Raw genomic sequence first — 249254 nt, 5'->3', positions numbered from 1 at the left:
AAGTGGTCGACGCGCACGGGGTTGCGTTTTTGGAAGAAGGTAGGACGATGATGGTTTCTGGTGAAAACGGCAACGGAACGGCCTACATGACGAGGAGGTGAGGTGAAGGGTGAATGTAACGGCGGCGTGAGTGACATTTGTAAAGGCAGCGGTAAGATGATATAGGTTAACAGTGGAGATGGTTCGGGGGGTGAACGCTGTCAGTTTACCTGTTGCCTCTCGGTCGACAGCTCTCAAGAAAACATGTCAATCTGTCTGACCAATGAGATAAATCGAGAAATGTTGCACTCGTAAATACTGTATAATCCTATATATTCACTACTTATTCCATCCTGTAGCAGCTTGGTAGGTGGCAGCTTTTTCTCTGTGCCTGTCGACTCTATTTTTTAAAAAATGCACTCGCCAAAGGCAGCAATCTGTCTCCTCATTGTACTTATACAGTTACAATTAGAGCTGAAACAATTACTCGGTCAACTATTTTGATAAACACCAGATTTATTGACATTTTAATGTGCTGAATCCAAAAATCACATTGGTTTTGCTCAATCAGGTCAACTTTCTGAACGTTTTTTGTTCACATGTACGGGTATTTTCACGTCATATGATGCAAAATTCTACTTATCTTTCTTGCAATAAACAAATTCTGAAGATTTTGCATGAATACTAATATGATTTTTTCCTAACAAGAATCTCGTCACAAGTTTCATTAAGCGTGCTTACCATGCTTATTTTGGTATTAAACTTGGTGACCAGGATAAAGCTTGGGCTAAATGGAATCAATTTAGTCAGAAGCTCGGATTTGTCCAAATCAAATTAGCATAAAATCCTGACCTGATTGAGAAAAATGGATGAACCCAGTGTCATTTAACCCAGTGTGATTAATCGGTTTGATGCTTTTTCTCGATTAAAACGAGATTCATGCTCATTTTAGCTTCTTAAATGTGAATATTGTCTCCGCTTCTTTGCTCCATATGGCAAAGAAATCTTTAAAAGTGAAAAATCATTTCGGTTTGTGGACAAAAAACAAGACGTTTGAGAACCGGCTATTTCCAGGTTTGACAAAACACTGACCAACGTTTTCTGAATTTTTATGGACCAAACCATTACTCCGATTAATCAAGAAAATAACAGACCGATTCTTCGATTGTGAAAATAATGGTTAGTTGCAGCTCTAGTTAAAATACAAAGCTTGATATTCTGCATGGTTTTCGACTGTGGGAGGAAACTGGACCGAAGAACGCGGAGAAACGTACGATCCTCTCCGAGACAGATTTATTGTGGAGTTTTTGGCAGGAAATGCTTTAGGTCAGGGATAATGTGAAGATGTTTGGGGGCCAATGGTCACTTCAGACCATTAAAATGTAACTTTCATTGTCACAATAATGATTTTTTAAATGTCAATGTGACCACATCTAGGCCACGCAGGAGTGGAAAAAATGAAAGCCCCAGACTCGAAAAGGACCGATTTTTGTCCAATTTTGTCCAAAGTTGAGAGTGAGAACAGTGAAAGACGAGGGTGAGGGACAAGCACACGGCAACCAACGCACTTGACTGAACTTACTGTATATAGCAGAGTCTTGTTTGTTCAAATGGCTGCGGTGGAACGAGTCAAAGCAGAGAAGAGGGCTGTATCGCCCTCAATATTGAGATTTTTCCGAGACCACCGTTGGGAGCAAGGGCTACCCAGAATGCATTGCGTGTTTTCACAGAACAAAGATGGCGGCGAAAGCAGCGAAACGAGTACGCTACAAATGAAGTATTTTCTTTGTTAATAGAGATATAAAAATGATGAAAACCATTGTATTATCTTAGTTTAGGCCCATATTATGGATTACTGACGTCATTGTTGCGTAACATTTATTTTTATTTCACAATCTTTTGTCAATAGCCAAAAAAAGCGATCGTTTGCTATGGTTTACTTTTCAATAAGCCGTGGTGTGTGGTAACTGTAACTGTGGTTGTGGTATTTGTATGAGTATCATCTTATAACTAACTGACAACCTAATAACTTGACTGACAAACGGATCGTAATAAATAATCCTGACGTAAATGTGTTCTTCTTCTTCTTCTTCTTTTTTGGAGTTGACAGACTGGACGCAGCTTTCGCGCTATTCTGCCCCCTACAGTCTGAAGACGTATCTGCATTTAAGGTGTGTCCCATTTCTAAGTGAGAAAATAACCCTCAACGCTTGTTTTTGAGGTCCAGTTAAGATTAAGGGTTGAGCTTGAGGGTTAAGAAAGGAATTGGAATTGGCCCTTGGTGTGTTGTGGAAGAATACCCTGCGTTTGTGTTTAATCATATTTGACTGCTGATTCCATATTAGTAGTTTTTATTCTGGTAGTGATAATTTAAAATATGAGCTATTACTCCTATTTATTCAGATAGGAGTCTGGTCTACTTCATACTAGTATTTCTGCAGTGTACTGGAAAGACTTCAGAAGGAGGTTGACTGTATTCAAATCCTCCAATTTCATTCGTACCTGTCAAGAATAATTGTAGTCAGACTCGTGAAGTCAAGCAGATTCTGAACAAATTGAGCACAGTATTCTTTTTTTTTTTATTCCGTCTTCTTCCAGGAAGAATGTCGGTGTCAGATTTTCCTTTTGTTCACTAATCCTTGAATAGATCCTGTGCTTTGACAGGCTCCCAAAACCCAAGTGAATATGTTTGCATCTATTAAAGCGGAACTAGACGGGAAGTTCCAATTAACGCTGTTTTTTTAGTGTGTATCTGCGTCATTATCTTGTTTAAGAAGCCCTGAAGGTTCTAAACAAACAGTTCAGCCACTGCTGAGAACGCTGTGTTTTATTGTAATCTTGGGCTCAGTGAGATCTCTGAAAAAACCCGGTCCGGTTACGTAAACACCGGTTCTCCGGAACAACAGATCGTCCTGCTCCGGGCACTTGTCCGGGCACATCCGGTTGCGTACATGAAGAAGAAGAAGCTATTTTTAAACATTGTTAAAACAATGTTTTGATAATGAGTAGCAGTGCATCCACTGCTCCAGAGGGGGGAGCTGCGCTTCTGTGAGCAGGTGTGCTGAATATGTCACTTCCGGGTACTGGCCAATCACAAGACAGTCTGTCTTCTGGGTGCGAGAGTTGAGTCTCAAATCTCGCAGCAGAAAAACAGAGTCAGAAAAGAGGATTTCTATCGGCTCGTTTACAGCAACTAGGAGGTTTTTGACCATAAAAACAAGTTAATGTATGTAAGTAGACCTCCATAACGAACATATATGTGCAACAGGACCACTCTATGTGACCTTTGAAACAACAGAACAAAAAACACTCAACGGAAGTCCTCGTTACAGAACAATAAATTACTTCGTTCACCCCATTTGTGGATTTTTTGAAATCCGAGCAGCACCGACGGAGAGCTAAGTGGACCTTGTTGTGACTGGACCCATTTCAGAGGTGTGGTTCAATCCTGTCCTCGCCGCGCTTGTCTTCGGGTGATGGAGAGCATGTGTCTCTGGCCACGCGCTTGCTGTACAAACCCCTCCAGATCACCAGCTGCAGGCACGACCTTCCCTTTCTCGCTGCTTAACCTAATCAATTACGGTTCAGAACAGAAGCCAAGAGCGAGGGGGGAAGAGAGGAAGCCCGTGACCTTGTCAGAGAGCCCTGAGGAGACTGTGAATAATTCCCTTTGAGGCCCCATAAAGAAGGTTTCCATGGCAGGAGGAGAGTAAAGGTGGCTCGCTGAGGAGAGGAGAAAGAATCGTCCACGATAGCATGCGAGGCACCGAGGTAATGGGTAGAAGCACAAATCTCAATCCGGTACTGGACGTCGATTACCCGAAGGCTTTCTCCAAAGCCGTCATCAACCTGCATCGAGAAGGTCAAAAGGAGAAAAGAGAAGGGAAAACAGTCGGCAATCGTTTCATAATAAATAATCTTTACACGTGACATTACATTATATTTTTGTTTCATTACACGATACATTATGATGTACCGTTAATGTGATTTAGCAACGCAGGTGTAAATCTGCCCGAATCTGACGGCAATTCCTCTCCCTCGTGTAATTCAAGGAGTAAAAAATCACTTTTTTTTGGGAATCGAGAGTTTATCATATTAATAATAATAATAATAGTAATAATAGTGTCAGCATCAAAGGTCGACTCGCCACCAGCTATGAGATTGCGAAATAATGTAATTACTATGCTCAACTGAGAAATCCACAGCTGCATTTTTAAGATGAAAAAAAACCAAAACGTGTTTTTTAATTGTTGTGTCGAGGAAAAATCCTCAAGTGTAACAGCATCACCTCTAGCTCGCGCTGAGGTTAACCACAACCACCAGAAATCTCCGTAAATGAAACTCACGCATTTGCATTTTTATTGCACTTATCTGGATTCTCGGCGACCACTTTAACACACACACGAAGCCAGTGCCTTTTCCATGTAGCCCAGCGGCTCATCGATATGTAGACGAGAGCGGACGAGACTTCTGCTCCAACGACATTTGACGGCACGTTTGCACAGTAAACAATTAATGTGACGACTAGCATTATTGTGCTGTGATTAAAACTTATATATAAATAAAAAAATATATTTTTATAGTGCTGGGCACGTTAACGCATTAAAGGTGAAGTAAGTAGTTTATAGTGCCATCTAGAGGAGAGGCTGAAACTTACAACAAAGTACTGCTCCTCTGCTCACCCCCTCCCTTCCCCGAGCGCTACGGTATCCTCAGCCGGTCAAATGTCGTCCTCGTCGTCTTTCTCCGTGTCAGCAGATAAGGTTTGTGAGGTCGAGGGAGAGGGCGAGCTACCGCGGCCGTAGCAGACGAAGCGGAGAGAGAGGAGGCGGGACTTCAGCTACAAGTAAAGCGACGCTTGATTTGTTCTCTCGCGTTTGTCCTTACAGGCTCCCGTAGAAACACGGCGTCTCGCTGCTAACAGTGGCTATGCAACCGCGGCCCGCGACCATGTTATTTTACGTGACTTTTTGAAACACTACGAAAATGAAACAAAAACTATTATACAGCGACTAGACAATGCAGGAGCACATAATATGTATAAAAAAGTGGATTTTGGGTTATATAAACCCATAAATACTACGCAGTGTCCCATTAAAAAAGACACACAGCACTCAAGTAAAATACAAAATCCTGATTTTAAATTGTACTTAAAAAATACAAAATACACATAAAAAGTATTCAATACAGTAACTTGAGTAAATGTATTTCGTTACTTTCCACCTCTGCGCAGTATACAGGCACGCTGGTTATTTGTAGTGCTGCTCTTGTCGTTTAATAAACAGACCGTTCCAGTTCCATTGTAGGCGCGAGCTAACGTCGCTAAAAGCTAACAGAGCTAACTGGTAAACGGTGCCTGGACTCCGGTGTCGCGGCGTGTAAACATGACGTCACTTTGCCGTCTTTTTCCGCTCAGTCGTCATGGAAACGCGTCATGCATTTGCGTGACATGCGCTAACCTAAAAAAAATATATTTATTTTAACATTATCTGTTACTGTGTGTGTATAAATGACAGTGCAGTACTACAACCATATAAGTGTCGTCAGACAAAGACTGTCAAGTAAATATGAAGATCAATTGAAACAGGATATGTGGAAAAAGCCAAAACTTGTGTTCAATGATGTTCAATTTAAGAATGATTATGTTACAGAACCTTATATTTCCCTCAGTCTATAGAGAAGGCAGAGGTCCCCGTGTGCCCAATCGAGAACGAGTACCTTTACCTCTGGCAGCGGAAGTGGCTCGATTTAAAGGAAACACCTGAACATTTACGTTTGTGTGATTCTGCGACCTCCAGGTTGTGGAAGATGAATTTCATTTAGTTTTTTTTATTGTCCTTTATATTGCGACTTAAGGAACTCTCTTTTTGAATCAATTCAGTGAAAAAATCCTGATATTTTTTGGAAATATGAAGGAGACCTATATATATATATCAACCTATAACCTAATACAACTGTTATATATCTGCTCCTGATCACTCTCTTTTGTCTCTACCTCCCCCTCAATCTTTCCCCTTTCTCTCCTCTGTCGCTCATTTTTCCCTTTCACCCCAACCTGTCCAGGCAGATGGCCTTGAGGGAGTTCTTTCTCTTTCCACTGATGCTTTGTGTTTGCTCATTGTGTGGATTGTTGTGGGTTTTCTTTTCTCTCTATAATATTGTAAAGGTTTCCCTTCTTGTACAGTCCTTTGTGATTTGGCACTTTACAAATACAATCGATTTGAATGAATCATTCAGAATTACATTACAGCAGTTTTTGTCATACTGTGAACACGATTTACACCGAATAAATAGACAGTAGAAATCTCTGGAAACAGCCTGTCTCATCCCATAGTTGCTCAGCCTGTTTCCTGTCTTAAAACTCTGAGAGAATGGACTTTCGTAGCAGAGCGGGTGGTCACCTCTACGCTCCATTACTCACAAATATTCAGAAACTTACTTGTAGTAATTAGAGGTTTTGAATGTCTGTACTGAGGAATCCCTGCCTGGCTCCTATGTAATGCATGTGCAAAATAAATATAGTTAAATGATAAACACCTGTTTAGAAAGAGAAAGAAAATCTCCTATGTCTCCGGCAGCAAGAAAATGTTTTAATGCAGTGAAGTGTTGATGAGGATGCAGCCTAAAGCCCAGCACCTGAGGCTCTTAAGTCGACTGTCTCACCACAGAGGCCTAAAGTCACCCTGGACCTCTGCTGTGCTGCAGAGACATGACTTTGACCAAGATCAGTAATTAAAGCACAACACGGTGAGTGCAGTACTGGTGCAATGTGGGAGTATTTGGTCCTCTCTATTTTGTCAGGGCAAAAAAAAAAAAAAAAGGATGTTTCATTTCAAGCTATTTGAAAACACCAGAGAGTAATTACACAAGTCGCTTTAAGACAAGATGGTCCAGTACGGAAGTGTGATGCAGAAACCAGAAATCTCTAATCCAGAGACAGTGAACCCTTTTTATGTATAAAGTCGTGTTGATACTACTTCATTATTTTTCCTCGAGTAATAATATCTGCTGACACAGCAGCTCTGAACTCGTCTATGTCTAGTTTTCAAACATTCAAAATCACACTTAAAGGCGCCATATGTAAGAATGTGGCCAAAAACGGTCACTACACTCAAATTCAAAATACCGCGGTCTTTTAGGTTTCGTTTTCTGTCGTAACTGGCAACCCGTGGTTGCTCGGCAGCTGAGACTCTACTGACTGCAATGATTGGTAGACGGCGGTAGGTGGCGCCACATGACGCCAAAACATGATTTCAAAACAAAAACATGATTTGCAGTCTGCAAAATATATTTTTTTAATGCAAATATTTTGTCTGTACTGTTGTTGTTGGTGAGTTCAGTTTGTTATATGAACATTATTCCTGAGTCTCTGTGACATATTAGGATAATTTTATGGCTTTAGATTTATTACATAATGCACCTTTAACTTTTGCAGGAAATCTAGTTCTGATTCAGCAACACATAAGAAACACATGGTTCCTACGCACACTCTTGGAAATAAAAGTGCTAAGTAGAACCATATAAGGTTCATCGGCTTGTCCTCATATGAGAACCCTTTTGGAGGGTTCCATCAAGAACCTTTTTAAAACACTTTATTCAGGAAAGGGGTTTTAAAGGGTTCTCTGGCTCAAAATGGTTCTTACTGGAACCATTAGTGTTTAAAAAAAACCTTGAAAAACCCTTTCTTCAGGGGGGAGCTGTGCTTCTGAGAGCTGGTGTGCTGAATTTGTCACTTCCGGGTATTGGCCAATCACAAGACAGTTGGATAGGCTATACGCTGGCTGGCCAATCACAGCACAGTCTGTCTTCTGGGGGTGAGATTTATGTCTGAAATATCGCGGCTGGGGAACAGCGTCAGAAAAGAGGATTTCTATCGCCTTGTTTACAGCAACTAGGAGGTTTTTGACCATAAAAACAAGTTAATGTATGTTAGTAGACCTCCATAACTCACATATATGTGCACTCTATGTGAGCTTTAAACTATCTAGCCACTGTCAGTGATGTCATACTCTTTTGGCTGACACTTAAGTAGCGAACCTCACGCAACGTATTTTCGAGAGGTCGGAAATCAGCATCTGGAAATGCTCGAGCTGAGCTGAAGATGTTTCGCCTCGCGTTGAAGATGCTTCTTCAGTCGTGACCGACTGGTAGCAAAACTTCAAGTGTTTAGCATCTACATGCTGCTTACCTGTCGAGTCAATCAGTCAGGCAGCAGAAAGGAATTCTAATTCTTATTTTGAAGTGGCAGCTTACGATGTAAACAACGGCTTCAATCGCATAAAAGCTGAGGTGCGGACCAGCAAAGAAAGAAAATGGCAAAGAGGGTGGAGGGAGTTGTGAGAGTGCAGAGGCGATTCTAGAGTCTGTAGGGGCCCTAAGCAAAAATTCCCAGGGGGCCCTTCCTTCCAACCAGTGGTCATTGCCATTATGTTATAAATAATCTGACACCAACGAACAATGTATGAGTTCAAAATATATATTAATATATATATATATATATATATATATATACATATATATATATATATATGTATATATATATATTTTTTCATTTTTGAATGAAATAACATGGAAAAACCTTGCAATTATGCAAGTATGTGAGAATTTAAATGTAAAGAACAATAAAATACTGTAAATAGCCTTTAAAAAACTATATAATCTTAGTAAAAAAATACATTACACTGTAAATAACCCACATTATAAAACATTATAAATGTATAGAACAATAAAATACTGTAAATAACTGAAAAAAAGATATGCATTACACTGTAAATAATCCTCTTAATTTTCCAACTTGCAGAACGATAACTTCACACAGGTTAAAGTGAGGTGGGGCCCCTTTAGGGGGGGTTTCCTACTGAGATGTCATTGCAAATCGCCCATTGTTTTTTAATGGGGATGAGAATGCGCCTGGTCACTGCACATTTCAGTAAAAACAGCCCCCTGGCTCCGAGTGTCGGGGGCCCCCTATCGGCTCGGGGCCCCAAGCAGTTGCCTGCCTTGCCTCTTCACAAGCTGCGCCTCTGTGAAAGAGAGTGTACATGTTTTCTAATAATGTGAAGGCAACTGAGTCTTGCTCGGAGTCTTTTGTCGTTGTAGTCTCACTATTGCCCCGTGCCCCTAATTTCCACCCTTACACCGTCACGAAGGTGTAAGTAAAACCTTTTACTCTGTGAAAATGTTTTTTTTCTCAATGACTTCTACGATACCCATTTCACACCCGACCACCTCCGCACACGCGGTTACAAGCACATGTCTGAGATTCAGCATTCAGAGCGCAAAGACACCATTCCTGTAGGAAAACATTGGGTAGTTTGTGTTAAAAGTGGTTTTATTTGTGCGGCGCCATCAAGCAGCAACCTTTGAAGTCATTCCGTGTAGCCTTCATCTCCATGGTTAAAGATAATAATCTGTAACAAGGCGGGGATATATATATATATATACGCTCCACAAGTATTCTGCATTCTCCTTATATTGCACTTTGGAATGATATGAGTTTATGTTTTGCACTGCTGTTATTCATCTGAAATTGTTTTTGCCAAAAGCTTGGGTGGTGATGCAACTTAGAGCTATTTCAACAGCTTGTCTCTGCGTGACTTCTGTCGCGTTTAGAGCACCTTATTACCTTTTTTTCCGCTGTGGTACTGTAGCCCGCGGAGTGCACGATGTTGAGTTTGCTTTTCCTCTAACACACAATTTTCGGGACGGTTTTTTTCGAACAGTTTAGTGTGCTAATTTGAATCCTCAGAGTCTCTTTTGAATAGACAATGTACTGTGAGAAATGTACACAATCTGTGGATCAAGAAAGGGAAGCCAACGCTGAAGCAACTGGAACCTGCAATGTCTTCAATGGCCAACAGGGGGGTTTATATGCAAGTCCATGAAAATGATTACATTTTTATGTCGGTCAACATTTTCCTGGACACAATATCAATCACAACTTTCAGGTTGCATTGTGGCAATTTTATAAGTTTGTGCGAAATAAAGAAAAAGCAGGGTGTGTAACTGGTGTGTTTGTAGATATAATCAGTCCTAGCATACTCCCGTAAGAGAACTCCCCTTACCTCTTTCCCTGCCTAACCATTTCATCCAAAACGCCATCACTTCTGGTTTAAAAAACAAACAAACCCGAAAAATCAAGGTGCTGCTGGCCAACCTGCAAAAAAACGCGAGGCTGTGATGTGACTTTGATCGCTAGTTCAGTGAGCCCCTTGGCAAACTGTGATTTGATCTCGATTCAAATCTAAACTTAAGAGATAAAGTGTGCGTATTCCTCGACCAACCTGACCTGCAGAGCTGCAAAAAAAACACGGCCAGATTCTTTCATTAGTCGAAGGTTTTTGGGGGAAAATCTGATTTGACTGACTTGAAGGACGTCTGGTGTTGCTTAAAGCTCACATAGAGTGGTCCTGTTGCACATATATGTTAGTTATGGAGGTCTACTTACATACATTAACTTGTTTTTATGGTCAAAAAACTCCTAGTTGCTGTAAACGAGCCTATAGAAATCTGTCTTTTCTGAAGCTGTGCTGAGCCGCGATATTTCAGACATAAATCTCACCCCCAGAAGACAGAGTGTGTTGTGATTGGCCAGCCAGTGTAGAGCCTTCCCAACTGTCTTGTGATTGGCCAATACCCGGAAGTGACACATCCGCTCGCAGAAGCACAGCTCCCCCCTCTGGAACGGTGGATGCACTGCTACTCAATATCAACACATGGTTTTAACAATGTTTAAAAATAGCTTCTTCACGACTCCCTGCCGCAGTCCCTTTGACAACCTTTGACCCGGAGTCAGACCCAGAGTCGGAAGACACTGTCGCTCGTGAAACACCTCCACAACGGACGTTATTCTTCTTCTGCGGTTCAATGTACGCAACGAGATGTGCCCGGACTAGTGCCCGGAGCAGGACGATCTGCTGTTCAGGAGAACCGCTGTTTACGTAAACGGACCGGGTTTTTTCAGAGATCTCGCTGAGTCCGAGATTACAATAAAACACAGCGTTCTCAGCAGTGGCTGAACTGTTTGTTTTGAACCTTCAGGGCTTCTTAAACAAGGTAATGACGCAAATACACACTAAAAAAACAGCGTTACTTGGAACTTTCGGTCTAGTTCCAAGTAATATCTAGGTCCGCTTTTAAAATAAAGAAACACAAAGGGAAAAAAAACCTTCCAGGAAACTCTTTGGACTGAACTGAACCAGCGGGATTGAATTATGCCGAACAAAAAGGAACAGAAATATTTGAAAAAATATTGACTCTGTGGAGTCCTGTAAATAATCAGAGTTAATTATAAAATCTGCTCCACTCGTCTAAATGTCTTTGGAAAGTCTTTGAGAATATATCAACTTTGGGAGATTTGCATAATAAGCAGTTTTAAAGAGCAAACCACATATGAATAGCACTGTTATGGAGGAGACAATGCAGATATGGGGTAATGAATGAATGAATGAATGAATGAATGAATGCACCGTCTGCCCCATTCCGCAGTTAGTTCACCTGCAGTTTGTCCGGCCTCCACATTGAGCCCCGGCGTCGGTCGATGGTTGCTTGTTTGTTTCTAAAGCATCAATCACGGTGACCTCCTAATGACTTATTCATTTACTCCTGCAAAACACACATCTCGATGATGAGACTGGAAGGAGCATGTTTCAAGACGCACATTTCGCCGAGTCAGCAGTCAGCATTCCGCGGAATTAAAGCCGCTATTAATCAATTTTAGCCCGAGCTGGAACCGATCCCAGACACATGATTCTGGAGCAAAAAGACTGACGAATGTGCTCCGGGTGTGTGTGTGTGTGTGGGTGTGTGCGATTATGTGTGTATCGGCGTGGTGTCAGTGTGTGAAAAGGAGGAGGTGGAGAAAAAGGCGAAATTCAAATTACTAATGATGTCTTGTGGAGCAGGGAACAAAACCACGATAACGGCGGCTAGATCAATACGCACTGTGGAACTATCACAGATAGAAAGTTGGCCTTAGGTTTTCTCTTGAATTATTCCCTGATGGTCACACTCCTTCGCGTTCTACAGATCCTCATCTCGATGATACCGAAAAGGCGCGTTACATCCCCCTATGTTTAGCCAAATGCGAAGTGACTGGCACCGCAGGGAGCGTCGTGCCTCACAGTTTATGTCCTCTTTTTTTTTTTCCAGAGGTATTACTGTGATCAAGGATGAATTCAAAGTGTAGCTGTAGGATACTGCAGGAGCCGAGGCTTCCTGCAGGGGAGAGGATGACAACACGTGTCCAGCTGTCAGGCACAGCTGCCGGGCTCTGAAGTGGGCGCAACCTGCGGTGGGAAGTTGGAACACAATTTTTCCTGTGATGGTCGGCCCCCATCGATACGGCTACTGTTGTATGACTGGGCTGCAACCCTTTAAATAGCAGTGTGTGTTTGTGTTTGTGTTGTGGCTTATTGATTGTACATAATATACAGATAATAGCTGAAGATTTGGGGCCAATTCCAATTCCTATCTAAACCCCTCAAGCTCAACCCTTAATCTTAACTGGCCCTCAAAGCCAAGTGTTGAGGGTTATTTCGTCACTTTGAAATGGGACACCCCTTAAATGCAGATACGTCTTCAGACTGTAGGGGGCAGAATAACTCCAAAAAAGAAGAAGAAGAAGAAGAACACATTTACGTCAGGATTATTTATTACGATCCGTTTGTCAGTCAAGTTATTAGGTTGTCAGTTAGTTATAAGATGATACTCATACAAATACCACAACCACGGACATATTCAGCTGACAGTTACCACACACCACGGCTTATTGAAAAGTAAACGATAGCTAACGATCGCTTGTCCGCACCGGCCGACTATTGACAAAAGATCGTAAAATAAAAAAAATAAATGTTACGCAACAATGACGTCAGTAATCCATAATATGGGCCTAAACTAAGATAATACAATGGTTTTCATCATTTTTATATCTCTATTAACAAAGAAAATACTTCATTTGTAGCGTACTCGTTTCGCTGCTTTCGACGCCATCTTTGTTATGTGAAAACACGCAATGCATTGTGGGTAGCCCTTGCTCCCAAGGGTTGTCTCGGAAAATCTCAATATTGAGGGCGATACAGGCCTTAAACTTGCCCCTCAACTTAATTTTTCTGAGAATCGGGGACAGCACTTGCACTAGAGGGAGCGCACATTTTTGAGATTGAGGGTTAAGCAAGGAATTGGAATGCACCCTTGGTGTAAAAGAGAGGAAATAAAAGGGAACACCTTTTTGGATAGCATTTCAAACTAGTACTTTTTGTACTCTCTTCCTCCGGGGAGGAATTAGTCTGTTATTTTTTTTCTGTATCAGCCCTCAGCTCTCAAAAATGTTATTCTCACCCACCTGAAAGTATATACATGTAACACGTATTCTTTGTCGTGCGCTTGGCTTATCAAGCGAGGTTTGGAAACGGGAGTCGCAGGTGGAGTGAGCGGGTGCCGCTCTCATTAAAGCGGCTCTCAGCTGTGCTGCGACACCTGGATAATCCAGCCAGGAATCAATCATTAAGTAGTTATTGAGGTAATAGGTGAGCAAATATGTTTTCCTGGTGGCTGTCCTTATTATTCTCCCCCTCCCCCCCACCCCCCACCCCCAGGAGACAGTAGAGCCAGATGGAATTGAGGTGTTGTCACTACTGAGTGAACAGGTAATGAATTACTCTCGGACAAATGGGCTGCCTCATGGGAGATGAGGAATCCTTCTGTAAAGAGTAGAGACAGAGGGCGGATGGTAGCATCCAAAACCCCCCCCCCCCCCCAACACTCCTTTCTCTCAGTCTAATCCCTATCTGTGCAGCGTATGTTCCCCTTTTCAAAATTGACAAAAAATCCAGGAGGTGTGAATGACTGAGGTAAGAGAGTCAAAGACACCGAGGATTTGCGACAATGCTTTGTTTTATGAATTGCTTTGAATTACGTGATACGTGCGAGTGAATCTTTCCAATTCTCTCAGTCCAAATTGCGCCTTTGGTTGATGAGCGTCTTCCTTTCCAGTTCTTGAAACCGGCCCGATTTGTTATGACGTTACAGAGCGATGGCGTTTCCCTCTGGTGACCGGTCCTCGTTGAGGGATACGATTACGCCGTGGTAATTATGACTGCTATTTCCAATCAAGGCCTATCGGAGTCGGGAGTGTGTTCTTTCAGCGGCGCAGACGGCACCAGAGCGACCGTCTGAGCGCCTCGACGATTCTGATGGGGCCGATTTTGAAGACACGAAAAACATTCTGCTGGCACAAGCACTGACAAATGCGTTTTCTGCGCTCCTGCGGGGAGAACGGCCAAACAATCTCGCTCTTCCTTCTCTGCAGGCGGATCGGCTGGTGGCTTGCTCGATGACTAAGGCAACACTTCACCGGAGGATTGGAGAGGCTAAAGCACGAAGACTGACCTTATGTCCGACTATAACAAGCAAATGTGGGTGACTTTTTTTTGTTGTTGGCTGAAATGAATTTGATACTGCCATCCATCCATCACCTCCTTCTTCTTCTTTATCCTCCACACGGGGGTCGTGGCCGACACAGGCTGAATACACCCTTGGACAGGTCGGCAGCCCATCACAGGGCCACATAGAGACAAACAACCATCCACTCTCACACTGACAGTCTATTTAGACAGCCTAATCCCCAAATCTGTATGTTTTTGGACGGAAAAAATACCCATGCGCACACACAGCCCTTCATCGTCAAATATCGTAGACGAGACGGAGGTTATTAGGTGAATCTTTTATGAAACATTTTTGTCTTTGTGTCCCCGGCAGCTTTGGCTGAGAGTGACCCTGTATGTCTGCACTGACTCAGTGTACCTCGATTCAAAATAACCCAAGCTAACACTTTGAATTATTTGATTTATACACGATTGGTACAGGGTGACGTGGTTGGTGAAGTGGTTTTTTTGCGCCCTTGCCTTGCAAGACGACCCGGGTTCGATGTTCTCCCACAGTCCAAAAACATGCAATATGCAGTGAGTTCCTACACATTTTCCATTTTACACTTTTCCAGACTCAAAGTTCCAGACTTCCCTGAGGATTTTTCAGTCAATAGTAAACATCTGAATACCAAATGTTAGATGCTTATTATATAGATAAATGGTTTTTAAAATCCTTTTTTTTTTTGGAAGCCGGCCCTTGGAAAAAATGGCATCGACACATGACGTTGTCGCAGCTGACAATATCTGCAGGTAGGCTATGTTGTGTTAGTAGTTAGTTGATTTGTCTGGAAACAACACCTTTTTCCATACTTATCCAGACCTGGAAATGACTCAAATTAAATTCCATACTTTTCCATGAGTGAGTAGGAACCCTGAATATGGGGATTAAGGTCAATTTGGACACTCTAAATCACATATGTCAAAACTCAAGGCACGGGGGGGCCAGATGTGGCCCGCCATGTCATTTTATGTGGCCCCGAGAGTGATTAACTGGTCTTAAAAATCTGTGTTAAAACAGGTCTATGCTGCTTTAAGGCGTGCGTTGACCATAAACTACATTTCCCACGATGCATGGCGATCGCCATCACGGACCAGGTTGTCTATAATGCACCATATTTGTAACATGAATAAGTATAAATACATGAAGTTATTTAGAAATATGTAGTAGTTACCTTATTTTTTTTACATTATATTTGGTTACGTTTAGTTACATTTATTCTGTATGACAGTTACATATGGCCCTTTGAGGGTAACCATGATGCTCACGTGGCCCTCGGAGAAAATTAGTTTGACACCCCTGCTCTAAATTGACCATAGGTGTGAGAGTGAATGGTTGTCTGTCTCTATATGTGTCCCTTGCGATGGACCAGCGAAATGTCCAGGGTGTGACGGCGCCTATCGCCCTATGTCAGCTGAGATTGGCTCAGCGATTGGCGCAAACCCTCCTGTAAAGCATTATGGATGATTGGTACAAAACTGGCTTTGTACCAATGGCTAAACTGGCTTAACCATTTGCAAGATTAAGGTTTTGGTCGAGGTCCTCCAATGACATTTCTGGTGTGATTTTTTTTCCCCTCTTCCCTTCTTTAGACTTTCAGTTTTTTAACCCCCGCCAGTGTTACTTTATGCAGCCGCTTGCATGCATAAGCACTCCGCCCAGCAGCTGTTGGTGCAACCAATAATGAAAAGAATCAGTCTAGCAACTAAATTAAAATTTACCACCTCTATCTAGTCAGCATCTGCTGAGCAGTGAATATAAATTGCATAAATTTGCTAAGCATGTTAATGTAAAGTCACCATCTGCAGTCGTATATATCGGCACGGCGTGTAAACCAGTCACAACTTCGCAAAAATTCTCAATTCCGGCTCAGTTTAGAAGAAATAGTATGACCTCAATGTGTACGCTACAGAAATAAGAATAATACATTTAACCTTAGGTTTTTATTAGATTGTACCACGTATACAGGCTGTCCCGTTTGAATCAGAAGTTGGTTCAGCAGTCTGAGAAATAGTGAAGCGGAAAAAGCAGCATAGCACAACACGGCGCGTAATGAAGACAAATTAAGACGTTTGTTTTCGCGGATAGCGCTGCGTTGGCTCGAAAGCCCGAGGATCGCTCCCCTCCTTTTCTCCTTTCCTTGGAAAAATTAGGATTCAGTCAGCTGCAACATCACACAGCACCTCGCAAAAAAACTGCAGATGTCAGACACTTGTGTTGTTTAAGTGTGAAAATTCTCGTTTCCCCGCACTGACGCGGAGAGACGGACTAAAAGATTGCGCGAGGAACAAGTCGCTAGGCGACTGGGCCGATTTGCTGCACAGAAGCCGGGGGGCCGTATGGCTCCGGCCATCACATCGAGTTTGGATATACTTGCATCTTGATTGCAAAGGAGAACATTTTAAAGCTTTAACTTTAAACGTACTCTCTCTTAAGAAGAACATCTACCATTTTATATCGCCCGTTAGACAGCCCTTCCTGACAGCAAAGTGGAGTCGTGTCACTTAGCGAAAAACCATTTAGTTGTTTATCCACCGCCGCCTCCGTCAGTGAATTCAAATTTGGTGAATTTGGCATTTTTGAAACTCTTCGCTCACACAACGCAAACTCACTGATGGAGGCAACAGACGGCGGACGGACGAGTCCCATATTTCTAATTTAGTCAACTCGGGGCAGGGATGTGAGTGATTTACAAAGCAGCATACATTTAAATGTCCTGTCTTGGAGGCTGTCAAACATTAGTAAGATTGTGCACACAAAGGCTAACATAAATCATCAGATACACCTTTTTGTTGCCCTGAGTCTTGTTACTTCCTACATCCCCATTTTGGCAATCCAAAACTTTTTAAATAACAGACGTGGATGTGGACAAGGAGGTGATTTCTTACTCATATTTTTCATCAACTTCTATTTCTTATTTTTTTTGGCAGCATAGAAAGTTTGGGTTTGAAAGTTCCGAGAGTCCTGTATCCTGTCATACGACTCGTGTCCCCCCCCCCCCTCTTCGCCATTCGTTTGTCAGGCTCTAATTTTTAATCCTTGCCACAATGCACCAACCTCTCTAATTACATGTGACTGCTGTCTTCTTACCTCCGACAACGTGTTGTCTGTTTCAGCGTCGGATGTGACAGCTTTATTCAGCATCAGCGGCGTGCTAATAACGCTCAACGTCTACCATCTTCCCGGCTGTAATTATGTTTAAAATGAAAATGATGTGTTAGCAGTCGGTTCCGAGTTGCAAGTGTCTGTTATTTTTCCGCCATGTCATGGGGCAAAAACACGTGTCATATCAGCTTGGCAGCTTCCAAAGTTTCCAATTTGTACGCCTGCAATAACTGTGGCACAAAATGTTTGGATTAAATGGTGCACCTATCTGCAAATGAGCTCAGTCAGATTTAGTTTCCCGTGATAAATGCAAAACTTGAGTGTTATCATTTCCTACTCTCAGGTCGTTTTCACACCTAATAGTCTACGCGAGACTCGGTACGATTGGGGGTGTCAACATTCGGCCGGTCCTTAGTGAAACGAATCAAACCTTTTGAATAACATATTCCCCTCCTCGCCTGAGGTGGCGCTGCATCAAAAATGACTGAAGGGGAAGACGAGACGAACAATGAACAAGAAAGCTGTGGAGTTTGGTGCTGCATCAAATCCTACACTCTTAGAAATAAAAGTGCTAAGTAGAACCATATAAGGTTTTTGGGCTTGTGCTCATAGGAGAACCCTTTTTGGAGGAACCCTAAGTGATGCCAAGAACCCTTTTAAAAACCTTTATTCAGGAAAGGGGTTTTAAAGGGTTCTCTGGATAAAAAATGGTTCTTACTGGAACCATTAGTGTTACCAAGAACCCTTTTAAAACCCTTTATTCGGGAAAGGGTTTTCAGAAGCAAATGGTTTACAGGTAGAACCTCAGCCCTTGTAGAAGGACCCTTTTGGAACCCTTATTTCTAAGAGTGTAGGACTACAACGCATGGCATTGTGGGTAAACACAACCAAATCATATGCGCGTGTAGAACGGGTCGCATCAAACAAAATAAAAAACAAACGAAAACAAAGACTTATACACTCTTAGAAATAAAGTGTTCCAAAAGTGTTCTTCTACAAGGGCTGAGGTTCTCCCTGGAACCATTTATTTTTCAAGGGTTCTTGGTAACATTAATGGTTCCAGTAAGAACCATTTTGATCTAGAGGACCCTTTAAAACCCCTTTCCTGAATAAAGGGTTTTAAAAGGGCTCTTGGTGGAATCCTCCAAAAGGGTTTCAGGTGGAACCTTTATGAAAAGGTTCTACCTGGAGCCATAAAGGGTTCTCCTATGAGGACAAGCCGAAGAACCTTATGTGGTTCTACTTAGCACTTTTATTTCTAAGATTGTACTTCCTGCATTTGGTTCCCTTGAAGCGAACAGAGACCTACGTTTTTAGACGGACCAGAGTTTCAGACCGGACATTCTGAGGTGTGAATGTACCCTTAGTGACTTTATGCAGTCGGGCAGGATCGGAAGATTTAAATCTGTCCTTTTGTCACCTACATGATATCAGAATTCCAGCTCTGAAGCCATGTTGGCGTTTTGCAAGCTGAAGTTCAGGCTCCTATTGGACCCTGCGTCACCTGTCAACCACACTGGTCCCACTCATATGGGCCTTTCTTTATTGTCTGTTTTCCTTGAAGCAGGAACATAATTTGCAATACTGTCGCCATCTTCCATTGACTAATACCCATAACTAGTGATTCAGACCAGTAACTGGGCAGTAAACTGTTTACAGACGTTGTAACGTGGGGAGTAGAAGTCACTCCCTGGAGGTCTACGTCCATTTTAAACATACAGTCTATGGTTCCGAGCCCCCTCGCACCAGATAAGCATGGACAGACAAATGTGCTTCACCTGGAGATACGACTGGAGGTAATATCTCCATCTCTGTAATGCGCACTGACATTTTTATTGCCTTTATTGTCAAAGGCTCTGAAAAAAATGTTGCCTACCGCAGCTTTAAATACCCAAAGTCAGCGTGTTTTCACAGGTATGATGGCAGTTTGACGTCATGAAGGAAGACACCGTCATCTCGTTACTGTTACCTTGTTAACAAATGAATACAATTAGCCGTGCTTAGATGTGTGTCTTCATTGGGCATATTCCAGGATTATCACTTTCTTTATTTTATTAGCATTTCAGGCTGATGGACCGTAGCTCAAGAAATGCAGCTTATGATCGAAAGTGAGGCTCTTTACTCGATGTTTGCTGCATTAGAGTAAACTGTATATTCTCTGTTGACTGTCCGGTGCGTTTGACAGTAGACCAAGGGCCAATTCCAATTCCTATCTTAACCCTCAAGCTCAACCTTTATTCTTAACTGGCCCTCAAAACCAAGTGTTGAGGGTTATTTTGTCACTTAGAAATGGGACACCCCTTAAATGCAGATACGTCTTCAGACTGTAGGGGGCAGAATAACGCGAAAGCTGCGTCCAGTCTATTTATTACGATCCGTTTGTCAGTCAAGTTATTAGGTTGTCAGTTAGTTATAAGATGATATTCATACAAATACCACAACCACGGACATATTCAGCTGACAGTTACCACACACCACGGCTTATTGAAAAGTAAACCATAGCAAACGATCGCTTGTCCCAAACCGGCCGACTATTGACAAAAGATCGTAAAATAAAAATAAATGTTACGCAACAATGACGTCAGTAATCCATAATATGGGCCTAAACTAAGATAATACAATGGTTTTCACCATTTTTATGTCTCTATTAACAAAGAAAATACTTAATTTGTAGCGTTTCGCTGCTTTTGACGCCATCTTTGTTATGTGAACACACGCAATGCATTCTGGGTAGCCCTTGCTCCCAAGGGTGGTCTTGAAAAATCTCAATATTGAGGGCGATACAGCCCTTAAACTTGCCCCTCAACTTGATTTTTCGGAGAATCGGGACAGCACTTGCACTAGAGGGAGCGCGCATTTTTGAGATTGAGGGTTAAGCAAGGAATTGGAATTCACCCCGAATCTCCATACCCTTTAGACCCGAACCGTCATTTAGTGCAATGCCAAGTACGGCCTGAGCTTAAGGTAACAGACCTTGAGAAATATTAATATCCTCTGAAGCACATTTTACGGTGTGTACTCTAATAAAGCCCTCCAGACAATATCACTGCCAAGAAGCAAAGTTGTAAAAGGGATCTTTAAAATACAGCTTTTCAAAAGATGCCATCTCAGAGCTGATAAGAGCTACAGGCACGGCAATGGATCAATTGTGCAATAGGAAGAGCACTCAGGCGTGGCTACTGTTTAATTAATGATGGGGATGGAGATAGGCTGTTAGCTCCATATTGTCAGTCAAACACTCACAGCAGAGGGTGGCAATATGAGCTATGCAACCGATATGCGAAACACAAGGAACTAATCTATACTCCCAAGTCTAGTACCATTAGTGGTCTGTTAGGAGGCCAGTGGTGGTCTGTTAGGAGGACAGTGGTGCTGCTGTGTAAGGTGTATCAAGGCACAAGGTATCTAAGTATAATATAACCATGTGCTTTATCCACGCATCGTACTGTAATTCAAAAATGTATGTCGACCAGAAATGAAAAACATAGGAGAAGAAAAAAAGGTATTTCCCCCTGAAGCACTGAACAAAAGCTTCCCCATCAAAGGACCAGTCATATTTTGAAGTTCAGAGAGGTAGCATTGAGATCTATTGATTAGTGTAGGCAGTGCAGATCTACGGCAAGTTGTAGCTATGCAGACTATCTATCTATCTATCCTGCCATAAAGCTCCCCGGGCAAAGAAAAAACGACGACGACGACGTGATGCATGAACAAATGTCACACTGTCACGAAAAAAGAGGTTCAATAAATGTTTCTGCAATGTAAATCTTCAACAAAGACCATCTCAGTCACTGCTATTATCCTCCTAAACTGTCCAAATCTCAAAAGGCGCTGCAAACAAACAAAGGATGATGGGGAAAAAATGCATAACTAATGTTAATCGTTTATTTTGAAAGAGTTGCTGGTCACCATTTCAATATTTGGCGACAATAAGTGCCTCAATATGTTGATCTTTCCACAAAAAAAAGCTGAGGGGTATAAGTACACCAATCTAACGCATTATTCTGGATTAATTTTACATCGGGGAGGTGGAGTAATGTGATTTTTACCCCAGGACATCTGTTATATTAATAGACAATTCGCACGGGATAAGAAATCTCAGTAAAACTACCACAATTGGGAGGGGTAAATTGGGGTAAATCGAGCATCTGTGCCAGGAGCCCTTTTGCTAGCCACGGAGCCGCTGCCCCCTGTGGTCATTCGCGTACTGCGCTGCTTCTTGATAATAACAAGTGGAGACGCACACATCGACATAGCGCCTCGATCCGTGCTTGAAAATGCGCGGGATACTACTTGTAAACATGAGATGATGGAATATTTACGCACATATTCAGTGCTGGTCTATTAGCATTAGCATTAGCATTACCTGGGGTCATTTTGTCTGACCTTTTTACCTCAGGTAAAAGTCACTGTAATCTTGACTGACATCGTCTGGTAATGAAGTAAGGACAGGGAAAAGGGCTTAAAACGGCAACTAAAATCTCTTTTACCAGCTGTAAATTAGCGTGAGCTTAATTGCTAGCAACCAGCTAATTAGCTAAATTTAGCTCAAAATGTGGTTGACTAAATTACTTTCAAATGTTTCTACGGCCCTTTGCACTGTAGCCATTTTGACGACAAGTCCGAGTAGAAAATGTGCAGGTGTATGTAATGAAATAGCACAGTTCTACTTAGCATGCTGTTTCAGTTTCACAATAACCTGACTTACAAGAGCCAAAATGGCCGCTGTGCTAAGAGTCAGTTCTGTTCTACAATAGAGGTCAGTAGCTAACTACAATTCAAGTTATTTTAGCCAGCGTTATCCCACTGGTCATTAATGTCTGTGTTGTTTTTCATTGGTAATGCGTTAAAGACGCTAATGAAACTTTTTATGCAGCAATAGAGGCCCATCAAGTGTAGTCATTTTCATTAAAACTACCATATCTTTTGCTGTAACTGTATTTTTGTTTCCACTTTCAGAATGGATAAACTGGGGAAGAATTAGTGCCACATGTAAAAATAATATTAAACAGCATGAATTCTGAAAATAAAGTCAGACTTCTGACTTTATTTTCTTAGAAATCTGACTTTCTAACTTTTAGTGTGACTTTTTCCCCTTCAGAATGCTGACTTTAATCTTAGAAATCTGACTTTTTTTTCCTCATAATTCTAATTCTTTCTGATAATTTCGGATTTTCTGACGTTAATCTCAGAAATCTGACTTTAATATCAGAATGCTGATTTTCTGACCCTTTTCTCAGAACTCTGGCATTAATCTCAAATTTCTGACTTTTTTTGTAATCTCAGAATTTTGATTTTTTTCTCAGAATTCTGACCCTAATCTCAGGATGCCGACTGACTTACTTTAATCACAGAATGCTGAATTTCTGACTTTTTTCTCAGAATTCTGACATTTTTTCTAATCTCAGAATTTGGATTTTCTCCTCAGAATTCAGACTCTAATCTCAGAATGCCAACTTTCTGACTTTAGTCTCAGAATGCTGACTTTCTGACTTTTTCCTCAGAATTTCTGATTTCCTCAGAATAAGGACTTTAATCTCAGAATGCAGAATTTCTGACTTTAATCTCAGAATAAATACTTCAATCTCAGAATGCCGATTTTCTGATTTTAATCTCAGCAGTCTGACTTTTTTCTCAGAATTCTGAAATTTTTTTCTAATCTCAGAATTTTGATTTTCTTCTCAGAATTCTGACTCTAATCTCAGAATGCAGACTGACTGAATTTAATCTCAGAATACTGACTTTCTGACTTTGTCCAAAGAATTTCTGATTTCCTGACTTTAATCTCAGAATAAGGACTTTAATCTCAGGATGCCGACTGATTTACTTTAATCTCAGAATAAGGACTTTAATCTCAGAATGCCAAATTTCTGACTTTAATCTCAGAAGTCTGACTTTTTTCTTAGAATTCTGACATTATTTTTTTCTAATCTCAGAATTTTGATTTTCTTTTCAGAATTCTGACCCTTATCTCAGAATGCCGACTTTCTGACTTTAATCTCAGAAGTCTGACTTTTTTTCTCAGAATTCTGACATCAATCTCAAATTTCTGACTTTTTTTTTTTTTTTTTCTTCAAATCTCGGAATTTTGATTTTCTTGTCAGAGTTGTCACTCTTATCTCAGAATGCCGACTTTCTGACTTTAATCGCAGAAGTCTGACATTTTTTTCCCCCCTCAAAATTCTCACTTCAGTTTCAGAGTTCATGTTGTTTTTTATGGAGGGGGTGGGGGGGGTTCTATTTTTTATTTTTATTTATTGTTTTACTGTCTTTCAAAGCTGTATTTTTTTATAGTCATCATTTATGTGGCCCAGATAGTCTTCCGTCATTACCAGGCAGGAGCAGACTAACCGAGGGCCACCTTCTCTCTGTCTCTCCCCTCACCATCTTCATCACCACCTTCATCATCATCAGCAGCAGCCTCAGCATCAGCAGCAGAGAGGGAGAGAGAGAGAGAGAGAGAGAGAGAGAGAGAGACTACTCCACATCACGGAGCCTCAGAGCTCCGGCTGCAGCAGCGGTGGACGGAGGCTCAGTGACTGACAGAGAGGAGACACAGGCGGAGGCGCAACCTCCGTTCTTTCGCGACACTCGCAAACACTCCTGAAGTGAAAGAGCTGGACCCGGAGAGAATTTTATTTACATTTATTATTATTATTTGTTTTTTCCTAATGTACTTTGAGGATGTACTGCGTCCGCTGGCGAACCAGGTAGAGCGGCTTGAAGAGACTTGACTGGGATTTTTCATCGCTGCTGCCGCCGCTGCCGCCCCAGTCGATCGCTTCGGCGGGCAGAGACGGAGCCACCGTACGGCGGCGGACACTCAGCCACTCAGCCCCGCGACACTGAGGAGGAGGAGGAGGAGGTGGAGGAGAAAGAGCCACTTTCTTTATCGTATTCCTGTGAGTAAAACTCGTCCACTTCTTTATTATCAGTCTTTGAAAGTGTTGTGTTTTTATTTATTTATTTATTTGTTTGTTTGTTTATGTAGCTGCAGCTGTTTAAGCTACGCGTTTGCTGTATAGTAAACAACATAGAGGATTGTTGTGGTGTGAGCTGGAAAGGGGCAGAGGAGACGTTGGTGTCAGATTTGGATTAATTCATTAAATCAAACGATATTAATAGCCCTGGCATGTGCAGATTGTCTATACTGCAGCTATTGTGTGTTTCATTTAATTAAAAAAAAAATATATATATATATATATATTTACAAGCTATTGTGAAAATCCATATTTTATTTGTATAAATAAAGTTGCACCCTTTCAGTTTCTGAAAAGCCACTTCAACCAGGATTGTCCAAAGAGGCAGAAGATGCAGGTTCAAGGCTGCACATTTATTATCATATCGAATAATAATAATAATAATAAATAGATGCTGTGTACTTTTGCTTTTCATAACTTCTCTCATGTATTTTCCCTGCGATGGAGATGTTGAGCTGGGAAAACCTGCTCCCAAAGTCTCATGTTATACTAATAATTTCAATACTTTTGAGCACAAATTGACCTACAATGTCCTACAAGGAACCCTCACGTGCTCCTCCAACAGCCCCCAACAGAATGGAGAGGCACTTCAAGATGTTTATACACTGAAGAGGGTTTGATGTCTGTCTGCCTTTGATAGGAGCTTAGTGGGATCCATGAGAATATGTTGGGATAGATAAAAAAAAAAAAAGGGCAGAGTCAGGTCTGTTTTTTTTAGTTTATTCTTTTAGGTCAGCGGTGCACGAGGCTTCAAACACAATCTGCAACACAGGTGGACTCGCAGGAATCATTTAATCTGAGACGAATGCAAACTTGTGCACATTCTTGTGGCTTTGGCTTTGGCGGTCGCGTGTTTATATATGATGTGATCATTTCTGGACACAGTCGAGGCACACGTGCGCTCTCTTGTTTGATCTTATCGATCTGGGCTTATTCTGGGGCTGCAGGGAGGCTTTTTTTTGCTCATTCGTTCATTGTATTTCTCTTTTTTTATTTAAGTCTCTATTCACTGATGGCGATTAGAGACGCGGTGGCAGACAGAATGAAGTCGCCTTCAAACGCTTTGGCTCCTGACAAGTGCAACTTTTGCACGTTTTTTAATGTCTGTTGAAGCAACAGCATCGTACTATTTTAAGGCAGGCTTCTAATTTAAAGTGTGTCACGACAATCATTCAAGACTCAGTTGAACACATTTTAGCCAAAAAAAAAAAAAAAACTTTGGACCACTTTCTATTTTTTCTATTAGTACCTCTCTTTTTTTGTGTGTGTTGCATGCAGCAGGTCACGGATGATTTCCAGCGAAACTGTCCACTCAGTATTTTTTTTTTTCTTCCCCCCACAAGTACCAATTTCCTTCATCTTTCTTTTAAAGACTTCTGAGCACATCCAACTCTCCAGCTGCTTTGTCACACACTGTACATCCCGTGCTCCACTTGTGCTGTATATTGTCTGCACGACGTGGCCGCAATCAATATTCAATTCTGCCGTGATGGAAAGAACTTAGCGCTGAATCAGCAAAGACATTTAGCTTGTTTTTCCTTTGCTTACACAAACTCCTCTTTTCGTATACTTTGAAAGTAAAGGTTCAGTTTTCGTCTCATGGGTGCTCTCCATATGTTGCTTTTGAGGACGCTTTCACACCTATAGTGCGATTGCTTTGGTCTGCACCAGTCAGAAAAGTGTTACAATGTAGCAAACAGACGTGGGGGGCGGTTTAGAGCTTATAGATCAGGCCCAAAAAATCGAGCCCGACCCGACCCGAGCCCGTGCACATTGTGTCCCATTTAAACCCAACATTTTATTAAATACGCCACGGTCTAATTTACAACGATAACAGAGCCGCTGAGATACGCATATGTTGCCAATGACGATGCGCTTCCTGGTTTTTAAATGGTGCGTTCACGGCCGGTAGGTTTTTAGACCTTCACACAATACGACGTGCTATAACATACCGCGCGAACACGATAAGGAAGGAAAAAAACCCACAAATGCTTGATCGGGCCCGACCCGAGGATAGTGGCATAGCATAATATATGCATTGTTCTAAATGAACCAAAATAGACCGCGAAGACCATCTGCGCCAGAACCGGACTAACCCATTTCCACTGGGCGCGTCACCGCCACGGAACGTAAGCACCACGGTCACCGGAGCTGATCGCTGGCTCGTTGAATAAGGCTGCGCTGCCATAGCATGCCCGGTTGGGGATCGACACTGGGCAGAGGACGGCGCAAAACCACCACCGTGCGGACATCCGCGCCGCTAATGCGCCCGGTGAAAACTCGGGGTAATCCCGTATCTCATCTCCCATAGTGCATTAAACTATACCGTTTCGTCCCATTTGGTTTGGTTGCTTTCACACCAGAGGAACCGTAACAAAGTAGGGCAGATAAAGCGGTCCGACATCACCCCTTCAGGCAGGTCTCGGACCGGTTAATTTGGTACGCACCAAAGTACCGAGAGTACACTCACACCAACACAAACGAACCGAACCGAGGGACCAAAGCACCCTAAAAGGTTGAAATGTACAGTGACTGCATCAGCAGATTTTAAGCATTTTAAACTCATAATCAGGTTAGGGACACTACAGAAACTGAAGGCCTATCAGGTACGATTAGGAGTTCTTTGTGAACTTTTTGATGAAAGTGTTGCACACATACACTTTTTTTTTTTTTTTTGACATCTCTAGCATTCTCTGCCACTTCTCCCCTAAATGGGTGTCGAGCAGCATCGAGACCAATCTGACAGCGCGGCGGCAATTTTTTACACTGCTCCGGTGTCGAGAGTGCTGGCTGAGCCTGTCTAGTGTAGTGCATACTATTACTGTGTTTTAACATCAAAGCCACAGTAACTTTTCCCACTTTTATAATCTCATTCTATTCCTCTTCTGTGCTGCAAAATCGGTGTCAAAATCACAGTAAACTAAATGACAGCGGCCAAACTTAAGAGCGGGCTTGTGATTTCAGACAGGGGGCTATAATTTGGCATGTAAATTTATATTTAATGAGATTCAAGGTGCTTAAACAATTGCATCAGACCACTCCACCGCCGCTCTGTCGCTTAATTTCCTGCGATCGCGTCAGAGCGGTTCATCTCGACGTGGAATCTATAGTCGGGAGTCAGACGCAGTCCTAATCAAAAGCAGCCTCACTTGCATATCAGGGGAATAGACGGGAGGGAACGAACAGCTGTGCCTCCTTTTGCCCGTTCCCCATATCCTTATCACATGTAAATCAATTATTTGCATGCATTAAATATTCGTGAATCCACTCGGGGGGACAGGTGTGAGACGAAATGCAAACGAGTAGATGGAATATGTCTCGGAGTTACAGCTGTCCCGTCCTCTTAAATAAAGTGATTATTGACATGGGCTAAGAGATGTGGTTTCAGGGTGCAGCTAATTGAAAATGACAAGTCTGGTGAAGGCTAGCCCTTGAGACACTTTTGTTTCTTTTTTGGGGGGGGAGGAGGAGGAGGATGCATAACAGCAGAGACAAGAGGCAAGACAAGTGGTGCTCGAGGGAGACCTATTTCCACTGACAAATCTGGGACTAAGGCTAGCTTGAGCACGACAACGATCTGAACACAAACGGCAAAAGTGGTCGTTGCGGTTCCCACTTTTTATTTCGCGCCTAGACGAGCGTCTTTGGGCGGAAATCTGCATGCACACGGTGACGCAAAAGCGTGTGAAATTTGATGTAGTGTGCATGCCAGGTAGCTAGGTGGCACTGTGAAGCACGTCCTTCTACTTCTCTCTAGTAGCGCTGAGTAGCCCACAGTCGAAAACCAAAACATTAACTCGGTGTAATTGCTGAAATGACTCTTGGATATGTATCAGAGCAGCTGATAAGGCAACTTAAATGTCCGACTGATGGATTATAATCCGACATGTTTGTTGTCGATTGGCCGTACTGCACACGGATCTGACGTCAACGCTTACGGGAGGATAGCCAGCGTGAGCAGCGCAGAGCAACACTTTTGCGTTTTCAACACTTTAGACGGGAACGCGACGGCGGAGCGTTTTTAAGATTTCCACTAAGGAGGGTGGGTTCATTTTTAGGCGTTTTTAAGCCCCCAAAAACGCTGTCGCCGTCTAAACTAAAGGCACATCTGATAAAATATTTTATCGGTTTCACCCGGGAGCGTTGTCGTGTAAAGCCAGCCTAAGGCTAGCTTTACACGACAACGATCTGAACACAAACGGCAAAAGTGGTCGTTGCGGTTCCCACTTTTTATTCCGCGCTTAGACGAGCGTCTTTGGGGCGGAAATCTGCATGCACACGGTGACGCAAAAGCGTGTGAAATTTGATGTAGTGTGCATGCCAGATAGCTAGGTGGCACTGTGAAGCACGTCCTTCTACTTCTCTCTAGTAGCGCTGAGTCGCCCACAGTCGAAAACCAAAACATTAACTCGGCGTAATTGCTGAAATGACTCCTGGATAGGTATCAGTGCAGCTAAGGCTACTTGAATGTCCGACTGATGGATTATAATCCGACATGTTTGTTGTCGTTTGGCCGTACTGCACACGGATCTGACGTCAACGCGTACGGGAGGATAGCCAGCATGAGCACTTTTGCGTTTTTTTAAGATTTCCACTAAGGAGGGTGGGTTCATTTTTTGGCGTTTTTAAGCCCCCAAAAACGCTGTCGCCGTCTAAACAAAAGGCACATCTGATAAAATATTTTGTTGGTTTCACCCGGGAGCGTTGTCGTGTAAAGCTAGCCTTAGGCTGGCAATGATCTGAACACAAACGGCAAAAGTGGTCGTTGCGGTTCCCACTTTTTATTTTGCGTTTAGACGAGCGTCTTTGGGCTTAAATCTGCATGCACACGGTGACACTTGAAGTGTGTGAAATTTGATGTAGTATGCATGCCAGGTAGCTAGGTGGCACTGTGAAGCACTGTCGGCAGCTCAGATCGCACTTTTGCGTTTTCAACGCATTAGACGGGAACGCGGCGTCCCTGAACACTTTCAACGCTCAAAATGAAGCAGGGGGGTTATTTTGTTCACAACAACGTTGCCGGAAAGATTTGAGATGACATGCATTCCTTAGATTAAAGCGATTCCGCGGTGACACAGTGGCAAAAAGTCTTTCGTCTTGGCTGCACTCATGCCCCGGCACATTGTTTGTAAAGGGAAGACCCACTGGTCTCGTTCCCCCCCAGGACCCATCTGACAACATCATTTATATAATTGCGCGGAAGCATCTGTGTAAATAAAAGAGTGACTTCCAGCGCCCTCCTCCACTTGTCAGGGTTATGAATGATTCAGATTTGATGTCCAGTGAGTCAGACGGACCTCAAGTCATATCGTGTGCCCTCCATTAATTGCGGCCCTGTTACGAAAGAGTACATCCCGGTATCCTGGAAAGCGTGCACATGCATAATGGCGACCAATCAAGCGTGTAACTGGGCTCTCTTTGACTTCTTGTTGGCGAATCTTCGTTTCCATCGCCGCGGCGGCGCTGGTGGTTTGCAGCGAAAGACTGAAATAACTCGTTTTGGTAAGCTAATGCAATCCCACAGCCCCAGGTTGGTTAATTATGCAGCCCCCGCTCCTCTGTTTGTCTTTGCGCTGTCCTCATTGTGTTAACTTTGAGCAAGTCATCGGCGGATGTACCTGCAGGCTTCCTCTGTGCCACCGCTGAGATGGAAGGCTGTGAAAATGTTAAAGGTTATTCAGCGCATGTATGGACCAAGGCTATTTTAAACTAGGAGTGGGAATCTTTTACTATCTCGCCATTCGATTTCCGATTGTTTGGGGCTACGATTTCATTCAAAATCGATTTTCGTTTCAAAACTGATTTCTGCTTCGATCTATAGGTGTGCAATGGATGATCTACTCCAGTCTGCTTTGCGAGACAGAATGACAAATGACATTAAAGTGTCTTTTTCACATTTATTAAGTTTTAAACATTTACCCATGCTTGGATGGAATTGTGCAATCTCACATATTGCACAAGGAACAAAAATAATAGTGCCTCTTTATAAGAGCTGGGCATTTTAATGGTGGTTAATGGCGTTAACGCAGCGTCAACGCTAACGAGCGGCGCATTTCCATGACTACTGATCGGAAAAAGACGCGTGTGACGTTATGTTTACATGACTCATTATTAGGGATGTGAATCTTTGCGTGTCTCACAATTCGATTCCGATTCTTAGGGTCATGATTCGATTCATAATCGATTCTCGATTAAAAATTGATGCAATGCATAGTGTGTTAAGGCCAATTATGGCATCAAAACAATACAGTATGTATAAGATAATGTCATTTTTAAATAAACTGATTCCAATATATAATCACACAGAAGCAAACTTGTGACAAAAGTTAACATTTATTCATTCAAAACAAATAAAAACTTACTTACTGTACAAAAAAATAACTTGCATAAATAAAAGCTTAGGCTAGCTGCCTTTTTCTCCCAGAAGTTACAGAAATAGGCTGTACACAAATAACACAAACTGGTGTTTTGTGTGTTTTTTCAAAATAGAACCTTAAATAGATGATTAAAAAAATTAAAAAGTAGGGGGACAAAATTTGGATTTTAGAAGTTTATGAATCGATTTTTTTTCCCCCACCCCTACTCCAGATTGTTAAAATGAGTCTCTAAAGTAACGCTAAACTTTAAAAACAGAAGCACACATACGCAGTACACAGATACGCTGGTTATTTGTAGCGCTGCTCTTTTCCTTTAATAAACACTAACCGCTCCAGTTCCAGTTCTGTAGGCGCGCTAATAGCGCAAAAGGCGCTAACGGAGCTAACTGGTAAACAGTGCCTGGACTCTGGTGCCGGGGCACGTAAACATGAAGCTGTTGACCGACATTAACGTGCCCAGTACTACTCTTTAATAAAAATAAATCGACTCTGGGACATTTTACAGCGATTCTGAATCGTAGTAAATGAGAATCGCTATTTTTGAACAGTAGCGCTGGAAATGAGGAAGCGCACACACTCATTCTGCCGATTCCATCTCAATGAAATTCCCCATTGTCTCCGGGGCGTCTAAGATGACAAACATCATCAAAATCTTGTTTTATTCCAGTAAAATTTTGACTGTTGTTGCCGCAACAGAAAAAGCCCAACCGTGTAATATACCGAATTAAAGCACAGCACACTTGACACGGAAGAGAGAAAGAAAAAAAAAATCCACTTTGGTGACATTACTGATGTGTTGAAATAGGTGTTCTCTCGGAATGCTTTTTAAACCTGCTACAGAGAAAGAAGCAGTGATGGTGGGAAATATAGCCTGCGGTTGGAGTGTTTTTCACGAGGTAGCAGCCAGTGATTTTATGTGACAGGATAGGGCCTTATCTACCAGGGCCATGATGAGGCACAACACTCTTTGATTTTTTTTATCTTCCCTGCGTCTAACAGTCTCATGCTTCAGACAGATTAGCGAGATGAAGGTGTTGAAACCGTGCCGTTGCGATATAAGGGGAGAAAAAAAAAGAAAAACAGGGTCTTGGGCTGTATCTGTAGCACGCTGATAGCATTAAATGAATGCATTTCTAAATCTATTTGTGTACTTTTGACCTTCGGGGTTCAAGGATGTAAAACGGAAAATGACACGATATTGTTTTTTTTAAGTTTGGAAACGGCTGACAATAAATGAGACGCAAAAAGTGGCCGTTCACAGGGTTTGTCGTTAAAATCTGGCTTTGTTTTTGAGCAAAAAGCATGAAAGCAAATCTCACGTGTTTTCAGTGTCTTTTGTGCACTGCATTTGTTCCTCTCTTCTCCCATGGGCATTACATTTGTTGCTTTACGCTACAGCTTTGCTATTCACACTGATTCACGCGCCGGAACAGCCGTCCATGTAGACTAGCGGAGGCGAGAATCTGAACCTACAGCCTACCCTTCCTGTTGAAAGACGACTCGCTCTACCACTAAAAGGGGGTTGTCTGTTATTTTATTGTGTGTCCTTGAGTGTTCGAAAGGCACTTATAAAATTCATTTTAATTCAGGGTATCCATGGGGTCTTAAAAAGTCTTAAATCCAATCATTTGAATTTAAGGCCTTAAAATGTCTTAAATTCTCCTAAAATCTCATAAAAAGGTCATAAATACAATTTTGAAAGGTCTTAAAAATCTATTAACCTTACTTTTATTTAATAACATGCATAAACTTCAGTCTCGCTTTGAAATGTTTCTATTTTTGAGGATGTGATAACATAACTACAACACGGAACTAAAGTAGGTCACCTGTGCTGCCCGGTGAGAATTTATCGAGCACCACTAGCTAGAGTGCTGTGCGCGCGCCGCGGTGTGTTACAGCTTAGCATAGCAGCGGAGAAATCTTAATGAAAGCCCACAGCTAAGCTCCAATTTTCCTTCATGTCTTTTGTACTTTTTTGCCAGTATGGATTTGAAATGGGTCTTAAATTGTATTCATTATGGTCTTAAAAAGTCTTAAATTTGACTTGCAGAGACCCTGTTATTATTATTATAAATAACGGAAACCTCCTAAGGCCCACTTTACATTACACTTTTCGCGACAGCGGGAACCCCGCGTAAAGAGAATTCCCGATGTCGTAGTCCCACTGTCTTCAAATTCTCTCCCGACAACTGCTAAGTGGTCGCCCGACAACTCAGCGGGAGTCCCCGACAACTCCAAAGTGCGTTTAAAGAGAACGCGTCGGGCTCGCGACAGCGGGAGGTCAGGGTTTAGGCGATTAGCATATAAGCGTGCGCTAATTACCATATACCGCGGGACTTCTGTTCCAATGGCGGAGGTGAAGGAGGGCGCCGGACGCTGTACGTGGAGCACCTCCGAAACCAAGTGTCTGATCAGTATCTGGTCGGAGGACGAGAGCGGGAAGATGTCACGACAGCGGGAAATTCCGCTGTAAAGCGTAATATAAAGTGGGCCTAAGACATGAAGAAGCTAACTCTGGGCAAACATCATCAGTGTTGAGTGAAATTAAATCCACCTCTGGAGATCACGCAAATTTCATCTTTTTTTACCTAATTATTATGTAAAACTACCTTTTCATTTTTGGATCTTAAAACTAATGAAAATGTCTTCAGGCCCCGTTAGGTCACAATCTTCTTTGCTCGCTCGTAAATTAAAAAAAAAAAAAAAACGGCTTCTCATGTGTCCTGTATCCAAATAAATCGTCGCACATAAGTCTTCAAATAATTAATTAATTTATCTTCTTTTTATTTATCTATTTCTCACAGTACATTGGATTTTATGACAAAGTGATACACAAGGGATAGTCTGGAAGCACCCTGAATAAAAGCCGTCTCATGTTAGATGTTAGAAAGATTGTGAAATAAGTCCGACTTGACATTTACACAATCTCAAAACAATCACAAATTCACAGAGAAACTTTGATGTTATTCCATATAGCCATGTTTTCATCATGGTACAGTATGGTACGGTTTGGAACGCCTGGGTCAGGCTTGGTGGAACCCTCCAAAAGGTTCCACCAAGCAACCTTTTAAAACCCTTTGTTCAGAAAAGGGGTTTTAAAGGGTTCTCTGTAGGTCTGGCAAACTCGATTCTTTTTAAGGATTCGGGTTATTCTGAGTCACTCACTCAAATGATTCGGTTTATTCGAGTCACTTGAGTCGCTTGAGTCACTTGAGTCAGTATTGCTAAATCGCCAAGAAAAGTCCTAGTATATTATAATAATTCATCCTTTGTTGTTGTTTTGAAAAGTCTGTCTAGCATTAGCCTATTATTTTTATTATTATTATTATTATTATTATTAGCCTTTTATTATTATTATTATTATTATTAGCCTAGTATTAGCTTATTATTATTATTATTATTAGGCTATTTATCAACTCGACTGACTGAATTTTTATATGCTACATCTATACACCAAACCTAGGCCTATAAAATAACCTATAAACATGCTATTTCAGAAGTGAAAGTATGGCTTTTGTTGTGGATTTGCTGACTCGTGGAGAAATAGCTTACCTCTCGTCCGCTAGCTAGGAAACAGATCAACTCACGTAACCGACTGATTGGCGAGAGTCGCGGCTGTTTATGGTTCTGCGGGAGGTTCCTGTCTCGGACTTAGTTGACTCGTGGAGTTGTGGTTGCTTTTCGAAATTGTAAGTTTACAACTTTCGACAGCTAAGATGGCTAGGACTAGTAGCTAATGTTGCAAGATGTTTGCGTGTGTGGCGCTGTTTAAATTAAATTGTAGTATGACTCAACTGATCCGGGTTAATGACGCTAGTGACTCGCTAGTTAATTTAAAGACACGGGTTAAAGAGTCTGTTGAATCGTGACTCAACCAGCTCTAGTTCTCTGGCTCGAAATGGTTCTTACTGGAACCTTTCATGTTAAACAGAACCCTTGAAGAACCCCTTTCGGTAACGCTTTCTTTTACAGTCCCCTAATTACCAGGTATTTACCTGGTAAATTCATGGTAACACCAAAGTGTTACTAGGTAATTACCAATGGTAATAAGAAAGTAAATACAGTGAAACTGTTGCCAAAATACTGGGCATTTACCTGGTAACTATATAGTTAATTATAGCGTGTTATTACTGCTGTTAATAAGAAGGTATGTACAGCTAAACTATGGCAAAACTATGGTAAATGTAAGTGTATTATTGGGTTATAAACTGGTAATAAGCAGGTACCTACAGTCCCCTAATTACTAGCTATTTACCCAAGGGGTAATCTAACAAACCTAACCCTAAAAATGTGTGTAATTACATGGAAACAAGCTTGGCTTTCTTTTACAGTACAGTTTTACTTTACTTACCGAGTACATTACCGTGCATTACCCAGTATTTTGGCAACGGTTTCACTGTATTTACTTATCTTATTACCCTTGGTAATTACCTAGCAACACTTTAGTGTTACCATGAATTTACCAGCTAAATACCAGGTAATTAGGGGACTGTAAAAGAAAGCGTTACCCACCTTTCTTCTGGGGAAGGGTTTTTCAGAAGCAAATGGTTCCAAGTGGAACCTCAACTCTTGTAGAAAGACCGTTTTGGAACCCTTATTTCTAAGAGTGTACGCCTGAAAAAAAGTGCAGGATTTAGAGTTTAAGCACCAAAGTGAGAAGTTGTGATGTGGGGACAAGTCTGGGTCAAACTGGGCAGGGGAATCTCTTTACAGCAAACTCAAAGTGATGCTTAGCATCCCTCGGATCTTTTCTTTTTTTGGGGGCTTTTTAGTGTCCAACTTAGTCACGTTTGAAGTCACACAGCGTGTGTGGCTTTGCGGCCCAGTGGACACATTTCAGACGAAGGCAGCAGCGTTGTACACAAAACGAGACGGAGGCGGAGGAGAGTGTTTTAAGGGTCACCTTTCTTTCTTACAGCACTGAGTCATGCGTCCTGCAGGCCTCGCGAGGACTCGCCGCGTTCCGCTCTCGTGCCTCTTTTCCTCCCCCCGGGAGATGAAGCTTGTGCGGAGGGTAACTGTCAAAATACGACTAACAGGGCGCCGCTGCTGTGCAGAGCTGCGCTCGCCGCCCCGTACACCTCGCCGTTTCGTTTCTCATGTGACAAACGCTGAATGTAAACACATCGCGCTCGACGTTCGACGACGCGGCGCCCCCCCCGTCTGCCAACCGGCTTTCCGCGGCGCGAGTCTTAATCATGATAAAGCAACGCACAAAGTCAATGACCAACTTTAATGTAAACTGGTAATAACAATGCGAGAGAGAGCTGCACCGACGCGTGCTTTCACAAAATGGGGAAGCTGTTCATCCAGATACCGAGATGATGACGTGAAGCTTCGTTAGGCGTCGGACCAAAGCGCTGTTGCAATTTTTTTTAAGGAAATAAAGGAAAAAAGGAATTTGCTCTGTGAAGTTATTATTCAAAGCCACTATTGTGGAGTGAATGCTGATGCCGTGTTTTACATACTCGCATCTGACAGCTTGCTGTGGGTGGCATTATAGATGCGGTGATAAAGAGCAGAGAAGACGAATATTCCGATATTACAAATTAGATCGAGACATTGGCAGGTGCAGTGTTGGTCGGGTGTTTTTTCTCTGATTAATGCACAATTCTCCTTCAACCGTCCCGCTTCCTACTGGTCAGCGACTGGAGACTCGTAATTAATCGGCTTTTTTTTCTAACATCTGCTGCACACAAAGAGTACGATAGCGTGGAACAGAAGCAGGAATCCAGCTAGTTAGTTAATTAGTTGTCTTTCAAAAGGAATACATGGGAGTTCATTCTCTCTATGTGTGAGCCGTGTTCTATTTATTAGAGTTGTGTGAAAACTCGTTTTCCTTTGTTCCGAAGTTTCTTGTTTCCTGCTGTTGAGGATAAGCAGTTGTTTAAATATGATTAACTTTGCCCATTTAACAACAAATCAAAGAATTAACATTTGTCTGTTCAAATAATAAAACAACTTATCTGATATCCCAGCTTAAGACATCGTCATATCAAGGATTTGAGAAACACTGATTGGGTATTTTTCACCATTTTCTGGACAAAATGAATTTAAAGCTCACATAGAGTGGTCCTGTTGCACATATATGTTAGTTATGGAGGTCTACTTACATACATTAACTTGTTTTTATGGTCAAAAACCTCCTAGTTACTGTAAACGAGCCGATAGAAATCCTCTTTTCTGACGCTGTTGCCCGGCTGCGATATTTCAGACTCAACTCTCACACCCAGAAGACAGACTGTCTTGTGATTGGCCAGTACACGGAAGTGACAAATTCAGCACACCCGCTCTCAGAAGCGCAGCTCCCCCCTCTGGAACGGTGGATGCACTGCTACTCATTATCAAAACATTGTTTTAACAAATAGCTTCTTCACGACTCCCCGCTGCCGTCTCTTTTATGACTTTGACCCGGAGTCAGACCCAGTTAGAAGATACTGTCGCTCATGAAACACCTCCACAACGGACGTTATTCTTCTTCTGCAGTTCAATGTATGCAACCGGATGTGCCCGGACTAGTGCCCGGACTAGTGCCCGGAGCAGGACGATCTGCTGTTCCGGAGAACCGGTGTTTACGTAACCGGACCGGGTTTTTTCAGAGATCTCTCTGAGCCCGAGATTACAATAAAACACAGCGTTCTCAGCAGTGGCTGAACTGTTTGTTTTGAACCTTCAGGGCTTCTTAAACAAGGTAATGACGCAGATACACACTAAAAAAAACAGCATTAATTGGAACTTCCGGTCTAGGTCCGCTTTAATAACAGGCAAAATGTCAGATTAGCAACATGAGGTGCAAAAATGAAGCTGAAATAGAGAATAATTAACATCTACAGTCGTGTTTTTTGTCACTTTATTAACTACTTATCTGCACATCAATCGTACACCTGCAGACAAACAGACCCTCAAATGTAATTGACCAAACCAGGAGCTGACAACATGCAGAATCTGTATATATATAGAGAGATAGAGTCCTTATCACCATATTGCGCCGATGACAAGAGATCACGATAAGACGACAGAAGCATAGCAGGAAATAATATAATCTGCGTTCACGTGGCTGAGTGGCTCTGAGAGCTGTTATCACATGGCTGAAGATGTAAATGCATTAACCCCCGTATGACGTCTGCAGGCTTATCACTTGGCCTTAATCAAACCCCTGGATTGCAAAGCGCTTTAGCTCGTGGCACTTCTTCGGTCTATGAATGTGTGTGAGAGTAAGTGATTGAAATATGGAGACTTTTAAAAATCTAAGTTGAACACGGGGAACAATCCGAAAGCTGGTTACTGCTGCAGATTTTTATTTAGTTTGAAAACTATATCGCAGGTTGGGTCGCATTTTTGTTACAGACCCAACCGAGCCTGAGAGAAAATAGTTTAACCTGATTTGAACCCTAACCCGATCCTTATTTGGCTTATAACATAACGTTCTAACATTTCCAATTACTTCTGTGTGTCTATTTTCTACGCTCTTGAAGGTACAATGACCGTGGGAACCTGGAACCTTCACGGACAAATGGCTTTTGTGTTGCATTCAGACATTTGTTCTGTAAAAATAACCTGCCGTATAGCTCTGAACAGGATGTAGCCACCATCGTCAGAAGATCGGTCAGGTTTATTTATTATAGGGGTCATATTATAACTTATTTCTCCAAGTTATCCTAGTTCCCTGGTGTTCTAATGAACATGTCACATGTGACATGCTTTGGTCAAAATACCTTAAGGATGAAGCGACACAGCAGTTCAATCACCCTGAACAAAACAGCCCTGTTCAGAACGCTCTGTTTAGTAGTATCTCTTAAGGTCCACCTTAAAGGTCCACCTTAAAAAAAAAAGTAAAATGAAACTTAAGGGACAGGAAATGACATCAGCAGTTAGCATTTGGAAAAGTGATCATTTGCAGGCTCTAGAAGGCACATTGCCGTCATATATAACATGTATCCACTGGACAGATAAATCCTCTGAGGCTGGAAGTTAGTGTAGAACTCTGTGCTGCACTGTGGAGCCAGGAATATAACTTTTTGCGGACTTCGCAGACTTCCGGTTTTCGTATAACGCTGCCCTCGCCTGCACTTTCGCGTGTTTTACGGACAAAGCGGAGCTCCGCGAGACGACAATTCCAGGAAGTTAGCGCATTGTGACGTAGCAATGAGTGCGGAAGTCAACATCGCGTTTTTTCACACTTTGCCGACTGATAGGACCTCCAGAGTCCCAAATATAAGGATTTAAATGATTAAAAAAGTTGATTTTGCATAATAATATTATGGACATTCGACACACTCTCTCTCCCTCTCCCTGTCTCTCTCTCTCTCCGTATAATTAGCCATGTGTATTCTCCGTGATCGTCAGCTGATTGGCTGAAAAAACAACAAAAGCTCTGGAATGTGAGATCGTCACACCCAAACTAGGAGCGATTCACAGCGATAAAACAACCTTAATTCAAACACAAAGTTTATGGTTTTAAGACCCACAATACTGTGATTTGAAGCATGTAGTGGCTTCTTCAAAACTTCAACTTGTGTAATTTTGAAAAAAACGAAAAAAAAAAAGTTTTCCTGTTTTTCTCGTTTTGCGCTAGGCCGACTTGTTGCCTTTTTGTCCGTGGCGGGTCACATATGTCCCCTTTAAGGCATAATGTAAAGGAGCAAATACCTTCTGAACCCACATATTTCAAATGTATATTTTCCTGTGCAGTTTTTAAACATACAGGACCAGGAATTTGCTCACAAGTCAGACATTTTTTTCTTTATCCTTGTTACTTTTAAGTCACTGCACAACATCATCATGTACGTTCAATATTTAATTAATTTAGCAAAAAAAATATTTTCTGTACAAATTCTTCATTGTAATTTATAATACTGTGGCATGTTTGGGCAAAACATACTTTTAAATCCCAGAGTTCATAATTAAAATGCCATATTTTTTTTTTAATTTATTCTGGCATCAAATTCGTGAAATCAAATCACACAGTGAAGAGAAATTAGTCGTACTCCGCAGTACATATAAGAGGTGTTTCACTGAGGCTGTTTGTCTTGTTCTACATTTCACCTGTGATCCTTTTAAAACTGACCGACTGAAGGGTTGTTTCCATAGTAACTCGTTCACCTTGATTTCAGCTGGGCACCTTTTATTGCTGTTGCGACACGGTACACTAATACATCTATTGCGACCTTTACTTCACCACAATTGTTGTTTTCCTCTTCACAGTACACTCTAATTGTGTGTGTGTGTGTGTGTCAGCGTCTTACCAGGAATGTTTGCATTCAGTTATCAAACGTAATCCAAAAACATGAATTTTAATCAGGATTATAAGCGCCTGTATCTGCTCGTTCGCGGTTGTTGTACAATCAAAGCGTGACTCTGCGCGCAATTACATCTGCGCTTTTTTTTCCTTGCTGCACTTTGCCCTCAATTTGTCAACAGCCGGGTGCGCCTTCGCTTTGTGTCATTGCTATTTCATTGGAGAAAATAAGTGGGAGTGCAGCAACGACAACAGGGTCGCACTATTCCGCTAAGTTATGAACAACCTGTGATTTACAGCAGATGGAGTTTGAAGAAGCAGGCTTCATATGTTTTAATTTCATCTGTTTACTGTTGCAAAACAACCTACAAGGTACAAGGACAAAAAAAAAAAAAGTGTCATTATTGGTAGTATGGTAATATGGTTGCAGTTTGCGTCCCAAAAAATACCAATCTCCTGTGACATTGCAGATTGAGATTCCACTGAGAGCTGTTGTAAGAATCGTCTGGAATTCAGTTTAAAGAGGACGTATTATGCAAAATCCACTTTTTAAACATTTAAACCCTTATATTTGGGACTCTCGAGGTCCTATCAGTCGGCAACATGTGAAAAAAGTTGACTCACATGTTTTTGTGGTCCTCCTCAGTCTAAGTAGAGGAGATAAATGACGCAATTTTGACTTCCGTGCTCATTGGGATGTTCCAATGCGCTAAATTCCTGCAATTGTTGTCTCGCGGAGCTCCGCTTTGTCCGTAAAAGACGCGAGAGTGAAGGCGCGGGCAACGGTATCCGAAAACCCGGAAGTCTGCGAAAAGATCTATTCTTGGCTCCACAGTGCAGCACAGAGTTCTACACACACTTCCAGCCTCAGAGGATTTATCTGTGCAGCGGAAACATGTTATATATGATGGCAATGTGCCTGCCAGAGCCTGCAAATGATCACTTTTTTTAGCATAAAGAAAAAGTCTGACTTTCTGGTCCTGTAATATGTCATTAACTGCACAGGAATATATATATTTCAAATCATATTTACATTCAGAAGGTCTACGCTCGCATTATGCCTTAAAGGGGACATATTATGCAAAATCAACTTTTTAAATCATCTAAATCCTTATATTTGGGACTCTGGAGTTTCCTATCAGTCGGCAAAGTGTGAAAAGACGCGATGTTGACTTCCGTACTCATTGCTAAGTCACAATAGCGCTAAATTCCTGGAATTGTCTCGTGGAGCTCCATAAAACAAGCGAGAGTGCTGGCGACGGCAGCGTTATACGAATAACCGAAAGTCTTCAAAATTTGGGACTCTGGAGGTCCTATCAGTCGGCAAAGTGTGAAAAGATGCGATGTTGACTTCCGCACTCATTGCTACGTCACAATGCGCTAAATTCCTGGAATTGTTGTCTCGCGGAGCTCCGCTTTGTCCATAAAACACGCGAAAAGTGCAGGCGAGGACATCGTTATACGAAAACCGGAAGTCTGCGAAGTCCGCAAAAAGTTCTATTCTTGGCTCCACAGTGCAGCACAGAGTTCTACACAAACTTCCAGCCTCAGAGGATTTATCTGTCCAGTGGATACATGTTATATATGACGGCGATGCGCCTGCTAGAGCCTGCAAATGATCACTTTTCCAAACGCTAACTGCTGTTAGCTCCCAGAAGCCTCTGTGGCTGATGTAATTTCCTGTCCCTTAAGTTTCTTTTACTTTATTTTTTAAGGTGGACCTTTAAGGTGGACCTAAAGAGATACTACTAAATAAAGCGTTGTGAACAGGGCTGTTTTGTTCAGGGTGATTGAACTGCTGTGGTGCTTCATCCTTATGATAATTTGACCAAAGCATGTCACAGACATGTTCATTAGGACACCAGGGAACTATAGGTTGACTTGTTGAAATAGGGTATAATATGACCCCTTTAATTCATTTTTCAGTAAGTGTTGTTAACTGTGTTACGTTGCAGGCGTAAAGTGGGTGTTGTTAAATGTGCTGACCTGAGAGCCGCCGCTGTGGTGGAGATCCAACACAATGAGCCCTGAGACGGTCGGCTCGTGTGCCAGATCACATCCTCATTAAATCTCAGTTTTTCAGCTGAACTCATTTAGAGCGTAATTGAGGGGACACGCAGAAAACCCTTGTTCTGCTGATTTCCACGAACATGGACAAATTGAAGCTTCAGGTGCTTAACGTGTGTGTGCGTGTGCGTGTGCGTGTGTTTCCAGGCACGACCGTAAAGCGTTTGAAATGTTCTCGTTTTAAATATGATGATCTAGAATGTGTCGCACATTCATTCCGTTTGTGGAGATTCAATCGCGTAACGTGTGAAAGGAAGGTTTGATCGCCATATATTTCAAGGTTGATGGTTGCAAAGCAATGTTCTGGCTTTGTTTTAAGGTCAGAACGCGCTGCTTAATTCATACATAAATGTATTAATTATTCTGCAACGGGGAGAAAAAAAATGTTTAAAACCCTTTTAAAATAAGCAGTTTTTTCAGGGATTTTTGTCCTTTGGCAAAAGAGTATTGTTGACAACTAGAATGTCCTCTGAGTGCCCAAGAGCCCCCTACAAAGACTCAAATATGGATCATTTTCAAGATCTGCACCAACTTGCAATAGACATATATTTTAGATTTGTTTCCCCTTGGAAATTAATAAAAATTTCAAATGTCTTGCATTGTGAAAAAGAAACGTGTGTCCAAAAATGACTGGGTTCTTTTTTTGGCCGATAGTCCCCAGTATCAAGACGTCAGGACTATATTTTCAGCATAATCCTGCGATCTGATAATCTACTGTATTTATACAGCACAAATACTGATAAATCACAGTAATATACTTTATTTTGTTAAGAAATGACTGCGTTATATGATATAATGTGACTTAATCACAGTAATGTAGTTTATTTTTCAAGAAAAAATACTGCTAAACCAACTATGAAAGGAAAATACTGCTTACTACTGAGTAATATACTGTGTTTATACAGGGACATGTTGCTTATTCACAGTAATACAGTGTATTGAGAAAAATATTACTTTATCACAATAATATACTATAATTATTTTGGAAAATACTAATAAATCACAGTAATATACTTTATTTTGTTAAGAAATGACTGCGTTATATGATAAAATCTGACTTAATCACAGTAATTTTGTGTATTTTTCAAGGAAAACATTGCTGAATCACACAAATATGATGTATTTTTCAAGAAAAATACTGCTCAACCAACTATGAAGGCAGGGTAAAAACACAGTATAGGAAAATACTGCTTAATCACAGTAATATACTGTGTTTATGAAGGAATATGTGGCTTATTCATTGTAACACAGTGTATTCTTGAGAAAAATATTGCTGTATCACAATAATATACTTAAGTTATTATGGAAAATATTGATAAGTCACAGTAATATACTTTATTTTGTTAAGAAATGACTGCGTTATATGATAAAATCTGACTTAATCACAGTAATTTTGTGTATTTTTCAAGGAAAACATTGCTAAATCATACTAATATACTGTATATATCAAGAAAAATACTGCTATGAAGGCATGGTATTACCACAGTATAGGAAAACACTGCTTAATCACAGTAATAAACTGTGTTTATACAGGAACATGTTGCTTATGCACAGTAATACAGTGTATTCTTGAGAAAAATATTGCTTTATCACAGTAATGTACTATAATTATTTTGGAAAATACTGATAAATCACTTTATTTTGTTAAGAAATGACTGCTTAATATGATAACATCTGACTTAATCACAGTAATTTTGTGTATTTTTAAAGGAAAACATTGCTAAGTCATACTAATATACTGTAAAAAATACTATGAAGGCAGGGTATTAACACAGTATAGGAAATACTGCTTACTCACAGTAATATACTGTGTTTATGAAGGAACATGTGACTTATTCATTGTAACACAGTGTATTCTTAATATACTATAATTATTATGGAAAATACGGATTAATCACAGTAATATACTTTATTTTGTTAAGAAATGACTGCGTTATATGATATAATGTGACTTAATCACTGATTTTTTAAGGAAAACTTTGCTGAATCACACGGATATACTGTATTTTTCAAATAATCACAATAATATACTATAATTATTATGGAAAATACTGTATCGTGCATCTACAGAAGAAGGAGGAGGCAGTAATGCAACATTATACCAATTGCATCAACATACATCTACCAAATGGCTTAAAATGTTATGGGCAGATAAAACCAGAAGACTGACAGTAAATCCAAATCATTGTGTGACCTGTCTGCTCCTCGTCTGATAGGTGACCAGGAAAAAAAAATAAAAGTACTTTATAGGAGCTTCAGTCAGCGAAAGATAAGTGTCCCACGTTACAAGTACACACCGTAGTTGAGTCGGTCATTATTGAATGTGTCCCTCAGCCATCTTTCATTATCTCCCGAGGGTCGACGACTCGGACTCGCAGCACAACAGAACGCGCGTCAACTTAAAAAAACGCGCTCCTGCAACAACCGAACTTGTAGTTCAATACGACGTTATTCGGTCCGAAAGCAGGTTTTTATTCTCTCTGAGCCTTCTGCTGCGTAAGCTGTTTCTACTCCAGACAAGTGCACTGCCCTTTAACATAGCTGTGCCTCAGAAACAGCTGAGCTGGACACTTTAAGATTCAGGTTCTTCTTTTTAAGCTCCTTTTATAAGAAGGAGCAGCTGTCTCATTAACTTGTTCTCAACTATACGGATGGTGATGGTGGGGGTTTTATATATATACGCGACGTTAACAAGAGTTTGTGTCCGTGTATCATTTGTTTTACAGCACAATCCTCGCCCCCAAATAAAGATGAGATGAAGCACCTGCAGCGCTGAGGTCAACACATACTGTAGCTTCAGTCTGGGGGAGAGTCTGGCTTTTTTTGTGCTATAAGCAGGTGCAGGCGGTGTTGTACTTTTTTTTTTGTTAACGGCACAGTAGCATAGTCGCAGTGGGTCAGCCGTTTTAATTCCAGCAGCCTTCACCTACGAGTATCTACCGCACATCTGATTTCCAGCAAGCGCTCTTATCGGCTTCTGCCTTGTGTGTCGCTCGCTCGGACCTTATATTGTGTCGATCGTGGGGCTATTTTCTCCAGAGGACTAAAAAAGGGTTTAAAAAAGGGTTGTATGCAGCGTATTTAAACCAAAATAAGATAAGATAGTCCTTTAAAATGTATGTGTATAGTCCCTGAAAAATGGTACCATGCAAAAACTAAAATAAAAATACTCTTAATTTAACCCTTTAACACCTAAGCCTCAAAATGTCCTGCATTATTATTATTATTGTTATTATCTGAACTTTTTTTTTTGCTTATTTTAACCATAAAAAGACCAGAAAATGTCCTGTGAGTACGAAAAACTTTCAATATCTGGCGGTTATTTATGATTTACTGCATGTTAAAATGGTGCATTATGTAATAAATCTAAAGCAACTGTCTGTAAAATCCTCCTAATATGTCACAGAGACTCAGGAATAATGTTCATATAACAAACTGAACTCACCAACAACAACAGTACAGACAAAATATTCGAAAAAATATATTTTGCAGACCGCAAATCATGTTTTGGCATGTGGCGCCACCTACCGCCGTCTACCAATCATTGCAGCCAGTAGAGTCTCAGCTGCCCGGGCAACCCACGGGTTGCCAGTTACGTCTGAATTTGAGTGTAGTAACCGTTTTTGGCCACATTCTTACATACGCCGGCTTTAAAATGGTGTATTAGCAATTTAAAATGAAGAAAACAACAAAAGGTTTTATTGAGAAAAACACTGTAGTTATACATCAACACCAGATTGTGTGTGTTAAATTAGGAATTTGAACAATATATCACATTATTTAAAAGTGTCTTTGTCTCAATGTCCAATAAACAGGCCACTAAATAGTTTTTTTTTCCAGCTTTCTCCTCTCTGGTGACAAAGACGCTGATTCTCCGGCTTCCTGCAACATCACGATTGTAATTACCGTAATAACCTTACGTTGGCTTTGACGTGCAACTTCTCAGCCTTCAGAAACCGCTGGAATGTTTTTTCCGATAGCACAAACCACTGCGTAATTGCGGTAATGCAAATTGTGCTTGTGCTTGCGTTCATGTTTTGTTTTTTTTTGTTTTTTTTGTGCTTATTTTAACCATAAAAGGACCAGAAAATGTCCTGTGAGTAAGTGCTTTTGTCCATATTTCCAGAATAGCTGTCAATATATGTTAAAATGGTGTATTAGCAATTTAAAATGAAGAAAAACAAACTGCTTACGCAAATGCACAAGATTGTGCGTGTTAAATTTTAAATTTATTTAAAAGAGTCTTTGTCTCAATGTCCAAAAACAGACCACAAAAAAAAGCCGTTTTTTTTCCAACTCTCCTTGTTCCTGTAACGGCACAAGTGAAATTACCGTAATGACCTTACGTTGTCTCTGACGTGCAACTTCTCAGCTCTCAGAAACCGCTGGGATTTTTTCCGATAGCCCAAACCGTTGCGTAATTGCGGTAATACAAAGTCTCATCTGTGATATTCTTGGTGTTAAAGGTTTATATTTAAGTTCTATGAGGGCCTCAGGGCCTCTGTTTATTTGGCTGCATGTGATGAATTTGTGGTGTTATTTGGACGCCGTTGTCCTTGTGTGGATTCTGTTTAAAAACACTGTGGAATGGGAATCACTTTTAGTTACACATCACTTGCATTTGGGTTTTAGTTATATTTATGTCGTCAATCAAAACCATATATACGTTGCGTTTGTGTTTACACGCTTGATTGTAAGGCAAAGTCGAAGAAGAATTTTTCATCACTTTGTCTAACAAGCGAAAATGGAATCTGTTATTTGCTACAACTGGAGTTAAAACGCAAAGATTAAACGGAGCGGGAAAAAACGAACTCTCCTGTTTATCCTCCTGAAAACTAGCGAGTGTCGCATGTTTAAAGATCCCCATGAGAAATATAACCCCACTCAGAGAAAGTGGGAGGCAGCTCGTAAAAAAAAAAGTAGAGGAGAGTGCAGTGGTGCATCCTCCACTGGAGAACATCTTTGACTTAAGTCGGGCGTGTGACCACGCACATGTTAGTGGCTGTGGATTTTCTGGGAAATAGAAAGCGTTGACAACAACTGTTTTTGAACAATTTGATTGATGCATAAGACGATATGATTTAAAAAAAAAAAAAAAAAAAAGTCATACAATTCATATACAAATGGTGAATTAAAATGACTCTTAATTTGTGAAGTTAAAAAGTAAAAACGTGTCCCAGTAAATAAATACAACAGCTGCTCATTTGACCCGCTCTAATCATGTGTGTACAAACTTATTTTTATTTGAGGAAAAATACGAAGCGATCCACAAAATGTCGGGTTAATAACATCCCATCGCTTCAGGTACTTAGCACTTGCTTACCGTTAAGCCTGGCTAATCCCGCAACCAGTTCAATATCTGACACTGCCTTTTTTTTTTCTTCTTCTTCTTCTTTCTGTTGGCTGCATTTATTCATCTGCTTCACAATCACCGGCTTTTTTTTCTTCACCTTCCATGACGCCTCGGCTGAATGCTTGGCAACAGAGAGACTGATTTAGAACTTAAATGAATGAGCATGAGCAGGAGGATCAGTGACACTTACGCGTACGTGTCGACACAACTTTTACTACCTTTTTCTCGAGAAATTCCACTCCCTTAAAGGGATAGTTCGGAATTTTTGGACATAAGACCTATTTTTTCCAACTCAGCCGGTGTGAGCCTGAGACGTTTTCAAGAAATTTCATTCAGTTCTTCTAGTTGCCAGAGTTCGCTGGTGCTATGGCTAGCGCAAGTCAATGGTACACGTTAGCATGGCATTAAAAACACTCATACCGACTCCACAGTGCACCCGAGGCAAATCGATTGTAACGGGCAGACTATCGATGTACATATCTGTGTTGATAGAATGATATTTGAAACAAAACTATTGCGCATTGCATGAATTTTTGAGGGACTACTTTCTCAACACTATACTTCTGGCAGCGGAATCAGTCCGCCACTGCCGGAAGTATGACGCGCTGCTGCTGCTGCTGCTGAGCCATAGATCCTTCAAATTACAAGGTTGGTTTTATTTCAAACATTCTATCAACACAGATATGTACATCGATAGTCTGCCGTTACAATTGATTTGCCTCGGGTGCACTGTGGAGTCTAATGCCATGCTAGCTCGTACCATTCACTTGCGCTAGCCATAGCACCAGCGAACTCGGCAACTAGAAGAACTGAATGAAATTTCTTGAAAACGTCTCCAGACGTCTCCATCACACCGGCTGAGTCCAAAATTCGGAACTATCCCTTTAAAATATTGGATGGCCGTTTGTGTCTAACCCTAACCCTAGCCTAACCATAACACACGGCCAACATGTATTATTATTATTATTATTATTATGAGCTGTTCCACTCCAGTCCATCAGGTGGCGGTAGTAAAACGGACTATACAACAAAGATGTTGCATCGGGTAACACCGCAGAGCTAACGTTAGAGCTAATAGCAAAGTAATGGTGGAGCTAACAGAGACCCTATGACGGATTGAAATCATCAAGTAGGGAAATTTGTCAACACGTTTTTAGGATGGAGCAATCTGTCGATTATTTTTTGGAAGAATAGAGTATTATTTTGTCCGTAAAATGTAGGAAAATGTTGAAAAATCAGTGTTTACCAAACATATAAATTATATTCCGAGATTAGAAAACGTTGGTATTCAGAGATTGGAAAATGTTCACTTTCACATTCCGAGTTCATAAAAATATTCACACCGAGAATGAAAATATTCATGTCTCCTCAGTTTTAATATTTTTTATTTTTTGTCAAATGTATCAAAGAAACCAGAATATATTCATATTTAAGAAGCTGAAAAATCCGAAAGCTTGTATTAATTGTAAAAAAAAAAAAAAAAACTCTCTCAAGCCAATTAGTTGACGATTAATTTAGTCATTAATTAACAGTCGATGAATCAAATAATCGTTTTTTGAGTGGAACACAACCCTCTGCAGACATGGAAAGTATAATAAGTTGTTCTGTGTCATTCTTGCAAATATCAGGTATGGCTTATAGTTATACTTACTTGGACTCTGATTAAACATTAAAATGTGGAAATATTGATTTAATTAATGTTATTTAAAACTCCTTCACAGTCTTCACAACAAACAGAGACATTGATGTAAATGGAACTGGACTTGGTTGGAGGTGGTTTCCAACCATGGTGGTGGTAATTCTGCTTATCAAGTCAAGCAAATGAATTTTAATTGTGAATGTTGGCCGGAGGACAGAATGAAATTGATGGCTGATGTGTGTGTGTGGTGTGTGTGTGTGTGTGTGTGTGTGTGCGCTCTGAAAACTGCCGTGTGTACTGACAGTTTTGTAGCCAAGCCGTGACAATGTTTGTTTTCGATGTTTTCTCAACCGTCTGCGATTTAGTCTTCACAAAATAGACGTGTTTTTGCTCATCAGGTGTTTTTTTCTTTTGTGAATATCACCCAAAAAACACCTTATGGTATTATTACATCTCTACAATAACAAAAATATGCCTTTCTCACTCATTTTCTATTGCTTTATCCTCCTCATGTGTCCAATTTACCTAATTCCCAAATCTGCTTGTTCAGACCCGGGGCATGAACCCAGGTCTTCTTGGTGAAAAGGCAAGATTGCTAACCACTACGCCAACCGTGTGGCCCACAAGCCTTTTCTATTTAGTAGAAATATAGCGTCTATCTTGAAATAAGTGTTTAAAGTGAAATACTAGTGCTGGACACGTCAACGGGGTCAATGTTTACGAATGGCGCGTTTCCATGACGGAAAAAGACGCGCGTGACGTCATGTTTACGCGATTTCGGATTGTTAAAAATGAGTCTCTAAAGTAACTCTAACACATACACAGTACACCGTCACGCTAGTTATTTGTAGCGCTGCTCTTTTCGTTTAATAAACAGACCGCTATAGTTCGACTGTCGGTGCGCTAAAGGAGCTAACGTAGCTAACGGAGCTAAACGGCGCCTGGACTCCGGTGACACGGCACGTAAACATGCCGCCACACGTGTCTTTTTTCCGGGTCAGTCGTCATGGAAACGCGTCATGCATTAATGTTGACATCGTTAGCGCCTTTAGCGTGCCCAGCCACAACAGAATTGATTGGGCTGGATTTTCCATCTCTGAGTTAATTTTCCATTTTTGGTTTAGAAATTCTTTTAGCTCTGCTATGTTTATTTAATTCACAACTTTTTCCCTCATTTAATCATCTCTACCAAGCTAATATTTACTTGGGAGATATAAGTTATGGTTAAAATGAGTGTTTTGAAATTCAAAACTGTTTTTTTTTTTTTAATGAGCCCCATTGCTGTTACAGTGGTCTTGACCTCACATACGCTGTTAACGGCAGACTTTCACTTTGAAGGCGTTGTGTACATCCATGCTTACTTGTTTACATATGCGATTTAGGTGTGAGAAGTGTGTTCTTGTTATGCATTTTTTTTTTCACGAATCATTTTAAATTAATTTGCTTGTATATATATAAGCAAACATTATTTTTCCTTTTGTCTAAATTTTGAAAGCAGCATTTTGACCCATGCTTAACGCACTATAGCAATGTGTTATTTCTCTAACCAGTAGTTGTCATGAGGCCAGAGGTGGAGACGGCCCTGAAGAGCTTGTTTACACAGGCCTACATAATATAGAGACAAACTAACGTTCACATTCACTCGCATCTCTTCAGTTCAGAGTTACTATTTAATCTGACCTGTGGGAGGAAACCGGAGCACCCTCCATTATGCAAACTCCATACAGTAAGGCCACGGGCAAAGCTGGGCTTGACCTTCTTGCTGTGGTTTGAATATTGATGGAACTCACCCGATAGCAGCTCATCGCTCCTCTCCTGTGAATAGTTTTTTTTAATTGAAACTCATCCTCATGGCAGCGGTGGGAATTTTTGTGACACCTTTTCACTTGGAGGCTAAAAAAAGATTCGGGCCCCAGTGCCGTTCCTTTAAGAGGAACGGTTGATGGCTTAATTACCATGCAGTGATGACGATGTTCGTACGTACAGAAGGAGAAGGATAATTACTCCATACGCCACATAAGGGAGCAGTATTCTCTACCTCAACTAACATATTGTGACCCTCTTAAAATAATCGCCCAACTAATTTTTTCAAGTTTTTCAGGAAACACAAATAACTTCACACACTTGACATAGGCCCATTATCCTAAAGGGGTAAAATTACATGATCTGATCAACTGAGGACATAAGCGATTTTACCATAGGTGGCCAGCATCATGAGGAGATGATTTAGGCAAAAATAAAAATGACATAGCCGATTATTTTAACAGTGTGATGATATCTTAGAATATTGGTAGCTCAGTTTAAAGTTGAGGAGTTAGACCCAACTATGGGTTCTATTGATGGGGTCGTACCTATGTTCCTCGTGAAACACCTCCACAACGGACGTTATTCTTCTTCTGCGGTTCAATGTACGCAACCGGATGTGCCCGGACTAGTGCCCGGAGCAGGACGATCTGCTGTTCCGGAGAACCGTTGTTAACCGGACCGGGTTTTGTCAGAGATCTCTCTGAGCCCGAGATTACAATAAAACACAGCGTTCTCAGCAGTGGCTGAACTGTTTGTTTAGAACCTTCAGGGCTTCATAAACAAGGTAATGACGCAGATACACACTAAAAAACAGCGGTTATTGGAACTTCCGGTCTAGGTCAGCTTTAAGTACAAAAAAAATGATGTTTTTCATTGTGGTGTAGGTCAATGTATTATGCCGTCAAGATTTAGAGAATTTCCAAACTCTCAGAAATCTCTTTTACCTTCTCAAGAGTTGTATTAAAGTTAAAAACAACAACAAAAAAGAGAATCCATCTCAATCTATTATTCCAACTCTTCTCAGCTCGCCCTGAATTCCCCTCACCTAACTTGATGCATCGGTGCCACTTAAGCCGTGGCACCTTGCTTATTGGGCTTTGAAGTGTCACCATCTCAGAGCTCAACGCTCACATCATCTTGACAGGCATCGGGCGCCGTACGTGTAAATTTACCACTGTGGAAGGCGATATAACTCCATTCAGGTGTGCTCGGTCTCGTTGTGAGGACCATAATTGCCTGTGCTGCTCTTCCCTTTGGTAATTGTCTTTTGATTGAGGTCATCAGGACAATTAAAACCATTGAGGGGTGAATGAAAGACTTGATACGGTGATGCTGGCTGGTCGAAAGGGATGAACAAATCGAAAGGGATGATTATGAGCAGAGAGTCCCACTGACGACAGTCAGGACACGGCTTTATCACAGTGTATTAATTAAATATGTCTATTTTTATTCCCATTTCTTTTTAACAGTCACTGGCGGTTGTCACTGGCGATCTTAACGGAGCTTGTTCCCTAGTAAGATGCTGGTGTGTGTGTGCGCGTCATTATTTAACCTTAACCTCAGGTGGAATGGCACGCTGACAGTGTAATTATGTAAGTATGTGCCAAAGGCAGAAAGTAAATCTTAACATTTGTGATCTCCAATAATTACCCATAAATCATTTTGAGTGAAGTAGTTGAACTTAGTGTTTTACAGCCGAGATTAATGTGATAAAATAATGCAAAGCAGCTAACGCAAGTTTGTTTACTTCTCTGTGTGCTGACCTGACGTGAAAGCCAAAAATGATCTGCATGGGTAACAAGAGTACATAACCGACCGCCATTGTGCAGCCAACACGAGTATATAACCATCCGCCATCTTGCAGCAAATGCCGGGTAACAAGAGTATATAACCGCCCGCCAATGTGCAGCCAACGCCGGGTAACGAGTATATAACCATCCGCCATTGTGCAGCGAAAACTGGGTAACAAAAGTATATAACCATCCGCCAACGTGCAGCCAAAATGAATATATAACCGCCCTCCAACGTGCAGCCAACGCCGGGTAACAAGAGTATATAACCGCCCGCCATCGTGCAGCGAACCCCGGGTATCAAGAGTATATAACCGACCACCATCGTGCAGCCAACGGCGGGTAGCAAAAGTATATACCCACCCGCTATTGTGCAGCGAACGCCGGGTAACAAGAGTGTATAACCGACCACCATCGTGCAGCCAACGGCGGGTAGCAAAAGTATATACCCACCCACTATTGTGCAGCGAACGCCGGGTAACAAGAGTATATAACCGTCCGCCATCGTGCAGCGAACCCCGGGTATCAAGAGTATATAACCGACCACCATCGTGCAGCCAACGGCGGGTAGCAAAAGTATATACCCACCAGCCACCGTGCAGCAAATGCCGGGTAACAAGAGTGTATAATCGCCCACCATCGTGCAGGGAACACCGGGTAACAAGAGTATATAACCACCCGCCATCGTGCAGCGAATGCCGGGTAACAAGAGTATATAACCGCCTGCCATCTTGCAGCCAACGCCGGGTAACAAGAGTGTATAACCACCAGCCACCGTGCAGCAAATGCCGGGTAACAAGAGTATATAACCGCCCGCTATTGTGCAGCAAACACCGGGTAACAAGAGTATATAACCACCCGTCATCGTGCAGCAAATGCTGGGTAACAAGAGTGTATAACCACCCACCAACGTGCAGGGAATGTCGGGCAACAAGAGTATATAACCGCCCGCCATCGTGCAGCGAACCTCGGTTAACAAGAGTATATCTGCCCGCTATTGTGCAGCGGACGCCAGGTATCAAGAGTATATAACGGCCCACCATCGTGCAGTGATTGGCCGGGTAACAATAGTATATAACCGCCCCCGCCATCGTGCAGCGAACCTCGGGTAACAAGAGTATATAACCGCCCGCCATCATGCAGGGAATGTCGGGCAACAAGAGTATATAACCGCCCGCCATTGTGCAGCGAACCTCGGGAAACAAGAGTATATCCGCACGCTATTGTGCAGCGAACGCCGGGTAACGAGTATATAACCGCCTGCCATCTTGCAGCAAATGCCGGGTAACAAGACTATATAACCGCCCGCCATCGTGCAGGGAACGTCGGGCAACAAGAGTATATAACCGCCCGCCATCGTGCATCGAACCTCGGGTAACATGGGTATATAACCACTTGTCTTTGTGCAGCAAATGCTGGGTAACAAGAGTTTATAACCACCCGCCATTGTGCAACGAATGCCGAGTAACAAGAGTATAAAACCGCCCACCATTGTGCAGCGAACCCAGGGTAGCAAACGTTGATGAGCCGCTGCTGGAGGTGTAGCGTGAATATCCGTTGAATATCCATCATGAAAATATCCATTCATCTTCTATTCTTTATCCTTTCACATGAGTGTTGCTGTGGGCTAATTTCTGCTAATTTCACTGAAACACTTTACTTTTACTTCCAGTTAAAAGTAAAAAAAAAACTGTGACAATCCTTGTTTGATAGCATGCACCTACCCCTTCCATTGCAGTTAATGTGGTTGTGTTTAGGCTAATGTGGTTGTGTGGGTTTCGTATACAACATTTTGTATTCCGATGCTTCCGGGCTTAGCTGAAGATGTAACTGTGGTCGTGATTACAGGAGTGATCAATTTACTCCACCACCTTTTTGCAGAAAACACATCTGAGAGAACCAAGAATGTGTACAGTTACGTTAGCTGTGTCTTGTTATTGTGTTCCTGTTGTGATTTGGCGAGGTAATCCTCCATTTTATACAATTTTAGTCTTGTCTAATAATCAGATAATGGTTGGAAATCTCTGTGTAAGATAGATTATGCAGTTACTTGTGGGGAAAAAAAAAAAAACACCCCAACAAAACATGATGGTACACGGAACACAACTAGATATGATTGATCTTATTTCGCTGCGGAGCTTCTTGGATAAATCAGTGTAATTTTGTCAAGTGCTGCTTCTTAAGAAAAGGACACATCATTCAGCCAATTTCCGTCAAATTGGGTCAGTGGTTGCGGGGATGTCGCCTCTGACTGAGGAGAATAGAGATGGATGAATAATGAAGAGGAAACTGTTTCTGAGCATTCACACATAACTGGCCTCAACAGTAGCGTTTTGACTGATTGTCATGTGTTTTTACACAAGACATTCTGTGTGTGTGTGTGTGTGTGTGTGTGTACCTGTACGAAGTGTGAGCAGAACAAAGCTGTCTCTCCTGTCACTGTGTTAGCGTTTTAAAGATCTATATTAATTACTGTCAGTGGGATTTGAGTAATATCAGGGTGGGGCGAGTTGATGCAAGTTTTGTTGATATTGCAAGACGTGTCCAAAAAATTACATCAGATCACAAGTGATCTCCATTCTTAGATAGATAGATAGATAGATAGATAGATAGATAGATAGATAGATAGATAGATAGATAGATAGATAGATAGATAGATAGATAGATAGATAACTACTTAGCGATAGATAGATAGATAGATAGATAGATAGATAGATAGATAGATAGATAGATAGATAGATAGATAGATAGATAGATAGATAGATAGATAGATAACTACTTAGCGATAGATAGATAGATAGATAGATAGATAGATAGATAGATAGATAGATAGATAGATAGATAGATAGATAGATAGATAGATAGATAGATAGATAGATAACTACTTAGCGATAGATAGATAGATAGATAGATAGATAGATAGATAGATAGATAGATAGATAGATAGATAGATAGATAGATAGATAGATAACTACTTAGCGATAGATAGATAGATAGATAGATAGATAGATAGATAGATAGATAGATAGATAGATAGATAGATAGATAGATAGATAGATAGATAGATAGATAGATAACTACTTAGCGATAGATAGATAGATAGATAGATAGATAGATAGATAGATAGATAGATAGATAGATAGATAGATAGATAGATAGATAGATAGATAACTACTTAGCGATAGATAGATAGATAGATAGATAGATAGATAGATAGATAGATAGATAGATAGATAGATAACTACTTAGCGATAGATAGATAGATAGATAGATAGATAGATAGATAGATAGATAGATAGATAGATAGATAGATAGATAGATAGATAGATAGATAGATAGATAACTATTTAGCGATAGATAGATAGATAGATAGATAGATAGATAGATAGATAGATAGATAGATAGATAGATAGATAGATAGATAGATAGACTATTTAAATATTAGAAATAGCAGAAATGACAATAAATACTGTATATGGGTAGCTAAACAAAAAGTATGACAAGAAAATAAGACAAGAAATGACGAGATGATAAGAAATACGACTTTTTTTTGACTGTCTGCAAGTTATTTTCGTTAATTTTGTATTTTTGTACCACCATTACATTGCCTACATATGTAGAGACAAACGTTTCTTAACGTGGATAGGTTTAGGCACTTATTTTGGTCTGAAAATATGTTTTTTTTTTCCAGCTCTGGTAGTCCGTTGCTCATCCGACTCGATAACAATCCACAGTAAATCTAACATTTGTTGTCAAACTGGTCTCTGGTCACTTGACGGATGTCCCTATACATTTCAAAACAACACCATCTACTTCTCCTCTTTCAAATAACTATTAAAACTTAACTGAGAATGCAGCTTATTTAAAAAAAAAAAAAAAAAACATTTAAAATTTTTTATTGCAAGGCTACAAAAAAGAAACCATAACATCTTGGGTGTAGACGGCAGTAACTGTCAATTTCCAGGGTTACGGGACATGATTTGACAACAAAATGAACAGACATCATTTTCAGCTGAAGAGACGACTGAGCATTAAAAGTCGCAGTGAGCAGATACTGTACATGAGCGCACCCATTGATAACAGCTCACTGAGCCTTGAGACACTTATTACGCGACATCATTCCGAGACAAAAACACTTAACAAAGGGTTTACTCCAATTAGATTGTCATTACCCATTTGGATGACCGTCAGTGACCCTATTTTAATAGACAAAATCCCCTGGAGTTGGATTGAATATTCGAAAAGGGGGGAGGGGGGGTTACAATCTGTTTTCACATTCAGTGGAAAAATTGTTGTGAAATTGAGAAACGCAGATCTAGACTCTCTTGGCTGTGAAAGTGGATCCTTATTGTTCCATATACGTCGCTTGTATCCAGGCAACTCTCATCAGATACGATGACATGCTAATCAGAATCATGTCATGTCGCACTCGTTCGACTTGAAGAACCCCCGCCGTACTGTATCGCTCTCTCCATCAGTGTTGAACTGAATGGTAATTAAAACTCAATCGGGCTGTAAATGAAGGTTGAAAAGCATTTAAATTCTCTCGTGAAAAGTGTAAAGGAGTCAATTGAAAAAAAAACCCCATAGAGTATGGCATTCAGATTTTTACCGGGATCTATAACGCCACAGTGACCCGTCATGTTCTAAAACTAAGGATGAGACTTGAATTAAGATGTAATCAGTTGACCTTTTCCCGAGCCGATCCAGTGAGACTGAATTAATGAATGGCAGAGCGGGGGCTCGGAGGATTTTTATATTGAATATTGCATCCACGTGGAACCTGGCACGAAGTGTGAGGGGCCTATTGTTCCTGTTGAGATTGTTAATTTTCTCTGACATGCGCTCAGTTTTGAGGGGGTTAACTTGCATAAAAAACTCTTGAAATTCGGCAGAAAACGCGATAGTGGCATCGGGCACGAATCCGTTCGTAGCCCCAGGGCTCTATAGCGCCCTCAGAAGTCGGGTCATGGTCAGACAAATGTTGTCAGATCAGGACGAACTTTGGTGAGTTTGTTGTACTCTTAAGTTTCCTGGGGATCTTTTTAGGAATTTTTGATGTGAGAGAAAGTGGCCAGAATTGCGTTAAATGCTAAATTTTGGATTTATCGTGTCTATGTCGCACATATTTGTTCTGATTTTAACCAAACTTGGTACACTTGCTGCTCTTATGATTCCGGACAAATTTCCAATGTACTTCCATAAGCTCCGTCCACCCAGAAGTCGGCCATTTTGGAAATACAAAAACGTCTAGTCTACGCATTTGAACGAACTCGTCCTAGCACGTTTAAGCTAGCCGCTTCAAACTTGGTACATATGTTCTAGATAAGATAATGATTGGAAGTTATCAAAGGATTTGCTCAAAGTCTAAAGGTGTGGCCTCAGCCCTCCGACAAATTTGGAAGGAAAAGTACTTTGAAATTCCACTTTTTGAAAGCTTTAACGTAAACAGAACTATCTGTGAGTCCTACGAGCCTAGTGACACCGAAATTGTCCCCAAGTCCCTATAAAAGTCTGACTTTTCAATGAAATGGACCCTATCTGAGCAGCAAAATGAACACCTTTCACATTTTGCCCCCAAAACAATGATCTATGAAGAAAATTTAAATGATTGCTAGTTTATAAACCAAAAAAACGAAAGAAAAATAACATCTTTAGTCATCCATTTTTTATCGATCGTCCGTCCCCGGTTGATGATTGATGAAAGTATAACTCTCAAAGATATCTTTTTTGCTAATATTAGTCTCATCCTGTGGTTTATTTTCCCGAGACAAGCTATTGATCTTTTTTGTTTTGTATTACATGCAAATGAGGGCCATTTGGGAGAAAACAAGAGAAATGTTCAAATTACACTTACTGACAACTTGCTTTGACATTTTCACTTTGCCAGAGTGAGTTCTCCAAATATCCTAATTAAAAAAATAGAACTCTTCTAATAAATGTATTATGCATAAAAAACAGTGTATTTTAGACAACACTGTGAAAATCACTTATTCCATTTAGAGCTAAATACTTCCTCATACATATTTTATTTTTGTTTATATCCACACGCGTTGAAGATAGGAGTGAAACATTGTAAATAAAAAGCAAGTTTGGCTGAGAACGCATATATATTGCTATGAATCTAAACTAACTACTGTTCAACTCTAAAATAATATGCATTTGAACTGTTTTATTAAAAAAAAACAATAACATGTAAATGTGATGCCGAACGAGTCTTTTCCACCACACTGGTTCGCTCGTCTGGATTGAAGAAGGACTCCCACGAACGAGTCTTTTTTTTTTACGATTCCATCGCTCTCTCAGAACGTGTGGGTGTGCTTTAATAGCAGATGGCGGTGACACTTGAAGGCTGAAAGTGTAATGAAAAAAAACAATAAAGAAGTCGACCGGAGAGAGAGATCGTGGAATATTAAATCGATAAACTGGACCGTAGTCGGAATACTGAGTTGGTGAAAATACCCTTTATGATGGCACAGGTCTTCATCACCGAGGCTAACCGTCCTGACCTCTTGTTTATTGGTGTATTTGCACTGATGCATCTGTAGATAGCCCCTTGCCTATGGAATTAGATTTGTGTCGAAGTTTACAAAGAAAAATATCGATGTAATGATTTAAAAATGTTGAATTTTATTGTTTGAAAATACACTTGTACGCTCCCTGATCTTTGCGCTCTGTCACTTGTTCTTTGTGCCGTGGTTTTTTGTTTGTGGCCGGGCCTTAAAGAAGCTGCCTGCTGATTGGCTACTGAGTTTTGGAGTGACAGCTCAATAGACTGATGGCTAAGCCTTAAAGTGATAGTTCGGAATTTTGGACATAAAACTTTTTTTCCAACTCAGCCGGTGTGATGGAGACGTCTGGAGACGTTTTTTAAGAAATTTCATTCAGTTCTTCTAGTTGCCGAGTTCGCTGGTGCTATGGCTAGCGCAAGTCAATGGTACCTGCTAGCATGGCATTATAAACACTCATACCGTACCATAGTGCACCTGAGGTAAAGCAATTGTAACGGCAGACTATCGATGTACATATCTGTGTTGATAGAATGTTTGAAATAAAACCAACCTTGCAATTTGAAGGATTTATGTCTCAGCAGCAGCAGCAGCGTGTCATACTTCCGGCAGCGGCGGACTGATTCCGCTGCCGGAAGTATAGTGCTGAGAAAGTAGTCCCTCAAAAATTAATGCAATGCGAAGTTAGTTTTGTTTCAAATATCATTCTATCAACACAGATATGTACATCGATAGTCTGCCGTTACAATTGATTTGCCTCGGGTGCACTGTGGAGTCGGTATGAGTGTTTCTAATGCCATGCTAACGTGTACCATTGACTTGCGCTAGCCATAGCACCAGCGAACTCGGCAACTAGAAGAACTGAAGGAAATTTCTTGAAAACGTCTCCAGATTGTTACAACATTACAAAAAGACGATGGTTTTTGCCGTAGGACGTGAAAAAAAAGAAGAGGGGGATCGCTTTGTGAAGGGCAAAAGACGAGCCCATAGAAAGTGTGCTGACCCAGGGGGAAAAGCCCTCCCGGTGATTCTGGTGGATTATGGGATGTTTGTCCAAAATACGCGAAACGCCGAGAGACGGACAGTCATTTTGAGACCAATGTAAGCGAAATGCGGAAAGTTGTTGTTTACTACTGTTGCTAGGCAACGGACGTTTACCGGCAGTACAAGATGCATATTTTGGTTGTGCGCCCTCTGCCGTTGCAGCGAATACTGCAACGAAACAACACGCTGAGCGTAAATGCCTCCGTACATACGCCACGGCGTCACGCGCGAGTACAAAGAAGGCTTTAGGAAGCTGCCTGCTAATTGGCGACTCCAAACTTCCTAAGGCCTTCCCGCAAACAAAAAAAGCCATGGCGCAAAGAACAAGTGACGTAGCCCAGATCTCGGTGCACTCAAAATGACCTGAAAATTCAAGGTATTAGTGTTTTTTTTTTTTGCTTTAAATGTCTTTGAGAAGTCATGTTGATACTTTTTCCTCATCGACTCCACTTCGAACTTCATTGACAGATGAGAAAGAAAATTAGAAGTCACGAATGCCCCAGTGTGGGCCCTCGGAAAAGACTTGGACTAAAATAAGACGAGCACGGAGAGGCTGCATTGGCTGCCGCGTGTCACCTCTGTCTTTAACACCTTTTAATATCTTCATAGATGTTGTGTGTACGTCGCCCTCAGGCTGCATGCCATTTCTAAGCGGACAGCTCATCACGATGAGTGGCAAGTGAAGGACTGAGAGCTTTACCCGATTTAGGAGACGGATGCAGGATGATCAAATGCCTTTTCCACTGTTTTAGGTCCATTGGCACAAATTGAGGAAAAAAAAAAGCATCGCCTCAGGATAAGCTTATCAGTGTTTGCTGAGGAATGGTACCACTAACCCTAACCATAACCTGCTGCTGCTGCTTATCTACATTGTTCACCCATATCTTCCCTGCAAGCCTGAAAGTAATGAAAGTCAGTCAAAAGCTCGCCTCTAAAGCATTATCCCCTCCTGCACATGGCCCCCGTCTTAGTTTGTGTGTTTTGAGTTTGTGTGTTTTTTTTATTCTCTCCATGGCTTTAACATGATTTGGTAAATGGCTAATCTGAAAAAAAAAATAAAAATAGACTTCCTATTAACAAAGGGCTTGTTTTGGTCAAAGGAGAGAAACTGGTGAGCGTAATCCCTGCATTATCACGTTTTTCACTTCATCCCTTAACACTTGGCTTAAAACCTGCCATGTGTGTAATGACACTCTGAAGAGCTTAGCTGCGCGTACGGCTCGCGCATAAAAAAATATACATAAGCAATGTGTCCTCTCTAGTCTTTCAAAATAAAAGTTTTCTCAATTGCATTTTCTTTATTATACTCGTACCCTCAATTTCAGGCAAACGGTGAATTCCAATTCCTTGCTTAACCCTCAATCTTAACCCTCAACCTCAAAAATGCGCGCTCCCTCTAGTGCAAGTGCTGTCCCGATTCTCAGAAAAATTAAGTTGAGGGGCGAGTTTAAGGGTTGTATCGCCCTCAATATTGAGATTTTCCGAGACCACCCTTGGGAGCAAGGGCTACCCAGAATGCATTGCGTGTTTTCACATAAGAAAGATGGCTTCGAAAGCAGCGAAACGAGTGCGCTACAAGTTAAGTATTTTCTTTGTCAATAGAGATATAAAAATGATGAAAAACATTGTATTATCTTAGTTTAGGCCCATATAATGGATTACTGACGTCATTGTTGCGCAACATTTATTTTTATTTTACGATCTTTTGTCAATAGCCGGCCGGTCGTTTTACACGCGATCATTTGCTATGGTTTACTTTTCAATAAGCCGTGGTGTGTGGTAACTGTCAGCTGAATATGTCCGTGGTTGTGGTATTTGTATGAGTATCATCTTATAACTAACTAATAAATAATCGTGATGTAAATGTGATCTTCTTCTTCTTTGGAGTTGACAGACTGGACGCAGCTTTCGCGTTATTCTGCCCCCTACAGTCTGAAGACGTATCTGCATTCTCACATTCTAAGTGACAAAATAACCCTCAAGACTTGGTTTTGAGGGTTAGTTAAGATTAAGGGTTGAGATTGAGGGTCAAGATAGGAATTGGAATTGGCCCAAAACATAGGACATGAATAGATATAGCTAAGTAGCGATGTATTAATTCTGCTGCTGCTAAAACTCAAGTTCAAGCTTCCTGTTGGAACATTTTTTTTTTTAAAGCTACTAAAATCTTAGAAGTTCTCCTGCGTCTGTTGACACCAAAGACATTTAATAGCCTATAAAGTGAAAATCCAGCCCTGAACATTCTTTGTATCTGCATCAGTGCTTTTAAAAAAACTTTTTTTATACCAAGTACTACCTGAGAAAATATTGAGCTCTCAAAAGCAACACCATTATCGGCAAACATTAGAATACAGTTGTGTAAATAAGCCAGAGAAAAAGTCGGCAGGTTTATAAGAGTTTGCCTCTCTTCATCATCCTCCTCCTCTTCCTCGCGTACACTTCAGACACTGGTTTCGCAAAATTACATTAAGATGGAGTGAGATATAATGCGACTCTGATTATTATGATTTAATTTGTGGTGATTTTTTTTTTGTGTATTTGTTTAATATTCTCCGCGCTCTCGTCAAAATTCGCCAGCTCCGCTTCAATCATAAAACTCAATAGGTAGCCTTTTACCTTCATCTTCGTCTTATTAGTTGATTTGAATTAGATTTATTTCTCACTGTGTCCTCTTCAGTAAAGTAATCATTATATTATCCGTTTGTGTGAATTGACTTTGTTGTGGTTAAATCTTTACATACCAAATTACGGGGACAAAAGGCGATATTTTCAGGGTGAGATGTTTATGCATGAACGGCGGAGCGGCATCTGGTGAATTTCCTTAATAATGCACACAATGTTGGAACTGACAAATTGGTACATGTAGTACGGCGGCGCCTGTGAAAAGGACACGATGTTAAGTCTCACGCTGCAGTGTGAGGCTGCACATTATGCAGACAATAGTCAGCGAGCATATTATTATCATCCTCGTGTCCCCGTGTCCCACAGCTCACTTACTCCACTGTCAGGTTTAGTTTGTCTCGTCGAGAGTTTTCCGTGGCCCGATGTAGACCGATGTGGTACCACTGGGTATGGAGGGTTGAATTTCCGAACTGCTTGTGAAACAGTCATAAGGGATTTTGGGGGAAGGTCTACCCTGACTGGGGTGAATCTGCGGAAGGTCGCCACCGTAATTTGCGGATTCTCGGCCCAAAACCAAATCAGAGCAGACCAAAGAAGCCCTTGTCTTCAATGAAACGCAGACGCAAACTGACATAAATGGGGAATCGTGACATTTGGACCGAGCCGTGTGTTTTCAAAGGTCGCACTTGTTTCGACGTTATAAGCGTGTAAAGTAGTCTTAATTTAAAGCTTTCGGACTCGGAATAATTCATTAATCTGGGCGTTCATTGGTTAGTTCTCATAATAATTGGATTTTTGCCTGCTCCGTTTACAGTTTGTGAAATGTTTGTTTTAATAATTCAATGAAAACTTGTTAAATCTTTGATTGTGTGCAGTTTTTTGTTTTTTTTCTATGTGACTGTTTCTTGTTACGTGTCTATTTAAGAATACTGTTTGTTTTGGGCATTAAATATGCATGGCCAGTATTTTTAAATATTAACAGCCACATGGGCCGTCAAATTTTTTTTTTTTAGCATACACTCTGGTCAGGAGACTACGGAGCCCCCGAAGTGACATGAGAAAAAAAAAAATGACTAAATTTTTTTTTTTTTGAAATCTCGAGTTTCCAAATTTTTTTGAAAAAGACAAAAAAATATTTTTTTTTCTATTTTTTTTATATATATATATATCTTTTGGAGAAACTTGAGATTTCAATTCATTTTATTTTTTTCTCATGTCACTTCGGGGGCTCTGTAGGAAACAAACTTGGTGGCCATGTATAGGTTGGCCACACAGTGTGACATTAAAATAACAATTGTTCAATACTTTTACAGAAGTATTTATGTATTCAAATTTAGCAAAACGAGAGAAAAGAAAATCTGTTTTAACAGAACAATAAATCTCCGACAGAGCCAGACTGTGCGGCCATCTGCCTAGACAGGTTGTGGTGAAAGGACAAATGGGGGACAGAAAGTGTGGGGGGAGAAAGAGACCGGGAGCAGATATACAACAACATAGTTTCTCTAAAACCCGACCACAATCACTTTTGTGCTAATTTCATTCAACGCTTTCATTTGTTCCACCCTGACAGTGGAGGGAGGGAGTTCCACTAATGCACCGCGGCTCGATGTCTCGGGCAAATACAGAATTGGACCGTCTCAAATTAAAAATGTGAGCAAACCATTCACAAGAGATTAGAGTGAACTCAGCCGACCTCCCGTAGCTGCAAACCTTGAATGAACTCGATTGCAGCCGGCGTCGCCGTTACAGGTGACATACGAGTGTTTTTTAGTTTTTTTTTGCCGGTGTCGTGTGTGAATAGATCGCCCTCAGTGTTCAATCCGTCAAAATGACAGACAGCCTTCACCATTTTTCTATCATGGTGAGTTCTCAGTTAACGTGACCCCAGCTACAACACAGAAAGAAAAATGTCTAAAAATATAGAAGAAAACTATCCATTCAGAAGTATAAAAATGTCTGTATTTTTTTTTTTAAAATCACTATATTTACATCACCTCCCTTTCTGGTTGTTTTTTCTTGTTTGATGCCGGTGTATCTCAGAGAGGCTTTTCTATAAAAGCACTACTAGCAGGTTATGTCAGTCCGAATATCGCTCCTAGGTTCTGCTTTTCTAGTTTAGTCGAGACCACATGGGGATTTTATGAGGCACATAACCTTTTTTTATATCTATATATATATAAAATAGGGCTGTAACGATATGCGTATCGAAATCCCGATACTCAGAGCCACGAACCTGTGTCGTGGCTGAGAAAACAGAATCGCGAAAACGATTAATTGTAATTAATTAATTACAGTCATCATTAACGCGTTATGTTTCTTAATCGCGTTTAATCTCTTCTTCACTGATGTCCCCGCTACCAGGGGCAGCGTCAGACGCAGCGACAAAAGCGTCATAACTCCATGTCTAACTTTAACAAACACAGACATGCTGCATACCCACAGAAAGGTCAGAAACTCAGGTAAAAGCTCATATAAACCATTCTTATGTTCACCAAACACAGTTAAAACACCGATGGATCAAACCCGCAGGAGCGGAAAATACCCGTTACAGCGCACACGTTGAAAAGCGGGTTCGTATCACTCTACGAACAAGATTCACGGATCCAGCCCCAAAATAAGACCAAAACAACAACTGACTTTCAAGAAATACAAGCAGAAATGTTGTCTTACCTTTGCTGTTTATCAAAACAAGTCTATTCCACTGGAACAAAACTGCTTCTCATGAAGAACTACACTTCCCAGCATGCTTTGGGGACAAATCCCAGTCTGATCGATCATTTACTTTGTATTTTTCAACAGTATTATTTTGTTACAGAAAAGAGAGAAATCTTTGGTTATTTTTATTATGTTCAAATCTGTTCACAGTGTTAAATGTTACATTAAGTTGCTATATAATTAAATGCTGTTTAGATAAAACGTTTTTTAAATTAAAAAAAAATCGTGGAATGTATCGAATCGTGAGTTTGTGTATCGTTACAGCCCTAATATAAAAGGATTTTTAAAGTTGAATGTTGTTAAAAAATTCTATGTTAAGAGTGGTAGAACCTCACCGATTGTTACCTGTTAGAGGACTGTGGGGCTTTTTTATGGAAGGAGAGTTTTTAAAATAGTGGGTTAGAGCTCAAAATGTGCCAGTGTCTAATTTTTTAAAACCCTTTCCTGCCCCATTTTTTGTCTTTATCTTCACATGATACGATCTCCTGAAGGCGTTGACTGTGTCAAACCCTAAGCTTGGGATCCCACGTCTTCCCGCGACATGACAAACCCCGAGTAGAAGGTATCGCGCTCATTACAGCCGGTGCACTCTGCACGTTACCTCATTTATAATCATTCGGCTGTGCTGTGATCGCTTGGACAGAAACGAAGGCAGAATCTAGGTTCCGCCGTTCTGCCAAGTTATGTAGCTCACAGCTGGAGAAGTTACGGGGACAAGCCACAGAGGAGAGTTCCTCTTTCACAGACGCGCAGGCATCAAAGTAAGGATCTCATGGGTGTCTGACGCGCCCTGACAGGACACAATCCTTAAAGTAATTAAAGCCTGGAGAAAAAGTCTCAGCACAGTTAAAACTCCTTCATATTTCTGTTTAATTTGGACTAATCTCGTTCTGAACTTCACGATTTGTTAGATTGGATAGTGCATATTTTTGCCCTAATTGAGCCCATTGTTTCGTGGCCCTTACAGTTCGCTGTCTAAACCCACTTCACTGTAAATGCTTTATGTCTCGTATGAAAACCATTCCACCAATTTCCTCTGCCACACACACACACACACACACACACGCAGTGTTCGGTTGGCTGGAAAGTGAAAGCTTGTCCACAAATGACATGTCTGGCTGAGTTCTGTGAGACACGAGAGCAGCCGAGTGGTGTGAACTTTACGCTGTCGGAGTACACGCTCACTTTATTTCCGAGTTTGACAGTCGAGAGGCGAGAAATATTCACATCCTTAGACCTCGTCGCTGTGGAGCACACTGAATAATACGCTGAATGTGATCATTTGTGTGGGGTGTATAGAGCTGCAACTAACGATTATTTCTGTAAATTGATGAAAAGTGTTTGTCAAACCTGGAAATGATGATGTTCTCGAACGTCTTGTTTTGCCGACAAACCAAAATATTTCAGTTTTAATGGTTTTTTTTTGTTGTGCAGAGCAAAGAAACAAAGAAAATATTCACATTTAAGAAGCTAAAATAGTCCCATAGATTGGTCTTATGGCACATATATGTGAGTTATGGAGGTCTACTTACATACATTAACTTGTTTTTATGGTCAAAAACCTCCTAGTTGCTGTAAACCAGCTGATCCAAATCTCTCCTCACTGAAGCTCTCATCAGCTGTGCTGTTTCAGACTAAAAATCTCACCCTCAGAAGACAGAACTGCGTTGTGATTGGCCAGCCAACGAGAGCTTTCCCAACTGACTTGTGATTGGCCAATACCTTGAAGTGACGTAATTAGCAGAAGCGCAGCTCCCCCCTCTGGAACGGTGAATGAACTGCTACTCATTATCAGAACATTGTTTTAACAATGTTTAAAAAATAGCTTGGTCACGACTCCCCGCCGCAGTCGGACCCAGAGTCAGAAGACACTGTCGTAAAGTGAAACACCTCCACAACGGACGTTCTTCTTCTGCGGTACAATGTACGCAACCGGATGTGCCCGGACTAGTGCCCGGACTAGTGCCCGGAGCCCGAGAATACAATAAAACCCAGCGTTCTCAGCAGTGGCTGAACTGTTTGTTTGGAAACTTCAGGGCTTCATAAACGAGGTAATGACGCAGATACACACTAAAAAAAACAGCGTTAATTGAAACTTCTGGTCTATGGGAGCTTTAACTCATTTTTGTGTCTTCAACACCGATACAACAACAGGTATAATATTCAGCACTCGTTGTTCTTCCCCTTCTTTCTAAACCCAAAGTGAGCCGTTCCATTTCTCACAATGCACCGTGTCAACATTTGAACTCGGCGTGCCGCTCTCTGTAGGACAAAACATCAAATTACTCGGCGTGCCCGCAAGACTGACTGGCAGAGCGGTGTAACTGATTGAACTGTTAATGAGGTGTGCGCGAGGATATATTTGGCTCTCGCTGGGAAACAACAATCTGCTGGAAGAATATTGTGTATGGAAATGTGCTGATGTTAAAAATGTGGTGGGATTTTTTTTATTATTTAAAAGTTTGCCTCATGGAAATGTTTTTATTTTTCCACTCGAATTGTTGAATATTTAGTTTGAAAGTTTGGGGTCACTTAGAAATGTCCTTATTTTTGACGGAAAAGCACTTTTCTCAATGACTATAACATGGAATTAATCAGAAATACACTCTATACATTGTTAATGTGGTAAACGACTATTCTAGCTGCAAACGTCTGATTTTTAATAGAATACGTACATAAGTGTATAGAGGTTTCCAGTGTTCTAATGGTACATTGTGTTTGCTAATCGCGTTAGAAGGCTATTGGATGATTAGAAAACCCTTGTGCAACGATGTTAGCACAGCTGAAAACAGTTTTGCTGGTTCTTTATTTTGATAGAAAATCATTCTTTCTAATCTTGTCAATGTCTTGACTATATTTTCTATTCATTTTGCAGCAACTCTTTTGAGGAATAAAAGTGTGACTTTTACAGCAAACCCCCCCCCCCCCCCAAACGTTTGAACGGTAGGGTACGTTGGTGCGAGCATCATCTTTCGTTTCGGGTTCTGTGCAAACACGGCGCCGGGCCAGAGACGATAAAGCAAGAAGCTGCTAATGGGAGAAATCGGCCTCCGTCTCCCCCCGTTACCAACTGGAGGTTAATGTGGACGTTGTCCGGTTCCAACATGGACAGCATGGCAGGGTTTGATATACGACTCACGCTGCCAAGAAAATGAAGGGAAACGGTAAAAGAACGAAGGGTTCCTTTTCCTGGGGTGACCTTTCTAGACAAACAACCATTTTTTTTATTTTATTTTATTAAATGATTGACAGTCATGAAATACTCATATTACGTGTCTTTCACACTTTTATTTTATGTAATTTTTCCATAAAATCCAATTTCCAATATGAGAAAAAAGGGGCTTCTTTTTCCCAGGCAACAATAACAGCTCAGATTACAAGGAAGGAAATAGATTATTGTGTTTACCTCGGTGTCTTCCCTCTTATTGCCTTTTTTTTTTTGTTAATTCATTGTCTATATAACGGATAGCCTAATTGCTTAGCCACTAATTGTTAAACCCACTATCGTACTAGGGTTTTTTTTTTTACATTCTGGGAGAACGGGGGAGCAAATGAGGTGAGGCGCCGAGACAAGGAGGCATAAATGATTAATGTAAGAAGGATCCCCCGGTTAGATCTGGACATGCTTCCCTCAACCCCTCGGAGCTGTCTGTGCTGCTGCATTAATGATCTGAATGACACGGGCAACTTAAATGAACATGAGAGAGAGAGCGAGAGAGAGAGAGAGAGGCTGATATTGAGATAAGAGAGGCGGGGGGAAAGAGAGAGAGAGCGAATATCAAATAAAGAAGAAATGCTGCGACGAATCGCATTAGAGGAAAAAGACACTAAGGTCATCACGCCTTAGTCTTCCTTTGCGGCAAGAACACACGCCGCCAACAACGCCGCCTATTAGCATTGTTTTCGAATGACTCGGACTTCTTATAACAACACAAGAGAGCTCTAACTTAAGTTGACTTTTCGGTTGCTCCTCACGCACCACCGTCATGTATAGATATCTCGTACTCTCCATGCAGACCAGACAGACCTCATAGTTTTATAGCTTATGCATGCGAGTGGCACATCTTCAGTCTACCTGTCACTCCAACTCTCTGGCACCGAAAGCCCAATTTATACTCCTGCGTAAAGTCCTCTACGTAGGTTACGGAGACTCCTCTGCGTCGTCTCCGGCTGCACAAAATATTTTTTAAGTGTCCGTCACTCCGTCAAGGGACAACGGAGACGGCAAAAGCTGCGATTGGTCCTCAGGACAGGACAGGCCGAGTGTCCACAGAGGCGGAGCTGATCACCGCCGACAACGTCGCTGCCAAACTAAAAATACGTCATATCTTAAAGGGACACTGTGTAGTATTTATGGGTTTATATAACCCAAAATCCACTCTTTTATACATATTATGTGCTCCTGCATTGTCTAGTCGCTGTATAATAGTTTTTTGTTTCATTTTCATAGTGTTTCAAAAAGTCATGTAAAATAACATGGTTGCGGGCCGTGGTTGCATAGCCACTGTTAGCAGCGAGACGCCATGTTTCTACCGGAGCCTGTAAGGACAAACGCGAGAGAACAAATCAAGCGTCTCTTTACTTGTAGTGGAAGTCCCGCCTCCTCTCTCTCCGCTTCGTCTGCTACGGCCGCGGTAGCTCGCCCTCTCCCTCGCCTCACGAACCTCATCTGCTGACACGGAGAAAGACGACGAGGACGACATTTGACCGGCTGAGTGACACCGTAGCGCACAGGGAAGGGAGGGGGTGAGCAGAGGAGCAGTTCTTTGTTGTAAATTTCAGCCTCTCCTCTAGATGGCACTATAAACTACTTACTTCACCTTTAATACACAAACCACATGTTGAGACCCATAATGGCTAATTTCTCGCCTCAAATGATCTTTAAAAACTGCGTTCCGGGACACAGAAAAGTGCGAAACGGCCACTGTTTCAATGTTATTCCGCTAAAAGCCCAACAACCTTGCGTTGCGACCCCTGCTGATAGGGCGGGAAATTGCAGTGCGTGTCCGTCACCACGACGGGGAAGTATGAAGGCTCGAGGTGGGGTCTCCGTGGTTACGTAGTCGGTTAATGCATTACGCAGTCGGAGAAGATGTGGCCTTAAGAACAAACTTTGTTCACCTCTGCTTCTGCAGTAGAATGAATGCTTGATAAAGTGATCAGTAGCTTTCTGTGCGACTCAGTAAAAGACAACACATCAGACTTCAGCGTTGCACATCACGCTCCTTCTACACGTGTCCTAGCTTGTGCATTGAAGCAGGAAGGCATTTGGTTAGCATGGGGTAACCTTTGGTGTGTTCATGTCCTCACATAACAACTGCTTTCTTTTCCTTCTTTTTATTTTTGCCATTTTATATTTTTGGGGAGAATGTGACCTGAATTCTGAAGGAGGTTAAATTTGCAAATAGCGTACTTACTCAAAAAAAAAAAAGCGGCAAACACAGACATCGGATTTGTGTTGTATCTGAATTAAATAGTTGCTGTGTATGCACATCTCAAACAAACAGCAACGAGCAAGCAAGACCTGGAGAACGCAAAAAACACAAACTAGTGTTGAGCAAGGCACTTCTCTAGTTCGGTGTAACTGAATCATTAGAATCAGTTAATTACTAGGATTTGTTCACCAAATCGTTCAGTCCTCCCTGCGTCACCGGAGCGCAGACTCTGCCTGACACTCTGTTGTGATTCGGCTCACGATCGCCGGCTTTTGGCAGCGCTGTTTCTAAATACACCAGACGCCTCTGTTAAATATTGACATTTTAGAAATGTCCTTGCTAAATGATGGAGATGTACGCATGTTTTCAGGGTTTCCAAGTCTTTTTAACCGATCTACAGTTCGGCATTGTTCCCTTTGATTCTTGTATCAGACGTCGCACTCATGAATCTTCCAGTGAGTACACTCTCTGACCAATCAGTGGACGGAAGTTTCCCCTGAGTTTAGAAATATCTTTGTTCTTTTCTTTGTTACGTGCCCACCAGTGACACTTGGTCCTGTTAGCTTAACTGTTGGCAAAGATGTCAGACACTTGGTCTTTTTAGCATAACTGTTAGCAAAGATGGCGGACACTTGGTCCTGTTAGCTTACCGGTAAGCAAAGATGGCGGACACTTGGTCCTGTTAGCATAACTGTTAGCAAAGATGGCGGACACTTGGTCATGTTAGCTAACCGGTAAGCAAAGATGGCAGACACTTGGTCCTGTTAGCGTAACTGTTAGCAAAGATGGCGGACACTTGGTCCTGTTAGCTTTACTGTTAGCAAAGATGGCAGACACTTGGTCCTGTTAGCTTAACTGCTATCAAAGATGCCGGACACTTGGTCCTGTTAGCGTAAATGTTAGCAAAGACGGCAGACACTTGGTCCTGTTAGCGTAACTGTTACCAAAGATGGAGGACACTTGGTCCTGTTAGTGTAACTGTTAGCAAAGATGGCAGACCATTGGTCCTGTTAGCTTACCGGTAAGCAAAGATGGCGGACATTGGTCCTTTTAGCATAACTGTTAGCAAAGATGGCGGACACTTGGTCCTGTTAGTGTAACTGTTAGCAAAGATGGCGGACACTTGGTCCTGTTAGCGTAACTGTTAGCAAAGATGACGGACACTTGGTCCTGTTAATGTAACTGTAAGCAAAGATGGCGGACACTTGGTCCTGTTAGCTTACCGGTAAGAAAAGATGGCAGACACTTGGTCCTGTTAGTGTAACTGTTACCAAAGATGGCGGACACTTGGTCCTGTTAGTGTAACTGTTAGCAAAGATGGCAGACACTAGGTCCTGTTAGCTAACCGGTAAGCAAAGATGGTGGACACTTGGTCCTGTAAGCTTAACTGCTAGCAAAGATGGTGGACACTTGGTCCGGTTGGTGTTTACATTATGGGAATGAGGTCTCACCCACTAAGGTTGGGTTTAAAAAGTGCAGAATTAGCGTTGCATTTTAAATCCTCGTACCAAGTGACCAAGTATGTGATTCTTGTCACTACCACCCGGTTTTTTAATCACCATCCATTTTGTATGTAGTTCTCCTTAGCAGCCCTAGAAAGCACCATTATTGAGGATTTTGTACGGATACTACTTTTCTTTAAGTTTCTAGATATAAACTGTTGTTCCCCAGGCAAATATTCGCCAGTTATTTAACAACTCGCATCCTGCCTCACGGCAGTCTATCTTATCTGTATGGTAAGGAAGAGGGAGAGGGAGTGTGCTCATAGTTGTCCTAATAACAAATAATAAAGCTCAGTGATGTGAAGCGGCATCTCCTTTGCATCACGCTCCCACTTGTTTGTTGTTTTTGGGTCACCTTGATGTGCTTCAAACTTCATATATAGATGTCTGAGCTTGTCTGGGGAATATCAAGGATTAAACAAAAGGTGCATGATATATATATTTGTGTTTAGAAAAGTCAGTTATTCGCTGGAGAAATGGCAAGAAAGACGTGGCCCTGTTCAAAAACCTGTTTTTGGAGCAGTGCTTGTGTTACATAGGTGTGTGTGTGTGTGTGTGTGGAAAGTCTTTAAATATGTATTTGGGTAATAGTGGAATAATATTCACCGTAAAAACAAGAAAAGACAAACACATGCTCTAGTTTTTTGTACATAAAGTATAGGAGTACTTCAGATGATGGCTGGTAATGACTGTCGACCCATTTTGGAGCTGAATAATTGCTGTCACTGCGACGGATTTCTCAAAATGTTTCTTTCTCTGCACAAGACCTTTAGTGGTTTTCTTGTTTAAGTGCGATCTGAGAGCTGTGGTGGACTGTAATTAGAGTGTGTGTGTGGGATTCAGCAAGAGCTGTTTGGTTTTACCGAGTGTGTGTGTGTGTGATAACCATGAGCTGCTGCTGCTGCTGTTGTTCTAACTCTCTCTCTCTGTTTTCCAGACGCAGCTTTAATGAAGAAGCAAACCTGCTAACATTCGTGCAGAAGGGACCCTCTTCAACAAGTATGGGGTCACCATGGAAACCATTTCTCCTTCTGTCTGTCATCAGTGGCCTTTCAGGTGAGACATTCTTAAAGGTGTTGTTCAGGGATATAGTGCACTCTTAGAAATAAAAGTGCTAAGTAGAACCATATAAGGTTCTTCTGCTTGTCCTAATAGGAGAACCCTTTTTGACCCTTTTGGAGGGTTCCACCAAGAACCCCTTTAAAACCCCTTTCCTCAATAAAGGGTTGTCTGGATCAAAATGTATCTTACTGGAACCATTCGTGTTACCAAGAACCCTCTACCTGGCACCCTTTGCTTCTGAAAAACCCTTTCCCGAAGCAAAGGGTGCCAGGTAGAACCTCAGCCCTTGTTGAAGGACCCTTTTGGAACCCTTATTTCTAAGAGTATACACTTTTTTACCATTCACACAGCACTTTTTCAATCACACGTCTTTCATGCCCATTCACCATTTCCAGCACAATTGTCAGGAGCAAACACGGAGCTGGGAATTGGACCCTCAACCTTCCAATTGAAAGACAACTCGCTCTACCACTCTGCAGTCGCTCTATTAGCGAATACAACTAGTACAATGGTCTACCGATGTTTGGCTTAGAACTGGTCTTGTAACTGGAGGGTTGCCAGTTTGAATCCTGACAGGTCAAAGGCTGGGGTACCTCTAAACAAGGCACACTCTTAGAAATAAAAGTGCCAAGTCGAACCATATAAGGTTTTTCGGCTTGTCCTCATGGGAGAACCCTTTTTGGCTCCAGGTAGAACCTTTTCATAAAGGTTCCACCTGGAACCCTTTTAAAACCCTTTATTCAGGAAAGGGGTTTTAAAGGGTTCTCTGGATCAAAACGGTTCTTACTGGAACCATTAGTGTTACCAAGAACCCTTGAAAAAGCCTTTCTTCCAGGTAGAACCTCAGCCCTTGTAGAAGGACCCATTTGGAACCCTTATTTCTAAGCGTGTACACTTAACCATATAAGGTTCTTTGGCTTGTCCTCATAGGAGAACCCTTTTTGGCTCCAGGTAGAACCTTTTTATAAAGGTTTCACCTGGAACCCTTATTTCTAAGAGTGCAGTTGCACACGATGATCTTGTCAGGCACCACGGTTGTTGTAATTGTGACACAGCTTGGAGAATTGTTGTTTACGGAAGTTTAAAACGCCGTTGCACGTCGTGTCTCTTTTCACACTCGTGGAAGGAATCCACATTTTTGTCCTAAAAAATATTGAATTGTCACGGCTCGTTGAGCGTTCTTGTTCTGGTGTCGAATCTCCTTGAGAGGCTTTTGCAGAAAAAAGGTCTGCGGGGGACTGTAAACAGCAGGGACACTGAGGAAGGTAAAACAAGGCCACATTTCTGCTCCAGTCTGAGAGCCTTATTTGAATGACATTAGTCGAATCGCAGGCTTCGCTGGCTCGTCAAACATTACCCGCGTTCCAACTTAATTAAACAAAGAAAAACAAAAGCTTCGCTCGGTGGAAATGCTTTATCCAAAGTGCCTTTTAAGTATCTTTGTAGCTTTAGTGGCCCCAGTAGGAATCAAAACCTCAACATGTCGGGGGCTTTTCCTGGCAGCACATCTTTACTAGTCCGATTAGCAATGAGTGCACAAATTTAAGTTCCAGATCAAGTGTCTCCCTCGGTGAAGCCACAGCATGTGTTTGCCAGTCTATTGGATTTTGCCCTTTAATGGTTTGTTAAACCCAGCGGAGGAGGGTTCACTTACTTAAGCTGCTGAGTGTCAAACACACAGCACTTCGCCTCACCTGAGGCCGTGACGTGGGAAAAACAACACTTTCCGATGTTTTTGATTTGATGTTGATGTTCCTGCAAAAATGCTAAAGCGTTGTATCTACTGTATGTAATGAATTTACATTCAAATTCGACGTAGGAATCTGCACAGTTTGCTGCAGCCTTGAGCTCAAATGATTGAACATGACATATTTTTTTTTTTTGCTGCATTCTGCTTTGTTGCTTTGAATAAGATGGAGTCAATGCAAGTGATGCGTTTTTTTCCTCTAGTTCGAGCCATTTATTCAGTAGGTTTGCTGGTGCAATGGTGAAGATTTTTGGTTTATTGCAGGGTTGTCAAACTCAGGGGGTCACATAGAGAGCAGTCTGATCTCAAGTTGGCCCGGACGAGTAAAATAATAGCATAATGACCTCTGTACGATTTACAACGTACAGATATCACAGTGGATCTACAAAGGTACAAAACGTTCAGTCACAGGTGTCTGGAACTAAAAGTTCTAGCATTTCACATATGATTACAACATCATCTAGAGATTATTTTAGTACACATTTATGTAGTATTCCTGAAACTGAAGTGTGAGCTAATAAAAAGGGGACACATTACTTAATTAAAGGTGCCATTCGTAAGAATGTGGCCAACAACGGTTACTATAATCAAATTCAAAATACCGAGCTCTTTTAGGTTTGGTTTTCAGACATAACTGGCAACCCGTGGTATTTATCGTCATTATCGCCGACCTCGTAGGCTTCAAACATAATTATGTTTTAACCATAAATCCCGAACGATTTGTTCAGCGCTTTCGAAGTCATCAGCGATGACGTCATCGAAGATGAGAAACTCCTCAAAATCGCTGCCTTCAGAAATCTCTCCGCTGTCAAAAGTCCTCCATGTTTGCGCGAAGTAATTTCAACAACAATGTCGCGAGGAACCCTTATAACCCCCTCGAAAATTGACGTATCCGCTTTACCGGCGTTTACGGTAGAAACGCTGCAATGCTTTCCCGGCATCAAGGGGTTAAAACGCAAGTTCTGATTGCTTTAGCTTCTTAAATGTGAATATTTCCTTTGTTTCTTTGCTCCACGTAACACAGAAATGGTTAAAAGTGCATCATTTTGTGGCCAAAAAGAGATATAATCGTTAGTTGCAGGTCTAGGTCTCAGCATTCTTACAACAGTAGTAGGCTGGATTGGACCTCCCCCATGGGCTGTTTCTGGTCCGCAGGGCCGTACTTTTGACCCCCCTGGTTTATTGTATGGAAATATAGAAATGTACTTGACGGACAGTCTTCATACAGTGCTTTAGTTCTGGCTAATTGCTGTACATTAACTCAGTGTAAGGGACTCACGGTATCTCTCAGCGTGGTGTTATTCAATTAGAAACTACCTTTCCGTCGTGTTCTCTGTGTTCACAACAAACACTGTGCTCATGCCTTCTGTCTCTCACCCCGGCGTTTGCTTACGCTGATTTATATTTGTGCAAAACATTTGTTCTTAACGTGATGAGAGCGAGCTATCTCGACTGAGCGCGGGTCATATACGAGATAAACAACGCCGCGCCGTAAAGTGTACACTTAGACGTGGAAGCCAACTGGGATTTCTCCTGGTCCCGTGGTGGACCCGTCTCCATTGAGAGAACAGGTTTTCATGCAGCAGACTCACAGTTAGTGCACATTCATCAACATCAACAGAGTAATGTAGAAGTAGCACGCAGCAGTGAGTAAGTGTAATTAACTCCCCTCCCCCCCGCCCCCCTCCACAACCCCCCTACCTTTCTGTCAGAAGCTTTTTTTTTTTTTCCTGTGCTTTAATCCCTGGATTCAGCAGAGGGAAAAAGACAAGCGTGCCGGATGTTGGTACACTTCAGCAAACCCGCACTCCTGCCAATTCAAATTCAGGAGCTTTTTTCCGGGGGAGTTCGTCAGGCAGATCAAGGCAAAGTGACGGAGTGAAATTAAATTACTCAAGAAAAGACTAAAGACACCTTCATTATCTGGTTGTCACTTGAGGTGTTAACTTCCCCTCTCAGGGTTTGTCGGAGAAAACAATGAAAGACTCAGCCTTTAAAGACTTTAAAAGAGAGGGCGGAAAAACTGTTCTGTAACAATAATTATGACAATATGATTTTTCCTACTGTACATATCAGGACAACTACATTTATATTTCTGCATTGTACAAACACATATGTGCCTGGTCCCAGGTACTTTTTTGTAATACCTGCTCTGAAGAGTTTGGTCAGAGTGCTGTGACAGGAAGAGACGTCCAACACAAGAATCAATCCAATGCCATCCATCCAGCCATCCATTATCTACCGCTTTATCCTCCACCAGAGGGTCACGGGGTGGTGCTGTGCCTATCTCAGCTGACATTGGGCGATAGGCGGGGTACACCCTGGACAGTTCGCCAGTCCATCACAGGGCCACATATAGAGACAAACAACCATTCACTCACACTCTCACACCTACGGTCAATTTAGAGTGACCAATTCACCTAATCCCCATATCGCATGTTTTTGGACTGTGGGAGGAAGCCGGAGAACCCGGAAAAAAACCCACGCCAATCCAATGCCGAAAACCAAAAACAATGCTGAACTGTAGCTCGCTTAAAAAGACTTAAAGGAGACATATAATGCAAAATCAACTATTTACATAATACTTACATTTGAGACTCTGGAGGCCCTATGAGGAGGCAAAGTGTGTGTGACTCACTCATGTTTTTGTGGTCCTCCTCAGTCCACGTACAGGTTATAAAACACGCGATGTTGACTTCCGCGCTGATTGCTACGTCACAATGTGCAAATTCCTGGAATTGTCGTCTCACGAAGCTCCGCTTTGTCTCAAAAAAACACGAGTGCGGACGAGGGCAATAGTGTCCTGAAGAGCGGAAGTTGGCAAAGTTGTTCTATTCTTGGTTGCACAGTGCAGCACAGAGTTCTACACAAACTTCCTCAGAGGATTTACATTTTATATATGACGGCAAAGTCAAACCAAATTATGGTTTTTCCCAATGCTAACTGATGTTAGCTGCCGTAGCTGACGTAGTTTCCTGTGTCTCATTTGCATTTAAAGAGACAGGCACTCAAAAGCTAGCGTTCTGAACAGGGCTGTTTTGTTCAGGGTGATTGAACTGCTGTGGTGCTTCATCCTTAAGGTATTTTTTGATCAATGCATGTCACAGACATGTTCATTAGTACACCAGAGAACTAGGTTCACTTGGGGAAATAGGGTATAATATGTCTACTTTAATAAACCCCCAAAAATGTGTTAATCTCCAATAATTACCAGTGAAATAAGGAGTCTGGTGTATTTAGAGACAGCACTGCCGATCGCGACTGGCAGACGTCTGTGCTCCGGTCATGGAGGAAGTACTGAACAAATAGTTTTCATTAACTGATTCTAATGATTCAGTTACACTGAAAACAACTGCTTTACAAGTGCCAAGGCGAGGTGAGCCAGGACCATAGTGGAAAAGGGCCAATATAGACATTGTCTTTTGTTTTCTGCATTCATTACTTTCTCGATTGATCCTGATAATTGTTGATAGCGAGTGGTATTATTTCTTCGTGCATGGTTAGTCCAAGTACTTGGACTTAATGGTTTAATACTGTCACCATGTAATACAGTAAAAAACAATAAAAACAAAACTGGCCACTGCAGAAATAAAATCACTGAAAGAATTTCAGACCAACACATGAATGCAGAGTAGAATGAATGAAATGAAATAGCCTTCAAAATATTAATGAAAGTTTCTCTATCTTTTATGTTTGTGTCTGTTCGCAGCACAATCCATGGTTGGTGCAATGGTTCAATGTTCATCTATATGTTTATGTTATTGTCTAAAAATGGGAACATGATGTCACTCAGTTCATTGGAATGTATTTAAAGTACTGGAAACTTCATTGTTTACCAAATTATAAAAAATCATCCGTTATTAATTTTATTCCATCCTCCTCACGGACTAAATATAATTAGTAGAGATTAGTAAATCTCCAATCCTTACAAACAGGCTGAAAGAACACTTAGTCTGAGCTGTTGTAGATGAGCTGGAGGTTTTCTGTTTAGTAAGACTTCAACTAGTTTATCAAGTTTTTAAGCAGGAGGCTTACCGGCTTGTGCAGTTAATTTGTTTCAGTCCATTCCATCTATTGATTTTTGATCTCAGGATTTGGTTCTTTGGTACTCTGGGCCGCATATAGTTGGCAGAATTTACTCTACACGGCCATTATATGTATCGCAGAGCAACAGACTCCTGTTTGTCTTTGTACTTTGCAAATAATTGCCTCTCTCAAAAAAATATGGAGGCTGCTCCTCGCAGGCTTTGTAAGGCTTTACTGCAAAATAGATTTTTTTTTTACCTTTACATTGCATTTGCTCATTTGGAGGGAAACATGCGACCATATTTACTTCAGTCCCCGCTGAAATTACCATTTCAGCCATCAAAGGTTAACAACATGTAGACTTTCAGGGACACATCCAATTAAAATGTTCCCAAGTTTCTGCGGAGAGGTTTTGTGAAATCAGCCACAAGTTTAGTTCCACTGAATGCCTGCCATTACAGTAAAGAAGAAGAGTCTCTTTTTGGTGCACGGTGTGTTCACGTTTTTCACATTAAGCCAGATATAATAATATGCAAATTTAACGCTGCAAGTCGTTAACCTTTCAGCAATGAGGGTGTCATGAAACAATTTCCAATAGATGAACATTAAATTATAGTCACACAGTCTTGACATTTGCATACTATGTACCGTGGCCCAGTTTGTAGGATTGCGGTTTAGTACTGTAGATGCATACATTATGCATACATGTCTAGAATATATAATTAAACACATGGCTAGTGTAACTTTGTTTTCTCTGTCCACATCCGTGTATTTTTTTATTTATTTGAAACCCGGCAAATTGCTTGTTTTTGAAATGGATATATCAGTTTGCATTCCTGAACATCTGAAACATTTTGGCCACCAAAACATATCGGCCGAAAATGGCCAAAAAAGGCATTTCCGGTTTTTCGGCCGAAAGACTTTTAACACTGAAACAAAACGACCGAAACAGGACGCATGCAAAAACCGCGGCCAGCGCGCACCTATCTATACCCCCTTAGAGTCTGTCCAAGATCAGTTTGGAACACCAATAAAATGGTTCCAACAAGACATAAGTACACGGTGGAACAGCACCTATTAAATGCTGCTAAGCTTCTTTGCGCAAAAAAAAAAGAAAAACTTGACCTCCCCGCGACATTCACTCAGATCCCCTGCACATAATCATTACCTGGATGTGGGGATAAAGCAGCAGATAAAGCCGAGAAATGATCCAGGCTGCGTTGGATACGGAGAGCCCTCTCGGAGACGATGTTTTCAACGTTAAATGAAGACAGACAAGGAAAAACAGTGTAAGAACTAAATTGTGGCTGTTACAGTGCAAATCGTTGGCGGTACTTCTTAATGAAGACGGATGCTTCAGGTCATGTCGACCTCGCTTCTGCTGCGCTACGGAAATGCTACGGGAAGAAGAAGCCGCAACGTGTACAACAAACGGATGGATTCTTTCACGGCCGAAAGAGAGTGGCAGGACATGAGAATAATTGGACACCTTGAGGCTAACAGGCGTACGGTGGTTAATACTGAGATGACAACGTGACGCCCGCTTTGAAAAGAAAGCATCCCGGATGCTCTTATTATTATTATTAACCTCCTATATTCTTATAGGGTGACATATCAGAGATCAACACAATAAATACAGGACGTATAATGTCCGGTATATATTGTTTTATCTAGTTTGTCCATTTATACAGTTGGCCTGTGTTTCTTCGTCTATAAAGTCCTCTATAGTTTGTTGAATGAGAGTGCAAGGAGATAAAAGACAGTGTCGACAAATGAAATTTTAAGGGCATCACATAAAAACCTTGAGAAGAAGATACACACTATATATCAGTATTGTCCTCAGGCATGTTGTTTTCTTATAACAAGCAATGACAGGTCTTTCCTTTTGTTTGCTTGCTCTGTTCTTTTAGCCTTGGGAGAAATTTGTGAGCTCATTCCTGCTTGGCAATTGCAGAGAGATGACTCTCTGTGGACTTTTTTTTATCAGATCTCCACAAGGAACTTGTATTTCCTGCCGTCATCCATCCACACATTAGCAGCAGAGCGCTGCTGCCTTATCGATAAGTGAAATCAAATTAGTCAGATTACTGCGACTGCGTTTTTGTCTGTAGATCTGGAATCATCCGGTGTTGATTGCTTCCGGCCAAAGAGATTCTGTTTTTTGATGTTGGTTTGTTTGGGTGTCGATGTGTTTCGCCAAAAAAAACTTCCAAACATGGAAGAATACGGGAAAAATCTGGAGTCAATGTGCACTGAATCTTTAATTGGTCCATATTCTACCCCTTTATCCTACACATGAGGGTTGCTGTGCCAATCTGAACTTACATATGGTCAATTTAGAGTGACCAATTCACTTTATCCCCATATTGCATATTGTTGGACTGTGGGAGGAAGCCGGGGAACCCATAAATGGGGAGAACATGCAAAACTCCATGCAGAAAGGCCCTTGCTCCAACCGGGGCTCTAACCCAAAAGGCAAGAGCGAAAACTACTACATCAACTGTGTGGCCCTATGACATAACGATCTCACAGGGGCTACATCCTATGAGATGTGCTGAATCCAAAAATCCCATGCTCAATCAGGTCAACTTTCTGAACAATGCTACATGTTTGTTTTTGTTCACATGTACGGGTATTTTCATGTCATATGATGCAAAATTATTTTATATTTCAAACAATTTCTGAAGTTTTTGCATGTGCCAACTTTTGACAAATTTTTTTTGTGAATGAAATGGCTTCGGCTAGAATAAGAATAATCTTGCAAAAATAAGCCTGACGAATTCTGCTACATCATCTTACAGGAATCTAGTCACAAGTTTCATAAAGCATGCTTACCATGCTTATTTTGGTATTGGTGACCAGGATAAAGCTTGGGCTAAATGTAATCAATTTAGTCAGACGATCAGATTTTTCAAAATCAAACTAGCATAAAAACCTGACCTGATGAAAAATGGATGAGATTTTTGGATTCAGCAGTGCAAAAAACATGGTCCTAATTCAGTTGAAAAGACATAGACAATTCACATATTTATTTTTGCAACCCAGTGTAATAGTCATGATGAAAACAATCTGGCAAAATGTGTTAATCTACAAACTGCTAAAAACTTAATGCCGATAATGATTTGGATTTTATTGTTGGCAGAAATTCCAACATTGTGATACAAAAAAAAACAAAGTGTCGATGTATTAAAAGCGCCCGCATGGATTATGGGGGAGTTGTTCAATTTGCACCAAAAAAATGATTTGACTAATGCTGGGCCACAATGAAAGTCTATCAAACACCGTGGTTGTCCACTTAAGTTAAAACAGTACTGTGAGCTTGAGCATGATTTTAGCACTGAGCGATATCAGCGTCATGTCACATTTTAGTGAGTGCCGTACTTGAAACTGATTTTTTTTTTCTCTGTATATATAATCAGCAACTATTCTATGAGGCAGGGTTTGTGTCTTTTGTGATATTTTTGGTATGATGGCATGTGTGTGTAATGGATTATTGACCTTGTGTTATTGCTGAATATTCTGAGAATGCTCGCTTTTGAAGACAATAGATCTGCCGTTGTGTTGTGTTTGTGTCTGCACCTGTCTCTCACTCTGCTGTCCACTGATAATATTTCACTCCATAGATATTTAAATCACGCAGAAGCAGAGAGAGAGAAAGAGAGCGCAGGACAATTAGATTTCTCTCATGTTAGTGGGCTGGACAGGCATGATGTCTGAGGCTATTTTTTCTTCTTCTCTGCCTCCCTTCAGTGTGCCACTGATTGAAATATAATGTTGCTTGGAGTGTTAAGTGTGGAATAGTAATGCAGCCGTGCCTTCGGCACAGTCTGAGGTGCCTCAATATTAAAAGTGGTTGCAGGGGGAATATGGATGCTGTATAAAGTGACGCATGAAGTCATTTCCACCAAGGGCAAAAGAGTCATGCATGAGAAATGTTATGGCGTGGGGAGAAATTGGGAATTTGCATCATGCATCACACACGCCTGGACCATGCAGTGGCTATATCGCGATATATACAATCATCAAAATAGAGAAATGAAAGGTAGACACTGACATTTATCATTTTCATACACTGTATTTTACAATGTTTATTCATATTAAACGTAGTGCTGGGCACGTTAACGGCGTCAACTTTAGCGCATGACGCGTTTCCATGACGACTTACCAGAAAAAGTCGCGCGAGACGTCATGTTTTACGCGACTCGCGATTGTTTAGTCTCGAAAGTAACGCTAAACTTTAAAAACAGAGGCACACATACGTAGTACACAGGTACGCTGGTTATTTGTAGCGCTGCTCTTTTCGTTTAATGAGACAGACCACTCCAGTTCCACTGTAGGATCGCTAACGGTGCTAAAGGAGCTAACGCAGTTAACAGGCGCTAAATTTTAAAAACAGAGGCACACGTAGTACACAGGTACGCTGGTCATTTGTAGCGCTGCTCTTTTCGTCTAATAAACAAACCTCTCCAGTTCGACTGTAATTGCGCTAACGACGCTAAAGGAGCTAACGGAACTAACTGGTAAACACGACGTCACAGGCGTCTTTTTCCGGTCAGTCGTCATGGCAGCGCGGCATACGCTAACATGCGTTAACGTTGACGCCGTTAACGTACCCAGCACTAATTAACCGGTTGTTCTCACAGCTGCCAAAGGTCGACAACCTTTTTATTAAAATACGGAGCTTTTTAAAAGTCATTTTCAAGCTGCAAAGGTCAACTGTATGTCCCAGTGTCCAAGTATATATACCACTAAACCAAATGCCACACACCTGCCTGCCACCACCAGCATAAAGCAATCATCTCCTAGTCACAGTCCTGACTTCTTTGTCGTTCCACTGTGCTTAAAATCAAGAACTTTAAAATCTATATATGTGCCCACCACCAACAGGGAGAGCTGGAGGTTTTCCAACTGGCAAGGGAACCTCAGTTGTGACAGCCTTTTTTTTTATACTCACAAATTAAGCCAGTAAGTAACACTGAAAAAAAAAAGTGATTGCGTGAAAAGTTGGACACGGCGTTCAAGTCTTGGCAGTGAAGCTTATTTAGTGGCTACAGAGTGATCAACACAATGATCGGTACCTGGGGGATGTTGAATTTGGCAATTCGCGGAGTACGCGAGCACATACAATGAGCCTGGTGCTGTGAAGTTTGTGAAATAAAGCTTTTGCTTTTGTGTTCTCTTTTGCCTCGAGCCAAAAAGAAAAGGTTGTGATTTTTACTGGAGGATTATATTTCTAAATAGAATACCTGTGAGATGCGTCAGCCCGGGGCCAAATTGCAAATGTATCATCGTCTGCATTGTTGAAAAACTAACAATTATTTTCGTAACAGATTAATCTGTCGCTTATTTTCTCGATTAATCGTTTGGTCCATAAAAGGTCAGAAAATGTTAGAAAAACGTTGATCGGTGTTTGTCAAACCTGGAAATGACGACGTTCTCCAACGTCTTGTTTTGTCCACAAACCAAAATTACTCTGTTTTACTGATTTCTTTGTTATGTGGAGCAAAGAAACAAAGAAAATATTCACATTTGAGAGGCTAAAACAGATCAGAAATCGTGTTTTTAATAATAAAAAAAGCTTCAAACCGATTAATCGATAGGGGTTAGGGTCTCAGAGCTAGAACTGTCCATCACCCTATACCTGCCCAACACAGAATACCAGGTCCTTTTATGTCTTTTGTATTGTATATTGTGTGATTAAGATGTCACTCCCTGATACCTACAGCTCCCTGATACCTACAGTAGACAAAGAGGTGTGAAAACATGGCCGGGAAAGCCAGACTCCTTTGTCTATTGGAGGAATGCGAAAGGGGAGTTGCTCAGGTATCAATGTGGGGGGCTCACTTTGCTCTGGGTCTTTCTCCAGATTGACCTTTTCCTTGCAAAGAAAATGAAAACTTGTCGGCCGGCAGTAGTTCTCTATTTCATTCCTCACCAGCAGCAGAGAATTTCCACAACAGCACCCATGCTATCTTCCTGAATTTCCGTCCTACACTAAACTTTAACGGCCCCAAACTTGGCTCACACCCTCGTCCCTCCACAAAATTGGCAAAAGCGAAAAGCCGTGTGTGTGAAAGTCTTTTTTTCTCTCTCTCTTATCCTGCTTATCAAACGATCCAACAGATGGATAGGGGTGCAAACACAAACTCCTTAACGGATGTGAAAAATAACTAAATATACACGACTAACAACAGAGCGTGCTGGAGAGAGCGTTTTTCCCTTCACCTTCCAATAAAAGCCAGGATTGCGTTAATGCCATACATCTTACTGCTTAACAATAATGTTATCATTGCTCTGGCAAGGTTGAAGCAAACCCGTTCAATCCTCATAATACAGCAGGGGTGGGGATCATGAAAATAAGGCTCGGTTTTTAGTAAGTAGTCCGCCGTGATAGGAGCTGAGGTGAGGCTGCATATGATGTATGGATTGTTCTATCTGTAATGATATTCCGCTGAATAAATGGTCTCAAGCCTAATCAGCTTCAGTCAATATGATCTCCCTGTGAAGGTCTTCATTAATCTTGCGGGTCTACAGCTAATCATGTCCGTCTACTTTGAACCCTCGCCCGGCGTCTCACCTACTTTACTGTATGGTATTTTAATTCATTATTCCACAGCACACAGTCTAGGAGGCTTTGGAGAAAAGCCCCAGGAGTCACAATTTGCCACCCGTGCCGTACCGAAACCGGTGACCACATGGATGTAGATCTAATAAGTAGGAGACTTTCTCAGTATCTCCCCATTGTTCATTCAAAGCTTCTTCTTAAGCCTCACCTTCACCTCTTTTGTTGGTTAGTTTCTCACTTTTGGAGATACTGTATTATAACTTACTCTCCTGAAGGTTGATATCTCAGCAACGTCCACAGGGGAATTTATTCAGATTTGGCACAAACGTTCAGTCAGTGATGAACTGATTCGATTTTAGGTGGTCAAAACGTCAAGGGTACTGTGTCCACACATCCATCCCCGTTCTTGTAAACGCGATATATGAGGAACACACAGCTGGAGGTAATTTCGTTATATCCGCATGGACACCTCAAGGGTGAACGGACTGGACTTGAGTGGACTTGGGTCAAAGGTCAAGGGAGTTAAGATGGGAGAGATTTTGGCCGTCGCTCAAGAATTCATATGGTTATTATATTAAAGATGCTTAATACCATTCTCTGAATCCTGTCCAGGTTTTTATGTATACCATAAGGTGACTTCCTATAAACACACCGTCTAACAGACGTACCAGGATAAGGACAAGATAACAGTTGGAGTTCTTTGTTCGAGTAGAAAATGGCCGCTGTCTCCTTTGTCGACGTTATCGCGAAGACCCCGAAACGATCGCGGACTCTAAAGATCTGTAAAAATGCTGTAGGTGCAGCCCTTTTATTTCCCGACTCAACAATGAGTGCTTGTGATTTTCCGCCCCCCTTTGAAAGATAGAGATCAGACGGATCTGTAAGGGTCATTGCATTTATCAGATGAAGGTGACAGCTGAGCAAGAGCAAGTGGCCGTCAGCTTCACCAGTCAAACAAAGCAAAGGGGACTTTTTTTTGTGTGTGTCAGGATTGAAGTGTTATTTTGCTTCTTTTCTTTACAAAAACGGTGCAATTAATCCCTGTAATCTGTTAATAATCCTATCAGGACTCATATTACACAATTGTATTATTAAAATTTAACTCCACAAAGAGGGGAATTAGGGTGAATTCCAATTCCTTGCTTAACCCTCAATCTCAAAAATGCGCGCTCCCTCTAGTGCAAGTGCTGTCCCGATTCTTAATTAATTAAGTTGAGGGGCGAGTTTAAGGGCTGTATCGCCCTCAATATTGAGATTTTCCGAGACCACCCTTGGGAGAAAGGGCTACCCAGAAAGCTTTGCTATTTTCACATAACAAAGATGGCGCCCAAGGCAGCGATACGCGTACGCTACAAATTAAGTATTTTCTTTGTTAATAGAGATATAAAAATGATGAAAACCATTGTATTATCTTAGTTTAGGCCCATATTATGGATTACTGACGTCATTGTTGCGTAACATTTATTTTAATTTTTTTACGATCTTTTGTCAATAGCCGGCCGGTGCGGACAAGCGATCGTTTGCTATGGTTTACTTTTCAATAAGCCGTGGTGTGTGGTAACTGTCAGCTGAATATGTCCGTGGTTGTGGTATTTGTATGAGTATCATCTTATAACTAACTGACAACCTAATAACTTGACTGACAAACGGATCGTAATAAATAGTCGTGACGTATGTGTTCTTCTTCTTTTTTGGAGTTGACAGACTGGACGCAGCTTCCGCGTTATTCTGCCCCCTACAGTCTGAAGACGTATCTGCATTTAAGGGGTGTCCCATTTCTAAGTGACAAAATAACCCTCAACACTTGGTTTTGAGGGCCAGTTAAGATTAAGGGTTGAGCTTGAGGGTTAAGATTGAGGGTCAAGATAGGGGGGTCATACCTATGTTCCCCGTTTTCCCCAAAAAAGGTTCTATGTTCCCCACTTTGTGGAAGCCTGGGTGTGGAGCTCCAGGGTAAAGGGTTAGGGTTAGGGGTAGGTTCCTATGTTCCCCGGGTCCTTTTGGGTGAAAGCGAGGAACATAGGACCCTTTGGGTGAACAGCGGGGAACACATTTTTTAGAGAAAGGGTCCTATGTTCCCCGGTCACATAGGACCCGGGGAACATAGGACCCCGGGGGAACATAGATACGATCCCAAGATAGGAATTGGAATTGGCCCTTAGAGTCTCCTCTTTGCTTCTTCAAACTTCTGTCCACGAATTTAAATTATGTAATCGTGTGTTTCCAGCAACAAAATCCTTACGCATGCGTAATTTATGAATAAATATCCAAGTGAAAAATGCCAGAGAATATATTTAAATATTCCCCCGTCCCCACTCCCTTAAAGGGAGTCGAGCTCGCAGTCAGGATTTGTTACTGGCTCACCCGTTTATTACTGTAGGGACATCTGGCTCCAGTACATTAAGTACAATTCAGTGGAACACGCTCCACAGCCGTCGGCAGTACAGTGCGCCGTGAAAAGCAGCGTTGAGATTTTCCAATATTATGAGGTACAATCGAGTGCACTGCGGAAATAGTGCACTTCAAACCGATCGTCGAGTGAAATCACGGCACCTCTGCGACTCGGACGTGAATCTGAAACGAACCGCGAGTCCGTGTTTGTGTTAAGAAGCGTCGTAGCATCACTCAAGAACTTTGATTACTGTATTAAAGTCTCATGCTCGCCACAACTATGTGAATATCAACACTGCACTTCGATATCTCTCTGGTCTTTGACTGTCTGTGAATCATAATTGAGACTTTGCAGAGACACTATAAGAAGATGGTATTGGTATGGTAATGTGCCAATAGCAACCTTTTCATCAAAATAACATCTCTTTTGATATCCAGTCTTACTCCTAAATCATTTTATATTGTAATAAAAGTTTATTATGGAATTCAATGATCAAAAAAGACCAAAACTATGTTGCCTACCCCAGCTTTAAAGGTGCATTATGTAATAAATCTAAAGCAACTGGCCATAAAATCCTCCTAATATGTCACAGAGACTCAGGAATAATGTTCGTATAACAAACTGAACTCACCAACAACAACAGTACAGACAAAATATTTGCATTAAAAAAAATCTTTTGCAGACTGCAAATCATGTTTATGTTTTGAAATCGTGTTTTGGCATGTGGCGCCACCTACTGCCGTCTACCGATCATTGCAGTCAGTAGAGTCTCAGCTGCCGAGCAACCACGGGTTGCCAGTTACGTCAGAAAAAACGAAAACTAAAAGACCTCGGTATTTTGAATTTGAGTGTAGTAACCGTTTTTGGCCACATTCTTACATATGGCACCTTTAAACCTGGAAATGTATTTAGTGTTTAGTTTGCATTAAAAGTGTTTAGTTTAGTGTCAGGTTGTTTATAATGAGATCATTTTAATCATTCGGTCCATAAAAATGTCATTCAATGTTAAAAGAAATAAAATAGAAGTAATGATCGTTTTGTCCACAGACCAAAATGATTCATCACTTGTTAATACGGACCAAAAAAAAAACACCAGAAATTTTTTTTTTTAAGAAGCTATTAATTAAATAATAGACAAATTAATTAATAGACGATCAAAATAGTCGACAGACAATTGTGTAATTGATTAATAGTTGACGGAGGGATTAATTGCTTCAGCCCTACATGTGTCATAATACAATAATAAATAAGAATAATTAATTAAACCGGGGTAGACATGATATGGCATGTTTACTTCCATATTTTAGGAAGAGAAATTAGTCTTTTGTTTTGACAGTATGTTGTGCATGTGTTTAGGTAAAGTCTGCGCAGGTGTCAGGTTTCAACATGATCATCTTTTCATATATATATATATTTATATATATATAACAAGCTGTTTCCTTGTCATCACACTGGTTTTCTCTGCCACGCTGCAAATTTGGACAGCTCAGTTGTCAGTCAGACGGATTCTGCTAGTGACAACTGGCTTCCAGTCCGAGAGATACTGTTCCTAGCACTTAGGTATGAGGAACATCTGGCTGGTGTATGTCAAATGCAGTATATTCCAGTTAGCATCATCTCCTTTCCTCAATCTCATGATTCATATGTACATGGCAGACTTAAAAAAGGTTTGTTTTTAAATGTGAAGGAGGATTAAAAAACGGCGAGTCCTTACAGTCCTTGATTGCAGAACACGGACCTTTGACCACACAGAGTTTAAGCTTTTTTCATGATTAAAACAAGATTTCTGGTCGTTTTAGCTTCTTAAATGTGAATATTTTCTTTGCTTTTTTTTGCTCCACATAGCAAAGAAATCATTAAAACTGAATCATTTTGGTTTATGGACAAAACAAGACATTCGCAAACTTCGTCATTTCCCGGGTTTGACACACACTGATCAATGTTTTTTTTTCAATGTCTATTTCCTGACATTTTATGGACCAAACTATTAATTTATTAATTGAGAAAATGATTGACAGATTAATCAATTACGAAAATAATCATTAGTTGCAGCTCTCGTTTTGTTTTCTCCTCTCTTTATTTTAAGATCCATCACTGAGGGTGAACTCTCTAAAGACAGAACATGTTCCGTGATATCTGGTGTCATTTCACACTGACCTTAGTTACCTTTCATTGACAGGAGATGGTAAAACTGACAAACAATCAGAGAGAGTTGGGAATATGACGCCATCGAATCCTAAAGTCAACGATAGGTTTTTCCCACTCTGGGAGGCATCTATCTATAAAGCGAGTTGCGTCTGTGTGTCTGTCTGTGACAGGCATATCTCGCTGACCATCAGTCAGATCGCCCTAAAACTTTGGATATTGGTTAAGCATGGCCTGATCGGGTGCATCCTTGATTTTCAAATACTTTGGAGGAATTTTAATTTTCGCGGATTTATCACGGTGCAGCAGGCAGGCAGCGGCTCATCAGCAGCAGCTGCGCTGTCTGGGGCGGGGAGGTGGGAGTGAAGAGGCTGTCCTCACAGCGGCTGAGACGTGTTCACACGGTTCACTGCAGAACATGGTGTTACACTGAAACGACGAGGTGTCCATTCACCAATACGCTAGCACATATTTATTTTGCATTAGCATGCGACTACTTTGCGGCTAACTTGGCGAACCTGTTTCCACAGGTAAGCTAGCGAGGCTACGAGTAGCGTTAGCGTAGGGCTAACATAATACAAACACTGTGCAACCTCATTAGGCACAACGGAAATGTTTTCATTTTCGATTAGCATTAGCGTAGCTTGATGTTGTGACTGTCAGCCACGCCAGTGGCTACGCTAGCTAATGCTAATCGAAAATGAAAACATTTGCATTGTGCCTAATGAGGTTGTTAGCCTTTACGTTGCTTATCATGCATTACCATAACTGAAAAATCGTCTTCAGCTCCCACTTTATGAATATATACTTCCTACGGACACTGCACTAGTTTTCAAAAAAATACCGTGTGGACGGAACGTCAAAAACCTGTTTCCGTTTGGACGACCCCTTAATCATTGATTTAATTATTTGGCATTTTTTCCACCAGACATTTTGGTCTTTGACGAAAAAATTGTGTCGGCCAAATTTACATGACAACGGCCAAAAGACAGCATTTAGCGGCTAACGTAAACCCCGGCGACCACATTGCAATCGTGTTGTTGATATATTTTTGGCAGTTTTGTTTCATCCTTCGTCATGTCATGTGTGACGTTGCACAAACATGTTTCATGTCTCACACCACACACTACGCCGGGGCGACATCCTCGCTTCTGGCCACTGTTACAAAATCACGCCTTGTCCGGCAGTCGAACACAACCTCATCGCACAAAGACGACGAGTGCTGACATTATCGAGCACCACTTCACACACGGTCAGCGTCAACAGCTGCGGTAAACGTTTAGAATCTCTGTCTCTCTCTCTCTCTCTCTCTCCACTGTGCTTTCGTTTCCACTGTGTCCTTGTGCTGCTCGGCCACCACTCTGTACTTGTTCAAGGGAGAAAGGAAACAAGAATTTCATACTTTCCCCGTTGATGAAAGTCTAGACAGTAATCAATATAATGCCATCGCACAAAAAATGTGACGGCAACATTGACCCCCCAAAAAAAAATGTCCTGACAAATCAATGAAACATTACTAAACAAGCAGAAGATGCAGTTATTCCTCGGAAATAAAGTATTTTAACAAAAGAAACACAACTCAAAATCACTGTTGAAAAACAAATTACTAAACTAAACTCTCGCATTGATGTTGTATGAATAAGGTGGTGTTCTACGGGCTGTGAGCTCGCTCAGCCAACTGTGGTCTATCAGCACCGTGAATGCGCTTTATGTCTCAATTGAAGCTAATTCTCATAGTGAGATAAATGACTTAACTGACTAACAACCACACACTAATTGCTTTGCTTATCAATTTATAGACTCACAATACCTTAGATTTTAAATGGAGTTCCCACATTGCACCCCCCCCCCCCAAAAAAAAAGAATATGTGACACAGTAATTGCCCACTTTTCATTTGTAGATAGCAGTGCTTTTGCAGCTGACAAATCCCCAAAGGCACATAATTATTCCCCCAGTTTTGTTCTGTTCTTTCACAGCACTTTATCGTGTAGTGCAACAAACACTCCCTTTCCCCAGTTAAGAATTGTGATTAGCCCCTCGCTGGGCTTCTGTTTCTTTAAAAACATTGTACCCAGACAGCAAAGGTTCCATATTATCAGTAATCCCAGCTGTTTGCTAACGCGCCGTTTCTGCAGCAGTTCAGTCGTTTCGAGGGATGGTTTTTTCGAGGTGAACGATCACAGCGTTGAATTCATACCGATAACAGTATCACTCTGATATGTCCTTCACCTCATTTCAACCTGATATGTTAATAAGACATTTGAGCTGGTGCAGTCGTGAGTGTACAGCGTATTATTTGCAGCCCACATTATTTAAAGCTCACATAGAGTGGTCCTGTTGCACATATATGTTAGTTATGGAGGTCGACTTACATACATTAACTTGCTTTTATGGTCAAAACCTCCTAGTTGCTGTAAACGAGCCGATAGAAATCCTCTTTTCTGACGCTGTTCCCCAGCCGCGATATTTCAGACATAAATCTCACCCCCAGAAGACAGAGTGTGTTGTGATTGGCCAGCCAGCGTAGAGGCTTCCCAACTGTCTTGTGATTGGCCAATACCCGGAAGTGACATATTCAGCACACCAGCTCTCAGAAGCGCAGCTCCCCCCACTGGAACGGTGGATGCACTGCTCCTCATTATCAAAACATTGATTTAACAATGTTTAAAAATAGCTTTTTCTCACGACTCCCCACCGCAGTCCCTTTTACGACTTTGACCCGGAGTCAGACCCAGAGTCAGAAGACACTGTCGCTCGTGAAACACCTCCACAACGGACGTTATTCTTCTTCTGCGGTTCAATGCAACCGGATGTGCCCAGACTAGTGCCCAGAGCAGGAGGATCTGCTGTTCCGGAGAACCGTTGTTTAGGCAACCAGACCGGGTTCTTTCAGAGATCTCCGTGAGCCCGAGATTACAATAAAACACTGTTTAGAACCTTCAGGGCTTCTTAAACAAGGTAATGATGCAGATACACACTAAAAAACAGCGTTAATTGGAACTCCCGCCTATCGCCCAATGTCAACTGAGATAGGAACAGCGTCCCTCTGGTGGAGGATAAAGTGGTAGATAATGGATGGATGGATTTTGTGTCATGTTTAAGGTCCATGGATCGTATCTGATTGCACTTTCTGACAGTACTTTGGCCACTATCGACTAATACCAAATTGTTGTCTTACTATTTTGACAATTGGGCCACACCGTTGGTGCAGTGGTTTGCACTCTTGCCTTTGCCTCAAGAAGACCCAGTCTGCATGGAGTTTGCATGTTCTCTTTGTGTGTGTGTGTGTGGGGGGGGGGGGGAGGTGGTTTCTTCAGGTTTCCCGGGTTCTCCGACTTCCTCCCACAGTCCCACAGTGTTCAAAATGAATGAAAATGAATAGAAAACATAGTCAAGACATTGACAAGATTAGAAATAATGATTTTTATCCGAAATAATGATTTTGCCCTTTCGTCAAAGAACAAGCAAAACTGTTTTCAGCTGTGCTAAGATCATTTCACAAGGATTTTCAAGGGTTTTCTAATCATCCAATACCCTTCTAACGCCATCAGCAAACACAATGTACCATTAGAACACTGGAAATGGGCCTCTATACACCTATGTACTTCAAAAATAAGGACATTTCTAAGTGACCCCAAACTTTTGAACGGCAGTGTAACTGAGGCCACTCGACAAATCACTGACACAAGGTTGGGAAGAGGTTTTTAAACAACAGGGTTTAGCTGCTTCAGAAATACCTTGCGTGCTTGTGGATAAAGCCGTAAGTGTGCAAATGCTGATCAAACAATGAATGCATAGAAAGTGACCTTTTTGTCTTTGCTGTGTGTGTGTGTTTTTTTTTTTCTTTTCTTCTGTCTTCTTGGCACAAGTGGCACATTGACCTCGCGCCGAAAAACAGTATTTTAATGTCCATGGATCACGAGGTGCACAAAATTAGCGCGCGTCAGACAAACGATAGTTTCCGTCGCTGACACGTCTCTGTTCTGTGTGTGTGTGTGTGTGTGTGTGTGTGTGTGTGTGTGTGTGTGTGTGTGTGTGTGTGTGTGTGTGTGTGTGTGTGTGTGTGTGTGTGTGTGTGTGTGTGTGTGTGTGTGTGTGTGTGTGTGTGTGTGCGTGTGCATGTGTGTGTGTGATCGGCCCCAAAGGTGACGGCAATAACTAGTGACAGCCTCGAGTGCAGATTATGGATATTATTGTGAACCACATGGGCTTTACTTTGAAGGAAGCCATTTCTGTCTGCTCCTGTCACACGGACTGCTTTATTGAATTCTGAGATTTGAATAGTGATTTCTAGTGTATGTGGCGTGTCTGCGGTGCATTGTAAGAAGTGTAGGTTTTCACTTAACCCATTATGGCCTGAAACGCCTGGAAAAAAATGCCTGGAAAACCTATGGGTGATTTCAGAAAGGACCTCTAAAACCCTCAAATTCAGCAATTGTGTCAATGCCTACTAAATGATTGATTTCTCGGCCTCTGTAGCAGATAGGAAGAAAATTCAAGTATTTGAGAGCGTACACCTGTGGTAAATCGACTTTCACCCCTGCTGTGCTGTTGAAAACGATGCGTCGATTACGGTGGTAATTCTCTGTCTGCCGTCACTTTCAAAACCTTCAAACTCATCGTAGTTATCGTCGACTTCGTCGTATTCAAACATAATTATGTCATTTCCATAAATCCCAGTCGATTGGTTCAGCGCGCCTATTCGCTGAAATTTCCAAACAAGGCAAAAATTGACCCTAGAATTACGGTAGAATTACGCAACTCCACCCACCGGTTTTAAAGGGGACATAATATGCAAAATCAACTTCATTATCATTTAAATCCTTATATTTGGGACTCTGGAGGTCCTATCAGTCGGCAAAGTGTGAGAGAAGATGACTCACTCATGTTTTTGTGGTCCTCCTCAGTCTAAGTACAAGTTGACTTCCGCACTCATTGGGACGTCACAATGCGCTAAATTCCGGGAATTGTTGTCACCGAAAACCGGAAGTCCACGAAGTCCTTGAAAAGTTCTATTCTTGGCTCCACAGTGCAGCACAGAGTCCTACACAAACTTCCAGCCTCAGAGGATTGATGTTATATGTGATGGCAATGTGCCTGCTAAAGCATGCAAATGATAACTTTTCCAAATGCTAACTGTTGCTAGCGCCCAGTAGCCTCTGTGGCTGATGTCATTTCCTGTCCCTTAAGTTTAATTTTTTAAGGTGGACCTAAAGAGATACTACTAAACAGAGCGTTCTGAACAGAGCTGTTTTGGTCAGGGTGATTGAACTGCTGTGGTGCTTCATCCTTATGGTATTTTGACGAAAACATGTCACAGACATGTTCATTAGGACGCCAGGGAACTAGGTTAACTTGGAGAAATAGGGTACAATACGACCCCTTTAATGGTAGAAATGAGGCAATCCTTTCCCGGGCCTAAATGGGTTAAGCCGTCATTAAGTTTCCTCGAATAGCAGAGAGGCTACGTTGAAGGAGAAAGACTCTGTGCAAAGTTCTGGAAATATGAGTTTTCACACCTCCACATTCCAAACGCCGTTGCCAAAATGTTTTCCGACATCTATTGCATCACAGATGTCATGGCCACATTTTATCAGCAGTCTATTTCCTGCACCATGTAGCAAGTACATTCCACTTTTTCCCACCTTTTTCACCCAGAGCTGACGACACCTCCTTATCCTGCTTTCTCCTCTCTTTTTTTTTTTTTTTTAGCCGTTCAGCAAGATGTCTGCTTTATGAGACACCAATTTGTTGCAAATTATTCCTCCATGCTATAACATGAGAAACTGACTTGTCATCAGTTTTTTTGGAGAGGAGGGATAATACATAGAAACGTGTGCTCCTCCACAATAGATCGTAGTGTTCATCAAACAATAAGCTTTTTTTTGTGCTTTCTCGCTATGAAATATTCATCTAAATCGTTGTCATTTTCTCGTAGTTAGGCTCAATTCTACTCAAAGTCACGGCTACACATGACGTAACTCTTCACCTTTTCTTTTCCAGATTTTGCAAGAGCTGTCGCGGCGCGGCCTATATCGTACGCCGCGGTATTACGACAGAGACCAGACAGCTCTTCTTCTTCTTCGTCCGTGCTCAGCTCGCGCAGCAGATCCAGACAACAGCACAGTGGTGGAGGGCTGGTGACGACCGACTGGCCTGTTTTCTCCAGTCACCGACTGTCAGCCCTGAGTCTGCTCAGCTCTCAGGAGGACTACCGTAGTGAAGGTGAGACTAATGGAGCAGTTTCTTTTTTTTTTAACTCTTTTATGAACAATATAAAGCTGTGCTTTTGAGCTATTATAATTTACACAGCAGGGTTTTTCATGAGTGGAAAATCAGGCCAAGGTTCGTGCGACCTGTCTGTTCTGTGGTTGGATTTTGTCTCGTATTCAGGTTTCTCTCTCCGTCCCATTCTTGTGAGTGTTTTCAGGGGAATCGAATTTCTTTTTAGACCAATTTAGACAAAAATTGAATGGGTTTTAATAATTTGGTACCTAAGAACTCTCAAATGGCACAGATGTTGCCAATGCCTAGACATCGCTTTACTAAAACCTCTGTCATTTTACTCTGCTTCACTTCAGCAGCATCAGACTTTGCACAGCTCATGTCCACATGTTGTTACATGACCTCCATGAGTTTTTAAGCTCCTACTGCATATTTTAAAGGTGATATTTCCTTTAAAATGCAATATTTTTTAGGCGAGTGAAAAAAATCCTTCATGTATGCTGCGTCCCATGTGCATTTACTCTGACACAGTGGCACTCTGGTGGAATCTCACAAGTCTTATCTTTATTTTGATATCAAGATAATCCACACAAAAAAGCTGTGCTTCTGAGCTATTACAATTTACACAGCAGGGTTTTTCATGAGTGGAAAATCAGGCCAAGGTTCGTACCTGTTCGGTAAATTCTTTTAAGCATATGTTCTGGCGACAGCTGTGGTTGGATTTTGTCTCGTATTGAGGTTTTTCTCCGTCCCATTCTCGTGATTTTTTTCAGGGGAATCGAATTTCAAAGACCTTTTTCTTTTTAGACCAATTTAGATCAAAATTAAGTGGGTTTTAATAATTTGGTACCTAAGAAATCTCAAATGGCACAGACGGTGCCAAACTGTGCCAACGCCTAGACATCTCTTTACTAAAACCTCTGTCATTTTACTCTGCTTCACTTCAGCAGCATCAGACTTTGCACAGCTCATGTCCACATGTTGTTACATGACCTCCATGAGTTTTTAAGCTCCTACTGCATATTTTAAAGGTGATGTTTCCTTTAAAATGCAATATTTTTTAGGCGAGTGAAAAAAATCCTTAATTTATGCTGCGTCCCATGTTGTTAGCAGAGAAAAGCAGTTCTGGGAGGGACATAATTAACGGAGTTTCAAACCACAAAACATGCTTGCATATGAGTTCAAATAGACTTTTCAATGTTTGTGATAACACGTTTGCACAATAAAACAACTTGAGTCAACAGTTTGGCACTATTTTCTCGGCCCCTATCACTATCCCGCAAAGTCCCAAGTCGCGGTGTTTCAGCTGTTTTAGTCTTAGAGAGAGTGAGGGGGAATTTAACTGATGGTAACTGATGGAGATGAACCGTGTAGCGAAAACCCATGAACCAGAGAACACAATTGTCAATCGTTAAAACACAAATACACAATATATATCGCCCACATCCAGTAGTATATGTCAATTTCAGCCAAGTAACCCTTTTAAATGCTACACACTGGACTTCAATTCTCTGTGGAGGATATCCTTCACTGACACTGCACTTAAAAGTCAAGTAGCCACACAAAAGTAGCACATTCATCGTCTAGTTTTCCCCTTGCATTGATTTCGTCCACGACTTTAGCCAAAGGATAATGAAGGCTTGTGTGGACTTAGACGTATTTACACAGTTCTGCTGTTCATTAGTAGTGAAAACGGGGCGAGACAGCTGAATAAATATCAATAGCAAGTCAGTAGTGGGTTGACTTCAGTTTATTTTCTGGTTCCCTCTTCTTTGTCATGACGTTGTGAGTGACTGAGACTTGAATGGTCAGGTATACACTACACTCTTAGAAATAAGGGTTCCAAAAGGGTTCTTCTACAAGGGCTGAGGCTCTATCTGGAACCATTTGCTTCTGAAAAATACTTTCCCAAAGAAAGGGTTTTTCAAGGGCTCTTGGTAACACTAATGGTTCCAGTAAGAACCATTTTGATCCAGAGAACACTGTTCTTGGTGGAACCCTCCAAAAGGGTTCTCCTATGAGGACATGGCGAAGTACCTTATATGGGTCTACTTAGCACTTTTATTTCTAAGAGTGTACTATTCAAGAGTGTCGGGTCACCTATATAATTTTTCAAGTCCAAGTTTTCCATTATGTCACACTTTTATGCATCAAAAGAGTTGCAAAATGAATAGAAAATATAGCCAAGACATTCAAACTTTCAAACCTTCAAACTTTGTTTTCGTCAAAGAACCAGCAACACTGTTTTCAGCTGTGCTAACATCATTGCACAAGGGTTTTCAAAGGTTTTCTATTCATCCAATAGCCTTCTAACGAGACACTGGAAATGGGCCTCTATACACCTACACTCTTAGAAATAAAAGTGCTAAGTAGAACCATATAAGGTTCTTCGAACCCTTTTGGAGGGTTCCACCAAGAACCCTTTTAAAATCCTTTATTCAGGAAAGGGTTCTCTGGATCAAAATTGTTCTAACTGGAACCATTAGTGTTACCAAGAACCCTTTCTTCGGGAAAAGGGTTTTTCAAAAGCAAATGGTTCCAGGTAGAACCTCAGCCTTTGCAGAAGGACCCTTTTGGAACCCTTATTTCTAAGAGTGTATGTACATATTCCATTAAAAAACAGATGTTTGCAGCTAAAATAGTCGAGTGTATTTCTGATTCATTTAATGTTGAAAAAAAGTGCTTTTCCTTCAAAAAATAATGACATTTCTAAGTGAGCCCAAACTTTTGAACGGTAGTGTAGCAAAGAGGATGTGCCTCACGAGTTGAGGTGACATTATTCTCACCTGATGAAATGGACCAAAGTAAGAGGGTGGACACTCCAGAGTTTGAATAAGCCCCCTCCAAACATTATTGGTGTGAATGCACCCCTGCTGTCTCTGCCTCCAGTCTCACTTCATACATGTCTGCCTCTTTTGGACCAGAAATTAGTCTCACCTATCCATCATCACCGTGCATGGTCTACTGCGACCGGGGTCGTGGCCTTTGTGAAATTGAAGTGGGATCGTGGCAATATCCCACTCTCTCTGTTCCTGTCAGCACAGGAGCCGTAGATGTAATGGATATCTTTGTCAAAAGGCAAGATTTAATACCTCAAAACACGGGCAAACACACCGTTATAAATCTACATGGGTCACTCGCTGTCCTGACGTACAGTGTGAATAATTCTCGTGGATGTAACGGCAAATTGATTCCCTCTTATGAGATTAATGTTCATTGCGTCTGGAGCACTTAATTAATGGAGACGTGAAGTATTGCCGCTGAATTGGCTGAGAGTGTTTGGTGTAGCACACTGTACTGTAAGAAATAATTCATTGTGGTTTTACATGCAGACAGGAAGCTTGTTTTTTTGTATTTTTTCTCTCACAGTGTCTGTCATTCTGTCTCCTCTTAACTTATGGTATTATTTCAGATGTTATCACTGTGTAACCGTAAAATGACTAACTGTACGTCTCTACAACCAAGAGAGGTCTCTCCGTTGTCACCGATGACACGAGCATTATCCCACTGCGCTGGATTGATGTGCAGCGAATGAAATGGATGCCAAAAAGTAATGTACCTTCGGTGGCTTAAAGGGGATATTGGTTTTTGGCTCTGTGAGTGACAGATGGCCACGCTACTTGACATTGAGTGATTTAGACGACTTCCAAGCTTCTCTCTGTCTGTGTGTGTGTGTGTGTGTGTGTGTGTGTGTGTGTGTGTGTGTGTGTGTGTGTGTGTGTGTGTGTGTGTGTGTGTGTGTGTGTGTGTGTGTGTGTGTGTGTGTGTGTGTGTTGGTATTCGGCACACACTGACGTGGACCATATGTCCCAAAGCACCTTACCCCTTTTTTTTTTTTTTCTTTGTCCAACTCTGACAAACATGAATTGTGTCTCCTCGAAATAATTGAAAGTAGGACCGCTCGTGGGACCCTCGCCCCACACAACTCGTCGTATCCGATGACTGTGAGGAATTTTGTGTAGCTCTGTTTACATTAAAGCCTTCAAAAAGTGGAATTTTAAAGTGGTTTTCCTGACATTTTAGCGTCAACTTTGTCGGAGCACTGAGGCCACACCTTTTGACGTAGAGAAAATCCTTTGATAACTTTTAATCATTAACTTGTCTAGAACATATGTACCAAGTTTGACACAACTAGCTTAAACATACTGGACTGAGTTTGTTCAAATGCGTAGTCTAGCCAGTGTTGTTTTTCGAGTGCAGATTATGGATATTAAGTTAAGGAAAGTAAATTAGAAATTTGTTTGGAATCATGAGAGCAACATGTGTAACAAGATTGGTTGGAATCGGAAAACAAGTATGTGCGACTAAGACACAATAGACTAAAATCTAAAATTTTGCCAATTCCCCAAAAATTCCTCAAGAAACTTTGGATTAAGCCTGACAACTGTTGTCCCAATCCAACAGATTTTGCCTGACCATGACCCGACTTCTGTGTGCGCTATAGAGCCCTATGCCAATATTGTTTTTTTCGCCGACCCTACCTCCATACTAAATTTCAATATTTTATATGCATGTTAAACCCTTCAAAAATGAGCGCAATGTCAGAAAAAGGCCACTTTTCTAGACATTAACTTGTCTAGAGCATATGCACCAAGTTTGGCGTGGCTAGCTAAAACGTGCTAGGATGAGTTTGTTAAAATGCGTAGACTAGGCATTTTAGTTTTTTTTCAAAATGGCTGACTTCAGAGTTAATGGAGAGTTAATGGAAGTGCATTAGAAATTTTTTGGAATCATGAAAGCAACAAGTGTACCAAGTTTGGTCAAAATCCGAAACACATATGTGCGACTTAGACACGATAAATCCAAGATTTAGCATTTAGCGCAATTTTGGCCACGTCAAAAATTACCAAAAAAATACCCAAGAAACTTTGGAGTAAGCGTGACTCACTCAACAAATTTCGTCCCAATGCGAAGAACTTCATGACCCATGACCCAACTTCTGGGGGGCGCTATAGAGCCCTGGGGCTACGAAGGGGTTTGTGCCCTATGCCACTATCGCATTTTTCATCCGTGCCAAATTTCAAGAGTTTTTTATGCTGGTTAGATGTGTCAGGACATTCAGGAAGTTTCTTTTGACCTCATTTGTCTGTTTATTAAAAACTCTAAAAGTCACTCAAAGTCATGATTCACAGTCTCTGCTGGATAATACGCACCATGTTCAGTCTCCAGTGTTGACTGTAATTGCGGCACACTCAGGAAGGACAGTCGAACAAACAAAAAACGTGTTTTTTTTGGCTCCTTGCTAAAGCTCACTGGATTCGAAATAAAAGAATATCGATGAAGTGAGGCTGTGTTTGTCCGTATCAGATGGACGTGATGGGAATTCCAGCCCTCTTCAGGGATCATCCCTCAATTTTAGGAGACGAGAATGAATTTGGAGAATTAACGCACACTACACTGGGAGTATTTGTGTAAAGTCATCGGATGTAATGATATCTTTCTTTCTTTCTTTTTTTTTTTCTCTCCACTTAATGACTGCCTGTAGTCTGCGACTATAGCAGACACTTGGCGTCTTCCCCGGGGAATGGCAACTGATGTTATCCAATTTCACTTCTTCCAGCACCAGAAATGTTACGCTTTCAAATGAAATAGAAATCATTTCATCGTACATCGTTGGCCCCATCGTCCACAAGCCAAACGGTGGCACGGGGGGGCAGGGCACGGGTATCTCCTGAATAACCAGCCTGGATGCATGAATGGACGTGCGTTCGAACACAAGGACGCGACAAGTGCCGGAATCGTTTTTGCTTCATAGGTTTGCCACCTAACATTGATTCATTACGGCTCCATTATTCCAAAAAGCTTTGTATTTCCCCGCGGAGCAGTCAGGGTGATAACACCCTATACCGTGATGATTCCTTTCTATCACTAGGTCTTTATATAGAAGCGACAAGTATTCAAGGTTAGTGACTTGGCGTTGTTTCGTTATTTATATACAAGGAGAAAAAGCCAGTGAAGCCTAAACGCTATAAAAACAGGTTGTGTCGAGTAGACGGCTCACTTTCTGGTTCAGGAAGTTAAAAAAAATCCTTATAAGAAAAGGGCTTTAAGCCATAGAACCAGGATAATCGTAACCATAAAACATAGATTGTTTGAGTGCGGAAATAGTGCACAGAGTTATTAACCGGGGAAGGAACTAAGCAAGGTTTGCAACCTAAAATTTGATTCATTTTCTTCCGCTGTGATTAAAGTATTATTCCAAAAAGCTTTGTATTTCCCCGCGGAGCAGTCAGGGTGATAACACCCTATACCATGATGATTCCTTTCTATCACTAGGTCTTTATATAGAAGCGACAAGTATTCAAGGTTAGTGACTTGGCGTTGTTTCGTTATTTATATACAAGGAAAAAAAGCCAGTGAAGCCTAAACGCTATAAAAACAGGTTGTGTCGAGGAGACGGCTCACTTTCTGGTTCAGGAAGTAAAAAAATCCTTATAAAAAAAAGGGCTTTAAGCCATAGAACCAGGATAATCGTAACCATAAAACATAGATTGAGTGTGGAAATAGTGCACAGAATTATTAACCGGGGAAGGAACTAAGCAAATGATTACTTTCGGTGAAACTTCCAGCACTCCTTCTTCATTCGAACCTTGTTATGAACACAGTGTGGCTTAAAAATGTACGTTTATTAGTGTGTTAGGAAGAAAATCCGCTGCTGCTAAATGTTCCCGGTTATGGTATGTAATGTTCTGGTGCTGCTGCCTGAGATTCATAGGCGAGTACAGTCGTGTTTTCTGCTGCTAATAAAACTAGATTTTCCCCTGGAAAAAAAATAATTGATATCGTAGGAGCACATGTTTTACAGCCGTGGATGATTAGAGGGTTATTATGGCTGATAATAAAAATCTCTTATTCATAAAATGACAGGGAATTGTTGCTTGGCCGAGTACCGCACTACGTCTGTGTGAAGCCGTACTAAGCGTCTGTGTGTTGTGTAACAGGGAAGGAGCGCTTGTTTACTATATGGCGTCCTCGCGAAAATTCATCATCTCATAGAAAGAAAGCAGTGCATTCAGATTTCACTCGTAAGAGCCTTGAATTCTGAGATGCCAAAAAAAAAATAAAAACCTTCTGCGATAAGTGCATCCACTTCTGTGTTAACAAAAGGCCGGATCAAAGAGTGCGCTGTGAAGAAGAAGACACTCGCAGGCAGAGACTGTCAGGCAGACAACATTAGTGCTGGAAAACACGTCGATACGCCGCTGTGTCGAGAGGTTTTCACGTATTTTTAAACTGCCAATTTGAAATCGCAGGCGGAAGCAGCTTTGATCAAGAACGTCTCGCAGTAAACACAACTCCAGTGTTTTTAATTCAACTTTAAATTGACGTTTTTAATGCAAGTATAACAAGTAACGCTAACACTTTAGATTGGTACGGTGGCCCTGAGGTGCAAAACACAAACGCATAATCGCAAAACACAAACGCAAAACAAAAACACAAACGCAAAACAAAAAACACAAACGCAAAACACAAAACACAAACGCATAATCACAAAACACAAACGCAAAACAAAAAACACAAACGCAAAACAAAAAACACAAACGCCAATCTAAAAACGCAAAACACAAGCGTAAATCAAACACAAATCACAAAACGCATAATCACAAAACGCATAATCACAAAACGCATAATCACAAAACGCATAATCACAAAACGCATAATCACAAAAAAAAAACGCAAAACAAAAAACACAAACGCAAATCAAAAAACACAAACACAAATCAAAAAACAAAAACGCAAATCATAAAACACAAATCACAAAACACAAGTCATAAATCACAAATCTAAAAACACAAACGCAAATCTAAAAACACAAACGTGTTGTCCCTTGTTGGGAAAACAATGTTGGGTTCCTAAATTGTCCCTCAGGTATCTAAACCTTGAGAACCCCTGCTTTAAAGGGTTAATGTGAAAAAGAGACAGCATATTATGTGTAAACCTAAGTCAGCGTCCAGTTTATTGTCAGTAATAGTGGCTCAATATGTAGTTCTGACAATAAATAACAATGAACGGTAATATGCTAAACTCTCAGAGAGCCCTTTTCTTAACATTTAACATTTCGGTTAAATATACACATACGATGTATACCACGCTCATAATTCATCCATTCAGTTTCTATTTTAGAAGATGAATCCTGTCCAAACAGGTTCATTTAATAACTGTAAATTGTATAACTTGAGGACGTCTCGAGGGTTTCTCATGATGTCTTGATTAAAATCACGGTTTCTAATTGCATTACACTGTGTCGCTGAAAAAGCTTCCCCCCTCCCCCCTTTCTCGTCTTCCCTGTGAGTTGTTTTAACCATGTGTCTCATAATAGAAACATTAAAGGTGAACGACGCTGTTGTAATTGTCACTATCTCTTTTTTTCCCCTCTTATAGAAAGTGAGGAGTTTGGGCCCGTGTTTGTTCAAGAGCCAGACGACGCCATTTTCCCGCTGGATTCTAACGACAAGAAAGTGATGATGCACTGTGAAGCGCGGGGAAATCCGCCGCCTAAGTACAGGTGTGACACATGTTCTTTCCTCTTCCTACATTTTACATTTAATTACTTTACCATCTCATTAACCAGAAGATGATTTTTTTTTTTTTTTTTTTTTTCTCACAGTTGGTACATCAATGGGACAGAAGTGGACTCGGAGGCAGATTACCGCTACACCTTAATCGATGGAAACTTGATCATCAGCAACGCAAGCGAGACCGCGGACTACGGGAAGTACCAGTGTCGAGCCGAGAACATCGTCGGGACCGTGTTGAGTCGAGATGCTCATGTGCAGTTTGCATGTGAGTAATTCTTTCACTTGATTTCACTGTCTTTTTTTGTACAATTTAGAGATTTTAGATTTACATTTACATTTTAACTCCTTATATGGACATCCTGGGGATGTGTTTATAGGTCACATTTGCCTTGAAACAAAGTATGGGGGGTTGTTTTCCGTGTTCTTATGTGTTGTGTGAGTCAAAGTTATGATTTTTAGTTGTGGTATAAAGTAGTAATAATTGTGCAGAAGTCGTATATAAGACGTATATGTTTTCCCCGGAAGTTGCAACAAGTTAGCAACATAACGCGAAAAGTCTCAGACGGATTTGGATGAAATTTTCAGGAAATGACCCCCAAATGGGACCAGGAACAAGTGATTACATTTTGGGGTGTGATCCGTAGGCGCTATCACTATTTGTATCGCTATTTTGTGGGGGGGGGGCTGAGCTGCCTTGGCGGAGGTCTGCGCTCTCCGAGTGCTTTTTGTTCATACAAAGGAGCAAAGTGAACTTTTTTTTGACTATGACCTATTTCCAAATTTCACAAATTCAATCCGATTTTAAGCATTTTGAGCACTTTTCCATCAGATTGGCTGTGTTGTGCTTGAAAAAAAATGATATAAGAAACTATGTATTGCACATACTTATAGTATATATCCTATATTGTATTGTATATACTCTGCGTTTTAACATCGTAATGGAACAAAGCAGCCAAAATGCTCCTGTGTTTTAAGGGTTAATCGATCAGATTATAACTTGTCAACGCCTTAAAGAAAGTTTGGAAGATAATATTCATCTTTTTTGTCGAGTTCAGTCACAACACTTGAATGATGATGTTGCCATCAATGATTCAGGAAAAGTGTACGAAGAGCAGGCTTCAAAATAAAAGCACAACCGTCACATTCTGCCCCCTATCATCAGCCATCTTTACAAGGAAATAAATCTTCAATCCTGGGATGGAGGAGGAGGAGGATCTGAGGGGGCGATGTGGAGAAGGTCTCAGAGATAGGGAGGGAGCGAGGTTGTGGGTGGCCTTGAAATTTTTGAATTTGAATTCTGAGATTGACGGTTGTAGGATTGGGTGGGGCGGGGGGGGGGGGTGATGTGGTGGAACGACGGGGGTTCTGGTGATGATGATGATGCAGCTGACGTTTATGGAGGGATCAGAGAGGAGAGAGCTACAGTCGTCCACGCTGGAGGTGACGAGTGCTGTGGACAAGGATTGAAGTTGTATGTTGGGCGTAAGGGAAGGGGCGGAGTCAGAAATATTCAGAGCGACTCAGAAACCCCAGAAACGGAGGCGCTGTCAACTTTAAATAATGTGGATTTTGGTGCCAATAGGCAGGATTTCTGGTCTTTTAACTTTACTAATGGAAACAGTATTTTGTCCGATGGCACCTTTAAACCTACTTCCTGCTTTCCAGGAAGTGCAAACATGAGTTGCAGTGGAGGAAATGACAAGGCTTTGGGCCCCGGGTCATGTTCAAACACAAAAAAACAGAATTGGTGTCAGGTTCAGGTGTCTTGGACAGAAATGTGTGGCTCAAGACTGAATCCTGAATCCCTCTCCTAACTTGGTTCGTGTCCTCAAATACTGCATTTTAATGGTGAATTAATGTGAAAGGACATTGATCCCAGTAAAATGCATTGCTGCATTGTTTTCCACTGACTACATGAAACTTATCGCCATGTCTCCATGGAGCCTCCTGTCCTCAGTCACTGAGCTGCTGCTGTAATGTGTGTGTGTGTGTCCTCGTGCGTTGTTGTGATTTAAGTATGTACACTTGTTACGGGAGTGGAATAAAGCGCTGCGAGGTTTTTTGTCCTCAAATGTGATCATCACTCTGCTTCCTTTTCCCTTTGTCTTTGAAGGTATTGCTGAAAATGAGCTCCGTGGCAATGATTTGATGATTTATTAAAGCATAAACACAAAAAAGTGTTCAGGCGAAGCGTTAAAGTGGGGGGAACTAATTAGCAAATAGTTTTTTTTAGTTGAGTTTGGGATTATGGCATTTAATGTCCCTGAAAAGCCCTCTGTAATCTCACTTTGCCCATTGGCAGCAGCAACAGTCTCTATGTAAAGACACATAAAAAGCTTTAAAAGCAGGAGTGGAGGAGTTTTTTTTTTCTAATGTATTTTAAATGACAGAATAAAACATGTCTGGAACTATGTGTTATTCACAGGACTTATTTCAGTGCAAAATATGCCGTTTGTGCAGGTTTTGGCACAAGCTGCAGCTACTGCTCAATAAAACCGTCACTATTTCTTTTTCTTTCTCGACTAAGTTTCATTCGTGCGACCAAAAAAGGTGAAGGAGAATCATAGTTTAGGCCACGTTAAATTAACATTTCAAAGCAGGCTGTAAAGCACAGATGACAGACATGAACATATTCACTGGTCCCGGTCGTTCGCTCATAATCCTCCTCCTCCTCAATTCACTCAACTGCCAAAATCTGTTTTTTTTTGTGGGTTTTTTTCTCATATAAAAAATTCAACATGCCTGAAAATGAGCAGTCTCACATACAGTATAGGCTTTTATTTTCGACTTCATTATTTATCGTGTATGCGAGGGAAAATCATTTCTGTGACTACTTTAATCCCTTTTTTCTGTTCTGTTTTCGGTCTTAAAACAAAGTAAACGCACGTATGTGTGACATGAATGTTTACTATATTTGAATGATTTAAAACCAGTACGGCAACACAATGGATTATCTCACACAACAGAGTGTTTTATTCCTTTTTTTTTGTGCTGTGTTTAGCTCGAGGTATTGTCTCTAATAAAATAAAAACAGCCTATATTCATGCACAAAATTGCATTATTCTTTTTTTTTTTTTTTTTTTTGGGTGCCGCACGAGCATTTAATCTCAGCTTGGCTCACGTCCGCGGCCCTAAAATGTCACTGTCTAATTAAACGATTGCGTGAGTGTTTTTTGCTGAGTCAGCGGCAAATCCCCACAGCTCACCAACTGTTGCCGTGGCGAGATTTGAGCAGCGTCCAATGGATGTTTGTGCGGTGGAAGCACTCGAGTGTTATTTGTGGATGCACTTCAGATACCAGTTATAGAGATTAAAATATAACGCGTTTAGGGGATAAGAGAATAGAATAATAATAATAATAATAATCAGAAATTCCATTATCATAGGAACAAAGAAGCACTGTTTTAAAAAAAAATGTATCACAGATGTGCTTAATTGTTGCTTCCATAGAACAAATTATGTTCTTTAAAGGTCACATAGAGTGGTCCTGTTGCACATATATGTGAGTTATGGAGGTCGACTTACATACATTAACTTGTTTTTATGGTCAAAAACCTCCTAGTTGCTGTAAACGAGCCGATAGAAATCCCTCTTTTCTGACGCTATTGCCCAGCCGCGATATTTCAGACTCAACTCCCGCCCCCAGAAGACAGAGTCTTGTGATTGGCCATTGCGCTCAGAAGCGCAGCTCCCCCCTCTGGAACGGTGGATGCACTGCTCCTCATTATCAAAACATTGTTTTAACAGTCTTTAAAAGTAGCTTCTTCACGACTCCCCGCCGCAGTCCCTTTTATGATTTTTTACGTAACCGGACCGGGGTTTTTTTTCAGAGATCTCGCTGAGCCCGAGATTACAATAAAACACAGCGTTCTCAGCAGTGGCTGAACTGTTTGTTTAGAACCTTCAGGGCTTCTTAAACAAGGTAAGGACGCAGATACACACTAAAAAAAAGAGCGTTAATTTGAACTATCGCTCTAGGTCCGCTTTAAAAGAATATGAATTATTTTTCCGTATTTAAAACATAGACCTAACAAAAAGAAATCATGAACGTTTTCTTTTTAACTTAACGCCATCTGAATTTCCGTCTCTTCCACAGCCGAAAAAGAAACACTCTTCTTCTTCTTCTTTTCCTACAGTGGTAATCACATATTCAGAGGTATATACTATGTAGTAAAATATTCAGAAAGTTCTTCCCTGGCACTTTTGCAGAAGTTCCCGCATATTATGTGAAGCGCTTTTGCAGTTTACTTTCATCTTGTGTCGGTTTCGAGACTGGAAACAGTGCCGTGCTCAGTCAGTGTTTTCACCAAAGCAAACAATTAAATTCAAGTCAAGTCCATTTTGTTTTATTTGTATAGCGCCAACTCATAACGTACATTACCTCAAGGAGCAAACACGACTGTAGGCATCTTTTAATAGAAGAAGAAATCTCTGACGGAGCCAAATGTGCAGCCATCTGCCTAGACAGGTTGGGGTGAAAGGAAATATGGGGGACAGAAGAAAGAGACCCGGAACAAAATAATTGTAAGTATCTAACGTTTATAATCTGACAAACGTTAGATAATTACAGTTATTTTGCCTGTGACCACTTCCTGTCCGTTGAGCTGTCGTTCCAGATCTCAGTAGCCAATCAGCAGGCAGCTTCCTAAGGCCCCGCCCATGGTCAGAATTGCAAACAAATCAGGGAGCGCAAAGAACAAATGTATTTTCAAGCAATCCAATCCAATATTATAATAATGTGTTTTAATATATGTAATATATTAGTTGCTTCTTGAAAAGTGTTGTTTTCTTCGTGAAAATTTTAAATATTGACAATTTGGAGTCACCTTCTACACTGTAGAATCTTGCAGATGAACTTCTGGTCCTCTCGTCTCAGTCTTTCATTGTTTGTCCCCGTTCTCCTTTGCAACGTTACATCGTTAGTCACTGCAATCCGGTATAATCCAGTACTGAGTCTACGGTGTCAACGCTGCCTTTGTACAGAGTGCACCTGTAGGAGTTGTTCTCATTAACTTTAATGGCTTACTTTAATACCAACTGCTTTATGGAAGCTGAAACGCAACCAACTCCCCAGTCCCTGAAAAAAAAATGCCTTTTTTTTGTTTGTTTGTTTTTCTATGGGATTTACATTCATTAACGTGTTTCTGTTGTTTTTGTTTTTATGTGATTTTCTTTGTTCTGTTTTGATGTTTTTGCATATTCTTCAGAGGGCTGGCACTGCTTTAAACAAATTACCAGTACAGTCGTGTACATGAGAGAAAACTGTTGTTCTACAGTTCACGTACTACTACTACTACTGTACGTACCTAGACCGGAAGTTCCAATTAACGCTGTTTTTTTAGTGTGTATCTGCGTCATTACCTTGTTTACGAAGCCCTGAAGGTTCTAAACAAACAGTTCAGCCACTGCTGAGAACGCTGTGTTTTATTGTAATCTCGGGCTCAGCGAGATCTCTGAAAAAACCAGGTCCGGTTACATAAACAACGGTTCTCCTGAACAACAGATCGTCCTCCTGCTCCGGGCACTAGTCCGGGCACATCCGGTTGCGTACATTGAACCGCAGAAGAAGAATAACATCCGTTGTGGAGGTGTTTCACGAGCGACAGTGTCTTCTGACTCCCAGTCAAAGTCATAAAAGGGACTGCGGCGGGGAGTCGTGAAGAAGCTATTTTTAAACACTGTTAAAACAATGTTTTGATAATGAGTAGCAGTGCATCCACCGTTCCAGAGGGGGGAGCTGCGCTTCTGAGAGCGGGTGTGCTGAATAGTATTGGCCAATCACAAACAAGTTAATGTATGTAAGTAGACCTCCATAACTCACATATATGTGCAACAGGACCACTCTATGTGAGCTTTAAATGTGATATTTATCAGTGCTGTCTATAGGGATTGGGCCGATCCAATCCAGTATAGGTATCAGGTTCCGATACACACGTAATTCACGGATCTGTGGAGATGTCCGATCTGATACTGTGCCTTAATGTTTCGATTCCCTGACTGCTCTGTTCGCTGGCTGCAAAAAGTGGAATGGATTTCCTGATCGGAGGCGTGTCTCAGTGAGACTCGGAGTAATAATGCACGCCTCGGTTCGGGAAATCCACTCCACAGTTTACAGCCAGGTAGCAGGCGAGCATTATTGACCAGGAGTTCACCAGGAAAATCAGCTCTGCTGCAGCCGACATAATCCCAGCCGATGATAATTATATTAAAGCTAACGGAGCATCCATATCGGAATAGTGGCGGTATCGGCAGATATCTGAATTCAGGTATCGGATCGGATTGGAAGTGAAAAAAGCGGATCGGTGCATCCCTAGCTGTGGACACTCGTAGAAATAAGGGTTCCAAAAGGGTTCTACCTGGAACCATTTGCTTCTGAAAAACCCTCTCCCGAAGAAAGGGTTTTTCAAGGGTTCTTGGTAACACTAATGGGTCCAGTAAGAACCATTTTGATCCAGAGAACCCTTTAAAACCCCTTTGCTGAATAAAGGGTTTTTAAAGGGTCCTTGGTGGAACCCTCCAAAAGGCCAAAAAGGGTTCTCCTATGAGGACAAGGGGAAGAACCGTATATGTTTTCTACTTAGCACTTTTATTTCTAAGAGTGTACCGTATAGGGATGATATACAACGTGATGGCTTGGAATGGTCTAAGGCGATCATAAACAAGGTGCCTTTTTTCCCAGGGGTTGTTTCCTAAATATCCTTAAGTTGATAGATGCTGCTGCCTCCTGCACTTTTACAGAAAAAAAAAAAACAACCTTCATCAGAAAATCATTCCCGCTAATGACCGCACTTCTTCTTTCTTAAACGTGATCCATGGCCGTTCGGAATATGAAGTGACACCTCGGTGTGACTTGTTTCTCGACGGCGGCGGCGGCGGCGGCGGCGGCAGCAGCAGCAGCGTGTGATAAGTTTCACACTCGGCTCTTTTTGCAAAACGCTTCGAAACGTGACCCTTCACGGAGACAAAAGAGAGGTGCCCTGCAGCACAGCATTTGGATGCAGAAGCCTCTCTCTCTCCCTCTCCGCTCTGCTCTCTCTTTCACTTTCAGCCTAACAAATGGTGGTTATTCATCACTCAGCGTGGCGCTCAACTTTTTCTTCTTGTCTCCCTCGCGTCGGCACATACAGCTGTATCGGCATCGATATGCATGAAAACATGCGGCGCGGGCACATCCATCCACTGCTTCAACTAGTTCACAGACACACGGGGGGATTTTTTTTTTTACTAAAGTAAGGTTTAAAGAAAGAAAAAGTGCATCGATGTCAAAGATACAACAGAGAACCTTTGTGTCCCTTGTTGTTCCTGTTTTGTCAGTGTCGTATAACACAACGCAGATGAGGACACAGGTACTTTTCCTCAGAGTCATAATAACTATGCTGACGCGGTTCCTTTGTGTCACTTTTTCTGGGAAATCCTCACAGTAAAAGTAAGGCTTACACTGGATTAAAAATAAATGTGGATTATGTTTTTGTTACATTGTGCAATCAGTTTTAACATCATAATGATAAGTTATCTATTTTGGCTTTTTAAAATGTATTTTATGATGAAGTCACATAAAGGCCCCGTCCCGTTTCTCCCCCTTAAAATTTGCCCTCAACCGTAAATTCCCCCTCGTTGAGGGGAAGTGGTTTCCCTAGGGAATTGGGACACCACATTATGCAAATTAGCGCCGTGAACGTAACAAACGTGCTAACCTACGTCGCATGTTGACAATTCTACCGGTGGATCGAGCTAGCTCGCTAGCTAGTTAGCTAGCTGCTTTCATAAATTGTCAGTTATTTTCTGACATTAGTGTTCAAAACTCAACGGTCCTTTGGATGTTTATCAAACCAACGTATTTCAACACATTTTGACATTGTAACATGCTTATATTGTGAAAAATATACTTACAAAGAAATTGTTCCTCGGCAGATGTGGCCGCCATCTTGAATTCCCAAAGCGTCAGGGGTAATTTCTTCCACTTCTACTCCTTTTTAAGTCCACATCAGAGCTCACTACATTTTGAGGGTTGATTATAAGGGCAAAATCGCACTCCCCCTTGTTCCCCCCCCTACACGAGGACACGCAAAATTTAGTGTTAGGGCAAAGGTCGTATTCACACCTAATAGTCTCCACTTTCACACTTCGGTGAAACAAACCAAACTTTCTGAATAACGCGTTCCCCTCCTCGCCTGAGGCAGCGCTGCGTCAATAATTACTGAATGCGAAGACGAGACCACAGCAAATGAAAAACTTGCTCGAAAAAACACGGAGCTGCATTAAATGGTTTTATGCGAACATACGACACAAATATACGCTGCGACAATGACTCACACATTTCTCTCGGCTATCGTTCTACACCCACAATGCCCTGCGCTGTAGTCCACTTCCTGCACCTATGTTTTTTTTAGGCAAACCAGAGTTTGCTTCTTTGGTGTGGATCGGAGTTCGGTTGCCTCCACAAACGAACCGGACTTTCCAAGCAAACGGACTAGGATTCAAAATTCGAAGGAGCTGCCGTGACATAAGATTGGGAATCTGTTTTACGAGCGATAACTTGTGTGTTTTTTTTATTCACAGACTGCAGCGTCTGTCTTGAATGAGCAAGAATGGTGAATATTAAAGATTATGTTCTTCTGCTGCTGGTGATAAAGTTCTGTGTTCTAGAACAATAGCAGAAGTCCTGGAGTTATTTTGTGCAGAGGGTTTTTTTTATATTTTTTGTATATGCATGATATTTTGTCTTGGTAAAAATATAACATGGTGATATTTGCTGTGTGTGTGTGTGTGTGTTCTTGTATTCGCGGCATACTGAGGAGCAGTGAGGGTTTTTAACCAACAAAGTCATTTTTACGGAGTGAGGACATTTTGGCCGGTCCTCACTTTGTTTTCATTGAAATCACTCCCTCAGGTTGCTATAACATGCTATACTCAATTTGTCCAAAAAAAAAAAAAAATCAAATTTTGGACGACATAGTATAGTATGACGTTTTTGTCAAATTTTGGATCAAATATTTTGGGTAAAAAATTTTTTTTACATTTTGGACGACAGTATAGTGTGACGTTTTTGTCCAATTTTGGAGCAAAAAAAAAAATGGGTTAGAAAAAGTTTTCCAGCCCTTTTTGCTCTGGGGCTCCACCTGCAGACATTTTATGGTACTGCAACCAGTAGTTCTATATAGATGTCATTCATGAAGTAGATATTTGTATTTGTGTTGATTTATAAAGTGGAAATGCTGGTCCTCAGTATGCAGCAAGTACAAGCAGCGAGTCGGGGGAGATGTCGAGCGGTCCAGCCACAGAGCAGAAGGAAAGGTTCAGTCGAGGCTGTCTTTATTCTCTCCACTGGTCGAAAAGATGTTTTCGCTAGGATCTCTCTCTCTCTCTCTCTCTTTGTTTTGAAATTCTAAGCAGCCGAACTCACGCTTGCGTTGTTTTCCAGGTGTGACTTTGAAGGCAGCGCTGCAGAAAAGGGAGGCCCTCTGATCTTCCTCCCTAAAGATTCCTTCTCGGTGTGCAGACGAGAGTCTGGCTGGAGGCTCGGGTAGTTTGCACCGGCGGTAGTTTGCACTGGCGGTAATGAAATTAGTCAGTCGCTCAGACTGGCGCGCAAAATGTGAAACGATCAGCGTACGAATTTGATCGAATCGACCGCCGATCTCGAAAAAAACGCAGCTCCTTTGCGTTGATGAGCGGCTCTAACTCTGAGTCTTGCAGCAGATTTCATCACCACATTTTTTTTGGGGGGGGGGGGGGGTGTAAAAACACACGATGCTGTATGCAGTTTTTTTTTTTGTTGCTTTAATGATCATGCGGTTTACATTGTTAAAAAGTCATCAGCGTGGAAATAAATGATCCGTCGTGCGAGAGTTTGCGTTCGAGACTCCAGATCTCCCGCTTTCATAACACGCGTTCGACGCCTCTAACGTTTATGTCTCGTATTTGAGTGACTGAAACACTTGGCCCTAGTTTATGGGATCATTGCCGCGGTGCTTCTGCATTGCTCTTTTCACTTTACAACCTGACAGCGCTACAGATATATATCTGGTGCTGTGATTTTTTTTTTATTATTTCAGTTATGGTGTCTTCTTCCTCTTCTTTTTTTTTTTTTTACGGCCCTGTTTATTTATTCCAAACAAGCAGCGTTGCTTCTGCCCAAAGCATGAAAATAAACAAGTTTACCATAGTGGCTCTCTTAAACTATATGTACTGCACTGCATGGGTGAATAATTACCATACTATAGCAGTTAAGTATCTCCGGAATAGCCAAATAGAAGACCTTAAAGACGCTAAATTACACAGTGTTTATTCAAATTGGACTAGCTAAACTTAAGGACTATGTACACACAAGTAGAAGTTTATATTTTGTCAGCATAAAGGCCTCGGTAAAGTCTTTTCATCAATTTGTCAGATTCCTCTTAATTCCGATGAATCGCGTGACTTTGGGGCCGCAACTAACAATTATTTTATGGATTAGCGATTAATCTGTCGATTATTTATCGATTCATCAATTATTAATCGGATAAAAAGAAGAAAAAAAGCATGATTTGATTCCACAACGTCACCTTTGTGGCAAATTTGTGGACAGACAAACGCACAATTTCAGGCCAATTTAAAGCTCACATAGAGTGGTCCTGTTGCACATATATTATATGTGAGTTATGGAGGTTTATTTACATACATTAACTTGATTTTATGGTCAAAAACCTCCTAGTTGCTGTAAACGAGCCAATAGAAATCCTCTTTTCAGACGCTGTTGCCCAGCCGCGATATTTCAGACTCAACTCTCACCCCCAGAAGACAGAGTCTTGTGATTGGCCAATACCCGGAAGTGACAAATTCAGCACACCCGCTCTCAGAAGCGCAGCTCCCCCCTCTGGAATGGTGGATGCACTGCTCCTCATTATCAAAACATTGTTTTAACAATATTTAAAAATAGCTTCTTCACGACTCCCCGCCGCAGTCCCTTTGACGACCTTTGACCCAGAGTCAGAAGACACTGTCGCTCGTGAAACACCTCCACAACGGACGTTATTCTTCTTCTGCGGTTCAATGTACGCAACCGGATGTGCCCGGACTAATGCCCGGAGCAGGAGAACCGCTGTTTACGTAACCGGACCGGGTTTTATCAGAGATTACAATAAAACACAGCGTTCTCAGCAGTGGCTGAACTGTTTGTTTAGAACCTTCAGGGCTTCTTAAACAAGGTAAGAACGCAGATACACACCAAAAAAACAGCTTTAATTGGAACTTCCTGTCTAGTTCCGCTTTAAAAACAAACTTAACTGATACAAAAGCCCTCCAGTTTTGTTGATGGATAAGTGATACATTAACTTCCTTCCTCTTCAGGTGATGCAGTGATGTTGTGGTTGAGGTTATCTTCTTCTTCTTCTTTAATGGTGGTCAGCATCCAGCTTAAAGGCGCCTACTGCCACTGGGTAGCAACTGCATGTGTAAAAACATAGACCCAAATAATTGATTATTAAATAATTGATTTTAATCGATTTGTTGTTGCAGCCCTGCATGAGTTCAAACATTCGTTTGCGTTGCCCACGTGTGACACCAAAAATGCTGACACACTCTGCTCCTCGGATGCGTCTGTACTGTGCTCGTCCTTCATTTTTCACAGAAAAAACAACAAAACAACATCATTATTTTCCTATGGGCCAAGACGGCCATTCAAAATGCATGTAGGACCACAAATACCATTGCTTCAGACGGTCTGATTTTGCTTCTAGGCTGTTTATAGGCTGTCTGTGTGCTTGTTAAAGCTGCGATATATGACATCGATTGGCAATAAGTCAAGATCTGCGTTGGATGGAGCAAAAAAAAATAGGTAGAAGGAAGCTCCAGTGACAAAAAGAGACAAGGTGGTGACAGCTGACGGCGAATCAATATTGTGACTCTCTGAGAGCTAGTCATACATACTTAATGGACCAGGATAATGGCATCAAGTCGCTGCGGGACAGCAGCACAAGACGCCAAAAAAAAAGGGTATCTATGCTCATCTGCATAGTTTAGTTTTCCTGAGCTTAACTATTCAATGTGAAGTGGTCGGCACATATTACACAGTCGAGGTAAAAAGAAAAACTTGGACAATGTGTCCACACGTCCTCCCACTGGACGAAATGAAGCCACTTCTTACTGGTGCTGCCATCTGCCATCAGCACTGGTGACAAGATTCAGATCCAGGAGTCTGCACACTCGAGATTATGTATCAAGGTCCTGCAGATTCTCTCGCTGCACCCGTCATAAGTCACTCTCAGCTGTCAATCACTCGCTGGCTTTTCTACTTTTTTTTTTTTTCTCGCATCAAATAACAAATTAAATCATATCTTATCAGAAATAGCAACATGATTTTTAAAAAAACAAATGCTGATTATTATTATGATCTAATTGCCCTGATGCACTTTGAGCTGACTTTCGTCTCAAAAACGTAAAAACGTAAAAAAAAGTATCTCGGAATGACTGGAAATTTACCATCATAATAGTCGGCATCGCCCTGAACAATGATCTGTTGAAAATATTTTCAAACCTCTTAAGGAATAATTTTAATGATTTTTTGAAATTCATGAAATTATCCATTTGCCCTGATGCACTTTGAGCTGACGTTCTTCTCAAAAACGAAAGGTATCTCGGAATGACTTGAAATTTACCATCATAATAGTCGGCATCGCCCTGAACAAGGATCCGTCAAAAATATTTGCAAACCTCTTAAGGAATAATTTTCATGAATTTTTGAATTTCAGGAAATGATCCATTTGCCCTTATGCAGTTTGAGCCGACTTTAGTCTCAAAAACAAGAAGTATCTCGGAATGACTGGAAATTTACCATCATAATAGTCGGCATCACCCTGAACAAGGATCCGTTGAAAATGTTTGCAAACCTGTTAAATTTTCTTTCACCATGACTTCAGAAAACCCTTTTTTCTTTTTCGTCTTTTAATTTATTCATTCATGTGAGTCAGAAAAAAAAAAGACATGTAACCGCACCGTGGCCCTGCAAATTGAAGGGAAATTGAGCGTGCTACATGATAAGATGAAGGTCACGACCCGCGCTCATTATTCTCCGCGCGAGAATATTGAAAGACATTCAGGTTTTCACGATTCACTCGGAGGCATAATTATCCGGCGCTTCCGAGATGAACAGCAAACGCTGATGTCTTTCATCGCGTTTGAATGGAAAGCGGCAGAGACACGGAGACTCGCCCTGGGTCAGCGGCATGTCTCTGTCGCTTGATTTACATTTTGGGCATTGTTTCGAAACAGAAATTAAACAGGTGGCGTTTTGGTTTCCGTACGGCAGCAGCAGCAGCTCTGAGACTTGAGATTAAAACCTGCTTTGTTCTACTTTTACTGACAAACAACCAGGTATCAACGGGGACATTTAGGGTCTAGCTCGGCTATGAAGACCTGGGGCCTCCCAGACCGATGCTCAGAGCAGACCCAGAGGACTGACCATCCTCTGGGTCTGCTCTGAGCATCGGTGGTCCTCTGAGCTCCTGACAGGGGGATGTGGATGAAGCTGTAGCCGCTCCAACACGCCCACCCATCAGCCGTGTGCCGGCCTTTGGGGGCACCACTCCTCACCAGTGCAGGGCAGATGAAAATTAACCCGCTGAGACCTTACCGGCCTGCGTAAGCAGTTTTTCCGATCACATGACTTTCGTTTACAACAAAGCTGACCGTAAGGTGTGAATGCAACCTTTACATGAATTCAACATAATGCCGTAGAGGAGATTTAATTGATTCTGAATGACTCGGAAATTGATTGTTTCCTGTCAAGAAAATGTGCAGAAACTGTCGAGGAATCGTCACTCGTGGGAAAAACGAGGTAAACAGCTCGGTGCGTGCCTGTGCCGTGGTAGATAATTGTGTAGTACGTGATATATTTTCAATGAATCAATGCAACACAAATGGAAAAAAACGTCTTTATTGATTCTTAAATGTGGGTATTTCATGTTTTTTCTGTGCCATTTATGAGTCGGAGTGTTGGTTAAAGTCTTAATATTCATGTCTGTGCTGTTGTTGGGCAAATGTGCGGCGTATCAGATATGCAGCAGACGTCGTCAGTTCACTATTTTTGCAGAGTTATGGCAGCCATTGTTTTTTTTTTTTCCATCTCAAGGATTGCTTGTTGAACTCTGGATGTTATGCCGTTGCTGTTTTGTTCCCACTTTCTTTTTCTGGCTTTTTTTATTATCCTCTATTCCTCTGTTTATATAATATGCACTCAATGTATATGCACATATGATTTGTATGTCCAGGATATACTGTATGTATATGAATGAAGAAGGAGAAGGGGAGGGGGGAAAAGTCAGTTGCCAGTACAGCTACAAGGATGAGAGAATGTTAACATCGCCAATTGTGCGTGACACAACTTCAAAATCCCTGTGTGTTGATGCATTAGTGATTTATGCTCACATCCCTGAGTCCTGTGAAAAAAGTTGAAGGCTGCGGGGGGGAGACTGAACCATTCTGCATAACTCTGATATCGACTGTGTTGCTCAGAGAGGTATTGTTTTGTGTGTGTGTGTGTGTGTGTGTGATGTTTTTAGATCTCGGCGCTTTCAGTGGGAAGACCCGCGGCGGGGTTTCGGTGCGTGAAGGCCAAGGTGTGGTCCTCATGTGTACGCCTCCTCCTCATTCACCAGGTGAGAAATTATGCATGAGCTAAAATCACTGCTGGAAGAATAATAATAATAATAATATTAAAGAAAAATATGTTTTTTTTTTGGCGGGGTGGGGGGGGCGGGGTTTCCACTGCTGTGACTGCTGATCAATAACATCATCACTACTCAACTGCAACAGCTGCGTTGTTGTTGTTTTCCCAAGGTGAAGTTTTCAAAAAAAAAAAAAAGTATCTCGGAATGACTTAAAATTTTCTATAACAATACTCGGCATCGCCCTGAACAAGGATCATTCAAAAATATTAGCAAACCTCTTAAGGAATATTTTTAATGAATTTTTGAAATGGAGGAAATTATCAATATTAAAGAAAAAGATTGGTTTTGGGGGGTTTTTTTTTCCCGCTGCTGTGGCTGCTGATCAATAACATAATCACTACTCATTTTCATAACTGCAACAGCTGCATTGTTGTTGTTGTTGTTGTTTTCCCAAGGTGAAGTCTTCAAAAAAACAAAAAGTATCTCGGAATGACTTGAAATTTTCCATCATAGTAGTCGGCATCGCCCTGAACAAGGATACATTGAAAATATTCGCAAACTTCTTAAGGAATAGTTTTAATGAATTTTTGAAATTCAGGAAATGATGCACTTTGACACTGAGGTGATTTTCTTCAAAAAAAACTAAAAGTATCTTGGAATGACTTGAAATTTTCTATAACAATACTCGGCATCGCCCTGAACAACGATTATTCAAAAATATTAGCAAACCTCTTAAGGAATATTTTTAATGAATTTTTGAAATGGAGGAAATTATCAATATTAAAGAAAAAGATTGGTTTTGGGTTTGTATTTTTCCCGCTGCTGTGGCTGCTGATCAATAACATAATCACTACTCATTTTCATAACTGCAACAGCTGCATTGTTGTTGTTGTTGTTGTTTTCCCCAGGTGAAGTCTTCAAAAAAACAAAAAGTATCTCGGAATGACTTGAAATTTTCCATCATAGTAGTCGTCATCGCCCTGAACAAGGATACATTGAAAATATTCGCAAACTTCTTAAGGAATAGTTTTAATGAATTTTTGAAATTCAGGAAATGATGCACTTTGACACTGAGGTGATTTTCTTCAAAAAAAACTAAAAGTATCTTGGAATGACTTGAAATTTTCTATAACAATACTCGGCATCGCCCTGAACAACGATCATTCAAAAATATTAGCAAACCTCTTAAGGAATATTTTTAATGAATTTTTGAAAATGGAGGAAATTATCAATATTAAAGAAAAAGATTGGTTTTGGGTTTGTATTTTTCCCGCTGCTGTGGCTGCTGATCAATAACATAATCACTACTCATTTTCATAACTGCAACAGCTGCATTGTTGTTGTTGTTGTTTTCCCCAGGTGAAGTCTTCAAAAAAACAAAAAGTATCTCGGAATGACTTGAAATTTTCCATCATAGTAGTCGTCATCGCCCTGAACAAGGATACATTGAAAATATTCGCAAACTTCTTAAGGAATAGTTTTAATGAATTTTTGAAATATAGAAATGATGCACTTTGACACAAAGGTGATTTTCTTCAAAAAAACAAAAAGTATCTTGGAATGACTTGACATTTTGTATAACAATACTCGGCATCACTCTGAACAAGGATCATTTGAAAATATTAGCAAAACTCTTAAGGAATATTTTTAATGAATTTTTGAAATGGAGGAAATTATCAATATTAAAGAAAAAGATTGGTTTTGGTTGGGTTTTTTTTTCCCGCTGCTGTGGCTGCTGATCAATAACATAATCACTACTCATTTTCATAACTGCAACAGCTGCGTTGTTGTTGTTGTTGTTGTTTTCCCAAGGTGAAGTCTTCAAAAAAACAAAAAGTATCTCGGAATGACTTGAAATTTCCCATCATAGTAGTCGTCATCGCCCTGAACAAGGATACATTGAAAATATTCGCAAACTTCTTAAGGAATAGTTTTAATGAATTTTTGAAATATAGAAATGATGACACTGAGGTGATTTTCTTCAAAAAAACAAAAAGTATCTCGGAATGACTTGACATTTTGTATAACAATACTCGGCATCACTCTGAACAAGGATCATTTGAAAATATTAGCAAAACTCTTAAGGAATATTTTTAATGAATTTTTGAAACTGAGTAAATTATCAATATTAAAGAAAAAGATGGGTTTTGAGGGGGTTTTTTTCCCCGCTGCTGTGGCTGCTGATCAATAACATAATCACTACTCATTTTCATAACTGCAACAGCTGCGTTGTTGTTGTTGTCCCAAGGTGAACTATTTTATTCCATTCTCAGCTATTATGAAATTATAAAATGGTTAAGCAACAGCAAACGCAGATTCGTGGAAATTAAATTTGCCGCCTCATTAGAAATAGAAAGAAAATGCATCCCCACTTATTTTGTACAGGCAGAGCGTGGACACCACCACGCTGTTGTCCTCTAATGTACGATATGACGTGACTCATCCAGGCTTTTCTGTTTGCATCAGCTCTGTTGTGCGTCCACAGCACCCCTGGTAATGTTTGCTAAGTGCTCTTTAGCACCCGTGCCTGTTATTTTGCACGGTAACAACCGGAAAGTAAAAAAAATAAATAAAAAAAAAGGATTTAATAATCCTTGATGATTGACATTGTCATACATTTCGCGATAACAATCACATCAGGTGTTGTTGTTGTTGTTGTTGTTGTTGTTGTTTTCACACCGTTGCACTTACATTTAAATTTGTCCCAAGCTTAACAAAAGACTTTCTGCTGAATAATAAGTCGTAATAAAATGTGTGATTGACATCGAATTAGAATCAAATTATGCGAGGTGATGTCGTAGAGTGCGATCAGCCTAATTGAAGCGATAATTTCCTGTCATTTGTAAAATTGGGCCAGATTTCTTTTTTGTGTTTTTTTTGGAGCCTCATGTTTCCCATTCGTTATATTACATCGAGAAAAGTTTATCAATGCAATATATTACACAAAATGATCAAAATGGCAATTTCAGAATGCTAATTTGTTGAAGATCCCCATCAAATAGCATTTTAATACATTTTACATGATAGATACATTTTCTGATTTTTTTTTTTTACTTCTTAAATATGACTATTTTCTGGTTTATTTGCTCCATTTGACAAAAAAGCTGAAAAGACGTGAGAACATCATGATTTCCAGGTTTGGTAAACACTGATCGTCATTTTTCAACATTTTCCTACATTTAATGGACAAACGAACACTCGATTTATCGAGAAAGTAATCGACAGATTACTCCTAAGCAGTCGCCACAGCAAAAAAAACAATCTTGCGAGGACCCATCATAGTTGAATTACATGTGATGGAAGAAAGGATGTTTTTCCCATCTGTGGATGTAGAGAAGGTACATGCTTCAAGGAAGAAATTATTAGATTATGGTGATAATCTGGATACAAGTCCAGATTCTGGATTTGTTAGCTAATGTTTTCGCCCCCACACTAGAGGTTAATTTGCCAGATTTCGGTCCCTGTTCCGGCCCTACCAACAGAACCAATTATTAACCTGTAATGTGAGGGGGTTAAACAGATGCAATTTAACGTCATCTGACTCATCCCGATCAATACACCGTCTGATTTGACGCTACATTAAAGGGACACAGTGTAGTATTTATGGGTTTATATAACCCAAAATCCACTTTTTTATACATATTATGTGCTCCTGCATTGTCTAGTCGCTGTATAATAGTTTTTCATTTTCGTAGTGTTTCAAAAAAGCATGTAAAATAACATGGTCGCGGGCCGCGGTTGCATAGCCACTGTTAGCAGCGAGACGCCATGTTTCTACCGGAGCCTGTAAGGACAAACCAGAGAGAACAAATCAAGCGTCTCTTTACTTGTCCCGCCTCCACTCTCTCCGCTTCGCCTGCTACGGCCGCGGTAGCTCCGCCCTCTCCCTCGCCTCACGAAACCTCATCTGCTGACACGGAGAAAGACGACGAGGACGACATTTGACCGGCTGAGGACACCGTAGCGCTCAGGGAAGGGAGGGGGTGAGCAGAGGAGCAGTACTTTGTTGTAAAGTTCAGCATCAAAAAAAAAATTATTATTATTATTATTATATGATTTGGCGACCCCCAGAAATCATCTCGCTACCCCAATTGGAGCCGGGACCCCAAGGTTGAGAATGGATGGTTTATGTTAAAGTGAGTGTGACGTGCAATATATTTTGCTATCGTTGGCTTCTGTCGCACTCCAGAGCAGACTTAGACATTTAAACTGGTAAATAAAATAATAGAGTACAGTTGGAGAGTTTAAAATGACCAAAAGCAACAGAAAAGTTCCATCAAGGAGAAGTTTGGACTGTCCCATCTTGAAAAGATGAGATTCTGGTCTCTGCAAACGTTAACCATGATCCAAGCATGTACACGTGTGGCTCTGCCGACGCTCACAGATATGCTGTTAAACAATATTTGGGTTCAACTGGTTGTGGCGGAATTTGAAGACATTAAAGTAGCCACTTAAAGCAAAGAGGTCTCCTGAGTGGAGATAATTTGAAACCACTGAGATGTGAAAAGTTTATTATTTTTTCTATTACATGGCTTTGAGCAAAACACTGTGTGTTTTTTTTGTCAACAGTGTTTTACACAAATCTAAAGTCTAATGTCCTTTGAATTAAACCTGCTGGGTCGTGTACGTGATTTAAAGTTGAAAATCCTACAGCGTGAGGAGTGTGACAGATAGATTAGAGCAGAATCAAAGAGTTGGGAAATATCGCTCGACAATGTTGAATAGATTAATTTGTCCCCCCCCGAGTTTCACAGTCCTGTTTTTTCCCCCGTCTAATATCATGATGGATGTGGCCGCGTGGAAGTGTGCACAACAGACAAAGCAAACAGCACGACGTCAACGTCAGCATCCGGCTCTATGTTCATCATAGTCACATTCCAGCAAATCATCCATTCATCTAGCCATTCATTTTATTACCCACTTATTCATCATCAAGGTCATTTTGACAACTTATTCTGGGAATCTATGCTGTTTTTTTTTTGTTTTTTTTCCCACCATTGTATTTTCTTCTATTCAACTATGTAATCTGCATTATAAAGAATAGTAAATCCATATGAACTTACTATACGTGCTGCCGAGTCTGCCCACCTACACATTTCCATTCATGAATAAAATATTTAAGGGTTGAAACGTAGATGCAAACATCGTTGACGTCTCATAATATTCATAAAAGATGTAAAGAGTCAAAGAAACCGTGCCCTGTACGCCCGTCTTTCTTGCTTTGGTTTTACACAAATTATTACATACAATACACGGAACCTACATAACCGAGCTGAATGGAATCGCTTCACCTTCACACACTCATTGGAATCTTGTAGGATTATAATGTTTTTTGCATCCTTTGCATGCAGATTACACAGAGATTATACATGTTTGCAGATTAATTGTACAGCGTAATAAACGTGTCTTTGTAAAAAACGAATTGCACTGATAGAAAAAAAACAAAAAACATTTGGCATCTGGGATTTTTACCCAGCCTGCAAATGTACGTGTTCATTTACGACCCCGCAGCAATCCTAAATATATGTATTTAGCCTTTATTTATCTTTTTTAACAGAACTACAATTATCTCTGAGGTCTCACTCTGAGCGCTGTCCATGGTGCTGATATTGCTCTTTCCTCAATCCCTGGCCACACGGGTACAGGAGCTGCATGCTAAAATTACACACATTATGCACATTGAAACTACAAGCTAAACTACATTACACACAATAACAATTGTCAAATCATAAATATAAAACATGATCAGTGCAATAAAGTATCCAATCCAATCCAACTTTATTTATAACGCACTTTATCAGCTGAAACAAACGTACACACCTGTGACGTAATAAACCGAAGAACAAACAGTAAAACAAAAAAATACTGTAGAAAAAAACAACACAAATAAACAGGTCATACAATAAAACCATAAAACAGATAAGTATGAGAAGACTTAGGCTAAAACTGCACTAAAACGCAACTTACAAGTCCAATAACCTGAATATGCCAAGCTGTGGCTTAAATAAACAAAATACAGACAAATCGTGTTTGGCTGCACTGCGTAAAAAAAATAAAGAAAGAAAATAATCGAGATTACATTTCCAAGATTTAGCCTGCTCGTCATGCTATTCCAGCACACGACCAGCTGAGCTGAGCGTGCACCTGCTGCGGGCGCTGGCTGCTGGAATACGCAACACTACTTTGGCCCGGTGTGGAGAGGAGAGGGCTCACAGAGCGGTGATCTCTCCAGAAAGGTTCTTGGCAACTGGTGGTGGATCTAAACAAAGGCTTCATGGAATAAATGATGATTATGTGTGTGTGTGTGTGTAAGTGTGTGTGATGGGGAGGGGAAGGTGGTGGAATATACAACAGGCAACGAGTCGTTCATAGATGAACATGGGTTCTTTCTTTTTTCTTCTCTTTCTTTCAAGTCCATCTGGACCTGTCACCACAACTACCAGAGGGGTTTTTTTTGTGGGGAAATTATAACTCTGTGACTCTAAGGAACGGCTTTATACTGTATTTAAAAGATCCAGTCGTCAATGGCAGAAATGGGAATATCGGAAAAAAATATTCTTAGATGAATAATTGATTTTTTTTTTACTTTGCTGTAAGAAAATTTAATAAAGATTATTATTACGTTAGCTAGCTGCTAAGTGAACACCCGCAGCATGTCAAGAACCGCGGGTAGCTAGCTACTTAGCTAGCGCTTACTGATAGCTCAAGCTGGTGTGCAATTTGTGTATTATATTTTTAACTTACACTTGATATGTTTCTTCAAATTCAAAGATGAATTTTTGAAGGCCATTATTTCAGAATCTTTTGGGAGACAGAGAAGGCATTTCATTCGATATGAATGCTAGCTGCTAAGTGAACACCACAGCATGTCAATAACCGTGGGTAGCTCGCTACTAAGCTAGCGCTTACCCAAGCTGGTGTGCCATTTGTGTATTATGTTTGTAACTTACACTTGCTATGTTTCATCAAGTTCGAAGGTAAATTTTAGAAGGTCGTTATTTCACATTCTTAAATTTTAATATAGAAAATATATAGAATTTAGAAAAAGTTTATTCTAAGATGAATAATTGATATTTTCTGCATTTTGCTGTCAAATAAAATAAGATAAAATAAAAGATAGCTGTCATTTAGTGATGGGTCAAACATTCCTTACAGCGTGGCTTTATGATAGCCAGCTAGTTAACGTTAGCTAGCTGCTAAGTGAACACCGCAGCATGTCAAGAACCACGGGTAGCTAGCCACTTAGCATTTAGCAATATCTCTCTGTATCTAAAAGATACAGTAGTCAATGGCAGGAATGGGAATATAGAAAAAGATTATTCTAAGATGAATAATAGATATTTTCTTCACTTTGTTGTAAGAAAAAAGCACAATTTAATAAAGATTATTTGTTATTTTGACTGATACAGACGAGCACGTTTAACATTCACACATAAAAGTTGCAGAATGTGCACATGAGGCAAAAATCACGACTTGTTGTTAATCAAAAAACTATTTGATTAGAATCCAGAGTTGATAAACGCAGCTGGCCGGACTCAAATGTGCCGTCAGCTGTTTGACAGGCAGTCGGCGCTGATGCAAACTTCTGGGCATAATCAACTTTAAATCAGATGAGTTTCTCCTGATTTGTCCTGAAGTCTCGCTCTTGTCATGCACGGAGAATATAAAAAAAAAGGCCATTGTTTGACATTCTTTGCCACAGACCCAACCGGCACCCATTGATATTCTACAGTGCTTTACAAGGAAGGAGGCGATCATTAATAGTCTAAAAAGATGTTGTTGGGGTTTTTTGTTTTTTTTTGTGTAAAAATTGTTTTCTTTTGATCGCCAAAGAAATGCAGATTTCTAAACTGAGTAGAATAGACAATTACAGACAAAGTAGGCACTTATCCCTGCGTTCTCCCTCTTTCGCAGAGATTATCTACAGCTGGGTGTTCAACGTGTTCCCGTCCTTCGTGGCCGAGGACAGCCGGCGCTTCATCTCCCAGAGCACGGGGAACCTGTACATCTCCAAGGTGCAGCCGTCTGACGTGGGGAGTTACATCTGTCTGGTGAAGAACACGGTGACAAACGCCCGGGTTCTGAGCCCTCCGACGCCTCTCACGCTGAAAACTGACGGTGAGGCTCTCTCCCCTTTTATACGACCTCTAACAAATGATAACACGGGTCAACAAACACCAAATTTATTGTTGAAGTTTTTCGCGGGGATTTGGGATAATTTTGATGTGCTGAATCCAAAAATCACACTGGTTTTGCTCAATCAGGTCAACTTTCTGAACAAAGCTACATTTCTTTTCTTCTTTTTTTACGTCTTTGTTCACATGTGCGGGTATTTTCACGTCATATGATGCAAAATGATTTTATATTTCTTGCGATTAACAAATTCTGAAGATTTTGCATTTGCCAACTTATGACTAAGTGTTTTTTTTAAGTGGACATAGACCAGAAGTTCCAATTAACGCTGTAGTTTAGTGTGTATCTGCGTCATTACCTTGTTTAGGAAGCCCTGAAGTCCCGGTCCGGTTTACGTAAACACCGGTTCCCCTGAACAGCAGATCGTCCTGCTCCGGGCACTAGTCCGGGCACATCCGGTTGCGTACATTGAACCGCAGAAGAAGTATAACGTCTGTTGTGGAGGTGTTTCACGAGAGACAGTGTCTTCTGACTCTGGGTCTGACTCCGTCATAAAAGTCGTAAAAGGGACTGTGGCGGGGAGTCGTGAAGAAGCTATTTTTAAACACTGTTAAAACAATGTTTTGATAATGAGTAGCAGTGCATCCACAGTTCCAGAAGGGGGAGCTGCGCTTCTGAGAGCGGGTATGTCACTTCCGGGTATTGGCCAATCACAAGACAGTTGGGAAGGCTCTACGCTGGCTGGCCAATCACAACACACTCTGTCTTTTGGGGGTGAGATTTATGTCTGAAATATCGCGGCTGAGGAACAGCGTCAGAAAAGAGGGATTTCTATCGGCTCGTTTACAGCAACTAGGAGTTTTTTGATCATAAAAACAAGTTAATATATGTAAATAGACCTCCATAACTCACATATATGTGCAACAGGACCACTCTGTTAGCTTTAATATATTTTACAAGTGAATGAAATGGCTTCGACGAGAAGATCTTGCAAAAATAAGCCTGGCGTATTCGGCTACATCTTCGGTGAATACACCATTGTTCCTAACAGTAATCTAGTCGCATAAGGCGTGCTTACCATGCTTATTTTGGTGTTACACTTGGTGACCAGGATAAAGCTTGGGCTAAATGTAATTAATTTAGTCAGAAGATCGGATTTTTCTAAATCAAATTAGCATAAAAACCTGACATGATTGAGAAAAATGGATGTCGTTTTTTGGATTCAGTGGTACAAAATGGTCCTAACTCGGTTGAAAAGACGTAGACAACTTACACATTTTTTGTTGTTGTAACCCAGTGTAATAGAACACAATGGATAAACCACACAGAAAGTATGAGAGAATGTTATTTTTGGAAATCCTTTAGCTAAGTATATTTTGTCTCACAATGCATTTGAAAGAAAAATAACCGGGTCAAACAATGTGACGGAGGGTCCTCTTCTCCTCACATTAGCAGAGTGGGGGGGAGTTGTGGATTCCATACACTGTGTAAATAGCTAGCTAGCAACGCTTTAACATCAGTGTGGGGAGTCTTCTTCACTCACAATTGGCTCCGGCGAAACTGCCCGTCGGGGAAATCATTTTCCGGGCATAAAATTAACTGAATCAATGGCCCATGCTGTGGATGGGAATTCACTTTTTATACTAGCCTCGCAGGAGCCGTGCGCCGGAGCTGGAGTTTGTTGGCGAGTCAGGTGTGGATTTCAGCCACAGGCGTTTTTCGTGACTAGACGGAGCTCGGTGCCCGGTGACGTTTCACGCTGCTGCTGGGATTAGTGAAACTATGAAAAGGTTGTTTTTGCGAATTAGAACCACGTTTGCTCCGATGGTCCAACATGAATTTCCCACTTAAGGATTACGTTGCTTGTGCGAAACAGTCCTCAGAGACTTATGTAACGCTGAGCCGTGTTTAATTTCTCTCTCTGACTCAATTATGGATATGAGTGAGAGATTTTGCTACTATGTAAAGAAACAAACATTATTATCGTTGTGTTTTTTTTTTGTTAATGATGATTAAAGGAATAGGAATCAATTTAGCAGCATCCACATTGATGATATGTGCCTTTGAAGGACAACACTCTAACCCCGCAGCACAACCGGGGGCACCAATCAAATCTCTACAGCCGTAAGCTCATTATGCCGGAGAATGTCTTGGCATCGCATCTCACAATGTTCAGCAGCCGTGTGTATTGTTGTCGGGGGGGTCGAAAAATGCCCGAAATTACATTGGCAAACCCTCGCGAGCGGATACCCAAATGTTCCGGTTGCAGCGCGAGTCCCCCCCCCCTCTCAGTCATTGGAGTCTGACCAATCAGACGCCGCAATCTGTTCCCCGGTAAAAGTGGGTGATTATTACACAGCAGATAGTTCAAGGTGTATTTGTGTGCGTGCATGCGCGTGCGTGTGTGTGTGTGCGTTACCACTGTCAACTCTAGCCCTGAGTCTCTTAATCAAAACAAGCACCTGGTCTCCATTATACCTCGCTGGAAGCCATCGATCGTCTCTTCACAATCCACCTTGAGCTGATGGGGGGGGCTAAACGCTAACCTCTAGGCTAATGCGCTGTTATTAAAACAGACATACTCTTTAAAGGGATACTTCACCGATTTGAATGTGGCTTTGTATTGCTAGAATAGCAGTAGTATTTTTTTGAAAATGTGCTTACCTTAAAATCTGTTTCCATTTTCAATATTTGCCCTACTGTGATGCAAAACGCGTCATTTGACTCACAGTAGGGCACATTTGGATAAGGGAAAACAGATTTTTTTACAAGTCAGGGAAAAACTGAGGGAGAGGAAGCACATTTTCAAAAAAATACTACTGCTATTCTAGCAATACAAAGCCACATTCAAATCGGTGAAGTATCCCTTTAATATAGACGTTTAACATAGAAGCATTCATTTACTTTTTAATCAATGTTTTTCTGGCTAAAGAGAAGTTTTTACGTCATACGCCCTAGTTTAAGATGCAGGTGTTGTCTGACATCAACATGTTTTTACAAAGTCGTACTGCAGAACGCGGGGAGTCGGTGGTCCATTGATGTCCCGTTTGGTAAATTTTTACTTTGGAAAATCCAGACAAAGGATTTTCAAATGTGAGTGAGTGACAAAACAACGACCACTGAACTTACAGATCAAACCAGCAGAGGATGAAAGCATCATGTGTCACAGTTTTTTGTTCATGAACTCTGGTATATAGGGTGAGTGGTTCAGAAAAATAAAAAAATAAAAACTCTAGCTCTCTTCTTCTGGAGAGTCTATCGGTGAAAGTAAAGTAGCAAATGAGCAGGGTAACAAACAGTTTCAGAAACGGGGTGATGGAACTTTACAGGAACAGAGATTGAAAGGAAAATGTATGAAATGCATTCAGGGAACCACACAAAAACACCATCAACCAAAAACCTTGCTGCTGCTGCTGATGCTGCCACCATCACCGTGTGATATTAGATGTTCTATTAATTGAGTAGTAGTCAGCTCCCGCATATAATGGAATATAGTTATTGCAAATGTGTGCTATTTCTGATGATGTATTTATACTCCTACTGGTACAAAGTGTGAAAAAAGCTTTGTCTAAAACGCAAGAGGGCAATAGTATCCGGAGTGTGTTCTATTCTTGGCTGCACAGTGCAGCACAGAGTTCTACACAAACTTCCAGCGTCAGTGGATTTACCTTTTATATATGACGGCAATGTGTCCCAGCTAGAGTCTGCAAATGATGGCTTTTTCAAATGCTAACTGCTGTTAGCTGCCGTTAGCCTCAGTGGCGCTGACGTAGTTTCCTGCGTCTCATTTGCATTTAAAGAGACAGGCACTCAAACGCGAGCATTCTTAACAGGGCTGTTTTGTCAGGGTGATTGAACTGCTATGGTATTTTGACCAAAGCATGTCACAGACATGTTCATTATTCGTTAACTTGTAGAAATAGGGTATAATATAGTCTCCTTTTAGTACAGTAGTGGAGTAGTTCTACTTCTTTACTAGGTGCCAGAGGTTGCAGTTGTCCTGCAGCAGCATCGGCATCAGCCGTGCAGCCTGTTGTGACCATGAGACATTCTCACTCTCCACAGTGACGGTAATAACAGTGAGAGATAACGACGACAGACACGCCGTCTCCACACGGGCATGTCTTCCATGCTGCATGATGAATTATTATTGACGACCTTAGGCCCCCCCAGCCATATTGGATGTCAGCATGATTTTCTACTAACGCGCATATTTTTAGTGCGTGCCGTCAAAACATCTTAGTGTCGGACGCCGCGAATAGACACATCCTGCAATCAAAAAAAATATACCAGAATAGAATTATTAATACACCATAGGATTGTTTTGTTACTCATATTTTCTTAATTGAGGACATGCCGAAACTATAAATGAGCAGTTTCCCCCTGCCTGCCTATTAAAACCTCTGCCTTATCCCCAGGAAGATTTTTTTTTTTTTTTCTGTCTTAAAAACATAAATCATGAGGAATGAATAATTAACCGGGACCAAAGATTGTCTGCTATATTACAACATGTTTTTTGGGGGACTGTTAATCATGTTCTTTGTATAAAACAAGGCGGCACTTGCTGATACGGAATAGACGGAGGAGCGGCGCCTTGAGGGCAGCTTTGTCACAGAGTGCTCCACGAGGGTGTGACAATCCAATTACCATTAGCCGGCCGAGACACGTCCAGCTGTCCAGGAATTTGACCTAGATGGAGACGGCGTGTGTGTGTGTGTGTGGATAAGATTATTTCCCTTTGTTTTAAAAAAGGCAAATTGAAATGTTTACATTTTTGAATACAAAATGAATCCTAGTTTATTGTTTTATACCTTTGTTATAGCTTACACCGAGCTATATACATGTATATCTGTGCTTAAATGGCTCTGTGCCAAAAAAAAACAAACAGCCTTAGCTGCAGGCTATAATAGTGTTTGTGCTTGGTTCACTCCATTCTTGTGAATGCGATATCTCAAGAAACACGGTGCAGGAGTCCAGTCAGAGAAAGGCGCACACATTCTCTTGGGCTCCCGTTGCACCCTGACCACTTAGCTTTAGGGCTTTGGTTTTGCAGGTCAAATGTGGCGCGGGGTGGAGTGATATACTTGTTGAGGCAGAAGGGTAGAGAAATGTGAAGTGTTGAGGGCTAACTTGCCCTTCAAACAACAGATTTTCTCCGGAGCAATGGAGAGCTAAGAAATAGTATTTCTGAAAACTAATGTTATCGTCAAAAAAAGGCAAAAATGTAGGTTTGCAAGTTGTGTCGCTAACCCACAACCAAAGGCCAGTTTGCAGTATCTTGTACATTCCATATACTTGGCCACTTAGTATTCCCAGACCTGTCACGGTTGCTAACCTGATGTCTATGTCGCACGCTCAAGGGGGGGAGAAGCGGGATTAGGGTTGAATTGTGTCGATATCGGTGGTTAAAGAACAAGGTCATTTTGACCTTCCAAATTGTTTTCGCCGAGAGAATCCCATTATATAGTGGCACACATCTTCACTCCTCGATCAACTGTTTACATTTTGGGGTCGGCCAAAGTGCAAGGTTCACAAAAGTCAAGCAAAATATTGGCTTTTCCTTTTTTATGTCAAGATATGCAGACCGTAGACCGAACCTGCACAGTTATTCCAATTTCCCAAGTTCCAAGGTTCTCCATAATCTAACAATCTATTACGGCCACTTCGCCTCGCCTCGGCACATGGCACGGTTAAGTTGACGTTCCACTAGCATAGTACCTGGTACCACGTAGAGACGTCCGAGACACAAGAATCAAGCCGAACAATGCCAAACACCCTGCCGAAGCCCTTTTCACAACGCACTGTTTAGTATCTCTTTAGGTCCACCTTAAAAAATAAGTAAACAGAAACTTAAGGGACAGGAAATGACATCAGCCACAGTGGCTACTGGGAGCTAACAGCACTTAGCATTTGGAAAAGTGATCATTTGCAGGCTCTAGCAGGCACATTGCCGTCATATATAACATGTATCCACTGGACAGATAAATCCTCTGAGGCTGGAACTGTTTGTGTAGAACTCTGTGCTGCACTGTGGAGCCAAGAATAGATCTTTTCAAGGACTTCCGGTTTTCGGAGACAACAATTCCAGGAATTTAGCGCATTGTGACGTCCCAGTGAGCGCGGAAGTCAACATAGCGTGTTTTATCTCCTATAGTTAGACTAAAGGGGGACCACAAAAACATGATTGAGTCTTTTTTCACAATTTGCCGACTGTTAGAGTCCCAAATATAAGGATTTAAATGATTAAAAAGTTGATTTTGCATAATATGGGACCTTTAAAAAAGACTTAGCAATCCTAAAAACAGGGGTTAATCGCCAACAATTACCAGGGAAATGTCTAAAATCTCAATATTTAACAGTGGAGTCTGGTGTATTTCATAGTGGAAAAGAGCCATTAGTGATTGTAACACTTAAGATAAGATGCCTTTATTCTCACTATGTTCATAATACACAGTGGTATTGAGGTAGATATATCTTTCTATGCTATTGTTAGCTTAAAATCCAACATTATAAGTGAAGGTCAGCAGTGTTTTACAACAAGCCTGTGCACGATGCCACTCAGACTCAGACCGAATACGACGCTGACCGTGATCTTGCATGCGAATATGAATTATTGAGAATTCTTTACACGTGATGGTTTCGGCTGCTCTGAAGTCATAAATGTTGTGAATGAGACTGAAATTGAAAAAGTTCTTTGGAACAAAATATAAAACTCCTCTTTTTTTTTTCTACCTGCTGTGACCATTTTTATGACACAAAAAGGTGTCGGTGCACATGTGGGAGGTATAATTATGGTTTTCTCAAAATGTCATGCCAGTCATTTGTCTTGCTGATTATGTACATTACAGTGCATGTGAAGGAGTGCGCCACATGGTGTCAATTTTTTTTTTTTTCCTCCTTCTTGTGAACTGAAGCAGGTGCCGGGGGGTTAGTTGTGTGTCCGTCAGAGCGCTCGAGCGTCTGTGTGCGTTCGACGTTAAAGTACGGTAAAGAGAACGAGGGGCTCATGCAATATTCATGATCACAAGCTTCCTGCTTAATAAGACAGATAATCGTAATGAGATCCCAGTTGAAGGTGCTTTTCCTTTGTTACTTCGAATTTGCTCAATGTCACCTGACATACCGCGAGAGCAAATGGATATAAATGGCCGCCTTTAACGCACAGATGACTAAACAGAGAAAACACATCCTCTGGCTGTGAGAGTGGAGGAGTCAGTGGCACGTGGACGACTAATTCTTGAGGACAATTAACAGGTTTTTTTTTGTTAGTTTGTCACGTTATCTGTGGCTTTTGAGCTTTTCTAACATTGGCTCTGCATACATAGATGGCAATAATGCAATAAACGGATGCAGAAATATCAATTTACCTGATGTTCATGTGCATTTCCAAAGCTGCCTTTGACGACATGAGAAATAACAAGCATCGCAGGGATAATGCACTGGGCTAATACTATGCCCAAGTCGTACCTAATTTTCCCTCCATGTAATCATTAATTACTTTTTGATATTTTAACCCTTTAAGAATGAGCGTATCGCAAGCATGACCGTAATTATGCGACGGTTTTGCAGGAACCTGGTTAAAGGAGATTTGGAAATACTCCTCGACATATTTTCCATTTTTTGGACATGTCATTTTAAAGATGTTTTAGACTGTTCACATTTCAAATTTAACGTGCAAAATCTGTCTGTCAAAATCAACTACAATGTTGTTGTTTTTTCTAAATAAAACATTTAGTTTTTCTTCATTTTAAATAGTTTTTACACTTTTTTAACATGGCAGTAAATTGTAGTAAAGTTGCAGTAAATAACGGCCAGACGTTGAAAGTTATCCTGGAAAAATGGGCAAAAAACCAAGGACATTTTCTGGCCCTTTTATGGTTAAAATAAGCTAAATAAGGTCCAGTCATTTACAATCATTTTGAGGCTTAGGTGTTAAAGGGTTAATGTCTACAGTCATATATGCTATTGCTTGAAAAAAAAAGAAGCTTATTTTATGTTTTATTTATAACTATATATGCTGGGCACGTTAACGGCGGTTAACGCTAACGCACCTTAAGCATGACACGATTCCATGTTTACGTGACTCCCGATTATTAAAATGAGTCTCTAAAGTAAACGCTTAACTTTAAAAACAGAGGCACACGTACGCAGTAACACAGGTACGCTGGTTATTTGTAGCGCTGCTCTTTTCGTTTTAATAAACAGACCGCTCCAGTTCCACTGTAGGCGCAGATAAAGTCGCTAAAAGGAGCTAACGTAGCTAAAAGAGCTAAATGGTAAACGGTGCCTGGACTCCGGTGCCTGCGGCACGTAAACATGACGTTAACGTGTGTGTTTTTTCCCTCAGTCGTCATGGAAACGCGTCATGCGTTAACGTGCGTTAACATTGACGCCGTTAACAACCGTTAACATGTTAGCGTGCCCAGCGCTAATATATACATCTATAGCTATGTATGATGTTATTTTCTTAACTGTGACTGTATTTTAGGCCATCTGACATTACAAAAAAAATATTAATGCAAAAAAAAAATGTTAATGCTAATCTTTCACATATACCAGGCTGCAATAATCCAAACCAAAAAAATCCAGTTTCCATGAAGTATATTGAAAATAATTCATTTTTTGTGTTTTTTAGATCATAAAATCAAGGTGCATCATGAATAAACCTGGCAATTTGAGGGTTTAAAATAAAAAATATATATTAATATTTGATATGGATGGAAAGAGGAGATGTTGGTCTAAAACCTTAAAAAAAAAAAAAAGGCAAAAATACAGATGTATACTATTTTTATAGCTGTGTACTTTCATGCGCACCATTTGGTGCTCTGGGTGTGTTAACGTGATTTTTTTAAAGACGCGTTAAAGGGTTAAGTCATTTCGAACTCACCTAGATGATCTGTTTTTTGGTTGCGGATCGAAATTATTGTTATTATCCAACTGCATACTCGCAACATCATGAAATTCACATTTGCTGCGTCGCGTAACCGCGTTGCTACTAAAACAACATACAAGGCAGCGGAACGTGGACGTCTTTTGCTATTTTTAAAACCACCTTACCGCCGAGTCCCTGTGTAGCGGAGGGGAAAAATGCCGGATAATGGGAAATGGAAGGAGTAAGTGGCTGTTTTCAATCTGCGTGCGTCTAACATCTGCAATCCCTCTCTTTCTCAACCCTTTTTTCCCAGGTGTCATGGGCGAATATGAGCCCAAAATTGAAGTGCATTTCCCCACATCTGTCCTGGCTGCCAAAGGAGTCACTGTCAGGCTGGAGTGCTTCGCTCTGGGGAAGTAAGTAAACCGTGTCGCACGCGCTGCACAAATATAGGTAGATAGTAGTACTCCGGTACAGCAGTATATTAATCGCCAGGAACAGTAAAGCGAAGCGTATCGCTGCACTGTCACTGTCAGGATAATACCCCCTTGTGTTTTTGTCTCGCGTTGAAAATTAGATTATGCCATTACCTGAGCGGGGAAAGCAGACATATCTTGTCTTCAGGCGGGATGTTAAGTGAGTGTCGAGGAGTGTAGGCATCGCGGATGACACGTTTAGAGCATGAGGGAACGAGGCTTGAATGGGGAATTCATCCCCCGGGGGGGGGCTGGTGTGTTGTCATAATTGAGAGCCCTTAATGTAAGTGTGTTTCCTGGGTGCCTTTCTGAGTCTGTTATGAATGTAGAAAAAGCCAAGGTTATGGCTACGGAAAAAATGAGTTTTGCTAATAGTCGTCTGCCAGGAGGGAAAACATGTTTCTCCACAGAGACTGAAATCCAAAGCACTTACCCCGGTTACTAATGTTAGCTTTGCTGGCTTCATGGTTTTTGGATGCAAACAGCCTAAAAAATAAAGACACCAACCAATCATCTTTTTTTTTTAATCCGTTCTATGATCCCGAAAAAAAAAGTTGTAGTGTTTAAAAAATACAATTAATAATGTATTAATATTGCACGCATAGTGTTTTATCATCACTACTCCATTTTGTTTGTAATTATTCAGCATGAATTATTCATCGGCCGATTCCTATCTTAAGTGCAAACAGTCTCTAATCTACAGGGGACTAAGGACCTCATAATTGTTTGCTTTCATTTCAATTAATTATCCACATTATGGTGAGTCATTCCCCAAATATAAAGACACTGCATTATTATTATGATAATAATTACTGCTGGGCACGTTAACACGTTATACGCCGCTAACGGTGTCAACGTTAACGAATGACGCGCGTGACGTCATGTTTGATTGTAAAAATTAGTCTCCAAAGTAACGCTAAACTTTAAAAACAGAGGCACACATACGCAGTGCACAGGTACGCTGGTTATTTGTAGCGCTGCTCGTTTCCTTTAATAGACCACTCACAGTTCGACTGTGGGCGCGCTAATGGCGCTAAAGGGGCTAATGCAGCTAATGGAGCTAACTGGGAAACGGTGCCTGGACTCCGGTTGCCTTGGTACGTAAACAGGACGTCACGCGCATCTTTTTCCGGTCAGTCGTCATGGAAACGCGTCATGCGCTAACGTGCACTAACGGTGCTAAAGGAGCTAACGGAGCTAACTGGTAAACAGTGCCTGGACTCGCGTGCCACGGCACGTAAACATGACGTCACGCGCATCTTTTTCCGGTCAGTCGTCATGGAAACGGGTCACGGGTTGACGTGCATTAAATGTGCGCTAAAGGAGCTAATAGAGCTAGCTGTTCAACGGTGCCTGGACTCCAGTTGCCGCGCGGCGCGTAAACATGATGTCACGCGCGTCTTTTTTACAGTCAGTCGTCATGGACACGTGTCATGCATTAACGTGCATTAACAGCGCTAAAGGAGCTAACGCACTTTGATGCCACCGCACGTAAACATGACGTCACGCGCATCTTTTTCCGGTCAGTCGTCATGGAAACGGGTCATGGGTTGACGTACGTTAAATGTGCGCTAACGGAGCTAGCTGTTCAATGGTGCCTGGACTCCAGTTGCCGAGCGGTGCGTAAACATGATGTCACGCGCATCTTTTTTACAGTCAGTCGTCATGGACACGTGTCATGCATTAACGTGCATTAACAGCGCTAAAGGAGCTAACGCACTTTGATGCCGCGGCACGTAAACATGACGTCACACGCATCTTTTTCCGGTCAGTCGTCATGGAAACGGGTCATACATTAACGAGTGTTAATGTGCGCTAACGGCGCTAAAGGAGCTAACGGAGCTAACTGTTCCGGTTGCCGCGGTGCGTAAACATGACGTTGACGGCGTAAACGCGCCGACGTTCCAGGCACGAAAACTAAAAGGCTGTGATATTATTATTCATAATATCTCAGCCTTTTAGTTTTCGTATGAAGATCAGTCAGCAGAAGTTTTTTGGGGAAATGAATGATGAGAAGCGTTGCTTCTTTCCCTCCGTGAAGTAATCTGCGCCCTGATGGCTTTCAGTCAGGCGGTGACTTACCCCTCGTCACACAGAGATGAATGATTTATTGTCGCGCCGCCATTAAGAAACGCCAGTCTTTATATAGCCCTCCTGAAAATGAAGTTAAAATAGGTTTTTGTTCTCCTGTTGATCACTATGCATGATGGCGCAGACGAGTGCCACAGATCCTTGATTCGTGATGTGGCTGCTTTGTAGGCCACAGTCAAGGGCGAAGAGAACAATGACACTTTGAAAATGGATGGGAGACCCATAAAAGCACAGTCTTCCTGAGCGTTTAATGAGTTTCTGGCTGTAATGATATTTTTAGTAAAAGCCCTGTGAGAATTATTATTAATTACGCATTATTTTTTTGTGAAAAAATAAATTCTCCATAGAATGACTGTTGTCTATAATGATATTTCAAGTTTCTTCATGTTTATAAAACACATAAATGGGCTGGAAAGGGGGCGTCATTAGCACTTTTCTGCTAAAGGGCTTTTCCGTATCTTTTATGTGAACAAGCCTCATCTTCAAACAAATTATTGTCTGGGCCTCAACAAGGTTAATCTGACATTTTCCCTACACTACATCAGAGCTGTCTGTAAGAACAAAGCACCTTTTTAATCTTCTCAGGGTGCGAGCCCCCACTGCGTAATTCCCGCCCCAACGACCTGTGGGAGTCGATGCAAATCAAACCTCTCTCGGGTCCCACAGGGAAAAAAATCTCACGCTGGAAATAGCACAGCGAGTACAAACGTAAATGTGTGTTTTAGTGTTTTTCTGCAACTGTCCAAAATGCAACTAATTGAACACAGTAAACCAAATGTGTCACCGCTCACTGACACAAAAACGTTTTTTTTGTGTTTTTGTTTTTTGGAGGTGTATTGAGGCCCATTTCCAGTGTTCTAATGGTACATTTTCTTTGCTAATCGCGTTAGAAGGCTATTGGATGATTAGAAAACCCTTGAAAACCCTTGTGCAGCTATTAGTGCTGGGCACGTTAACGCACGTTAAATTGACCGGAAAAATATGCGCGTGACATCATGTTTATGTGCCGCGGCACTCGGGTCCAGGCACCATTTACTGTTTAGCAGTTAGCTCCTTAAGCGCCGTTAGCGCAGGCTAACTCGCGTTATCGTACGTTAATGCATGACACGTTTTCATGATAACTGAGCAGAAAAAGATGTGCGTGATGTCATGTTTACGTGCCGCGGCGACGGAGTGCGTTAGCTCCTTTGGTGCGTAAGCTCCTGTAGCGCCGCTAACGCACATTAGCGCGTGACGCGTTTCCATGACGACTGAGTGGAAAAAGACGCGCGTGATGGCATGTTTACGTGCCGCGGCACCTGAGTCCAGCGACCATTTAGCAACGTTAGCTACATTAGCTCCTTTAGCGCCGGTTAGCGTGCCTACAGTCGAACTGGAGCGATCTGTTTATTAAACGAAAAGAGCAGCGCTACAAATAACCTGTGTACTGCGTATGTGTGCCTCTGCTTTTAAAGTTTTGCATTACTTTAGAGACTCGTTTTAACAATCGTGAGTCACGTTAACATGACGTCACGCACGTCTTTTCCCCGTCAGTCGTCATGGACGTGCCCAGAGCTAGCAATGATGTTAGCACAGATAAAAAGTTTTGCTGGTTCTTTGAGGAAAAGGGCAAAATTATTATTTGGAATAAAAATCATTATTCCTAATCTTGTCAATGTCTCGACTTTATTTTCTATTCATTTCGCAACACTTTTGATGAACAAAAGTGAGAGAAAGGATAACAAATTTACCAAAATGAGTGATAAAGAATCACATTGCACTAAACCATAGCTTTGCTGTGGACACTGAGCACGTTAATAACGGTTCTCCTTTATTGCCAGTCGATGCAAACCAGTTATTATTCACCCTGTGTTTTTTTTCCCCCCCCTGAAGGAGGATTATCAGGATAATTAACCTGAATTAATTCATTATGGTATTTTTGGAAACAAAACAAATTAAATTGAAGCCCTGGTCTGGTTTTGTAAGCAGCTGTGGAAAAGTCTGGCTGCCGCTGTAGCTGCAGCTCTCGCTGCGTTCACTGCAAAAGAATATGTGAGAATGAAGTTCACCGAGGTTCAAAAAAGCCCTGTGTGTTTGATTGGTTACACTCCCACTCACTTCCACTTAAATTGTAAAAAAAAAAAAAAAAAAAAAATGGCTTCCTGTGCAGGCTTTCATCCAAATTGCCTCGGGAGTATAGTGAATATACTTTTACTTCCAGTGACCCCAGAGGGAATCAAACCCTTGAAACTCTTGAAGTTTCCTTATTAAGTAGCGCCGGACCACGCCGTCGGCAGCCAAAGAGAGCGGCTCGCGTTTTTTCATATCGACATGATTAATGTCTTTGAGAGACAAAGTGGATGAATCTGTGTGTTTGTGTCATTTACAAAAAGGAACGATAAATTAAAAGCACAGGAAGTTAAATGGTCGGATCATTTATTGATCTTAATTATCACATTTTTCAGCATATGTTGATGTCATGTTACTATTTTATGATAGAAATAGTCCACATAAGGATATGTATTGAATGCTAATTAACATGCAATCAATTGAGCTAACCTGGGTACGGTGGCTGACAGGGGTCAAATGCACTGACCCAAATCACATGCAGGAGGAGAAACGAGCTTCAGATTCACAAACGCAAACAAAAACACAAGCAGAAGCAGATATACTTTTTTCTGCGGCAGTAAAATTTATAAAAATTTCCTATTAAATCGAGCAAATCTGACTTTTAATTAGAATTATGTTCAAACATTGTACAGTACAACTGGTTTACAGTCCACTCAGATATCAATGTATAGTATACAGTACTTTGTACGAACACTGAACGTATATATATATATATATATACGTCATGTTTACTCATTATTGCTCATTATTCAGCCTCCAAAGAGGAATTCTACCATAGTCTCAAACCCCCGGTTCACCCCAATGTTCCAGCCTCCTCCAGGTCTATGTATAGATTCACTAAGTTAGACCAAAGGTCACCAGGAAAAAAGGAGGAGGAGCAGGAGAAAAGAAAAGGAAAATCCATTATTAACTTGTAAGAAAGTGCTTCATATCAAACTGCCTGTCATGTTCACATGAGTAGTGAGTAAATCTCTGCGTTTCATTAGCGGGTGTTTATGTTTCCTTCCACCGCACACACACACACACACACACGCATAGCAGTCAAATGAAAATGCCAAGTACTAACAAACGGTCCCGCTCTTGTCCACAGATATTTGCTTTCACTTCAGGCTGCAGATTTCTGCCCCCGGGGCAACCACCACAACAACAACAACATTTTCATTGTTGAGTTATCAACACGATTACAATATGAAGCTTGTCTCTGCAGATGCTGAGTTCGTCCTTTGACTAATTGCTGTGGAAATAATACGTAAAAATCAAACAAATTTCAACGCAAATTAATCTGCTATTAAATCCCAAATAAACAACTGTCAATTAAGAAAAGCATGCATCCTCCAATCAAGAAGTTCTAGCTTTTTATACTGTAATAATAACATGTTATAATTACTTTACACCGACTCAGGCTAATTGTAGTGATTGGCATCCGTATTACTGCGATTCTTTTGAGTCTGGTGTCCCTGAGCCGTCCTCCGAGGACATGTGGGCTCTCTCTCGGCTGCGTTATATCGGGCGCCAGGACGTACACGGCATATATCACTGCTAAGGAAAAATGCAAATTGGGGACAATGGAGCAAAATTGTGCATTTGCTTGGTCAGCCTGATCATTTTATTGACTGTGTAAGTGAACGAATGGCGACATTACAACGCCGTATAATTTTATGGCTTCGGGTTCTGAGCATGCGCACGCACACACACACACGCACACACACACATCTTCTTACTGTAGGTGCCTGGTGTCTGGCAGTGCAGGAGCTTATCTCCTCTACCTGCCCAGGCTCTAACCTGATTGTCCTGCCCACCAGCTTCTGTTGGCTGCAGTAGATAAACGTGCCGGCCAAAATGTTTCCACCCAGAAAGAGACGTAACCCATTGTCTTCTCGTGACTGACTGACAGAGAGGAATGATTCTTGGATCAATCCGTACATTGTTTTTTTAAGGAAAAAAATCCTGCATGTACTCTAAATCTTGTAAAATGTGATTAATTTTGACCTTGACCTTTTTTTGGCTAAATCAGCTCCAAAATCCAGTCATTTCTCATGTAATTTCATAGTAAAAGTCAGTAATATTATAATATATTAAAGTAGACATATTATTATACCCTATTTCTTCAAGTTAACCTAGTTCCCTGGTATCCTAATGAACATGTCTGTGACATGCTTTGGTCAAAATACAGCCCTGTTCAGAACGCTCGCTTTTTTTAGTGCCTGTCTCTTTAAATATGCAAATGAGACACAGGAAACTACGTCAGCGTCACTGAGGCTCCGGCAGCTAACAGCAGTTAGCATTTGGACAAGCCATCATTTGTCGACACTAGCCGGCACATTGCCGTCATATATAGAAATGTATTTACTGGACACGTAAATCCTCTAGCCATCGTATATACATATATATACGTGTTAAAATGTGGCTACTCAAGCCCCGCCCTCTTTTCCGAAAGTTTTCTGAATCGCAACAATCTCAAGTTCAGTCGGAAATGGCAGGCGGTAACACCCACGACGATCACCACTCCTGACTCCGTCTAAAAAGTGTCTGTGTGGAAAGTTTTTGGCTAACTGAAAAATTTATCAAATAATATCGTAATCCGCCAACACCTGCCAAACTAGCGTAGTTTAAGTCCGCGCAGGCAAGGATTTCGTACATTTTCGTGGCTGCTCGTCAGAATGCTATTACGCTAAACTGGTTCGCTAAACATTAGACCGATTAACATCTCGCAGGGGTCCGGTTTTAAAGACTTCGTACAAGAGCTTGAGCCGTGGTACGCGGTTCCTAGCCGCGCGACAGTCACCGCACGTTTCCTAGACGTAGATTGAATTCTTAAAATGACTGAAACTCAGTTCTCCATCAGCACGTACAACGCGGCTAATTGTATGTACGCCGTCGAGAGGCACCTGCAGGCCACCTGGTGGACAGAACGTATAACAACCACATGTTAAGTTAAAATGTAGTCACATTTTTATTCGAAATTTGAAAATAATTTGAATATTAAAAAATATCAAAGTGGACCTAGAGTGGTCCTGTTGCACATATATGTTAGTTATGGAGGTCTACTTACATACATTAACTTGTTTTTATGGTCAAAAACCTCCTAGTTGCTGCAAACGAGCAAATAGAAATCCTCTTTTCTGACGGTGTTCCCCAGCCGCGAGATTTGAGACTCAACTCTCTCACCCAGAAGACAGAGTCTTGTGATTGGCCAGTATATTCAGCACACCTGCTCTCAGAAGCGCAGCTCCCCCCTCAGGAACGGTGGATGCACTGCTATTTATTATCAAAACATTGTTTTAACAGTGTTTAAAAATAGCTTCTTCACGACTCCCCGCCGCAGTCCCTTTGACGACCTTTGACCCGGAGTCAGACCCAGAGTCAGAAGACACTGTCGCTCGTGAAACACCTCCACAACGGACGTTATTCTTCTTCTGCGGTTCAATGTACGCAACCGGACGACCGGGACGATCTGCTGCTCCGGAGAACCGGTGTTTACGTAACCGTAACGGGTTTTTTCAGAGATCTCGCTGAGCACGAGATTACAATAAAACACAGCGTTCTCAGCGGTGGCTAAAATGTTTGTTTAGAACCTTCAGGGCTTCTTAAACAAGGTAAGGACGCAGATACTCACTAAAAAACAGCGTTAATTGGAACTTCCGGTCTAGGTCCGCTTTAAGGAATGGAATTTGAATGGGATAAATTAACAGCTCTAGTACACACACACACAAACAAAGGGGTGAAAACAGGACCCTGCTAGCTTGGCTACACAGCTGTGCATCATAATCACAACTTCCCAAAATCCATGTGCAGGAATGTGAGCCTCCAATAACTGACATTAGTGTGAAGCTGCCGACTGTTATTCCATGTGTTGCTTGTGTTCAAAAAAATAAAAAAGGAAATATCTAAAGTGTTCTTTGACAAAATATAAAAAAAATACTTATTAAAACGTCTTGTTGAAATGAATAATAAAAAAAAACACTTTGTTAAAATGATGCCACATGCTCTGAATCCCAATTTGAGCTCATTGCTGCCCAGGAGCCACTTCCCTGTCCTTGTGTGCATTTAGAGCGGATAAAAAGCTCAGCGATGTAACGTTTCCATCTCGGCGAAAAAGTGATTGATGGGTTCACTGGAGGTTTGCACGGTGTCAGATTTTCCATCTCTCAGAGAAATGTCTATTCCAGTTGTCATACGAGAGAGAGAGAGAGAGAGAGAGTGACTAATACTGAGACTCTCTCTCTCTCTCTCTCTCTGTCTCTTACTGCACATGCAAATCATCCATCACGAGGCCCTATAGGGCAAGCCATGAATAAACAAGGATGGATGACAGCGCATCGCACTCTAATCGTAAAAAAAACTCTGCAGAATATTGTCCCCGTCCTGCAACCTGCGCTCTAATAAAAGCGTCATTAGGTGCAGTAAATATATCATGAGCGATCAAAACGGTTAATGATTCGCATGTAGAGCAGAACCAGCATTATTTAGGATTATTTTTTGTTTGTCGGCGTCTATAGGTCATCGCTGACTGTTACTTCACTCGAATGGGATTTCAAACTATCGACGGGCTGAAACGAAGGTTTTGTACAAACTCACAGGAAAACAACTTCCTGTGTTTTGTCATCACTAAACTTTCCGAAACTCAGTGGTGAAGTAACATTTGGAGGATTCAGTAAGGATTGTTGAAAGTTTAGTGGGGAAATAAGTTGAAATTCTTATAACTCGTGGAAAAGATAACATCAAAGTAGATGTAGAATTTGTAGTTTATCTCATAATTTTGACTTCTTATCTCATAATTTCACTTTTTTTTCTCACAATTTCAACTTTGTTTTTATCTCATAATTATTACTTTTCTCTCATAATTTCAACTTTTTATCATAATTTCAACTTTTTATCTTAGAATTATGACTTTTAATCTCGTAATTTAGATTTTTATCTCATAATTTTGACTTTTTATCCAAGAATGTTGACTTTTTATCTCAGAATTATGACTTTTTATCTCATAATTTCAACTTTTTGTCTCATAAATTCAACTGTTTGTCTCATAATATGAGTTTTTATCTCAGAATGATGACTCTTTATCTCATAATTTTGACTTTTTATCTCATAATTTTGACTTTTTATCTCATAAATTCAAATTTTTGTCTCATAATTTCAACTTTTTGTCTCATAAAATGACTTTTTATCTCAGAATTATGACTTTGTATGTGGCAATATCGATTTTTTAATCTAAGAATTTAATTTTTTTATCTCATTATTATGACTTTTTGTCTCATAAGTATGACTTTGTCTCATAATTTCGACTTTTCATCTCATAATTCCGACATTTTGTCTCATAATTTATATTTTTTGTCTCATAATTTCACATTTTTATATCATAATTATGACATTCTGTCTCATAATTATACTTATAACTTATTTTGAGCATATTTTTATTATCAAGGCTGTTGTACCTCTATGGAAACATAGATGGTGTCGAATTTGAAATCCGTCCTCATAATGTAACGTGAGAATCTCATTATTGCAGCTCACACCCTGTGCTGCAGCGACTGTCTTATCTCCCCACACTGTGTTACTGAGTTCATCCTTTTCCTCTTCCATTCACAGTCCAGTGCCAACAATCACCTGGAGGAAGATAAACGGCAACATCCCCAAGAAGGCACGGCTCAGGAAGTCGCAGGCCGTGCTGGAAATTCCCAACATCCAATTGGACGACTCGGGAACTTACGAGTGTAAAGCTGAGAACCCGAGAGGAGGGACTGCTTTCAAAGGACATCTACAGGTCTACAGTGAGTCCTAGTTATTTTAATTACACGTTTTTTCAGACTTAGCCACCACACCTTATGTGGTTACACAATGTACATTGTAGTACCTAAACAATATGGTAATAGTATGTTACATTTTGTAATAGGGAAGTAAAATTATGGTAATACCAACTAATTTCTACAGTAATTACCACGTAATTCCTTGGTTATGACAATGGAAACCACGTGTGCGACTGTTAGCAAAGATGGCGGACACTTGGTCCTGTTAGGGTCACTGCTAGCAAAGATGGCTGACACTTAGTCCTGTTAGCTTAACTGTTAAGAAAGATGGCAGACACTTGGTTCTGTTAGCTTAACTGTAAGCAAAGATGGCAGACACTTGGGCCTGTTAGCTTAACTGTTAGCAAAGATGGCGGACACTTGGTTCTGTTCGCTTAACTTTTAGCAATGATGGCAGACACTTGGGCCTGTTAGCGTAACTGTTAGCAAAGATGGCTGACACTTAGTCCTGTTAGCTTAACTGTTAATAAAGATGGCAGACACTTGGTTCTGTTAGCTTAACTGTTAGCAAAGATGGCGGACACTTGGGCCTGTTAGCGTAACTGTTAGCAAAGATGGCAGACACTTGGTCCTGTTAGCTTAACTGTTAGCAAAGATGGCGGACACTTGGGCCTGTTAGCAAAGATGGCGGACACTTGGTCCTGTTAGCATAACTGTTAGCAAAGAGGAACTAAGAAACAAAGAAAATATTTACATTTAAGAAGCTGAAACATTCAGAAATATTGTTTTTTTTCATGAAAAAAGCTTCAAACCGATTGATCGACGATCAAAATAGTTAAAGATACATTTAGTCATGGATTAATAATCTTGTAATTGTTTCAGCTCTCGATATATTTCAATTGTATCATACTGTAATTATTTGTTTTCATGCATTTACTTTGTAAATGACGAGTATTACTGTAATACTATCCTCATTAACAAGATATTGCCATTGTTGCTGCAAAGCAGAAAATTCCATTTGGCGATAAGATGGCGTCATCATAATATCCCAAAAAAGATTACCATAATACTACTACTATCACCATGTTGTGTACTGTACTTGCTGTAAAGCTTTGCTCGATGCATTATTGTCAAATTCAAAGCAGGGGGGACCAGCACTGGTGCTTTTGAATTTGCTGACCAGTCAAAAAACAAATTATCCAGCTAATAATCCCCCAAAAACACCACCTGAGCACACGCTATATGAGCTTTTTCTTTCAGATGAGATATGTGTGGCTCTTTCACACAACATTGTTTTTTCGCTGTGTGCTTCTCTTTGTTTAGTTTATTATTTATCAGACTTGTGTTTTCCCTTCCTTTGTTTTTTTGTTGTTTTTTTTCTTTCAGAAACATAATTACTTTTTGTACATTATTCCAGAACACCTGTTTCTAATTAATCCTATAGCAACGACAAAAAAACAAACATAAATATCAGTTAAGAATGATTGGAAAATGGCTCTTTTTTTTTCTTTTTCTTTTTTTTAATTACGCACCTAATTATGTTCAGATTAAATCTCAAATAAAAACATTTAAGTGTTCCCGTCTTTTATGAAAGACCCTATTCCATGCACTGTATGTTTTCATATGGAGTGCTGTTTCCATCTCGTAAGGGCTGTAGGGCTGAAATACATTTTGATTGATGCGTTTTTCAGTCGAGCTTAGTATTCACTGTGTAAAACATTAAATATAGGATGGAGCACAAAAATATCAACCACTCTATACATCATATCCTAGAATAACCTCACTGATGTGTTAATTGTGTTTTATGATTCTGAAACTATTAAGGGAATACTTCACAGATTTGCATTTACCTTAGTTTTACTAGAATAGGGGTAGTATTTTTTTTTTAAATTGTGCTTCCCAACCTCAGTTTCCCCTGAGTTTCCTTTGTTACGTGCCCACCAGTGACACTTGGTCCTGTTAGCGTAACTGTTGGCAAAGATGGCGGACACTTGGTCCTGTTAGCGTAACTGTTAGCAAAGATGGCGGACACTTGGTACTGTTAGCAAAGATGGCGGACACTTGGTCCGTTAGCTTAACTGTTAGCAAAGATGGCGGACACTTGGTCCTGTTAGCGTAAGTGTTAGCAAAGATGGCGGACACTTGGTCCTGTTAGCGTAAGTGTTAGCAAAGATGGCGGACACTTGGTCCTGTTAGCGTAACTGTTAGCAAAGATGGCGGACACTTGGTCCCGTTAGCTTAACTGTTAGCAAAGATGGCGGAAACTTGCTCCTCTTAACGTAACTGTTAACAAAGATGGCAGACACATGGTCCTGTGTCGTAGCGAAGATGGTGGACCTGTTTGCTAAACTTAGCTTAAGTGTGGGTCTAAAAAGTGTGGAATTAGCGTTGCAGTTTCAAGCCTGCTAACAATTACTCTAACAGGACCCCTGGGGGGCACGTAACAAAAAAAATTACTTATTCTAGTAATACAAAGCTAAATGCTAATCGGCGAAGTATCCCTTTAATTAGCGATGCCTAACATACAGAGACCTTGGTTCAGAGCGGTGTAACATCGACATCAACTAGCCGTGAGCTTTTCGAATCACTGCCTTTTCCTGTGATTGTAAACTTATCTTGGAGGCTTCATGTCCGCCACCATTCTTCTCTGTCTCTGTTGTGTGCACAGTCCCAAGATAATAGACTCCCTCATCCTTGGCAGGATGCATTTCTAAGCCCCCCCCCCACTCCCCCCCCACTGCACCTTGTGGCAACCTCCATTCTGTCGACAAGCAACAGCCTCACACTAAATGTAATTCACACAGGTCACCTGCCAGCTTGAACTTTAATTGTGAGGAAGCCGTTTCCTGCTGCCTGTGACCGTTCAATTAATTTCCCACACAAAAGGAATTGTGTCTTCCCCATAGTCTAATCTAGATTAGAAAACGACGATGATACGTGGGAGCTTCTTCTAAGAAAGCAGTTATCACATCGCCGGGGGATGTCAAGGACACGTTTCTTCTTTGTGAGCTTTAAAACGCGCCACGCGTCGCGAAACTGTGCACATACATGTGAACGCGTTGTGTGTTGAGATTGAAATCATGGAAATGTACGTAAACAGAAAAGTGCACAAAAATAATAACAAAGGAGAATGTGTTGTGTTGCCTATGTGAGGGAAACGCTCTTTTATCGCATAGTTGTGACTTTTTATCTCATGATTTAAATTTTTTTATCTCATAATTTCGACTTTTTATCTCATAATTTCAACTTTTTAATGTAATAATTTCAACTGTTTGTCTCATAATTTCGACTTTTATCTCATAATTAGGACTTTTTGTCTTATAATTTTGACTTGTTTCATAATTAGGACTTTTTATCTCATAATTTCAACTTTTTAATCTAATAATTTCGACTTTGTGTCTCATAATTTCGATGTTTTTATCTCATAATTTCGAAATGGAAACGTGGTGTGATTTTGTCATGTACCTTCACATGCTGGGCACGTTAACGGCGTCAACGTTAATGCATCGCGTGTTTCCATGACGACGACTGACCGGAAAAAGATGTGCGTGACGCCATGTTTACGCACCGCGGGCACCAGAGTCCAGGTTAGCCGTTTACCAGTTAGCTCCGTTAGCTGCATTAGCTCCTTTAGCGCCGTTAGCATGCCTACAGTGGCGCTGGAACGGTTTGCCTCTGTTTTTAAAGCTTAGCGTCACTTTAGAGACTCATTTTAACGATCGGGAGTCACGTAAACATGACTCCACGCGCGTCAGTTGTCATGGAAACGCATCATGCGCTAACGTTGACACCGTTAACGTGCGCAGCGCTAATAAAAACAAATTGTTTGGCATGAAACGCATGACACAAAAGGTTAAAATCATGCTATGGTCGTGTACTAAAAGGTATAGAGCGTTGCGATTATTTGAATGTGCGTCTTTATTGCAGTATATTCTGCATATATCTTCTTTCTTGGGTCGTATTTTGTTGTGCCTTGTGTGTTTCAAGGCTGTTTTATGATGAATTTCTTTTTTCTTTCCTATGTCCAAGCCTTCCCTCTGTGGCAGAGAATGATTAATGACACTCAGATGGATAGCGGCGAGAAGCTCCAATGGGAGTGCAAGGCCACAGGGAGGCCCCGGCCCACCTATCGCTGGCTTCGGGACGGTTTGCCCTTGACATCCCAGGTAACCAATTCACACAACAATAACCGCCGTCCTCTCGTCGGACACACCACCAAAAATGTCTGCATTAGTCCCGTGCACGTATATAGGTGTCTGCAGTGTGCAGCGTTATTTACACTATACTCACAGTGTTTTTTAATATTCTATTACTTCTACTACTAAAGGTTTTCATATATATTTTACCTGCTAGCTTTTATTTTTTGAATTTTTCAATTTTATATCTGAATGTTATTTTATAAACGTCTCTTTTCTATGCTTTTTTAATGTTGCATGTAAAGCACTTTGAATTACTTTGTTGTTGAAAGGTGCTAATTAAAGGGAGAACGGGTTATGTTGCCTTTACCTTGTGAGGTAACGCTCTTTTATTTCATAGTTATGACTTTTATCTCATGATTATTACTTTTTATCTCATAATTCTGACTTTTTTATCTCATAATTTCGAAAATTTATCTCATAATTACGGCTTTTTATCTCAGAATTTTGACTTTTTATCTCATAATTTCAACATTTCATCTCATAATTCTGACTTTTGTCTCCTAATTTCAACATTTTCAACATATTTTAAACTTTTATCTCATAATTTCAACATTTTATCTCATAATTCTGACTTTTTTATCTCATAATTTCAACATTTTATCTCATAATTATGACTTTTTTTATCTCATGTGGACTTTTCATCTCTTAATTATGACTTTGTATCTCATAATTTCAACATTTTATCTCATAATTCAGATTATTTATCTCATAATTTCAACATTTTATCTCATAATTCAGATTTTTTTATCTCATAATTTCAACATTTTATCTCATCATTTCAAAATGTTATCTCATCATTTCAACATTTTATCTCATAATTATGACTTATGTCCTAATTTCGACATGTTATCTCATAATTATGACTTTTTTTTGTCTCATAACTATGACTTTTTTTTGTCTCATAACTATGACTTTTTTCTCATAATTGAATCTTTTTATCTCACAAATATAATTATTACTTTACAAATAAACGTGCCTTGCCTTTACAGGGTCGAGTTGAAATCGTGAACGGAGATCTGACCATTTACAAGGTGCAGCAGACGGACTCGGGGATGTACCAGTGTGTCGCGGAAAATAAATACGGGGCCATCTACTCCAGTGCTGAACTAAAGATTTTAGGTAATTATATATATATATATATATATTATGTACCATTTATTGTACATTTTATTTGCTTTATAAAGACGAAAGAAGGAAAAAAACCTGCAACATTTGCCTATACATTGCATTTGTGCTGCCCTTGGGCACTCTTTAAAAAAAAATACAACCGCAGATCGAGTATTGGCGTCTGAATAAGGTACCCGATGATAAGTAAGGGTGATTGAAATGCGAGCTGGGGAACGCCGAAACAGCGAGATGGTGCTGATTGCAAATCAATGGTCTCTGATTGTGACGGCGCATGAATAAAAGAAGGGTTCTTTACGGTGGTATTCAATGAGGTGTCTGCACGTACCAAGCCGGAGCGGAGTGGGGGAATAGTTCTGCATTATTCCGAGGCTGAGAATGAAAAGACAATGACTTGTAGGTATAGATTTATACTAATGGGAGCAAACACCAGAGGAGAGACATCAATGGTTTCTTTGATAGAGTTTAATGACTCCATTAGGGTCTGATCTCCTCTCTATTGTTTATCATCAAAGCACCGACCGCATCAGAATCTCAACAAACCTTCGCTCTGCACTTGACTTTTTCATCAGCGTGTGTGTCGTCATGACAGTCTGCGATAATAGTAATCGTTTGTTTTTCCGACAGGAAAAATGTTACCTTTTTACTTTCGCACAAAGTATTTGTACACATCAAAAAAAAAAAAAGATTCACTCAAGTTTTGCTTTGAAAACGTGCGGACGCTGAAAGAGACAGACTGTGTGTGTGTGTGTGTGTGTGTGTGTGTGTGTGTGTGTGTGTGTGTGTGTGTGTGTGTGTGTGTGTGTGTGTGTGTGTGTGTGTGTGTGTGTGTGTGTGTGTGTGTGTGTGTGTGTGTGTGTGTGTGTGTGTGTGTGTGTGTGTGTGCTTCACTGTTTAAGGCTTCAGGCTAAAAGCACAACAATCGTACAGAGAATGGCTGCTCGTGGCTCTGTGTTGATGCACCCATTTCTTCTTGTCATCGTCTGTACTGGGACACAGCTGGTGACACCCAGTCCACTTTCATGTTTCCCCTGGGGACACTTTGATTTACTGTCTGCGGTTTTTGGAGAGGAAACAGTGGCATGTTGTAGAAAAAATAAAAAAAGTTTATTCTACTTTATTGTCCATTTGTTTTGAATGCAATTAGTTTTGAATGCAATTAGTTTTGAATGCAATTAGTTTTGAATGCAATTAGTTTTGAATGCAATAAGTTTTATCTAAGCGGAGTGGGAAGTCTTTTTATTGATATTTATATAAGGACAGATAGTATGCAAAGTACATAAATTCATATTACTGTACCATTCAACAGCCTAGTATTGTTCAAACTTATCAGAATTACATATGTATATACATACATACATATTAGTGCTGTGCATGTTAATGGCGGATTACGGCTCTAAGGGCGCGTATGTCGCGTTTCCATGACGACTGACTGGAAAAAGACGTACGTGGTGTCATTTTTACGTGACTTCCCGATTGTTAGTCCCTAAAAAGTAATGCTTAAGTTTAAAAACAGAGGCGCACATACGCAGTACGCACAGGTACGCTGGTTGCATGTAGCGCAGGTAACGGCGCTAAAGGAGCCAACGCGGCTAACGGAGCTAACTGGTAAACGGTTCCTGGACTCCGGCGCCGTGGCGCGTGAACATGACGTAACGTGCATATGCCCATGTACATACTGTTTATACATTAGCGCTGATAACGATGTCAACGTTAGCATGTTAACGCATGACACATTTCCATGACGACTGGACTGGAGCATGACGTCACGTGACTCCCAATAAAATCAAACAGTTACAGTGAGTCTCTAAAGTAACGCTAAATTTTAGCTGAACGCTAAAGAGAGGCACGCACACGCAACCCAGTACACAGGTATGTTGGTTATTTGTAGCGATGCTACGCTAACGGCGCAAAAGGAGCTAGCGGCGCTAACTGGTTAAACAGTGCCTGAACTCTGGTGCCGCGGCACATGAACATGGCGTCACATGCATCTTTTTCCGGTTAGTCGAAATGGAAATGTGTCATGCGTTAACATGCTAGCGGAGACATCGTTAGCACGGCCAAAACTAATATGTACTTATGTAATTCTGATAAGTAATTAAGTGATTAGTGAAACAAAACATTATGATACACAAGCAAATGGAGAGAAAAAAACAATAAGTACTCAAAAACGGTCCTTATGGGATTCAATGTATACACAATACGGGATCAGTCATTTAAAATACCACTATTAGCATAGCATAACACGTTTGAATACAACCTCCTGTAGAATAGTGAATCTTCCCCCAAAAGGTGAAGAAGGTCATTGATCCACATCGTAAACGTTGGGGGAAGTTTCTCCTTCCACTTGGGATTGTCCGTTTTTAAGTCACAGTCGCGACGACGATGTTCGGAGAGCTTGTGATGAATGTTTTCATAACGGATATCTCTCTCTTCCCGGCGGCCGCGGAGATGTCCGCGAGCAAACACTATCCGTACAGATTACGTGGCTAATAACAGCCTGAGGATGAGCGATCACCAGAGGCAACGTTGGGATGGGGAAGAGGGGGGGGGGGGGGAGCTGTGGTCTTCCAGTCCCAGATCCCAGCTCTTCTGGGAGGGTAGCAGGTGAAGCAATAAGGGGGCCCCACTGCTGCACCCAGCTGCAGGCCCTGTTCTTATTTTGATTAAAACAAATACTCACAGCAACTGCCCTGTGTTTTTGCTGCTTTCCCCCCATCCTGAGGGAGCTCGGCCTCAAAGAACACACAAGTGTTACAGCGAGAGAGAGAGAGAGAGAGAGGGGTCAGCCTGTAGCCACATGTGGGATTGAATTGTCATTGTGTGTAATGTCACGTACAAAGCATCACTCAGGATTTGAATCATCTCCACTGACAGAGAACCTCGCAGCCACCGCGCGGACGGCCTTGATGTCGCGAAAAACGCACACAGAACCCGAGGCTCGATTCGTTGTTTCGACCGTAACTGCTTAATTTGTTTTCATAAGCAAGCTGTAATTATAAAAAAAAAAAAATATTTGTGTTGATGTATTTATTATTATTTTGCTCAGGCTCAGTTTAAATATGGGTTAAAAGAATTATTTCCTCGGAGCGGCGCGTAAATCGCCGACCGCGTCGTCATTAACGCGATGACAATTTATTTAGTGATTTGACTCGAATGGCACTTTAGTGGATGCTGAAGTAGCTCAGGATTAACACTTATATCAAATGATGTGACATAATACGGTATATAATTATACATTGAAGCCGGCGCGTGCATGCGTCGTGACGACGCCTCATGGGGAATCGGTATTAATTAATATTTTTGATTTGAAGTGTGTGTGTTTTTTTTTCGTCACAAAGTGTCCCAGTGAACCCAGCAGCAATTTAAAAGTAATTATTTTATTTTTTTTGAAATGCCACAGTTGAAGAGGTGGAATGTGTTATGCAGCACATCACAGTGACTACAGCTGTTGATTTTTTTCACCACTAGGGAATTGAAAAATTCCAGTGTAAACAACATACGTTATACGAGCGTCAGTGATTCGTCGTTTGTTTTTCTTTACTTGTGATCATAAGTAGTTACATATTGAGTTGTAGAATTGTCTCCCAGTACATCGTAGAGCTTTTGCAATTAACACCACGTTTAATCCCAGTCGAGTTTGACATTTAAAGGTGCATTATGTAATAAATCTAAAGCAACTGGCCATACAATCCTCCTAATATGTCACAGAGATTCAGGAATAATGTTCATATAACAAACTGAACTCACCTACAACAACAGTACAGACAAAATATTTGCATTAAAAAAAATATTTTGCAGGCTGCAAATAATGTCTATGTTTTGAAATCATGTTTTAGCGTCATGTGGCGCCACCTACCGCCGTCTACCAATCATTGCAGTCAATAGAGTCTCAGCTGCCGAGCAACCACGGGTTGCCAGTTACGTCAGAAAACAAAACCTAAAAGACAAAAGGTAAATTTGAACTTGAGTGCAGTAACCGTTTTTGGCCACATTCTTACATATGGCACCTTTAATTATATTTATTGTAGTGCTGGGTGCGTTAGCGCGCTAACGGCGTCCACGTTAACGCACGTTAATGCACGTTAACGCATGTTAGCGCATGGCTCGTTTTCATGACGACCGACCGGAAAAAGATGCGCGTGATGTCATGTTTACGTGCCGCGGCACCATAGTCCACGCACCGTTTACCAGTTAGCTTCGTTAGCTTCGTTAGCTCCTTTAGCGCCTGTTAGCGCGCCTACAGTCGAACTGTAGCGGTCTCTTTACTCAAACGAAAAGAGCAGCAACTTTAGAGTTACTTTAGAGACTCACAATCCGGTCGGTCGTCATGGAAACGCGTCATGCGTTAGCATACGTTAACATTGACCCCGTTAACGTGCCCAGCATTAATTTATCCTACTTATGGTCCTTTTATTACAGCACTGAACAACACTTTTTAAAATATGTTTTATAAATAAAATGGATGTTTTTTTCCCCCAATTGATTTCCACTTTAAATAAATCAATAAAAAAAATTGCTCTGTTTTTGTCTTTCGCACAGCGTCGGCGCCTGTTTTCGTTCCCAATCCCGTGCGGGTCATCGCCACGCTCGGGAAAGACGTGTCGCTCGAATGCAAACCCAGAGCGTCGCCGAAACCTCGGATCACGTGGAAGAGAGGCGACAGGAGGATACAGCCGAATAATAAAAGGTGAGGCGGCTGGATATCTGAATATTGATTGTGTTCAAATATTCACAATACAACTGTAGGTATTTACCTGCTAAATTCATGGTAAATTAAAAGTGTTACTTGGTAATTGCCAATGGTAATAACACAGTTAATACAACTATATAGTACATTATAGTGTGTTATTGGGTATTACTGCTGGTAATAAGAAGGCAAGTGCAATTAAACTTTGGCCCAAATGTTGGGTATTACCTGGTAACTATATGGTAAAATGTTGTGTATTATTAGGTTATAAGCTGGTAATAAGCAGCTAGCTACAGTCCCCTAATTACTAGCTATTTACCCAGTAAATATGGTCACAAAAATGTGTTGCTAGGTATCAACATGTATTAAGAAGGTAGAAACAATGAATCCATGGCTAAAATACTGGGTAATTACCCATTAAAATATAAAGCGTTAGTGGTAATAACTACTGGTCATAATGGGGTAAATATTCATCTGGTAAATTATATTGTGTTGTTGGAAATGCCTGGTAATTAGGGGACTGTAAAATAAAGGGTTACCGCCTGATTTGTTAGTCGTGGCGAAAAGGTCACCAGTTTGGCTCGCGGATCGATGGAGGGCCTTTCTGAGGGGGGGTTCCCATGTCCTCTAAATTGACCAGTGAGTGTGAGGCTGAAGGATTTCCTGCCTCTATTATGTAAAGCAGCGCTCCTCCCCAACCGGTTTCATGTAAAACAATATTTCCACAAAGTGCGTAAAAATACAACTCAGTGGGAGCCCAGAGGTTGTTCAACGAGGCTCCATCATTGGTGCGTGAGAATCACCTGTAGCGATAAATCCTGATTTTTCGTTATTTTTAAATGCAGCTTTCTTTTTCCTGGAAGTCAAAGGCTTTTCTTCTACTTCTTCTTCTTCTTCTTCTGTCTCCTTGGGCCTTCTCTTTCCAAAGAAGCTCTCCAAAGACTGAATCTTTGACGTTACCACATCACGTGACTGAGACTCACTGAACATAATGAGACTCTCTCTCTCCCTGTGCATGTATATATACACACACATCACAGTTTCATGACATAAATCCTAGTAATATGGTTGTGGTCCAGGGCCTTTGTGGAAACGTATATATACACGTCTCGTTTGTGACACATCACGCTTTCATTACTGTAAGTGAAATTAAGTGTCACCGCTAAAGTAAAACACCGTAGCTACTGGCAAAGCTCTGGAGACGAGTCTGCCTCTTCGTTCTCCTCCTCCTCCTCCTCGCAGAGGCTGACAATATTTCCATCGCGCAATTGCATTTGGAAATTCTCATGCACTCTGATGCATCGTTTTTCACGATGGAAACATCTCTCAGTTTGCACCAAGAGAGCGGGGGGGGGGGGGGGGGTCCATCAATCTAACAGAGCGATGCTTACTGGAAATTATCACTCAGTGTTTTGAGTCAGAGAAGTTGATCATTAGATCCTTAATCTGATGTTTTTTTTCAAAACAGGCAGTACACTCTTTAGAAATAAGGGTTCTTCTACAAGGGCTGAGGTTCTACCTGGAACTAGGGCTGGGCGATATATCTAAAATGTATTGTTATCGAAATTTACGACGATAATTGACGTCATTTTGCCGTTATTGATACATCTGATAATTAAAAAAAAAAAAAAAAAATTTTTTTGGCTGTGTGTGTAGGTAGGCAGGCTACCTGTATGTTCATGTCCCTTTAAATGTGAAGTAAGTAGTTTATAGTGCCATCTAGAGGAGAGGCTGAAATTTATAACAAAGAACTGCTCCTCTGCTCACCCCCTCCCTTCCCTGAGCGCTACGGTGTCCTCAACCGGTCAAATGTCGTCCTCGTCGTCTTTCTCCGTGTCAGCAGATGAGGTTCGTGAGGCGAGGGAGAGGGCGGAGCTACCGCGGCCGTAGCAGACGAAGCGGAGAGAGAGGAGGCGGGACTTCCGCTACAAGTAAAGAGACGCTTGATTTGTTCTCTCGCGTTTGTCCTTACAGGCTCCGGTAGAAACATGGCGTCTCGCTGCTAACAGTGGCTATGCAACCGCGGCCCGCGACCATGTTATTTTACATGACTTTTTGAAACACTACGAAAATGAAACAAAAACTATTATACAGCGACTAGACAATGCAGGAGCACATAATATGTATAAAAAAGTGGATTTTGGGTAATATAAACCCATAAATACTACACAGTGTCCCTTTAAGACACTCGGACACTTATATCAGGCAAAATGGTCAATTATGCAAATTAGGCGATGGCGTCATTTAGCAACTTCGAACTTATCGTTCATTTATCGTTATCGAGGTGAGCTGCTCAATATATCGTGATATTGGTTCGAGGCCGTATCGCCCCAGCCCTACCTGGAACCATTTGCGTCTGAAAAACCCTTTCCCGAAGAAAGGGTTTTTCAAATGTTCTTGGTAACACTAACGCTTCCAGTAAGAACTGTTTTGATCCAGAGAACCCTTTAACACCCCTTTCCTGAATAAAGGGTTTGAAAAGGGGTTCTTGGTGGAACAATCCAAAAGATGGAACCTTTATAAAAAGGTTCTACTTGCAGCCAGAAAGGGTTCACCTATGAGGACAAGCCGAATAACCTTATATGGTTCTACTTAGCACTTTTATTTCTAAGAGTGTAGCTAATTTCCACACCGCTGAAAAGACACAGTTTTCAGACTTAAGTTTGAGTTCAGTAATTGATGCATATCTGCAAATGATTGCTATTTTTTCCATCAAAAGTAAAAGTAGTCCTTCAGAAGTCATTTTTACTAACATCTGGCTCAGTGTGGATGGGCATGAGTGGCGAGCGATGGGTTCCTTTGCCCTAAAATGGTAATTAATGACTTGTCTGGATCTGATAAAGCCCCTTTTTTTTTTTTTTTCAATCCTACCTGGTCTGACGCTCCCCTCGTTTTGCTCGTATCTGATTAAAGATAAGGTTTTTGCCTTGTAAGTGAAAAAGATAGCAGCCAATCATTCCATGTGGCCTAAATAAAAAACGATTGGTATTGTTTGAACTGTCAAAATGACTGACTCTCTCTTTAAGCTTCAATCAATTTGACAGTTGATTGCGGGGTTTTTTCGTCCAAATGAACTGCAGCGCGCTCTGATTAACTGGGTAACGGCGTGTGTTTTTACAGAGGTGTCGGATATATCTGGATATTTTTTACGAGGTTGTGTGTTTTATTTAGACGACCCGGGCGACTCCTGCAAGGTCTCCCTGCTGTGACCTCCAGATTATTGTATATGAAGTAAAATAGTTTATGGCCGGTAAGACCAGACGTTCTGTTCTTGGAAGAACAGGGTCACGATCGAAAAAAAACGGCTCCACGTTTATCTGGCATTGACAGCTGCGCTGACTTAATGAAGGTTTGTAATTAACATGGATTTCCGTTATGTTTGGGGCTTTTGTTTCCTTAAATAGAAAGTATTCAATCCCGTGCATGGCCCCTCAATGGCACAATGACACGCACAGATTTGTATACGTCCAAATTGTGAAATTAGTAGTTTTATATAATTATTCTGCCCCAGAAACCTTGCTTCAAATATAAACATATAGTATATTTCCAAATACGCGAGGTTTGCTGTAATCTTTTAATGTTTCCTTTAAATTTCCTTAGGTTGAATTGATTTGCATATTTTGTATTCCCAACAGTCCCTATCTCGTCCTTTCTGCCTCGGTGTCCTTGTCGGAAAGGCGAGTTTCCTCCCTAATTTGAAAAATGTCTCCTGGCTCGCAGATTGCCTCTGAATGCACGGCGGCGGCGGCGGCGGCGGCCGGGCGAGAGATTTCTGTCACACCTTCACGCAAATTTCTCTCTGCCAATTCCAATCGCCTTGGCCATGATGAAAGAGCTTATTGTACAGATGAATAAATAAAAATATCAAAGCATATGAATAATGCCACAGCGCCGCCGTCACCTGTCATCTGGCGCATCTGATTTGAGGTGGCGTAGGTTTTCTATTCAATGAAGAGACTTGATGTCAATGTGCCTCTGCGTAAGCCATGCTGAAGTCGTACTGTGACCGACCCTGTCTGCAGACCAATAAGAGCATTACTTATTTACATGTCTACGGACGTGCATGTCAGTGCCTGTGGAGCTTTGGGTTGAAATGAGGGAGCATGGAAATTATTTCCTGGTTATGGATGTGGTTAGTTTTCAGCACAGCGGTTGCGGTATTCTATGTATACCCTACAAATCTGTCATTTACGTTGGTTTTAAAGTGGACCTAGACCGGAAGTTCCAATTAACGCTGTTTTTTAGTGTGTATCTGCGTCATTACATTGTTTGAGAAGCCCTGAAGGTTCAAAACAAACAGTTCAGCCACTGCTGAGAACGCTGTGTTTTATTGTAATCTCGGGCTCAGCGAGATCACTGAAAAAACCCGGTCCGGTTGCGTAAACACCAGTTCTCCGGAACAGCAGATCGTCCTCCTCCGGGCACTAGTCCGGGCACTAGTCCGGGCACATCAGGTTGCATACATTGAACCGCAGAAGAAGAATAACGTCCGTTGTGGAGGTGTTTCACGAGCGACAGTGTCTTCTGACTCTGGGTCTGAATCCGGGTCAAAGTCATAAAAGGGACTGCGGCGGGGAGTCGTGAAGAAGCTATTTTTAAACATTGTCAAAACAATGTTTTGATAATGAGTAGCAGTGCATCCACCGTTCCAGAGGGGGGAGCTGTGCTTCTGAGAGCAGAGTGTGCTGAATAAACTGGCCAATCACAAGACTCTGTCTTCTGGGTGAGAGAGTTGAGTCTCAAATCTCGCGGCTGGGAAACACCGTCAGAAAAGAGGATTTCTATCGGCTCGTTTACAGCAACTAGGAGGTTTTTGACCATAAAAACAAGTTAATGTATGTAAGTAGACCTCCATAACTAACATATATGTGCAACAGGACCACTCTATGTGACCTTTAAGACAAATAAAATGACAACTTTCCTTTAGGAAACGAGGCTAATTGTGGCATAAATATTGTATATTTTGAAATTCACTCATTTTTTTCCCAGCGAACCTTCAGGGTAACATCTTGCTTGTCGTCAGCTGCGGTTGAATTAAGCAGCTTGATTGTCCAGCTGTTGAAGAGATGTTAAAACCAACATTGCTCGTGTCCTTCAGCAGGATAAGGAACTACGTGGCGCTGTTGTTATCTCTTTGTCACACTTCTTTGCTTTTCCCTGGAGGACACCTCGGCGTTGTGCACATCTTGGTTTTGAGTCATTAATGCACCGATACGTAGAAGTTTGTCAGGTGGATTCTTGAGTGCCGCGCATGATGAATGCCCCATTTATTCAGATTTATGGTAATATTGATGCAGAGCAACAAACAATCATAACGTGTGTGTGTGTGGTGTGTGTGTTTTTTTTTTCATTCGTCTCAAATGTTGTGAACTGTACACAGATTGCTGCTTTTTGAAAAGGCATAAAACAAGGTATAGCATCATTGCAGCCACAGCGACAACACTTTGGGGTCCTCTTAACTGAAAATGTGTCCTAAATACCTTAATCAGTGTCTTTAATAGCTTGTGTTTTAATCCTGCTGGAGATAAAAGCTACTTAAGGGTATCTCCTAATCAGATTCATTATCGCATTTGTCAGCTGTTGATGAGTTTTTGCGGAAAAATCCTTATTGCTTATTTTCTTTTTTCAAGGTTACGCAATTAAGCATTGTCGCAACAAATGCCCCATAATCTGAACAGTTAATCTCGTTGTTTTTGAGTGTCATCCCGACGGCACATTGCTGTCCTTGTAACCCATCGCGACCCCTCGGTATCACAAAGTATGAACTTGTCGCACATCTGTTCATATGTGAATTTTGTGTCTCATACTCGATATTGATTCCCGTGTCCTTTGTCGCAGGATTATGTTGTTACGGAACAACACTTTAAGGATAGTTAACTCCAGCCGAGCGGACGAGGGGAACTACGTGTGCCGGGCGGAGAATCAGTTTGGCTCGGCAGAGATGACTGCCATACTGTGGGTAAAAGGTAAGTGATGCCCTGGGGGCCTTTATTTTCTGCCAAATTAGTACAAGTCGGCCACGAGTAAACAGTCCCCAATGTCATTTTTACCTTCCCCCCTACAATCCTTTGCTCCGGTGCCAGGAAAATTTATCGCGCTTGCTCAACCGTGAACCAAGGGCTCTCACATTCAGGAATCATAACAAGGGCACAGTTTAGCAGCGAGACGCCTTCTGTGTCATTGCCATGTTCAGACCTGGTGTTAACGCTTGTCTCAGATGAAACAGTCACATGTGAACAGCAGTAATACAGGTGTAAACGCACACAAGAGAGATCAGATCACTCAGACGCATTCACAGGTGGTTTGAGCACCTGAGAAGCCATATATGTATGTATGTCTGTATCTCTGTATGTCTATCTATCACTAGCTAGCGAGCTGTCTATCATTATTTATCTATCTATCTATCTATCTATCTATCTATCTATCTATCTATCTATCTATCTATCTATCTATCTATCTATCTATCTATCTATCTATCACTAGCTAGCTAGCTAGCTGACTATCATTAGCTATCTATCTAGCCAGCTATCTATCTATCTCACCATCTAGCGAGCTATCTATCATTAGCTATCTATCTATCACTAGCTAGCGAGCTGTCTATCATTAGCTATCCATGTAGCGAGCTATCTATAGATCTATCTATTACAAGCTAGCGAGCTATCTATCATTAGCTATCTATCTATCACTAGCTAGCGAGCTGTCTATCATTATCTATCTATCTATCTATCTATCTATCTATCTATCTATCTATCTATCTATCTATCTATCTATCTATCTATCACTAGCTAGCTAGCTAGCTGACTATCATTAGCTATCTATCTAGCCAGCTATCTATCTATCTCACCATCTATAAAAGCTATCTATCTATCACTAGCTAGGGAGCTATCTATCATTAGCTATCTCTATCGTTGGATATCTATCTATCCTTACCTATCTATCTATCTATCTATCTTTCTAGATAGATCCCCCATTTTTTCCCCTCTTTCAATTTAGTTTTACCTCACTCCCACATTTCAGTGAACTGGACACATTTTATCACATAAACTGTTTATTTGTGCTCCTTGCCATCTTTTGATTTACACTTTCTTTGTTATATTTCTTCACTCTCAATTATTATTTTGTTGTAGAGTTGCTAACATGACGTTGATTCTGCGCTGCTTTCCTCCTCTCTCTTCACACATTACACATTAACAATGGCCCTGTCCATCACAAAGTCAAACCGTCGGAAACAATCTAAATCATTTACACTTTGCGGACAGAAATGATGCACGCGTTCATTTGCAACCCTGAGTGTTTACCTGAGACACACGACATGACACATTTAAAATGCTACGTGTGAGCTGCACTGCAACACAGTCCACATCAAGACGTGTCTGACTTTCTGTCTTGGCGAAGGAGAGTGTCATAAGAAGCCAACCTCATGTCTGAGTTGGATTCTCATGATTGCTCTGACACTCGTGTCATAGTTGATTGCAGCTGCTTCGGGTTAGCCTGAGGTGACAGTGCAGCAGTTTTGTGCTTCCAGAGGCCATGCGTGTGGAGCTTAGCCCGATCAGGGTGGAAGTCACTGTGGGGGAGAGCGTGGTGCTGAGCTGCAAAGCCACACATGACACATCGCTGGACGTGGCCTTCCAGTGGTTCTTCAATCAGAGACCCATCAACTTCCAGCAGGACGGCAGCCATTTTGAATACATCCAAACAGTAAGAGTCAGAGTAAGAGCAATAGTAAGATATCTATCTATCTATCTATCTATCTATCTATCTATCTATCTATCTATCTATCTATCTATCTATCTATCTATCTATCTATCTATCTATCTATCTATCTATCTATCACTAGCTAGTGAGCATCTATCTAGCGAGCGATCATCTATCTATCTATCTATCTATCTATCTATCTATCTATCTATCTATCTATCTATCTATCTATCTATCTATCTATCTATCTATCTATCTATCTATCTATCACTAATGAGCGAGTGAGCAATCTATCTAGCTATCTATCTATCTACCTACCTATGTATCACTAGCTAGTGAGCTATCTATCTATCATGAGCTAGTGAGCTATCTATCATTAGCTAGCTATCTATCACTTGCTAGCGAACTGTATCATTATCTATCTATCTATCTATCTATCTATCTATCTATCTATCTATCTATCTATCTATCTATCTATCTATCTATCTATCTATCTATCTATCACTAGCTAGTGAGCTATCTATCTAGCGAGCGATCATCTATCTATCTATCTATCTATCTATCTATCTATCTATCTATCTATCTATCTATCTATCTATCTATCTATCTATCTATCTATCTTTCTATCTATCTATCTATCTATCTATCTATCTATCTATCTATCTATCTATTGCTAGTGAGCAATCTATCTAGCTATCTATCTATGTATCACTAGCTAGTGAGCTATCTATCTATCATGAGCTAGTGAGCTATCTATCATTAGCTAGCTATCTAGCGAGCTGTCTATCTATCTATCAGTAGCCAGCAAGCTATCTATCATTAGCTATCTATCTATCACTTGCTAGCGAACTGTCTATCATTATCTATCTATCTATCTATCTATCTATCTATCTATCTATCTATCTATCTATCTATCTATCTATCTATCTATCTATCTATCTATCTATCTTTCTATCTATCCGATAAACAAGATAATAAAAGACGAGAACACACTTTCCCCCCGTTTTTTTCCCCCTCTTTCAATTTAGTTTGAACGTCTCACATTTCTCCTCCCCGTACTATGAAAATAAATCTTTAAAGAAGAAAAAAAAACTAATTCACTGGGAGGCTTTTTTTAGGTCACTATTCCATTTGCAGTGGATGTTAAACTCACATCTGTCTGATGTGTCCTTTAACGCCGCGCACACACACACTCACACACACTCGCTCTCTCTCTGGAGAGCAGGTATTTGCAGTGACAATCCTTTACAGGCAGAACAGATTCCTGGCCGATGTATGGTGTGTAATTTTAATCAGGTTTCATACTAAACAGCTGCCCATAGACCTTGAATTATTCCCAGTTTGGCCTGAGGCGTTTCTCATTTCAACAGTGAAAATGCGGGGCAGCTGAAGATTGTAGCTGCAAGCAAGCGCCTGCATTAAACAGCGATCTCTCGAAGCCACATGAGACTCTACACGATGTAAAGGAATCACACTTTTTTCTTTTCCTGCTAAGCACATTCCCCGCTTGCTCTTCCTAATACCTAACTTCTTTTTTTTTTTTCTTGTGTTTTGCTGTACAAATTGCAGCAGTCTGCATCGGTGGATCTGATGATCAGGAGCATATTACTGAAGCATGCTGGGAAGTACGGGTGTCGGGCGCAGACCATTGCCGACACTGTGTTTGCAGAGGCTGAACTTCTTGTGCGAGGTAAGCTTGTTGTTGTTGTTGTTGTTGTTGTTGTTAGTACACCACTGCAATGCAACATAACCCTTATGCTTTATTGGAGTTTATAAGTTAATTCCAGGACACTGTGAGGAAAAAACAGATTTGGAGCTGAACGATTACAATTGCCAACAAAAACTGTCTTGATTTGCATAATGGGTTTTTAAAGGTGTTTCGCAAATTCTGTAGAATAATGTTCGAATTTCCTGCAAATCCAGGGAAATTAGCCTTCATTTTTTTCTTTGTGTAGAGTCGGCCAATTAGACGTTACAAAAAATCCCTCTCCTGGTGGACGCGGTCGCACAGCGAGTGTTTTCCACGTTATTGCCCCTCTTTGATCATCTTGACTAATTTTTATGGTCACTGTGAATATGGCCGGACAGACGGTTTGCCTGCATGAGCACGTTTAATGTGAGCTGCGGAACAGCTTGGAGGAAATGTCTGGTGATCAGATTCTGTGGCAGTTTTATGGATGTTGCCGGGAATGTAAAGCAGCTAACGTTATACAACCCAAGCTGCTCGCGGCCTGTTGGCTGTCTCATCGTGACACGGCTATACCTGGTTTTAAGATGTTCAGTGTGTGAGTATTTTGGCGGACGTACCTATGTTCCCCGGGTCCTATGTTCCCCGATCGGGGAGCATCTGACCTTTTTTTCAAAAAAAGGGTCCTATGTTCCTCACTTTGTGGAAGCCTGGGTGTGGAGCTCCAGGGTAAAGGGTTAGGGTAAGGGGTAGGGTCCTATGTCCCCCGGGTCCATTTGGGTGAACAGCGGGGAACATAGAACCCTTTTTTAGAGAAAGGGTCCTATGTTCCCCGGTCTCATACAAAGTGGGGAACATAGGACCCTTTGGGTGAACAGTGGGGAACATAGGACCCTTTTTTAGAGAAAGGGTCTTTTGTTCCCCGGTCACATACAAAGCGGGGAACATAGGACCCGGGGATCATAGGACCCGGGGAACATAGGACCCGGGGATCATAGGACCCGGGGAACATAGGACCCGGGGATCATAGGACCCGGGGAACATAGATACGCTCCCGTATTTTGTACCCTTATATTTTAACCCTTAAAGCGATAGTTCGGAATTTTGGACATAAGACTTATTTTCCAACTCAGCCGGTGTGATGGAGACGTCTGGTGTCAGCCAGTTCTTCTAGTTGCCGAGTTCCCTGGTGCTATGGCTAGCGCAAGTCAATGGAACAAGTTAGCATGGCATTAGAAACACTCATACCGACTCCACAGTGCACCCGAGGCTAATCAATTGTAACGGCAGACTATGGATGTATATATCTGTGTTGATAGAATAATATTTGAAACAAAACTAATCTCGCATCGCATACATTTTTGAGGGACTACTTTCTCAGCAAGTGCAAGTTTTCTTAATACTATGATGTGCCAAGTGCTAATGGTTGGATTTAAATAATTAAGATTATTATTTGCACGTTGACAACCACATAGTCTGGAAATACAGGTATGGAATTTTAATATGGAAAATGCTTTTATTTTTAAATTCTCCTTGGTATTATCATCAGGAATATCTATATATATTTTGACATGATTTTAAAATTCTAGCATCCATAAGTAGTGCGGGAGAAGAAGAATCACGATTCTAATCATCCACGGTTCAGAATCGATTGATAAACTTCAAAAAGCGATTTAAGTTTCTATTTTGAAAAAACACAAAAATCACCAGTTTGTGTTATTTGTTTACAGTTTATTTTTGTAACTTCTGCGATAAAAAGTCAGCTAGCCTAAGCTTTGATTATTTTTTTAAACAGTAAGTACGTTTTTATTAGTTTGGAATTAATAAATGATAACTTTTGTCTTAAGTTTGCCTTTGTGTGATCACATTATCACATTATCTTATACAAACATACATTATCTTGTACAAAATTGTTTGATGCCATAATTTGCCTTATGCATTGTATCAATTTTCAAAAGAATCGTTTGAATTGAGAATCGAGATCGATTGAATCGATTAACGATTTTGAATCGAATCGTGACCCTAAGAATCGGAATCGAATCGAATCGTGAGACACCCAAAGATTCACATCCCTAGCATCCATCCCTACTAGAGTGTGTATATACTCTACCCAAGCTAAACCAGGCCAGGCCAGGTTTGGGGTCATATTAGTTCACATTTACTGTTGTTGCTCATTAACACAGCACAAAAACCGTGTTAATAATTCCACGTCAGTTAAAGGAGAGACGGCACAGATGAACTGCATCCAACACAAAATAATGGTTTGTTCCAGTTCAGGCTCAGTTAGCACTCTTTGGGAATACTTGGCCTGAGCTCCGCTCTAATGCGTGTAAAGAAAAAAAAAAAAAAAAAAAGTACATCAGCCGTGTCGTCCAATTACACGGTAATATTTTAAGTGTTTTTTAATGAATCTCATTCAACGTTACCAGTAAAAAGAGTGTGTGCGCCTGTTCCCCGGCATTTTTGATGTGCCAACATACAAATGTGCCATTCACTGTATAACCTTTTAATGGGCACTTTTTTTGGGGACACAGTAGATTGGTTTTCATGGAGCGCACCAGCTGGCCCCGCTTTTCATTTACAGCTGTTCCCTCCAGAGTCCTTACTATACGTTTGCTGTACTTGCAGATTACATTTATTCCTGAAGCCCGAGAGTCAAACATATGTTCGACTCGTACCGCAACGCGGGGAAGGGTCTACCGCGCAGGCCGTGCTCAACAAAAACAGGCAAACCGCCGCCTCCAAAGCCCCCACAACAACAACAAAAAAAAAAAAGATGGGCGCCATTGTTCCTTAATCAGCATGAAATTCTTGGCAGTAGATCTGTGTCAGCCCAAATCCTGTTTCGGTTTAATATGTCTCGCTCTTGTCTGTTTGTTTGTTTGTGCGAGGATTACAACCGGGGATTGATGTTGTCGCCACACAACTGCACGTCCTTATCGCTCGTACGCTTGCATCCATCACTGTATCTAATAAAAAAGAAAAAACCCGACATAATGAAGCGACGTCGTCGTCGTGGACCGGTTTTCAGAATTCAGACGACAGCTCAGTGCGATTGTTTCCGTCTCCGGTGACATTTCTGATCCCTCTCGAAAATGAAAATTTGTATTTTAATCATGCTGTTATTATTATTTCCTCAGGTCCTCCCGGACCTCCTGGAGTGGTGATAGTGGAGGAGATCACGGACACCACGGCCACCCTGTCGTGGACCCGCGGCCTGGACAACCACAGCCCCATCACCACCTATAATTTACAGGCCCGCAGCCCGTTTTCTCTCGGCTGGCAAACTGTCAAAACAGGTAATCAATACGAACAAATTGCGGTGCCTCCATCGAGGAGGGTTAATGCGGGGGCCATTTAAAGGCCCCTAATTCTTCCCAAAGTCGTGTACAAAGATTGTGAGCCAGCCCAAATAGAGCACGGTCATCAGGAAGCATAATTAAACAATCCTAATGGGAGTGTAATTGTGTATATTATACAGTCAGTCTGTCTTTTAAATGCCATCAGAGATCAAGCGTGTTCCTCTTGCTGTGGAAAAGAGACACTCGGGGTTTTATTCACACGTGTTTTAAACTAGTTCCTATTTCGTCGCAACAGCAAGAAGTACTTTTGTGTAACAACATTACATAAATATCAGGTTGTTTGCCAGATGAAAATAATTACTATCTATCACTTGCTAGCTAGTGATAGATAGATAGATAGATAGATAGATAGATAGATAGATAGATAGATAGATAGATAGATAGATAGATAGATAGATAGATAGATAGATAGATAGATAGATAGATAGATAGATAGATAGATAGATAGTCAACTACATAGCTAGCTAGCTAGATAACTACCTAGCTAGTCAACAAGCTAGATAGATAGATAGATAGATAGATAGATAGATAGATAGATAGATAGATAGATAGATAGATAGATAGATAGATAGATAGATAGATAGATAGATAGATAAACTACCTAGCTAGTCAACAAGATAGATAGATATATAGATAAACTACCTAGCTAGTCAACTAGATAGCTTGCTAGCTAGATAACTACCTAGCTAGTCAACAAGCTAGATAGATAGATAGATAGATAGATAGATAGATAGATAGATAGATAGATAGATAGATAGATAGATAGATAGATAGATAGATAGATAGATAACTACCTAGCTAGTCAACAAGCTAGATAGATAGATAGATAGATAGATAGATAGATAGATAGATAGATAGATAGATAGATAGATAGATAGATAGATAGATAGATAGATAGATAGACTACCTAGCTAGTCAACAAGATAGATAGATAGATAGATAGATAGATAGATAGATAGATAGATAGATAGATAGATAGATAGATAGATAGATAGATACCTAGCTAGTCAACTAGATAGCTAGCTATCTAGATAGCTAGCTATCTAGATAACTACCTAGCTAGTCAACAAGCTAGATAGATAGATAGATAGATAGATAGATAGATAGATAGATAGATAGATAGATAGATAGATAGATAGATAGATAGATAGATAGATAGATAGATAGATAGATAGATAGATAGATAGATAATAAAGTCATCCTTTTCCCACCAAAAACCCACATCCCTGGGGCCAAAGAGAATGATAATTAAAGCAAGCTTATATATAAATGCAGTTGTTTTCCTATTAACATTACACAGCCCAAAAAAAGTTGTCTATTTCAGCTTTTTCTTAACTTCTAAAAGTGTCTATTGTTCAGAAGATCTTAGCATGAAAGTATTAAGAGCTTTTATCAAAATGTCATTGGTTTTAAATTAATTCTCTGACATATTAGCAGTCGGTGGGAAATTAACCTTTCTCGTGATAATTATAAAACACATTTCATTTGGTTGACATGCACTCTGACTGCTTAAAAAAAAGGAATTTGCCTCTTTCTTTCTTTTTGTTCGCCCTGTACCTTGACAGGAAAACCATTAGCGACTATCCCTTTGCATTAAACAGATGAAGGCTTGCTAAGCATTGTGTGTAATCCATCTTAATATGCCATTTGGTAATAAAAGCAAGAGTTGGAGGTGTGATAATGAGTCATCCCCCGCTGATGTATAAATCACTCTGTGTACATTCCTCTCACATCACGTCTGTTCAACCACATTTAATTCGATAAAGCACAATTAGGCCTCGGTGATGTATCGTCAGTGTTGAACTTGTTAAGATTAGCATACGCGAGATGGGGCTTTTAGCGCCCCACTCCTCACAAACAGAGTTATCAGCGTCGTGTTTGAATAGCAGCTCGCTTGACTGAGTGGTCTCATTGTGAGCTGCTTTGGACGATAAGAGCCGCGAAAGCCTCCGCCGCCGCTGCCGCCACCGCCGCTGCTTCGCCGAAAGTCGCTCCAGTCGGGAGTGGAGGGACCCGCGGTTCGTTTACGACATGGATATGTGTGCTTTCAGTCAATGTTTGTTTGTCATCCCAGTGACAATATTGACAAGGCGTGATGACGGCGGGCGGGAGCGTCCCGGAGGAAATTAGATTACTCGTGTTACCTGCCTGTAATGTTGTTGAAAATACATTTTGTCATTTGTAGTTGCGCAGCTCGCGTAGATAGCGCGCGAAAAAAACAAATTGAAATCTGTTTCCCCCTCCTGTGTAATGAGTTATAACGGCAGAGAGCGAGCGCTGCTGTAGCGAGTCGCTGTTCAGGAATAAAAACATCATGTGTCAGATTTGAGGAAAAGCCTTCTCAACTTTAGATAGATACAGTAGATAGTATCGTAGATAGATAGATAGATAGATAGATAGATAGATAGATAGATAGATAGATAGATAGATAGATAGATAGATAGATAGATAGATAGATAGATAGATAGATAGATAGATAGATAGATAGATAGATAAACTACCTAGCTAGTCAACTAGATAGCTAGCTAGCTAGATAACTACCTAGCTAGTCAACAAGATAGATAGATAGATAGATAGATAGATAGATAGATAGATAGATAGATAGATAGATAGATAGATAGATAGATAGATAGATAGATAAACTACCTAGCTAGTCAACTAGATAGCTAGCTAGCTAGATAACTACCTAGCTAGTAAACAAGATAGATAGATAGATAGATAGATAGATAGATAGATAGATAGATAGATAGATAGATAGATAGATAGATAGATAGATAGATAGATAGATATACTACCTAGCTAGTCAACAAGATAGATAGATAGATAGATAGATAGATAGATAGATAGATAGATAGATAGATAGATAGATAGATAGATAGATAGATAGATAGATAGATATACTACCTAGCTAGTCAACAAGATAGATAGATAGATAGATAGATAGATAGATAGATAGATAGATAGATAGATAGATAGATAGATAGATAGATAGATAGATAGATAGATAGATAGATAGATAGATAGATATACTACCTAGCTAGTCAACAAGATAGATAGATAGATAGATAGATAGATAGATAGATAGATAGATAGATAGATAGATAGATAGATAGATAGATAGATATACTACCTAGCTAGTCAACAAGATAGATAGATAGATAGATAGATAGATAGATAGATAGATAGATAGATAGATAGATAGATAGATAGATAGATAGATAGATAGATAGATAGATAGATAGATTCCTGTTCAGGAATAAAAACATCATGTGTCAGATTAGATACAGTAGATAGTATCGTAGATAGATAGATAGATAGATAGATAGATAGATAGATAGATAGATAGATAGATAGATAGATAAACTACCTAGCTAGTCAACTAGATAGCTAGCTAGCTAGATAACTACCTAGCTAGTCAACAAGATAGATAGATAGATAGATAGATAGATAGATAGATAGATAGATAGATAGATAGATAGATAGATAGATAGATAGATAGATAGATAGATAAACTACCTAGCTAGTCAACTAGATAGCTAGCTAGCTAGATAACTACCTAGCTAGTAAACAAGATAGATAGATAGATAGATAGATAGATAGATAGATAGATAGATAGATAGATAGATAGATAGATAGATAGATAGATAGATAGATAGATAGATAGATAGATAGATATACTACCTAGCTAGTCAACAAGATAGATAGATAGATAGATAGATAGATAGATAGATAGATAGATAGATAGATAGATAGATAGATAGATAGATAGATAGATAGATAGATAGATAGATATACTACCTAGCTAGTCAACAAGATAGATAGATAGATAGATAGATAGATAGATAGATAGATAGATAGATAGATAGATAGATAGATAGATAGATAGATAGATATACTACCTAGCTAGTCAACAAGATAGATAGATAGATAGATAGATAGATAGATAGATAGATAGATAGATAGATAGATAGATAGATAGATAGATAGATAGATAGATAGATAGATAGATAGATAGATAGATAGATAGATAGATAGATATACTACCTAGCTAGTCAACAAGATAGATAGATAGATAGATAGATAGATAGATAGATAGATAGATAGATAGATAGATAGATAGATAGATAGATAGATAGATAGATAGATAGATAGATAGATAGATAGATAGATAGATAGATAGATAGATTCCTGTTCAGGAATAAAAACATCATGTGTCAGATTTGAGGAAAAACCTTCTCAACTTTAGACAGATACAGTAGATCGTATCGTGGATGTTTTCCCATTTTTAATCATTCGAATTTATCATATTAATCATATACTTTGTAGGTAACGACTCCCGGTAGGCTATGACCAAATCTCAGAGCCCGTCGCTCATCATCGGATGATGAATTAGCCTCTGGAGGCCAACACTTGCACACTTGCCAATTACTTTCCAGCGTGTAATGTGATAATAATGGAGTTGATCTTAAGAGACCAAAAAAGCAGGTAGCTGACACACTGACAGTCACTGTCTTCCTCCTATTTTACTCTACTGTTCACTTGCATGTAACCACATTTGAATGATACTAGTTAAACTAGAAATAGAAATAAAAAAATTCCCCTACAGATTCTGCACATTCACGGGTAGAATCTGTCCATAGAGGTTAGCTTCTGTATGACTCAGTGAACACTATAGCTGCGGTTGTGGCCACTTTATGTTCTGTGTAACACCTGCTTAGTTGTTTGATTGAAGTCCAAAAAAAAAAAAAGTGACTGCTTTGGCCAGAAAAGTACTTTTAAATGTACAGCCATTAAAAATAAACTCTGCTTGTTCAGCATCACTCTCCCCGCTGCTTTGTTCTTTGTTGAACTTCTGTGATTGTTGCTTTGTTCAAACTAAAGTAGAAAGAAAAGAACAGTATGTTCTGTAAACACACCTACACTTTTGTGCAGATCCAGACCCGGTGACCGGGGACATGGAGTCAGCTATCGCCGTGGAGCTCAACCCCTGGGTGGAATATGAGTTTAGGGTCGTGGCCAGCAACGCCATCGGGACTGGAGATCCCAGTGCACCTTCAAGAGCAGTGCGGACCAAAGAAGCAGGTGAATCGCATGATTTCAACTTTTTATCTTACAATTTTTACTTTTTATCTCGTAATTTTGATGTTTTATCTCATAATTTTGATTTTTTTTTATCTCATAATTATGACTAATCTGAAAATGTCTACTTTTTATCTCATAATTATGACTTTTTATCTCACAATTTTGACTATTTATCTCATAATTATAACTTCTTATTTCATAATTTAGATTTTTTTTAAATCTCCTAATTATGACTTTATCTCATAATTTCAACCTTTTTTTATCTCATAATAATGACTTTTTATCTCATAATTACGACTTTTTATCTCATAATTACGACTTTTTATCTCATAATTAAGAATTTTTATCTCATAATTACGACGTTTTATCTCATTATTTTGATTTGTTTATCTCATAATTATGACTAATCTGAAAATGTTTACTTTTTATCTCATAATATCAACTTTTTACCTCATAATTTAGATTTTTTAAATCTCCTAATTATGACTTTATCTCATAATTGCAACTTTTTTTGAAATCTCATAATGACCTTTTATCTCATAATAATGACTTTATCTCATAATTTCGAATTTTATCTCATTATTTCAACTTTTTTTCTCATAATTCAGATTTTTTTATCTCATAATTATGACTTTTTATCTCATAATTTTGCTTTTTTTATCTTATAATTTCAACTTTTTATCTCATAATTTCGACTTTGAGGATATTTTTATTATCAGGGCTAAGTTTTACCTCTTTTTTTGTTGTTTTTGTTTTTTATCTGGTGGAAATTGGTTATCTTTAATTTAAACTGGACCAGAAGTTGAAAATAAGCTGCTGACATTCAAGAAGTTTAGCATTTCCGCTAATGTGGCCTCTCCTTGAAACAGCCTGAGGGCAAAGACATGAGAGAACAGACTATTTTTGGTGAGCCGAAATTGTGACAGTGACAGCGTCTGGATCGAGTGCCCTGTTCCACATGTACTCACCTGTATAATGTAATAACTACAAATTTAGTGGTCTATTCATTGTTAAATTTGGGAAAAAAAATGTTTATATTCATGCACAAACACTCCACAATTATGTGAAATGTGTCAAGCATCGGTGACATTTTAGCTCGGATTTATCTGCACAGAAATTGAGTTTTTGTTGCTTTAAAAGAACATTTTGGAAATGACATTGAAGTGAGTCCACAGCGTTGGATGACTGACAACCTTTTTGGCTTCTTTCACTCTCTCGCTCTCTCAGTTCCGTCGGTGTCGCCGGCCAACGTGAGCGGAGGCAACGGTCGCAGGCATGAACTGGTCATCTCATGGGAGGTAGGTGCTCTTCTTCTTCTTATCTCTGCCACGTGTGACTGCGCGGAAACACAGCTGTCGCGGTTGGCTTTTTTTTCGCTTTCTGTGTGGAAGCATTTATTCAGTTGGCACCCACTTAAAGAATATCTTTGCATCTCTAGTGTCAGTGACATGACATTCAAACCCGAGGAGTGTTTTTCCAAAAGCATATCATTATCGCCATAGCGCTTGTACGAGAGAGAACCTTTTATATCCGCGATGCTTAAACAACATTCGACTGCTGTGAGTCAGAAAACCAGCAAAAGGTCACGCATTACTTACCGCGATGCTGGCATACAAAAAAATCCAATCATAATTATTGTTCAGAGTTCACAAAAGTGCAGTGCAATCTTTTTAAACGTGAATAAATTAAAAGCAATTTGAGCTGGTGTGTGGTTTTTATTCAGGACTGCAACCTAAATGTCTTGCGATTTAAATAATGTATCAGTTTTTAGTGACTTTTACGTTAAAATAACAAGACAAAACATTGTTTCTATGGCGATTAATACGACATAATAGTAATATCTACTGTAAGCCAGCGTTTCTCTCGCATTTTTACTACTCGCGACACTGAAGCACAGCAGAGCCTGGAGAACAGCAAACACCAGGGATTAGAGCACACAGTGATTTTTATTTCACATGATTATCATGTGGGAGGAATCCCCATAGGGTTTAAGTGTTCATGGTATATCTTGAAAAAGTTTTTCTCATCAGAATTTAAAATGACTCGTGCAGTGCCTGTGCAAAATCAGGTTTTTTTGTGTGTGTTTTTAGTCATTTTTAAGTTTGGGACCTTGCGTTCGGAATTGTCGTTTGTTTATTTTAGGCTGGGCTATTCCAAATGTCAGTTTATTGCTTGTGCGGGGCGCGTTAGCACGTTAGCGCGTTAACCGTGTCAAAGTTAACTCACGATAGAGCTTAGATCGGGCCCAAAATATCACGCCCGACACATTAACTGTAATTACGAGCCCGATTTAAACCCGACATTTTTTTAAATATGTGAGCAGTAAATGCACACGTACGTCCACATCCTCCCCACAACAGGAGCTTGTTGCACCTGCTGCCACAGTCTAATTTACAACAATAACAGAGCCGCTGAGATCCGCTTCCACGAACGCATATGTTGCTAATGATGATACACTTCCTGGTTTTTAAATGATGCGTTCAAGGCCGCAGGTTTTTACACCATACGACACAATACACAATACGACGTGCTATAAAATAGCACGCGCACACGACAAGGGAGAAAAAACAGAAATGCTTGATCAATGGCCCGCCCCGGCCCGACCCAACCCGAGGATAGTGGCGGGGGAGATATCGGCCGGGTCGGGCCCGGGCAGAGAATCTAAACTCTAACACACGTTATTGCATGAAGCGTTTCCATGGCGACTGACTGGAAAAAGATGCGAGTGACGTCAGTGAGTCGTGAGTCCAGTCACCGTTTACCAGTTAGCTCCGTTAGCTCCTTTAGCGCCGTTAGAGCACCTACAGTCAAACTGCATGTGCGTATGTGTGCCTCTGTTTTTAAAGTTTAGCTAACTTTAATGTTACACATTTTAACAATCGGCAGTCACGTAAACATGACGTCACGTGGGTCTTTTTCCCGCGTTAATGGTGGACAATGGGATTAACGTGCCCAGGACTATTCATTGCACATCATGTTTTACATTGTTTTGAATAGCCACCTCATACCTGTGTTTTTTGGCGTGTTGTTGCAAAATCCGCTGACTCATTGAAATGCAAGCAAATCGCATTTAGCAAAATCCAGTCTTTATTGTTGAGATCAGACATAATAATCACCCACATGCGTAACTTTTTACCTGCAGATTAATTTCTGAAAAAGGCCCCACAGACGTGTGTGACGCCATGTTTACGTGCCGCGACACCGGAGTCCAGGCACCGTTTACCAGTTAGCTCCGTTAGCCGCATTAGCTCCTTTTAGCGCCGTTAGCGCGCCAACAGTGGAACTGGAGCGGTCTGTTTAGCGTAACCGTAGAGACTAATTTTAACAATCGGGAGTCACGTAAACATGACATCACGCCTGCCTTTTTCCGGCCAGTCGTCATGGAAACGCGCCGTGCGTTAACGTGCATTAACTTTAACCGCCGTTAACGCTCCAAGCACTAATATTTAATGATATCTATTGCATTATTTATTCAAACAACGTCAAACTTGGCACCGCACTGACTTCTGCCCGTAGCAAGACACCTGTCAAGTTTGAAATCAATCGGACAATCGGTTCGAGAGTTATGCGAATAACAGACAGACATTCCTGGATGTTATAGATAGATTTAAGCGCTTGCCGGGTTAAGAAACAGCATTTAAGTGCATGAGTAAAAACATCTATACTGGAACTACAGCTTTTGTGTGCTCCTTTAGGATTTAACCTGTCACTATGTTAAAAAAAAATAAAAAGGAAAAATCTTGAATGTGAAAGCCACTTCATAATTACGTAGCGGTTGCTGTTGCGTGTGGCATTGGTTGAAATAAAACTTCACATTTTGTCACCTGCGTGGGAATACTTGTCAGACATTATTACCGGGGATAAAGCACGAGTTGATGGACGGCACTTGTCCTTCCCTGAGCTCGAAAAAAAGAAAATGGTCTGATGATTTTTAGATATACAGGTGATTGATTGCGTTACAGTCAGCGGCGTTCACTCGAGCGCCTGTAGTTTCACTCGATGTGTGCAGGGGGACGTGTGCCTTTTTTCTTTTTTTTTCTATTCCCCTAAACCGTCAAAGTGGGATCTAATTAAAACATAGAGGACTGTCTGCAGATGAAGTGAAAATGAGAAGAGTCAGGAGATGTTCTTAAAATAGGGAAGGGAGGGGAAAAAAAATGCATTCTGGGATTTGCTGCAGTATTAAAAAAAAAAAGAAGAAGAAGAAGAACGAGCTGAGCACAGGAGGTGGACACCATCTGATGTCGTAAAAAATCCTAACCCCCTCGTAAAATGTGTGGTATAGGAATTTCTATGGTGCACAAGAGGTGATTCATTTTTTGGTTAGAGTGGAGGATGTGTTTTAATTAGGTAGAGAAAAAGAAATTAAGCTTATAATCTCATTATATTGTGAGACTTTTGTACAAAACAAGCATAGGAATGGGACAAAATATGGGAATATATCATCATTCTTTTGTTTTTTTCCAAGATATGATCACAAATACATTAACACTATGGAATTAGATATGTGTCAATATTTCCAGACAAACACTTTAAGAAGCAAAACAATATTGATTTAATCATTCAAAAATATTGTATTTTATTGTTTGAAAACATGCTTGTTCCTTGCGCTCCCTCAGTTGTTGTTTTTGCTCCCTCATTTGTTCTTTGCTATCCATCATTTGTTCTTTGCGCTCCATCATTTGTTTTTTGCGCTCCTTGATTTGGTCTTTGCGTTCATTGATTTGTTCTTTGTGCTCCCTCATTTGTTCTTTGCACTCCTTGATTTGTTCTTTGCGCTCCCTCACTTGTTCTCTGTGCTTCCTGATTTGTTCTTTGCACTCCCTGATTTGTTCTTTGCGCTCCCTCATTTGTTCTTTGCGCTCCCTCATTTGTTCTTTGCCCTCCCTCATTTGTTCTTTGCACTCCTTTGTTTGTTCTTTGCGCTCCCTCGTTTGTTCTTTGCTCTCCCTCATTCGTTCTTTGCACTCCCTCACTTGTTCTTTGCGCTTCCTGATTTGTTCTTTGCCCTCCCTCATTTGTTCTTTGCACTCCCTCACTTGTTCTTTGCGCTTCCTGATTTGTTCTTTGCCCTCCATCATTTGTTCTTTGACCTCCCTCATTTGTTTTTTGCGCTCCCTCATTTGTTCTTTGCGCTCCCTCATTTATTATTTGTGCTCCCTCACTTGTTCTTTGCGCTCCCTCACTTGTTCTTTGCGCTCCCTCACTTGTTCTTTGCACTTCTTCACTTGTTTGTTGCGCTTCCTCAGTGTTTTTTTGCACTCCCTCACTTATTCTTTGCGCTCCTTGATTTGTTCTTTGCGTTCCCTCACTTGTTCTTTACTCTCCCTGATTTGTTCTTTGCGCTCCTTGATTTGTTCTTTGCGCTCCATCATTTGTTATTTGCTCTCCCTGATTTGTTCTTTGCGCTCCCTGATTTGTTCTTTAAGCTCCCTCATTTGTTCTTTGTACTCCCTCATTTGTTCTTTTCACTCCCTCACTTGTTCTTTGCACTCCCTCACTTGTTCTTTGCGCTCCTTGATTTGTTCTTTTCGCTCCCTGATTTGTTATTTGCCCTCCCTCGCTTGTTCTTTGCACTTCCTGATTTATTCTTTGCGCTCCCTCACTTGTTCTTTGCGCTTTTTCACTTGTTTTTTGTGCTCCCTCACTTGTTCTTTGCACTCCCTCATTTGTTCTTTGCGTTCCCTCACTTGTTCTTTGCACTCCCTCATTTGTTCTTTGCACTTCTTCACTTGTTCATGCGCTCCCTGGTTTGTTCTTGCGTTGTGGCACCAAATCTTATTCCATAGAACGCCGACTGTTTTATTTTGATTAAAAGGGGACGGCACTCGAGCAGATGTTCCTCTCAGTGTGACTCACAAGCATCTCTACCTAATGACTCCTCGTGGTAGCACTTATGGCGGACAGTGGAAAAGGAACGTTACCTGTCAAAGTCCTACACGCTGTACCTCTTTATATAATATGATGTATCGTTATATTATACGTATTCTACAGTCTGCCATTAGTTATGCTGTGATTCCCAGCGTTATTATGAATAAAAAGAGAGCGTAGAAAACACACGGTAAACGTACCTTTGATTTAAGCGTGGCTTCCACTGTGTGGAAAACCTTGTCTGGCAGCTCCTCCGTCACGTGCAGTTTGAATATTATGAATTCACTGCTGCCTCCCTTCCAGCAGACAAACTCATCAGCCTCACAGCTACACAGACGAAAAAGAAAATAACTCAGATAACGCAGATGTACTCAACCCCCAGGAAATCGTGACCCTTGTGATGGGAAAAAGTCGATTGTGATGCAGATTATATCCAGTGCAAGTGGATGTCTGGTTTGTAGGAGAGTGGGTTTTTGAGTTGTGAGGGAGCTCAGGTGAGGTGAGGCCCCAATCATTAAGCCAAAATGACCTTTTTCACATTCCTTACAGTCGAGAGGGGAGTCCCATCTGCTGCAGTATGCAACGCGATTTTCTCGCACTTGGTTTGGCTGAATTTTTGACTCCTCGTTGGAGGGTTTGATCAGGCTCAGCTCTCGAAGCTTCAGCTGTTCAAGAAGGAGCCAAACCTAAGTGAGAAAGACCACCAAGAAGGTTTGAAATCGATTTGCCCCACTCGGTTAACTGTGACCTGGATGACTGTGAATCTGCACTGATAGATGAGAAAGAGCTTCAGTTCACTGGGGCAAGAATGGCTCTCAAACAAGACCAGTAAGGTTGGAGTGGTTAATGTAAAAAGGAGGCTCGGGTACAACATGAGAACATTGAACAATATGGCACCAGAGGCAGAGAAGATTGTGTTTGAAAGTAAATAAAAACACATTTATTCAGCTATTTTGTGAAGACTAAATTAACAAAGACGTTCCACGCCTGCTGGTATAAAGGTTAATGTGAGCCCTCCACATTTCCAGATTGTTTATTGAAGTATTGTCGGCCGTGGACTTGCTCCATCATCAGCAATCTTTAAAGCGGACCTAGACCGGAAGTTCCAATTAACGCTGTTTTTTTAGTGTGTATCTGCTTCATTACCTTGTTTAAGAAGCCCTGAAGGTTCTAAACAAACAGTTCAGCCACTGCTGAGAACGATGTGTTTTATTGTAATCTTGGGCTCAGAGAGATCTCTGAAAAAACCCGGTCCGGTAACGTAAACATCGGTTCTCCAGAACAGCAGATTGTCCTACTCCGGGCACTAGTCCTGGCACATCTGGTTGCGTACCATTGAACCGCAGAAGAAGAATAACGTCCGTTTTGGAGGTGTTTCACGAGCGACAGTGTCTTCTGACTCAGGGTCTGACTCCGGGTCAAAGTCATAAAAGGGACTGCGGCGGGGAGTCGTGAAGAAGCTATTTTTAAACATTGTTAAACAATGTTTTGATAATGAGTAGCAGTGCATCCACCGTTCCAGAGGGGGGAGCTGCACTTCTGAGAGCAGATGTGCTGAATATGTCACTTCCAGTTACTGGCCAATCACAACACAGTCTGTCTTCTGGGTGTGAGAGTTGAGTCTGAAATATCGCGGCTGGGCAACAGCGTCAGAAAAGAGGATTTCTATCGGCTTGTTTACAGCAACTAGGAGCTTTTTGACCATAAAAACAAGTTAATGTTTGTAAGTAGACCTCCATAACTAACATATATGTGCAACAGGACCACTCTATGTGAGCTTTAACAATAACAAACTCCGTTGTTTACGTTGTTTTTGTCAAAGCTTTAACAAAATCCTGAGACACAGATTGGTCACCGTTCCCAAAATCTGCAGACAAAGCTCAGAGAGAATCAGCCGAAACTGCAAATGACACTTCGCTGCATCAGCCGCGGCGAATGATGAAGACGTAGTGGAATCAAAATGCGCGCTCCCCCTCAAGAGAGGCGCGATGATTATTAACATGAGATTTCCACAGTCATCTCTGATAAAGCTGCCAATGTTTATGGATAATCTTCTTTGCGCTCTCGGTCTTGACAGCGGTCGGACAAAAATGTAATAAATCTCACATTAAGTAAAGAGGATATTAGTGCAAAACGTTTCCAAGAGGAGGACAGCTTGGCTCGCAGCCAGGTTTCGGGGGGGTGGGGGGGGGGGGCACCTCACGTACAGAATTACCATGAGCAAACGCTGGGAATTTGCAAGTGAGATCGGTGGAAGGATATATTAGCAGGGGAACGGCGAACAGATGTGGAGGCGACTGATAGTTATTCTCGTAGTTATTAAGTATGGGAGCCAAACTGCCACTGGGAAGATAACCTTCGCGCGAGGAGGAGTGCACCTCGGCGGCACATTATGGAGAATGATGTCCGTTCCAGATGGGACGGTGGTTTGGTGGTTTTCCTATTTATAACTCAAGAGTGTCATTAGCCGGGGCTACTTTAAAACAACGAAGGACCTCCTTGTGAATAAAGACAAGGGCCCGTGTTGCGGGACAATAAAGAGTGTATCCCTTTATTACAATGATGGGTGCAAATTCGATTCATTCCGATAAAAGTGACTTTGGGTGAATATCACGCAATATCTCAGGGGTCTCAAACTCAAATGACCTGGGGGCCAATGTGCATGTATTGTGTTCAAGAGGGGGCCGGCCTCGAGAAAGAACAGTTCCCAATATTGCATCATGATATCGCACGTAAATCACACAAAATGAATGTATTAATATAAAAAAACAGACATTTATTTTAAATTACATCAATAATAGTGTGGACAACTGCAATTTAATTTACACTTGTCAGGCCCTGACAAGTGTATTTATATATGTCGTTGAATCAGAGGCGTTTCTAGAGTCTGTAGGGGCCCTAAGCAAATATTCACAGGGGGCCCTTCCTTCCAACCAGTGTTCATCACCATTATGTTATCAGTAATAATAGATATATATATATAATATATATAAATAAACCTTGTAATTAAAAAGTATGTGAAAATATAAATGTAAAGAACAAAATAAAATACTGTAAATAGCTTTTAAAAAACTAATAAGACTATAAAAAAATGCCACTATAAAAGAACCCACATTATAAAACAATATAAATATAAAAAACAATAAAATACTGTAAATAACTGAAAAAAAACATATATAAACTGAGTAAAAAAGACATGCATTACACTGTAAATAATTCAATTCAATGATTCTTCATTTTCCAACTTGCAGAACGATAACATCACACAGGTTAACGTGAGGTGGGGCCCCTTTAGGGGGGGGGGTTTCCTACTGAGATGTCACTGCAAATCGTCCATTGTTTTTTAAGGGGCACTGGGATGCGGCTGGTCACTGCACATTTCCTCGGGCTCCGAGTGTCGGGGGCCCCCTATCAGCTCCGGGCCCCAAGCAGTTGCCTGCCTTGCCGGTTCACAAACTGCGCCTCTGTATTGAATAATGGGATAATTATGACCAAATGTCTTATTTTTACTGTTATAATAAACATTTCTAGCAAACCTTTATTGTATTCTATCAGCATCAGCTACTAAGTGGGGGGCCGCATGTAATCGATGGGGGGGCCGCATGTGGCCCCCGGGCCGCCAGTTTGAGACCCCTGAAATATATAAAAAATGCTCTCTCTCTCTCTCTCGATGAAATTAAAAAACTTTTATCTTTATGAACCGTGATGATTCAATCTGCTCGACGACGAAGCCTCGGCGCGAACGTTTCCCCGAGTTGTTTTTATCCCGACATTTATTTTCCATTCAGTTCGGCTCGCTGAAGCGCGGAGTGTTCCTGAGAAATTAAAGTGCTCCTTAACGCCTTCCTCTCAGGCCCATAGGACGGAACGAGATGTAGTCACACGTCGGTGAGCCTGTCAGAATCACCGTCGCCGGCGCGATGATGTTCTACTTCAGACGCAGTGTCCATCCTTTCTGCGCTTTGGCAATTTGAGTCGTTTTTTAGTTCTTCTTCCTCCTTCTCTGCTTTCGGAAAAATAAATCGGGGAGGGGGGGAGTTTGTCGGTGATCAATGCAGATGGATATTAAAGGAGATGGAGTAGGGAATTTGGCAGCCGAGTCCATGTGAGCGCACGGCAGATCCACCTCTCCAATCATCTGTGGAGAGTCGCCGGAGCTTGGACGGCCACGGTGGGCTAGGGTTATTAAGCAGGATGAATGGCTCAGCAGTCCCTGGAGCTTCATTCAGTCGTCTCATTAGAGTCGACTGTTAGAGAGACTTGCTTTTCTTCTCTTCAGGAGCCATTGGAAGGACCATTAGCGATGCCCTCACAGTCGCTCAGCAGGCGCCGCAGGTTTTCCTCCCCGAGATTCGGTTCGATCAGCCCCCCTCACAGCCGCGATCCCCGCACCCTGCGAGTGTTTTTTGAGACTAATTTGTTCACGCTTTTTAAAAATATGTCTTTAACGCGCTTCCTTCCTTTGACGGTGGAAGCTAATTCGTTTTTGCGCTAATCGTCGCCGCAATTAGGCAGTCACGCTGATTGGTCGTTGTCAAACGAAAAACGCGCACTACGCCTCTTCCACTCCCCCTCTGTCGACTCGCGTAGCTAATTTGGCCGATGCCTTCGGGGGGGGGAACAATGCTCCTTTGCAAATAAGTGCGAATTACAGTGCGAGCGGCTTTGACGCGTCGCCCCAAAAAAAAATCGGGGGGGTGTACAGGTGTTTCGTCGTTTATTAAGTCTCAGCCAAAAGAGTCGATCCCCGCTGCTCGGGTTTTAATTAAGCCCTCGCACGCATAATAAATTGACGTTTGATTTGATTAAGCAAGAAGCTGCTGCTGCTGCTGCTGCTGCTGCTGCTGCTGCTGCTGCTGCTGCTGCTGCTATGGAGGACAGTTTCCAGTTCCCACCAATACAGGGCGAACACTGAGGCCAAGCTATACACAGGAAGTGTGTCGCAAAAAGGCCACAGAGAGAGAGAAATAACAAACAAAGAGCCTGATATGATTTCCATTACTCAGGATCGTTGCTGCATCTTCAGGAACAAATTGAGTGAATGAGTCGGAAATTAGAAAACAGAGGAGAATGTTTGTTCCCCCGAGTGAATTGCCTTGTTTGCAGTGACTAAGCTGTTCCAATGAGGAAAAAAACACTAACCGCTAAAGTCAGTCTTTGTCAGCGAAAGACACGCTCGGGTGACCGCCGTGCTCTCTCTCACTTTCAGCCCGTGTCCGAGGAGTTCCAGAACGGCGAGGGCTTCGGCTACATCGTGGCGTTCCGCGCCAACGGAACCCGCGGCTGGAAGGAGAAGATGGTGACCTCGGCGGACTCGACCACGTACAAATACCGGGACGAGACGTTCCCTCCGCTCACGCCGTTCGAAGTCAAAGTGGGGGTGTACAACAACAAGGGAGACGGACCGTTCAGCAGAGTGGTGATCATACACTCTGCAGAGGGGGGTGAGTTTATATTTGTGCTTTTTAAAAAAGGTTGTGTTTTTGTGTGTGTTTTCCTTTGTTGATCGTCACCCGTTTTTTTGGCGGGTTTTTTGACAGAACCGAGGGAAGCACCGACGGACGTGAAAGCTCACAGCATCTCTGCATCAGAGATCAGGATCACGTGGAAACCGCCCAACCCTGGTCCAGGGCGACCCAGAGGATATGAGGTTTTCTTTTGGCTTCGTTGTTGTGGTTCTGTCTGTTTGTGTGTGTGTGGACGCAGTTGTGTTACATACATACAATACTGTTCAAAAGTTTGGCGTCACCTACACAATTTTTTGCGTGTTTTCCTTTAAAAGTCACACTTTTATTCCTCAAAAGAGTTGCAAAATGAATAGAAAATATAGTCAAGACATTGACAAGATTAAGAAATAATGATTTTTATTCAAAATAAAGAACTGTTAGCTGTACTAACATCATTGCACAAGGGTTTTCAAGGGTTTTCTAATCATCCAATAGCCTTCCAACGCCATTAGCAAACACAATGTACCATTAGAACACTGGAAATGGGCCTCTATACACCTACACTCTTAGAAATAAGGGTTCCAAAAGGGTCCATCTACAAGGGCTGAGGTTCTACCTGGAACCATTTGCTTCTGAAAAAACCCTTTCTTCGGGAAAGGGTTTTTCAAGGGTTCTTGGTAAACACTGATGGTTCCAGTAAGAACCATTTTGATCCAGAGAACCCTTTAAGAAGCCCTTTCCTGAATAAAAGGGTTCTTGGTGGAACCCTCCAGAAGGATTCCAGGTTGAACCTTTATAAAAAGGTTCAACCTGAAGCCAAAAAGGGTTCTCCAATGAGGACAAGCCAAAGACCCTAATATGGTTCTACTTAGCACTTTTATTTCTAAGAGTGCATGTACATATTCCATTAAAAACCAGACGTTTGCAGCTAGAATAGTCGTTTACCACATTGACAATGTATAGAGTGTATTTCTGATTCAATTAGTGTTATATTCATTGAGAAAAAAAAGGGAAATTTCTCATTTCTAACAGTAGTTTACAGTGTGTGACATTTTGCATCAGCATCCCCACCCCCCTCTAAAGTAATTGATAACTGCTTAAAGGTCAGCTACTGGAAAGACATGGAGCAGGAGGAGTCGGGGAAAAAACAGAGAACGGTGAAAAACGAAACATCCGCGGTCCTGACTCAACTGGACGGGAACAGTCTGTACCTCATCGCGGTGAAAGGCTTCAACAGCATCGGCCAGGGCCCTGCAAGTGCTGCTGTCACAGCCAGGACCAGGAAAGCCCGTGAGTACAGCAGACACTGACACTAATCACGTATATATATAGACTATATATATATATATATATATATGGCTACCTGTAAAGGTTGCTTTAAATCTTCTCATAAAAAGGGCAGCGGTTGACCCAGCTTGGTTTAGACGTCTGTTTGAAATCGCGTTTCATATTCTCTCCTCAGCGCCGGCTCAACCTCCAGCCAACCTCATGTGGATTCAGGAGGGCAACAACGTGTCGTTAAGCTGGGATCCGGTGAAGGCGAACGGCAACGAATCGGACGTCATCGGGTACATGGTAATGAGCTCTGGTGGTTTTTTTTTGGTTTTTTTTTTAAAGCTGCGTCTGTTTCGCTCTCATAAAAGAGGAAAAAAACATTAACGCGGCCGTTGTAATCGTTCCCCGTTAGAGGAACAAAAATCCCAGGAGTCTTTCTTTTCTTCTTTTTAAGTCAATTTGTTGTTGTTTTTCCTGTCACGTCGGTATAATGAGGACGCCCGTGCGAGGGATGCGAAACCAAACGAGCCGTCGCCCGGAATTGAAAATTGAATCATTATTAATGGACGAATGATTTAAAAGCTTAACTACAGAGGGAAATGATTAGCGTCGGTTCGCCTTTGAGCTGCGCGTGCGGAAGAAGAATCTATAGCCGGATCAGTGGGAGCGATGGGAATCCACAGGCAGTCGCTTCATATCAGGATACAGAGTACAAAGCTACCTTTCATTAATGTTTTGTTTATTTTTACATGCTTTTTATCGCGTTGTCGAAAGCGTTTCCCCTGGAGTAAGACGATGACGGGATGTTTATCGGTAAGTTGAAGATTTAAGGTTTACTGCAGTCTGTCGAGAATAATGTCCAATTTGGCTGTTTCCAAAACACCCTCGGTCGTTATAAGGCTCAGATATATTTAGCTAGTCAGATAATCTGACTAGATTATTTTCTCGATTAATCGTTTGGGTCAGAAAATGTCAGAAAATGTAATGTTTGTCAAACCTGGAAATGACAATGTTCCCGAACGTCTTTGTTTTGTCAGTTTTCATTATTTCTTTGTTATGTGGAGCAAAGAAACGAAGAAAATATTCACATTTAAGAAGCTGAAACGATCAGAATTCTTGTTTTAATCACCAGAAAAAAGCTTCAAATCGATTAGCAAAACAGTTGACGATTCATTTGGTCACCGATTAACGATCGATTTGATTTTCCAATATTTCAACCAGCTGCGTTTGTTTACTTCCTGTTTCTGCTGATTCCAAGTCAGGAACAGGAAGCTTGTGTTGTTGGGTTTGGATTGGGAACCTTTGGGCACAATTTACAATAATGGGACTATGGATGCTTTTGATTTGATTCAACTTATTAAAATATGCGTTAACTGGAACGTTACAACTGCATTGTAAAGAAAAAAAGGTGTCAGAAACCTCAGGTTTGTAACGTCTTGAATCACAACTCGCTTTTCGGTGTGTATCTGCGCCATCACCTCGTTTATGAAGCCCTGAAGTTTGGAAACAAACAGTTCAGCCACTGCTGAGAACGCTGGGTTTTATCCTATTCTCGGGCTCTGCAAGCGCTCTGAAAAAGCCTGGAATCGCGACGTAAGGATCGCGTCTCCTGAACAGCAGATCCTCCTGCTCCGGGCGCTAGTCCGGGCACATCCGGTTGCGTACATTGAACCGCAGAAGAAGAAGAACGTACGTTGTAGAGGTGATTCGCTAGCGACACTGTCTTCTGTCCCTGTGTCTGACTCCGGGTCAAAGGTCGTAAAAAGGGACTGTGGCGGGGAGTCGTGAAGAAGCTATTTTTAAACATTGTTAAAACAGTGTTTTGATAATGAGTAGCAGTGCATCCACTGTTCCAGAGGGGGGAGCTGCGCTTCTGAGAGCTGACGTACTAATTACGTCACTTCCAGGTTCCTGGCCAATCACAAGACAGTTGGGAAAGCTCTCGTTGGCTGGCCAATAACAACACAGTTCCGTCTTCTGGGTGTGAGATTTCAGTCTGAAACAGCGCGGCTGATGAGAGCTTCAGTCAGGAGAGATTTCTATCGGCTTGTTTGCAGCAACTAGGATGTTTTTGACCATAAAAACAAGTTAATGTGTGTAAGTAGACCTCCATAACTAACATATATGTGCGATAGGACCAGTCTATGGCAGCTTTAAGACAAAACTGAGTGTGGGCCACATCGTTGGTGTAGTGGTTAGCACTCAGACTCAGGCTCTGAGATCGCCGCGACCCTCGCGTGGAGGATAAATCGGTAGAAAATGGAACGGGATGGATGGATGTAAACTGAGCCTGTGTCGGCTTTTTTATGTGCAATATGTTGAACAGCTCCGTCACATTAGCACCCGCGTGGCTCGCTCTCATTCATTGCTCTTGTTTTGGAGCACGTGTGACATTAGCCTCCAGTCGTCGGTGATAAAGCTTCGCCGTTATAGCGATGTGAGATTCGGTGGCGACAGATGTCCTCGGTGCAGCAGCGTCGCCGTATCTTGGCGCATTTGTCATGTGCTCAACATAAAGTGTCCATAAGGTGATGGTGGGGAAGGTCCGCCTATATATTACATTATCCATCCATCTTCTACCTCTTTATCCTTCTACCTCGCAGCTGACATAGAGCTAAAGTTGGGATACACCCAGGAAGGTCGCTGGTCCATTTATCCTAAGAGTGGTCCTGTTGCACATATATATTAGTTATGGAGGTCTACTTACATACATTAACTTGTTTTTATGGTCAAAAACCTCCTAGTTGCTGTAAATGAGCCGATAGAAATCTGTCTTTTCTGACGCTGTTGCCCAGCCGCAATATTTCAGACTCAACTCTCACACCCCAGAAGACAGACTGCGTAATGCCTTCCCAACTGTCTTTTGATTGGCCAGTACCCGGAAGTGACATATTCAGCACCCCCGCTCTCAGAAGCGCAGCTCCCCCCTCTGGAACGGTGGATGCACTGCTACTCATTATCAAAACATTGTTTTAACAATGTTTAAAAATAGCTTCTTCACGACTCCCCGCCGCAGTCCCTTTTATGACTTTGACCCGGAGTCAGACCCAGAGTCAGAAGACACTGTCGCTCGTGAAACACCTCCACAACGGATGTTATTCTTCTTCTGCGGTTCAATGTACGCAACCGGATGAACCCAGACTAGTACCCGGACTAGTGCCCGGAGCAGGAGGATCTGCTGTTCCGGAGAACTGATGTTTACTTAACCGGACCGGGTTTTTTCAGAGATCTCGCTGAGCCCGAGATTACAATAAAACACAGCGTTCTCAGCAGTGGCTGAAGTGTTTGTTTTGAACCTTCAGGGCTTCGTAAACAAGGTAATGACGCAGATACACACTAAAAAAAACAGCGTTAATTGGAACTTCTGGTCTAGGTCCGCTTGAAATAATCGGAATTTGGACCAAATCGCGATGTATCTAAGAATCAGTGTTTTTCCCCCACCCGACCCAACCATGTGTGATACATTCAATAGCAAATTCTGTGTTTAACTATAGTTAATCACTTCATTTCAAAAAATAACCTTTTAAAGTTTGGTCAGATGTGACCAAACTCATCATTTTCCACAGTTTTCCGCACCTGTCATGATCATAGTGGGAGCTTTTCCCGATGAGTTCTCACATAAGTTGTTGCTCCTCAATGTGTGAGGAGCTGCAACAACAGTGTTCTCACACTCCCCCTGTGTGTGGACGATTACTCCAGGAACTTTGTTTGTAACGTTTCGGTGCACGTCTGACTCGGGAGGAGAAACTTTTATTATATCCTCCAACCATTTTTTTTTGTCCGATTGGAGCCAGAACTCCACAAAGAGTCGATCTCCTCTGCTGAAGAGGTTAGGCTAAAATGTGTTCCCTCACCACTACATATCCTTTCCTGAGGTGAAGGGAAGGCAACGGGAAACTGGAAAACATCAAGTTATGAAGAATATGTTGTGTGTTGTATGACAAAACGGCTGTGTGTGTGTGTGCATGTCCTGCAGGTGTCAATCAAACAGGAGGGCAGGGGCTACAGCCAGGTGACGAGAACCATAAACCCGTCCACCATGCTCTCGCTGCCGGAGGGAGGCACCTACATCATCGAGGTGCGAGCTCTCAGCGAAGGAGGAGAAGGAGCCGTCAGCTCCCAGGTCCGAGTCGTCACCTCCTCCGGTAAGCACTCCGACGCTTGCGAGTTTTTGTTACCGACGAAATCCAATCTCCAGCGACAGGCTGCGTTTCTTCCTCTTTCTTAGCTTTAGCTATCCTTGCGCTCTTGTGCCCTTAATTGAGTCACTACAGCTGCTGCCGGAGCCAGGTTTTTCTTGGCTAATACCGTTTTAATTACTTCGCCCACACACACAAAGCGTTCCTTTCCTCAGCTGCAACAGCCAATTAACTTTAACCGAGCAACAGGACGCACGCGGGGAAACTTTGCCCGTGTCTGTGTGTGTGTGCAAAAAACGTGACCTGCCAGCTTTTCATTGTTTCTCTATTGTCCTTCGCACGTCCTTCTGTTCTTCCTTATTTATAGCTGCAGAGTCTCTGAGAGCAATTCATTCAAAAAAATATCGTTGGAATTATTAAGCATTAAAAATGGATGTGGTCTCCGGCGTTCTCCGTAGCATCTTTGTTCTCATCAGTATTGACAGGGCCGGGCCAAGCCTCCATGGGGCCCTAAGCAAAATTTGATTTTGGGGCCCTCTGTTACCGCTATATTTAATAATGATTATTGATCATTCACACACCTACTATACTAAAAAGTACTTATAACTAAATATGGGATCTGTTTGTTGCATGGAAGCAGACACAAGATTTGCAAACTTACAGGAAAATCTTTCAATTAATATTTGGCAAAATCAGCAACTCCCCCTACTGGCGACACAGAGAATCGATACATACAAACCAAACGGTTTATACATAAAATATTAAGATATTAAGGTCTGAAAATCTTAAAATGTCAACAATCTCTGGGGGGGATTCAAATTACACTCCTGTAATACAAAGATTTGACTTTTATATGTAAAAAAAAAAACACAGCATTAAATAAAATAAACAAATAAATATCAAACAAATACTTAAAGGCGCCATATGTAAGAATGTGGCCAAAAACGGTTACTACATTCAAATTCAAAATACAGAGGTCTTTTAGGTTTCGTTTTCTGACGTAACTTGCAACCCGTGGTTGCTCGGCAGCTGAGACTCTACTGACTGCAATGATTGGTAGACGGCGGTAGGTGGCGCCACATGACGCCAAAACATGATTTCAAAACATAAACATGATTTGCAGTCTGCAAAATATATATATTTTTAATACAATTATTTTGGCTGTGCTGTTGTTGTTGGTGAGTTCAGTTTGTTATATGAACATTATTCCTGAGTCTCTGAGTTGCTTTCGATTTATCACATAGTGCACCTTTAAATAATAATGTAAATCAACAGAGGCACCTGGAACAAGGTAATAAAAATGGTTTATAAATAAAATATAACGTGAAATAATCACATCTGACAACTTTGTAAAAACTGTGAAAAAGCTTTGGTAAAAACGTGAAGAAAGCGGGTTAGCGAACCATACGTTTATTTATTTATTTTGCTCTTGGGGGCCCTCTAGTGGTCAGGGGGTCCTAAGCAGCGGCTTAGTTCGCTTATGCACTGAGTATTGACTCCTTCCTCTTCCTCCTCTTCCTTCCTCTTCCTTCCTCTGCCTGCTCTTAGGCGTCCGTGCAAAAAGCAGCCAGTGCTCGGTGCACTCGCCGCCGCGCGCATCGCTGCTGCTCCTCCTGGTTCTTCTTCTTCTTCTTCTTCTGGTGCCTTCAGCTTCGCGGTGAGGGCCGCCGTCGTCATTGTTCACAGAGGGAAGCGCCACCGGTTCTTTGCTCCCTCGCTGTCCCTCTCTGACTGCCTGCTTGCTTTGGCCTCGCCCCCCGTCTCCCCAAAGTGGCCCAAAGGGAAGTGCCCGAAGGCGGAGGGGCCTCGAGTCTGCCAGTCACCACACTTCTTCAGTTCTAACTCTGTTTCCCCCTTCTTCTTCTTTTTTTTTTTTTATTTCCTGGGACGTTTGATTTGCTGTAGTATAACATTGTGCGGAAACATTTAGTTTGACTTTAACATCACCGCTGCGCTGACGGGCATCAGCACCGCGTCCCGGGGGGCTCTGCAGAGCGTGAACATTTCCTTGAGATTTGCTGCTGCTGCTGGGATCAGCCGGGCCCCTTGTTTTTCTTCTTCATTACTTATCTGCATCAATTTACCCCTTGGCTGCCTAACAAGCGATGAAGCAGACGCTCAGTAGAGATAAGTGCATTGTTTTCTTATTCACACATAGAGGTGAGATGATGGTGGGGGGGTGGTGATGACGCTAAAAAAAACAAAAAACTTTTTTATGGAACCAAGAATCTTACTATTTCCAGACTTGCTTTTTTTGTACATTGTGTTACCTTTAGAGAAAAGAGAAAACAGTGGTGTGTGTGTGCGTGCGCTCTGTCGTACTCTGTTTTTTTTGGTAGCGATTAAGCTAGCGATCGGTGGTACAGTTTGGGAATTATAGGTGACCGGAAAAAACACGGAATCGACGGACGAAGGCGGCGCTATACGGACTCTTGGTGTCAGTACAAAATAAATGTGATGTATATTTTTTAAAATGCTTGTTGTTTGTGGTTTTCTAAAAATGTGTGACCAAGCATAAGGGCTACAAAAAAAAAAAAGTTGGGCTCTGTGTTGAAGTGTTGAAAAGTAAGTAAAGGCGGTGAATTTTGGCATCTTCAGTGCTTTTTTTGAAAACCGATTTTAGATCAAATAAAAGTGTCAAGTTAGAATATGTTTTTTTGTGTTATATGAACTGTACAACGGCTGTGTGTACATGTTCTGTATGTTAATCAAACAGAATATTTAAGTTAAGTAAACTGATATATAACCCCTCTAAACGTCCTAAAAGACAGAAAGAGTTTGCTAACTATCAAATAATTCATGGACAGAAAACAAAAACTAATCTAGCTTAAAAGGTAACAGACTATGCTTCACTTCTACCTTCGTGCTTTTTTTCCGGACAATTTTTGAAAATCATTTTGACACAAAAAAGTGTTTCAGGAACAAATAACAGAGAATATTTAAGTTTTCTCTCAACCAAAGCTGATATATAGCAGCTCTAATCTTCAACATCTTTATTAAAACTAAGTCCTAAAAGATAGAAAGAGTGCTAAATATCAAATGATTCATAGACAGAAAAAAAAAATAGCCTAATTGAAGTCCTCACCTTATGTTCCTGAGGTGAAGGGAAGGCAACTGGAAACTGGAAAAATCTAGTTAGAATATGTTTTTTGTGTGTGTGTGTGTTATATGAACTGTACAAATATTTATATATTCGTGAATATTTCAGTTTTCTCTCACCCAAAAACTGATATAAAACACTTCTAATCAACATATAACATCTTTATTAATACTAAGTCCTAAAAGACAGAAAGAGTGCGTTTGCTAACTATCAAATGATTCATGGACAGAAAACAAAAACTAGCCTAGCTTAAACGTAACAGACTGCTTCACTTCTGCTTCAGTGCTTTTATTCCAGACAATTTTGAAAACCATTGTGACACAAAAAAAGGATTTTAGATTAAAATAAAAGTGTTTCAGGAACAAAATAACAGAGAATAATTCAGTTTTCTGTCACCCAAAGCTGATATAAAACACCTCTAATCTTCAACATTTTAATTAAAACTAAGTCCTTAAAGACAGAAAGAATGTGTTTGCTAACTATCAAATGATTCATGGACAGAAAACAAAAACTAGCCTAGCTTAAACGTAACAGACTCTGCTTCACTTCTGCTTCAGTGCTTTTTTTCCAGACAATTTCGAAAAAACCATTGTGACACAAAAAAGGATTTTATAAAAAATAAAAGTGTTTCAGGAACAAATAACAGAGAATATTTAAGTTTTCTGTCACCCAAAGCTGGTATATAACGCCTCTAATCTTCAACATCTTTATTAAAACTAAGTCCTTAAAGACAAAAAGAGTGTGTTTAAGCTAGTACCTAGCTTAATGGAAGCTAGTGCCTAGCTTAAACGTAACATATTTCAGATCTCAGCACTGTTTTGCTACGTATCTGCTCCATCAGACAGTTCCGCTGCTTCCTGAGTTGCCTTCCTTGATTGAATTCCTCACACGATTGCGTTACAGATCGCAAAATATAACTTTGATAAAAGAGAAAAAATCCTCAGCAGAGGCAGAATAAAGCTGCATCGAGAGAGAGAGAGAGAGTATCTCTTCTCCTTCCTCGTCTGCGGTGAAAGCTTATCTCTCGCTGGGCAGGAGTCCAGATGAATCGGCCTCAAGTGTAATTAATGTTAGAATAGAGATCTGTCGTCCTAAAGCCGTCTCACTTGCGCGGACCTTTTCCGCGATTGCTTCGCCCGCAGCTGCGTTGACCTCTTCCATTACCGCGGCTCACCTGCTCCCGTTCAGACGTGGCTATCGCGGGCTAGCTAAGCCTGCGCAGGAGGACGAACGCGGCCCAGAGCGACGTCTCTCTCTCTCTCTCTCTCTCTCACGGATTCAGATCGGTGCCGCAGTCTCTCGCTCTTTCTCGTAGCATAGGAAGCATTAAGCTGTTTAATGTGGATGTGAGGGGTTGTTAGCGCGGTGCTTTTAGGCCCCGTTAGCCGCCGCCGCCGCCGCCGACCTCGGAAACACATGCCTCCGCGCAAGTGCTAATGCACCGACCTTTAATTATTCATGCAGCACCTGTCTGTGTTGGTGCATCTGATTTATGATAATGGATTATGTATACTGCAAAGGGACCCATTTGGTTTCGGAGAGCCAGAAGCGATAGTGTCAGCAGTTAAAACACAGACTCCCCCAGGTTAATGTCAGAGTGTGTGTGTGTGCGTGTGTGTGTGTGCGTTTGCTGGGGTTCACTGCACGAGTTAGCTATCTGCTGTACTTTATTATTTTAGGCCTAACGTATACCACAAATAAAAAGTACACTCTCAGAAATAAGGGTTCCAAAAGGGTTCTTCAACAAGGGCTGAGGTTCTACCTGGAACCATTCGCTTCTGAAAAACCCTTTCCCGAAGAAAGGTGTTTTCAAGGGTTCTTGGTAACACTAATGGTTCCAGTAAGAACCATTTTGATCCACAGAACCCTTTAAAACCCCCTTTCCTGAATAAAGGCTTTTAAAAGGGTTCTTGGTGGAACCCTCCAAAAGGCGAATGGGAAAAAAGAGTCAAATGAGAATTAATCTCCGGGCTTAAAGGTACAATATGTAGTATTTATGGGTTTATATAACCCAAAATCCACTTTTTTATACATATTATGTGCTCCTGCATTGTCCAGTCGCTGTATAATAGTTTTTGTTTCATTTTCGTAGTGTTTCAAAAAGTCATGTAAAATAACATGACCGCGGACCGTGGTTGCATAGCCACTGTTAGCAGCGAGACGCCATGTTTCTACCGGAGCCTGTAAGGACAAACGCGAGAGAACAAATCAAGCGTCTCTTTACTTGTAGCGGAAGTCCCGCCTCCTCTCTCTTCGCTTCGTCTGCTACGGCCGCGGTAGCTCGCCCTCTCCCTCGCCTCACGAAACCTCATCTGCTGACACGGAGAAAGACAACGAGGACGACATTTGACCAGCTGAGGATACCGTAGCGCTCAGGGAAGGGAGGGGGTGAGCAGAGCAGCAGGTCTTTGTTGTACATTTCAGCCTCTCCTCTAGATGGCACTATAAACTACTTATTTCCCCTTTAAGAAGAATGAGTTAAACCTCTTTTTCCCGATGAGTTTGGCGTCAAACACGTGATATTAAGTGCAAACTCCGGAGCAGAAGGATCCGGCGCCTGTGACTCGTCAGTGCAGACACGGTGCTGTTAGTGAGACTAATAGACTTCATTAAACGACGTTTAACACAGTTACACAGTAATAGTCTCTCGTCTCCACGTCTGTCCCCGAGCTTCACAGACAGAAAAAACATGCTTCACACACCACAGATAACCCAAGGCCAATCTCTGTCTGTGATAGTGAAGCAGTTCAGTGCGTTTCATTCCCGACTCTCCTGGTGGAGCTTCAACCGTTTTCATAGAAGTAAAAAAAAAAAAAAAAACTCAATTATGGTTTCGCTTTAATTCAATTTTGCCTTAGATTTATCTCAATAAGCCTCAAATAAGTGTACTCATTTTGTAATTTCCCCCCCGCACTGATCTACTTTATGTCCGGTTGATAGTCTTGTAGAATAATTAAAAACCGAGATTGGAGATCGCGTGCTCGCGCACACGCACACGCGTCAATAATAATAATAATGTGTGTTTGCCGTCAGACATTTCTGTGATATTTGGATTTGGGCTCCCAGCTGCGGCAGCGCCACAGCGTTGGCTGAGAATGCGAATGAGGGAGAGCGCGTGTGCCGTGTTCTGTGAAAGACTGCGAACAGAGGGATTAAAGGAGCGGCTTTGCAGAGAGAGAGAGAGTCAACATCCAGTATTGTATTTGCAGCAGTCCAGTAATTATTGAAGTTATAATTGAAGTCGTCTCCTGACCTCTAAAAATCTAAAGGCAGCTGGTACCGGAGAAGCACCAGCAGAAAGACACGGTGCACAATGTCTTTTACTGTTGAGCCTCGAAAAAAAAAAAACAGGCCTATTTTTTTGGGGCTTTGTAAGCAGTTTTATCGACAACTTCCTATGACTGAACCCACAATGTCAGCCAAATAATTCCGCAAGATCCAAATAACTTTGCCTCTAAAATTCATGGTCCAAGACATGAAATTGTTGAACCGTTAGACCGCGCTAGTCAAGGAGCAATTAATCGTCCGTTGAGCGCGTTTTACAATGCATAACGCGTGGCGCGTTTCCGTGACGACTGACCGGTAAAAGACGCGCGTGACGACGTGGTTACGTGACTCCCGATTGCTAAAATGAGTCTCTAAAGTAACGCTAATCTTTAAAAACAGAGGCACACGTATAACGGTACACAGGTACGCTGGTTATTTGTAGCGCTAGCTCTTTTAGTTTAATAAACAGACCGCTCCAGTTCCACTCTAGGCACGCCAACGGCGTTAAAGGAGCTAACGCAAGCTAACGGAGCTAACTGGTAAAAACGGTGCCGTGGCGTGTAAACATGACGTCACGCATGTCTTTTTTCCAGTCTGTCGTCATGGGAACGCTTCATGCAATAATATAAGCTCTCCAGAGGATAAATCGGTTAAGTTACACAAACTTTTTGTCGTAGTACTGATCCATTGTTGTTATTTAAATCATGGTGCTAACAATTCGTCCAGTCGCGCTGTGTTTAAAGACCTGAAGCTAAGGATTGAGACTGTAAAAAAAATTATAAATCAAAATTATAAAGTAAGTCATTCTTTTACATCAAAATCAATCAAGTTGCCTCCTGGTGGACATTTGAGATAATACAGCTTTGTGGCACTTCCGCATTGGCTTCACTTGTCAACATTCACGGACTATGTCCACTGTTATTCTTCTTATTTATTATTGTTATAAGTCTTTTCCCTCATTGTCCCACATAGATACAAATCATTTAAGTTCTCACTCTCAAACTGAGACAACTTTGTTTCCATGGGAAATAATGTGATCATGTGATGTAGAAGGGGGCGGAGTCACAGCCCTTTTGTCCACACGGCAATCAACAGAAGCAGTTTCTCTGGTATTTTCGGTCCTAAGGTGTGAACACTCAACATTCACTACATTTTCATACTACATTTTATTCTACAGTTTGTTGTTGTTGTTGTTGTTGTTGTTGTTGTTGTTGTTGTTGTTTAACGTGTCGTCTTGTTGACTTTGCGAACTTGTTTTTGTCTCCTGAAGCTTATATTCCCGATGACATGTGCTACTGGTGTACTTCAATTCCATTGCGTGTCGCGTCGTATAATCGCAGACCCTGGTATACTGTCGCGTCCGTCAGAGTCCTGTATTATCCGACTTCACCATCGGGTGGCGGTACGAGTCTGGACGTAGGGAATCGGGACGCATTCCAACCAAAGAAGAAGAGAACGATGCTACAGCTTCCTCGGACACCGAGGTCGAGGATAGTCGGACGACTTCTCTTGGCGACTACTTCTTTTGTTGTCATGTCAAAATGTTTTTTCTGCTTGGTAGGCAGGGGCTGAATACTCCACCTACAGGTGGGGGGGCGGAAATTCAGGTTGCGCGCGGTTCCAAAAACCATGCACGGAAGTATACCAGGGCTTTAAGCTACACTCTTAGAAATAAGGGTTCCGAAAGGGTCCTTGTACAAGGGTTGAGGTTCTACCTGGAACCATTTGCTTCTGAAAAACCCTTTCCCGAAAAAACGAGGTTTTTCAAGGGTTCTTGGTAACACTAATGGTTCCAGTAAGAACCATTTTGATCCAGAGAACCCGTTAAAACCCCTTTCTTGAAAAAAGGTTTTTAATAAAAGGGTTCTTGGTGGAACCCTCCAAAAGGCTTCAAGCCAAAAAGTTGAAGAACCTTATATGGTTCTACTTTGCACTTTATTTCAAGGAGTTCTACCTGGCTAAATAAAGGTTAAATAAGTTAAAATATCTCATATATTGATAAGAAAAAAAAGTTCCTATTTTTGATCCTGACTCGTTCTGACAGCGTTGGTTTGTTTCCCTGCACTTTAGAAACCCTCCATAAAAACACACACGGCGTTTAAAGTTTGACTTCCACTAGTTGCAGAGAAGTTGGAAGTAAATATAATTATTTCTTTTTCCCCAAACTAATACGGTTGCCAGTGCGATGGCAGATGGTGCACTATTAGGGGGGGGGGGGGGGGGGGGGAACCTCTCATGAAACACCAAGCTAATTTGATTTACTGTGAATCCTCCCCTCATAAGAAATTAAAGTGAAAGTGCCCTGCTGAGAAGCCTCATTAACGAGTCACAGTTAAGACCAAAACCCGAGGAAAAAGAAAAACGAAGACGGATTAAAACTCTCCACTCCGTGGTAGTTTGGGGCTGTATTTAATGTACAAAATACAGGAAGCCAATGACTATTCTATACTATACTATGCTATAGCAGAGCTGTGTTTTCTCTTGCCACAGAGGTGAATTAACCGTGCACTGACAAGAGTCCAAAAACCAAAAAGCTGAATACTAAAAGCCTCATAAATGCAAATGTTATTGGGAGGATATCAGCTGCCTTATGCTGCCGCGTGACTTCTAATTTCTGTGTTTCACAAAACGATGCGTTGCGTCACGCTGCTCAAAATGACTCACTCTCCCCCTGCAGGTGTAATTCCTTTTTTCCGGACATAAAAGTCACATTCGGTGATTTGTTTTTTTTCTAGATATTGGGATTCGGCCAAATCCCTGCAGATTGAAGGTAGTGATTCAATTTTAGGGCCTGAGCTACTTTTTTCTTCTTCAGAGCGATTGTGTGCGAGGAAATAAAAACAGGAGGGCGTTCTCCACATCTGGGGGGAGGACGCATGCGGAGACGTAACAGGTCAGACGTGGAAGTCGTTGGCACGGTGCGGGATTAAGACCCTTTAATCTGCCCCCACTTCCCCCGTTACTGCTATAACCAATATTGTGTCCTGTACATGAATAGTTATGTGACGGAGGAATGAACTTTAACCACACAGTGACATAAAAATCTCTTCCCGATGCTTTTTTCAGTCAATACATTTGGAGTCTGGTGATGGCGCCGCATTAAAAGTGATGAAAAATCCATGAATAAATGTTGACTGACAGATGGATGAGCGTTTATTTGTTTTTTTTTTGGTGACTTACACAAACCTGTTATCTTGCATTGCACACATTGGTGCACGCATTGGTGTCCTTGGTAAGTTACAGCCTGAACCGTTTAACATTTATGCAAATATGTTTGTGATAATACAAATGATGTATCATGTTTCAATGGTCACTTACTGACAGTGAGAAGTTTTTTTTTTTTCCTTGCAGTATCTCAAGGGTACGATGGAATATTAGGGCCAAACTGAAGAAAGAAAAAAGCCTTATAGTAGTTATATTGCAATAGTTGTTATATTACAAGAATAAAGTCATAATTTTACAGAATTAAGTTGTAATATTGCGAGAGTAAAGCTGTAATATTATGAGAATAAAGTAGCAATATAACAAGAACCAAGTCTTAATAATACATGAATAAAGTTGTAATATTACAAGAATAAAGTCGTAATATTACATGAATGAAGTAATATTACAAGAATAAAGTCGTAATATTACAAGAATAAAGTCATAATTTTATAAGAATAAAGTCGTAATATTACAAGAATAAAGTTGTAATATTACAAAAATAAAGTCTTAATATTACATGAATAAAGTAGTAATATTGCATGAATGAAGTCATAATATTACAAGAATAAAGTCGTAATATTACAAGAATAAAGTTGTACTATTAAAAGAATAAAGTCCTAATATTATAAGAATAAAGTTGTAATATTGCGAGAGTAAAGCTGTAATATTATGAGAATAAAGTAGCAATATTACAAGAACCAAGTCATAATATTACAAGAATAAAGTCGTACTATTACAAGAATAAAGTCATAATATTACAAGAATAAAGTAATATTACAAGTATAAAGTTGTAATATTATAAGAATAAAGTCATAATATTATAAGAATAAAGTCGTAATATTACAAGAATAGAGTTGTAATATTATAAGAATAAAGTCATAATATTATAAGAATAAAATCATAATATTACAAGAATAAAGTTGTAAAATTACAAGAATAAAGTCTTAATATTACATGAATAAAGTAGTAATATTGCATGAATGAAGTCGTAATATTACAAGAATAAACTTTATTCTCGAAAGATTTAAACTGACGATTTAATTTCTTCAGTTTGATACTCCGTCGTACAGTAGAACTCAATAAATGGAGACATTTATTTACTCAAATTGAACAAATGAATGAAGGCATTGTTTATTTCAGACGTCCTAACAAAAAACACATAAAATAAGTGTTCAGTAAACAGAACGTATTGTTCTAAAAGGACAATGCTTATCACAGTAACAATGGACACAGTCTCTGCATGTGGACTGGAGTCTTTTCGTTTTTTGTTCAAATTCAATGATCATTTGTTGCCATCAAAGCATGTTTTTAATTCATTTATTTCTCTTTTAACTCTTAAATTATCTCCAAAACAAAGGATGTTAGTAAAGGTTATCCAATTCAGATTACCAGATACTTTGCATTTATCATTTATGTACGTATTAATAATAAACTATTTCGGGCCAAGCAGTGACCCCTGTGGTACTCCACAAGTAATATGTCGATTCGTAATTGTTTCCTGTTACTAATAAATGCAAACTTCTTACCAGTTGGTGGCTGTAATAGCTCTAATATTCTCCTGGTTAAGAAGAAGAAGAAGACGAAGGAGACAAAGACTCACCTGGAACAATCATGTGTGACAAACCGCTGTGACGCATGCAGTCGTCAAGGTCGTCCATCACGGAGGCGATTCTCTGCGCTGCCTCCACCGCAGGTAACTCCTCCAGTGACAGAGGCTTTTTATCAAAGCTGCTTTATTTTCTTCCCGTTTGTTCTTCCGACTTCTTTAACTGTACGAAAATGTTGCCAAAGCTCCAAACTTTGGACGGTTTTTTCACAGGCGCTAAAGACTTAATCTCAAAATTCCCAGGGTTCAACCACGCACTTAATCTCTCCACTTGTTATTTATTATTCCTGGACAAAGACTCTCCTCTGTGTGTTTCGACGCAGCTCAAGTCAATTTTGCTTTTGCCGGACGTTTTAATTTAAATGTTTTGGTTCACGGTTTTGCTTAAATCCATTGTGGGGTTTTATTCAGAACGTGGACTCAGACGATGCCTGTGTTTAGCACCGAGGCTTTAAAACCTCGCAGTCGCATGTTTGCATTTGTTTTAAAACCGTACAACAGAAGGAGATTTAACCTTCTGGTCGATGGAGCTTTTAAAATCTTCAGGACGTTGTGAAGTGATGCTTTTCTAAGACGAGTCCAATCAACAGTTACCATTGCCAACAATAATAAATTACAAACCCTGAAGATAGTTTGGCTCTGCTGTGGCGACAGCTGTGGAACCAGAGCATTAAGTTGTTGAGATGTTATTTTGTTGAATACCACGTGATCTCAAGAACCTCTCTGTGAAATCCTTTTGGAATTTGGCACAGCTGTTTCACTCTGACTGATAAATGATCTCTTTTAGATTGAATTTACCAAAAATCCAGGTCACAATGGCCTCAGCAAATCTTCTTGAATATTAAATTCCTTTTAAATCAAAAAGGAAGCACATTTCCAACGAGTTTTAATGGGTACATACTTTTATTTGTCTTTTATCTGCCTGTTATCAAACCATGTCGTTTTTATTTTTATTTCACCAGGGAAAAGACACATTTACAAGGGTGAACGTCATCAGAGAGGTCAGTAGAACACGTTTTAATAAATATCACAAATACAAGAAACGGATTACAAACAATAAATTAAAATTAAGACTGTATGCTGTCATGATAGCCCCACGCAACTCGTCATATCCGATGACCGTGAGAATTTTCATGCAGTTCTGTTGATGTTAAATTTTACAGTAGTTTTCCCGCCATTTTTACATCAAATTTGACGGGGCGCTGAGGCCGCGCCTTTTGGCGTAGAGAAAATATTTTGACAACTTTCAATCATTAACTTGTCTAGAACATATGTACCAAGTTTGACGCGGCTAGCTGAAACGTGCTAGGACGAGTTTGTTCAAATGTGTAGACTAGCCATTTTTGTTGATTGTTGAGAACGTCACGTGACCCGAAAGTCGCGAGTTAAGTAAAGTTCGAACCATATTCACAGATTCAAACTTCTGCAATCAATAATATTAAATAAAACATTGTTTAAAAAAAAACAACATATTTTTGAATCATAGCAACGTGGACAACAAGCTAGCTAAGCATCGTTTTCATCAAAAAGAGCTGGAGAAGCTACGCTGAACACTGACTAACCGTAGACAGGGACCGTCTACAAAGTGCAACACCCGAAAAATATATTTAAAAATATTCAATAACTTAACCATTATACAGCGTAGTGTCGTAAAACTTTCTATAAACTTTACCAAGCGGGAAACAGCTATTTAATTTTAAATGCGATGTGTTTTCTACTTCATCAAAGCCATTCTCGAAGCAGCTAAGAACAGCTAAGTCTTCTGTTGACGTCGCCTGTGCAGCCCTAATGGACCGTTCATATTTAAAGATACAGTTCCACAGCGTATTCGGATCACATTAAGGTCTCCACTTCCCTCCACAGCGATGCTAGCAGACGTCGAAAGTAGCTTGAGTGCTCACTTTAACTTTCTCCGCGTAGAAAGGATGGAGCGGGTGTACGCTGACAGGACTACAAGTGTTTCTCAAAGACCTCTCCCGTTTTTGTTTTGTGTTATTTTTAAGTGGAACCCGAGCGAGCTCCCGCTCCATTATTCCCACGTCTTTTGTTGTCCGAAGGTAAAGCGCGCTCATGTTTTATTCACGGCGTTTTTTGAAACACAGAGTCTCATCAGTTCCCGGTAATGCACGCCGCCGCCTCTTTGCAAGACTCGATCGCTCTGACCCCGTCGCTAAGATCCCGTCGCTGGGGGGGGGGGGTTTATGCTTGGTGTGGAGCCGACCCGTGCAACGGGGGAGCATCCAGTTCATTGCTTGGCCTTTTTTACAGCTTCATTGCCTACTTTTCAGTAAAGCCAGGTGCAGCGAACCTTTCACGAGGCTGACATATTGCCTGATATAAAGATTCCCTGGGTGGCAGGCCACAGTAAAACCTCTGGATCAGTCCAAGCAATCTGTGGGTTCCCTCAAAGTGAAACTGAGTCATAAAACAGCTCTCCTCATCTCACTGCTCCTTCTCTTTTTTTTTTTTTTTTTTACTGTTACTGTTCCTCTCCGACTTCAAATTGGCTGGATTATTAGAAAAGCCCTGATATTTGCCGATCTCAAACTCTCTCTGCGGCAGACGACGACATCTGAGAATTTCCATGACTTGATAAAGTGAAAGCCTCCTCGCACAGCTCTCCTCTCGTTTCGGCGCGACGCCGCGACGCGTCTGATTCATCCGTCCTCGCAGCATTTATGATCTGAAATAGCAGCTGTCTTGACACCGAGGGCTCGCTAAGCGCTTTCGCTAAAGGAACGTTTTCAAAATCCTCGTCGAATAAATCACTGCAGTTGTCCTCGTTTTTTCTCGAGCGTAAACCGCTCATTAAATCAGTTTGAAAATAAACAAAAGAGGAAAAAAAAAACCACAGAGTGTGTGAGTGTGAGTCCAAGGCTGGTGTCATTCAGATGTAAAGCTTTGAGGGATGAAAGAACGGATGATATGCAAGAATGCTGTCGTATTGTTGTAAAACAAGCTCCTTTGTTTCTTCGTGCTTCTTCATCTTCTCTGTTATGTTGCCTGTGTTTATATATGGAGATGCAGATTGTTAACTGAAACTTTTAAACGTTTAAAACTAAATGTGAAAAATGTAAAATGCATAAAATAGAACAAATTAGTTTAACCCTGAGAACACAGAGCATGTTTTTCCATTACTATGTTAAAACAACATATACAGAGCCTATAAGATCATGCGATATAGAGCGTCTAATATCTTTTTTTTTGTAGGCATTATGATGAAATTATGATTATTATCATGTTCTTTTTCACCCAGATTGAAATTGCAAAATTTGGAAATAAGTCACCAGTTTAAAGTTTGCTTGGCTCGTTTTTATTAACAAAAATCAAAGAAAAATGCGGTGAAAAAAATTGTGATTTCTGCACAAATATTGGTACTCCTGATTTATTAAAAAAAAAAAATTATATATATATATATATTTACCATCATAATAGTCGGCATCGCCCTGAACAAGGATCCGTTAAAAATATTTGCAAACCTCTTAAGGAATAATTTTAATGAATTATTGAAATTCAGGAAATGATCCATTTGCCCTGATGCACTTTGACAGTTAGCTGACTTTCTTCATAAAAACAAAAGGTATCTCGGAATTACCTACCTGCTATAGAGCCCTTGAGCAATTATGCCACCGGGAACTATGCGAGTACCACATTTTAACCGGACCTGATCTTTAAAACTGCAGACTTCCTGTTGGGTCTCTTAAGTCATGTATGAAGTTTGGATTGCGATTGGTCAATGTTGGCTTCATGTTTCGAAATTCAAATGGTCGAAATTCACCAAAAACGCCTATGGTTGCCTTGGCCACGCCCCTTTTGAATCTGCAAAAACCTCTTGACAACTTTTAACCTTTGATGTGTCTAGAAGGTAGTGTTTTGGTGAGTCAAGCCATGGCTTACAGTCAACTTTTTTATTCGTCTTGGTTTCCAGAAATTTGGTAGAACTCAATTCTTCCTTTGTTTTCAACTGAGGGGGGAGGGCGCTATAGAGCCCTTGAGCAACTATGCCACCGGGAACTATGCCAATACCGCATTTTCATCAGACCTGACTTCCATGCAAGAGTTTTTATTCTCGTTGAACCCCCTCAAAAATTACCGCAAAATCACGTATACGCTATAATAAGGATAACAATAGTGTGAAGATGTGACCTATCAACCCAGGATGTCCATATAAGGAGTTGTTTCTTATTCCCATATCAATTGACCGAGGGTTAATCTGTGCCGAATGGTTAAAAACAACATCTCATATCATTTATTTACTATATTGTTTTCCTTGTAGTTGATGTACCTGTAATCTGACTCTGGTTCACCCGTTGGATCCTCAAAGGTGATTATGATGCAGCAGGTGAATGTTTGTTTGTTTGTTTGTTTAAACCACATATTGCATTTTGAAGCTGGACGACATAATGACGGCCAAAAGTGAAGCCAAACAATTGGCCCCCGTGATGAGGCTGGAGGTTGTTATTATTAGCAGAACCATGATGATAGCACCACTTCACTTTTCACTGCACACACACACACACACACACACACTGTGACAGACTCCTGCAGTGTGAAACTGAAGCCGAGGTGTTTCCACGTTTTCATTCATCCTCATATGAACTGTGAATTGAATCGATCACATAGACTGTATATAAATGATGGACGTCGTCTCCGGGCGTGAAAAGTGAAGCCCCGTTCTGAAACCTGCGTTCTCTCGATTGACGGGGTTGTGTTTTTATTTTTGCAAAAATATGTCACATTGTATTCAAGTCGACTGACCGGAAAAAGACGCACGTGACGTCATGTTTATGTGACTTCCGATTGTTAAAATTAGTCTCTAAAGTAACGCTAAACTTTAAAAACAGAGGCACACATACGCAGTACACAGGTATGCTGGTTATTTGTAGCGCTGCTCTTTTCCTTTAATAAACAGATTGCTCCAGTTAACGCTAATGGCGCTAAAAGGAGCTAATGCAGCTAACGGCGCTAACTGGTAAATGGTGCCTGGTCTTCGGTGTCGCGGCACTAATTTGGGTATCAATCTGGGTTTTTGCAATTTAAATTTTGAATTTTACTTACTGCTGTCCACCAGAGGGCGTCGTTTTTTTGTAATCTTTGGCATATGGAGAAAAAAACATGTTATGTCCACTAGATGGCACTATCACAAGTGTTGCTGCTAATCATTGATATATCCAAGGTTCTAAGAATAGTACAAGTAGCATATTGAAATTACAGAAGTGGATTAGGCCCAAATGTTAAAAATGAAAAACAGCCTGATTTCTGAGATCAAAATCAATGTTTTCAATTCTTTTCATCGACAAACATGGTGGCATCATGACGAAAAACCTGGCATTTAAAGGGCTAACATCTTTAAAAAAAAATACATAGTATGTGATAGGTCAGATATAGGTGGAAAAAAAATCAGCTCCATGAAAGAAGAGTACAATAATTTATAATAATTTATGATAGAGCGAGTGTGAATATTTGAAACTGCACAAAAAATAATAATCCAAGAAAACCAGTGTTGTTGCTAACCGCTAACATCCAGGCTGTAATAATTGAAAACACAAAAAAAATGTGATTTGCATGTAGCATATTGAAAATAATTCATATTTTCTTGCTTTTTACGTTGGCATCATGACAAAAACCTGGCATTTAAAGCATTGAAATCTTCAAACATGTATTAGTATTTGATCTCAATAATTAGGTTAGAAAAGAATCAGCTCAATAAAAGTGGACTATATACTAATGTATAATATGTTTTATAGCTTTCATTGTTTTTGTGCTCAACCATATACTGCATGAGTGTGTCTGGGCTTAAACCTCGATGCTTGAAAACGTCCGTTTCCATTTGGAACCAAGCCTTTTTAACGGCGTTTCAACCGATTCCCTACTTCTTCACTTTGACCACGCGAATGCATTAACTGCACATCTGCAGCTGCTCATTTCACCGCGCTCCTCAAAAAAAGCCCCGCGGGCGCCCTGAAATCTAACGTCCGGATGCAACAATGATACTTGTGAAAATCAATGGCGGCATCAATTTTGTACAGACTGTCGATGATGCGCTGAAATCGTTTTTTTTGTTGGGGGGTCTGATGTTTTACACAAAGTGTCTGTTTTATGCCGCTTCTGTGCGACGGCTGCAAACAATGGAAGAACCCGAAGGTGTGGAGTCCCAGATGCGCCACAAGGTCCAGCCGCACTGTGGAGTAAAAACAGGTCCACACACACACACACACACACACATGGTGGAGAATCAATATACAAGGAGAGCTGTAAGAGCAGCAGCGGCTGTAAGTCAGAGCGTGATGAATGAGACAGACTTAGAGGTGATTGAGCATGTCTGCTCTGATGGTGGTGCATTTAAATTGGCCTGTACATGTAAATGTTTTCCCGTAATTGGTAGCCAGAAGAGGTTTATCACCCGAGGTGAATACAGAGCTGCAACACCAGCAACTGAAAGGAAATTCAATTCAGATTTAATGAGCTGTAGGCTGGAAATCTAGGTTTTTTACGCTCGTATAGGTTGAGCTTCTATTTGTAACGCCGACACCTTCTTTTTTTTTCTTTTTTTTTAAACGCCGTGATTAATGTCCTGTGTTTGACCTTATTGGCTATAAGCTCAAATGAGGAAATAGCTCTCATGAGTGCTGCTCTTTAGCCTTCATTCAGACCTGTATGTCAGACGTACAGGTTGTGTTTCCCTGGGCGGTAAATTAGTCCGAGCTATTTTACCGCCGTACGAGGTAAAATAGAAACCCAATGAACTTTGTAAAATGTGGACGGTAGCGTCTTAGAGCTCTTCGGACAGCTCGTTTGTGTTTGTGACAAAGTGTTGGCAAAAAAAAATGCACAACCAGGCATTTTGAAGTGGTCCTGACTCGGTGGTTTGAGTCCACTACAGGTAGGGTCACGTTTTTTTGGGCAGCCCATCTCCTATTAGGGCTTGTCGCCATATTGGTTGCCGGTTCAAATCCCAGGACAGGTGATGTACTCCGTTGCCCATGAGCCATGTCTCTGTGGTGCTGTATCTGGTTAGCATGTTCGGCGGTTAACCCAAAAGTTGGTGGTTTAAGGCCACCCAGAGACTGTCATGTGTTTTGGGCAGCAGCCCACGTCCAAAAAGAAAGCTATTGGTATTCTTATCATATGGTTGCTGGTTCAAATCCAGGGACACGTGAAGGGCTGGGGTTCCCCTTCGACATGTCTCTGTGGCGCAATCCGGTTAGCGCGTTAGGCTGTTAACCGAAAGGTTGGTGGTTCAAGCCCACCCAGGCACGTCCATGTATTTTGGGCAGCCGACGTCCAAAATGAAAGATATTGGTTTTCTTACTGTATGGATGCAAGTTCAAATCCAGCAACACGTGAAGGGCTGGGCTTCCTCTTCGAGAAGTCTTTGTGGCGCAATCAGGTTAGCGCGTTCGGCTGTTAACCGAAAGGTTGGTGGTTCGAGCCCACCCAGGGACTGCCAGGAGTTTTGGACAGCCCACGTCCAAAGAGAAAGCTATTGGTATTCTTATCATATGGTTGCTAGTTCAAATCGAGGGACACATGAAGGGCTGGGGTTCCCCTTCGACATGTCTCTGTGGCGCAATCGGGTTAGCGAGTTCGGCTGTTAACCGAAAGGTTGGTGGTTTGAGCCCACCCAGGGATGGTCTTAAGTTTTGGACAGCCCACGTCCAAAAAGAAACTTATTCATATTCTTACTTCATGGTTGCTGGGTCAAATCCAGCGACACATGAAGGGCTGGGGTTCCCCTTCAACGTGTCTCTGTGGCTCAATCAGGTTAGCGTGTTCGGCTGTTAACCGAAAGGTTGGTGGTTCGAGCCCACCCAGGGACTGACAGGAATTTTGGACAGCCCATGTCCAAAAAGAAAGCCATTGGTATTCTTACCATATGGTTGCTGGTTTAAATCCAGGTACACGTGAAGGGCTGGGGTTCCCCTTAGACATGTCTCTGTGGCGCAATCCAGTTAGCGCGTTGGGCTGTTAACCGAGAGTTTGATGGTTCTAGCCCACCCATGGATGGTCACATGTTTTGGACAGCCAACGTCCAAAAAGAAAGTTATTGGCCTTTTTACCATATGGTTGCTAGTTCAAATCTAGGGACAGGTGAAGGGCTGCGGTGCTCTTGTGCCATGTCTCTGTGGCGCAATCAGGTTAGCGCGTTCGGCTGTTAACCGAAAGGTTGGTGGTTCGAGCCCGCCCAGGGACTGCCAGGAATTTTGGACAGCCCACGTCCAAAAAGAAAGCTATTGGTATTCTTACCATATGGTTGCTGGTTCAAATCCAGGTACACGTGAAGGGCTGGGGTTCCCCTTAGAGACGTCTCTGTGGCGCAATCTGTTTAGCGTGTTCGGCTGTTAACCGAGAGTTCGGTGGTTCGAGCACACATGGACAGCTAGGTAGTTTGGGCAGCTGCCGTCCAAAAAGAAAGCTGCTGTGTGGATTGTGACCGTGTGGATTGTGACCATGTGGTTGCTGGTTCAAATCCAAGTGACAGGTTAAGTGCTAGAGCTCCTCTGAGCTCTCTCTTTGCAGCGAAATCCGGTTAGCGTAATCGGCTGTTTACGTTAAAGTTTGTTGGAAAGCGAACATCGAAAAACACAAAGCAGATGCCCATACGGAGAGAATTACAATGCATCATGTAATAATAGTGTGAGCTGTCTGTGTGTGTGCTATCATCTTCACACATCACAGCATGTAAACCTCTCTCATTAAATGAGACACATCTTGTTTTAAGACGCCCGTGCACACGAGAAGACGAATGCATCGCTGAGAGGCCATTCATCCATTTTAACAACCGAGGATTCTTATCAGGTTTAGGGGAAAACAATTTGACTGCACAGAGGGAAAAATGATGTATAGGTCTCCTCTTTATGTTAGTAAAATCTAAATGATCTGACACTGTAGTGAAATTGAAATTATTGCAAAGTCACTGCATGGAGACACCGACGTCAAACTTATGAACTGATAGATGACTGTAATAAAGTGGAGACGTAAAGGTGGCATTTTTCATCCATTCCAGAGGTTAAGGATAAAATTGAGATGGTGTGTGAACGCAGTTGATGTCAAATTGGCCATTTATCCTGCAAAGAAACACAAATGCCTCAATCAATAGAGCCACTGATATGTTTACTATATCGGGCCCTGGCGCAAAATCAATATCACATTGGCTTCAGAACATCCTGCTGGATTTCTCAATTTGCACAACTGGTGGATAATCTTCATAGCTTTCCTTCTGGAGTGGTTTCTTTAAACTGCTTCAGTGGCAGGATGTGTGTGATTGCCGCGTGTTCTTCTGAGACGCCTTGTCGTCCTGCTTGACTGCTGGAGCTAAGCTCAGTTTAGCATTTTTCCACACAAAAGCTGTCTTTGTGTTTGCTCAAACAATGGCAGGCCATGAGTCGCACCAGATCTGGACGTTTGTGGAAACGACGACACACAGTCTTCAGTTTTTTTTTTTTGAAGATCTCTGAAATGGCAGTTTGCACATGTAAGCTGCAGCTCAAGAGGTCTCCCTCCAGACTGTCTCTCAAGGCCTTGAATGTTTGGCAGAATTACAGTCGTTGGCCGAGTGATGCACAGACTGTCCAAATTCTGAGAAAACACTGGTGTTTAAAGCAACAATTTCTCTGAAAGCTGAGACTGAGAATAATCTATTATGCTTTAAGTCATTTACACTAACTTTGATCGACCAAATTCATACAAATTATACAATAAATACATGAAACCTTGAGTACAAACCTCCAACAGTCACCAAGGTGAGCTGGTACTGATGCACAACCTATGAATCTGTCCTATTTTACTTAAAGGTACATATATGAAGTATACAACATACTAATCACAATTATATTTTGTGTAAGTGTATGAAAAATTGTTTTACCTAAAACCCTAAACCACCTATTTCAGGTGAAAATCCATGTATATATCTGGTGATTACACACATTTTTGTCAATGTGCTGTGTCTGTGGTGAAACACCAGCTAGTGCATTCAAATTTTGCCATTGGGTTTTTAAGTTCACACCAGCTATTTTGGGCAGTGCATGTCCAAAAACAAAGCTATTGGTGTTCTTATCATATGGTTGCAAGTTAAAAACACGTCTTTGTGGCGCAATCTGGTTTGAGCGTTCGGCTGTTGACCGAAAGGTTGGTGGTTCAAGCCCACCCATGGACGGCATAACAGCCGAACGCGCTAACCAGATTGCGCCACAGAGACGTGTTTCTGGGGAATCCTAGAACTTCACATGTCCCGGGGCTTGAACTGGCAACCATTTGGTAAGAATATGAATAGCTTTCTTTTTTGGACGTGGGCTCCCCAAAGCACAAGGTCGTCCCTAGGTGGGCTTGAACCACCAACCTTGTGTGATATGTGATATTCGTTCGGCTGTTAACCGAAAGGTTGATCGTTCAAGCCCACCCAGGGACGGCCTAGTGTCTTGGGGAGCCAACATCCAAAAAGAAAGCTAATTGTATTCTTACCAATTGGTTGCCAGTTCAAGCCCCGGGACATGTGAAGTTCTAGGGTACCCCAGAAACACGTCTCTGTGGCGCAATCTGGTTAGCGCGTTCGGCTGTTAACCGAAAGGTTGGTGGTTCAAGCTCACCCAGGGACGGCCTAGTGACTTGGGGAGCCCACCTCTGAAAAGAAAGCTGTTTGTATTCTTACCAAATGGTTGCCAGTTCAAGCCCCGGGACAGGTGAAGTTCTAGGGTGACCGAGAAACACGTCTCTGTGGCGCAATCTGGTTAGCGCGTTCGGCTGTTAACCGAAAGGTTGGTGGTTCAAGCCCACGCAGGGAAGGCCTAGTGTCTTGGGGAGCCCACCTCCGAAAAGAAAGCTATTTGTATTCTTACGAAATGGTTGCCAGTTCAAGCCCCGGGACATGTGAAGTTCTAGGGTACCCCAGAAACACGTCTCTGTGGCACAATCTGGTTAGCGCGTTCGGCTGTTAACCGAAAGGTTGGTGGTTCAAGCCCACCCAGGGACGGCCTAGTGTCTTGCGGAGTCCAACTCCGAAAAGAAAGCTATTTGTATTCTTACCAAATGGTTGCCAGTTCAAGCCCCGGGACATGTGAAGATCTAGGGTACACCAGAAACACGTCTCTGTGGCGCAATCTGGTTAGCGCGTTCGGCTGTCAACCGAAAGGTTGGTGGTTCAAGCCCACCCAGGGACGGCCTAGTGTCTTGGGGAGCCCACCTCCGAAAAGAAAGCTATTTGTATTCTTACCAAATGGTTGCCAGTTCAAGCCCCGGGACATGTGAAGTTCTAGGGTGCCCCAGAAACACGTCTCTGTGGCGCAATCTGGTTAAAGCATTCGGCTGTTAATCGAAAGGTTGGTGGTTCAAGCCCACCCAGGGACGGCCTAGTGTCTTGGGGAGCCCACCTCCAAAAAGAAAGCTATTTGTATTCTTACCAAATGGTTGCCAGTTCAAGCCCCAGGACATGTGAAGTTCTAGGGTACCCCAAAAAACACGTCTCTGTGGCGCAATCTGGTTAGCGCGTTCGGCTGTTAACCGAAAGGTTGGTGGTTCAAGCCCACCCAGGGACGGCCTAGTGTCTTGGGGAGCCCACGTCCAAAAAGAAAGCTATTTGGATTATTACCAAATGGTTGCCAGTTCAAGCCCCAGGACATGTGAAGTTCTAGGGTGCCCCAGAAACAAGTCTCTGTGGCGCAATCTGGTTAGCGCGTTCGGCTGTTAACCGAAAGGTTGGTGGTTCAAGCCCACCCAGGGACGGCCTAGTGTCTTGGGGAGCCCACGTCCAAAAAGAAAGCTATTTGGATTATTACCAAATGGTTGCCAGTTCAAGCCCCAGGACATGTGAAGTTCTAGGGTGCCCCAGAAACAAGTCTCTGTGGCGCAATCTGGTTAGCGCGTTCGGCTGTTAACCGAAAGGTTGGTGGTTCAAGCCCACCCAGGGACGGCCTAGTGTCTTGGGGAGCCCACCGCCGAAAAGAAAGCTATTTGTATTCTTACCAAATGGTTGCCAGTTCAAGCCCCGGGACATGTGAAGTTCTAGGGTGACCCAGAAACACGTCTCTGTGGCGCAATCTGGTTAGCGCGTTCGGCTGTTAATAGAAAGGTTGGTGGTTCAAGCCCACCCAGGGACGGCCTACTGTCTTGGGGAGCCCACGTCCAAAAATAAGGCTATTTGTATTCTTACCAAATGGTTGCCAGTTCAAGCCCAGGGACATGTGAAGTTCTAGGGTGCCCCAGAAACACGTCTCTGTGGCGCAATCTGGTTAGCGCGTTCGGCTGTTAACCGAAAGGTTGGTGGTTCAAGCCCACCCAGGGACGGCCTAGTGTCTTGGGGAGCCCACGTCCAAAATGAAAGCTAATTGTATTCTTACCAAATGGTTGCCAGTTCCAGCCCCGGGACATGTGAAGTTCTAGGGTATCCCAGAAACACGTCTCTGTGGCGCAATCTGGTTAGCGCGTTCGGCTGTTAACCGAAAGGTTGGTGGTTCAAGCCCACCCAGGGATGGCCTACTGTCTTGGGGAGCCCACGTCCAAAAAGAAAGCTATTTGTATTCTTACCAAATGGTTGCCAGTTCAAGCCCCGGGACATGTGAAGTTCTAGGGTACCCCAAAAAACACATCTCTGTGGCGCAATCTGGTTAGCGCGTTCGGCTGTTAACCGAAAGGTTGGTGGTTCAAGCCCACCCAGGGACGGCCTACTGTCTTGGGGAGCCCACGTCCAAAAAGAAAGCTATTTGGATTCTTACCAAATGGTTGCCAGTTCAAGCCCCGGGACATGTGAAGTTCTAGGGTGCCCCAGAAACAAGTCTCTGTGGCGCAATCTGGTTAGCGCGTTCGGCTGTTAACCGAAAGGTTGGTGGTTCAAGCCCACCCAGGGAAGGCCTAGTGTCTTGGGGAGCCCAACTCCGAAAAGAAAGCTATTTGTATTCTTACCAAATGGTTGCCAGTTCAAGCCCCGGGACATGTGAAGTTCTAGGGTGCCCCAGAAACAAGTCTCTGTGGCGCAATCTGGTTAGCGCGTTCGGCTGTTAACCGAAAGGTTGGTGGTTCAAGCCCACCCAGGGACGGCCTACTGTCTTGGGGAGCCCACGTCCGAAAAGAAAGCTATTTGTATTTTTACCAAATGGTTGCCAGTTCAAGCCCGGGGACATGTGAAGTTCTATTGTGCCCCAGAAACAAGTCTCTGTGGCGCAATCTGGTTAGCGCGTTCGGCTGTTAACCGAAAGGTTGGTGGTTCAAGCCCACCCAGGGACGGCATAGTGTCTTGGGGAGCCCACGTCCAAAAAGAAAGCTATTTGGATTCTTACCAAATGGTTGCCAGTTCAAGCCCCAGGACATGTGAAGTTCTAGGGTGCTCCAGAAACAAGTCTCTGTGGCGCAATCTGGTTAGCGCGTTCGGCTGTTAACCGAAAGGTTGGTGGTTCAAGCCCACCCAGGGACGGCCTAGTGTCTTGGGGAGCCCTACTCCGAAAAGAAAGCTCTTTGTATTCTTACCAAATGGTTGCCAGTTCAAGCCCCGGGACATGTGAAGTTCTAGGGTGCCCCAGAAACAAGTCTCTGTGGCGCAATCTGGTTAGCGCGTTCGGCTGTTAACCGAAAGGTTGGTGGTTCAAGCCCACCCAGGGACGGCCTAGTGTCTTGGGGAGCCCAACTCCGAAAAGAAAGCTATTTGTATTCTTACCAAATGGTTGCCAGTTCAAGCCCCGGGACATGTGAAGTTCTAGGGTGCCCCAGAAACAAGTCTCTGTGGCGCAATCTGGTTAGCGCGTTCGGCTGTTAACCGAAAGGTTGGTGGTTCAAGCCCACCCAGGGACGGCCTACTGTCTTGGGGAGCCCACGTCCGAAAAGAAAGCTATTTGTATTTTTACCAAATGGTTGCCAGTTCAAGCCCGGGGACATGTGAAGTTCTATTGTGCCCCAGAAACAAGTCTCTGTGGCGCAATCTGGTTAGCGCGTTCGGCTGTTAACCGAAAGGTTGGTGGTTCAAGCCCACCCAGGGACGGCATAGTGTCTTGGGGAGCCCACGTCCAAAAAGAAAGCTATTTGGATTCTTACCAAATGGTTGCCAGTTCAAGCCCCAGGACATGTGAAGTTCTAGGGTGCTCCAGAAACAAGTCTCTGTGGCGCAATCTGGTTAGCGCGTTCGGCTGTTAACCGAAAGGTTGGTGGTTCAAGCCCACCCAGGGACGGCCTAGTGTCTTGGGGAGCCCTACTCCGAAAAGAAAGCTCTTTGTATTCTTACCAAATGGTTGCCAGTTCAAGCCCCGGGACATGTGAAGTTCTAGGGTGCCCCAGAAACAAGTCTCTGTGGCGCAATCTGGTTAGCGCGTTCGGCTGTTAACCGAAAGGTTGGTGGTTCAAGCCCACCCAGGGACGGCCTACTGTCTTGGGGAGCCCACTTCCGAAAAGAAAGCTATTTGTATTTTTACCAAATGGTTGCCAGTTCAAGCCCGGGGACATGTGAAGTTCTATTGTGCCCCAGAACCACGTCTCTGTGGCGCAATCTGGTTAGTGCGTTCGGCTGTTAACCGAAAGGTTGGTGGTTCAAGCCCACCCAGGGACGGCCTAGTGTCTTGGGGAGCCCACCTCCGAAAAGAAAGCTATTTGTATTCTTACCAAATGGTTGCCAGTTCAAGCCCCGGGACATGTGAAGCTCTAGGGTACCCCAGAACCACGTCTCTGTGGCGCAATCTGGTTAGCGCGTTCGGCTGTAAACCGAAAGGTTTGTGGTTCAAGCCCACCCAGGGACAGCCTAGTGTCTTGGGGAGCCCACGTCCAAAAAGAAAGCTATTTGGATTCTTACCAAATGGTTGCCAGTTCAAGCCCGGGGACATGTGAAGTTCTAGGGCGCCCCAGAAACAAGTCGCTGTGGCGCAATCTGGTTAGCGCGTTCGGCTGTTAACCGAAAGGTTGGTGGTTCAAGCCCACCCAGGGACGGCCTACTATCTTGGGGAGCCCACGTCCAAAAAGAAAGCTATTTGGATTCTTACCAAATGGTTGCCAGTTCAAGCCCCAGGACATGTGAAGTTCTAGGGCGCCCCAGAAACAAGTCTCTGTGGCGCAATCTGGTTAGCGCGTTCGGCTGTTAACCGAAAGGTTGGTGGTTCAAGCCCACCCAGGGACGGCCTACTGTCTTGGGGAGCCCACGTCCAAAAAGAAAGCTATTTGGATTCTTACCAAATGGTTGCCAGTTCAAGCCCCGGGACATGTGAAGTTCTAGGGTGCCCCAGAAACAAGTCTCTGTGGCGCAATCTGGTTAGCGCGTTCGGCTGTTAACCGAAAGGTTGGTGGTTCAAGCCCACCCAGGGACGGCCTACTGTCTTGGGGAGCCCACGTCCGAAAAGAAAGCTATTTGTATTCTTACCAAATGGTTGCCAGTTCAAGCCCGGGGACATGTGAAGTTCTATTGTGCCCCAGAAACAAGTCTCTGTGGCGCAATCTGGTTAGCGCGTTCGGCTGTTAACTGAAAGGTTGGTGGTTCAAGCCCACCCAGGGACGGCCTAGTGTCTTGGGGAGCCCACGTCCGAAAAGAAAGCTATTTGGATTCTTACCAAATGGTTGCCAGTTCAAGCCCCGGGACATGTGAAGTTCTATGGTGCCCCAGAAACAAGTCTCTGTGGCGCAATCTGGTTAGCGCGTTCGGCTGTTAACCGAAAGGTTGGTAGTTCAAGCCCACCCAGGGACGGCCTAGTGTCTTGCGGAGCCCACCTCCGAAAAGAAAGCTATTTGTATTCTTGCCAAATGGTTGCCAGTTCAAGCCCCGGGACATGTGAAGTTCTAGGGTACCCCAGACCCGCGTCTCTTTGGCGCAATCTGGTTAGCGCGTTCGGCTGTTAACCGAAAGGTTGGTGGTTCAAGCCCACCCAGGGACGGCCTACTGTCTTGGGGAGCCCACATCCAAAAAGAAAGCTATTTGGATTCTTACCAAATGGTTGCCAGTTCAAGCCCCAGGACATGTGAAGTTCTAGGGTGCCACAGAAACAAGTCTCTGTGGCGCAATCTGGTTAGCGCGTTCAGCTGTTAACCGAAAGGTTGGTGGTTCCAGCCCACCCAGGGACGGCCTAGTGTCTTGGGGAGCCCACCTCCGAAAAGAAAGCTATTTGTATTCTTACCAAATGGTTGCCAGTTCAAGCCCCGGGACATGTGAAGTTCTAGGGTGACCCAGAAACACGTCTCTGTGGCGCAATCTGGTTAGCCGTTCAGCTGTTAACCGAAAGGTTGGTGGTTCAAGCCCACCCAGGGACGGCCTAGTGTCTTGGGGAGCCCTACTCCGAAAAGAAAGCTCTTTGTATTCTTACCAAATGGTTGCCAGTTCAAGCCCCGGGACATGTGAAGTTCTAGGGTGCCCCAGAAACAAGTCTCTGTGGCGCAATCTGGTTAGCGCGTTCGGCTGTTAACCGAAAGGTTGGTGGTTCAAGCCCACCCAGGGACGGCCTACTGTCTTGGGGAGCCCACGTCCGAAAAGAAAGCTATTTGTATTCTTACCAAATGGTTGCCAGTTCAAGCCCGGGGACATGTGAAGTTCTATTGTGTCCCAGAAACAAGTCCCTGTGGCGCAATCTGGTTAGCGCGTTCGGCTGTTAACCGAAAGGTTGGTGGTTCAAGCCCACCCAGGGACGGCCTAGTGTTTTGCGGAGCCCACTTCCGAAAAGAAAGCTATTTGTATTCTTACCAAATGGTTGCCAGTTCAAGCCCCGGGACATGTGAAGTTCTAGGGTACCCCAGAACCACGTCTCTGTGGCGCAATCTGGTTAGCGCGTTCGGCTGTTAACCGAAAGGTTGGTGGTTCAAGCCCACCCAGGGACGGCCTAGTGTCTTGGGGAGCCCACGTCCGAAAAGAAAGCTATTTGTATTCTTACCAAATGGTTGCCAGTTCAAGCCCCGGGACATGTGAAGTTCTATGGTGCCCCAGAAACAAGTCTCTGTGGCGCAATCTGGTTAGCGCGTTCGGCTGTTAACCGAAAGGTTGGTGGTTCAAGCCCACCCAGGGATGGCCTACTGTCTTGGGGAGCCCACGTCCGAAAAGAAAGCTATTTGTATTCTTACCAAATGGTTGCCAGTTCAAGCCCGGGGACATGTGAAGTTCTATTGTGTCCCAGAAACAAGTCCCTGTGGCGCAATCTGGTTAGCGCGTTCGGCTGTTAACCGAAAGGTTGGTGGTTCAAGCCCACCCAGGGACGGCCTAGTGTTTTGCGGAGCCCACTTCCGAAAAGAAAGCTATTTGTATTCTTACCAAATGGTTGCCAGTTCAAGCCCCGGGACATGTGAAGTTCTAGGGTACCCCAGAACCACGTCTCTGTGGCGCAATCTGGTTAGCGCGTTCGGCTGTTAACCGAAAGGTTGGTGGTTCAAGCCCACCCAGGGACGGCCTAGTGTCTTGGGGAGCCCACGTCCGAAAAGAAAGCTATTTGGATTCTTGCCAAATGGTTGCCAGTTCAAGCCCCGGGACATGTGAAGTTCTAGGGTACCCCAGACCCACGTCTCTGTGGCGCAATCTGGTTAGCGCGTTCGGCTGTTAACCGAAAGGTTGGTGGTTCAAGCCCACCCAGGGATGGCCTACTGTCTTGGGGAGCCCTACTCCGAAAAGAAAGCTCTTTGTATTCTTACCAAATGGTTGCCAGTTCAAGCCCCGGGACATGTGAAGTTCTAGGGTGCCCCAGAAACAAGTCTCTGTGGCGCAATCTGGTTAGCGCGTTTGGCTGTTAACCGAAAGGTTGGTGGTTCAAGCCCACCCAGGGACGGCCTACTGTCTTGGGGAGCCCACGTCCGAAAAGAAAGCTATTTGTATTCTTACCAAATGGTTGCCAGTTCAAGCCCCGGGACATGTGAAGTTCTAGGGTACCCCAGAACCACGTCTCTGTGGCGCAATCTGGTTAGCGCGTTCGGCTGTTAACCGAAAGGTTGGTGGTTCAAGCCCACCCAGGGACGGCCTAGTGTTTTGCGGAGCCCACTTCCGAAAAGAAAGCTATTTGTATTCTTACCAAATGGTTGCCAGTTCAAGCCCCGGGACATGTGAAGTTCTAGGGTACCCCAGAACCACGTCTCTGTGGCGCAATCTGGTTAGCGCGTTCGGCTGTTAACCGAAAGGTTGGTGGTTCAAGCCCACCCAGGGACGGCCTAGTGTCTTGGGGAGCCCACGTCCGAAAAGAAAGCTATTTGGATTCTTGCCAAATGGTTGCCAGTTCAAGCCCCGGGACATGTGAAGTTCTAGGGTACCCCAGACCCACGTCTCTGTGGCGCAATCTGGTTAGCGCGTTCGGCTGTTAACCGAAAGGTTGGTGGTTCAAGCCCACCCAGGGATGGCCTACTGTCTTGGGGAGCCCTACTCCGAAAAGAAAGCTCTTTGTATTCTTACCAAATGGTTGCCAGTTCAAGCCCCGGGACATGTGAAGTTCTAGGGTGCCCCAGAAACAAGTCTCTGTGGCGCAATCTGGTTAGCGCGTTCGGCTGTTAACCGAAAGGTTGGTGGTTCAAGCCCACCCAGGGACGGCCTACTGTCTTGGGGAGCCCACGTCCGAAAAGAAAGCTATTTGTATTCTTACCAAATGGTTGCCAGTTCAAGCCCCGGGACATGTGAAGTTCTAGGGTACCCCAGAACCACGTCTCTGTGGCGCAATCTGGTTAGCGCGTTCGTCTGTTAACCGAAAGGTTGGTGGTTCAAGCCCACCCAGGGACGGCCTAGTGTCTTGGGGAGCCCACGTCCGAAAAGAAAGCTATTTGGATTCTTACCAAATGGTTGCCAGTTCAAGCCCCGGGACATGTGAAGTTCTATGGTGCCCCAGAAACAAGTCTCTGTGGCGCAATCTGGTTAGCGCGTTCGGCTGTTAACCGAAAGGTTGGTGGTTCAAGCCCACCCAGGGACGGCCTAGTGTCTTGGGGAGCCCAACTCCGAAAAGAAAGCTATTTGTATTCTTACCAAATGGTTGCCAGTTCAAGCCCCGGGACATGTGAAGTTCTAGGGTGCCCCAGAAACAAGTCTCTGTGGCGCAATCTGGTTAGCGCGTTCGGCTGTTAACCGAAAGGTTGGTGGTTCAAGCCCACCCAGGGACGGCCTACTGTCTTGGGGAGCCCACGTCCGAAAAGAAAGCTATTTGTATTCTTACCAAATGGTTGCCAGTTCAAGCCCGGGGACATGTGAAGTTCTATTGTGCCCCAGAAACAAGTCTCTGTGGCGCAATCTGGTTAGCGCGTTCGGCTGTTAACCGAAAGGTTGGTGGTTCAAGCCCACCCAGGGACGGCCTAGTGTCTTGGGGAGCCCTACTCCGAAAAGAAAGCTCTTTGTATTCTTACCAAATGGTTGCCAGTTCAAGCCCCGGGACATGTGAAGTTCTAGGGTGCCCCAGAAACAAGTCTCTGTGGCGCAATCTGGTTAGCGCGTTCGGCTGTTAACCGAAAGGTTGGTGGTTCAAGCCCACCCAGGGACGGCCTACTGTCTTGGGGAGCCCACGTCCGAAAAGAAAGCTATTTGTATTCTTACCAAATGGTTGCCAGTTCAAGCCCCGGGACATGTGAAGTTCTAGGGTACCCCAGAACCACGTCTCTGTGGCGCAATCTGGTTAGCGCGTTCGGCTGTTAACCGAAAGGTTGGTGGTTCAAGCCCACCCAGGGACGGCCTAGTGTCTTGGGGAGCCCACGTCCGAAAAGAAAGCTATTTGTATTCTTACCAAATGGTTGCCAGTTCAAGCCCCGGGACATGTGAAGTTCTATGGTGCCCCAGAAACAAGTCTCTGTGGCGCAATCTGGTTAGCGCGTTCGGCTGTTAACCGAAAGGTTGGTGGTTCAAGCCCACCCAGGGAGGGCCTACTGTCTTGGGGAGCCCACGTCCGAAAAGAAAGCTTTTTGTATTCTTACCAAATGGTTGCCAGTTCAAGCCCGGGGACATGTGAAGTTCTATTGTGTCCCAGAAACAAGTCCCTGTGGCGCAATCTGGTTAGCGCGTTCGGCTGTTAACCGAAAGGTTGGTGGTTCAAGCCCACCCAGGGATGGCCTAGTGTTTTGCGGAGCCCACTTCCGAAAAGAAAGCTATTTGTATACTTACCAAATGGTTGCCAGTTCAAGCCCCGGGACATGTGAAGTTCTAGGGTACCCCAGAACCACGTCTCTGTGGCGCAATCTGGTTAGCGCGTTCGGCTGTTAACCGAAAGGTTGGTGGTTCAAGCCCACCCAGGGACGGCCTAGTGTCTTGGGGAGCCCACGTCCGAAAAGAAAGCTATTTGGATTCTTACCAAATGGTTGCCAGTTCAAGCCCCGGGACATGTGAAGTTCTATGGTGCCCCAGAAACAAGTCCCTGTGGCGCAATCTGGTTAGCGCGTTCGGCTGTTAACCGAAAGGTTGGTGGTTCAAGCCCACCCAGGGACGGCCTAGTGTCTTGGGGAGCCCAACTCCGAAAAGAAAGCTATTTGTATTCTTACCAAATGGTTGCCAGTTCAAGCCCCGGGACATGTGAAGTTCTAGGGTGCCCCAGAAACAAGTCTCTGTGGCGCAATCTGGTTAGCGCGTTCGGCTGTTAACCGAAAGGTTGGTGGTTCAAGCCCACCCAGGGACGGCCTACTGTCTTGGGGAGCCCACGTCCGTAAAGAAAGCTATTTGTATTCTTACCAAATGGTTGCCAGTTCAAGCCCGGGGACATGTGAAGTTCTATTGTGCCCCAGAAACAAGTCTCTGTGGCGCAATCTGGTTAGCGCGTTCGGCTGTTAACCGAAAGGTTGGTGGTTCAAGCCCACCCAGGGACGGCCTAGTGTCTTGGGGAGCCCTACTCCGAAAAGAAAGCTCTTTGTATTCTTACCAAATGGTTGCCAGTTCAAGCCCCGGGACATGTGAAGTTCTAGGGTGCCCCAGAAACAAGTCTCTGTGGCGCAATCTGGTTAGCGCGTTCGGCTGTTAACCGAAAGGTTGGTGGTTCAAGCCCACCCAGGGACGGCCTACTGTCTTGGGGAGCCCACGTCCGAAAAGAAAGCTATTTGTATTCTTACCAAATGGTTGCCAGTTCAAGCCCGGGGACATGTGAAGTTCTATTGTGTCCCAGAAACAAGTCCCTGTGGCGCAATCTGGTTAGCGCGTTCGGCTGTTAACCAAAGGTTGGTGGTTCAAGCCCACCCAGGGACGGCCTAGTGTTTTGCGGAGCCCACTTCCGAAAAGAAAGCTATTTGTATTCTTACCAAATGGTTGCCAGTTCAAGCCCCGGGACATGTGAAGTTCTAGGGTACCCCAGAACCACGTCTCTGTGGCGCAATCTGGTTAGCGCGTTCGGCTGTTAACCGAAAGGTTGGTGGTTCAAGCCCACCCAGGGACGGCCTAGTGTCTTGGGGAGCCTACGTCCGAAAAGAAAGCTATTTGGATTCTTACCAAATGGTTGCCAGTTCAAGCCCCGGGACATGTGAAGTTCTATGGTGCCCCAGAAACAAGTCTCTGTGGCGCAATCTGGTTAGCGCGTTCGGCTGTTAACCGAAAGGTTGGTGGTTCAAGCCCACCCAGGGACGGCCTAGTGTCTTGCGGAGCCCACCTCCGAAAAGAAAGCTATTTGTATTCTTGCCAAATGGTTGCCAGTTCAAGCCCCGGGACATGTGAAGTTCTAGGGTACCCCAGACCCACGTCTCTGTGGCGCAATCTGGTTAGCGCGTTCGGCTGTTAACCGAAAGGTTGGTGGTTCAAGCCCACCCAGGGACGGCCTACTGTCTTGGGGAGCCCACGTCCAAAAAGAAAGCTATTTGGATTCTTACCAAATGGTTGCCAGTTCAAGCCCCGGGACATGTGAAGTTCTAGGGTGCCCCAGAAACAAGTCTCTGTGGCGCAATCTGGTTAGCGCGTTCGGCTGTTAACCGAAAGGTTGGTGGTTCAAGCCCACCCAGGGACGGCCTAGTGTCTTGGGGAGCCCACCTCCGAAAAGAAAGCTATTTGTATTCTTACCAAATGGTTGCCAGTTCAAGCCCCGGGACATGTGAAGTTCTAGGGTGCCCCAGAAACAAGTCTCTGTGGCGCAATCTGGTTAGCGCGTTCGGCTGTTAACCGAAAGGTTGGTGGTTAAAGCCCACCCAGGGACGGCCTAGTCTCTTGGGGAGCCCACCTCCAAAAAGAAAGCTATTTGTATTCTTACCAAATGGTTGACAGTTCAAGCCCCGGGACATGTGAAGTTCTAGGGTACCCCAAAAAACACGTCTCTGTGGCGCAATCTGGTTAGCGCGTTCGGCTGTTAATCGAAAGGTTGGTGGTTCAAGCCCACCCAGGGACGGCCTAGTGTCTTGGGGAGCCCACGTCCAAAAAGAAAGCTATTTGGATTCTTACCAAATGGTTGCCAGGTCAAGCCCCAGGACATGTGAAGTTCTAGTGTGCCCCAGAAACAAGTCTCTGTGGCGCAATCTGGTTAGCGCGTTCGGCTGTTAACCGAAAGGTTGGTGGTTCAAGCCCACCCAGGGATGGCCTAGTGTCTTGGGGAGCCCAACTCCGAAAAGAAAGCTATTTGTATTCTTACCAAATGGTTGCCAGTTCAAGCCCCGGGACATGTGAAGTTCTAGGGTGCCCCAGAAACAAGTCTCTGTGGCGCAATCTGGTTAGCGCGTTCGGCTGTTAACCGAAAGGTTGGTGGTTCAAGCCCACCCAGGGACGGCCTACTGTCTTGGGGAGCCCACGTCCGAAAAGAAAGCTATTTGTATTCTTACCAAATGGTTGCCAGTTCAAGCCCGGGGACATGTGAAGTTCTATTGTGCCCCAGAAACAAGTCTCTGTGGCGCAATCTGGTTAGCGCGTTCGGCTGTTAACCGAAAGGTTGGTGGTTCAAGCCCACCCAGGGACGGCATAGTGTCTTGGGGAGCCCACGTCCAAAAAGAAAGCTATCTGGATTCTTACCAAATGGTTGCCAGTTCAAGCCCCAGGACATGTGAAGTTCTAGGGTGCTCCAGAAACAAGTCTCTGTGGCGCAATCTGGTTAGCGCGTTCGGCTGTTAACCGAAAGGTTGGTGGTTCAAGCCCACCCAGGGACTGCCTAGTGTCTTGGGGAGCCCTACTCCGAAAAGAAAGCTCTTTGTATTCTTACCAAATGGTTGCCAGTTCAAGCCCCGGGACATGTGAAGTTCTAGGGTGCCCCAGAAACAAGTCTCTGTGGCGCAATCTGGTTAGCGCGTTCGGCTGTTAACCGAAAGGTTGGTGGTTCAAGCCCACCCAGGGACGGCCTACTGTCTTGGGGAGCCCACGTCCGAAAAGAAAGCTATTTGTATTCTTACCAAATGGTTGCCAGTTCAAGCCCGGGGACATGTGAAGTTCTATTGTGTCCCAGAAACAAGTCCCTGTGGCGCAATCTGGTTAGCGCGTTCGGCTGTTAACCGAAAGGTTGGTGGTTCAAGCCCACCCAGGGACGGCCTAGTGTCTTGGGGAGCCCTACTCCGAAAAGAAAGCTCTTTGTATTCTTACCAAATGGTTGCCAGTTCAAGCCCCGGGACATGTGAAGTTCTAGGGTGCCCCAGAAACAAGTCTCTGTGGCGCAATCTGGTTAGCGCGTTCGGCTGTTAACCGAAAGGTTGGTGGTTCAAGCCCACCCAGGGACGGCCTACTGTCTTGGGGAGCCCACGTCCGAAAAGAAAGCTATTTGTATTCTTACCAAATGGTTGCCAGTTCAAGCCCGGGGACATGTGAAGTTCTATTGTGTCCCAGAAACAAGTCCCTGTGGCGCAATCTGGTTAGCGCGTTCGGCTGTTAACCGAAAGGTTGGTGGTTCAAGCCCACCCAGGGACGGCCTAGTGTTTTGCGGAGCCCACTTCCGAAAAGAAAGCTATTTGTATTCTTACCAAATGGTTGCCAGTTCAAGCCCCGGGACATGTGAAGTTCTAGGGTACCCCAGAACCACGTCTCTGTGGCGCAATCTGGTTAGCGCGTTCGGCTGTTAACCGAAAGGTTGGTGGTTCAAGCCCACCCAGGGACGGCCTACTGTCTTGGGGAGCCCACGTCCAAAAAGAAAGCTATTTGGATTCTTACGAAATGGTTGCCAGTTCAAGCCCCAGGACATGTGAAGTTCTAGGGTGCCCCAGAAACAAGTCTCTGTGGCGCAATCTGGTTAGCGCGTTCGGCTGTTAACCGAAAGGTTGGTGGTTCAAGCCCACCCAGGGACGGCCTAGTGTCTTGGGGAGCCCACGTCCGAAAAGAAAGCTATTTGTATTCTTACCAAATGGTTGCCAGTTCAAGCCCCGGGACATGTGAAGTTCTATGGTGCCCCAGAAACAAGTCTCTGTGGCGCAATCTGGTTAGCGCGTTCGGCTGTTAACCGAAAGGTTCGTGGTTCAAGCCCACCCAGGGACGGCCTAGTGTCTTGCGGAGCCCACCTCCGAAAAGAAAGCTATTTGTATTCTTGCCGAATGGAAGAATACTTGAACTGGCAACCATTTGGTAAGAATACAAATAGCGCCACAGAAACAAGTCTCTGTGGCGCAATCTGGTTAGCGCGTTCGGCTGTTAACCGAAAGGTTGGTGGTTCCAGCCCACCCAGGGACGGCCTAGTGTCTTGGGGAGCCCACCTCCGAAAAGAAAGCTATTTGTATTCTTACCAAATGGTTGCCAGTTCAAGCCCCGGGACATGTGAAGTTCTAGGGTGACCCAGAAACACGTCTCTGTGGCGCAATCTGGTTAGCGCGTTCAGCTGTTAATCGAAAGGTTGGTGGTTCAAGCCCACCCAGGGTCGGCCTACTGTCTTGGGGAGCCCACGTCCAAAAAGAAAGCTATTTGGATTCTTACCAAATGGTTGAGAGTTCAAGCCCCGGGACATGTGAAGTTCTAGGGTGCCCCAGAAACACGTCTCTGTGGCGCAATCTGCTTAGCGCGTTCGGCTGTTAACCGAAAGGTTGGTGGTTCAAGCCCACCCAGGGACGGCCTAGTGTCTTGGGGAGCCCACGTCCAAAATGAAAGCTATTTGTATTCTTACCAAATGGTTGCCAGTTCAAGCCCCGGGACATGTGAAGTTCTAGGGTGACCCAGAAACACGTCTCTGTGGCGCAATCTGGTTAGTGCGTTCAGCTGTTAATCGAAAGGTTGGTGGTTCAAGCCCACCCAGGGACGGCCTACTGTCTTGGGGAGCCCACGTCCAAAAAGAAAGCTAATTGTATTCTTACCAAATGGTTGCCAGTTCAAGCCCCGGGACATGTGAAGTTCTAGGGTGCCCCAGAATCAAGTCTTTGTGGCGCAATCTGGTTAGCGCGTTCGGCTGTTAACCGAAAGGTTGGTGGTTCAAGCCCACCCACGGACGGCCTAGTGTCTTGGGGAGCCCACGTCCAAAATGAAAGCTATTTGTATTCTTACCAAATGGTTGCCAGTTCAAGCCCCAGGACATGTGAAGTTCTAGGGTGCCCCAGAAACAAGTCTCTGTGGCGCAATCTGGTTAGCGCGTTCGGCTGTTAACCGAAAGGTTGGTGGTTCAAGCCCACCCAGGGACGGCCTAGTGTCTTGGGGAGCCCACCTCCGAAAAGAAAGCTATTTGTATTCTTACCAAATGGTTGCCAGTTCAAGCCCCGGGACATGTGAAGTTCTAGGGTACCCCAGAAACACGTCTCTGTGGCGCAATCTGGTTAGCGCGTTCGGCTGTTAACTGAAAGGTTGGTGGTTCAAGCCCACCCAGGGACGGCCTAGTGTCTTGGGGAGCCCACGTCCAAAAAGAAAGCTAATTGGATTCTTACCAAATGGTTGCCATTTTCAAGCCCCGGGACATGTGAAGTTCTAGGGTGCCCCAGAAAAACGTCTCTGTGGCGCAATCTGGTTAGCGCGTTCGGCTGTTAACCGAAAGTTTGGTGGTTCAAGCCCACCCAGGGAAGGCCTAGTGCCTTCGGGAGTCCACGTCCAAAAAGAAAGCTATTTGTATTCTTACCAAATGGTTGCCATTTTCAAGCCCCATGACATTTGAAGTTCTAGGGTGCCCCAGAAACACGTCTCTGTGGCGCAATGTGGTTAGCGCGTTCAACTGTTATCCGAAAGGTTGGTGGTTCAAGCCCACCCAGGGACGGCCTAGTGTCTTGGGGAGCCCACGTCCAAAAAGAAAGCTAATTGTATTCTTACCAAATGGTTGCCAGTTCAAGCCCCGGGACATGTGAAGTTCTAGGGTGCCCCAGAAACACGTTTCTGTGGCGCAATCTAGTTAGCGCGTTCGGCTGTTAACCGAAAGGTTGGTGGTTCAAGCCCACCCAGAGACGGCCTAGTGTCTTGGGGAGCCCACGTCCGAAAAGAAAGCTATTTGTATTCTTACCAAATGGTTGCCAGTTCAAGCCCCGGGACATGTGAAGTTCTAGGGTGCCCCAGAAACACGTTTCTGTGGCGCAATCTAGTTAGCGCGTTCGGCTGTTAACCGAAAGGTTGGTGGTTCAAGCCCACCCAGAGACGGCCTAGTGGCTTGGGGAGCCCACCTCCAAAAAGAAAGCTGTTTGTATTCTTACCAAATGGTTGCCATTTTCAAGCCCCGTGACATTTGAAGTTCTAGGGTGCCCCAGAAACACGTCTCTGTGGCGCAATCTGGTTAGCGCGTTCGGCTGTTATCCGAAAGGTTGGTGGTTTAAGCCCACCCAGGGACGGCCTAGTGTCTTGGGGAGCCCACGTCCAAAAAGAAAGGTAATTGTATTCTTACCAAATGGTTGCCAGTTCAAGCCCCAGGACATGTGAAGTTCTAGGGTGCCCCAGAAACACGTCTCTGTGGCGCAATCTGGTTAGCGCGTTCGGCTGTTAACCGAAAGGTTGGAGGTTCAAGCCCACCCAGGGACGGCCTACTATTTTGGGGAGCCCACGTCCAAAAAGAATGAATTTCATATTCTTACCGCATGGTTGCTAGTTCAAGCCCCGGGACATGTGAAGTTCTAGGGTGCCCCAGAAACAAGTCTCTGTGGCGCAATCTGGTTAGCGCGTTCGGCTGTTAACCAAAAGGTTGGTGGTTCAAGCCCACCCAGGGACGGCCTAGTGTCTTGGGGAGCCCACGTCCAAAAAGAATGCTGTTTGTATTCTTACCAAATGGTTGCAAGTTCAAGCCCCGGGACATCTGAAGTTCTGGGGTGACCCAGAAACACTTCTCTGTGGCGCAATCTGGTTAGCGCGTTCGGCTGTTAACCGGAAGGTTGGTGGTTCAATCCCACCCAGGGACGACCCTGTGTTTTGGGGAGGCCACGTCCAAAAGAAAGCTATTCATATTCTTACCGTATGGTTGCCAGTTCAAGCCCCGGGACGTGAAGTTCTAGGGTGTCCCTTGAAATGCTTCTGTAAGTCAGTGAGTTATGTAGTTGTTTAAATGCTGATCAAGCTCTTCAGACTCCAGACTTGCTCCATCACATATGCATGTTTTAAAAAAAAAACAGTCACATCCATGAAAAACTGGTTGTCAACTTTTCGCACAATGTCACATCACGCTTAGCATTACCACTGGGCCCTGTTATAAACCATACTTCGTTTATCTTGTCTGCCGAGCATGCTAATGAACCCCCGCGCCAACCACCAAATCTGTGCTCGCCAGCTATTTTTATCACAAAATAAAAGCTGAATGGTTTGTGGGCAAACTGAAGCAGCAGCATGCAGATTTCTGGAATCAAAGGGAAAGAAAGTCACGCTGTCCTCTGACTGTTAGACCATTTCTAATGAAACACATCAGAATCAGATTTTAAAAAAATGTGCAACAAAGCGGGCAAATAACGAACAACACGTGGGTGTGAATTGGAACGTACCACAAATCTTTGTTAACAGTGAATCTGGCTTTGGACTTTCTGTTGGTCATCTGCCTGATTATAATGTTTTATTCAGTGGAACAAATTTAATGTCTCAATATATATTATAATGACTTAACTATGCTACATATGTTACTTGCACTCTGGGTAAATTAGCTCTAATGTTGCCTTGCATGTTCGGAAATCACTTAATAATCAGGAGCAGGTGAGCTGGCTCAGGTTGGTCAGCTCTGGCAATCCATCAAATATCATGAAAGCAACTCAACATCCAAGGACATAGTAAAGCTTTTCACGACTTCAAGGAAGTTAAGCTTCAATATGCAGGACCATTTTCTTTCTTTCTTTTTTGAAGTTTTGAGTATTGATATGTTTTTCATGACATGTGCCCGGCAGCCAACAAAATTGGATTACCTGGAATCTCAGTAAGTCACTTCTCATTGACTATATATGGAGAACTTTCTTAAAATAGTTAGAAGCGATGGCAACAAGGAAGTTATCAGAAGATATGGAAGAAGTTTTAAAAAGTCCCTAAAGGAAGGTGGTGGAAGCTGTGATCAAAGAAAAGGATAAAAAAAATATATTATATTATACTAAGAACTGGAGAGTGGATGATTTGGAACAATTTGCAAGAATGGATGACCTGGTCATATCTGGACTGGAAACAACCCAGCGTACCTATGTATTGATCACAGCAGATGACAGGGAGGGAGGGGGGGAGGCATTAAAATTCATATATTTGCATCAGAAATCTTTTTTTTATTGCAAAATTATACACAATATCAAAACAGACATTGAGACCCCACTCTTGACCAGACATTAGGTCGTTTGAGTTTGAGACCCCTGGTAGACGACAATAACAGTTATAACCAGTTTTATGTTTTTCATAATTATTAAGATGTCATTATATGTCATTGCCACTTTTATGGTCAATTTTAATTGTCTGTGTATCACCTCACCTCATAAAATCGTTCTAAAGCTCACCCTTCCATTCCAATTGTGATGGAGAACCAATGTAGCCTTCAGTTAGCATCAAAGTAGATATTGTGTTTTGTCCATGGATGTATTATATGAACTGGATAGAGCTCCGCCCCTTCGCTTCCGTTGACTTCCGCGTTTATTTCCGGGTTATGGGGCCCATAGAGCATGCGCAGTAGTGTCGCTACCATATAAAGATCTATAAAAGCCCGTGTCCATGTCTCGAGGTGTCCTGTGGACACTTTTACAGGCGTCTTTTTTACTATTGCGGTCAATGGGAAAGTTGCTTTTTGGGCTTTTGGGCTTTTATGGGGTTTTCTGTTGCAGTACCCACAGTGGCCACCATGTAAAAATTGTCTTCAAGGCAGAGGGGGCGGTGCTCTATCCAGTTCATATTATATATCCATGGTTTTGTCCATTGTGGGCTGTTGTTGAAACAGTGTGGTCCAAAATGGCTGCCTAGCTAAAGGCCTGCACTGTGACAATTAAACACAACATTTCTGTCTAAGTGACACAAACGAAGCAAGGCTAGCTAAAATGCTATCTTCATGGACTCTGGTACAGGAGAGTGAGAAGAGGCTGTTTTGAAGTGTGCGAGAGCAGAAAACATAGTTAAGATGTAGTAGATTTAAGGCTCAGAAGTAGCAGCAACAGACACCTGAAATATCACTTTCAAGTGTTTTTCCACAGAATTTGTCATTGCACCACCACCCCCCCCCCCCCAAACACACACACACAACCGCATTGCCTGCCCTCTTGCAACACCCTGCGAGCACACAACTGTTCTATCTCCGCAGAAGGTTTCAATCACGACGTAGTTATTCCATCACCGTCATCGTCTGCGTCCAAAAAAAAAGGTAACACAGATGTTCTCCAACATCTGTGGAAAATAACCCACGGGGGGAATCATCAATAATGTAGAATGGTATACACCTATAATTGTTGTGACTCATTCTCTCTCATCCCCCACCCCCCCAAACCAAGTCTGGCCTTAATCTGCTGCTGTTTTTGTGGCTAAATCCACAAAGGGATTCGTCACACCTGGGCGTCAGGACGTTGTTGTTGTTGTTGTTGTTGTTTTTCCTCCTCTCTTCTTTCCCACAATGCTTCACATTTAACAGCGAGGGAGAGATGCTGATGTCGACGACACGTGAAAGCTTTGAGGTTTAATCCGCGTTCAAGAAAAAGGATAAATCCGGACACACGTGGCTTGAGAGTGAAGTATTGACAGTGGGAATATTTGGGGGTTTTTTCAGTACACACAGAAATACGGTGCATCTAGAATTTCAGCCGGCGTCGGATTCAGCAAACTGTTCTCGATTGTTTCTCGAGCCCGTAAAACCTGATACAGGAACAACAGCCGACTTCCACCTGCTCCATGCAGATTAGCAGGAATCTTTAAGTGGAATCTGTCACTCATTTGCTTTTGATTGGCAAACGGAAAAAGTGGTTAGATAAGCCTTTTGTCTTTGTCTGTTAAACGGCCCCGACCTTGGATTATTGAGTTTCTGTCAAGTCGAGCCTCCGCCGAGCTGCTGATTATTTACCAGCTTTGTGCTTGTGTAAGGACATTTGCACTTGACGGGGGGGGGACGGGGAAGATGACATTTTTGAAGTCGTCTTCGCAGACGCCCTCGTTAGCCGCGGCCCTCACCTTGCAAACGCTGGGCGATGATCACTTTGTGATATTTAACACGCCGGCTTCTGCGAGGAAGTGTAAATAATAAGTTGACATTTGCGAGTAGCGGCCATCTGCTGCTGCACAGTGAGCGCTGCGAGCGAACGAACGGGTGACTGTTATTTGACTGTTATGGGGGGAAAAAAACAAGAACAACAAAAAACATGTTTTGGACAGGGCTGAGAAATGACTGGGACTTTACTCAAGTCACGGCTGCTCGGACACCAAACTGATTCAACTAATGTACCAAGACATGACTGCACACTTCGAAATGTGCCTGTTGGCTTATAAAGCTCTGTGAATGATATTTAAGCTGCACGATAACGTTTCACACAACGACGATTACGCACATTAGAGGTGTTTTGTTATCACGTCTGTGGTGACACAGGTCAAAATCACAAGATACATTTTATTTATCCTAAGTCTAGAATAACTGTATCGGACCGATATATCAGTATCAGTGGACACTCAAGATTGTGATATCCTTATCAGTACATATTCAAGTTTGTGATATCGGTGAGAATCAGTGGATACGCAAATTTGTGATTTTGGTATCTCAAGTTTGTGATATCGATATAAGCGGATACTCAAGTTTGTGATTTAGGTATCAGTACATATTCAAGTTTGTGATATTGGTATCAGTGGATAATCAAGTTTGTGATATCGGTATCAGTGGATAATCAAGTTTGTGATATTGGTATCAGTACATACTCAAGTTTGTGATATTGGTATCATTACATACTCAAGTTTGTGATATTGGTATCAGTGGATACTCAAGTTTGTGATATCAGTGAGTATCAGTGGATACTCAAGTTTGTGATATCGGTATAAGTGGATATTCAAGATTGTGATATCGGTATCAGTACACACTCAAGTTTGTGATATTGATATAAGTGAATAATCAAGTTTGTGATATTGGTATCAGTGGATACTCAAGTTTGTGATATCAGTATCTCAAGTTTGTGATATCGGTATCTCAAGATTGTGATATCGGTATCTCAAGTTTGTGATATTGGTATCTCAAGTTTGTGATATCGTATCAGTGCATACTCTGGTCCTTCTGCTCCTCCCTGACCATCTTTAGGGAACCACAAACTGTTGAAAGTTTCAAATAAATGCTCAAAACGTTCCTTTTTTTAAATATTTAACTCCATCATGCTTTTATTGTCATGTTTTGCTTCTTTTGGTCGCACTTCGTTTTTTACGAATCATTTTTATTGTGACAGTTTGAGATCATTTCTGCGATGTAAAGCGCCTTACAAACGAAATACATTATTATTATTATTATTATTGTTATATCACAGAGAATTTGCCACTTTATTTTATATTTCCACTCGTTTTACCAGAATTCAAAGGAATCTTGTGATGCCATTACTGGCAACAATGGTCAAGTCAAGCTAAGAACTGAACAGAACAGAGTACTACTGCGTATATATAAAGAATGCATGAGGTCTCTGGGTCCATAAAATGAAGCCAACAACAACAACGCCAAAGAGAAAGAATAGAAATGCCTTTATTCATGTCATCAATCAAAATATCGAAATATAGAAAACGACGATGGCTCTGCAGGACTCGAGGCTTCAAACCCGATGCGTGATGGCACGCCGTTAACCTCCTCCACAAGTTCCCCCCCACCCCCTCCCTTTTATTTCTTGGGTCTCATTACAAAATGTCAACAGGACTGTAATGGAAAGGCACAGCGATGATGCAGCGGCGCGCACACCGACTGTATTATGGTCTGTGGGGCCATCGGTGTATTGAGCCCACTTAGAATTATATAAGTGCTGATGAGGCCGCAGGACTTATGGATTTTGTTGTCGCTCATCTGAAGATTTAGCCTTTCTTCCTGCACCGTGGCAGCAGTTAGCCTTTAGTCAGAAGATATCTGCACCACGCTGATGGGCTGTGAAAATCCAGAGTTAATTTGAATATATTATAAGCATGGGGGCGCATGATACTCGCTATTAATACACGTGTTGAGCAGCAGAAACAGCGTAGGTTTTCAGTGTTCTATGACCAACACAAAGGCATTTTCATCTTTGTCCTTTTTTTTTTTACCTTTTCAATTACCTGACTCGGAGCTGTATGGATCCCAGAGAAGGCAAACAAAGCTTCCATCAGTCAATCACCTGCAGTGGTGCCATGCGCCCTTATGTGCCTTTAAAATCTGCCGTTATTAAGGCTTTCCTTCACAGCACAGCGGTCGTCTGTAAAGAAATATACTGACGGAGATTTCCTCTCTACTCACAATAACAGTTATTTAGCCCGGGCACCAAAGTCATTTCGCTTTCATTACCAATGGTCAAAGAGTGACTTTGTGTCAGGAAATCGGTTTCTTACTTTCCGAGAGAAAATGTCTCCGGTTCTTGTCTTTCTGTGAGATTATGAGAGGAGAACTTTATTTCCGCAGCAGTTCAGGGTTAGGGTTGGTTCACACGACAATGTTAGGGTTAACCCTAACCCTAGGGTTGGGGGTAGGGTTAAGCCTAGGGTTAGGGTTGAGCCTCACGTTTGGTATTTTGTTCAGCACAAGAGAGAAATCATTCGTCCAATTCCCATTTTTTAAAACCTCTGGAATCACAATTTGTCCAGCGCCGTGTTGACATTTTGCACAACAGGCTCTTTTTTGGACAATACCAGTCACACTGGTGTCCATTCATATATGCTATATACTGACATCATGGATTATGATTATTATTGGAATGACTGAGACCATAAAGAACTCAGGGAATACTTAAATTTAAAGTGACTCGTTTGGTGGCCATTCAGTGATTTCTAGTTTTGTCACTGACCTCACAAGAACACGGCTTCTCTCTGGGTTCTCCGGCTTCCTGGGGTTAAATGGACACTCGAAATTGACCGTTGTTGTAAAAGTGAGAGAGAACAGTTGTTTCCTTCCTGTCCTGGATGTCGGGGATATATTATCCCGCCTTTGGCGCCCTTACGTCCTTCATGTGAAGGATAAGGTGGTAGAAAATGGATGGAGGGATGTTCAGCTCAAGGTTCTTTTGTTGAAATCCGAAGGAGCCATATTTAAGAAGAGAGGAGGATGATTTTTTACTGAGAAACAATTACTGGATTAATCCATTTTTAGTTGGTTACTAAATGAATCGTCAACTATGTTGATTTTTTACTGATTGTTTCAGCTGCTTAAATGTGCATTTTTTTAACGTTTTCTGACATTTTATGGAGCAAATGATTACTCGATTAATTGATTATGAAAGTTATCCTTACTTGCAGCTCTACATGGTACTTACTATCAATTGCACAGTGTCTGTACATGCCCTAAACATTGTGTTTTATACTCGGTTTGATTCCAAATGGGACCATCATTTATAAAATAGATGCTGGATTGAAGAAGACCTGTTAATTAGTGATTGAAACGTTAACCATTAGCACATATTAGAACCATTATAGTGTTTAGGCTGCTTTTTCCGCATCACTATGTTTAAACGTACATACAAGAAGTAAATTTTCACCAACTATATAAACACACCTGAGCAAAAAGTACTCAAAATGTTTAAATTTGAAAGTAAGTCTCCGTTCAAAGTTCGCTTTTTAGCTCGTTTTTATGAACAAATAGTCAAGAAAAACACGTCTAATTTTGTGACTTCTGCTCAATTATTGCTTCTTTATATCACGACTAAAAATGTGATATAAAAAGAATCACAACTTTGACTCAGCAACACATAAGAAGACATTAAAAAGCCTGAATATGTGACCTATAAACACACACACGCACAGGATGTCCATATAAGGAGTTGTGTATGAGAGCACTAAAATATTGTCAAATTTTCTTTTTCCATAATGACTTTTTCCTTCATCTTGAATCTGCAGAAGTTTATCTTCACTCTCAGCAGATGAAGAAGATGTAGGTATGATATCAGATGACGCAAAAAAAAAAATTGTGATGATTTTAACCACGAGAAGGAGGCAGATGATTGGAAAAGGTTTTTTTCAAGGATGTAAAAAATTGTGATTCAGCCTCCTGTAGGAAGAGTCGGCATCAATGGAACAGGACCTGTGTGATTCCCTCACTCTCGCTCTGTATCTGTCTGATGAAAACCCTTAATATTGATTTACCTGATCAAGAGCGTCTCAACAACTTTCTCTGCTCTGCTTCACGAATACTAATAAACCAGACTTGTTCAGCAGGGACCGGAGCATGCAGGACCCATGGCAGGAACAGATTTTGGAGGATGCAATATTCCATCAGCCACAATTTATATCTGTGACATCTACAGCGTCTGCAATAAAAAAAAGAAGAAATGTAGCCGTTTTTAAACCAATAGTGGTTCAAAACTGACAAAAAAAAGCGAAACAAAAATGAATCAAGTCAATAACTTTAAACACGGCGTACCACAAAAATGGAGGGAAAAATATTTGGGCGGCAGTTTTTCAATATATACTTGATGCTCGAGGCTAGCATTTAGCTAATAGAGGGGAAATCAAATAATGTATTTTATAAAGAGGCATTTTATTTTTTTATAGCTATTTTAATGGTGCTCACAAACAGAAAGTACTAATCATGAGTTAAAAAAAAATATAAACAAAGATAAGTAATTACGTTTCTGAAAGCTGAGGAAGTTGCATGTCAAAGCCACCTTGTGGTTATTATGGGAATTTCACTCGCGCTTTTGCAGGAAGCTGACCAAATTTCAGCGTCTTTGTTGCCAGAGAGGGTAAAAAGTGTGGAAAAATGCCTGTACATACAGTAGTTTCCATTTTTTTGGCCTGTTTTTCCACATTGAGACAAAAAAAGCTATCAATTCTGCTACTTTTTGTGTATTTGTTGGGATGGAAAGGGTTAATAGATGAGAATAAACTCATCAAGAAAAAAAAGGGTTGGGAGAAAAAACACTCCAGTGACAAAAATGGAGGGAAAATGCTCAGGAGGCATTTTATTGTATAGCTATTTTAATGGTGCTCACAAACAGAAAAATAAGAAGATTTTTAAAAAACGTGAATAATTTCAAATGCAAACAACACATTTTCAACCGTAATTACGCAACCGTTTGTGGTATCGGAAAACATTCGCTCGTTTCTAAAAGCTGAGAAAGTTGCACGTCAAAGCCACCGTGTGGTTATTACGGTAATTGCACTCGCGCTGTTGCGGGAAGCCGGAAAAAATTTCAGCATCTTTGTCGCCAGGGAGGGAAAAAACGCCTGTAGTTTCCATTTGTTTGGCCTGTTGTTGCATGTTTTATTCAAATTTCTGTTCAAATTTCGACATTAAACACGCAAAATCTGTTAGTTCACTATTTAAACATGCAGTCAATTGTAAGTAACAGCCAGATATTGAAAGTTAAATGGACAAAAGGACATTTTTATGGTTAAAATAAGCTACATTTTGACATTTTGAGGCTTATGTGTAAAGGCAGTTAAAGCAGAAATTCATAAATAGTTATGGGTTTGATCAAATACACGGAGTGGAGTTTTCTGTTGTGACTTGAATCCTTTGACATGAACTCCCACGTGGTTAAAATGAACAGATAAATGACATGAAACGCTATCAATTCCAATGCCACTTTTTTGTGCATTTGTTGATGAGAATAAACTCATCAAGGAAATAAGAGGGGGGAGAAAAAAACACTCCAGCGTCTATAATTAAAAACTGTATAGATGTGTCTTGCATAATTTGTGATGTCAAGGGACAATAATCAGTGTTTCTCTTCCATAAAGTAAAGTCAATCATTATTTCATAGTTATAATTGAATCAAAGGTCTTTTTGAAGTTGCTAACCTGTGTCTTCATGGTTTTTAAAAATAAACAACAAAAGACTGTTGCGGCGTCACGTGATCGCATTCGGTGATTGGTGATGAACCCAGACGTCCTCACAGCGTGGGGCCAAAGACGACAGAGGGCTGGGGGGTTTTTTATTGAGTTAGTGCTGCTGCAAATTAAAACTAAAGACACAAACAAGTCTTTGCTTACATAAGCTCTTGTAATTTATCAGCCAGACTTAAATGTGAGCCTGGAGTCCACCTGGACGACCGCTATCACCGTTTTTTAAGAAGGTCATTGAAGCAACAACAACAAAAAAAATGCAGGACAACGCAAAATATGGAGAATCCGTGTATCGTTCGTTCATTCGTTTTTCAAAATAAAATGAAAAATGAAAAAACGAGCATTTCCCTTTTCTTCCTGTTTTGATTTTTCCATTGACCGCAAGTTATGTAACCTGGATAAATAAAGGATAAATAAAAAAAGTAAACGGAGAAAACATCATCAATGCGGTCAAATCAACCGCTACTAAATGTGAAGTGGGCAGATTTTCTCTCTTCTACTTCTGCTCAATTCTACTCAAATGGTCCAAACCAAGCAGTCCTATTTCCGGGTTTTCAAAATAAAGTTATCTCGATAAAAGCATTTTTAAGTTGAGTGAAGTATTCACTGTGGAAAACAGTAAATATGCGATGGAGCACGAGATACCAGAAAAATATCAACCACTCTATACATCCTATATTTCCTAGAAGAGCTTCACTCTCCAAAAAACAGATAACGAACTGATAATTAGATTTTCAGAATAAAATGTGGAGAGAAAAAACCCAGAATATCGAGCATTTCACGTTTTTTCCTGTTTTGTTTTTCCATCTTAGCGCACGTTACGTGACACGTGACGGGGGGGCGGAGCTTCACACGGGAGGGTCGAATATCATCTGTCATAAATTAGAAAGATATTCACATGATGACACTGATCAGATCAGATTTTCTCTCTTTTACACAATTCTACTCCAAACCAAGCAGTCCTACTTCCGGTTTTCAAAATAAAGTTTTCTGGAAAGCGTTACTGATTTCACAGTTACTCTCTTACTTACAGCGGGAAAGCATACAAATGTAAGTTTTTGTTGATTTGCAGTTGACAGTTTTATGTATTTGTTCTCATCTGTGAAGCTCCGCCCCCTGTCACAGGTCACTTCCGCGTCACGTAACTTGAGTTAGATGGGAAAATCAAAACTGGAAGAAACAGGAAATGCTTGTAATCCATTTTTTTTCCTTTTTCGGAAACTGAAAAAAAACCCAAGTCTTTATCCGTTTTTTTTTTCATTTTATTCTGAAAAACGTATGATACACAGATTCGCTCGTTATCCCTTTTTTTCTCCCATTTTCCATTTCAGCACAAAATCGGAAAATGGAAAAATTAGTCGTTATCCTTTTTTTATTTTCATTTTGATTTTGTAAACGAATATTGAGAAAACAAGTCGTTTTCCCGTTTGCTTTTTTTTTCTGGTTTTATTTTGAAAAAATTAATGAACGAATGATACACTGGCCGAACACGGATTGCTCGTAAAACTTTTTTATTTATTTTTTATTTGAGTACAATATTGGAAAAACTGGGAAAAAAAAGACAAGTCTCTATTCGTTTTTTTGTTTTTTTTCATTTTATTCTGAAAAGCGAATGATACTCGGATTTGCTTGTTATCGGTTTTTTTCTTTTCCATTTTCCATTTTAGTAGAAAATCGGAAATTGGAAAAACGAGTCGTAAACGAATGTCGAGAAAACAGGTCGTTTTTTCGTTTTTTTTTTTATTCCTGGTTTTATTTTGAAAAACGAATGATACACAGATGAGGCCTTCATGTAGAAGCCAATAAACGCCGTCCCCAGCGGACACACACACACACACACACACACACACACACACACACACACACACACACACACACACACACACACACACACACACACACACACACACACTTGCATGGGCTAAGAGGAGGTAATCGCGCATAACTGCCCAAAACATCATCTGGACACAGAGCTGTAACCAAAGACCCCGACACTTGGCACTTTGGCAGCTTTCCCTGTCAGGTGGTAAATAACAACAACAGAACACATGAAAGAGGACTCGTCTGATGTGAAATGTCAGCGCATGATTGGATTTGAGGAGAGAGAGAGAAAAAAAAAAAGCAAAATGTCTAAATTAGGCTCATTAATCATGAAAACAGTGACAGGTCTGGTTCTGGAAAAGCTCTCCACTGCGACTTCACCCGGAAATTGAGCAAATGACCGGTTTAATGGGTGATTTAAAGGAAAAGCACACACAGCAGTGTTAACTGTTAATCGGGGGGAAAACCTCATTTAGAGGTAATTTCCGTCACAAGAAGTCTACTCATCTGATCCTATGACGCATGTGTTCATCCTTAAATTCACTGATATCTCAGCTCTGAGGCCTGATTACATGAAAGTTCAGGGCCACATTTTTAATGTTTGAGAGGAAAGTAAACAAATACAACCGCAACATTATTGGTTTTTGTGTTTGATCCTGAATCACATTCACATCTTCCGTGGATCTTTTGCATGGCTATAACATAGAGGTTAAAGGGCCTGTATGTAAGACTACGCAACTTGAGACTGGAGGTCGCTAGGTCAATGAAAGCTGAGGAGCTGCTGCACTTATACACAGAATTTGCTGGCAGTCAATTGAATTTTAAAATAAATAGTGCTGGGCGTTAGCGCATGATGTTTCCACGACGACTGTTCGGAAAAAGTACACAGTAACACAGGTACGCTGGTTATTTGTAGCGCTGCTCTTTTCAATTAATAAACAGACCGCTCCGGTTCGACCGTAGGCGCGCTAACGGCGCTAAAGAAGCTAACGCAGCTATCGGAGCTAACTGCTAAACGGTGTCTTTTTCAGGTCAGTCGTCGTGGAAACGCGTCACGCATTAACGTTGGAGCATGTTTTCTTAATCTCTGATTCCATATCGTGGTCATTTTACGACTGAAAACAATACGTCTTACGCTTTCGGGCCTTGTCATGTCAAAAATTGTCCGAAAATTCAAAATTTTGCTTATTTAAACTATAAAAGGGTCAGAAAATGTCCTGTTTTTTGCCCAGTTTTTATTAACTGTCAATATCTGGCTAAATTTGAAATTTGAACAGTATAAAACAATTAAGTGTCACAATTATGACTTTTTAATCTCATAATTTCAACGTCTTATCTCATAATTTAGACTTTTTTATCTCATAATTTTGACATTTAATCTCATAATGTTTACTTTTTATCTCATAATTATGACATTTTATCTCAAAATGTTGACTTTTTATCTCATAATTTTGACTTTCTATCTCATAATAATTACTTTTTATCTCATAATTTTTTACTTTTTATCACATAATTTTTACATTTTATCTCATCATTTTTACTTTTTATCTCATCATTTCGACTTAATAATAAGTCGATAATTATTTTTTTTCTCATAATTTGGACTCTTTATCTCATAATTTATGAGATAAAGTTTAAATTTGAGTCTTCTGCGATGCGCTCACTGTTAAAGGGTTAAAGCTTCACATCAAGTCGTAAAGCCTAGCTAACATAATCTGACCTCTGAGTTACTTCAGGTCCCACGAGGTCTTTTTGAAACCTCTGCTAATTCAGAGCAGACGAACACATCTCTGTCCGTGGACATAAGCAGTGCAACATCTTCACCGCGACCTTTCCTGAACTTCCAGTTGACAGATGGTAGAGCGGCGCTCCGTGGTCCGTCTCGTGGACCGTCATCCTTCTCCCCAACGACCCAGTGCAAGTGCTGCAGAGTGCACACAGCAATTAACTGGGCGCAACGGGGGGGTTTCTGCTAATCTATCACATTTCTCTGCTCTGCTGTGTCCAAGTAACAAACTGCACCCCTGAGGGCGGCTGATGCTGCTGCTGATGCTGCTGCTGCTGCTGCAGAGTGATGGTACCACCACCACCACCTCTCTCTGTCTGTCTGTCTGTCTGTCTGTCTGTCTGTCTGTGTCACCACCAGCAGAGCAGACGTCCCCCGTCTCACATCCAACTGTGTGATGCAGCGATTGTCGGAGGAGGAAATCTCATCAGGGGTTCACCCCCAACCTGTGTGTAATTCACAGTGAGGCTAAATCGATGAAATTACCGTAATAACCACACGTTTACGTTGTACTTTTATATCTCTTTTAATTATGACTTTTTTACATTTTATCTTATAATTTGGACTTTTTATCTCATAATTGTGACTTTTTTTTATCTCATAATTATGACTTTTTGTCTCATAATTTGAATGTTTATCTCATAATTTCCACTTTTTATCTCATAATTTTGACTTTTTATCTAGTAATTTTTACATTTTATCTCATAATTTGAATGTTTTATCTCCTAATTTTTACTTTTTTATCTCATCATTTTGACTTTATCTCATAATTTGAATGTTTATCTCATAATTTTGACTTTTTATCTCATCATTTTGACTTTTTATCTCATAATTTGAATGTTTTATCTCATAAGTTTGACTTTATCTCATAATTTTGACTTTTTATCTCATAATTCTGACTTTTTATCTCATAAGTTCGACTTTTTATCTCATAATTGACTTTTTATCTCATAATTTTGACATTTTTATCTCATAATTTTGACTTTTTATCTGATAATTTTGACTTTCTATCTCATAATTTTCGACTCTTTATCACATAATTTAGATTTATCTCAATTTTCGACTTTTTCTCTCATAATTTTGACATTTTATCTCATAGTTTTTACTTTTTATCTCATAATTATATCTATTTATCTCATAATTATAAATTTTTATCTCATAATTTTGACTATTTATTTAATAATTATAACTTTTTATCTCATAATTATAACTATTTATCTCATTTATTTTATAATTTTAAAAAAAAGTTATAAAAAGTCATAATTATGAGTCTTTTTTTTTTTTTTGAATTTTTATCTCATCATTTCGACTTTTTTTTTTATCTCATAACTCACAGCGAGGCTAATCCACACTTATTCAGCACGGATTACTGATGACAACTGTTGCTGCTGGGAGTAAAAACACAATTGTCATGTGTGGAAAATGTTGAGACATAAAAGAGACACAGAGTGAAAAGACGTGAATTGCTTCTCGGTACGTTTGAGTTTTTGCATGATGACTCACACATATGAGTGTGCAGATGTGAAGCGAGGACCGCGGGGACGCCGCGCTCTCGTCTGAGCGTCATCTTAATTAAACCAAATTCCCCCTCAAATGCTCTACAGGCAGCTATTTTAGATTGCAATTAGCCATGCTTCATACAGCAACAACCGTTTGTCCACAAGTCTCCACTGGTGTGTTGTTGAGGCAATTTTCGCTGCTCGCCTGCATAATTCCTGCAGAAAGCAGCGTACAGCTGCTGCAAGGCAGTGCATATTTAGCTTTGTGTTGTTGTTGTTGTTGTTGTTGTTATGGAGGGTTTAGAGATTGGAGATTGGAGAATTAGAGATTCACTGAACCTTTATCTCACAGTCATTCACCATCAGATGGATAATGAATGAAGCGTCACAGCTGCAGTAATCACTAAACCGAGCACCGAGCCAACTGGACTCTCTTCTGTCCAGTTTTGACACAATCACGCAAATTTGATATTAAACACTTCCCCCGACAGAGTCACTCTGAGTTTCATTAGATTTCTGTGGAAGTGCATTTCCACCAGGAGAAAAAAAAAAAGTTAAAGCTTAGCCTTGATAATAAAAATATTCTCAAAGTAAGTCGAAATTATGAGATAAGAAGACATTTTATCTCATGATGCTCTCTTTTTTCAAATGTTTATCTCTTAATTATGACATTTTAATCGCAAAATTATGAGATTTAAAGTCAAAATTATGATTAAAAGTTGAATTTTTTTTCTCATAATTTCAACTTTTTTCTCATAATTTCAACTTTTTAATCTCACATTATGTAGTGTTATTTCAAAATGTCGACTTTTTATTTCATAATTTCTACTTTATATCATAATTTAGATTTTTTTTCTTCGCAAAATGATTTCAACTTTTCTTCGCAAAATGATTACCTTTTTCTCCTAATTTCAACATTGTTCTCCTAATTCCGACTTTTTAATCTCAAATTATGAAGTTTTGTTTCAAAATGTCGACTTTTTATCTCATAATTTCGACTTTTTATCGCAAATTATGAAGTTTTGTTTCAAAACTTTTTTCTCATAATTTCTACTTATTTTTCATCTCATAATTATGACTTTTTAATCATAATTATGACCCTTAATCTCATAATTTTGACTAAATAAGGATAATTATTTATTATTAAGGATATTTTTATTATCAAGGCTAAGTTTTACCTCTTTTTGTCTTTTTATTTCTAGTGGAAATGGGTTTCCATAGATGTGCACGCGCGCGAGCCTGCACCAAAAGCAGGTGCAGGCTCCTCAGTTCCTCAGGTGCAGCCTCGAGGCCCCAGACGTCATGAGGCTTGTGTCACCACAGCTGACACAGAGTAACACAGAGTAACACAGAGGGGTTCAACACCATGTCAGACATGTGAAATATTAACTATCCGTGGTGCGGTGACGGAAGCTTATACGACGTGGTCATTTCATCAGGGGAACACAGATAATGTAGGCACAGTTAAGAGCCTGTTTGACCTTAGCTCTGGGTTTCTGAAGCGTATATGAATAATCAGAGATGTACATACAGGTGCTCTGTGCTCCCGGTGCCAAGGAAGCAAACGCAGACTCAGCAGAACATGGATAAAAAGAAAGACTCGCCTAAATGTACAACTGCTACACTATCTGAAGAATAACGTTGTTTTATTTCGTGCTGTTAGAAAACACATTTTTTGGACAGGAAACCGTCACTTTGTAAACTGCTCACATCGCCACCAAAGGCCATGAAGAAAATAAACAATTTGAGCTCACACAGGACACAGGAGAAAGCTGCATGGTCTGCTCCTGCTTCAGATCGATATGTTTGTGTTACTGCAGGTAACTTTAAAGGAAGGGCTTTCAAACAGAGAAGTCACATCAATAACACAGCACTGCATCGACTCCTGTGTCCTGTCAACTTGAATTATTATTACTTTTACTTTTTTAGCAAAATGTTATGATTTTATTCTCGTTATGTTACGACTTTGTTCTCGTAATGTCAATAATTTATTCTCACTATGTTACGACTTTATTCTCGCAATGTTACGACTTTATTCACGTAATGTTATGACTTTGTTCTCGTAGTGTCACAACTTTATTAGCGTAATGTTACAACTTTATTAGCATAATGTTACGACTTTATTAGCGTAATGTTCCAACTTTATTAGCATAATGTTACAACTTTATTAGCATAATGTTACGACTATATTAGCGTAATGTTACGACTTTATTAGCATAATGTTACAACTTTATTAGCGTAATGTTACAACTTTATTGCCGACATGTTACGACTATTCGCGTGATGTTGCAACTTAATTCGCGTAATGTTAATAATTTATTCTCATTATGTTACGACTTTATTCTCGTAGGGTTATGACTTTATTCTCGTTATGTTACGACTTTGTTCTCGTAATGTTACGACTTTATTGGCGTCATGTTACAGCTTTGTTCTCGTAATGTTAAGACTATTCTCGTAATGTTACGATTTTAGTTGCGTAATGTTGCGACTTAATTTGCGTAATGTTACGACTTTATTCTCATAATGTTAGGACTTTATTCACGTAATGTTAAGACTTAATTCGCGTAATGTTACGACTTTATTCACGTAATGTTAAGACTTTATTCTCATAATGTTACGACTTTATTCACGTAATGTTACGACTTTGTTCACATGATGTTATGACTTTATTCTCGTAATGTTAATATTTATTCCCATTATGTTACGACTTTGAAAATAACATAAATAAGGACTTTTTATCTCATAATTCCGACTTTTTATCGCAATATAATACGACTTTATCGTGACTATAATACATTAGAACTCACTTCCTCGTGTACTGTTTCTATATATAATCATTTTAATTGGGGTTTTTTTTAAACACGTGACTCCGTCTCGTCTTTGAAGTGGAGTTGTGAACTTTCTGCGTCGCCGCTGGAATTAGCGAGGATGCGAGAGGAGAGAGAGAGACGTCGGGAATTAAGACATAATTAAACTGGAGTCTAATTAGAATCGCTGGAACATGTCGCCGTCTCTTAACGCGACGGAAAAGTTGTGGCGATGATGACAGTTTGGCACTGTCTTTCTTTTTGGTGGGCGTGTGAGGCTGAGGCGTCTGTCAGCAGTGGCGCTTAAGTCTTTGGGATGACTCTTTCTACTTATGCTGCTGCTTTACGGCGTCAGGGGAAGCCCGGGATGAAGCTTTATCTTGGAGCAAAGTGTAAAAAAAAAAAAAAAAAACATCTCCATGGAGAAGAGCGTTGGCTGGAAGCTACACACACACACACACACACACACACACACACATACAAATGAAAAGGCATTAATAATTTAATGGCTCACTATCAAGAGCCGACCATAAGCTGCGTAAGTGTGGAGAGGCTTTAGCTCAGCGAGATATCTGCCTCGGTGATAACTCACGAGAAACCTTCTCCAAATAAGATAGCAGATCGGACCGTGGTGGATGCCAGGGTGTGTGTGTGTGTGTGTGTGTGTGTGTGTGTGTGTGTGTGTGTGTGTGTGTGTGTGTGTGTGTGTGTGTTCCAGTCATATAGGTCAAGCTATATTCTCACTAACTTTTTTTTTCCCCTCATCGGTTTCACGTCTGATGTCAAAGTGACGCCAGGTTTTTCGCCAAAGAAAATAAAGTTGTAAAAATTGCGCAAATAAAGTCGTAATATTATGAGGAAAAAACCTGCAACGTCACACGAATAAAGATGTAACATTACGCAAAATACAGTCGTATGAGGATAAAGTCATAACATTACAAAAAAGGAAGTCGCGATATTATGCGAGTAAAGATGCAACATTGCCCAAATGAAGTCATAAATTTACGCAAATACAGTCGTAATATTATGGGGGAAAAGTTGTAACATTACACAAATAAAGATGTAATTTTTACGCAAATACAGTCGTATGAGAATAAAGTCGCAATATTACGCGAATAAAGGTGTAACATTGCGCAAATAACGTAATAAAAAGTCATTAAATTACGCAAATAAAGTTGTAATATTATGAGAAAAATTCATAACATGACACGAATAAAGATGTAACATTACGCAAATAAAGTCGTAACATTACTCGAATGAAGTCGTAACATTAGGAGAAAAAAAGTCATAACATTACACGAATAAAGATGTTAACATTATGCAACTTAAGTTGTAAAATTATGCAAATAAAGTCGTAATATTAGGAGGAAAAATATGTAACATTACACGAATAAAGATATAACATTACGCAAATACAGTCGTATGAGCATAAAGTCCTAACATTACGAGAATAAAGTTGCAATATTACGCGAGTTAAGATGCAACATTATGCGAGTAAAGTCGTAAAATTACGCAAATAAAGTCGTAATATTATGAGAACAAGTTGTAACATTACACAAATTGTGATGTAACATTATGCAAATAAAGTCATATCATTGCCGTGAATAAAGCCGTATTATTACGCAAATAAAGTTGTAATATTATGAGAAAAGTCGATAACATTGTGCGAATAAAAATTACGCAAATAAAGTCCTAACATTATGTGAATAAAGTTACGCTTACCAAGTCATAACATTACTCGAATAAAGTCATAAAACCACGCAAGTAAAGTTGTAACATTGCATGAATAAAGATGTAATATTACGCAAATACAGTCGTATGAGAATAAAGTCGCAATATTACGTGAATAAAAATGTAACATTGCGCAAATAAAGCTGCAACATTATGCGAATAAAGTCGTAAAATTGTGCTAATAAAGTTGTAATATTATGAGAAAAAAGTCCTAACATTACACGAATAAAGTTGAAATATTATAAGATAAAGTCGTAACATTACGAGAATAATATTATGACTTTATTCTCCTAATATTACAACTTTATTCCTGAAAGATTAAAATATTTGTTTGCAGTCCTGGAAGATTTTTTTTGATTTTGATCAGAATTGTACTGTATCTACAATGATTTATGTTGTTTGTTGTTTTTATGTATTATATGTTATATTAGAGTAGATTTGGCTG

General features: G+C 41.6%; 1 protein-coding gene across 1 annotated transcript; it reads left to right on the top strand.

The window, feature by feature from the left end:
- Positions 1-73535: 73535 nt before the first annotated feature.
- On the top strand, positions 73536-193576 carry cntn5 (contactin 5; the record flags this gene model as incomplete). The annotated part of the gene is made up of 23 exons (XM_083886402.1): positions 73536-73641; positions 96527-96748; positions 105131-105254; positions 105357-105532; positions 119805-119900; positions 127827-128030; positions 137231-137333; positions 147183-147364; positions 151370-151506; positions 152529-152658; positions 157207-157354; positions 163193-163320; positions 164880-165055; positions 166622-166742; positions 169880-170038; positions 175034-175183; positions 176411-176481; positions 186264-186498; positions 186595-186704; positions 187605-187791; positions 187964-188076; positions 191753-191921; positions 193464-193576. The coding sequence occupies exons 1-23, from the start codon at positions 73587-73589 to the stop codon at positions 193574-193576; spliced, it is 3309 nt and encodes a 1102-aa protein (XP_083742528.1). The 5' UTR covers positions 73536-73586.
- Between the last annotated feature and the right edge of the window lie 55678 nt (positions 193577-249254).

Source organism: Microchirus variegatus (genome assembly GCF_963457635.1).
Source record: "Microchirus variegatus genome assembly, chromosome: 3".
Lineage (NCBI taxonomy): Eukaryota > Metazoa > Chordata > Actinopteri > Pleuronectiformes > Soleidae > Microchirus > Microchirus variegatus.
This window is presented reverse-complemented; position numbering and strand designations above follow the sequence as displayed.